Source organism: Cydia pomonella, chromosome 1, assembly GCF_033807575.1.
Source record: "Cydia pomonella isolate Wapato2018A chromosome 1, ilCydPomo1, whole genome shotgun sequence".
In the NCBI taxonomy this organism is placed as follows: domain Eukaryota; kingdom Metazoa; phylum Arthropoda; class Insecta; order Lepidoptera; family Tortricidae; genus Cydia; species Cydia pomonella.
The window spans coordinates 38,272,658-38,493,421 of NC_084703.1; the positions used below are offsets into that span (position 1 = coordinate 38,272,658).

Consider the following 220,764-nt stretch of genomic DNA (forward strand, 5'->3'; position numbering starts at 1 on the left):
TCTAGGTATTGTAGCGCCACCTATTTAAGGTTTTTTGATGACACTTTTTGGTACATGGAGATTTATTTCCTTACCTCCACCTTCCGTAGACTGAAACACACCCAACTTGTCAGTAGAAAAAGGCGCGTATTTCAAATTGTCTATGAGAAATCAACTTTCACGCCTATTTTTTTTTATATTCGCCGCCTTTTTTTTCCTTCTGACTCAGAATCAGAGTAGAACAAAGTATTCAACCCTTTTTGTGGGATGTTGAAAAACAGTATGATTCTCTCTGTCTGTGCCCCACTTGAGGTCACTCTGCAATATGCTTACTTATACAAATAGTCTGGCAAATAAAATTTGTCTGTAAATAACACATATACTCATCTCTTTCTTTTGGGTGCTAGTCCTAGCGTAAAACAAAGACAGTATGATTATCTGTGTCTATTTGAAATGAGACAGTCCCTGGCCAAACTAGCCTGGCCAGCCAACTTTGTTAGTAGAAAAAAAGCGGCACATTTGAAAACTCAATGGGCGCAAAGGGGTTATGGTCACCGAATTTTAAATTTCGCGTTTTTCTACTGACAAAGTTGGAGTGTATATCATAGTTTCGGACACGTACTCTCGGAGTATCCTGCTGTCGAATGTTCGTTGATTCGAATGTTGCTGGATCGAATGTTCGCTGGGTCGAAATACTTGTGGTCGAATTATGCATAAATGATTGAGTAATCAAGAGTTTTATTTTATCATCCTTTTTTACTTCTAATGATTTTTAGTGTCATGTTCAGATTAAAAAACAAAGCTATATTTATACTAATATTAAAGAGAAAACATTTGTATTTTAGGATTTTTCTTTTTGTAACGAATGAACTCCAAAATGACTGGACCGATTTAAAAAAAGGTTTTTACCTTAGGGTTTAACCGAAAAAAAATTACCCCCTCTTCACATGTTCGGGAGGTACCCTGAAAAAAATTTTTTTTCTACGCTTTTCGACCCAGCGAACATTCAATTCAGCGACAGTCGAATCAACGAACATTCGTACCCGAGATCTTCTATGGAATGACAATCGAAACCTCAAATTCGATTCTACAATTGATTATTTCTACGCTTTTCGACCCAGCGAACATTCGATCCAGCGACAGTCGAATCAACGAACATTCGACAGCAGGATACTCCGAGAGTACGTGTCCGAAACTATGATATACACCCCAAAGTTGTCATGCCAAAGTATAAAATCCCAAAAATTTACTAATCTGGTTTTTCTACTCAACACGCCCAAAATAGCAATAATAATGGATGTGCTTAAAATTATCATTATTTTTAACCGACTTCAAAAAAGGAGGAGGTTCTCATTTCGACTGTTTTTTTTTATTGTTTTTGTACTGTAAAATAGGTACATATTCTTATTTCTACCGCACTGTTTCTTTTCTTCAATATACTTACTTAGGTTTTGGGAGTGCAGTCATTGTTTATATTTCCTGTAAGTAGCACTTACAACGCAGATCTCACGTAGCGTAGACGGATAAAATAATGTGAAAAAGATATCATTAGTAAAAATAAAACAAATTTACATTATTTACATATTTGTATTTAACTACAAATGGGTTGGAAGCATCTGGTACCTATAGTAGTTCTATTTGGCGATGGCGATAACAATAAACCACGAAATCAATAGTTGGAATTCAATGTCTAAAATCCTGTTTTATTTATTTATTTGCAACGTAATCGACCGAGAATATTACCTACACCTGAACCCCGAATCATAACTGGCTAGCAACTTCATCATAACATTACTGGCTAGTGGCTAGATACTTAAAATATATGTTCTATAATTGTAACTATCAGATACGTATGTACATATTGTACATTAGGCACTGTTGGTACCTATTACAAGTAGGTATATATAATTTAAATAATATACAAAATCATGCGATAATGTGCATTGATTTACATTACCTAACTAAATGCTACAGCAAGTCAATACGTCTAGCTGATTGATGTGGTGTATGACATCTATGTGATACATATTAAGTCGCGCAAGTTGTTCTCTACGTGACTTTAGATTTACACGAACTGTTTTTTTTTTGTGTTCTTTGAATTGCGAAATCAACCAATCAAACCTCTTTACTTATACTTTAGGTTTTTCTATAATATTCGTCGGTATCGTATAACGGAGCAGTTATATCGTAATTATCATAACTTACATACTTTTCTAGAATGGCAGGTAGACGCTTTTCCAACCTTGTTTCATCATCATGTGATTTAGAATAAAAATTAGATTTTTCTGTTACTAATTCTACCTTTTCCGAAAGTCTCTCAGTCACTTCATAAGTTTGTGACGAGTTATCTTCGTTAGATATTGGTTGCGGGAAGTCAGTATTTTTTGTCGTGTCATGGGGTTCATAATCTTCATAACTATATTGTTCGTCAGAGTTACCGTCGGTCTTGTAGTTTGGATATTTCACACCCTCATTTATTCTTTCATTATCATCTAAATTAGTATGAACATTTAGTGTTTCCCCCTGTATGAATGGACTATTTTGTTTGAACGTATAGTTTATTGTTAAAGGAACAGTTTCGCCGAACATTTTATACTGCGCATTTCTGGATGCAGGATCTTTATTTATATTATCGTTGGGGAAGTAGAGGCTACTGAAGTCATGCTTGTTTTCCAAATATTTTTTGGAAGTGTAATCTGGGTTGATAAAATAAATATTTTTTATCTCTTTTGTGCTAGGGTTCACATAACCAAACGATGAATCATGTCCTGGAGTATTTTTTTCATTTTTAACTGGTTTTGATTTATCTACAATTTCACGTTTATTGTTAAATTCATTCTGATACAACTGTTCTGGTTCTTTATTATGACGATTACGGGATTGCATTGATTTCGGTTCCCTGAGTGTTTCTATAAACTGCCTGGTTAATTTTAAATTTGTTATTTCTTTGGTACCGTGTTCAAGATTTTCTTGAGATTTTGGCGAGTAATTAAGATAATAATCTGTTTTGGTCCCAATTCCTTGCTTGTTGACTGGATTATAAAATTCTGAATAATCGATGTTAGGCTGGTATGCACTGGTATAATCATTTTCATTGCCTGTATCTGCATTTTTGGTTGCTTGTATTTTAATCACTTTCTCGTCGAAGTCCTCTATCGTTTCCTTATTTTTATTCCCGATATCAGCATTATTAGAAGGCTTCATGTCTTCATTATTATTTTGTATATCATGTTGTCTAAATGTAGATTCTGCTGCATTATTCGTTCTATTGAACAGTGTTGGATATTGATACGTTGGGATTTTATGTTCGGCTACATGATACCCAGCAGGCAATTTGTACGAATAAGCTATTTCGTGTCCAACTCCAAATCCTTCAATAAGCGTCGGTGGCATGGCTTGCGGCGCTTTACTGAAATAATCAAACAGGATATTTGACGGCTGTTCTGGTAATCGATAAGTTTCAGCTGCAGGCAGTTTAAAAACCACAGTTTTACCTTGGTGATATCCTATACCATGCCCTTCAAAAGGCTTGTTCTTGGGAGTCTTTTTCTTTTTAATGACAGTATGTGACACGTCGTCCGCAGCTTCGAAGTTATTCGAGTCTGAGTCACAATACATCTTGTTCAACTTGGCACTGTCTTTATCCGAGAGACCTATCCTCTGTCCAATTTCAGCGCCACTCTGTAATAAATCATAATAAAAATATACTTAGGTAGTACAAACACATTTAACAACTCGACTCGACTGAAGAGTCTTGTGCGTACCGCGAGGTAAATCAAAAAATCGTACATTCTAAACTACTTCTACTAAAAAATAACTGGCCAAGAGCATTTTGGGCCATGCTCTGTGTAGGGTTCTGTAGCTACCCGTCCGTCATAATGCCTTAAACGAGCTACGCACTCTTCGCAGTTACGTAACGTCTTTTACGAAGAAGAAAAAAAAAACTACTTTTTATTTTACCACTTTGTCGGCATGATTCATTTACATGTGCCAAATAACAGCTTTCTAGCACTAACGATCACGGATCAAATATGAACGGAAAATTCTAAAACTTTTTTTTTATACTACGTCGGTGGCAAACAAGCATACGGCCCGCCTGATGGTAAGCAGTCTCCGTAGCCTATGTACGCCTGCAACTCCAGAGGAGTTACATACGCGTTGCCGGCCCTACCTCCCTCCCCTCGTTGAGCTCTGGCTACCTTACTCACCGGCAGGAACACAACACTATGAATAGGGTCTAGTGTTATTTGGTTGCGGTTTTCTGTAAGGTGGAGGTACGTGTTTGTGTAACATGACCGTCATACAAAAAATATTCTAAAGGGAACATCAACTGCTTCCTTACAGATTTTAATATTAATCCATTGTGAGTTGTTCATCATGCCCAGTGCCCAATTATTCACCTGGAGAGTATGGCTAGACTCTAAATGTAGAAATAATTATTTGGCAAAAAAATCATTTTCGGTGCAAGCTTTTATCGCTGAGAGTACTTTTTTTCCACAGGCAACTAACAATCATAGAGACAATTCTAAAAACCCCAAACACAATTAGGTTGCGTTGTTTTATCACAGAGTTCCTATGGCCTGTCTCCATCATCAAATCAGCTTGATGGTACCATAATATTGCATTGTCACCCGACTTATATAAGTATGCAAATTTTCAGCTTCATCGGAAACCGGGAAGTGGGTCAAATTTAACTTGCAAGATTTGTCCCATACATACTAACAGGGCAAGTTAAATAAAAGCTTGTAAAAAAAAGTTTTAGTATATTAATGTACCTTCTTAGGCACCAACGTGTCGCCGCCATTCGAGGAGAACGCTTTGCGGCTGTAGTGCAGCACGCTTTCGTAGTCATATCCAACGCCGAAGTCCGACACGGAGAACAGATTGTACTTCCGGAAATTATGTCTGGCCGCTGTAAAAAAGAAGAGTTGCGAGTAACGTAGCGTCGGGTAGTGGTAGTCTGTAATGTTACTAAAGGCCCCGCAGATTCGTGTTCTTCTCTTACTTTCACTGAGCGCATGCGTGAGCGAGATGGACGTGCGTTCTCGGGACCGCGGATATCATATTTTTTAATTTAATTTTCTGTAAGTTTCAATAGTTATCGATAAGTTCGATAAAAATTTAAATTGCGCATGTTTAAAAGCAATTTTCATAGTTTTAGCTTTTGTTCAAAAATTATTAAGATGCGTTTTAGACACATGTTCGTGATCTTTTTATCGAGCGAAAGTCAAGAATTCAGGTTTTGAATCGATGAGGTTACTAGAGAAAGGTCTCAAGATTGCCAATCAAATTGTTGGCAACCGTATTATAATCTAGAAATCCTTACAACAGTGAAGTAAAAAAATAACCCGTGAAGGCTTACTAACATGTCGAAAAATATTCCAATAAATATTATCTTAAGATAATCGTTCTTAAAATATGGCGGTTTCAATACATATACCTATATCTAAAACACCTCATACTAGAAACTAGCAAGTAAGCATGATACGCTTAGTTAGTTAATTTGTATTCAGGGTAGTGTGTTGCGTTAGGTGGGTCGGTGACACTGACACCATGACACCACGTAGCTCTGCAGCATGCCACTTTTCCCACGATGTTTTCTAGTACATATCTGTGAATCGCGGTATTCACTGCAAAGTTATTATTCGCTGTGTCTATGAATCAGACTAAACCAATAACACTTGTCACTGCTTTTAAGCATCGTTTCATCTCTCTAATTCTATTTAAGGCGTAGCGAACCGGAACCGTAATAAAATGATGTTCCAACTTTTTTTTTGTTTTGTTTAGTGTCTGCCCTTGAAATAATACCTTATCTAGTTTCCGTGTGAATGTTTTCATGGCATTATTTGTGACCGCGGCCGGCATAACTCACTTGCCATAAGGACGAGGTTTGCTTACCTGAATAACCTGTCAAGGCGTCCTTATTGGAAGCGACAAAGTAGGATGTTTTGCCGGCCGCGGTCACATTTCTTGATTAAAACGTCTAAACATTCAGTATAAGAACAAAAAAATTGCGTCGTATAAATAACACTTGCACTGCGTGTGCTATCGAAATCGTTGCAGACTTATCTTAGTCTAACTTTAACCTAAATTTAGTTTTGTTATTTTGTCTGTCTCGAGCTGCCCTACCAAATGCCTGTGCTTCTGGATACTCACGTTGCACGATGTTATCCCAGATGACGTCTATATAGTCGTCCCTGTCGGGGCTGCTCTGCATGTGGTAGAAGCCCAGCGTATGCAGGAACTCGTGCACGACCGTGCCGTGGCGGAAGCAGCCGCGGCCGACCGGGTGCCGGCCCGACAGGTTCAGCACCTGGTAGCCCCCCTGGTAGCCCACTTGCGAGAAGCAACCGCGACGGCTACCCTGGAGTGCGTTTGCATATGCGATAATCAATAATGTTACGATAACATGTTACATGGTAAGAGTAATATTGCCTCACAATCCATAATTAGGTAAATCTAGATAACCTCCTATTAAAATTGTTATTAGCTGGAGTAAATTGGCAGCTATCAATTTACTTTACCACTAAAACTATAATAACTACGTTAACTCTACGTTACGTAATTAAATATGTATTAATTGTTGTAAGACTTATAAGTTGGCGTATCCCTTGGATAGACATGAAAATGATGATGAGCCTCAACATGACGAAGCCTTAAGGACTTCGAAACATATAAAACTAATGTAGTAACTTTAGTATTAAGTGGTATTAGGTATATGTTCTTCGTGAGATACGTATATGGAAGCATCTGTATTTAAGGACATTTATGCTATTTAAGTCTTTTTTGTTCATGCCATGTATGTTTTCTGTGTTATCTCCTTAATAAATAAATAAATAAATAAATAAATATTCATTTATCGCAGTTTTTAAACTTCCTAGACTATTGTAACCTGGCACCAGGTGTGATGCTGTTGATAATTCTTTAAACTGGCCAACCTTGTTGGACCAACATAATATATGACAAATGTTTATGGTTTATGGCATTCTTTTTGACTAGGGTATTACTGGCCGGTGGTACAAGTCCGTTTAATGCATTAAATAAGGTTTATAATCAAACATTAGCTGATACCCACTTGCACGACAACGGCATCTCGATCCCCTTTCTTATACGGCCTGAATTTGACGCAAGATGCTTGGCTAAGCTCTTCCATGCCCCGCAATATTGCTTGAACTTGATCGCCGGCTGAAATCCATTCAAAGCGTACGTTGATCAGAAATTGTTCATACTACAGTCGTCATCAGATATATCGAAGCGGACGCGGAGTTCAAAAACATCTGAATACGCACTCTAGCGTTTTTGACAATAAGAGGTGTGTTCAAATATTTGTGAGCACCTTGGCCGCTCCGATATATCTGATGGTAATTGTACCTAGTATGATAATTTAATTAAATATATATGTTTACACGATTAGATAACTACGTAAAATATTAACGTTTGTGATTCTTGATTGAGAATTAGTTCAAAGTTAATATTTTTTTTGCTAAATTATGCAAATCATATAAGTAAGTTAATAAATGAAAGCTTTGCTCGTTAACATTGCGTTGCCTCACAATTTGAAGGTACTCTTAGCCTAATAGGCTAAGCTAAAATTTGTTACGCATCACCTTCCCTGTCTTGGGAGACATTCGTTGAGATTTTTATTAATAAGGATTGACATTTTCTATGTATTCGAAAGCAATAGCTTTAAAACAAAACTAGGTTAAAGAATACCGAAGACAACAAACATCAAAGAAAAGTTTTCCATAAGTCGCTCTCATCTGTGTAAAATTTATAACTAGGTACAAAATATACTTACTGAAATGCTCTCTTTGAATATAAACAATAACTTCATTGTTTGGCCATCGCTTAGTGCTATCTTTGAGACCGTTCCTAGAGAGCCCCTCCGCGATATCTTGCACTATAAGCTGCCTCTGTCGGTCGTTGAGGATCAAGTCACCCTCGAATCGACCACTCTCTTCCCAGGCGTGATCAGAAATTGGCACGTCGTCACTATCGTCTGAAGGATATTCTACAAAGAAATTCGTTCCAGGTGTATAAGTAAATTCGCGTTGCATTGAAAAGCGAAGAAAAATAATGCCTAGGTAGCACTTAGTTATATTTAAAAATGCTGAAGTAAAGCTTACTTTTCAGTGGTTGATCCAACAGAGATGTTTCCTTTAGATAGTTACTAAAATCTTCCAGTTCATCAATAGACATTGCTAAAGTCATCGCTAGGCTAATCACGAACACCAACACTTGAATATTTATACACTTCATATTTGAAGTCCGATATTTTTTTTTGTTTAAATGAAGGTAAAACATTTATGTGATGTCTAAAGTTGACGCTCAGAACTTCAGACGAGCACTATAATACGATGTCGGCAGTCGACACCAATACTTAAGTATGTTATTAAATTAGTGTCTATTCAATAAATTTGAGTCCCGTTCGTATCGCGCGATTTTTTGTTTACAACGAAACCCATCGGGGTATGAAAGGGTTTATAATAGTTTAAGATACGACCATTTCACAAGTGGCGCTCGCGCGTAACTAACTGCGAGGAGGTTTGCGACAGCGCGCCCGCGCAACCGCCGCGGCACGGGCGCGCCGTGCCGCGTACCTCCTGTGTCGCACTGCAACACCCAGTTGCCAAACTTAAACGCCCCAGATACTTTACTACTTCATCGGACCACGATATTTTTTCATGCAACAATAACTACAATTCACTATTTCTGTAATGGGATGAATGTTATTACGAAAGAAAAGCAATAGATTTTCGACACGTTTCTAGAGCGACAGTGACATTGAAATATGTGCCACAATTGCTCGGAAATGTATTGTTTTCTGTTCTAAAAGTGGCAAGATCGAACATTTCTAGAATCACTGCAGTGGCTATATATATATAGGTCGGTATGTCAGATGCGTTAAATGCGTCTGACATAGAAAGGTGGAATAAGAATAAGTAGAGTTTTAATATAAATTTCTAGTTTGGTTTACTTATCCAGTATCTAAAAATAGTAAAAGTCTGAGCTACGAATTTACCTTAAAATCCTTCAATAACTATTTGTCAAAAATTTCATTTTACCTACCTAAGGTTTTATCGCCGAGTGTACTTTTCTTTCAACAGTCACCTCATCGAAGTGATTCTTACGAACCTAAACTAATAATGAAATTGGGTTGTTTTATCACCTAGTTTCTATTGCCACCGTTGTTATCCATTCGATAATCAGATCAGGTACGGCTACCACGAGCTTGTCATTGACCTGACACTAACATATTCGCTAACGTCTGCGTAACTTACTTTCTATACAACTCGCTCGCACTTAGGTATATCTCCGCACGAGCGAGCATGTCAGTGACAAGCTCGTGGTAAGGCTACTTCTCGATGTAATCATCGCCATCGACCTTTTGTAAAAATCGTATCAATTTCAGTAGAAAGCGTCAGGAAGCGGTATTATTTTATCTTCCATGATTTTACCCACCCATATCTAATATCTACCTACACAATAGCTAACCAGATAACACAACAAGTTAAATATTTATAGTATTTTTAAACTCGATGGGTAGGGTGACAGATGTCATCTCCATATAATTTATAACCTAAAAAACGCCAAATCTCGCAATGGTATTTTATAGAATCGTGATATAATAGAGAGCTTTTCAGTCAGTACTGTGTTTAGGCAACACAGATTGCTGAGTTGCCTAAGTAAGGTACGAGATTGAAAAGCTTGATTATATCACTATTTTTACAATACTTTTTTTACGAGTCATCTAAAATAATACTTTTTTTTACTATAAAACCTAAATAATTAATGAAAATTGGTAAATATCTCAGTAAACAAAAATGTAGTAGGTACAAAAGACATAAACGCGCGAAGGTAACCGTTTAATTTTTTCTATGGGAGCGCGGTGGCACGTGATTGGCCTTTTTTAGGGTTCCGTAGCCAAATGGCAAAAAACGGAACCCTTATAGATTCGTCATGTCCGTCTGTCTGTCCGATTATGTCACAGCCACTTTTTTCCGAAACTAAGTAGATGTATTCTATGAACCGCATTAAGATTTTTACACAAAAATAGAAAAATAAAACAAGAAATTTTGGGGGTTCCCCATACTTAGAACCGAAACTCAAAAAAACTTTTTTCATCAAACCCATACGTGTGGGATATCTATGGATAGGTCTTATAAAATGATATTAAAGTTTCTAATATTATTTTTTTCTAAACTGAATAGTTTGCGCGAGAGACACTTCCAAAGTGGTAAAATGTGTTCCCCCCCCCCCCCCCCCCCCTGTAACTTCTAAAATAACAGAATGAAAAATGTAAAAAAAATATATGATATACATTACCATGCAAACTTCCACCGAAAATTGGTTTGAACGAGATCTAGTAAGTAGTTTTTTTTAGTATGTCATAAATGGTACGTAATTCATGGGCGAGTCCGACTCGCACTTGGCCGCTTTTTTTAAGATTATTTTTTAGTATTAAGATGAAAGAGAAAAAACCCCTTAAACAGTAATCGCAGTAAATCCTCACAGTACATAAAAGGGTTGGCAACGTGCATGTGATATCATCTGGCATTACAAACGTCCATAGACTACGGTGTCAGCATATCATACGGCAGCTTATGTAGGTACATAAAAAAAGTTTATCAGATATCATAGAACATACATTAGGTACTACATTAGGTAGCTAAATAATTATAGGTACCTATGAAGATAAGTGATCCTTAATTAAATGATTACAAGGTTAACTTACTTTGATATTAATTATACTTAAAAACAAAAGACGCATTCAGATTTCCACTTCATTCAAGGAGTTATTAATACACTCGTATTTGTTTCTTTTTTCATTTGGAACGATGTGTAATTTTTAACGTATTTGTTTCGTCGCAGTACATTTTATTCAACTTCAGGATATCACTTTCAGACAATCCATCCCGTTGTCCAATTTTGACGTTCTCCTAAAATATGTCAATAATTATTTTGATTAGTCCAGGGCCCGTACTTTTCATGCCGTTGACGCAAAAATGACGTAATTTAACATACAGGGAGTTGTTTTACAATACTACAAATTTAGATAACTTACTTATTGACGGGTATCAAAATGAAAACTTGTTACGAGACTAAAAGCTTTTTACGCTGTTAAAAACCAAAAATATGTATTATTTAATAAATTAATAATCTATTATTTATTTGACTGACAATAAGATGAAAGTCAGTTAGACGTTTCTGTACTGATTGTCAAGTATATGTAGGTATAACTTACCTAAAGAGGTTGATAAATGATTAATTATTACGAACAATGAGCGGAATTCTTCATAGCAAAAATCAAACTGTCAGAGGGATTGACCTAACTGTTTTATCGACTTATCGATGTTACGGAATAATATCGCATTAGGTATCCATAATCAACTTAAAAGATTATTCTGTAACATTTGACCTCTTTGATAAGCAATTTGCATCTCCGTATTAAAGTAAATCATGTCAGTGTCACATATGTCATTTATGTCACTTGAGTTTTCATGAGTGATTTCCGTGCCGTGTTACTAAAATGGTTAATCCTAAAAGAAAACAATAAAAAAATGGATACAGAAAGATTCTTATTTCAGTTTCAAAGAAGATTCTTCCACAATATATTGCTCTAAATGTTACGTTCATTTACATCATAAAAGTATTTTCTGTTTTATTCTTTACTATTATACCAAAATACAGTGGCGGTCAGCTAATTAGGGACACCTGTGTTTCGTTAAGTGACAAATATTTATCGATAAGTCGATAAAACAGTTAGGTCAATCCCTCTGACAGTTTGATTTTTGCGATGAAGAATTCCGCTCATTGATTACGAAAATACTAATTGGAATTGTGACGTCATTTTTCTGTCAACGGCATGAAAGGTACGGGCCCTGTATGATTACAGGATGGCCGGTAGGCAATACAACAGATCCGGGTCAAAAACTTTTATAGTACATACTGGAAAATGTTTTACAGTACGTATGGTGCTACTTTACCGCACTAGTGCGTAAATAAGCATATTACGTTACTATGTCGAACATTTAAAGAGCCATATGTATGTACTGTAAAACGTATGATACATGTGCGAATTATTTAATTAACTATTTTTCGCACTTGTATCGTAATGTACTATTTCAACACACTTGCCCATAACGATGTTTTTATTCCACCGATTTTTGGCTCATAATCCTAGATATTAAATACGCGTGCTTTTTCAGAATATTATAACACTCGTGCTTTTTCATTATATTATCCGACTCTGTTCAAAAGGTAACTGATTGCCAATAATATGCGTGGAAACGGATCCTTCTTAATTTGGTTAAGTAATACATTTTTTTTAAACAACTATAAGGTTTCAAATGTTAGTTCAAAGAGGTTTTATCACACCAAACATAATTTATAGATTAAATTATTATGTAAATTACATTAATGAATAAACAAAACATTTTATCGATTTGATCTCCATCCAATGAATAGAAATACAAAAATATTAGCTTTTTTAAATTGTCGACTGTTTGTCGATTTCGTTCGCGCCTTTGCCTTGCGCGCGCATTGGAATCGTGCGTAAAAAAAATAACGCCATAGCCATTTTTCGTAGTTGTCATAAAATTGGAATAGTTTTGCATGATTTTAGTTTAAATACTGACGAAAATGAAGAACACATAAAATTGACGCTGCCACATAGACATACAACGCTGCCAGTAATACTAATAGAGGCAAGAGCCCAGAACGATAGCCTTCTACCATCAAAATCGGGTGAAAAATAATTGGCGGGATATGAAACTTTTATTCAATGGAAAATCAGCAAAAACGTCCAGTCTTTCTTGGAAAACGTGTTGGTAGCTTACTTCAAATGAACTGGCGACAGTGCCGGATTAACCATTAAGCTAAATAAGCACTTGCTTAGGGCACCACGTCTAGGGGGGCACCAAAATCATAGGAAAAAAAAACGCGCAGGCTGCATCAGCATCGCAGTCGTAGTGTACTACACTTATGTACACGAAACTTTTTGATACGTGTGCAAGTACCCATCTAATAACGAAGGATCGTAAGAGAGAGAGTACACGTAAGCACATCTCCAACCTTACGCGGAGGCCATCAAAGCTCATGGCCAAAAAATCTTACCGTCGGGCTTGTGGCCAACCGATTTTCTCGACGTAGATTACCGATTTTGTAGCGTATTTTGGTCTCTTGCACACCAGATGTGTCGGCCAGGCCGAGTTGCTGCAGAGCCGCGATCCTGCGACCTAATTGTCAAAGTGTAATGAAGGGCCCTGCGAAGGCCGAAAAACAAAAGCATCGTATCAAGTTGCGCTTTCGAGTTAAGGCAAAGGCCGAGCAGTAGGAGGACCGTGATTACATAGGTTCGATTTCAAGCCACTCTTTTGCAGTTCGGCGTTAGGTCTCATGCGACGCCAGGCCTTCTACCTACTTTATGCAAACTGCCCCACTTTCGCTTGGTCATGGATCCAAATCCATGCTGTCCTCTTTCGCAGCTGGGCTGCCTTGCTCACACCTCGCCATTAGTTGTATTATAAGATAACGCGCCGCGATCTGACGCTGCGGACGTCCAGCTATTCATACCTCGCCATTGGTCAAATTCAAGCCTTGCTTTCTTCCAGCTCGACCTTTGGCCTCATCCGTAAGCGCTGATCGAACGCTCCGCGCATTCAGCCTTAGACTTTGCCTTTAAAAACACCTTCACGATTTAGGCCAATCAAATTAGATCCAAAAATAGCGTTTTGAGGAATTAATTCCCAGCAAGCTGGAAATTGTTTTAATACATTTATTTGGTCCTAAATGCGTGTAATACCAGTTTGCTCTATCCTTGGAGGTGTGCATACATTTTGGGATCCTTATGAGATAATTTTTTCCTTTGGATTGCCAAACCACTCGATGTAGAAGGAACCCACTAGCAATTACAATAGCACTTGGTGGATCAGACACTGGTAATAGGGTGGGTCGATATTGTATGAAAAAAATTTTTTTTGTGTAAATCGTACCTGGGGGGGTCTAAAAAGTTGCTATTTTGTTTAAGCTCTTATATTCAGTTAAAATAATGTTGATTCGTTACATGATTTAGCCCTCTACAGCTGTTCAAAGTTTTAAATTTTTGAAATATTAGACGTCAGTTTCAAGTATGATTATTTATATTTTTTGTAGTACTAAATAATGAAAAACACATGTATTATATAAAACATAGTCTAATTATTTATAAATATGACATTTTAGTTAAAAAATAAATGCATAATGTCGAGAATTTATTGTTGAAAAACTTGAATTTTAACTAAATTAGCAGTGGTATTGTGCCTTATTGTCAAAAGATGGCATTACAGATCTGGATTTCAGTTTGGTCCGAATAAGTCCATCCCGTGCATTTTTTGAAGCCACCGTGATCGATGCTTCCGTCACAAGTTTTATGCACCGTTCTACTGCCTGCGTGTGACAGGGAAACTTAGAGAAAACGACATCTCGAGCTAGCGAGACGTCATCTATCATCTTCTGCAAATCCTCCTCAGACACGTGGCTCATAATCGGCGGAGGTGTAACTTGACACTCAGCCCAGATTATCATGTCTATATAATCAGTTGCATTAAAATTGAGCTGAGGCGCTTTAAACACTCTGACAGAACCACTGATTGGCTGACGTCTTGCTTGTAAAATTTTTCTTAGAGCAAGTTCTCTCACAGATTTTCTCTCATCCGATATCATAGCCACCAGTATGTTTTCAGGGTGAGCAAAAAAAGCATTCCTCTGGATTACTGGATCAATAATAGACTTCACATTGTCATCGAAGGATCTAGTTAAACGTATTAAATTAAATACGTGGTGGGCTCCATAAATACACGACGATTTTTTCTTTATTTCAAACCAGACCGGTGCGTACACTTTGACAATGTATTCTGTTAGAATTTTCAATTTATTCGACGGTTTCTGACATCCGATATAGTATCGTAATATACGATTTGCTGTGGTAAGCCAACGAGAATGAGCCATCTTTCCAGGTTGTCTATTTGCGAGTTCTGCACTACAAGTTCCCGTCGACACAGCACAACACATTTCGTACAAATACTTTTGGTCCGTACTTAAAGATTTTAAGACATTTTGATCTATATCAGTAGTACCACTATTAATAGCTGCGTACTTTTTTACACGCAGTTTATCACAGGTTTCTAGAGCTTTTCCTATGGGCCCCGAGTACTCTCTAGGTCCACTTGTGCCTCCATCCAGCTGACAAAATAAGTGTCGTAAAGGCAACTCATTCGCATGGAGTTGGCATACAAGCCACTGTAATGGTTTTTGCAACTTCAACTCAGTTAATCTAATAACTCCTGCTTTCCACCCAGTATTCGTGGCAGTCCCATCACAACCTATACATTTTAATTCATTTAAGTCGATTTTGTGGCTTTGACAGTATTCAACGATTGAATTGCAAATTTCCTTGCCAGTTCCTGTTCGTGGTGTCGTGTGTCCTAAATATACGGAGCCTGGTTCACTTATAAGCGATATATGTTCTTCCACAGTAAGTCTACGATAAGAGCGACCATTCGAATTTTCGATAAGCAAGGTTTTGTCCTTCCTGCCGTCAAAATAAATCGCTTCCAATTGATCATGACTCATATTCTCCTGCAAGTTACATCTTTCGTTATTTCGAGCCCGCCATAGTTTGTTTTTATCCACTACTAAGTTTTTGTCGTCGTAAGATATAAGTCCTACGTCTTGCAGCACAGCAGTTGCGATTGCAGCTCCGGATCGATTTGAAATTCCGTACCGATCACACGTCTTTGCCAGTTCTGGCAATCTTAGGGTGTTATAAGGTGTATCAGTCATCGGCAGTGATATTACAGGTGGAGTAGTAATGATGCCATTCGAATCCGTATTTGAAGCAAGCGAAGTACGTGCTATTTTTCGGTTAGAGCTTAGACCTGGTTGAGAGTTATAAAAATCCATCATACGGTTCTGCAACTTTTGCTGTCTTTCAATTTTTGAGCAATTTTTTTGAGTCTGAATTTTGTCTACACCAGCTATAATCATTTGTCTGTGAGATCGTTGATCTAGTAGAAATTTTTGTTCGATGGCTGGTACTTTATTTTGCTTAGCACAGTAACAATAATCGGTACTCAGTACAATCGTGCACTTGCAAGCTGCAATGTCGAAAAGTTGCGTTAAACAGCCGTTCTTAAAGCTCGTCAACTTATCCCTATAGTTGTCGTTTATTTTACTTTTAGGGTATCGTATTAACTTTAAGTATTCGTCGTAATACTTTTTTAACAACTCTTTTATTCTCTTGGGACTTACAGTAGGAATAGAAGCGGAAGCCCAGATCTTCTCGATGTCGCAGCTCACACAAGCAAAAACATGGGTTATCGACGATTGTTTTCCGGAATTAAGATCTTGCAAACGGTGTCTTACGATAAGTATATACTTAATAGTGTCTGATATCGTCGGTAACAATCTCACATTAAGATCTGAAGGTGGTCCAAACAAAGGGCAAGTAACTTCACTTCGTGTTTTGACGGTAGATTGTTTAGCACTCATATTTATGAACAAAACTTGAATAAAGTTGACTTATTATGTAGTTTACTAAATGTTTAATAAAATTTTCACTTGGTTTTATTTATTTTTACTTAAAAACTATCAATAAGTTATGAGAACAACTACTTGACAAATTTATGAACAAATTGGCGGGTAACGCGAAAATTCACTTGACAGTTTTTTTTTTTTTTTTTTTTTTTTTTATTTATTATTGGGAAACAAACAGCGAAAAATAATACATATGTTTAAACAAATATAGAATACACACAAGCCATAACAGTTTCCACTTATAGAATAATAACATTCTTTGCTGCTCAAACCAGACTTATACAATTTGGTTTCACTTCTATGAAATTGTAAAGTAGGTTTAGGTAAGATTATTAAACTTTAACAACAGAAAAGAAAGACATAATACCTTGCTTATACTAAATTTACATGCAGCTCATTATCTTAGAGAATACAAATCATTAGATTTAATATTTACTACTTTTTTTTTTGACGCAAGAAAGCTTACTTTTGTCTATGATTTAAAAAAAAGAACATTGTAATGTACGTTCCGATACTCGCAATGAATGAATAAACTATAAAATTAAAAAAAAAAGCTTTAGAACACATTTTAGATACAAAAATAAAAATGTCGAAAAATATATAATTTAGAAATATTTAAGCCATGGTAGAGGGCTAAAAGTTATATCGGTATTTTTTTAAATTATTTTTCTGATGCTAAACAGACCAAAACGCAACTTTTTAAACGTACCCAGCATAAAAAATATTATTTTTACAAAATCGAGCCACCCTAACTGGTAAGAAAGCGTTTTCGGATTATTAACATGATTTTACCAAAAATAAAAAATGTCGACCTAATTTACAATTTAGGTACTACGAATACATATTAAGGTACCTTAAATCAATCAATCAATCAATATATTTTATTGCAAGAACATAGTTAAATTACATTTCGGATCCTCAGATATCAATTTTAATAATACTTGTAATTAGAACAAATTTTCCGTCGGCCGTACCGTTTTCGATTTACAAGCAAAAAAACTGAAAAAGAGGAAACATTTATGCACACCTCCTGGAGTGGAGCAAACTCGGATTACACGTATTTTTAGGTCGAAAAAATCTAATTGTATTGGCCTAATTGTGACACATTATCTCGCTCGGCCTTTGCCCTCACATGAATGAGCTTCGCAGGAAAGCTCTAGAGGTTCCAAAATCCTGTGCGGAATACTGCCTATGTCTTACGTCTTCGCTTACACTTGGACCATGGTTGGTGTCGTCAAGCTCACCATACTTATTAACCTATCGAATGAGCCAATGCTTTTACGGATACTGGAAAGCGATATGTAAACATACTACATACCTATACGAGGCCTGGACGTTAGTGAGATGACGATATGAGTTGTGCTGGTGTCCGACTTTATTACCTGCATGTAAATGACTTTCACATGATTATCCACCTGGTTTCTTGAGCTTAATAGTCGCCTCCAAACCTCCCCTTATAGCGACCCCATTCCTCACACAAAGTTTACCTTAAGTTCATATTAGCCTCACTGGATCACTGTTCACTCTGAGTACTGATAACGTTGGTCACAATATACCAGAGACATATATCATTATTCTAATAACACCATAAGAACGTTCTTGACTTGATCTAAAAGCAAGTATCACTGCCGCGTCGATCTGTTCGCACACAACCCCCTTTTTCCTACTGTCGTTCTCATCTACCCTCTCAACTTCCCTCAAAAAATCCCAATAACCTAGAAGCGGTTACTTAAGTTAAACGTGACTACTAGCGCCATCTACTCCATGACGTTGGCAAATATTAGCTGGTTCGCAATACGTTCGCGACACTCCCGCCCAGAAAGAAAATGCTACTCTTAATTGAAATTAGATGTCTATAGGCAAACATATAAATAAATCAACAATCAGATAATAAGAACACTTGTGAATAACGAATAACAACAACGATGCGAACGATTTGTGTGTTTTAGCCATCCATTCTCGAACCGCATGGTTCATCCTTCGCGTCGTGAATCGGCACGGCCTGAGACTTTGTGCAATTTCTGATGACGTTACAGAAATGTGCTGAGACACTGCGTTTCTGAGATCGATCCAATCGTGCATCTGGTCTGAGTTGAGTTGTGATTGTGAGTGATCTGTCTTGAGCTGATAAAGAACAGGATTCTGAGTCTGGTCTGAGCATTCATTAATGTTTGTGCTGAGCCAACTAATAACAGGATCCTAAGACTGATCTGAATACTGATCAATTTCCGTGCTAAACTGATTCAAAGCAGGATCCTGAAACTGGTGTGAGCGTCCATCGATGTCTGAGCTGAGCTGAGTGGGATCACGGCTGCGACCTGTCATATTTGGTCCATTACTGGTCTCTCCGTCAACCCATGACCAATGTTATTTCCTACACTCCCGCGTGTACGGTTCTAGATTGCTCCGAGCAGTCCCTAGTTGCAATTTAGGTCACGAGAAGAGACCGCGTCATGCGGCCCATGTGTCAGAGAGTGGCAATGCGATCTGATATCAAATATCGGTATTGTTAAACAGTGAGAGCTCCGTTCGCGATAGGTCTATCCCATCTGTAACTACCATCTGTGATTCGCTCTGTCACTTTGTCACTTTGCTCTTTTGACATCGTTATTAACATAATAACCTATTTCACCACTTCAAGTGTCACAACTATTACTACAGCAGACGTAAACAACTGTAACTGTTTTGAACACTGCGACGACCGCGTGAAAGAAAACAACATACGTTTTTATATGCAATGATAGTTACCACACAGACAAATGCGGCCGTCTTATCCGAACGGGTGTATGTAACCTAAATTCCCACTACTTCTCTTTACTGAATATTACTCGCAGTAATCTACTATGTTAAGTATGCGCTTTAAATCTATTCGCTTATCCATTAAGGCCACTGTTGACATGTCCATCTCTGGGTGCACCCACTTCATGTCCGGCAGCCCTCCCCAGCCAAGGGAGAATCACGCTATTTTTATATAATCACAAATCAGAATTTAAAATAGAATCTATCTACAACTCGACCACACTCCTTTTTTTATGCTAATTGGACATTCAACAGACTTGTCAAATCAGGCTCCCACTTCGAACCGTCAAATCCAAAACAAGTGATGTGATATTCGAGGCACCTTTTCTTACCTTTCATTTCGATTTATCAAGCAGATATTGAGTCAAAATGAACTCTGTTTGTTTGTTTGCAAAGTGGTTTTTATTCTTCTTATCATTCTCTGGTGCGTTTATATCGCGCCTTTGTGAAATAATCTAGTTTAAATATGTTGGGACAGTCAAGTTGTCAGCAACTGTTTTAAAAGTATTATATCGCGTCCGTGATTTTATTCACGTCGATTTACGCATAAATATTTTTGCCACACTTTATTCTGTCTAAATTGAGCTACACTGATACCGCCTTTGGGGGGTGGATGCTTTCGAGTACCTCGGTATTAATTCAACGCATTCAAAATGCTTTTCTTTTCTGTTTCTTGCCGTTCTCACATCACACCATTTTTAAACCGTTATAACCTATTAAATATGTCTGCCAGACCTACCTTACACTTTGCATCATTGCTTTTTGGAGTCATTCGCGATTAACAGCCGTCTTATCTATTTGAAAAACTTAAGATTTCGAAGGGTCATATACGTGGTGTCCTCAGGCTTAACGGCACGCAACACAGTAAGTCCGCTTTTCGTGGCAGCTTTCGATATGTTTACTCTTTGATTACATCCCCGTGCACATGCATCAGTCCTGCTAAGGATGGTAGAAACAGCAATACATATACTGTACATCCAAGGTACCGATCCATCTTCCTCATTCCGATCAGATCTTAAATTAAGCAAAATATCGCCAGCCTTCCGCACCACAGTGTTTTAACTGCTGTGTCCATCAAATTGACCCACTCTGATTCTTTTATTCACGAATAATCACTTCACAACTTTAACAACCATGCAAGACATATAGATGGGTACTCAGTAGCAAATTCTCAACGTGTGCCAATTAATAAAGAATACAGTGGGTGCGGCGTCTGTATACTCTTTAAGGCTTTGCGCTTTATTGACTTCGTATTCACAAAGGCTTTTGATTTCTTTAACTGGAGTAAAATGTTCAGAGTTATGAGAAATGGGGATACCGCAACACGTAATCCTTTTATAGTTGAACGAGGAGTGCAACTATTCACTGAGATCTGTGAATTGACAATGAGTATTGGAAGGTTGTGAGGGTGATGTCCAAGTTGGTGGCCAACTAATCAATAAACTCAGTTTTGCAGATGACATGACTATATTAGGTTAAGTGTCTGTGGAAAATGAATTTCGGTTCTGCTACAAAAGATTGAGTATGCCAGTAATGAGTCCATTTTCAGGATCCAGATCCATACCTTATGATCAATAGAAATGAGACGAAGATGATGCATGTCGATCTTCCTGTTAAAATTAAGAGAATCAATGAATTGCACGATCTTGAGGCAAGTTGTTGGTTTACTTGGTATTTTAAATAAGTTATGATGGCATCTGCGACTAAAAGGTGATCAGAAGATCTCATATGGCCAAAGCTGCGGTGAAACGACTCGCCAGGATATGCATATGGAATAACATAAAACAAGGATCAGACTAATGCGGGCGCCTTGGTTTCTCGATCATATTCTTTACATGTCCGAAACCTAGACCATTGAAACTGAAACCCATCATAGGACAGAAGCGTTTGAGATATGGTGCTGGCGAAGAATGCTTGAACGTTACTACGGTGCAACTGCTTCAACTCTTGACAAACTCGACCATCACCGAGGTTATCCACTGTTTGTACCCATAGCGTTCTTAGTTTCTTCGGCTATCGAGGCCGAACCAAGAAAGGAAGAGCCAAGGAAGCGTAGGGATGGACGTATGGTCACACGTCGTTGGGCGAACAGAATAACATTAAAGATAAATCCACATTACAGGCTAGCATACACCGCCCAAGAAAGAGCGGCTTCGAGTGCACTGGTGAAGAACCACACAGGACAGGTGTCCACAGTGACTTATGACGATACGGCAACGAATAAGACTTTGATAAATCTGTCTTGTGACTATTGCTACTGTAGGAGTCGTACATAAAACAATTACGGCTCCTCTTCCCGCAAAATACCGTAAAACTAAGTTATTCAGAACCATATTTTATATTAAAGATTGATACTTTCTGAGCAGCAAAAAATATATAACAATCTACAAGATATGACCAACGATATATTTTTCTGGAAATCTATTTTAATTTACACAACTATATTTCTTTCAGTTAGATCGGTAGTACTTCTGCAAAAATATGGAACTTTACAATCATTCTCACAAGACACTATAAAATGATTTGGTTTTCTTGCTTTTTGCAATTTCATAAAACTATGCCTCAATTCCTAAAAACAATAAGCCTAAATTCCGCCTAGATTCCTACCATTACCCCCCTCTGCGGAGGCAGTGCGAGGCAAGTCGTATTGCTAGACGGACCCGTGCTGCATTGCACGCGCGAGCAAGCGATATTCTATTTCGAACGCATAGCTCTGCGCGCTCGATCTTTTACAGCGGGTGGTGCGGTGAGGGGTATAAAGCTCCGCCCACACGCGCGAGGTCATTGGCGTCGAGTGCAGCCTTAACACTACGATATTTCACGGCAATATTAAAATGAATCAAGAAAGATATCGAACTTCCTTATATGACATCTGATTCTAATTGTGATTATGATTCTTGGGATCATAGTGTAGCTCCAGTCTGCATTTCAATCCGATTAAATCTGATAAACAAGCTAACAAGCTGAGGTGTCCCGATCAATAATTATCAATAATTATTTGGCTTATGATTAATCTCTTCCTTTTAAAGGTTTAATGGTCTGAGCTTTTGCATACTAAAATAATTAATAATAAAGTCCTTTTTATTGTTTCTAAAGATGATATTATACAACATAGATGATATTATATCTGAATTACTTCTGTCATTACATTTATTAAAATAACACAATACTTGAGAAATTCTGATCTTATTCAGAAATGTATCCACCATGGTCTTCTACCGCCTTTGTAATTATTACTATGAGTATGAAGGTTGAAGGTACTTAATATGTACATCTACGACGAGTAGACTCGATTGAGTTGGCGACATCAATTAACATCTACTGCTCGATTCCACTTTCATTTAACAAAATTAAAATAGTTATGCATGGCTAGTGACTATTCTTTAAATTATCTACCACTCTCTTACCTGTTTTTGTTGGAATAAAATAGATAATAAAGAAACCACCAGCCCATTCAATTAGTATGCATTTCATTTGAAGTCTTCTCAATAATAATATATTTTAATATTTTTAACCCTAGGTTTGGGTCATCGCATGTACATGACATAGATACATATACAATTCAGAAGTTAAGTTAATATTTATCTAATTATTTTATATCAAATCGCTAATCTGTGACTGTCCACACTATGAATCAATGGTTGAATAATAATAGGAAGTCCTTATACCTATAGGGTATGGCTTAGGTGCAAACATATTATAATAGCCTGGTGGCTTATACTAAACAGTTTTGCGTTTGCAATTTACTGTTATACAAGTTGATATTTACTGATTCTCTGATGACAATCTCTAGATTGGAATGTTAATTGGGATTGAATCAAGATACTTTGCTGAGTTACATGAACAAAAAAATTAAGTGAATATTATTTAAACATAATATTTATATTCGGCAGTTCTTTATTCGTTTACAATCCTTTTAACCGTTTATTTTTTTTAGGACAGCAATATCATGCATGCCAACTGTTAAATCTAGCGAGAGCCCCATTATTGGCAGTTTGCTGGTGCCATTGGAGTGGCTGCGCGATTCTGATTAAGTCTCAATGATGGTCCTGGTCCTTTGAGTTTGGGTAGCCATGTACATATTATGACATCAAATTGTAATCTGATTTCAAGTGCCTCCTGCATTTTCACTAAGGCACGTTACAGGTTACCTACTGCATCTAAATGATACCTATAACTTCTAAGAAACCAACCCGTACCAATACCTTACAACTGTAACAACAAACAACAATGAGGCAAGACATTCCTTAACATCTCTTATGTTATGAGTTGTTCTAGTCCTTCAAACGAAGTGAAAGGGTTGATTTCGAATTTTGAATTACACGCAATGCGAATGCTTCTGATTTTAGCTTAGTGAAGATATGGATGCGCAAAACATACGATTATAATAGCCTAGTTTGGTTGTTTGGAAGATATCGCTCCTCAGCGATAAGACCGCTTGTTGTGCACCGTAGTTTGAGTTATGTGCTTAATCTGTATGTTATTTTCGTTTTTATATTGGTGAGCAACAAAGAATATTTGTACTGTATTATTTTATTAATCTTGATAAAATAAATTTTGTTTCATTCTAAGAGAATATTTATGGATCATATAAGTATAACGAACGAATGTTAAATCTGGTTCCTACCTAATACGTTAAACATGATACATTCGTTTTTTAAAATGACACGCAGTATAAATTGTTTCCATACACCACGCACACTTGCGCACACGACGAGTCAAATCAGGGCTGAGCTGATAATTTGTTATAAAGCGGATATTCTGCAAGCAATGCGTGTTATACAAAAGCATCATTCATAAGAGATTATGGTCCTTTTCACAAAATATTATAAACACCAATATAACTAGATCCCGAAGTTACAGAAAATATACCAAATCGGAGGTCAGACCTAAACTGGTTTGTAAGCAACAACAGTCGGCACGGCATTATATCAACTATCCGCATGATAAATAAACTTTAAATTTGGTACTATTAACCATAACAACTATTCCGCCAAACAGAACAATGAATGTGAGATTTTGATTCTTATTATTTTAATATTAAGATATTTATTATTTTGTTAAATTGTTGATCAACCGCATAATTTGAATATGTGATGAAGTCGCTGTTTGAAAGGATCCATTCTGGTTCACAACACAAATTGACCAGCAAATGTTAATTCAAAATGTCGTACATATTTATTAGTGCATGATTTTATTTAATTTATATCAAAGATTGGTCAGGCAACTAAATCTAAACACGTAAAGCACCTTGTCCTCTAGATGATCAAATATAAATATCAAATTTAACGTAACATATACCTAGATATGGATTATAGTTAAACCTCTTGTTCAATTTAAACTTGTTAGGTATGAGCAGGTATGGTAATGGCACCAATCATAGGACTTGAAGAGAACAATTGGATAATTGCTGACATTTCACTGACAATTGAAAAAAATCTACCGCTTTGGGCGTTAAAATGTTACTAAGTCAGTGTTTAAAAACTGATGATAAATACTTGTTTTATAGAATTTATAGTAAACATACCAATACTGGTGCCACGTCCGTAATAGGGGTGTCAACTATACCTAATTACCAATGTTTACTGATACCTACCTGTTAAATGACTTACAGATACATGAATGATTACTGATTACCTTTTATTAGTAGGTAGAGGTAACTATATTTTCTGATGTGACAATCTTTGCCACTCTTCGAATGAGAGAATGAGAATTCTTTTAACATAGAAATGTTGAATCTGTTTAGTACTCAATTGCTTGTGTGCTCAGGTGAACCACTAACATTCGCCTGCTGAATACCTTTTTGGAAGAAAAGGGTTACATAAATATGAGCTTCATGGTTGAAATAAAACATTAAATTGAATTAAATAGACCAAATAATGCAGCTCTTTAGTTGTACGCGCGTAAATAAATTGACTTTTCATCTGTTAGAGAGAAACATATGTTACTTTTGATGATGATAACAGTACATGTGAATAAAAATTCCCAGCATGCTCCACCATGTCGTCAAGCTCACCATACTTATTAACCTATCGAATGAGCCAATGCTTTTACGGATACTGGAAAGCGATATGTAAACATACTACATACCTATACGAGGCCTGGACGTTAGTGAGATGACGATATGAGTTGTGCTGGTGTCCGACTTTATTACCTGCATGTAAATGACTTTCACATGATTATCCACCTGGTTTCTTGAGCTTAATAGTCGCCTCCAAACCTCCCCTTATAGCGACCCCATTCCTCACACAAAGTTTACCTTAAGTTCATATTAGCCTCACTGGATCACTGTTCACTCTGAGTACTGATAACGTTGGTCACAATATACCAGAGACATATATCATTATTCTAATAACACCATAAGAACGTTCTTGACTTGATCTAAAAGCAAGTATCACTGCCGCGTCGATCTGTTCGCACACAACCCCCTTTTTCCTACTGTCGTTCTCATCTACCCTCTCAACTTCCCTCAAAAAATCCCAATAACCTAGAAGCGGTTACTTAAGTTAAACGTGACTACTAGCGCCATCTACTCCATGACGTTGGCAAATATTAGCTGGTTCGCAATACGTTCGCGACAGTTGGCTTGGCCTCCGGACTTATACGAAGCACGGTCTTCGAATTTGCTTACACTTGACCTTACCTACTCTTGGAACATGCTGCAGTTCTGTCAATTTCCGTGATAAAATGATGTGACGGATTGAAAATTCTATTCTCAGAAGTAATGCGGCAATAAACGTCACTCAATTTACCAAGAAAATTCAATGTAATCTTGATGAGGGGGCACCATGGTCTAGAAATGCTTAGGGCACCAAAATGTCTTAATCCGGCACTGACTGGCGAATAAGTACCTACAAGCCCAGCACGCTTTGGTGCAATTATTCGATGTTAAAGCCACCATTTTGAAAATTGTACTTTTACTGTTTTGACAAAAAAAATCTAGTTTTGTTTTTTCCTCGCAAGTGTGTTGAAAAACGTCGTATGAAACGCGTGTGCTATGGTCATTACACACATCGGCTTTCTTACATATTGCGCGCTCGCTTTTTTCATTATATTATCCAACTGAGTTAAGAAGATATCGTATCTATTATGTATAGGCAGTCATTCGGTATAATTGGATACGAAAACACACGAATGGTTATTTCGCATTTCTATTTTAGCATGGGATTAATAGAGACGGATTGCAAACTTGATAATACGATACGGTGACGGTTTGAGTGGTTTTTCTCTTGAGACTCACCATTTGATCGGTTTGGTGTTCTATATGATGGGTGTTTGAGAGATCTGTTTTACTTTTTTTTGCTGTGTTTCATCGCTGCTTATTAAGGGATTTTAGTTACTACTTACTGAATACAAGTCGGTTTTTGAAGTAAGTAATAAAAAAATCGGGTATAATCGTTTTCGTATAATGCAATCGAATTTCGTATAATTTTTGACGTTGGACTGTATAATCAAGATTTATGTACTGGCAGCCCCGTTTGTCATAAAATTGAAAGTTTTGCATGTTTTTATTTTATATTTGATGAAAATGTCATTTTCAAGCATTGAACATGAAGAACAGATAAAATTGATGCTGCCAGTAATACTAATAGAGGCAAGAGCCGAGAACGATAGTAGTAGGGATGTGTGCGTTCTGGCTCAGCTTTGGAGGGTCAAACAGTCCTGGTTTTGGTTGATGACCTTTTTTTTAGCAGCCACACTGAGAACCTCAGGTGTTACTTGGTGTCAACAAGTGGGCGGGGTGTTGGTTCAAGATGTCGCTCTCCTATTGGTCGTTGCGGTCATTAGTGGTTCTAATTAGCTAATGACATTCCATTAATTAGGCCACACCTCCTAGTTGAAGTTATCAAGTGGGCGGGGTCTTGGTTCTGGATGGCGCTCTCCTATTGGTCGTTGCTGTCATTTATGATGCTCATTCCTTATTACATCGTAATTACATAATTCTCGATGGGACTCTGCTATTGGGTAGGTAATTAATGATTCCCTAACTGCATCCATTAATTAGGCGACATTGCTCATTTACGAGTAAACTGTTATGAGCCTTTCATATATTCTTAGACCAACCAACAGACGTTTCTCTGGGGTCACGGTTCTAACCTAACCTAACCTATCAACAGCGCATCACGGTTTAAACCTAACCTAACCTACCAACAGACGTTTCTGTCTGCTCAGGGGTCACGGTTCTAACCTAACCTAACCTATCAACAGCGGGTCACGGTTTAAACCTAACCAACCTGTCTCTAATGCCATCGAAGTTCAAATCAAACCTAACCTAATTTTATTATTTTTAGAATACTTCAAATATCTAGTTTTATAAATATTCTCGTTCATTACAAAGTTGAATGTTGAAATCTCTATTTCACACAATGGAATTTTAATGTGACTTTAATGTATGTATAATCTACTTAGTAATTGAGCTTATCATAATTGTTAGCCAAATTCCAATAACACGTATTTAGAAGCAAAACAAGTTATCAATTATCAAACAAGACTTTGTATTGAAACAAGATTTTTAATGATCTAGAGTTGTATATATAAAGACCTACGACGATTTCTTTTTTATACTACTATCGATTGACCCACGCTGTACTCCTACACCAGAAGGCATCAATATGTCGGTAAGTTTTTCTAATGTTAAGATTTTAAGAACTGTGGTAATCACGAAATTATGTAAATTTACAATTGTGTAACACATGTTTTGTTTTTAAATACAGAACTCCCCATCAAATGTCTTCGACGGCCAAGACTATACATTTAAGCAGTACTATTATCCAGTGTCAGATGCAGAGGACAGCCTAACTTGTGTACCAGACGAGCCGGTGAAGCGAAAATTAAACACACACTCAAATATCGATGCATTCTTTGACCAGCCAAAGATAAAGAGGAAGAAAAACGTGTCTTCCACTGTAGGAAAAGGCTGTAAAGGGGGTGGTATATCATATATATCTACAAACAAAGACGATGGTACGAATTCGACACATCTAATCAAAATAGAAATATTTGATATGAAAAAACTATCCAAAGTTTCTGATACAACTAAACACTGGATGTTTGCGGATGTGCGTGCAAAATATTTCGTGATGGAAAATGAAACAAATAAGCACTTACAGCAAGCTAAAGATCTCATTTACGGAATCACGAAGGAGATTTCCGAATCCGACGAGTGTAAAAAGTACCATTTTAATTCAAAAGTCTAATCACTGTTGTCTAATTGTGAATAAAAATATATAGTTTATACATGTTGATGTTTTATTTCTTTATTATATTGTGTGTAGTTATAAATAAAACCAAATCACATTTTTTTATCATATTATATTTATTCAAATAATATTCTAAACATATGACATATAGTAACATCATTACTTATTCTGTTTACAGCGGAAAAAACATTAATAAAATCATGCATTTTAACATTTTTTGTTTTTAAATAAAGATAAACTAAACAATATTTTCCACAAACCGATGTTAAATAACTTTGCAGTTCTTGGTGATTATAGAACCACTTCTTAGCATTTCTTTTCAAGAACATTTTATGATAACCTTCTGGTTTTCGACCGAATGAATCAAAATATTCACCAACACCATTGACATCAATGTAAATGGCTATCCAATGTGAGCCAGGTTTAAAATCTGGATCTAAGTTGCTTATTATGAAAACAGGTAGTTGAACAAACATTGGCATTCTGTTGGCTGCAAATACATTCGATTCCAAGGCTATATTCATTTTATTCATATAGTGTTGAATCTCATGTGTATCCATCTTGAGCTATGTTACATATATGATAAAATTAGTGTTTAATAATAATATTATGTATTGTAAATTGTTTAGTTATTAGCATTTGTAATTATAATGAAGCAACTGTAAATAAAATAAAATAAAATATTTATGTACACTTTATTGTAGTAATTAATTTGATGCAAGTGTTTAAATGTGTTACTTTAATTTAATTTAAAAAAAAATATATATATATATATATATATATATATATATATATAATAGTATTAGTAATAATAATCGTTGTAGTGATCTCTTAGTTATAATATAACATAGTTATAGTTTTAATTGTATTTTTGTAATTAGAATATCGATTTATAATATAATAAACAAATACTATAGAATATACCAGTTTATTTATTTTTTATAAAAAAAATGATACATATTTATTTCTTCCCTTACCTTCTTCATTATAAGACGTGTTTTTTACCCTCCTCGGGAAAATAAAAAAATAATGATTCATTTTTTGCATCCATTTACAGCCATTGTTGCTGGCCCCAGTAGTTGTGGGAAATCACATTTTGTAACAAGTTTTTTAAATAGTATCAAAGCAGTTTGTAATCAATCATTCCAAAAAATTGTGTGGTGTTATGATGAAATGCAGCCATTGTACAATTTAAAGAATGTGAATTATAATCAAGGTATTCCAGACTTAGGTATGTTTGATGGTAAACAACCACAACTGCTTATTATAGATGATTTAATGAGAGAATCCGATGGACGGATAGTTGATATTTTTACTAAAGGGAGTCATCATCGAAATATAAGTGTTTTTTACATAACACAGAACCTATTTCATCAGGGAAAAGGGCAACGTGATATATCATTGAATGCTAACTACATTATTTACTTTAAGAATCCGAGAGACAAAACTCAAATAAGATATTTAGCGAGACAAGTTTATCCAGAAAACTCGCTTTTTGTTGAAGAAGCTTATAAAGATGCAACTAAAGATGCTCATGGTTACTTAATGATTGATCTTAAGCAAACAACAGATGATAAATATCGATTTAAAACAAATATATTACCTATTACATCATACTGTACAGTCTATGTTCCAAAAAAGGGCTTTAAATAGGACTTACATCAATGGTTTTAGTCATTCTATAACTATGCATAGGAGAGTTATAACACATCAAAATTTACTCAAAGCACTACACACTTTAAAGCCAAAATATCGAAAAGTTATATTAAAAGCCTGTAGTGATGAAGAAATAAATGTTATTTGTGAATGTATTTATAACATTTTAAAAGGTAAAATATCCCTTCCTGAAAAAGAGAGGACCCACTTGAGTAAATACAAAAACCTTTTACGAAAACTAATATCAAAGGGTAAAAATAAAATACGTAAAAATATAATTGTACAAAAAGGTGGGGCATTCCTTCCCATAATTTTAGGAGCGGTTATTAATGGTCTGTTAAGGTCGCTAATTAAATAAATATGCAGCACACAAAAAAAATGATACTAGTTGAACCAGAGTTAATTGATCGACTTAAATCAAACAATGGCTATATCTCGGAAAATGTTGCATCAAGATTAGATGGTGAAATGCAAAACATTATAAATAGTAATTTGAATGATCGCGAAAAATGGGCACTATATTCTCAAGCTTTACAAAGATATCTACATGCTACCGAGGAAAATAGGAGACCACTCAAATTATCTATATTAGCTGATACTGAAGATGAGTCATTAAAGTTGAATGAGCCCGTTGTACCATATAAAGAAGAAAAACATGAAGATCCTACGATAGTTTTAAATCCCCCTCTACCAGATGTAGGTGAAACTCCTCGGAGGTTAAGTACATTCACTACGCAGTACTCACCATCTTACATGCTTAAATTAATTCCTAAGACTTATAAAAAAAGAGGTGAAGCCTTGATTGATTTTATTATAAAAAGTAAGCCTAAAATTTGGTGGAAAGAGGGGGGAGAAGTGGTTATAGATAATGAAGTTATATCAGGCAGTAACATATTTGATCTTATAAGTGATACGGTAAGACCACTCAAGCGCATCAAACCATTGGGGTGGGAAAGATTTGCTTCTACTTTAAGAGAATTAAATATTCCCTTAACCTATGTTGGTAATCCAAGCTCTTTAGATTATATAAATCAGCTATCCGTGCATAAATCAGCAGAAAATCATAAGAAGGAAGAATTCAATGCTTCAACGCCAAAATCAATTAGATCTAAAGATATATCCAAAAAACAATTGAACTGGGAAAGATGGAACCCATACAAGACATAGCTAGAATATACTACGATGTTTCTCATCCTGCCGGTTTTAGTAGTGTCAACAAATTAGCAGAAGCCATGCGTGGAAAGATGAAGCGAAATGAAGTAAAAAATTAGTTGCAGTCTCAAGAAACTTACACACTTCACAAGCCTCTGCAGAAACGGTTTCAAAGAAATAAATATATTCTGTCTAATTTTAATGAACTTTGGCAAGCTGACTTAAGTGATATGCGTAGTTATAGTAAATATAATGACGGGTACAAGTATATTCTGTGTGTTATTGATGTATTTAGTAAATATGCCTTTGCAAGAGCGATGAAGGATAAAAAACCTGAAACAGTAAAAACCTGTTTCGATAACATATTCGCAGAAGCTAAAGTTACCCCAAGACATATTCAGTCAGACAAAGGTACTGAGTTTGTTTCAAAAGTTACTAAGGAATATTTTAAGACAAAAAGTATTAATTATTATACAACAAATAATCCTGATATTAAGGCTAGCATTGTAGAGAGGTTTCAAAGAACTTTAAAGATGAAAATGTGGCGTTATTTTACCTTTAAAAATACCAACAGATATATTGACATCTTACAAGATTTGTTACATTCGTACAATCATAGTTTTCATTCAAGCATTAAAATGTGTCCAAATGAAGTCAATCATGATAATATTATAACAGTTTGGCGGAATTTATATGGCAAAAAAGAAAATAAAATACATGTTACTGAACATCCTTTGCTTCAAGTTGGGGATCATGTTTGGATAACTAAGCATAAACATATCTTTCAAAAAGGCTATGAAACTAACTGGAGTGACGAAATATTTGTGATTGATACTTTTATAAGGAGATCTCCCTGGATTGTTTATACTTTAAAAGACTTAGAGAATGAACCAATTACTGGTACATTCTATTCAAAGGAGCTGCAAAAAGTATTTTATGATCCCACCACCATGCATAAAATAGATAAAATAATACAATCCCGTCGCATTGGTGGCAGAAAGGAAGTGTTAGTCAAGTGGAAAGGTTATCCCAACAAATTTAATAGTTGGATCCCCGCATCAGATATTGAAAGAATATGACTGATGACAGTTTTTATTTAACACTGTTGAGCAATAGTTCAATTTCATACTATCCAGAAAATACGACTGCAAACTTTTTAACTAAGTTACCAAAAACTATCAAGTTGGAGGGTGAATGGACTGTTGGATTAGTAGAGTTTCATTATCCATGTACAATGTTTAACGTTCAAGAACATGAAAATATTCTTTACATAAAAAAGAAAGCGCGCTTGCAAGATAGTAATGATGCAAATCAAAGCCCTAACGCAGGAAGTGATATAATTGTAGAATATAAATCTCACATACCAGCAACAACATATGATAATGTTAACAACTTTTTAACAGCTTTTAATGAGAATCCCTTGCTGAAAAATCAAATAAAAATAAGATATGATGATATATCGAAACTTGTAACAGCCACTCGTACTAATACAGATTTATTATCTTTAATTGTCTCACCGCAATTAAGTCTTCAATTAGGGTTTGAACCAGGAACAAATATAGTATCAAAGCCAATTGGTAAATATCCTATCAATTTATATTTAGGATTACCATCACAGATTTTCATTTATTCGGATATTATTCAACCACAGATAGTAGGGGATGTTATGTCATCTTTAATACGCATTATACCACTTGATCCAACTAAGTACACTTATGGAGCTTACAAAATGCATGCATTTTCACCAGCTCACTACTTATCCGTTATGCGCAGAGAGTTTGATACTATAGAAATAGATATAAGAACAAGCATTGGCAATCGAGTACCATTCCAGTTTGGTACATCCTGTGTGAAACTACACTTTAAGCGTATAAAATGAATCAAAAAAACGTAAATAACATTTGTCCATATCAACATTATTACTCACATCAGGCAGGGTCTGGCATTGGAATAATATATAAAGGTGTCTCTCATCAGCGTGGACATGGAATTGGAAGTTTTTTGGGGGGATTATTTAGATCCGTTTTGCCTCTATTGTCAAGTGGATTTCGAACTGTAGGTAAAGAAGCATTAAATGCCGGTGTTGGATTACTCTCTGATATGATGAACTCTCATCCTTTGGAGGACTCATTAAAATCACGTTTTAAAGATGCCAGTTCTAATTTAAAAAGAAAGGCCGATGATAAGATTGATTCTCTAATGAGTGGTTCAGGGTATAAAAGAATAAGGAAAGCAAGACATTCGGTCATTGCACGTAAAGCACTACAAGGAAGACGATCTCATAAATCAACTAAACCTAAATTTGAAGATATTTTTTCATCTTAAAAAAAAAAAAAATGGCCTTCATACATAATCATTCATGTGAATGTGCTAAGTCCGAGTTGGACTTGTTTGCTCTACCATCAACACAAACAAGCATTGAAAGTGGTCAATGGATTCATTACAAACCGATTTCATCATTGAGTGATGATGGACCAATTGAATTCCAAGTACCTGGTACGGGAGATGACTATATCGACTTATCTCATACTATGCTCTATATAAAAGCTAAAATAGTATGCTCTGAATCGAATTCCATTAAAGCTACAACTCAAATTGCACCTATTAATAATTGGTTACACTCGCTCTTCAATCAGTTAGATGTGTATTTAAATCAAAAACTTGTGTCTCCACCAAATAACACTTATGCATATCGTGCATATATAGAAACATTACTTAACTATGGACCTGCAGCTAAAACCTCTCATCTTACATGTGGACTGTGGTATCAAGACACTCCTCATAAAATGGATGCTACAGACAGTACAAATAAGGGTTTTTCTAAAAGACAAGAGTTAGTTAAAGTGAATGAAGCGATTGACATGATTGGCCATTTACATGGTGATATATTTAATCAAGACAAATTTTTAATTAATGGTGTAGAAACGCGTATAAAGTTAGTACGAAGTAAGGAAGTGTTTAATCTCATGTGTAACAGTGAGGATGAAAAATTTAAAGTGTCAATTTTAGACGCAAGCCTTATTATTCGAAAGGCTCGTATCAATCCATCTGTTTTACTAGCACATCAAAAAGTTTTAGCCTCGACTACTGCTAAATATCCTATCACTAGAGCAGAAGTTAAAGTTTTAACAATTCCAACTGGAATTCAAGGTAAAACGTTAGATAACATATTTCTAGGACAAGTACCTAAAAGATGTATTATAGGGTTTGTAAAAAATTCAGCATTTAATGGTAGTTTCACACAAAATCCATTTAATTTTGATAATAATGGAATAAACCTATTTAGTTTATATGTTGATGGTCAGCAGGTACCATCAAAGACATTGCAGCCCTCATTCAGAGAAGGTTTATTTGCATCAACTTATCATACTTTGTTTTCTGGAACGGGTATTCACTTTTTCAATGAAGGTAACTCGATAGGTAGACAGGACTATGAAGGAGGCTACTGTTTACTAGCTTTTGACTTAACTCCAGATCTTTCAGCCAGCTCAAGCTCACATTGGAATTTAGTCAGACATGGTAGTGTGAGACTAGAAGTTCGTTTTGATACAGCATTAACAACAACAATTAATTGTATAATTTATGCTGAGTTTGATAATGTTATAGAAATAAATAAAAACCGAGATGTAAATGTCGATTATAATAGTTAATTACTGAATAAATAAATCAGACAATAACTTATTTTATCATATATGTAACATAGCTCAAGATGGATACACATGAGATTCAACACTATATGAATAAAATGAATATAGCCTTGGAATCGAATGTATTTGCAGCCAACAGAATGCCAATGTTTGTTCAACTACCTGTTTTCATAATAAGCAACTTAGATCCAGATTTTAAACCTGGCTCACATTGGATAGCCATTTACATTGATGTCAATGGTGTTGGTGAATATTTTGATTCATTCGGTCGAAAACCAGAAGGTTATCATAAAATGTTCTTGAAAAGAAATGCTAAGAAGTGGTTCTATAATCACCAAGAACTGCAAAGTTATTTAACATCGGTTTGTGGAAAATATTGTTTAGTTTATCTTTATTTAAAAACAAAAAATGTTAAAATGCATGATTTTATTAATGTTTTTTCCGCTGTAAACAGAATAAGTAATGATGTTACTATATGTCATATGTTTAGAATATTATTTGAATAAATATAATATGATAAAAAAATGTGATTTGGTTTTATTTATAACTACACACAATATAATAAAGAAATAAAACATCAACATGTATAAACTATATATTTTTATTCACAATTAGACAACAGTGATTAGACTTTTGAATTAAAATGGTACTTTTTACACTCGTCGGATTCGGAAATCTCCTTCGTGATTCCGTAAATGAGATCTTTAGCTTGCTGTAAGTGCTTATTTGTTTCATTTTCCATCACGAAATATTTTGCACGCACATCCGCAAACATCCAGTGTTTAGTTGTATCAGAAACTTTGGATAGTTTTTTCATATCAAATATTTCTATTTTGATTAGATGTGTCGAATTCGTACCATCGTCTTTGTTTGTAGATATATATGATATACCACCCCCTTTACAGCCTTTTCCTACAGTGGAAGACACGTTTTTCTTCCTCTTTATCTTTGGCTGGTCAAAGAATGCATCGATATTTGAGTGTGTGTTTAATTTTCGCTTCACCGGCTCGTCTGGTACACAAGTTAGGCTGTCCTCTGCATCTGACACTGGATAATAGTACTGCTTAAATGTATAGTCTTGGCCGTCGAAGACATTTGATGGGGAGTTCTGTATTTAAAAACAAAACATGTGTTACACAATTGTAAATTTACATAATTTCGTGATTACCACAGTTCTTAAAATCTTAACATTAGAAAAACTTACCGACATATTGATGCCTTCTGGTGTAGGAGTACAGCGTGGGTCAATCGATAGTAGTATAAAAAAGAAATCGTCGTAGGTCTTTATATATACAACTCTAGATCATTAAAAATCTTGTTTCAATACAAAGTCTTGTTTGATAATTGATAACTTGTTTTGCTTCTAAATACGTGTTATTGGAATTTGGCTAACAATTATGATAAGCTCAATTACTAAGTAGATTATACATACATTAAAGTCACATTAAAATTCCATTGTGTGAAATAGAGATTTCAACATTCAACTTTGTAATGAACGAGAATATTTATAAAACTAGATATTTGAAGTATTCTAAAAATAATAAAATTAGGTTAGGTTTGATTTGAACTTCGATGGCATTAGAGACAGGTTGGTTAGGTTTAAACCGTGACCCGCTGTTGATAGGTTAGGTTAGGTTAGAACCGTGACCCCTGAGCAGACAGAAACGTCTGTTGGTAGGTTAGGTTAGGTTTAAACCGTGATGCGCTGTTGATAGGTTAGGTTAGGTTAGAACCGTGACCCCAGAGAAACGTCTGTTGGTTGGTCTAAGAATATATGAAAGGCTCATAACAGTTTACTCGTAAATGAGCAATGTCGCCTAATTAATGGATGCAGTTAGGGAATCATTAATTACCTACCCAATAGCAGAGTCCCATCGAGAATTATGTAATTACGATGTAATAAGGAATGAGCATCATAAATGACAGCAACGACCAATAGGAGAGCGCCATCCAGAACCAAGACCCCGCCCACTTGATAACTTCAACTAGGAGGTGTGGCCTAATTAATGGAATGTCATTAGCTAATTAGAACCACTAATGACCGCAACGACCAATAGGAGAGCGACATCTTGAACCAACACCCCGCCCACTTGTTGACACCAAGTAACACCTGAGGTTCTCAGTGTGGCTGCTAAAAAAAAGGTCATCAACCAAAACCAGGACTGTTTGACCCTCCAAAGCTGAGCCAGAACGCACACATCCCTACTACTAACGATAGCCTTTTACTATCAAAATCGGGTGAAAAATAATTGGCGGCATATGAAACTTTTATTCAATGGAAAATCAGCAAAAACGTCCAGTCTTTCTTGGAAAACGTATTGGTAGCTTACTTCAATGAACTGGCGAATAAGTGCCTACAAGCCCAGCACGCTTTGGTGCAATTACCTATACGATGTTAATACTGTAAGCCACCATTTTGAAAATTGTACTTGTACTGTTTTAACAAAAAAAAAACATTTTATAAGTTTAGTTTTTTCCTCGCAAGTATGATGAAAAACGTCGTATGAAACGCGTATGCATTGGTCATTACCCACATCGGCTTCCTTATTGCGCGCTCGCTTACAGCTCGCAGGCACAATATCGCCTCGTGTGTGATGACCAACTTAGCACACTTGTATCATAATGGACAATTACAGTACATATGATGCTACTTTACTGCACTAGAGCGATAATTATCACATCACGTAACTACATGTAAAGGGCCATATGTCCTGTAAAACGTTGTACGATACATGTGCGAATAGGTGATTCGCAACTCGTGTCGATTTAAAACACTCCCTTTGGTCGTGTTTTAATATATCACCACGCGTTTCGAATTTCCTATTTTTCGCACTTGTATTACTACTACTATGTACTAATACTATAATTATACAGGATGACTAGCAGGTTCAGGGCAACAGATTCGGGAGAAACTTTTTTAGTATGAGCTAAATATGCGGCTTTCCTGTAAGCATCAGAAAATAAATGGACTTCAATACATAACTTACGTACCTGATATTAAAACCTCTCGCTTTGGTTTTAATTATTATTATTATTTTATATAAATAAATATTATAGGACATTATTACACAAATTGACTAAGTCCCACAGTTAGCTCAATAAGGCTTATGTTGTAGGTACCTATACAACGATATATGTAATATATATTGTAAATACTTAAATACATAGAAAACACCCATGACTCAGAAACAAATATCTGTGTTCATCACACAAATATATGCTCTTACCAGGATTTGAACCCGGGACCATCAGCTTCATAGGCAGGTTCACTACCCACTAGGCCAGACCGGTCGTCAAATTGTACCAAGAAAGTCTTAGAAAAACATATCGCGATCGTCAACTTGTGTAATGATGTCCACATAGAAAAGACGTCTGTTTTCCCGAAAGATTATGACCCATTCCTGTTTTTGTATTCAAGTTTAAGTCATTTTATTAACGTGGAATATATTTACTACGAAAGTATGTTGAAATTATGGATCATAATAGTTTGTCCATTGCACTTAGAAAATAAACATTTACAGACTTGGTACAAAATTAAAGATTTTCTTAAATAAAAAACACTGTCCACGCGTAAATATGCCACAATTTTAACAGGATCCATTGGGACCTGATTATCCCTCGACTTACGTAAACGAACAAATAAAGTATCAACATTTTATTTAAATACATTACCTGTAGCGGTATAATCGTCTTGTTTCCATTTTTGGAGAATGCAGTCTCCGGATAGTGCATTACACTTTCAAAGTCGTATGGCACACCAAAATCGGTTACCGTATCATTCGTGTATTTTGCAAAATTATGCTCAGTACCTGGAGAAATAAAGACTACACATTAATATCAAGACACTTTATGAAATCACTGTATTTTAAAGCCTGACTATGTTTAGCATACGCCGTCAGTTATTCTTTATTTCATTTCAATCTACTCGGACGGAATTACAATTATTACCTGCCCTGATGTTTTCCCAAATGATTTTGACAAATTCATCCCTGTCGTAGGTACTCTGCATATGATAAAAGCCTAGAGTGTGAAGCATCTCATGGACCACGGTTCCATGCCTGAAGCATCCGTTGGAAAGGTTAAGAACTTGGCTGACATCGCCTTCGTCATCCTGGCTGCTAAAGCCTACGTTAGAGAAACATCCATTTGCTGATCCCTATGAAAAACAATTTGAATAAAGTGCCCTATTAAAATTATACAATTACGCAATTTTGAAAAGCGCAACAATATGTTTGTAGGTAATACCTGTATAACAACTGCGTGTTCGTCGTCTTTTTTTCTGGGTCGGAACTTAATGCAAGACTTGCTTGCTATATCAGTCATACCTTCTTCGATCAGTTTGACTTGGTCTTCATCTGAGTAGTAATAAAAATAATATACACCATAAGTTTACCAACTTACATCTCTAAGAAATGACGCGTCTCTAGTTCTGATAATAATGCTTATAATAAGGTAGTAGGTATCCTAAGTATTGGAGCCCCATTGCCCAGATATAGTGATTTTTTTACATTCTGATCCAATAGAATTGTGTACCACACACATACACACAAGCTACAGGACTGACTATAGGGTACCTACAGACACTGAGGAACATAAGTTTACTAATGTCAAAGATTGTATACTTACAAGCTTTTGTCGTTAACTAAAAATAAAAAATCTTTAACCCGAACTGTACTTTCCTTTACTTAACAGCCATCTACAAGTAGATATTAAAGAACCCAAAGTTGCGTTGTTTTGTCACAAAGTTACAATGCCCACACCATCGGTCTCCATCATTAGATCAGCTCGATATCATCCTTTGCAAATGAATTGAAAATAATTCTATCCTCCACCGTCCCACCTCCAACGGACTAATGTAAAAGCGGGCGCAGCAGCGGAAAGCGCCGAAATTTTGAAACGTAATAAATATAAGAACCTCGGTAGAGAGTACCATTTTGTACCATTTGGCGTTGAAACTCTAGGTCCTTAAAGGTCTCAGCGCGCCCAAGGTTTTTGTAGAAATCGCGAAACGTCTGGTTGACGTACCTGGTGACCAAAGAGCTGGCGGCGGCTTCCTCGCACAAAGTATCAGTATTGCGATACAACGAGGAAATGCCGCCAGTATCCTTGGTTCAAGGCCTATTTTAAACATAAGCTAGTTCTATTAATGATCTGTATATTGTTATTGTAAATATAGAATCTTTAATCCTAAATATCTACAGAATACAGAGTTCACACACCAAAATCATCCTCTTCTATATGGTAGACGACGGTGCGATCTGGCCACCGTTTGGCGGCGCCCCTCAAGCCGTTGCGGGCGTCAATAGCCGTTGACACCGCCCGCTGCTGCCAAGGCAGCAGCACCATGTCACCTTCGAAGTGCTCGCCGAATTCCTCTGTCAATTTAAATAGTGTTCGGTGTAATGATCATCTCCAGTAAGCGTAAAAACTTCGGATCCGACTACGCGTTAAAAGTACTTAGCAGCTTTATACAAAGATATGTATCTGCATGTAGAACAAATGGGCTGTAAAATGTACTTTTGAACGCGAACTGTAGAGATAATATCACTATTTGAAGAAGTATTCGAGGGTGGCAGATACTGTTGGAGCGTTATTTCATCCGCTACTTTTGATGCTGACCGTACCTACCCTGTTATGTGATAATGTGAGTCCTCAGAATACTTACAAATGAGCTCAGTATAGGACGCGCAGGGACAGTGCAAGGATCAAAGAGTAAAGTATGCATGCAAGGATTTATTAAAGAACAATTGAACGTCTTGTTGTTAATTTTTATCTTTCTTCTTAAAAGATACAACGCCATTGAGGTCAGAAGCAAAACTCATTTATTTCCAAACTACCTTCAGCTGTCATTACAATTCAATCCTGCAAGTACCCATCTAAATACATAACATACCTTTCCACCATAATCAACAAGTCTAAATCAACACTATTAATTACAAAATCATTATACAATTAATAATCATTAGGAATTCCTATGATGTCGGGCCATAACTCTGGCGGTGGTATTTCAATAGGAGGATCTTCTTCTGTTGTCGACTGAGATCCAAATTCAAGCGGTTGTTGGTCCCCAGTAGGAGCTTCCACCGGCTGCCTCAATGCTCGAGCTATGATTTGATCAGCATGACGACGATGCAGCTCTCCATCTTCCGTTCTTACCACATAAGTACTGGGTCCCTCTATTGCCTCAATCTCGCCTTTTGCCCACTTAGTTCCTGGCGTGTACATTCGCACGAACACAGGTTGATGTAGATGGAATGCACGCACGCACGGCCGCTGCGCTGCCTGTTCTAGCTGTTGTTCGGCACGGCTCGGTGTGCTCTCCGGGTGCAAACTTGATATGGCTGTTTTATATTTGCGTCCATTAAGCATTTCCGCTGGTGTTTTATTGGTAGAGCTGTTAGGGACGGTACGCAAAGCGTATAAAGCTTTCGCCAGTTTTTCACTCCAAGGCATGTTTGTGGCAGCCATTTTCTTCAATTTATTTTTAAATGTCTGCACAGCCCTTTCTATTTGGCCATTGGTCGCTGGGTGGTAGGGCGGAGTAAATATGTGCCTGATATGGTTCCTCCTCAAAAATGAATTGAAATCTTCGGACGTAAATGTCCTGCCGTTGTCGGACACCAAGACATCCGGCAAACCTTGTGAGGCAAAGATGCGTCTCAAAATTGTAATTATAGTATCCGAGCTCATAGATGCAACAATTTCTGCCTCTATCCACTTGCTGTAAGAATCGATTAATAGCAAGAAGGTTTTTCCCTGGAAGGGACCAGCAAAATCGATATGGACTCGACTCCAAGGTTTGTCCGGCATTATCCATATTTGCGGATCTTTAGGTGGGTTGTTTCTCACAGACTGGCAGTCCTCGCACTCAGCCACCACCTTCTCAATATCCTTGTCCATGCCAGCCCACCAAAGGTACCCTCTAGCGTATGCTTTGGTCTGTACAATCCCGGCATGTGGAGCATGTAGCAATTTAAGTACCTTTTGGTGGAGCGAAGTAGGTATGACGACTCTGTTACACCACAATAAACAATCTTTATTGTGTGAAAGAGCATCTCTGCGGATCCAATATGGTTGCATTTCAGGATCTGTATTGGAGCGCGGCCACCCATGGAGTACGTTAAATAGCACCTTCTGTAGCATCTGATCTTTCTTGGTTTCTTCAGCAATTGCTTTTACATCCAGGTTCCATCCCAGTGGTTGCTCTTCTAGCAAAAGTACCTCGCCTAGACAGTCTACATTTGGTTTCACAGAAGACGTCTCCGGTTCTGTCCACCTGCTTAAAGCGTCCGCATTGCCAATCAACTTGCCTGGCCGATATTTGATAGAATAACTGTATCCGTTTAGTTTTAGCGACCACCGTAACATTCTAGGCGATATTTGGTCAGGAATTGGTTTCTCCGGGTTGAACAGACCAACTAAGGGTTTGTGGTCAGTGATGATGCAAAATTTCCGTCCGGCCAGGAATTGATGATACTTAGTTAGGCCGAACATTATCGCGAGGGCTTCTTTGTCAATTTGCCCGTAGCGTCTCTCATGTGGTTGTAATGTCCGAGACGCCATCATCACTGGACGTTCGGATCCATCTTCCATGATGTGGACCAACGCGGCTCCCAAACCATAATCTGACGAGTCGCAAACCAGTAACAAATCTTTATTTAGGTCATATCCGACTAATGTACAATCCGACGACAAAAGATTCTTAGCTTTATTAAACGCAGCTTGTTCCTTCTCACCCCAAGTCCACGGTGATTTCCCTTCCAGCAACCGGTACAATGGTTCAAGCAATGTTGCTTTGTAAGGCAAGAATTTCTCGTAGTACGTGTATAGTCCCAAAAATGCTCTTAATGTCTCTTTATTTGTGGGCGCTGGTTTACCCTGAATCTCTTCTACTTTGTCCGGTGTCGGATGAAGCCCCTCGGCGTCCAGCATATGGCCCAAAAAGGTGATACTCCGTGAAGCAAAGACGCATTTATTAACGTTTAGTCGAAAACCCAGATCTTGCAGCTTTTTCAGTACTGCGTTCAATCTCTGGTTATGCTCTTCCATATTTCTCCCTGTGACGGCCACATCGTCTAGAAGACACGCGACTCCTTCCATGTCTGCCAGGGTGGTAGACATAAGCCTCTGGAAGATGCCCGGCGCAGCGCTCACCCCGTAAGCTAAACGATTCACCTTCATTAGTCCAATGGGTGTATTTAGTGTTAGCAGCGTCGCGGTATCATCGTCCACCTTGAGCTGGGTGTACGCCTGCTTCAAGTCCAATTTGCTAAATATGCTTCCCCCGCTAAGCTTCACGAATGCCTCTGTCGATGTAGGGAGCGGGTATGAGTCAGCATCTATTGATGCGTTAACCGTAGAACGATAGTCTCCACAGATACGCAAAGATCCATTATCTTTCTTAACAATTCTTAAGGGAGTTGCCCACTTTGAATATTTGATTGGTGTTAATACACCGTCCTTAATCATCTGACGCAGCTCATCCTCCACTTGCTGTTTTAGTGGGAATGGTACAGGTCTCGCTTTCATGAATCGTGGCGCGGTCCCGGGTCGCACATGCAGTGACACTGGTGGCCCGGTGTACTCTCCCAAACCCTCCATAAACAAATCTGGGTATTTATTCTTCCATTCAGCTACTTCCTCTTCTGACCAGCCCACGCCATCCACTTGCAGCCCCAGCTTCTTAAACCAGTTCCTACCGAGCAAGCTCGGTCCGCAGCCCGCGACCACCAACAGTTCACATTGAGCCTCCTTGTCGCCTAAAACTACTCGTACGTGTAACAACCCTAAAACTCTTAAAGGGGCACGGCTCCACGTAACTAGTTTCACATTTGTGGTATTTAATGGGGGCGGGTTAAACCACAACTTTTTAAATGTCTCCTCAGATATTATAGATCTCGAGGCTCCGGAATCTATTTCCATTAATAATTTGGTTCCATTAATATCCACATTTGCTTTAATCGGTTCACAGTAATCCTCCGCGCAGACATAAATTCCATTCATCATGTCTTCCTGGTCAGAGTTGGAGTCGCATGAACACTTGTCATCAGTCAGATGGACCTTACCTAGTTTCTTATTGCAAGCCGAAGCAATATGCCCATGTCGCTTACAATAATAACACTAAGCCTTACTGAAAGGGCACCGCTCATTCGGTTTGTGAACCCGGGCACAATGTTTGCAATTCACTATTGACTGTATTTTATCAATTTCCATCTGGTCACTTTCGTTATGTGGAGTTTGCTTAGATGTACTAGCACGCGCTTCAGGGTACAAGTCTGGGAACGTCGCCTGGTAGTTAAGACAATACTGAACGGCCCCCGTATACGTGAGGTCCTTGGTCTTCAACAATTCGCGGCGCAGGCGCTCGTCGCGCACCCCCAGTACTAGTCTATCTCTCAACTGTCGCTTAAGATCGGCAAAGTTACATTTAGCACCGAGTAAACTTATCGCGCCGATGAACTCTTGCACGCTCTCTTGTTGTAATTGTATGCGTTTATGAAACTTTCCCGCTTGTAAAATTTCATTTACTTCCGGCTCAAAAAACTGATCCAAAACACTGATAATGTCCTCAAATGAAGCACTTGTAGGCCTCTGCGGGACCAGAAGTGATGCAATGAGCGAATAAGTGTCCTTGCCACACTGGGACAGAAACAACGAGCGCGCCCGAGATGGGTCCTGCGCTACGCCCGCCACGTCCAATGCACATAATAATTGTTCCTTATAATCACACCACTTGTCAGTTTTTGGGTTGAATTGTCCGAGAAGCACCACATTTGAAAGATTACTGTTCATTTTGCACACAAATTACATTAATTTACCATAGTCGCCAATAAAAGATACAACGCCATTGAGGTCAGAAGCAAAACTCATTTATTTCCAAACTACCTTCAGCTGTCATTACAATTCAATCCTGCAAGTACCCATCTAAATACATAACACTTCTAAAAAGAAATTCGTGATACAAGAGTGGAGTAGGTTAAAAATCCTTTTATTTTAATTATAGATAGCTAAGGTAGACCTAGACCTAGGGCTAGATATTATAGCTAAGTTAAAAATCTCAAATCGGTAGAATTTTTTTTTAAGTTTCTTACCTCAGAACTCAGTCATTTATCAACCGATTTGATTTTTTTTAATTGAATGCAGATTGATCCTATTTTTGTCAAAATACAGTTCTGATAGATCCATGAGGAATTGAAGGAATCTTAATGGCATGCATATAGTGATTTATGTATTTTTATCAACAAATCAAGCATTACATTCAAAACAGACACATTTGATCAAGTAGGACTGCTGATGATGATCAGAACGGAACTCAGCTTTAACGACATATACTCGTAGTTCACATTTGGCGATTTGTCCTTTCGTTATGTTTATTAGTATTACCCATTTCGATTTCGACTTGGACCTGGACCTGGACCCGAATACGATTCCGGACCCAGACCAGGGCCTAGACATGAACCGGCACACAAACCTGGACATGGACCTAGACCTGGACCGGGACCTGGACCTGTTTTTCTAAGGCTTGCGGCTAATTAAAAGTAATAATTAAATGCCATAGGGTGGTAAATAACTAAGTGGCATTTCAAACTGTTGTGAGAAGTCGTTTTTTTTTTTCTATTATGATTATTATAGTTATTATTTAGCAATGACACTCACCACTCTTTTCTTGAATAGGTGCAGCGTTTGCTACGACCATTAGTAAGCCTACAAAGATAAACCGTTTCATTTTCAGTGGGTACAAAACCTACTGAAAACAAGTGACTAACGAAACGCTATCAGCCAAACTGCGCCGCGCATCTTCTCTCCACGGGTTTTTAAAGACGTGGGTGCTACTTGTAACGGGATAAGACTGTCGATCGCCTAATTAGATATAAACAATCGTTAAGTATGTCTAGTTTCGAAATCAAGTGGTATTATTTCGACACTCGAGTTATCTAGTAAGTACTACAACAACATGCGCCGCGGGGATTCGGAAAACCGATTAACCCCCGCTGAAGGGCCTTTGTTTCACAAATTGCCGATAAGCCGTCCTTTCGCATTTGTTTGAAATGCCAATGACATCCAGACACTCGTCCTCCAAAATGAGATAAATCCGATAAGAGAACAAGCAATATCCTTGAGCGAGTTTAAGTGCTAATAATTTACGAATAGGTATGTGTGAGACGTAGGCGCATTTTATCTGATATCTAAACTAGGTATATTTTGCTTTTTAGGGTATACGATTGTAATATTTTATAAACAAGATTCAAGTTAATTCATTTTTTTACCTAGGTAATAAATAAAAAACTTTTGATATCACTTAATTCATTCATCACTTCATTTCAAGCCAATTTCTTATGTTCACGTATGTACTTTAAATAAAAAAAAATACATTTTTTTAATCCAGTGTTATTGATAATGGAAGAAGTGCAAATAAAGTCTAAGAGCACAACACCGTTTTTCGAATATTACAGCTCATGTAGATGGCGCTGTACGACTCCGTTGACGAAGTTAACGTTTAATAAATAAGTTATCATCAAAGAGATTTTGAAATAGAAGTGTATTGAAAAAGAAAACTTTATAGCGCCGTTAATGTACTGCCATCTTTCGACACATAATTAAAACATTTAGAACGCCACTTGACTTGGATCATTATTCTTTTACTGATATGAGTTAAATTTGTAAAATATAAAAAAGTGCCACCATCTAATAGATCAAAGGTATAGCACATCGTTTCGAGCGATGGCGTCATAACCATTAGGCAGTGCCCGGTAAGATGGCGCCGCTTTTTGATATTTAACAAATTGAACACATATCGTGAAAGAATAAGGATGAAGTTTAAATATGTGTCGAAAGATGGCAGTAAATTTACGTCGCTACAAAGTTTTCTTTGACAATACACATCTATTTCAAATTCTCTTTGGTTTTCATAAAACATTATGATGGCTTATAGCGCCTTTTAGTTCAGTTGTAAAACTTGTTTGTAGACTTAAAACTTCTACTGCTCCGAGCTGTAAACCTCGTTACAAACTTAAAAAATGTAAAAAATTACTTACTTCGTTGAATCATTATCATAGCGAACTCACAAGTCACCCTGCTGGCGCTTAAGTTCTTTTGAACAATTTCCGCGAATACAAAATACGGCGGGCGATGGCTTAGCGCGTTTATGTCCTTTGTCCTACATTTTTGTCTACTGAGATACTTACCTACCTATTTTCATCAATTATTTAGGTTTTATAGTAAAAAAAAGTATTACTTTAGAAGATTCGTATAAAAAATATTGTATGCAATAGTGATATAATCAAGCTTAATTAGGTAACTCAGCAAGCTTTGTTGCCTAAACACGGTACTCGATTGAAAAGCTCTATTACATCACGATTATATAGAATACTATTATATATGCAACCGTTTCATAAGGGTCAAAAAGGTCGAGTGGTGTGGGATTGTAAAGGAATACGCCACGATCATTTATTACCTTGTTATACAGCGTTGCATACTATACTTTAGTTACTGTAAGTATATGTGAATATAATTCATTTGTAGTATAAGGTGGCCAGTTATTAAAGAGTGGCCAGTAATTGTCGATTTACCCTATATGTACGAATATGTTCTTATTCATTATGTATAAATGACAGATAACAGTTAGAGGAGTAGAAAAGGAATGTTTATCTACTTAATTACCTCGTGCAATCCTTTTCTTCTCTTTTTACCGTCATTAATTTGCAGCATAATTTGCTAAGCGAACGAATTACAATTTCATAAATATCAATAATAGTACATTACGATACAAGTGCGAAAAATAGGAAATTCGAAACGAGTGACGATAAATTAAAACACGACCGAAGGGAGTGATTTAAATCGCCACGAGTTGCGAATTACCATTTACCTATTCGCACATGTATCGTACAACGTTTTACAGTACATATGGCCCTTTAAATGTTTTACACAGTAACGTAATATACTAATTTTCGCCCTAGTGCGGTAAAGTAGCCCCATATGTACTGCAAAAATAATTAAGGCGATAGTGGATGACCTTTCCTCTTAAGTACCGTCATATTCTGCCTGCTTCCTGCTATAGCTGCTCCGGCTACCTGACTTTCAACACCATGCAGTAATCTGATATGAGGAGATAAGTTTTAGAAATGGCAAAGATTCATTGGTGCGTATACAATGGATAGTATGTATACGATGTGCTAAAGTTGGACCAAGATAAGTCCGCAACGATTTTGATAGCACACGCAGTGCACGTGTTATTTATGCGTCATAATTTCATAGAAGTTTGACGTTACTTGATTGAGGCAGGCGAATGAGGCATATGTTCAGCAGTGGACGCGAATATGCTAAGATCCTAATTATAGTGTTTTAAATTTTGCTTCTTGAAAGCCATTTCCAGTTAATTCAACAAAAAAAATTACGATGTCTCGCCAGCACTGCGGAAACTGCATCAGTGAAAACATTCATATTTCAGCAAAAATGAACTTTGAGCAAATATGAGGTAATAAATAGCATATTGGTTGGCTTGTTTCTACTGAATGCTATTATTATACTTACCCACGTGAACGCTACATTTCGCGTAGATACATACACCTTACTACAACGTCGAATAACTTAAACCAGTAGAGGCAATCTTCTTAACGCTAGTTACACCATTCCACTAATTCGGGGTTAACCGGTTACTGGTAACCATGGTAACTCCACCATGGTTACCAGTACAATTTGACACGGTTAACGATTTAACCGCTTAACCTCAGGTTCGTGGGATGGTGCAAGTGGCGCTTAGGATGTCTACTCGTTCAATTTGAAGCTGGCCCCAAGCGGCTAATACTTTGTCTATTGTTAAGTAAAACCGCACGTGCCACTACCTGCAAAAAAGGGTCGTATAATTCTAATTGGCACCTGAGTGCGGGCTAGTCCAACGCTCAAAAAATAGTTACTCTGAAAAAAAAGTAGTACGCAACTTCGGGTACTGTGGACTATAGACTGATGGCTGTTCCAGCAGTGGACGGAATTAATTGGCCAATGAAGATGTGGCGTCTACCCCATGAGCATGCAATTAGTTATTTTTCCATAAATAGGTTATAAGATTATAACGAAAATTAAACCTTCATTATTTATTATGTTAATGAGAAAATGGAGATATTTCCACTTTCGGCGCAAGACAGTAGTGGACGACCCCTTCTCCATAAAAACCTAATCCCCATTTTCCTCTCTGGATATTGAGATAATTGAAAATATTTTTATACATTTTTCGTAATTAACCATAGCTATGCCCCTACGTTTAATTTTTTTTCGATGTTTTTTTTATTATTTTCAGAGTTGGGGTTTGCTTATTTGCCGCGGCACCACTATAATGAAAATAAATAAAATCACTAATTTATAATTACTATATTTAACACGTACACATTAAACAGCATTCGTACATCAGATTTTCATAAGGAAAACAAAAGCTAATATCATTTCTATCTATGAGTACAAGTGGCTCCGCTGCAGCGCCACTGCCCATTATTTCATTCCCTAGAACAGGTACCGCGATAAACATTACGTACATGGTGTACCATCGCCAATGCTCTTAACTGTCCATCGGTGGACCTTATTACAAAAGGCATAAGGTCCACCGATGGACAGTTGAGAGCGTTGCTGTTTGTACGTTCCACTCCATTTCACCATATAATTAATTGATTTTCATTATGGCGGCGCCGCGGCAGAGCCGCACACGAGTTAGGAGCAAAACACAAATTCAGTACAAAATTTGAACAGCTCCCAACTCTTATAGTAATTAAAAAATCGATAAAATCAAACCAAGGGGCGTAACTGTGGTTAATATACAAGATGTAAAAAATAAGGGATTCGTTTAAGGGCATATTCGGTGAACTGAGCTAATTTGTACATAGTTAAGAAACTGTAATTAGTCAAAAGTTAAATGATTCCATTGTGTTACGACAATTAAGCAATTTATATTTAAGTTATATGCATAAAAGTGTGTAAGCGTATTTTATAGTAAGTATATGTGTATTAATTAAGTGATATAAATACAATACAATTTACATGGATAATATTCGTAAAACAAATGAATCAACAACTAAAACGAATAACAGATTCTCGACTTGCAATTCACAACACATTTTTGTGTTCTGAATAAGAAAAGGTGGAAGTAATATTTTTTTGATGCGAAGATATTGTTGGCCTTTGTATGGAAGGTTAGCCGACATATTTTTTTATTTCAGCAAAAAAAATCTTCAACTTTTTCGTAATCAGTTAAACACGATACTGAATATGCCCTTAAACGGATCCCCACTATTTTTGTTGAAACTTGTACATCAAATTGCGTTAAAATATTTTCTATAATGCTCACATCCAGAGAGGAAAATGGGGACTACATTTGTATGGAGAAGGGTCGTCCACTATCTTCGTAAGAGGTGTAAGTCGTTAGCGGTGATGGAAAAAAACTGAACTGAGAGGTAATAAATAGGTTTGCATACAATAACATATTTCTGTATTAACGATAATAGGACTGACTAATTAATATACATTTAGCAAATTATAGGTAGTAAAAAGTTAATCTGTCTAATGTTCGTAACGTTGTAATTACGGTGCAAATAATCTAATTACTAAGCGTAAGCAATACAAATGCACAAAATGCGGAGCTGGCAAACACAATAGGTAGTTGTACTAGTGCCTAATATTGGCTGAATAAGTTGAAACTACGGCAGATCCTCTGATAATTTATTTAAAGTACCTATTCCACCTTTACTATTAATAAAGTATACAATTTTACGCTATATAATATTAAAGTAAAACATGTTTGTCTTGTAAATATGGTGTTATTTTATTTTACAAATAATAAAAACTTGACACGCAGATTTAGACTGTACATACATGCAAATCACATATACTTAGTACGTCTTTATGGTTAACTCAGTAAAAAAGTAATTTACAATAAAAAGTATATTTAAAATATAATATAAAAAAAAAACTTTACTTAAAGTAAGCTTTAACATGAATATGATAAGGTGTAAAAAATCGTTTCATGAATAGACACTAATAATATAATCCATTTCGTACATTATGGCATTTCTTTTAAACATAAACATAATACTGAACTCGCTAATACAACACAATTATATGTATGCCGTTCATTATGATGTAATCTATCTACGATCGTAACCGCTATGTTTTAACATCGACTTGTAACAAATCACCGTACAAACGAGTAGATGCAAGTAGAACTGTAACTTTCTGTAAGGTAACGACCACCTCTACCTACATCATCGGTGATCTCTGTTTGCATAACACTCTAATGGTGCCTATTCACCTCGCCGCCGTATTTGCCAAAATATTCGTGTACATCTCATTCCTTAAAATAGAAAACAAAAGAGATTCAGAGCCGTATTAGGCCAAATACGGCAACGTGAATAGACAACATGACAAGCGGAATATTCACCCATGACTGTAAGCTCGCCGTTTCCGGCATTATAACGAACCCGTCAAATTGCTAACCAAATATTGCAATCTATTGGAGCCGTCCGGTACTTGGTCACTGCCAGACCCATCTTACAAAATACCTAATATATTTCCAATGAAGAAATGGGATATCCTAACATTGTCAAATATAATGAACAATTAATTAATGCAGTCTTTAAATATATTTCCCGTCACTAAATTTTACAATTACATAAACATTCCTACACTAAATAAATAATATCAAACAAAAATCATGATCTTAGGAACACAGCTAGCAAACGAGTCATATTTTTCAATGCAATGTATGTTAAGTGGTCCTCAGCAGTTCTGAACTGCCTGAAAGAGTATTTTCACCGTGCGACTTCTAATTTCACCGATGTTTTTTGTGGATATAGAAATATTGGTATCGGGATGGAAAGCTTGAATAGCACGTATACCTACTCTGAAAATCTTAAATTTCAAATAAAAGTACATAAATTAATAATGTACATTGATTGAAACGCTTGTGCTATAGGTGTGTACAAATGAAGCTATAAAATATAGCACTGTAGAAATAATACCTTTTTTATATACACCGTGGGAACGAGTAACCTGACAGATTTAAAGGTATTTCTGACCGCATTTAGACTAAAATGTCATACAAAGTTTTCTGAAATCGGTCTAGTATGACAATCCTTGTAAAAATTTGTTTCTTAACATAACTCGGTGAAAAACGGCTGCGTCGCTGCCACTATGATTTGACTTGGTTTAGACATACATACCTACTGACAGACATTACAGTTTTAAAAGAAACCAGCAAAATTTATCTACGAACTTTATTTACCAAGATGTACGAAATAACGTGTCGTGTGCAGAAAACACACACTCACAATTTTTTTTTTGCAGAATTTGATCAAACGTTATATAACATTTTTTGCTCCTTATGACCTCGGGAATGCGTGGTTAAAATTTGTCAAGTTATGGTGCTGTATGGTTATGGAACCGATTTACTTGCGCAAGTTTAGACTTGCACAAGTTTACTGTAATGTGTGTTGGAAGATACGTGCGCAAATTTTGGACTTGTACAAGTTTAAAAAAGTTCCAATTTTGTGTCAGCGTGCGTACAAGTTTAGTAGCGTACTGGCGTTACTTGGCGTTACCATCGACAAAAGTTTCAAATAAGTTTCTTCATCCATACGCAGATAGTTATGCCAGTCTTTGGGTGCAAATTTCAATTCATTTAATAAATTGGTGTGAAATTATGCTTTTTCTTCACCAGTCATTACTCCATATAGTTCAGTTTCTTTTGTGACCATTGCGATTTTCTTATCTCAACTAATGCCAAATCGTCATCTATCGCACAAAACAACACACCTAGACGATCACTTAGTCAGAAGTTATATTTTTATTTAAGCATTTTGTAATCACTTTCAAATAACTTATATTAGTGTAAGTCTAAACTTGCGCCAATAAATCGCTTCGTGTGCATTACTCGTTTCCCCGGTGTATATTTCGAATAAGGTATTATTTCTGTATCAAATAATCTATAAGGTGTATTCTGGTAATTCCGAAAGGAAAAAACACTAAAAGAGTGGCGGCCGAAAGGGAAGGTCCCTTGCAACGGAATATGAATTATTTTTAAATGATTATCGGGAATACACCATACATAGTTAAATTCCGCGAAAACGCCTAAAAACTTTATTTTACGTTTCATACATTGTCAATTACTACAATTTTGTTCAATCATAATAACAATATTTGTATTTGTGGCAACTATAAAACTTGAAACCTCGCACTAGCTATATTGTAAACTAGACATAGAACTCGCCAACATGTTTCCTATGCTGCACTTATAACACAAACTACTCCTACTTCGCCTCTCAACAATACGTCAGCGTAAACATCAGTAAAGCATTGTAGAATGTCCTAAATATTGGTCTAGTTATTGCACGGAACATTATGTTCCTCCAAATAATGCACTACCTGATAAATTACAATAACTTAGCGACAGATAAATATTGGGGTTTGATTTTTAACGCTTACAGCTAACATTCTCTAATATAATTGCCTACATAACGAGGGCGTCAACACGACAGAGTAGCAAGCGGCGCTACATGAGTAGTATCACAATTGTGCAACGATTCTACAACACCATCAAAATTTATTGCTATTTCATTTAATTCGAACTCGATCGTCTTAAGGCAAAACAAACACCGATTATGATTTCTTGCTAAAAATTACCTAGGCTCTCGGCTGTCGAAAACAGCGAATAACGTCCGTGCGCTGGGCTATGTTATAAGATAAACCTCGTCTGACACTAAAATTCTTAAGAGTAAAATGACACAATCCGTGACGATAGAATAGACAAGTAAACATCTCAAAAGTATGTTATATTCAAATATGGTTGCTGCCTTTAGGTAGCAACTTATAAGAAAAATATAATTTTCTGAATATCAAAAATAAAAAGTAACTTCGACTTTAATATTTTAAAGAACATGCACAAAAATATCGCATTAAATACTTTCTACTAAATTGCTGATTAACTTATCCTTATGGCATTCTTACATTCGTTTAAAACATTGGATGGTTGATGTCTATGCGTACTTTAAAACTGGAGGAAGTACCTAGCGCCTAGTAGGTAATAAGTGCGAGTGTGACATTAGTTGGAAGATTATTTTATCCTAGTACAATTTGAAAGATACCTTACTTGGTTGTAAAAGAGGTTTTAGATGATACCTACAACTTCAATTCTAGTGAAAAGTCAAATGCTAAATCTCACTTTGACGTACAATTTTGTACTATAAGTGCTTCGATTTACAATGACGTTACCTCAATTGTACTATGCCATCTTCAAATATTACCGATCCTTTTAAAATTACTATAGTAAACATATGAAAGTAGGACACTTGTTTTGTGTTTAAAATTTGGCACGCAGTTGATTGATTTATTACGGAAATAGATTGAACCGAGGGCGGGGATTTTGCCTTGAGATGTGAGGATCCATTCAGGTTCTGTTTTAGCAAAATTACTTATATGATGTATTCATAACATGGAAGCCCTATTACATAAATTTTATAAATAATTATTATCTCAACTTTAAAAACAAAACAACCCGTCCTGTTTAATATAATTGTATCAATTATATAAGGCAAATGTTGTCAAACCCCGCCGACAACATTATTATTATGTAACTGATACATGACAATGGGAACACGTTTATTGGTCAGTGGCGTTGTTACAAATGTTGTTATCTTATGTCCTTAGTCATAATACATTATTAAGAGACACCAAAACGAGGTTTTACTTAATATGCTTATGTCACTTTTATATTTAATGATTAATTCAATTGTGGCTATATAAAATAATAATAAATAAACCTGCGTTTATTGGAAATATTAGTTATTACATAGTAAAAAAAAGGAAAAAATATACAATACCTCATTAATATAAAAAAAAATACTTAAGATAACATTGTAGAAAAAAAACTGTTTTGAAATACGGTTTACTTTTTTGTTGACAGTGATAAATAACGAATTGTTCTAATGTTGATTTAGTGAGCCGGAATGTGATTGGCGCGACGCCACTGACCTACCTACTGTTTATTATTTTAATTATCATGAAACTTGATTAGAATCTCAATCTCAAAATGATGTTGGAAACCTCTAAAAGTTGCTACTGTGAATAAGTTTGTATGAAATATAGCTAATTACGAGGCAGATTAATTTACTAGTCTGCGGTGACTCCTGTCATAACAGTTACAACTCTATTATTGCATTTTCGACACAGTACAACATGGAATGTACTACATTTCTTTGTAGTAAATTCCATATTACACAATTTTGTGTTTGTGTTAAATTACAATTTAATTTAAGTAATACTATATAATAGTGACATGCAAGTTAACTATGATATCATTACGTACAGTAACCAGTTCACTAGGCATCAGTAATTTACATAGTCTATGTTCCTTATATTTAAACACCATTGCAGCAACATGCAAGTTAAGTAATCGAATTGGCAATGTCTAATATAAAAACCGATTTCTACGCGGAGCCACACAATATTTTATCATTAAATGTAATGGCATTGACATTCTAATCAAGCTATATTTCGGGGAGAATAAGCAAAGCTCACATTGCACCAAGGCGCTGAGCGCAATTCTTAAATCGACGCTTAATTACCCACAATGATTTGACAAACGGCACAGTTTACGCTTAGCCTAGTCGACAACTACAGTGCCAATTACTTTTTATTAAAAGGGCTATATCTATACAAAAAAAAATATGATTTGAACCTAACTCACTATTTCATTTTTAAGGACTATTATACATATTATTTCTGCTACCAATAGGTTTGGTTTTTACTTAAAGATTAATGGAGAAAGTAATTGACACTGTATTCCAATTTACCTACACTGTATTTAAAATTCCTACTTCAAAAGGTTCTCTAATTCGATGTATGTAATATTTAAATTTTCGAAGCAAATTTACTTAGATATCGACACCAATGGCAAATACAACAACGAGAAGAATATCAAGGACATTATTCTAAACACCACGGCGTCACTCGTTTATTTAGTTCACTACACAAGTCACATGCTGATATGTATAAGACGATAGTATATCCGACTCAAATACTGATAGTGAATATTTGGCTTCAAACTTTACTATGATTAAATTTATTCATTCCACACGAAAAGCTTTGAGAATTGAAGCGAGGAAAACGCCGGCCGGCGCGATTCGACGTTCCTCCCGGTTCCATCACAGTTGAAAATCGCACACTTACTATTAATACACTAAAATAATTAGGCCTTTTTAGGACAGATAATCACATTTCATCTTAACTTACACAATTCCTCATCGATATAAGCCAGCTCTTTTCGTCCATACAATTTTCTTGGTCTTTTCTATTCTTTGGATTCTAATTTTATCTGCAACAAACGTATTGACATTAAAACTACCACTGTTAATGGATTGATAATATACTCTGACAAGCCAATTTTGTCGGCGGTTTGCAAATATGCAGGCGGGAAGGATAGATTTCCCGTACAAACTATGAATTTCGCGTCTTTTTCTACGGACAACGTTGGCTTTCCAGAGTACCAGGTAGTATTGAAACAAAAGTACTCTTAGTTTATGGGGGCTAGTATTGTGCAGATGTGCGTACTGACCGCCATGCTCAGCCGGGCGCAGTTGAGCAGCGACGCCAGCTAGGCGGTGGGCGGCGCGGGCGGCGCGGGCGCGGCGGCGGCGCGCGGCCGTCCGCTGCGCGGCTTCAGGCTCTCCGATATCTGCCACATCGCCTCCTCGCTCAACACGTCGTCGAACTCGTTGAACATGGCTTGGATTCGTTCGTTCTTCTTAAACTTGTACTGTCTGCTGCGAAAATAAATCAATCCTGAATAAACGGTCAACTTTTAACCTAAATTTTTTGCTGTTATTTAGTTTCGTCAATTTGTGATGGATTTATGTATAGGATACCTAATGTAATATAGTGAGATATAAACTATGACGTGCCTAATGTCGTTAGTGATTACGTCTCTTTACTGTTCAATATAATACGGTTCTACAAGATTGCTTTGTTTTATTGATGCGTTATTCACTGCACTTACATGGTATTAACCCTTATGGAGCGTCATTGTGAACCCTGTCGGAATGCACGAGGATTGATATCCCAACTAACATTAGGCGCTAAATATAAGGGTTAAATCTATGTAAGCCTTTGTTTACTACGGAGATTTTAGTGATGTTCTAAATATAGGGGTTATATCCGGATATAATATTTCCGTAATACCCCCGGATTGGCCACACATTTTTATTATCTTAGGTTGAAAACCGGCGCTACAATAGGATTAGAGGATGAATTAAGAGCTAGAAGAGCGCTATAATAGTGCGTTCATTACTTAAGTTGAGTACTTACTCAGGAGTTAAAAGGATGCTAACAAGTGACTAAACTAGTCAAACTCATTGTTGAGTTTTGTGGCGCTACGACTATATATAAGACTTGCGCTGTATTATAATAAATAAATAATCATAATAAACTCGTTGAATAGTAATGTAGGTTGAATGAAACTCGTTGAATAGATGATACTTTCAGCTGTATATTAGTATTTCTGGTCAATATTTGTAACACGCAAGCAGGTACATTATTTTCCTTTGCCACAATCTGCTTTAGATGCAGATGCTTCTATTTTTGTATAATTATGCGCAAGCTTGCCTTGTGTCAGTTTGAAGTGAAATCTAATGGCATATAAATGTATGCAAATATTATAGTGCATTGAATCCGACTTTATCTGCGGATTTATGACGGTTAATTTTATTACACTGTCAAGAACTATTGAATTATTGAAAAAAAATGTACGGGAGCGTAACCGCATATTTCAGTTGTGATAACAGTTACGATCCACACTCATGTACCGTGATTAAAAGTATTTATCTACACACATATCATAAACCCTCTATGATGTCTTCAAAATCCGTAAGTAATGGCCAACATTACGATATACTGTTTTGTTACAACAAATTTCTTATCTGTGATGATGTTATAATTGCTACCTAACTACATCAAAATCGTTTGGTTATGACATTCAAAGGACCATCTCTAAAAAAAAGCAATTTGATTTTGACCTCTATTCTAATATCAGTCGAGATGCCTTTTTGTTCGAAATGAAATGTCGTTTGCATACAATTTTGACCTATACGGAAATAGGCCCCCGACTCTAGTTTATCTCTGATTTTTAAAAAACTACGAATGCGTAATATGCGCGAAAATGTTTTTATTTACCGCCATTTGACGTACTGTTTATCTTTTAATTAGTTTTAAGTATAACATGAATGTTTTGTTGTTTTTAAAGTAACCATAGCAAAAGTTTCGTGTAAAATGAGCGATAGAAATATTTAGGTGACGCCACCACATATCCGCGAGCTCCGCTAAGAGAGCAACGATGTCCCAACGTTGGCTGTAATTTTGGTTAGTGAATATATCATAGAAAGTTTATAATGTGTGTGTATATAGTGTATGTAACTGTACATAATTAGGCATTAAAACACTCGTGTATTTTAATGCCTTTTATTATGTAGCGGTCACATAAACTACTATTATAATAAGTAAGCTTTAAGGATCTACTGGGGCTGTTATAGTATAAAATGGTGTAGAATACAACAGTTGTGCTGTCTGCTGCAAAATCTTAGCATTTAAAAGTAAAATTGCACCTATGTGTGGTGGCCTCGTCCTCTTTGTAAACGCTTCCTAATGCGGTGTCTGTGTAGCTTGGGGCAATAACCCAAAAATGTAAAACTACAAACTGATAACAATGTGTACGACAAACTAAAATACACACTCTTTGTGGAATCTCTTCATATTTTCCATGATGTGGTACTGTTGCCATCGCTTTGTGAAATTGATGCTTCCGTCGGGCAATAGGTCTGGGTTGCCGATGTGGACGAAAGTCAGATCCTGGAGTACTAGACCACTGTGAAGAAAAAAATAATATCAACGACAAATATATCTAGATCATACTCTATGATAAATTAACAATATAAACTAGTAGTTGACTATACAAAAAAACATCAGACATTAGTTACTCCCATGTTTGGGCGCAGCGTATGTATATGATATAAAATATGCACACAAACACACTGAATACAAGAGCAATGATAACGTGTACAGTCAACTGCAGAGAGAGAGAGAGAAACCCCCCCCCCCCCCCTGCATACTATCAGTCTATGCAGAGGGGGTCACCTCTATCTGCAGCTGACTGCACATCAAGTAAAACAAATTGGTGGCTGATATTCGTCTTCTTGAACAATTCATAATACATTGGTGGATCAAATATTTTTTGTTTCTTTTTTTCTGCTTCTGGAGACAACTCAACCAAAATGAATTTCAACGAAATTTCAATTTACCCCTCCAAGAGAACGTGACCATCTCTACAACTGACAAAAAAAAAAGTTGATTCACCCAAATAATTTAACTTGCGTTATGTACGCAGGGCAATAAGGACTGATGATGGTTACATGTAGGGTATGCAGGGCGGTTGCGTCTCCGCCAGGGCATTCCTGTAGGCGCGGAAGGAGGAAGACGAGTCGATGATGGCGCAGTGGTCGTGCAGCGCCTCGACGATGGCGCGCGGCCAGCCCAGCCGCTGCACGGGCGGCGAGTCCAGCGCCGACACCAGCGCTAGGTACGAGTTGAAGTTGTGGATTTTACGCAACGCCTTCATAACTTTTAGAAAGCACCGAGCATAGCGTTCCCGTTTTTGCACTTCGTCCTGGAACAACAATATTAGATGCTTACATCGTTTATTGGGATTTTTTTTACAGATTTTCGTAGCGTGACTCATTAAAGCACTAGGATCACGGTAAGAAGTTTTAACAGTACCTAATAAAATCGTAGGCAAAAAATTCTAACGGTTTTTGTCAGATTTAAAAAATTGTAACGAATACCTGTTCTAAAATTCTCGAGCGTGCCCAGTAGCTCATCTTATTGAAGTGCTCCGTGAACCTTGTGAGGTTGGGAGAGCTCTCCTCGGATTGGTCTCGCGGCCACGACAGCACCTCGGCCGTGGTGATACGCGCGAACAGCGCGGCGTCCAGCAACGTCATCTGCTCCGCGAGCTCGGACGGCTTGAAGTCGAGCAACGTGTCGCGGCGGAGGGAGACGCTCGAGTAGCACGGAGACTCGTATTCGTATCTGGTGTTCGCCTGAGATAATACATTCAATTAGAAAGTACACAGGTTATTAATTCATGTGACTGGGACGTGTAACCTCCATAATTCTGAATAAGTATAATATGCAGTGGTATGAGTATGGCGTGCGTAAATGATAGTGAAAAAGTTACCTGTTGTTGGTTATGCAACTGCTTTTGCTTGTCGACCAAAATTTGTCTCAGTGCTTTTGCGATCGGCAACTCTTCGACTTCAATAAGCCAATAAATAAATTCCATAATTTTCTGCATTAGAGATTCTTCAAGGTCCGTCATCCTAAAATAAATAAAATAAGATCAACTCCCCTTTCCGTGTGTCCATTTGAATAACAAAGTATGAGTTTCTTGTAATGTACACAGTAAAAATGTTTAGCTACACTTAAGGTGCCCCGTAGGAATAGAAAGATGTAGACCTCTTTTTAACCAACGTTATAAATTCAAAGTACAATAATTTGTAACTGTAACTTACGTAAGATCATTTACAACCCTAGTGAGCAGGCTGAGCGTGGAGCGCAGCTCGTGGGGGCGCGACTTGAAGTGGTGCGCGCGGCGCGTCAGCCGCGCCACGAGCTCGCGCGGCGCCACCCACGTGCGGTACGTGGCCAGGAATGCCTCCTGGTACGCGAAGTCTGCGCAAAAATATCGAGCTTAATATAACTCTGGCCAAACTTGCTTATTAGAATGCACGAGAAGACCATAAAGATATTTTACAGTACATATGGGGCTACTTTATAGCACTAGTGCGAGAAGTAGCATATTACGTTACTGTGTCGAACATTTAAAGGGCCATATGTACTGTAAAACGTTGTACGATACATGTGCGAATAGGTAATTCGCAACTCGTGTTTTAATTTATCGCCACTCGTTTCGAATTTCCTATTTTTCGCACTTGTATCGTAATGTACTAATTTAAACGACGCTTAAACAAATTTGAAGCGTGCTTAGAAATTGTATTCATTAAGTGATAACCTGGAGCGATTTTTGAGTCAGATGTTTAGCTCAGACTCAGATATTTAGCTCAGACTCCGATGTTTTGCTCACTTGCAAGTATCAAAATGATAAAGTTTCGTGTTGAATACCAGCAAGCATTACGTAGTTGTGGTGTCGTGAATTGTCTGCAAAATCGTACGATAAACACGTATACAAAAGCGTGTGAATTTAGTTGACTAATTATCAGTCATACTGCATATTTTGGGTCAAAAAACACTTCTCTTCTATTCCGATAGATATGGATCACATAAAAAAGGTCCTCTCTTATCGAATTTTATGAATAATTTTATAGTTACTACCTACATTACTGATTGATTGTCACAGTCCTTTAATCAAACAATGCAAAAATATAAACAATTATTTTTGCAAAATTTTGAAAATTTTTGTCTGGAACGACGGAACATAGAAATTAAAATAACAGGAGCTCTTCCCCAAAGCGCATCTATTCAATGCAAAAATGATTAAGAACCATAACAATTATGTTGATTAAATATTCAAGATATTGCCTATTGTCTTCATCAACATGTAAGATAACTATCACAAGCTTTCATTCTGGGAAAAATACAACTTAACTTTAGCGCAAAGCGTTTGATTCGTAAATACGTGTATGTGCTCTTAAGCATCTCTTTAATTCTAGAACCACTTACACCAACCACCTGTGACGGCTTGAATTCGTCAACGTCACACGTCAATACCATTAACAAAACTTTTTCATAAGATGAGTCAATTTAATGGAGGTGTTTCTATATTATCTCACAAAAAAATTAACGTAGTCGGACACGAGTAAGGATGGTGCTATAGAAGTTCTATATAAATGACAGTTGATGTAATGGTTACCTACCTACTTTATTTCATTTCGTCGATAAAAATGGGGATGGTGCAACCGGCCTTTGATAGTGTAAATTTCGCCGGAAAGTTAACACATAATAGAATTTACCATGCAAGTTATGATTTTAATTATGATTACCAGAAAAAAAAATAGTATGTGTCTCGTATGTCGTTGTCTATTCACCAAAGCTAGCCGAGAATAAGTAACTCACTCGTTATGTGAGGGTGATTATCTTTACCTCAAGACATAATTATGCCATACAGCAGAACAAAACTCTCACAAATATGAAATAGATTTCTTTCGTTTAGGACTTCATTCACTCCAGCTTTGGTGAATCGATCAGTAAACAAACGACGAAGAGCCGAAAATTAGCGGTATTAGAAGTCACTCATACTCATATCACGTATCTCGTATTCGTACCTGAAAGTCCGGCGTATAATAATGTCAATAACTAACCGAAAAACACAAATTATACTATTTCAATATTTATAATTTAAACTCGTTTTATTTATTATATATTAATAATGCATTATTGATACACCGAAATATCAAGTGACAAGAGCTTACATGGAATGGAATCACCGTTCTCGTAAAATTTTAAATGTCGTGCATTTTTATCTCCTAAGTAGTAACCGATTGCGTCTACCATAGAATGTATGTAGTGCAGTTAAATATTTCTTACTGTGCTCATGCTCACTTTGTGCCAACAAGTGTGTTAGTAAGTCAGAATTTAATGAAAATCCTTTAAGAATGCGCGATAAACAGCCACACATTTAAAAACTTACAGCGAGTAAGCTGTTGCCAAAAATACAGATTAAACTTCACTTCATAGATACTTGGTTACACATCGATATAATATTCAATGAAATTCAATATTTATCGAAGTATAAGATAAAAATGACTTGTAAAATACGTTATTTTGACAGCCTCTATACCTCGTTTTTTTAGCATTGGAAAAATGGTAAGCAATCTTGATATGAATCTTTATTAAAAAAACGTTTTTAAAACTGTTACTACATATTACATAAATACTTATGAAACCAACATAATGTCCCTAAATATATATCCTTGCTATATAATTGTTACATATTTGCTGTAACGTGTTTTCAATAAAAAGATAAGATTGTTTACCATTTTTCTAATGCTAAAAAAACGAGGTATATGTATGTAAATTTCCATTCACAAGTTTATATCACAGCTTTATGCTAATGCCATTTACGTAATACATATTTCTTTTGTAATTTCGCACAAGAAAACACTGTTCAATTATTTACTTTTGTGTTGTCTGATTTTATTAAATAAACTTGTGCAAAGAATCCTTAGTTAGCATTAGATACAGATTATCAGTAGCATGGCACTAGACTCTATTTGGAGGCATTATCATTCAAAGCAAAAGCACTAGTAGAATAAGGAAATATACATCCATGTATTGTCTCAGCCCCAAACCATACAATGAATCGACCACTTACACTCGTCCGTCTCTGTAAAGTGAAAGCATGAAAGTTATAAGATTAAAAGCCATGGGATGTGTACCTAACTTTAGAGAAACGACAATTCCTTCGTAAAAATTAACACGCTTAATTGTAATGACAGGTCACTCCCAAAATGCTATCACTTATCATGCACAAGATAAGCCAATTGGGTACCCATTCATTGACTAATGTGACTGCCGCTCCAGAATCATGCAGTGTGCAAATATCAATCTCAATGGATTCTTAACCCGCATATATTATTATAATGGTTCAGGAAAACATCTTAACGTGCTTACACTGTTGGAATTACTGACTAGCACTTGTCGTAGCTTGATAGTGTCAATTTCGCCGGAAAGTTAACACATAATAGAATTTACCATGCAAGTTATGATTTTGATTATGATTACCAGAAAAAAAGAGTATGTGTCTCGTACTTTGTTGTCTATTCACCAAAGCTAGCCGAGAATAAGTAACTCATTCATTATGTGAGCGTGAGTATCTTTACCTCAAGACATAATTATGCTATACAGCAGAACAAAACTCTCACAAATATCAAATAGATTTCTTTCGTTTAGGATTTACTTCATTCACTCCAGCTTTGGTGAATCGATCAGTAAACAAACGACGAAGAGCCGAAATGTAGCGGTATTAGATCCCGCGACAAAAAGTGAATAACACGTCTTTTATTATTTTAATCCCATATCGAGTAAAAAAAATATTCATGTTGTTCACTAGTTTTTATTTAATTTTGACAACCGTACAATTGTTTTTGTCGATACGCAATATAAGTACGACATACCTTTGGTAGCTTTAGTGGCGAGGACGATGAGAGCGTCCGGATGGCCGCCCCGCACCTCAGGCCCGTCTTTGCTGGGCGCCTTCAGAAGCAAGTTGGAGCTAATGTCTGTCTGCAGTATGATGTCTTCGGGGTCGGCGTCCGGAGGAGCGGTGTCAGAGTCTTTTGTGGCCGCAATAGGCTCAGTACTGCTTTCGCTCTTCTACACAAATTTATAACATTAGTGACGTTAACTTAGAAAGCTTGCTGGTGGTTATTTCATAAAACTTCTAACTTTTAACTATAATAATTATAAGCGAGGTCCATTTTATTAAGGTAAGGTAATGCGAATTAATATTCGATAGAATTATTACTATATACTATTTTTATTGATATTACTGCAAACACATAATTTCACCAACCTGCGAAGGCACAGGTGACGGTGTTGGCTCAGGCACCAACAACTCCTGCTCGTCTTCGATGGGGAACTTGGCCGGCGTGGAAGTACTAATGTAAGATTCATCACAGTTCTGAAATAAAATCATAGTGTATCTACTCCACTTGTACTTTAAGCTCTCATTTTATTTTTGTCACACGTGTCACACGTGTTAGTAGTGATAGCAATGAATCATGTTTTATATTTACATAAAAATATGGTCCTACTACTGCTTAGTTCTTTTAGATAAAATTCCACAAGCGGACACCTCTATCTGCAGGTGTAAAATAAGTACCAAATTGTTGTGCGTGGTGTCTTCGACGGACGTAGAGCTATTGTGCGATGATGGTCGAGGCGAGGGAGGCGGTAGAAGTTCATTGCTCGAATTGATTTGAATCTGAAAATACAATACATTTTAAACACTGGCCATACATAAATGGTTCGCGGTAGGCCGTCAGAGCTCTGGGTGTCCCATTCCTTAGATTAGTAAAAATACTATCTGTACTGAGTTACTGAGTAATAAAATCAGCATTCCAAATGGCATTGCACTATTGGGCGCGGCTGACGGGTGCATATTATAATTATATCAAAAACGGCAGTCCCATTCACTATTACTCAATTCTAATGTAGTATATGCAGTACCTTAGTTTTATTCATCTTTGGCGGTAGCTCGGGAGGCACAGGGCTGGTCCCGCAAGACGTATTCAAGCTGACGCTGTCCTCGGACCCACTGCGGACAGAGCACAGATCTTCTAAATAACTATCAGGAACTAACTAAAATTATTGTAAAATATTCACCGCCGCAACGAGCAACGTGCGAAATAAATGCGCATATTTACTCGAAAAATAGATCTTAATACTTTCAGTTGTTTAATACATATGTACGGTCAGCAGCAAGAACGATTCGTTGCATAATATCTTGTATAGCTGAAACAAGTTCAAATACCTCTTCCAAGGACTCGTTTTTAGGAATGCATGTAACTGATAAAACAAACGGAAGCCTCTTTTTATTGTTTTTAACTCACTGACTAAATTCATTAAGAATAACATTTCCCTCGTATTACAAGTTACAAACATTCACTAAATGGGCCGCTTTCAGCTTTTGTAAAGGGTGTTAAGTAAATGTATATCAAATACAACATTTTTGACAAATAAGAGTTATTGTGTTTCACAAAAGTTATACTCTACTCTTGTAGCTTGCGACTCATTATAAGTTTAAACTTTCCGGACGAACTGGTAAACTGGTTAGGGGAAATGTATAATGTAATGAAACTTCGTCTAGATCAGCTTTTAAAAGAACGACGCCACATTGTGTCAGCCGGTGGTGGTCAGGTATTATTACTAGCGCCTAATTTTTTTGGCACACTGGTCAAATATATAACATTAAAAAGCTACCAGGATTCACATTGACGATAAAGGCATTTGTCGACAAGTCAATCAGTAAAATTGCGACAACAGGTTCTCTTACCTCAATACAGGTGGACTGCTAAAGTGCTGCACAGTAAACGACTGCGCTATGGACCGTTGGACGTGCTGGTGACGCTGCACCATAGTGCTCCCACTCGTGTGTTGCGCACTGTAATTTTACACTTGGTAAATGCTATCCCATGACTGATAGATGAACTGTTTATATCCTTGCTACAAGACGGTGACGTCAATCACTATACAGTTTGAGGAATAATGGATGAAATAAATGTTTAAATGATGAGGTACGCTTAAAATTCTTTGACATGAAATGGAAAGAACTTGAAGTGAGTAAACAAGCTGAATTTTACAGTAGTTTACAAACTAAACTAGATTGTGAGCAGGGCGATCCCCATCAGCTTTTTTGGGGCGTCCATGGGATTCATCCCTGATGGATTGTCGAAACCGCAGGCCAATTATTCTACAGATCTCGAATCAAAAGCAAACTGACTGAGGCTCCGGCTTGCACAAAATGCCTATAAAAAATTAATAGAAAAAGCAGAACTTTATTAAATGGCATTCCGTTTGAGGTAGTTTCTTGCGTCCTAAGCAATATGATTCTTGACATATGAATTATAAAATATGAATCTTAGGAGTTGTGTAAAAGCTCTTCCGCTGAATATTGAAACTTACCTAGCCAGATTGTATGTATGAATAGAGTGCCGGAACATGTCTGGCGGCGCAGCCGCGTTGTTGGGCGGATGACTGCAGTTGCCGAACATCTCCATATACGCCATAACTAAAGAAAGGATCCACATTGCATTATATATTATATAGGACAAGTGATATAGAATCGTAAGAACCGAAAGCGTTATCCGCACACTGATCGCTTTTAATTAGCAGCCCCTGGAAAGCCTTGGAAACATATCTACATAATGCTCGTTTACCGTGGGTCAAACCGATAAAGGGTGTAACAGGATAGCTTACATAAAGGGGGGGCAAAAGCTGTTATCTGTCCCATTACGCGTAACAAAGGCCACTGTGTAGACAAACTAGTACGATGGTGTACTTCATAGCGTGAAATCAACAATCAAACGAGTTCTAAAATGCAATTAGTGATTGTTATGCGTAGTGAAGAGTTTTCCACATGCGGCTATCCCACGACACCCTAGTGCACAAGTTTCAACAAAATTTAATTAAATTCTCGGAATCAAAACATCATTACATGAAATTAACTTGATTTCAGATTTTATTTATAATGATTATGATTTTAAAACCAAATTGTCTAGCAAGTATACAAATGCAGCAATCACAATTTAACCAACTGAAATACCAGTTAATAACACCAAAAAATATTTAAAGACAAAAACAACGTTCAATCGCATCAAATATCATTATTTTATGTCAATACTATAGAACATGACGTAGGTGGTTATACATTTACTATAAAGCGCCCTAAGACGTTATCGCCTCTATTGTGCAGATTGAATTCCAAAGTCGTTAGAAGTAAGCCTTAGTTCATAGTACAAACTTTCACAAGAACAAGAAAGCAATCTAAGTGAGGCTGTGTCTTAGATCTATATGCAGCAACGAGAATTAGAAATAGAGGTGGATTGTCAAATAAAACTATGTAGCCATAGTAAATTTACTGCTATTGCTATCTTTCGACACATGATTAAAACTTTTAGAACGCCATTTGACTTTGATCCATATTATTTTTTAAATTTGTTAAAAAGTGGCGCCATCTAATAGATCAAAGGTATTAGGTTGTGCCAGGTAAAATGGCGCCACATTTGGATATTTAACAAATATAACACATATCAATGAAAGAATAAGAATCAAAGTCAAATGGCGTTCTAAAAGTTTTAATCATGTGTCGAAAGGTGGCAGTAAATTTACGTGGCTACAAAGTTTTCTTTGACAATACACCTCTATTTTAAATCCTCTTTGAAGTCAGTGGTAAAAGCTATGAAAACCGCAAAAAGCACGCAGATGAACCTCCAGGCAGTCTGCTATTGGAGTGTGGCTGTAATAACTATATGAAAACAATGTATCGACGTTGGACTAATATAAACCAGGTCGTTTATAACGGGAATACAGGTTATATTAAATGTACACAGTTATAAACGTGGATATCGATCCTGAAATGGTGAAAAATGCCGCTATATGAATTAGAATACTAAAATCGAAGGAGAAAAAGCTCCGACTGCCGAGCCAATGGAAGCGAGATGAGTTGGAGCTGTGTAGTGCTTGCATGCATTCCACTCACCGCTGTATGCGACGCTTTGAAACACTGCGGCACCGCACCGGCACAACAGACAAACATGCCGTTATAACCCCCTTAATTGTATACGATTTGACCCTCTGAACTTTCTGACGTGTTCACAAGACAAATGTGCATGGTTCGTTAGTGTTTTTCATTCAACCTTCTAATCGCCGTTATCTTACAAAGTCACACTAAGTAACCCTATTTGTGAATTATGAGAGGAGTTAATATAGCAAGTCAAATTAAGTACGTCTGGACGGTTACAAGGTTGAATTTAAATTTGTTTTAGTGGCCTACCAAACAGACAACTGAACTAATAGATATGAGAAATTGAACAAGAGTTCGTACCACCATAATAACAGCTTAAAAAGATTGCGCTAGGGTGACATATTTTACGGCGATGCATTCAGAAACGGTAATTGTGACAACGATGTCCAATCACTACGAGTATAACAAAATAAACCATAATGTCATCGCCAACGACTCCACGTGCCGATATAAAGGCACGAATCCATGTTTACTTTCACAGTATCAATCATAGTTCAGTCTGCAGTAAACGCGACCGTTAAAACAAGTAGCTGGGTAAGTTTTAAATCAAAATGCTATTGTGCAAGTGTACACGGCATAATGGTCAAATGGTCAATATTTATAATAAAGTGAAACATGTTAATAATAAAGACCCAAAACATACTCATTAAAAATAGACGAGAATTAGTGACAACAATTTTTAGGTGCGAATTATTAGACAATCCACTTGTGAAATAACAATGATAGATAATTTTATTAATATTATAGTTTTAAACGACAAACTGTATTCGCGAACAATACAATCCAGTTGGTAACAGTGATCTGCGTACTTTTCTGCCAAATATATGATTATTAAAATGGTTGTAGATATTATATGAACGGTTACTTTCATCTTCAACTTTTAAAAAGCCTGAACTTCACATCATTCGCAATAAAAAGAAGAAAAAGATATAAAATAGCCACGACCTTGCCAGACCTTACATCTTAAATTTCCGTAATCAATTAATATTTTATCTCCATTTAGCATATCTATAAAGAAGTTACTTCTTTTTATGGCTATAATAGTTATGTTCATGTGCGTGGGTTCGAGTCCCGGTAAGGGCATTTATTTGTGTGATGAACACAGATATTTGTTCCTGAGTCTATGTATATAAGTATTTATTTATCTATATCTTGATATGATATTATGATATGATATGAAGTTTATCACTAAACAGCCGTTTGACTTACTCGGAGATGTTCTTTTAAACGATACTCGGAAAGAGACACTTCGCATAATAGTATTTTTTCTACTCGACTACTGTAATTCGTATACCAAACTATAATTGCGTACTTTTCGTGTATGAGCTCCCACTCAACTATAAGATTCATTTCGATAAGCTGTAGTTAACTCCCATAGAAAAGCTAAACGGGCGCGGGGCGCAGGGAGCGGGGCGGGAGTCGGAGTCACGCGTTTTTGTCTACTGATAGATTAAGTATGACATTTTTTTTTTTTAATGTAATTATAAGAAGTGACCTGTATAATATTAGATTTATTAGCATAATTAATAGATGTACGCGTGTTTGTGTTTTTGCATTCCAGTTGCTGGTAAAATATGCATGTGCTTCTTAGTTACTAAGTCCATCTTATATACCATATTTTATGCAAAATAAAGATATTTTGAGATACTGACCAATTTTTATTAATTATTTAGGTTTTATAGTAAAAACAAAAATTATTTTTTAGTTGACTCGTAGAAAAAGTATTGTATACAATAGTGATATAAACAAGCTTTTCAATCACGTACCTTACTTAGGCAATTCAGCAAGCTTCGTTGCCTAAACTCGGTACTTGACTAGCAAGGTCGGTAGCAAGCATGGTGCCCTTAGTAGGTATGAGACTGAAAAGCTCGATAATATGATTATTGTATACAATACTTTTTTTTCTACTCATCTACTGCAATGGTTAAATTATAATTTCGTATACTATAATAATCATTTCGATACGCTATAGAAAAAATACAAAACAACTACAAAAAACTGACCGCTATACAAAAAATTGACCGAAATTGGCGCGGGCGGACTAAATAGTCGCGTGTTTGTCATTTGTACTACATTTTTTTGTACTGAGATACTCACCAATTTTATTAATTATTTAGGTTTTATAGTAAAGGGCAGTATTATTTTAGATGACTCTAAAAAAAAATATTGTATTAATACTATACTACGAGTCAACAAAAAAAAACTTTTAATCTAGTAGAATCATAAAGGTAAACTAACCAAACGTATACAGCTAAATACGCGAGCAGCCGCGATACCTTCATACTTATCTCAAGTAGACAGAAATGTAGTACAAAAGACAAACGCGCGACACCCTGGCGTTATTGTTAAAATGTAAACAAAAATTTGTGACACGATAATTCCAAATAAGTCACAAATACAACTCTTTCGCATTTGTGAACTCGAACACAAAACACAGAGGGTATTTCATGACAGCTCTAATAATTGTAAGATATGTAGAATTGGATTTATCACGTCAGCAGCTGGAACAAGGGTAATTTGCTGCTTAAAAACAGTGTACAAAATCGCATTTTGCTCACTGAGTGAGACAAAATAAGATTCAAGTTACCTTTATATTCGAATGTCATTTCAATGTGCGGGGCCTAATACAAGTTCGAAGTGTTTGGATTCTATTATCTTTGTCCCTTTCACGTCATTAGCAAAAAGAGACAAAAAAAGTGCATACGTAATTCAACGGTATATTGACGGTTTATAATAGACCCCCAAAATAAGTCAGACCGCATCGTTCCAGAACACCCTACGAGTCTTCATTCGTAATAATTAATTAATGAAATAAAAGTTTAAAATTTAATAAAAACACCATATTTTACGTATTTTATTATACAATCAAAACAATGTACTTATACAAATTTACGCAATTGTTACGCAGTAAATAATTCTACTTAACTACTTTTAACGATCTCTACTATAGTTGACAAATAGTAGTATCCGCAATTCGGACCGTATCTTACAAAGTTTTTTTTTTACAAAAAAAAGTTGTCGATTGAACTGTCAATTGATGTTCGTATATCATTATTTTCGTATTATTTTATTGAAATTTCTTTCGTTTTGTTTTATTGCGGTAATTAAAGTTAATTGTTAGAATACCTTCAGAAAACATGAGGGAAATAGTGATGAAGACGGATTACATTTTTTCAGATTGTATTTTTTGATGGCTGACTGATGTGAAAAATTTTGTGTACTACACGAGATCAAAGTTATTTACATTTCGTGCGCTTTTGAGTCCCTTACTACGCTCAAGATTCTAAATGATATTCACTCGCTACGCTCGTGAATCTATTATAGAATCTTTCGCTTGCACGGGACTCAAAACAAGCACTCGGTAATTTTTTCCGGTAAATCACTAGTATGTAATATAATATGTAATGTGTAATATGTAGTCAAAACAAGCACTCGGTAATTTTTTCCGGTAAATCACTAGTATGTAATATAATATGTAATGTGTAATATGTAGTAAATAATATGTAGTATGTAAAATGGGGACTGGTTTGTGATACGGGTAATGAAGACATGTCACATGTTGTTATGTACTGTAATAGTACATTACGATACAAGTGCAAAAAGGCGGAAATTTGCAACGAGTGGTGATAAATTTTAAATCGACATAAGTTACGAGTTACCTTTTCGCACGTGTATTATACTACGTTCTACAGTACATATGGCTCATGAAATTTTTGACATAGTTATATATTTCAAATATGATGTAATTTTGAATTTACTGTCCTAGTTAAACAGATCAAGATCAGTTAGTTCCATACCGCCTGAATTAGTTAAAATGTGAGTGTTATTTTGAGTTAATATAGTTAATATAGCCTGGCTAGATGTGCGTAACAACAATGATACACCATTATAATAACTCTAAATATTTAGAATAAGTGTTTCCATATTTCTGGATATCTGGATTAGTTCTATTATAATAAGCATTATGAATTAATAATGTTCAAGTAAGGAGAATTTCTGGGCATATATTATTAGATAAAAATGTTTAAAACAGGATACAGTAATGAATCAGAATAAATTCATGTCGTATTTCTTTGCTAATCGGCAGGCTAGCCAAACTATATTTTATGTGTTATCCATAGCTAAGTATATCAAAGCCTAGACACGTAGTTCGATTATTATTTATTTTATTTATAAGTCGGTTTATTAAAGAGTGTGGCCATAATATTGCTATACCCGGCTCCTCATCCTTAGCCAGCTTAGCTTATTTCTAACGGATCAGGCACACTTTCTAGGATTTATTAGTATAAGCTCCACGGTATAGTGAAGGTGAGGTGTTCACGCGGCCACTGGCCGATCGGTAAACGAGTGAATACTGACTGTGTTTCTTCTTGAGCGGCAGCGGGGGCGGCCGCGTGGGGTGGTGCTCGGCCAGCGTGTGCGGCCGCGCCTCGCCGTGCAGCGAGCACACTGGGCTTTGTCTGAAACATCAAAACAACTACGATTAGTTCTCTATTTAGAAATATATCGAATGCGGAACGAATATTAAAGCATATTTAATTATTATATCATTGTGTAACTAAGTCAAAGTCTGTATATTAATTATCTTGTAAACGCGTGTGTCTAAGACGCTAAAAATCTTCAGCGAAATAACCGTAAAAAAGATTAAGTTTCTATTGATATATGATAAATTAAAGTTCTGAATAATGTTTTAAATATTATCTTGATATCAGTGACACCTGTTATTTAAACTAGCTAATTGACAATACTAGTGTTAAACAACAACGTACATACGAGTACACAATTACGCTATTTTGCAGGTAGGTGAGTGCGAGAGCGCGGAAAGCTAATTTAAATAATTGCCTTGAACGAGCAAATAATAGTTCACCGAACGTTCATGAGCCTACGTAACCGAAACGATGGCTAATTTGTATTCAATGTTAGCGTAATTAAAGTATGTACGATAACAAGATATTGATTACGTTTTGTTATTGTTCATGCGTGTTTTAATCGCATAACGTTCTTTCAGGCATTCTTTTGGGAACGGTGTCTAATAGGTAACAAAACGATATGAACAGACGCTTTAAAAAAAGACATTGCCCGATCCTGACAGTGTTTTCGGATCCGCAAATGTAAAGTTAGGGTACCTGCGCCAAAGGAGGTCCCGTTCTTAAGCATGCCTACTTTTTTAATTTCATAATGGGTGTGAATGAGTTTTACTTGTGCGTCCATGTTCGCTAGAACTGTTGATAAATGTTCATATTAACTTAAAAATAAATAAAAATAAACATAACGATGGGCATCCTTTAGCGCTGATACCTTACGTGAATGTTGGCCTCACTTTCACCATTCCGGAAGACGCAGAGCAGATTGTAGATTCAGAACCAGGTCGTAAAGTTGGGTGATCACCTGATTTCAACGTTAGGGAAGCTTTGTTGGACGTCCGCGCGGTTGTTGCGCCGCGTCTTCACCGGCAGCTCGGGCGGCGCCTCGCTCTCGTCTGACGTGATGCTCGGCAACCTGAGTTACGAAACACGAGTTTGAACTTGCGTAAAAAAGCACCTTGAATGCATCAAGCTATTAACCCTCATTTTGCAAGCCATAAAAATGTTTTACCAGCTATTTCATTATATTGTGAACCTTACTTAACCGATCAGATCCACAATTCTTAATATAATTAGATTAGTAAAAATGTCTTGCGCGTTATAGTCGGGCTAGCCAAGCGTGACACAAGAACTATCCGAGGAAATTCAGCTTATTTCCTGGTACTATTTTGATTGTTCAATATTCAGTCTCGGACACGGTTGACAGGCCCAACAATGTTAACAAATCGTCGCCACAGCAATTAACGACAAATTGCGAGATTGAAGAGTGATAACTCACATTGTGCTTATAGACTGATGTGTGGTTGCATTTGTCATATGTACATTCATGAAGCTCTCAATACCTTGTCGCGTGCCCATCATTTCGTTCACATACAGTGTACTTTCAAAATTACTGCAAAAACAATAACACAAAGCGTGAAAGGGGTAAAAACGAAGAAGGAACTCTTAAAACAGTCAAGAACAAAAATCACAAAAACAAACATAACACATAAATGTGACAAAGAATAACCTGTCCGTGTGACTCGAGTAGTGGTGCGAAGCGAAAGTCGACGAGAAACTGTGTTCGGTAGACATTTCGGCTTGGCCCTGCGATGCGAAACCTGACTCATTGGAGAAACTGTTGAATCAAAAATAAACACCTAAGAATCGAAGGAAATGTACAAGGCAAATAGTAATGACGGTGACAGTTTATGCTCGAACGCACAAACGGTACTTGGGTTTGATCATCCATTACGTAACGGTAATCTAATAGGAAGAGATAATAAAATAAAATGAAAATAGAAAAAGTGATATTGGGGGCATTGAAATCGTGGACCAAAACAAAAAAAAAAAAGTAAGACAAACCTATCCTTCGAAATAATTGAAATTTTCTAATAGATTCGAAGATAAAAACTGTTTTTTACAGTTGTTTATATTATAACTGGTCCTAGATATTGTTCATATTGTAATATAATAATACATAACGAATTTATTGAAAGGGGTTATAAGGGCGACCGCGCCCTTCAAATGGGCCACTAAGAGCTGCAGCACGCTGGGTCGCCGGTGGCGCCTAAAGCTAAGCTGCCAAAAGTCGTTACCGATATTTTTGGATATAAGTTTTATAACCGCGTAAAATAAGCGTGCGCGTAGCCCACTAAGCCCAGAAAAGGCGGATTTCACAGCGCTGGAGTCTACCTACTGGCGTAGTTTGCTGCAACTCTAAGTATTGCTAATGAATATATTATCAAGTGAAGTGAAACTCCCGGTTAAAACAATCGTATGCGATATTGTATGGGTTATGACCCCCATTTGGTTTCTTTTTTATTTTATGAGTGTGCTCACTCGGTGCACTAAATTTAGTAAGAAAATATTTTAGTTCAATTATTATATCGAATAACATGATATTAAACCTCTTTATAGTGCTAGTAGTCTGTTTTTAATTTTACTATGAAGTTCTGCCCATAGGAAATAGTATGGAACGCTAATTTATTTCTTGCATTTGTTTCTGGAGTTGCAGGCGTCCATAAGCTGCGGTGACTGCTTACCATCAGGAGGGCCGTATGCATGTTTGCTACCGTCGTGATATTAATATATATATGGTGTAGTACTTTATAGTTAAAAACAACATACTGTAGAGAATTTTCCAATGAGCGTATGTACAAATTTGAAGGTATCCCGAGTTTACATTGTTAGCACACGTATGATTATGTACAGTCAGCATCAATAGTAGCGGATGAAACAAGGCGCCAACATTATCTGATATTCCTGATAACTATTCCAAATACAGATAAATCTCTTAAATTCACGCTTAAAAGTATATCTTTTGCCGTCTTAATTGTTCTACATACAGAAACCTCACTTTTGGTTAAGCTGTTACAGAATGGTAGATACTTTTGAACCGTTGTTTGATCCGCTACTTTGATGCTGACTGTACTATATCAGTGACGTTACTTCTATACCTGTTCTACTCCGATTCCGCAGACGATAATTTTAACCGATCATCAAGCGGTGTATAGCCATAAAACTCCGATAACTGTTTTATTTAAAATTTCTAAAAATCAAATAAAAAGAAAACTTCCTAGAAATTAAATTACTACCAAATCATTTGTTTTAAACAGAATCGGTACTTTATATTTCGAGTATATTGCTTGATCAAAACAGCGATAATTTAAAGTCAAAATAATCCGTTCACATCCAAATCCCACTACTAACAAGTGCGACATATACCCAAGATATTTAGATCGGTATTAAATTTACGGTAAATAAATCCACTCTAGATTTGACATTGAAAAACATCCATAGAACCTCGAACAAATTAGTAAAGCTTGAACACGCCAAAATTTTTGGTCATAATTTCTGCCATGAAAGTTTTTTTTTTGTGTACTTAAATTCTAATTGCTATAGCACGTGAAACAAATAATACCACAATAGTTGTCAATTCTGTAATTCGTTTTCATGATACGCTTGATGATGAGCTTTAAACAATGACAGAGCGAAATCGCTTCGCACAAATAGCCCTGGAAAATTCGACTAGGCTAAAGAAAATTGTAAATGTAGAATATCAACAATAGATTACTTAATGCGTTTTTCAAATGTTGCGGAGACGTTAATGAATGAACACAAAAACTGAAGTCAAGCTAGATTCATCATCATCATCATATCAGCCCTTTATCGTCCACTGCTGAGCATAGGCCACTCTTCTAGTACGCCACTTGGCCCGGTCCTGAGCTAATCTCATCTAGAAGTGACCCACAATCTTCCGAATGTCGACCCCCCAACGTGCCATCGGACGCCAGGGGCTTCTTTCATCCGAAAGCGGCCACCACTCTGTTAACATTTTAGTCCACTTGCCGTCACTCTGCCTAGCAACATATCCCGCCCAACTCCATTTTAGATCAAGAGCTAAGTCAAGTTAAATTAAGATCCTGCAAGGGCTTAACTGCTCCCAGTAGTGGTGATAAAATATTTTTGTATCCAAAATGTAGGGTATAAAAACGTTTTATCATTCTTAACGTATTTGAGTGCGTTAAGTGTTACGATAGACCTTATACAAAAGCAAACTTCAAGCAATAACACAGAATAAAAACTTTTACATGTATGAGTTATTAATACATTCCAGGAGATTGCAAGATAAAAATAATGCTGTGTCCTCATGATTTATCGATTCAGCAAGCTACTTGTGACTGTAGCAAGCGTAGCCGTTAATTAACAGGAAGGAAATTAATAAAATATATATAAGAAATATTTGTCATACCGACTTGAACCTATTTTGAAGAAGTAACAGCTCTCAATTACTATTTTAGTGGCATTGATTGTGTAGGATACTTTTCGCAGATGGACCTAAAATAAGGCGGATGGCAAAGGATTGGTTAACATCAACGAATATTTGAAAAAAAAACCTGTTGAGGTTATATTATTAACTAATCTGCTAATAACTCTGGCTTGGACTACTTAAACATACTGTAATCATATCGGGCAGTGCCCAGTGACCTGGTCATCACAAAGTATGTAGTATATTATATCAAATCCTGAGGCTGAAATGAAATTATAGTTTTTGGAACTATATTCAATATAGGTATATTACGCTCCAGTAGACCTTCAATATCGATTTATTTACAATCTTATGTACTAAAATTTTGGCGTGTTCTAGATTTATGTCAGTTACAATTCAGCACCAAGACATAGGTGTGATGAATCCTGCTAGGAAGATGAGGTTATCAACGGATTATACGTTAAATTAAAGTAAAAACAACAAAGCACGATATACATACTGGTGGACGTACCGATTGTGGTTCGAGTGCGAGTGGACGTTAATACTGTTGGCGTGAGATTCTTGCGACTCGAGCGAGGAGCGCATCTCGCTGCCGCTGTTGCAGCTGCATATGCCTGTAAGGGTAACAACACTTTATACAGTCTGGCCATTTAGCCTGGTAGTAGCACCGGTGTCCAAATGCTACTTCATTGCGTATATATAAGCCCCTTATTCGTAACACTTAGGAAACTGCTGTTAAATTTTGTCTCTTTCTAACAAACACGAATGTCAAAATGAGGAGTTTTGTTGCTCGATGAGAATATGAAATGGGCTTAACCAGGCCAGGGACTTTAAGGTGTCAAGTGACCCGATTTTGTGCCTTTTTTATAATATCTAGAAAAATGTTAAGAAGTGTAAGATAAAATACTTTTGAAAGAACTCCCGTCACCAAAATTATACATTTGACAACCTTATATCATCTCGTATTTCTGAATGATTATTTTAGTAAATCTGAAATACCGCGTTTATTTATTTATTGATAAGTTTATATGCTAATTAGTAACATGTAAATGTAATGAATTTTAAAGATGGTATGTACAAAAGGTTTGATCCTATCATTCATTCACTACACTTGCAATTGCAATTGATATATTCTTAAAATAGCAAAATAATAATAAATAAATAAAACCATTGTGTGATAACTTGATAGACGGATCCAAAAAACAACATGGGTGAAATCACCGCTGCTGACTAAAGGCAAACACATGATTCACTTTGGGAAATACCTGCAGTTACACTGAACTGTAATATTCCTTTACAATACATATGGTGCTACTTTACCGCACTAGTGCGAAAATTAGCATATTACGTTACTGTGTCGATCATTTAAAGGGCCATATGTACTGTAAAACGTGGTACGATACATGTGCGAATAGGTAATTCGCAACTCGTGTCGATTTAAAACACTCCCTTCGGTCGTGTTTTAATTTATCGCCACTCGTTTCGAATTTCCTATTTTTCGCACTTGTATCGTAATGTACTATTACAGTACATATGGTGCTACTGCACAGTTCACGCATGCGGGGTATTTCCCTCTATATGTCGCAACTTTGAAGAGTCATTTGTACTGTAAATCGTTGTACGGTACACGTGCGTAATTTACAATTTCCTATTTTCTGCACTTGCACAATAACACAAACCAATTCTGAAGGGCTCTTATAAAAATACAGCAGGATTGAGAACATTCAAAATCTTTTTACGAAATTTAAAGGACTTTTTACAAAATTAATAGGAGCCCTATAGTTTGGAGACCCAACTGTTAATAAAAATTTTAATTCAACAAATTTTTATGTCAGAATGTGGCCTTCTCTTTAAATACAAATAGAATATATGTTGGTGAACATTTTTCAGTCAGGTTTAGACTTCTCGAGTTTCTCAAGAATAATATCAAGCTGATCCTGTAATAAAACCATCCAAATCTATTACCGCTCTTATCTCTTATTATCTATGGTGGAGTTACTTGAAATTTAGTAAATGCAGATACAAAATAAAAAGTTGGAATCTTGTGTTACTAATAAAATAAATAACTCGCGTTATCCATAATGTTATTTTGGACTAGCAAAACAAGAATTCGTCGATACTCGTAATTGATATCTTACGCCAAAAAACAAAAGTTTTCGGTTTAGATCCTTTTTGTTTACACGTCCAATTAGACTTATAAGCAAATAATTCATATACATATATTTTATACTTGTGCGTAAAATAAACAGAATAAACAGTAAATGTAATGCTGAATATACTAGTAGCTTTGTGAACTGTAGACCTCGCGATAAACGTAAAAAAATAATAATTAAAATACTTATTTTGTTAAGTCATTATCACAGCCAACTCACAATGGCTCACTCTACCGGCATTTAAGTCCTTTATGTCAATTTCCACCATTATGAACATATTCCTAAAAAATCTGAAATTGAAAGCATTTTTGCCCAAGCTGAAATGGAGGCCTTCGCTAGCGGTCGGTCAATAAAAACATTCGCATAGCGCAGAGCAAGGTAAAAAAAGTTCGCCTCGAGTATAATTTTTCGCAAGGCGAGCAAGCAAAGTAAATTAGGATAAAACCTCAGATGTAAAATCAGTTATAAAATATGCGTAAATTTTGAGTATCCTACTTTTTACGCCTATCATAGGGTTTATTTCAAACGACAATATTGTGATCGCATTAAGAATTGCATAGCTTTCTATATCCACTGCAATGTAACATAGAACAGGTTGATTTTACAAAGCTGTTCGTGAATGAGTTGAAAGTGATCGAACGATGTAGTGGTCAGAAAAATATGTAAACTTAAATCCGGCAAGTTGCTTTTTGTACACACTCATATAACAAAGACATGAGTCACACAATCATGAAACATTTAGTTTTTTTCTTGCAATTTAGGAGGCGAATGACGTATCATACGATACGAATACAATACGATCGAATGACAATTGATTAGTAGTTAAAAATAGTATGCAGATAACAACTCAAAATCTAAAACGGCGGTACTGGCAGTTTCATGTATGCTGTCGTTGTGCAAGTGGCCTGTACCTATGCATGGTTCAATCGTACCAAAATTTACATCAAATTTACGCCGCGGCACATATACCGCGAGATTACCACGGCCGTTTACGCTAGACTGACTACATACGATTATGGCAAGGTCAGTAAATTCAACGTCAGCCCAGCAGACGACCGAACTGTATGTTGCAAAAAGTAAAATAATTGAATGAATATCGCATGGCTAAGATTAAGGACAGACAGGCACATTAACTACACAGTTAAGTTAAAATCATAGAATCAAATCATGTGCTACCGATGTGCGCGCTTTTTCATACTACATAAGTATGGGAGCGTAATATATGGTGACCGCGAGACGACATTATGCTCCATCTGATAATAGATGTGATGTAAAGAGGGTAACATACTGACCGACTAGGTCGGAAGACGGCGGCGTGACGAAGACCCGGTCGTGGCTGTTGGAGTCGTGCGCGTGGCGGTCCTCCTCGTTGGACACGTTGAGCATCGAGTCCAGCGAGCCGCTGCTGTGAGACTGCAGGGACAGTCTGAAACGAAATATATCATGTATATACTATTGTCATTTGTTTAGGGTGTAAGGTATTTCCTATTTTTCGCACTTGTATCGTAATAGTTCTTTACAGTGCACGCGTGCGGGAATGAGCACTTTCCGTGCATATGTCGAAACTTTGTTCGATACACGTGAGAATAGGTAAGTTGCAACTCGTAAAAACACTCCCTTCGGTCGAGTTTTAATTTATCACCACTCGTTGCGAATTTCCTATTTTCTGCACTTGTATCGTAGATAACTATTTTATAACTTAAAAGTTACATTTCTAAATAACTTTATATGCTTAACTATTACAAACATTATATGTGACAGTAGTCTAAATCAAAAAGAACTGTCACAGTGTACCATCATTCGACGCGAGAGGTACAAAATATTCTAACACATGGATTTAGACCTTAATTAGTCAAAAATACATTTTGTTCCAAAGGCCTGTGTAAACCTGAACTGCATTTCATTCAACTAAGTAACTTGTGTATGATAGTCTACAAGAAATATGATTAATTAATTTCCATAGTGTAATTATGCGCAGGTGGAAAAACTATGCGCTTATTGTTGTAATATATCATAGAATGACATTGAGTAATTTATAAACTATCTCTACCTTCCGTATTATAAACGACTCACCTGTCAATTGATTGTGCTATGAGGGAGTTTTCATTCGCCGAGCGCCGCTTGGGCGGTAGAGGTGGGGCCAGCTCCATTTTCCTACAACACATTAATCTGTGAGTAAGTGCTTTCACACACTCACTGAGGACTGGGGATAGTCCTGTGGTGCCAAGCTGCGCAGAACTCATAAAGATCGATAATATTTATTCGTGTGCGTGATCGCTAAGGAAGGCGCCCCGCGGCCTGACCACGCGGATGTAGGATCCTACATCTGATATCGGATCCTACAATGTAAAAACGCTCTAAGGGTAATAAATAGTGCATCCTCTTTCTAACAAATTGACTCTGGCATTTCTATCAATTTTAGTTTCCAAGTCAGAAAGTACAAGAGGTCGGATTTGATGATTTCCTTATTTCCGTGAGGCATAAAAAGTTATTTTAACACCCGTCTTTTTCTCGCTGAAACGTTTGCTATTTTGAAATTTGGTCAGTGACTTGAGACTTAATGTACCTAAAATGCAGGTATCAATAGACAACTTTAGTAACAATACTAGGTGTAGGATTTTTTTAGTACTGCTCAAATAGAAAAAAAATTAATCGAGTCGGATCTGATATTTTCTTCATAAATATCGTGTGTTAAATAAAACAGAAAACACTTAAAACATTTTCACTTATCGAGAATAAAAAGTGCAAAGACCTAATTCAATAAAACAAATGGTTTGTCTAGTAATTTACATAGTTTATGTTACATTGGTAAACAAATGTGTCTATTTATGTAGTTTCAACAAATTAGCTTTCCTGAAAAATTTACTTTATTCACATCCGACCTTATGGAACTCGAGGCGAGATTACACATTCAATGACATTTTCTCGCAATGGCATACACCTTAGTTTTTATGAATATGTAAATATAGTTGCTTTTATTTTGTGTGTCAACTCTATCTCTTTTACATATTTTGGTCATATGACCAACCAGAAAGATTTTCGCTCCCAATTGTAAATAAAATTATTAGCTAAGATACATGTTTATTAGCCTATACTTTCATAGTCTTCAAAATAGCCCGCGACCAGTAAACGTCGGCCCTAAGTTTTCGCTTCCGAGAGAGCTGTTTAGCAATAGGTACGCGAATGTCAGCGCGAGACTCGTCAGTCAGCCTTTCTACTAATTTAATCAGTTGGCTTAGGCGTCGTAAACTCGATGGTTAATGACCTTGCTCAAGTACTAAGAGCTACTTGCGGTATAACAGGATTTTACATGTTAGGAGAAAAGTGTCATATATTCGTGTTAACTAATTGAATAAGATGAATATTACATCTATTTGTAATATTTTGCTTATATACCGATTCACTAAAAGTATTGATGCGTAAAATTGTATTTTATTAGCATTAGGTGCGTTCTCTGTCCATAGACGTTTCTCACTATATAGCGGCCACACCTTAATTAATGTTCTCATGAAATTATAAATGTTTGAGAAATTGATTCAAAATCGTCTTAATATCGTCTCAGTACCACCATATTAATGTACACTAGTGCAGGAATGAACACTTTCCATGCCTATGTCGAAATTTTAAAGGGCTATATATATTGTGAAACGTACAGAACACATCGAATAGGCAATTCGCAACTCGTATCGATTTAAAACACTCCCTTCGGTCATGTTTTAATTTATACATGCTCATTGCGGATTGCCTACTTTCCGCACTTGGACAGGAACGTTTCGCACGTGTATTGTACAACGTTTCATAATACATGTGGCCCTTTAAATTTTCGACATACGCACGTATATCGTAAGTGCTAGTTAACCGCACTAGGGCGGTAAATTAGCACCATATGTACTGCAAATAACTATTAAATGCGTAAGCGTATGTCACATTGTACAATCGGAGACATTCGCGGTGAACCAGTTCAGAAAACTTTTACCTCGATCCTTACGAGCTAAACTCCGCCTCCGATAGAGATAACCAATTATGATGCATTTAGAATTATTTATCTTAATTTGTTGTTTAGACTAACCTTCGCCCCCCATAAAGATATTAGATAACCAATTAGGATGCATTTTGGATTCCTTCTCTTAGTTTACAAATGCCGGCCGTCACAAAGACAATCTACGACAATAAGCTTTACCTGAGCTAACCTTTTTTTTTGACACCCTTTTTTTAAAGTGTCATACTATTGGTTGTCACTTTTGTCTTATCGCCTCACCGCCTACAAGACGTTAATAAGATTTTCGCCCTTAAGGTGGTTCGCCACGAATGTGCCCTATAGTACATCTCAAATAACGTAACATACGAGCGCGAGAATAAAGTATTAGATGGAAGACGAACCTGTTGGGGCGAGCCGGCTTCGGCGGCGGCGAGTCGGGCGCGTCGAGCACCGACTCCGACGAGTGCGACGCGCGCACCACCGCCGACTCCGGGCCCGAGTCGCCGGTCAGCAGCGACCGCTCCTTCGGCGTTAACGGAATGTCTGAAATGTTACAAACATAAATGAAGAGGGGGGCTCCCGCAAAATTTCAGTTTTTGAATTTTTATACGTTTTATATTTCCGATCCGGAACGTTCAAAGGTTAAAGTTGGCTTAATAGAAAAAAAAAACGAAAACATAATCATTTTCAACACTGTAACCATACCATAGGGTGGTATTCCACCTATCCAACATTCACCAATCACATTTTGCCTAATGAGAGAGTGTGAGCGGAATACCACTCATAGCAGTATAACTTGATCAGAAGTACGAGTATACATACTTTCACAGTATACATATCGCTATAAGTGTCAAAGAATTATGTAGAAGGATGCGCGTGGAAAAACTAGAGCGAAGCGCGGCGATCATGCTGCCCCTCCAGCGCCGCTATCAGCGGTTACTGGCACGCTCTTTTCACCACTTTTAATACTCTTGGCAGGAGCATTCATACCGGGCAAAGAGTTCCGTTGCGTAGAAGCGCGCGGCGATACGAGTGCGGGGCGCGGAGACAGGGCCGGGCGCGCCATATGCTGCTGCGCTAGTGCGGCCACCTCCTCCACGGCCGCCGTCACGCCCTTCACCACCGTGGACACGTGCTCGGCCGACAGCGCCGACGCGTCCATCTCCTCGTTGCCCGCGTCCGCGCGCAAACTCACGGCCGCGATCTCGTCGCACAGACGGATCAGCGTCGCTAGCGCATTGCAGAGGCGTTTCACGGCGCTCAGCAGCGACGGCGACCGACCGCTGTATGGCTTTATTGCTGAAACAGATAATACATTCGGTTATTTCATAAATTAATCGCGTAAAATTATATTCATTCTTATTTACGATACTTCTTTACTTATTCGAAATTTTACTATTAGCGTCGACGATCAGACACGAAAAATTAAGTCAGAATACTAATAAAAATAATAATAATAATTTAGTGATAATAGTCATTTAGTGAGAGTGACTAGTTTGTTAACCAACAAACTAGTTATAGGCGTTATAAAACCTAATCCTTCAAAATGAAAAACTATAAATGATAAACATATTCTATTAATTTAAAAAAACCCTATAAAAAGATACGCCACTTGGCACATAATAAAAGAAAAGTTTCAAAATATTTTGTGTCCACATATAAGTAATGAATCATACTTGAACTATTAAGACAAATCGATTGACGCAAGGATCTCCAAAATAAGGCCTAATTCCAACATTACATCTTAAGGAATAATAATGTTCACGGTAATTATGTTTATAATGCTTACCTTTATGAATATTAGCGATAGATTCGAAAACAATAGTGCCGTTGTCAGGGAGCATTTCCAGCTTTCTCTTGGTAATAACATCGGAGAAATGTTTCAAACCGAAGGTTACCTGTGGAAGGCGGCATTCACATTAAATCATTTGACTGGTAAACAGAACGGGACACAAGGAAAATATCTTGGGTCTCGACGCCGTATTTAGTATTCTTTCTTTTTTCACGGATAGCACTTTCAACAGCCAATAGGAGGATTACCTAAAAGTTTTATCAAGGTATTTAGCATAAATAACTTGATGATGAAATTCATAAATAAGAGTAGGTAAAGAATTCCTTCGAATTTCATAAGCAATTTGAGAGTTACCCTTTTGGCCTTATAAATTTTTCTGACCTATGTTTATACAAGGTGACATCGGCGACGTGATCAGAAATTATAAGACATTTTTAACTGAATAATATAAAAAGAATCTTGAAATAGGTGGATAGGATTAATGAATATTTATTTTCCGTAAATGTATTTTCTTATTAATAATTTCTCCACGTGTATTTAATATACTCAGTCAAAAGAGTAGGTAATAACACTAATAACGCACTTCTTTGACTAGCCCCTCCAGTTCTTTGGCCGGTGTTAACTCCCCTTCCTCAGCCGTAGTTGCCTTGGACGCCATGTTGCGTATCTTGGGACTAAGCGGCGAGTGCGACCTGGAACAACAACATAATAACGTAGGAACGCCGATATTGCAAACAATTTAAAGAACACTGATTTCCTTCGGGAAATCATATAGAATAGAACATAGCTTATATCTGAAACAAACACATGTGGGAGTCTCTGAGCCTTGGGGTTGTATGGTTCTTCTGTGCTCCTCATTAGTAAATAATGGTTTCAATCATTAATATTGAACAATATATCGAAGAACCTACCTACACATCAGATCATTTTAAATAGTAGGTATAATGAATAAATAGTAAGTCCACTTTAGAAGTACATTTTTTCTGTGCATAACACTCAATGTTAAGTTACTACTACTATACTTCGAGAAATCTTTCCTGCTTTGCTCTAAGATGTATTGGTGGAGAATATCAAAATTGCATGCCCACGTCATTGAATCATTTCATTCATAATGAATAATTGAGTGCAGAGCTTTTGGAGATCAGATTTCAGACCACGCTGTACTTTCCTATTATATTATGTCCAATAAATAGAATTAAAAAGTATCAACTGACGAATAAGTTTACCAGACTATAAAAATGGCTACTATTAATTTTAACTATATAGTAATAGGCACTAAAGCCATTAAAAATTGCATACATAGATATTAATTGAATATTGCGAGGCCATAGTAACGAAAGACTATTAACGTAAATTAAAAATGCTTAAGTAATGTCACAGCTCGGAATGTATTACGAAAAACGTAAGTTTTTTTGCACCGCGGTACACGACAAATTTCACTGATTACACATTCTAATGTACAAGAGTCCCCATTTATACATACGCCGCAAACGCTTGCTAAAATAAAATAAAAGTCAATCCAAGTGCATATCGGGTTATGCTCAGAGCTGTGAGAATAAACAAATAAGTTTAGGAGGCCACCGGCCCTTGGGACTTGGGAGGGCTAGTTCTCTTTTTCTTTACTATAAAAGTCAGTATTATGAAATATATTTCAGTTTATAATTTATATTTGGCATAAAGTCTATGAAGTATCCCTAAACAGGCTAACACTTGTTAAACTTGGTAACATAATTAAGTTGGTCCAATGAAAATAAAATGAGCAATTAGTCACAATAATGTCATTATAAATTTATCTTCCAAAATGCAATAAAATATTCTACCATTGCTCAATTTAAGTTAAAATAAAAGTAATTCGTATCATGATAGTGATGGGCAGCTTTTAAGTTTTCAAAGTGAAACTTACACTTAAATTTCATGTAAGTTTCTGAAAATTTCACTTATATTACTTTTATTTTTTCTTGTTTATCGAGTTTTTAGCAAACAGGCATAGACGCGGCGTGACGAGGCGACTTTGATATTATAATATGTTTAGATATTTAATTAAAGCTCTGCCCCTGCTTTCTTGTCTCAAAACTGTTCACATTTTTTTTATATCGGAATTAACCGCATGTCAAATGGAATGCAACGCCAAGCGGAGTCTATAATGCTCAATAAAAAAATTACGAATATTATGGTTTATTAGGATAATGAATTTGAGAGAGAAAAATGAAATTTCATGTATGAGAGATTAAAATGAAATATCATGTAGGTATATAATATCATATATGTTTAATATATACATACGAAGCAAAACAAATAGCTGATATGTTTAAAAAATTAAAAGAATGGTAATGGGGCGCAGCGTAACGTGGTCTTGAACTTCCACCGATCGTATAACAACCGTGTACGATTACCCCTTAGCCACGCAGCTACTGTCACTTAATCTCGATTTATTCCATGACAATCCGTTCTACTGACGTCAGAAGTAGCGGATAGGTTACATGAAATTTAAGTGAAATATATTCGGTAACATTTGTATCAGAAACATCTGTCAATTATGTAATTTTCAAGAGTTGAAATATATCACCGTTAAGGAAATATGTGAAATGTTTCAGAAATTGCCCAACGCTAATCACAACTATATGCTACGAAATATTTAATCGTCATAATAGCCATTTACTTGTTTTTATTTAGGTAACATCAGCTGTAAACATTGTGCATTTTTATAATATTGGTACAAAATAAAGCTGTATTGAATTACCTATAGTGATAATATTGTTTTTATTACAAAATTAATAATGAATTGCAATAAGTATTGTTTATCATAATCGTAACCTCTTTTAGAAATCCTCCGTGTGCTGTTTCGAGCCTTCTCATCTCTTTGATTCATTTTGTGTTGCTTTTACGTCTTAAGAGTCTGAGCTAAGCTACCAGAAAGACGGACGGACGTAGAGAAGGGAGGAACCCTTCTTAACCCTGTAATTACAGAACCCTAAAAATGAGTCAGTTTCGATAGGGATATCCAATTCATATCACACACACTTCACACGCCAGTAACAAAACAATAACGTGACATCAACAAATAAATATATGAAATGTATATGTTAATGAGAAATATACCGTTTGTCATTGTTAACGAGCCTCCGATGAAACTTGTTTGTACGTTTGTTGAACCAACCACCGACCGGCGAGCGCACGGACTGAGACATTGTCAAAGTCTGATCTCAGTTATCTGTTACAAAACGGTTCACTCGATCACACTTGCCACAATGTTGAAATGTTTACACCGAAACTAGGCCCGGCGAACGATTATTGTAAAAAACCGTGACCGACCACTAAAGAACAAATAAAAAACATTTTAGTAATGGTCTCCGCGAGAGTGTATTAAAACATAATCACTTTAAAGTTCACTAAAGTAATGAGATTTCAGCGGACGACGTCGCTAATGAGTGGTAATGAGCGTTGCACTCGTGACTCACTGTCGTTTTGTCTACTCTACACTATCGACGCCCCGCGATAGCGACCCGAGCGACAATGCGTAATGCTACTTTACGCAATTCTGCACAAGATTACCAGCTGTTACACATATAATTTTTAAACCGTTTACATCAAACTACATTATCATAACGCCCACGCGCCTCACTATTGTTCTCTACGGCGGTCGAGATAAAACTGTTAAAATCAAGGACACTTTCTTATGAAGTTGTCAGCATAAGATAGCGAACTTATGTATGTAAATTATCAATTCAGATAAGAAATAATATTGTTTGTAGATATCATCCCCGTGTCTACAACTCATTAAATAATGATTCTGCGCTGCGTTCCTGAGGAAGTTAGGTACGGTACAAAATGTAAAAATGGAATAAGGACATTCACAATCGCGAGGTAAGTATTACTATTTAGTCCCAAGTAACAATTTTCCTGTTTCAAGCTCTTGATTTTCTCGTATGTTTTCCCCAGGGAACAGCTAATATGTACTGTTAATTTGATATTTAATTTCTAATATAAAATAAGATTTTTTTTTCTAATTAGTCATGATACTATAGCACGTATTTTCTAATTGTCGTACTTTTATTGTAAAAAATATTAAACAACTTGCTATAAATTAAGACATTAAATGCACTTCCCTAAATGTATTAATAAAATCACTTTAATCTGCAACTGGAGCGGTACTGCTACCTCGCGGGTGTCTCGCAGACTAGACTTAAGAAAACTACTGACATAATACAAGTTAAGAAAACCCACCCCTTTCATACCTGACGTCAACTCACCGGAGAACTACCTCAGGATATCCGTCGCGGGCCTGTTGTCATATGAATGTAGACCTTATCGTCTTCTATCAATGCTCATTTTCCAGACGCCCGCACTTTTTAGTAGAGCTAAGTATATCTTTTATCTTTTGCTACAGATGCGAAATGAACTGCATAGCACTAACTTTGCCGAATACCACCGCAACTTCTTTTAGATGTTAATTTTTCGTAGTTTAATTCAAAACTGTACAAACGAAAGCGTCCTAACCCCACCAAATTAAACGCAAAACTGACCCGAATCGAATCGAGCTCGTATATGGTTAACATTAACGTTAATAAGTCCTAATGAGTCATGCTACAAGATGAGGTAAACGCTGTTGACGGTCATATTGACATGTTGGTCTTGTTTTATTTAATGACAAATAAACCAATATGAAAACTACAGAAATATAATATATATCGTGGTGCAGTAAGCCGTCGCGAGTGGGGTGCGGAAAGGACGAATGTTGCGAAAGTTTTTTGCTTATACGACTACTTAGTGTGACGTAAATGTTAGAATAAAATTAGATTCAATTTGTTTTACACTTAAACGATAGACGACTGCGTCTTATTCAGTGTTTACTCTTGTTATTTTGCGCGTGGTTTAACTGCATTTATTTATTTTCTTTTCTTTTCAGGCTAACTCGAGTCTATTCTGAGAGGTGATAGATAAAATTGCATTGTATTGATAGGATTTCATATAGGACACAGGAGTTAATGTGCGAGTTAGGTACGTTGCGATCTTGCCGTACCATAGTTTCCTATAGTAACATCACATGAATATTCGTACCCTTTTTTAGGGTTCCGTACCAAAATGGTACAAAAACAACCCTTATGGTGCAACTCTGTCCGTCCGTCCGTCTGTCTATCTGTCACATCGCTAAATATCTCAAGAACCACTTAAGCTATCGATTTGGAATAATTATGAACAACGCTAACCCAGACACATTCAAAGGTTTTTTTTAATTAATTATGGGGGAAGGAGGGGCGGGCAAAATTTCAAAGTCTTAAGTACTTACTAGGTCAAGTGGGCTATCATTTGAAAGAGCTCAAATTGTACATTCCAAAATATTTTTTCATTATTTTTTCATGAAGATAAAAAATGATTTGTGAAGGAAAATGTGAAAAAAAAAAATACTACATACACTTTAGGTTTTATTTCATGATAAAAATTAGGGAATAAAACGTGAAAAATATAGGGAACATTCGCTGTCGTCAATAAAGGTAGAGTATGTATCATACTGGATATGCGGAAACAGTTGGACGGTATTGCGATAACAATAGGTAGTATTGTTCACGTACCGGATGGCTGACGACAGATGCGGCGGATGGTGCTGCTGCGCCGGCGAGCGCATGTTGGAGATGCGCTCGAGCAGGTCGTCCTTGAAGGAGCGCGCGCGCCGCGCGAGCTTGTTGGCGCCGCGCAGCGAGCCGCGGTGCCCCGAGCCTGGCTCGCCGGACCCGTCGCCCTCTGCAAGCACAACGAACCAACTCGTTTAGGCACCCACTATTCCCCCCTAACGCTAATTCGCAATTATCAGATTGATGCTCGCAAGTACCAATGCCATTTAACCAATTTTCCCATTCTAATATGTGCATAAATGCCATATAGCAATAAATCAGTACATTTAATAGACAACATAATCTGTATCTGAGTGCTTTATCATGAATTTTGATACAATACAATCTGTTTAGAACATTATTTAGGTATTCGTTTTTTAAAAGATTATACCTATATAAAATTAAGCATTAGCATTTTTAAACCTTTTGATACAAATAAGTTATGCAATTAGACTATTTTTTTGTTAAAACGACTTGAATACACATTATAGATCTATAAAGAAGGAACATCGAATTAAATAAAGCTATAAAACGTCAACATCATAACAAGGACAAGAACAAATATGGACAGTGATGATCTCAGGTACGAAATTACGCATGATTGTTGTCATTATATTAGTAATACTAAGATATTAAAAATACATTTTTCAAATCTAGTTACATTAAATTACACTGGAAAATGAAATAAATGTAATAAAATAATGTATATCCTAGACACTACCTAACCTTAAAAATGAATAATATTATTAATCAATACGCCTACTTACAAAAATGATTCAAGAGCAATGACGTAAGTCAATAATTGTATTACAGTCACAAGTGAGATTCTCCGAGGTCCTTAATCCGTATCCAGTTAACTGCACAGCAGGAATAGTAATCAAAGCTATGTGGTTTGTAGTAAACATAGGTTTATCAGTGGCGGTGACGCGCGGGTTTATAAATACACTGGCAGGCGACTGCAGGATGAGCGCGAAGACGCGGCGAGCGGCGACTGGCACTGTAGCCGCGAAAACATGAGCGCGACGACCACCGATCCTTACTCACGAATCATATTAATATTGCCTCGACAGTGAGCTCGTTCCTAGTATGACTAGACCTCGACATGCGTAACATCAAGACGTCATCAGTCATCAAACTTAAAGTGGTTCGTCGGAAGCAATCCCCACGGCAACTACGGCAAGTATTGTAAGTTGCTACATCCGCCCGCGGGCGGGTCACGTCCAAGCTCTTCAATATTTAACTTCTTAATATTCAGGCTCCTGCTCGGACACGACTGCCGCAACTGGAAATACTCTTGCACTTGGATAACACGTTGCACATTAAGTCATATTACTTGATAATGGGGTAGTTTGAGAACTCATAGCTGCGATCAGGTTTTTTTGTTTTGCGACTAGTGTTGTGGAATATAAATGTATGGAAGCCCCTTAGGCTTTCACCTTTTACTGAATAGATTTGCCGATGAAAATTACATCAAGGGTGGAGAGCCAATTTGAAATGAATTTTAGCAATATATATCAAGCCTCCACCATCTATACCACCAACTCTTGCCACCTTGTTAGTGTGGGATGCTCCCTGCGTAAACACGCTGGCACCGTCCCACCTCCAACGGACTAATGTAAAAGCGGGCGCAGCGCGCCGAAATTTTGTAACGTAATAAATCTATAAGAGCCACGGTAGAGAGTACCACTTCGTACCATTTGGCGTTGAAACTCCCAGCTCAGGTCCATGGGGTCCCAGCGCGCGCAAGTTTTTTTGCCGAATACGCGAAGCGTCTGGTTCTCGTAACTGGTGACTTCCTCGCACAACGTATCAGTATTGCGATACAACGAGGAAATTAGGAGTACAGTGGCCTGTTTTAGTAATCCTTTGTATACAATGTGTTTGTACATGTGTAATGGAGCCGTTAACCATATATAGTACAATAAATTTTATCGACAAATCACCCCCCATACCTATGTTTTTACTCAACCATTTTAAAAATGCACTCCTTCAAAGTTTTATGGGGCCAAACACGACTGCACTTGGTTTATATACCATTATCTGTCAATTTACCTATCTCATATTTAAAAATATTAATAATCATTCGATAGCTTATGAATTAGGGTACAGAATTTCCACAATTACTCGAAAATTAATATAAAAATATTATGAATATATCCGATTGCTCTAATTATAAAATGGAAGTGCCTCAATAACCTTGCTCAACCCGTTACCATCAAGATGTCGTCTCTTTGACTTCCCCAATCCAAGTGAACGAGTCTGTACAACACTCTCCTTTGCTTCCGGTTACCCCTACCACGTCCTAACTAACGTGTTGCCAGGTAAGTCATGAAACATTACCCATCACTCTCATATCAAAAAAACGGAACCCTTATAGATTCGTCATATCCATCTGTCTGTCCAATTATGTCACAGCCACTTTTTTCCGAAACTATAAGAGCTATACTGTTCAAACTTGGTAAGTAGATGTATTCTATGAACCGCATTAAGATGTTCACACAAAAATAGAAAAAAAAAACAATAAATTTTGGGGGTTCCCCATACTTAGAACTGAAACTCAAAAAATCTTTTTTCATCAAACCCATACGTGTGGGGTATCTATGGATAGGTCTTCAAAAATGATATTGAGGTTTCTAATATCATTTTTTTTCTAAACTGAATAGTTTGCGCAAGAGACACTTCCAAAGTGGTAAAATGTGTCCCCCCCCCCCCCTGTAACTTCTAAAATAACAGAATGATAAAACTAAAAAATATATATGATATACATTACCATGCCAACTTCCACCGAAAATTAGTTTGAACGAGATCTAGTAAATAGTTTTTTTTTTAATTCGTCATAAATGGTACGGAACCCTTCATGGGCGAGTCCGAATCGCACTTGGCCGCTATTTTTATGTAATAGCATAGTTTTAGTAACCGTAATGTTTTTAATTTGATAACCAAAGCATGAATGTACATTTTTGCTGTTCTGGGGGCCCAGCCAAGATGCCAATCGTTTACGACAACGAAACGATATCGTCTCTCTATCGCACTAAATGCGCAAACGATTGGCATTTTGGCTAGCCAAGATGCCAATTGTTTACGCTACGACAACGAAACAATTCTGTCTCTCTATCGCACTAATATGCCCAAACGATTGGCATCTTGGCTAGGCACACTGCTACGCTAATGAAACGCCAAATGAAAATCTTATGTGAAATTCATTTTACAAACCGATTGTACTACAAAAGTTAACTTAATTCAGAATAACATTTTGATTAAATTAAACGTTATTTAGAATGATCCTACATTTGGAATAATTATTCCATTTTTTTTATTCTTCATTTGAAATAAAAATCACATGATTTATTCACTTTCTTTTTATTCTAAAATAACGAGTGCAAGAATGATTCTTATTCAAATCGATGGGAACAAGAATAAAATTACTGTTTTTATTCTTTTTCTTATTCAAGTTAATTTTTGCCCAAATCTGATCTCGAACACATCACCTGATATCCGGGATAGAGCAACGATTCCACAATGCCGATCCTGAGCATATCATAGAAGGCTCGTAATATATGAGTGGATAAAACAGTGTATGTAACTGTACAGTACCCCTAGTGTAAATTTAGTCGATAGCGAAACGTGACGTACGCGTTTGCGTTAAGTCTCATTTTGTATGGGTTTTTGAACAGCGCGCCAAGCGGGACGTTTTGGAAAGTCAAAAAACTCATACAAAATGACACTTAACGCAAACGCGTACGTCACGTTTCGCTGTCGAAAATATTTACACTAGGGGTACTGAATTAATTAGGTATGTATAATGCCTAACTCACTTCGTTCGTTTCATAAACCCACGTTCGTATTTTAATGCCTTTCATTATGTAAGTCACACAAAGTACTAGTATCGAATGGCCAGCCAGAATTGACCTCAATTATCATAATTATGACTAAAAATTTACTAAATCGATTACCTACTACCTATTTCCGTTAACCACCTGCATCTGCAGGTGTAATAATAACAAACAAAAACATAGGTACCATCAGTTTTTCTGCTCAACCACATTATAATCGAAACAATTAGATATCATTTTCAAAAATATTGCGATTCCTAATGCTAACAGATTCCCGTGTCTATTTCGCTGGGCATAAAATAGAAGGAGATATCTAAGTCTTAATTTTAACGACAAATAGCGGACGTAGGAAAAGAGATGTATATCGTTTTGGCGTTAGCTTCCACCTAGAACTAGTATTGATTACAATATCGATACAACCGATATACTGTATAAAATAAATAATAAATAAATAAATATTATAGGACATTAGTACACAAATTGACTAAGTCCCACAGTAAGCTCAACAAGGTCTGTGTTGAGGGTACTTAGACAACGATATATATAATATATAAATATTTATAAATACTTAAATACATAGAAAACACCCATGACTCAGGAACAAATATCCATGCTCATCACACGAATAAATGCCCTTACCAGGATTTGAACCTGGGACCATCGGCTTCGTAGGCAGGGTCACTACCCACTAGGCCAAACTGGTCGTCGAAATGTGTGTATGTATTAATGTATCTTTAAAATATATGCAACAATGAAATATGCTATGCTATCATATTACGAGCCTCCACAGTAGTCACGTAAAATCAGGTTATTGTGTCAGTTTTGATGAAATCGTGTCACATGGATGGCTGGACAACCATAATAATATGATCAACCACAAATACATTGTTTAAGTAACGCTCTGATGAAAACAAGCTTGAACGTGACTTATTCGTTAGAAATAATATAGTAAAATGATTATATGTATATATGAAATAGGTCAATAAATGATCATACCCCGTGTTGCTTTTCGAGCTGTTCCTTCGATGTTTATTTGCCGATAGATGCCGACACCTGGTGCCGCAGTTCCGCGGGAGACTCTTCGATGCAAGGGATGCCGTCGTCCATCAACGACAGAGTATGAATTTCTTGTCTCGCCCCTTTTTGTATCTGAGAAGGGTTCTTCTCTCGGTGAAACATAATGCTGTATATTTTCTTCGTCGACTAAATTTTGCAGACTAAACCCGTTTCTGATATTCTTTTCTTTGCCGCCATTGCTTCTAACTTGGGTCAATGTTAAATTATCAAAACTTTTGCAAGTAGTGAGCGCTAAGATATTGTTGTTTTGTAAGTCATAGTATTTTTTTTCATCATAGCAAGTAAAACGTGGGCATGGATCTACTAATATTTCCGTACGTTTGCTCTGATGGATATTTTCACTTGGAAGCGAGTCAGGTTTAAAACGATGGCCACGCTGCTTAATATTTCTGATATTTCGTTTTATAACTGATGATCCTCTTTCTTCTAGGACATGTAGTACTTCGCTAGGTTCTAAAAATGGATTTATTCCGTTTTTGTAAACTCTGTAACTCCTTTTATTTCTCCGCTGATTTTGATTATCATCGTAAATAAAACTTTCATCGTAATGAGGCATGTTAACTTACTCAATAATCGATCTTCATTATTATTCAAGTTTAGTCAGTAAACAACTGCTACCAATGTCAGGCTATTGAAGACATGATTAACTTTCAAATATATATTGATGTGAAAATTATGTATTTTACTCTCGCGACTGGTTCAAATCCAGTTATTCTTCGCAAAGTGTGCGTATATTTCCATAGAAACGAATGATTTCTTTCGAGCAGATAGATACCTGTTCGATGAATTTAAAGAAATCGAAAGTATTATATCTTTATACGAAGTTTTTCTTAATTTTTAGAAGTAAATCTGACAATCATTTCATCTTTGTTTTACCAGCGAAAATCATGTGAGACTGTTTACATGACAGTAGGTACAAATCGGTATCTTGGACGTATCAGTCAGAGCCAGAAATAGCATATATGTACAATTAGATCATTATTTATTTACAGAGAGCTGCGAGCAGAGCACCTCGTGCGCATCGCGTCGTCTCGGCGACCGTTCTGTCCAGCAACACCAACCTTGACACTACAAATGAGACGTCCGTAAATCAACCCTGGCCGAATTTAGACTGGCAAATACTAGTCTAGTAAATGATGTATGGCCAGTTTGTTATTATGGCAAAAATTGGGTTATCGTACACCCACAACACAACAAACAAAAGTGTACTTCTTGCAGCATTCGTTATAACGTTCAAACGCAATTACCAAAATCCGTTCTCAGTCAATAGTTTCACTTAAATATTGGAATTTACGACTTTCTCTATGAGACAACCGTCTGTTTTTGGACATCGGTTTGGATACTCAGTCATACGACGCTTACACAACAACACCTTATATGATTTAAATGTATACTATATTTATTGAGTCCACAAAAGGCCGGGTCGACAATTAACAGCCCAATCGCAGTTTCACTCGTACCAGCGATCATGTTTTGATAAAAATAATATTAACACGATAACGATTAATCAATAATCACTGATAAATTTTGACTAGAGATGATCAGGATAATTGATGTACGATTTCCATAACGTCATAGATATCGAATAGACCAACTAGATAGATAGTTGATGATGCGCGAAGCACTAAAATGACACCGGTGTCGATGTTGTTCGGAAGTTGGGTAGCAGTAATGATGATGCGCGAGAGTCGATCGGTGCGGCCAGCAGCTGCGAAGGCGCGGTGGCACTGCGCCGTCCGCGCGGCCGGCGTTGTCGCACCGCGCGAGAGTGAAAGTGTTGCGTCCACCGCGCGTCTCCCGGCCGACTCCCAGCCGCAAGCCGGCTGCCCAGATGCTGTCGACCAGGCTGACGACACATGCTCGCGGAAATTGACAATTCTCATTTTAATAATATTTTGACATATAATAACAAGACTTTTCAGTCAAGCTTATTAGGAAAACTTTTTAAGTTTCATGGTTAAGAAGGAAGCGTTTAATTTTGGTCCCAGTGGTTACCTTAACTCTTCCTTCTTGATAATGTTACTGTTAATTTGTTTACATTTACAGTTTGCATAATTCTATGTAATATTCGGAAAAATGTTATAAAATAACATGCAAACAATACGCGACCTGTTCAAGGTGATTCTGATAACTATTTATTTTTCTATTTTATGGTTGAATCTTGCATAAAATGAAAGCTGGATCTTTTATCTTTCTTAAAATATATAATGCATGTGTATTGATATAGCCGAAATTGCAACTGTACGTGTTTTACCAAACCTACTCATTGGATGGCAGTCAAAAGTTAGCGTGAAAAGTACCTTAAGTTTGAAGGGTATTAGCCGAAGTACAGACTTGTCGGAGATCTAAATACTGGTGATAAGATAACGTTCTAATAAACAATTGTACTTACTTTATTAATGTGACACTGATTTTTACTTCCTTTTGTAAAGAATAATTCTTCACAATCCAGCCGCTATTCGCGTCTAACGACAATCCCAAAGTAAACAACTAGTAAATAAAAACGCGATCTAAATTTTAAACTAATTATATTATGTTTTGATCAGTATAAAAAGAGCTTTCAAACCATAGCAAACTTTTTTATTAAAAGCTTTACAAAAAAGTAAAAGTTTTGCTTTGTTTTTAGGGTTCCGTAGCCAAATGGCAAAAAACGGATACGTATTTTAATGCCTTATAGATTCGTCATGTCCGTCTGTCTGTCCGTTCATGTCACAGCCACTTTTTTCCGAAACTATAAGAACTATACTGTTCAAACTTGGTAAGAAGATGTATTCTATGAACCGCATTAAGATTTTTACACAAAAATAGAAAAAAAAAAAAACAATAAATTTTGGGGGTTCCCCATACTTTGAACTGAAACTCAAAAAAATTTTTTTCATCAAACCCATACGTGTGGGGTATCTATCGATCGGTCTTCAAAAATGATATTGAGGTTTCAAACATCATTTTTTTTTCTAAACTGAATAGTTTGCGCGAGAGACAGTTCCAAAGTGGTAAAAAGTGTGTCCCCCCCTGTAACTTCTAAAATAAGAGAATGATAAACCTAAAAAAAAATATGATGTACATTACCATGCAAACTTCCACCGAAAATTGGTTTGAACGAGATCTAGAACGTAGTTTTTTTTAATACGTCATAAATGGTACGGAACCCTTCATGGGCGAGTCCGACTCGTACTTGGCCGCTTTTTTAAACATTTTATCAGTCAGAACCATTGTGACATTGTGACAGAACCTATGACCTAACTAAGTATAGAGCTTAGTTCATATAGAATTGGCACATAATTAGCAATGTTTCAAATGGCGGGAAAAAAATGACAATTACAGTTCAATCACCAACCTTCAAAGTATTAATGGCGAAAATGTTATTTTTAATACAGTTGCTCAAAAAGTGCTACTTTACGCAGCTGTTTAGCGTGCGGAAAGTTGCATTTCGCGAACTAGTGCTTTACTTTTCCACTTGCTCCAATTCATAACTACTTATTGATGAGTGTTAATGTTAGTTTCCTTTAAAAGTCGTAATCAACATAAAAACCTACTGTAAATGTAAAAATAATAAATATAATCATATTTCATATTTTATTACTTACCTCTGCCTCATTATAACACGTTTATTTTTTAATATTGAAAAACCGTTCTTAATAAGTTGTCTGACTGGAACGGAATAGCTGCCGAAACGCCTGTCAAAGCAGAGGCGTTTTTTTCTTACTGCAAGAAAGTTTTAAGTTTCCAAAGGCAACATTCGATATTGTTTTCATACAATTTAGATATACGATACAAAAATAATCGTAAATAACGATACTTAGGTAATAATAGTATACTATTTTATATTTACGATTGTTTCTGTCTTATAGAACATGCATAAAAAAGTACTTGTTGTTTTTCTTATTTTTTCGCAACTGTATTAAAAAACGTCGTTCGATACACATACGGAAATGTCATCCTTCACTCGTCCCGAGTCTTATCTCGTTACTCGTGCAGTAATGACATACTTTCCGCACTAGCATCGAAATGTACTATTTCCTAGCTTTATGCATTTTAAAGTTTTCGACCATGAAAATTGAGAACAGGAGATTGATCGTGCACAAATACTTCGAAAATTCTTATCGATCCCGGACAAAGACAGCTAAGTCGCTTAAGATGCTAAAAGCTAGTATTTGTAGGGTCATAAAACGGTACAAACTAATCGGAGGTCTGGGACAAATAACAAGATTTTGGGAAAAAAAGTCCCAAGGTCACTCAAACAAAATTCAGGACGGTCTAATTACGTTTTATCCCAAAAATTCAAAGAATCTTCTAGAAAGATAAAGATGATTCACCTCAGAGGTGGCTATAAGAGCTATCGACCAATAAAACAGCCAAATCGGACTGTTAAGCAGATCCGACAAGCTAAAACAGTAGCTCGACTATTGTACGACCCAGTAGTGATAAAATTCGAAGGTTGCTTGTTGTTGGACGACAAGACGTATGTAAAACTCGATTTTAATCAACTACTCTGTTCGAAGTTTCATATGGCCAATAATAGAGGTAATTAACCCGAAAAATATAAGTTCGTGAAACTTGACAAGTTCGGAAAAAACATATGATATGGCAGGGAATTTGTAATTGCGGCTGTAAGACTAAAAGTTTTATAACATAGTCAACAATGTAGTCGGACCTTTATATTACAGAGTGCTTAGAGAAATGAGTATTACCATTTATTAGAACCTATAACGGTCCTGTGAAATGTTGGCCAGATTTAGCCAACTGCCACTACTCAAAAAAGTTTTGGCATGGTATACTAATAATCAGGCCAATTACATACCCCGCGAGATGTATCCTTCTCGTCCTTCCTTCGAATTGTCCCCAATTTCAATCTATCAAAAATTACTGGGCAATCATCAAAACAAAAATTAAACAAGATTAGTCAAATTGTCCAGGGTATCAATTCATTGCGATCTACAAGAAATCAACACGCCAAAAATTTCGATAAAAGTGTTTTGCAGAAAATGACGGGGGTCCATTATGATAACAGTTCGTAATTATTTATATAACAGAGACTTTTTTAAATTTATGCATATTTGAAAGCTAAATACATTACTATTTCAAATTTAACTTAAAAAAAGTGGCTGTGACATAATCGGACAGACAGACGGACATGACGAATCTATAAGGGTTCCGTTTTTGCCATTTGGCTACGGAACCCTAAAAATAACAATCTTCTAGTGCGTACCAATTTTATATGAACTATGCTTTACATATCCTGTTTTCTCTACCATCCTGATTCCTGGAACACTTCGCCCGTCCGATATTTATTGGGTAACTAGCAATAGAGCCCGACTTCGTCTGCGTAGAATAACTAATTATATAGGAAATTTGCCCCGTTTTCATCTTTTTAAGAGATAATTTACTAGAAATAAACTATCCTATATCTGTTTCAGTTCCAGGAAACAAACTATCACCATGCCAAATTTCATCTAAATCGATTCAGCGGTTTAAGCGCGAAGAGGTAACAGACAGAGAGTTACTACCGCATTTATAATATTTGTAGGGACAAAGGTATGTTTATTGAGTAAGATGCGTATAGGGAGCGTGCATGAACTGTAGGAGGCAGCACAGGAGCTGTCAGATTTTTGTCGAGAAGCGTAAATGTGATGTTTATTGTTCCGATGTAGCCCACAAGATGGCAGAACCTACTATGCACAAGAAAACACTTGACGTGTAAATGTTTATGGTTCCGATTCAGACCTAAGTAATTTGTATGGGCAGACCCTCCAACGCGCACGGTCCCTATATCTACGACAATTTCCTGCTTCGAATTTGACAGGTAAACGAGATAGCGCTGTACAGCTCCTTACATTTTACGGTAACTCAGAATGCCAAAAGTTGACGTTTGACAATTCAGTTTCAGCAAAAAATATGGCGCCGTACAGCGCCATCTGTTTTTTGTGTCAAACTAAGGGGTACGTTTTTTCTTAGATTACCTTAGGTAGAGATTAGAGAATGCTCCAAGAATTGAATTTCTAGGGCGAGGACCCAGAATTCCCGATTCCGGTATTGATTTTGTAAAGAAAACGACCTTAAACGAATATTAATTGTCACAACTCGTAGAGAATATAGGCAACGGGAAGTAAGAACATCCGATACGTAAGTCCCACATACCTACATTTACATAGATATATAGACGGACGAAGTGACAGCACAGCAGAAGTGTGCTGAACATCTGTGTCATCTGTCCATTAGCGGTTAGTGCCAGGGCTACATAGATACTTGGGCTGAATACTGTTCGATCAGTAACAATTTAATCAGAGAAAATAGTTCTTCATAATTTATTTTTACCTAATCGACTATAATTAATTACAAACTACATTTATATAAAACCCACGAGATATTAACTTTATAAATGATTTCTACGAAATACAATAACGAAGAAATAAAAAGCAAAGATTCATTGATTTTTAAAGATGAGTCAAATTCCTTCAAATAAATAGATCTAAGAAAACAAAATCGTTTCGTACACAATCAAGGAATCTTTGGTGTAACGTAATAATTGTTATTTTTAAAGTGATTATGTATTATTATTCTCGAATAGGTACTAAAGTTAAATGTTCGGACGGCCTACTTACAACGGTCACTTCGTGGCTGCAACGATGAAAGACTAAATAAAGAAAAGAAATGCAAGTCACGACAACTTTACTTACTTAGTGCCAATATTGGTAAGACCAGGTACCGGGTTATTACGTATAGTTTTCCGACATAACCGTTAAAATATCTAAGCGCTAAGTAATTTGTATGCCCCTCGTAATTCCATTTTTGCTTCCTTTATTAAATAGTACCTGGGCGACCGAGCTTTGCTCGGTTATAACTATTTATTGTAATATGGTGGTGTATAGGTAATAATCTTAACTAAATTTTTTTACTAATTTAAACTTGTCTAAAACAATAAAAATTAAAAAAAATATATATAAACTTGAACACAAAAAAAAACAAGAGTTAGTCACCGGGCGAGATTCGAACCCGTAACACTCGTTTAGCAGTCCGCGTCTTAATCCGCTGGACCAGACGGACAGTGGCCGGCAACACGAAATTAGCGACCATATTCTGCGTCGAAAGAAAAACGCATGAAAACTCGAAAACACGCGTTTTCCCAAACATAAGACTAATCTAGATAGATTGTATACCCCCAAAAACCCCCATATACCAAATTTCAGCGAAATCGTTAGAGCCGTTTCCGAGATCACAGAAATATATATACAAGAATTGCTCGTTTAAAGGTATAAGATTTGGTGTCATCTCCGGCTCAAAATCAGGACACTGAAGTTTTACTATTTTATCATATTGGTGCAACAAAAAGAAAAGTTAAGTTAACAATAGAGTAAACAATAAATGTGCCAAATGTGTAACATTTAAATCCCAATAACGAACAAAATTTTCTTAGTATTATGTATTATTCGATATCTATCATCGCGAGTTCTTGAAACCAGGAAAATTATCTAAGAAATACCTGCATTGAACTTTTATTGTAAACTAAAGAGTTACATTGCATTTAACTCGTCTATGAATGTGAGATTACATTTAACAGTATATAATAGTTATATTATTGGCCGGTACTGTAAAGGTTTAGCAAGTTGTAGACATCATTTTAGTTAGCACTGTGGAAAGTCAAGTGAGCTTCCTTTATCCTAATCAAGTTTCCCTTAGCAGCCGACAGAGGCTTTCCTCCCGCCTGCTTTAGCAAAGGGTCACGCCAGTACACGCGCCCCGCCTCTCCGCGCGCCGCCCGCCTCGCCGGCCACGCTCCAGGCAACTCACTTTCCAATAACTAGACCCGATCTTGATACCTAGACTAACGGGATCCACATAGATGTATTTGTCTAAGCATGAAACCCTTTAATCGAGCTAGCTTTCTTCTTTTCATATTAACATATAGACATATTTTTGTTTTCACAGATTGTAAATTCACACAATGGATTGGATGGATGGAACATAATTTTTGACTTCGTAACTCTGTTTGCACTAGTCCCATTTTACATTTTAGGAGCTTCAAACCCTCTGGACTTTTGATATGTTCACCTCCTAACTAGTCCAAACAAAGTTACGGAGACAAAAATTGTGTCCCAAGCATTTCCCTCTATACCTTCTTATTGCTTGGCCTACATTCGCAACTGACTTGTAGTCCTGAATTATACGTGTTAATTGTTTTTTGTTTATTTATTACATTAATTTTTCATATACTTGGTACTGGTACAATGTTGAGCATTTCCCTTTAGCCAGTGGGTTTAACTCATGGCTTATATGAGCAAGGTTTTTAATACAGAGGAAAGTATACTAAATATAGTAAAAATATAAGAGTAGGTGTACGGAAGCGCAACTACAGAGCTTCTTTATTTATCTAACTTATTGCGCGTTTTCTAAACTTTCTTTGCCGTTGGTAAATTACCAAAACCACGCTGGGGTTTACTCAATATTACGGCTATGGCAAACATCGTCACGACTACAGACTATCTAAGTATCTATGCAACAAGCAACTGTAGATAGACGAACAGTGGTGGGATCATACTTGCACAGAACTATAATAATTCGAATCGGTAGCTCAGGCGTAGGTATAATAAAAATATCGACCAAGAGTATATCGGGCCATGCTTAGTGTAGGGTTCCGTAGTTACCATTTTGTCGGAATAAGTTAAACGGGGGTTATAAGTAAGTATCATGCTCATTACAAGAATAAGGGAGTACCGTAGCAGCGCTTTGTACCCCTTTTTACGAAGAACCTAAGACCGATCACGTTTGCTATAGTTTTCATTTAAAGTAATTATTAAGCTTTTGTTTTACGATTTAATTAATCCCAAACAGGCGCCCGTATCCCTACACAAAGGGTTAATGAGATCAGTCCATCCCCTAAAACAAATGTGATTAATCCGACCTCTTGATCGGATTGAAATATAGGTGCCTGTCAGCAACTCACCGACTTTCCCGGAATTATAGGTGCAAAAGGTAGACGTTAGGAATTAGGGTGCCTTCGCGCATGACCCATAAAACTGGTCGAACGCGGCTTTTGCTTTAATATTTTTTAGACCCATGGTTCAAAAGTTAGAGGGAAGGCGACACTTTTTTTTCTTGCAGAGCGCTCATTTTCAAAAATATTCTCTTTATTAAAAAATGGTCGTTGAAGAGCCGTATTCGTTTTGTAAGACCTATACAACGATAACCCACCATTGGATTACAGCGAATAAAAATGTCAACAAATTACACCTTAAAAAAATATTTAGTAATTTTTATTTTACCGTTCTGTCGCCATGCATGATTTATGTATGTATCCATGCCAAATTGCAGCGTTGTAGCACTAACGATCACGGAGCACGGACAGACATGGCGAAACTGTAAGAGTTCCTAGGTGACTACTGAACCCTATCTAATCTTTACCTGTAACAGACAGACGGACGGGCAGATAACATAAGCTTAATATTTGATGGAGTTCCAATTTTCATTCTTAGGATCCCGAAAATTAAAAAAATATGATATTCAATGTATAGCCTGACCAGTAATCACGCGCCATGTTGCGGAATTTTATTGGAACTAACTTTTTCATACTATACTGAACTGTCACCGTATACCTACATGAGAATAACAGCGCCCTCTTGACAATGATCATATATCACTGATCAGGCTTTAAGTTAGAAGCAAATCTAACCAATAAAAAACAGCAGTGGCAGCATGGTTCCATTTTTATCACTTGTCACTATGCCCGTCACTTTCGCGCTTACATACTTGTTAGAACGTGACAGGTATGGTGACAAATGATAAAGAGTCGACCATCTTAGCCAAAGAGTAAAGAAAATCTTAGCCCTACAGGAATTTATATTTGATAATTTTACTCTACATATCCAACCAAGAGTACATGACTCCTAATAATGAATAAACTTACGAATAATTAATAGAGGCCTACTCGCAATGGTGTTTACTATAGTAGGAAAGGAAACGAATCATTGAAGGCCCTTTGGATCTTCTCATAGAAGTGTTTCGATCCGTTCGAATGAAGGTCGAAAACCTTTCAATAGCAATAATTTGGTTCATGTAATTGGCCGTAATCGGCGTATAGCAATTTGTACTCGTGTTCTCACGTAAGTAATTCTAATTCAGGGTCTCAACTTAAAATAAATGGCAGAGATCATTGCGACAAGTTAAGCTAAAACTAACTGTCAATTTTAAAAGGGCAGTGGGGGCATACTTTTGGTAAGATTATATTTCTTATAATATATTATTTGAAAAAGTGCATTAGGTGCGAGTGTAATCAATAAGAAAATCTGTAGAAAGGTTGAGGCCAGTGCACACTTGTTGTTTACTGCACGATTGCGCAACTATGCTTAGAGGTGAGCTCAGAGAGCGTAAAAGCAATCACTAGATAGGTAGTTAAATAACCGAAGGCAACTTGTACCTATCTACCTAGTGTGTTCATGAGTTTTGAGACGAATGTAAACTCAAATAACTGAATTACTAAATAAACTAGTTGGCTCTGTGAGCTGTAGACCTCGCGACAAGCTTAAAAAATGTAAAAGTGAAAAATACTTATTTCGTTGAGTCATCATCACAGTGAACTCACAATAGTCTCAAGCGCCACAGACGCTATTGCTGCTTAAGTTCTTTATGCCAATTTCCGCATTTTGAAAAAAAAATCAATAACTGAATCGACAAAAAAATCAATTTCATCATAGAATTTGCTCACAAAATTTCACGAGAATCGGTTGAGAATTGCGACCTGTAGAGGAGAACATCCGGACATAAGAAAACAGACTACCCGAGTCAAAACGGAGACCTTCGTTAATGCTTTGGTCAAAAATATAAACTCAAAATTATTTAAATGGTCTATAGATAATTGGAACATAAATAAAGCATTGCCAGGCATACCTGTTTAAGGGAAAACAAGTAGCCAGGTCTAATGTTATAGTTATCGCCGGCGGTTTTTGTTTCCGCAATTATACGCAATGTTGTTAATTCTAATGATGAAATAATACACAGAAAGAGTACGGTTGTGAAAGGGTTTAAGGATCCGTAATCATACATACAACACATACAAGTGAATAAGGGCACAATTCCTTTTATTCCTACTTTTTCTAAATATTTTTTAGAATAATAAGATATCAATCAACTCAAGTACGTTGATGGAAATTTATTAAAACAATTCGATCATCAGTAGTTACGTAAACTTTCCAGCCATACAAGATACACTTGTAACTTGTACTTAATCACATAACATAGATAAATACCTAGGGACTCCGTGCACATTAAGAGAGTCAGTTAGCAGCCTAAAAACTTTGCTAGGCTTCGTGGAGGAGCTGGGGTGGTTAGTGTAGCCCTACCTCGTTTCACGGAAAATAGGCACAATGGTTGTCGATTTGCGAAAAATGCCCAGAAGCATTAACTAACTAACTAATAACATATTTTACACCTTAAATTTTGCACTATCTGTATCTGTACAGTCGCTAACAGATATATCAGAGCGGCCGAGGTGTACACAAATATCTGAACAAACCCTGTATTATCAAAACATTAAAGTGCATGTTCAGATATTTTTTACCACCTTGGCCGCTACGATATATTTGATGGCGACTGTACTTTAGGGTTCGTTTCTCAAGCAAAATCTTGAATGCCATTTGTAGGTTTTTTCAGATTTGGCTGAAGGAAGGTTGTTAAAATTTAAATGACAGCGAAACCCGAAATTATGCACCTCTCGACACGCACTTAGCCGGTTTTTATTCCGTACCTTTCACTTTCGTCAGCCATGCGAGACGATCGACGGATATGCCCTGAATTGACTGTGATGCGAGCCCAAGGTAATTTACCTGATGCTACGACAGAAGTCATCAAGATACATCACGATTCTGTAATGAAAAGATTGGAGCGCTCAAACATACATTTGCATGGCCAACATTATGCGACCAGCCCACAGTAATAGAGGAAACATGCGACAGCACTGATCGCCCGTTACGGTTTTTGCTGCTGTTGTTGTATTATTCAATGTGGTCAAACGGTTATACTCCCTTATGATCAATTTTATCTTAAATCAGCAGACGGGGGGAGGGCCGGAGGACACTAGTATGATAGAATTACATTTTCTGAATATGCAAGCCCTTATGATTATGTGATGTTTCTGAAACTATAGAAATGGAATGTGATTAGCCTAGATTTATTTTACAATTTATCGTTCGATTACCTGTCCAAGGGTTAAATGTTAAGCTCCATTAGGAGAAATTTACGAACTTCTTGGTTAAGAGATGATCAGAAGAACCTTGAATAACTAAATATTATATTGTAACCCGGTACTGGGCAAAAAGCTTTAAAATATGATTAAGTAGTAATAAGTTTTATGACAAAAAAATCATTTTTGGTACATGTTTTTATTGCTGAATTGTACTTTTCTTTCCACGGGCAACTAACATTGAGACAATTCTAACAACCCCAAACATAATTGTGTCGTTTTATCACAAAGTTCCAATGGCCACCTCCTGTCTCCATCATCAGATCAGCTCGATGGTACCATAATATGGCTCTTCACGCTCAAACTGCTGAACCGATAAAAATTTGGTATGGAGATAGTTTGACTCCCGAGAATGGATATAGTATAGTTTTTAGGGTTCCGTAGCCAAATGGCAAAAAACGGAACCCTTATAGATTCGTCATGTCCGTCTGTCTGTCCGTTTATGTTACAGCCACTTTTAATACGTCGTAAACTTAAAAAAAAAATTTTTTTGTCATCAAACCAAAAAAATAAATACAATAGTAATTCTGTCTGTCTGTCACCTATTATCACCATTTAGATGAAATTTGACACGTAGATAATTAGTCCTAGGTAATGACAGGATAGATTATATCCCGGAAATCATCCCTTAAGAAGGTGGGACATACTTTACAAGTGGAAAACGCAAATAAAAATTCTACGCAGATGAAGTCGCAGGCAGAAGCTGTTATTGACCAAGCGAAGCGAAGTCTCCTTCAACTAGGGCAAAAATCCTTTTGTATATCCGGTTGTTCATATCTCTCTACAGGTCGCATATCACAACCGATTCTCGAGAAAATTTGTGAGCAGATACTTATATAGATTTTGTTCAATTCGTTATTTGGATTCGGGTTTAGGATTTTTAAAATGGCGGAGCTATGGAATTCGCGAGTACAGTCAGCATCAAAAGTAGCAAATCAAATAACGCTTCATAAGTATCTAACATTCTGTAACAGCTTGACAAAAAATGATGTCTTTACTATAGAACAACTAAGACTATAAAAGATATGCTTCTAAACGCGAATTTTAAAAAAATATATATATTTGGAAAAGTTATACGGAATATCAGATACTTTTGGCGCGTTGTTTCATCCGCTACTTTTGATACTGACTGTACTACAGATTACAGAGCCACTGGTTACTGAAGCGTCGTTGCAGGAGTTAGACAACAACTCTGTTTAATAAATTCACCTGGGTAAAATATGGATATATGATTAGATTATTATTTATTTACATTGATACCGTATGAGGATATTACAATACATTGTGTTACAGTTCATGTATCTAGCTTGCATACAAGCGTGAAAATGAATAATCAATAAAATTACATAACATTAATTTAAATTAATATAAAATATCAATTTAAAGTAATTGAAAATGTTAACATAATAGGCATATCACAATTAATACAATTATATAACTAAATATAATTATCATTACGATTTTACCGAATGCATAATTTAACCGACAACAGTTTATAACAACCCGCCCTTAGAAAAGCAAACCCAACCGGTGCCAAGACCATTCTGTCATGTAGCGGGCGACCGAGCGACAAGGCAACGCATATACGATATAGGTAAGTATTTTTCACGGCAATGGAAGCTGGGCCGCGGGCAGCACGTACCAACCTAGCCGAGCGGGCGCGGTCCCGTTACAGCCGCGCTCGGTCTGAGCTGTATCTAAATAAACTAGCACTATGAATCGATGTAACCATCTCCCCATTATCCAGCATGGCAGTCTCGACCAACAGTACTGTGTTTGTACTTTATAATATAATTGAATACATACGGTATTTAAAGTTCAAACTAATTTCATTTATTTCTTCATGGCCTTATGCAGTTAAACCCTTGATTAACAAATATTCAACCCTAAGTTTGATTTTTCTGAATCTCAAAGATAAATAAAACCTAAAACATTGTACTGGGTTTGTGGTACTTCTTACTCTTCTTTAAAGATTATTATTTATCAGATTAGAAATCAATCAAATCAATTTGAAATACTAATGCCAAAAATAATTCCCTCCAAATTTGAAACTGATCTCAATATAAACTTGTTTTTATTGATTAAAACGAACGAAGACAGACTCTTATCATAATCAAATCCATCAACTCTTACAATAGCACGTAAAAAAATATTTGCAATAAATGGTTACTGTTGTACCTAACTTATCACAGGGAATTGCTGCAAGCATATTCAAAATAGCTTAGTATGTTGACACCATTGATATAATGCGATAGGCGATATAATTATCATTTTCAACCTGTGATCGCACCTTGATGAGATCTCATTACATACATAATATTGGTTAGATAGGATGTTACCAAAGCCATTGAAGAAACAGCAAATAGTACAGTCGATTGCGCCGCCCGGGCGAGTGAAGCGAGAGAACGTTGGCCGCAATCACGTTCAAGGCGTCATCCGTGACTGCTGCGTTGCCTGTTGTTGGCTCTGTTGCACACCGCACACCGATCATTTTAAACCAAGTGGATATATAAAACAGGTACATATAACATTTTCGCCCCAAGAAAAGAAAAATAATTGGATCCAACGCAACTGGCCTTTGTAATAAACTCTAAAAGGGTTGGCACGATAAATTATGTCAAGAATATTGACAGAAGAGAGCGACGATAATAAAGTAATACTTTCAACTGTCTATCTGTATGTTACCCATTTACGCTTAAACCGCTGAAATGATTTAAATGCATGAATTTAGTATGGAGGAATCCGTATTCGAGTGTCGGAGAAGGATATGGCGTAGTTTTTATAACGGGAATCGTCAGTCTACGCAGCGCAGAGGAGTCGCGGGTTGAAGCTGGTAATTATCATAAGTACGAAATTATTTGTTGTATTGTATTATTAGCATATCGAATGTAAATGATGATGCGCGCACAACGCCGCATACGTAATAACTTCGCGTCTCAGCGGCACAGGGGCTGGAATTTCTAATTCAAATAGCCCAATCGACGTGACAACTCAGTACTTTACTTATGCTGTAAGGCAATTTGACATAAAACATATATCATATATGTATTTCATCGTAGGGCAGTAGGAGAAAATAAGTAAATCTTCAGTTTAACAGGTTGATTTTGTTCACAAGAAGGCCTTAATTTAGGATAAGTCTGAATGGAACGGTCCTGGCCCAGTTATGAGCTGAAGTGGGCACCAGATGTTGCGCCCGCGAAGCGCGCTGCCCATAAATGTCGAATGCACTGTTTGACTGACGTACCTCCTACCGCGTTTGGCAGAAAATAGAATATTGCATTTTATTTTCCAGTCAATCTTATGAAACTAAGTGCGTCATTCCGATACCTACATAGGTAAAGCTCACTGGAGTGGAAAACCTATCTGGTCGAATTAAGCTTCATTTTACATTCAAATATGTTTACCTAACCAATATATGATGGCGTATCTGATGAAGCATACTAAATTCACGTCGTGTGAAAATTATGTTAATACTATAGGGAGAGTGAACCGTGAATGAACAGAGACGGCGGAAAAGTAACGTCAAAACTTGTTTCATCTACAACGTGTCGACACTTCACAGATTACCGATTTTAAAATTGTATTAAAAAGAAAACAAAAATAAATTCATTATGCTTGACTAAATGCAGTTGTGTGCAATATAAAAAAACTAAATACTATAACTTTAGATCAATTATGTTGGATCCCTTTTTTATTCTTCTGCATTCTTTGACATTATTTAAAATTAACTGTAATATTTACTTAAATAATATTGGAAATAAAAAATAATCATGAAAACCGTATTTTGTACTAACTCGAAGAAATTCTTATAGAGACGTAAAACCCTACGAAAAAAATACAATTGTCTATAAGAAGACTAAGATGCTAAATTTCAATTATAGTATACAATTATATTTTTTTCGTTTAGTATACGCTTTTATGAAAATTTCGGCGAGTTAACAGTTTTGAATGATACACGATTAGTTTCACTAGAGTTAAATCGACCGGGATATAAACCGTGATTACCTTTTATAATTGTTTTTGGCCTCCCGATATTTCGGCGAGTTAGTAAAAAAGCCGGTTTCCCGCAATTTTTTTTACTTCTAATATTATTTAAGTAAAAATTAATATAGTTAATTTTGAAACAATGTCAAGTAATGAGAATAATTATAAAAGGAGACCCAATATAATTGACCCAAAGTTGTAGTTTATCCTAATTTTAATTTTCGTCTATACTGGTATTATATAGCACACAACTGTATGTGGATATAGAAAAGCGTTTTTTTTAACTATTTTTTACTAGTTTTGCGGATTTAATTAACTCTTAACCGAAAGAGGATTAGCCCTATAAAGCTGGTCAGCAAGCGATTATGTTTGTGTATTCACTCGAGCGTCGTAGTATTGGAATCGAAAGATTAGATGATAGGAAGAAAAAAGGTTAAGGTAAGGTGGGGTAACACGAACATAGTTTATTTTGCTCGAAGCAAGACAAACAGTATGAGGATTCCATACAAGTGTTTGTCTTGACCCGGTGATAGTCTTACCCCACCTTACCTTACATAAAGTTTTCTTTTCCAGCGAGCAGGAGAGTATCTACAGAATTTTTAAATTTAGGGAAGTTGGTGGAGGGTTAAAAAAATCGTTAAATAGATTGTGAATAAGGTCATTTTGGTCCAAGTTAATGCTATAATTTTTCTATAACTTAGCAAGTATGACTCCCCTCTTGCGTTCCCCAACCATATATAAATACGGATTTAAACTTTCACGATATTTACACATTATTAACTAACACAAATGGGATTTAATAGCGTATTCAGTTTTAAATTTACCTCCGACATTTCGAGGACGGCGTTGTCCCCGTGGTCTCGGAGAAGACTGGCTAAAGTTGACATCAACATCTTCTAGCCGCGCGATAACGCGCGATATCGGGGAAACAAAGCGCACCATAGCAGAAAGAGTTAAGGAACATATCACAGCTGTCAAAAATCGTCAGGTGAACAAGTCTGCTGTGGCTGAGAATTTACTGGAGTCAGGACCAAACCACTGGATCGAGCTGCATAACCCTAAAATCCTTTCCACGGATCGCCATTTCTACAGCAGAAAAGTGCGGGAAGCCATTGAAATCAAAAAACATTGCTATTTCAATCGGGACGAGGGTTTGAGGATCTCATCCACATGGAATCCAGTCATTAGTAGTAGTAAGCGAGAACGAATATCGACAGTCGAAATATCGAATATCGTTAGTGTTGTGTGTCGACAGAGTAACATCCCTAGTGCGCACAATGTTCAAGTCAATAAACAAGATCAACTGCGGGTAGTTCGAAAAACTAGCGCGGCTAGAAGATGTTGATGTCAACTTTAGCCAGTCTTCTCCGAGACCACGGGGACAACGCCGTCCTCGAAACGTCGGAGGTAAATATAAAACTTAGTACCTACGCGATTAAGTCTCGTTTGTGTTAGTTAATAACATATATAAATACTCATATGAACTGAGATTTCCTAGAGAGGAACAGGCAATGTCGCAAAATCTATAGATCATTTTTCCTAACACACCAAAGAAAACCGTTCCACCCATCAAAGAAAACCGTTCGTAAAAATCTTAGAAATCGATGTTGTCAGGAAAATGTCCAGAACATTTGTATGGAAAAATTACCACTAATGTTTTCCCTTAAGGGGCGTGTGCGATTGTGCTCAGGCCCTTTTCCAATTATCCATACAAGTTTATGCAGGTTAATGTCAATTTAAGTAGTATTTGCTAGATTGTAAATTAGTTTTAATTTGATCAATCACATGAGGCCATTTGCGAGAAAATGGTAAAGTTGATACAATAACGCGAATAATGTTATTTTTGTGTTTTCATATTTTCATACGAATAAAACGAGAATACTCCAAAAATTTCAACAAAAACATATGTGCACATATATTTGTATTAGTGCAAATTTGACTAACTGAAAACTTCCCAAAAAAAAAACTTTCATATGAAAATTTACTTTAGCAAATCCATCTTAATGTGAAATTGACCTTTATGAATAACACCAAAAACATGCATGTCCTTGTCTAGCTTAAACATACACAAAGGTAATTATAACTAGCTCGTGGTATTAACAGACACCTCAGGTGACCGGAGGGCTGGCAGCTATCTCGGCCAGAGGATAAGCCTGGCCATCCAAAAAGGTAACGCTGCCAGTCTTCTAGGTACCATAATGCATGACGTTGCGAAACCTATTATGAAATACAAGGAAGACACGTGGAGAATAGGTATCTATGGCGAAACCGGCGAAACTAAACTGTGCTTTTAATAGATAGTTATTAAGGCAGATAATACTCGTAAGCATCATACTTAGTTCTTATTCACCCACTCATGGCAGTTAATGACAATAATGACATTACAAACGCGATATGAGCTTTTGAAAGTAACAGTCAACGAGCGTTTAACACGCGTGTGTTTGCATTACATTGCGGGCCGAATTATTTTGTATGGATAAAATTTTAATTGCATCTAAGTAAAAATTATCTAATTACATTTCTTAGGTCCTATACTAACCACCGTTAAGAGATTCGCGCGTATTAGATTTACACACTGTATTACTGGCTCAGTATCAATTTTAAACGAACTAGTTTGCAAATCCACTAAGCTAAATTACGAAGCCAGAAATGAGGTAAACACCAAATAGGACCAAAATAAATTTCTTCGCGTAAACAACTTATTATATATATAATTAGATAGGAACCATAAACCATTTTTAATTGCACAAACTAAATAAGAAAATATGTATGAAATGTACCTATGCCAATATAAGTTATCTTAAATTCGTAAAAAGAATAAAAAATGGTGAAAATGTTTAAAAGTAGGTAACTTTCGCTCCTAAGTCAAGTCCTATTCTATTGTACTCACTAAATAACGTGTACAGATTATGCTGATTCGAAATAGACAGATCATATGCAGACGTTCAAACAAGATCCAGCTAAAAATAATAATACACCCACATATAAAAAAAAACTTATGCTCCGAGGTCTAAGGCTTAAAACAATACTTGTAGTTGGAATAAATAAATAGAGTTGTGGAGTGTATTATCATTAGGGTGTGTCGCATAAAAACCTCTGAAAGTATAGATCATTGATTGCTGATACAGGAATAATCAAAATACTTGAAAGTCACAATTAATGAAATATTCCTTAATGCATGTGCTTAATTTTCAATTAGACAAAATACTGAAATCAGTGCAATATTTTTATACAAAGATGGTCATTTTAATAAGATATAGTATTTGAGCGCGCCGCCTCGGCCGAGGCACGACTACACTGGCCGGTTTGTGCGTGAGGAAATTGCCTCGCGCTGTGTGGACCCGCCTATTAACTCGCATGATTAAGAGAGTGGTATTTCAATGGATCAGTGGGAATCTTCCGAATCCTACACTGGAACTCACAATGCAACAGAAAACTGTGTCGCCAAAATTATTTATAGTATTTAAGATTTTTATTGTTGTATGTGTACGAGTATGTTAAGAGAAAAGAGGGCAGCCGATTCTTCATATCATATTATTATCATATCATTTATTCCATTGAATCATGTTCATTTGTACATTTTGGTCAACAAACATAGACCCCATTTTTTTCTCTGGATATTGATATTTTGGAAAATATTTTTACATAGTTTTATGTTTATTAACCATAGATATGCCCCAACATTTGCTTTTTTAGTTTTTTGTATTATTATAAAAATTAGGAGTGGAAAACAAATTTCATACAAAATTTTAAATGCTTCTAACTCCTATAATAACTAAAAATTCGAATAAAATCAACAATAGGGGCATAGCTGTTGTTAATATACAGCAAATTGTTTCGAAATATTTTCCAAAATGATCAGATCCAGAGAGAAAAAAGCCGGGCAAGTGTGAGTCGGACTCGCGCACGAAGTTTTCCATACCATTATTTATAAAAACTGAAAAAAAAAAAATGTTTGTTGTATGAGAGCCTCCCTTAAATATTCTGTTTTTAGTATTTGTTGTTATAGCAGCAACAGAAATACATCATCTGTGAAAATTTCAACTGTCTAGCTATCACGGTTCATGAGATACAGCCTGGTGACAGATGGACGGATGGACGGACAGCGAAGTCTCAGTAATAGTCCCGTTTGACCATTTGGGTATGGAACCCTAAAAATGAGGACTATGTATGAAAACTCTCAATCTATCTATGGGCCTTGATAATAAATGGTATTTAATTTATTGATACTGTTGTTATAAAAGAGTCATGCAAGGTCAATGTGAGGAAGACGGGCATAAACAATTTAAAACTGATGCTATATATGACCATTATTAATCATTACTCATCAACATAGAAGTTGTATATTGTTTTTCATAACTTATGAAAATTAAATAAATTCCCTCATAAACTTATGAAGATATGTAAATAAAATTTAAATGTGTTAATACAATCTTTCCATTCTCCCCTTTAGAAATGAAATTTCCTAAAAATATTGTCTGATAACAGTAATTAGATTTCATTGCATTTGATAGTATGTTTTGTTTATTTACTTTTGCAACAAAACGAAATAGCACTAACACGTTATTGGGGATTGAGGCCTTCTGTAACTATATTGCCTCGAGTTCCCGTATGTTTTCGGAATAGGTACTCTAAACATAGCCGAATTCATAGGAATCGAAACACTTCCGTCCACACCCCCTTTTCACTGATAGCGCAAAAACAATTTCATAATGATTAATTAAAAATTAACGTAAACCAGAAACCCTTTATTTCATAACAGACTTAATCATTGTATATTCTTTTATAAACGATACTTTAAGGTTAATATAGTAAGTATACGGTTTTCTTCTCATCGCAAGTGCATTTTGAAACGAAAATAACAAAGGAATTACAAATGGACATAGTTGTTTATCACAAATTAAAGCAAGATATAACGCGTTACGAAGACAAAAGAAAGTAAATCCAAGTAAAATAAAGTTTTGATACAAATGAATTCGATTTCCAAAGAACAAACGTAGAAAAGTATAACTTGACTAGAATGTCACGCATAACTTACCTTGTCCGCATTTCTCAGTCTTTGGAGTCGAAGTCATTTCAATTCGCCACTTGCACCACTATGGCATGTTATCACTTATTCCAAGTCTCTTACAATGGGTTGAATATATAATAAATCACAAATATATCAATAAACTAAGAGAACAGACCGGCGGCCATGTTTAGAAACAATTTGCATATTTTGTTAAATTTAGCGCATCGGACGCCATCTATTGGTCCGTTATGCAACTTTTGTTTAACTTTTTCTTCTTCCAACAGCAGATAGCGCTATAATATTTTGGCGGAAAATGCTAATATCGCATAATTAATTCTACTAGTGTTTGTAAGCATAATTTTACCAAATTTAATAGTCAAATACTTGAAAAGGGTTTATTTATTTCATTTTTATACTACCATTGATTTCGCACCAAAGTATATTCACCCTCGCCAGTGGGGTGACACTCGACCTTTCTGCCGCTCTCGGCTATAACCGCGAAAATCGAAGTTAGTCAATTGCGGGCAGTTTTCTATGTCACTCTAATTGCGATTTAGTTAGAGTAAAAGAGAGACAATCACAATAATATGGAAGGTAAAGGCAAGGAACAGAAACAGCGGTCAGCTATAAATAATAGTTCCCAATCTCTCCAGAGTAGCGCTAGAGTAGCTAAGAACCTAGACGTTAATGACGGAGTGATGTGCGCAGTCTATGATTTGATTTCTTTGTCAAGTATTCTAAGTATTGTATCGCCACCTATTTAAGGTTTTTTGATGACACTTTTTGGTACATGGAGATTTAATTCCTTACACATTAAGATAATTACTTGAATTTTGACAACCCTAAATAGCCGAAAGGGATAATGCCATACATTAGAAAGGGACAATATGATTCGTCCCTGAATCGCTGTCAAACTTCGGTTTTGTAGGGATTGTCAGTTCTGTACGGTAGTAAAGCATAGTTCATATAGAATTGGCACATAATTAGCAATGTTTAAAAAATAATAATTCCATGGCGGGAAAAAAATTGACAATTACAGTTCAATCACCAACCTTCAAAGTATTAATTGTCAAAATATTTTTTTCCTAGCTTTTTGCATTTTAAAGTTTTCGACCTTGAAAATTGAGAACAGAAGATTGATTGTGCACAAATACTTCGAAAATTCTTATCGATCCCGGACAAAGACAGCTAAGTCGCTTAAGATGTTAAAAGCTAGTATTTGTGGGGTCATAAAACGTTACAAGGAGACTCTATCAGCTGACAGGAAAACACAAACTATTCGGAGGTCTGGGACAAATAACAAGATTTTGGGAAAAAAGACCTAAGGTCACTCAAACAAAATTCAGAACGGTCTAATTACGATTTATCCCAAAAAATCAAAGAAACTTCTAGAAAGATAAAGATGATTCACCTCAGAGGTGGCTATAAGAGCTATCGAGCAATAAAACAGCCAAATCGGACTGTTAAACAGATCCGACAAGCTAAAACACTAGCTCGACTATTGTACGACCCAGTATTGACAGAATTCGAAGGTTGCTTGTAGTTGGACGATAAGACGTATGTAAAACTCGATTTTAATCAACTACTCGGTTCGAAGTTTTATATGGCCAATAATAGAGGTCATTTACCCGAAAAATATAAGTTCGTGAAACTTGACAAGTTCGCAAAAAAACATATGATATGGCAAGGAATTTATAATTGCGGCTGTAAGACGAAAAGTTTTATAACATAGTCAACAATGAAGTCGGACCTTTATATTAAAGAGTGCTTAGAGAAATGAGTATTGGCATTTATTAGAACCCATAACGGTCCTGTGAAATGTTGGCCAGATTTAGCCAGCTGCCACTACTCAAAAAAAGTTTTGGCATGGTATGCTAATAATCAGGCCAAATACATACCCCGCGAGATGAATCCTTCGAATTGTCCCCAATTTCAATCTATCAAATACTATTGGGCAATCATGAAATAAAATTAAATAAGACTAGTCAAATTGTCCAGGGTATCAATTCATTGCGATCTACAAGCAATCAACACGCCAAAAATGTCGACAAAAGTGTTGTGCAGAAAATTACGGGGGTCCATTATGAAAACAGTTCGTAATTATTAACATAACGGAGTTATTTTTTTAAATTTATACATATTTGAAAGCTAAATACATTACTATTTAAAATTCACCATTCATAACTTTCTTATTTTATTAACTTAAAAAAATAACAAATTTCTAGTGCGTACCAATTCTATATGAACTATGCTTTACTCTTATTTATTCTGTGCCCTCGCGGAAGCCCTCTTGACTTCAATACAATACAATACAAATCCTCTTTATTGCACAACCTCTGAAAAAATGTACATGGAAACATATAATACATGAAGATAGAGGTAAACAACGGGCTGCCTTATCGCTACAGAGCGATCTCTTCCAGACAACCTTTAGGTAGTGGAGAAATGAAACCTAAATTAACTAATTAGGAGGTGCAAAAAACTAAATTAAAACTAAAATACCCTTAAAATTTAAGTCTACAACAGTAAGACAATACATATACATACTACTTACATAATTATATACCTACGTATATACATATATACAATACTATATAATTCTTGCCAAAAGTGATAACTACGGAAGGTGGAGAGTGATAACCAGTAACGCGGACAGAAACACTAATGAAGGGACAGATAATAGTCTTAAGAAGGGATTTGAAAGCAGCAAGGGATTGAGCGCGTCTTAGTTCGACAGGAAGAGAGTTCCATAACCGAACAGCCCGAAAAGTGAATGACTTCCTTGGAAAGATAAAAGATAATAAGCCATATTATGGCGATTTAAACTTGCGTTGCCCTCCTAGAATGAGTTTCTTTTCTAGGAGTTTTAGTGAGAGTAAAAGAGTAAGATCCCCGCAATTTGCGAATTTCGGTTTTCGCGGCAGGCCCCCAGTCTCAATTTCGGGCCTGATAATCGTTTTAGTTTCACGGAATATCTGCACATCGTGAACAATACTTGAAATGTAATTTTTTTTTGTCACTAATTGCAAAAAAATGTTCACCACCACCACCATTTTTTAAGGGCCCTCCACACTCGTCCGCGAATCGAGGCGCGAAGCCGCGAACGCGAATATGGAGGGCCCTTCCGTCAATTTCGCAGATTGTTCACGCCTTATTCCCCGTTTTTTGTCGGTATTTGGCCCGCGTCAAAGGAGACGCGAAGCGCGAACTTGCAAGACTCCACATTCGCGATCGCTTCGCGCCGCGATTCGCTCACGAGTCGGTTAATCTGTTAAACTGTCAACCTTCTATGGCGGCTACTTTATATTGGGTGGGAACTTGATCAACCAAAAATCAATTTGACAGTTCCCAGTTTGAATCAGTGCCTTGCGGAGTCAACGTCAACGTCGCGTTATGCTCGCTCCGCGAAGTCGCACCGCGATTCACGCGCATAGTCTGAAGGGGGCTTTACATTTCAAATATATTGTAAGCGATTTGCTGATATTTGGTGAAACGGAATAATACTCTTTCTCGGGCCCGATTTCGGGCCCGGTATTGGGAAGTGTTGATGTAATTGGCGCATGGCGGACAAGCGCATTCGATTCGTGAGTTAATATTTGGTTAATATTATAAATAACATATTGTAAAACTGCAGTTTGATGGTATTTTAGTAGTGTGAGGTTACATAAATTATATAAACACTACTAAAAAAATCACATGGTTAAATTATTCTAGCCCTCTTTATAAACGAAATGAAGCTGACGTTTAATTTAATTTTGTCATTATCTGTGCAAATTTTCTGAGGCAGCATTGGCCAGGCTGACGCAACTAGGAACAAAATAAGTTTTGTATGGAACTTGTTTCGCAAATCTTTGCCAACGAAGAAAAATAAAACGTCAGTGCTATTTATTCTGTCAAGTTTACATCAAGTCAACTGTCAGCCTAATTGTTTTGTTTGTTATGAAGGCTTCAATGTTTTGTTCGGATATTTCGTGCAATTTCTTTATTATTTAGTGAAAATATCGAAAATAGTGAACCGTGATCAGAGTAAAGAACGAGTTTGTTACAATGCCACCGAGAAAACGGTTTACTAAGTGTGAAATATGTGGCAAGCGAGCCACTCGAGAAAATCACGGAAAAAGGGATTTATGGCGAAATGTCCCTTGGATAAAGACCGGTACGTATTGCTTTAGATACTTTTGACCTTATTTTGGTGCAGCAGGCTTTAAACACATCGAAAATTTGATATTTTATATTATTTTTAGTTGTGAACTAGGGATGTACTAAAACTATCGATAATTGTATGTTTATTTGTATATCAGTGTAAGTAATAAAATAAAATATGTGAAATTTCCTGAGAACTTGCATGCAATATGACACACAATTAATTGGTCGAAGATTTTCAGTGGAAAATTATCTATCATCTATGCATTAATGGTCATTATTTAACATATTTGATTTGATTTATAGATGCTTATTAGCGCTAAATAATCAGTTGATCATCTCATTAGCAAACACTTGGAATATAAACTGTACATAACCAAGGTTGTATGTTTTCAGATGTAGGCAGTGGGTTAAATTTGTTGGGAACGAAGACCTGATACATCTTCCCATAGAAAAGTTACATTTATTGAAACATGTATCTGCAGATCATTTTGAAAATAGTGCTTTTAATAATAAAAAATTAAGAAAAAAAATAGTGAAGGATTTTATAATTACAATCTGAGTGTAACGAGGTATTCTAAAATAGAATCCTAGCGTAGTGAGGGATTCAAGTGTTAACGCCTATGGGTGGTATTCCACCTATGCAATTTCTCTGTCCAATGTGTATTGCGTCTCACATTTTGATTAATGACATTGGACCAAGAAATTGGATAGGTGGAATACCACCCTAAGGTGGAAATATTTTTGCTACCACGTGATAAATTTACATACTGCTTTTCACATCACCTATGAGGAAATTATTATGGTACAAATAAATACATTTAATTAATGGTAATTAAATTAAATAATTTAACACAAGAAGTATGCAAAAAGAGGAAAAAAGTGATCCCTCCTAGTAGGGAAAATAGTGCTACTTTGATCCTTCCTAGCGGTGAAGAACAGCAAGGTGTTCTAAAAAAATCGAGTCCACATTAAGCTCGACCACGTATTAGTCCACTCATAGAACTATCCTCTATATAATATACAACTTAAATGTGGACTCGATCCTAACTTGATTTCGAGTACAAAATTTGTAGACAAGAGTCTATATTTCAACCCTCCCCATTTTATCGATATCGATAAGAAACGCAAGCGTGTAGCGTACTACACTATTTAAATTGCTTATGTTGGTACTATAGTTCTTTGACAGTTCTTTGTCGTACATTTTGGTAATGATTTGCGAAACAAAGGGATTCCACTCGCTAGTATGGAAGTCCCGTCTCTTAAAACGTAGTGATTATATGCTCTTTGGCATTGGCAGCAAGCAAAGCAAGGCAATGAGGTAGTGTAAACTTGTGCAACAAGAATTCTTTTACTTTTGGAAAGTAAAAAATTGAAATTATTATTAGTGGATCGCGATATTGTTTACAAGGTATGTTTACTCATTTTATTGACCGTATATTATAAACGCTGTGCGTGGTGATATTCCTTGAATTAGTATTTTATGTCAAGTGATTAAAGACTACGTCACAAGACGCGAAAACCTTAATACGTTGGCTATAATATGAAGCTATCAGTGAAAATAATGCTTTTATTTTTTTTATACTATCGTATTAGATAGCCTAGACCAGATTAATTGTATAAATGCTGTGTATTTCAGAACGGTAACGAAGTAAAGCAATAATGGCGGATCCGCTCAGTTTACTCCGACAATATAATGTAAATAAAAAAGAAATAGTGGAACGCGATAATCAAATAATTTTTGGAGAGTTTTCTTGGCCGAAGAATGTTAAAACTAACTACCTTATGTGGGGGTAAGAATTCATGTGTTATTTAATTAATATTGTGCACCTAAAATATATGCACCTGATACAGTGTAGCAGATAGATATATACTATTTTTTATTATTTCTAGACCTGGCAAGGAGGGCAGTATAAAAGAATATTATACATTGGAATGTCTTCTCTTTATTCTCAAAAATATACACTTAACTCATCCAGTGTATGTCAGACAAGCAGCGGTAAGTCATTTGCCTATAGGCCCATATAATGTTGACCAAAGTATGTTGTTGCTTTAACTACTTTTCTATTTATCTGTATTTTTAGGCTGCTAATATACCTGCAGTGCGCCGTCCAGATCGTAAGGAAATATTGGCATACTTGAATGGTGAAACTGCGACTTGTGCTTCAATTGATAAAAGTGCCCCGCTGGAAATTCCAACACAGGTACCAATTTAGGAAACATTTATTTCGACTTTGTAGTTGATAATGACAGATACAGACATTATTATTAATTTTAATTTTAAATAGAAATACAGTTCTGATACTTATGCTGATATATTTCTATAATAGTTTCAGTCATGTTAACCCTCCTACTAATAGAGACACCACACCTATACTACATAATCCAAGCTTTACTAGGCTTGGGCCTTAAGTTAACAGTTAATGATCAAGCTCAAAAATGGAAGTTGTTATTTCATTGTAATTGTAACCTAACCCTTATGTTTGTTGATGTAGGTTAAGCGTACCCATGACAATGAGGTCGGTGAATCAGTGGCGAAAAAGCCTCGTATTGAAGAGACCCATGTGCAGAAAGTTCGTGAGCAGCTTGCTGCCCGACTTGAAGTTACTAAAGAAGCCTCTGTCACTGTTGACAATATTAAGTGAGTTAACTATATTAAACACATTTCTAAATATTTATAATGTAACTGTGCAATGTTTAATATCATGATTTAATTGTAGATCATTGTCAGAGGCTATGTCAGTGGAAAAAATTGCAGCAATTAAAGCAAAACGTTTAGCCAAAAAGAGGACTACAATTAAAAATAATGACTACTCTGACACACTGGGTGTTGTTGGTTCAGATCTAAGAGCTATCTTGGATTATGATGTGAATCACATCATAAGTCGGGAGAGGCAATGGAGGACAAGGACTACAGTATTACAAAGTAATGGAAAAGTAAGTGGATTTATTATTTTTAAACAAAAACACCAAAGAAATTTTATATGTACAAAATTTTAAGATTGATATGATTCTATTTAGGCTTTGCCATGTTGCGGTTTTTCATTGGTACTAATTTATAACCCAAGTGGAAATATTTCATGATTATAAACATAATCACATAAATGATTCCCATAGATGCAAGAAAACATATTTTGAATAAGAGTAACGCAAATAAGAGTGATACACCTAGTTTTTAAATTTTAATTGTATTAAATTTACTAAGTATTTTTTAGATTTATTCAGGTTTGGTTTGTTGTATATGGAAGATAATTTCTGTCAAATGTCTACCTCTAGTAGCAAGCAATTTTTTTGTTGCGTTGACACGTTGTTTGCTCAATTCTTTTTGAGAAACAGTGACAGTGATTGGTACCCAAATTCCCCAAATTTTGTAGCTCCTGACTTATTTCTATGGGACTATCTAAAATTACGTGTCTTTGCTAACAAGCTGATAAAATTTAAACAGTTAAACCTGGCCATGTGACAAATGCACTAAGATAACGCCGAAAATGTGCGAAAATATGCTGAAAATTGTGATAAGGCCTCACATTTGACTACTGTTAGTGGTACACATATGTCAGACATTATGTTCCACTTGTATTTGCCAACCCTGAATAACTCTTCAAGTGGCATATGCCCAGTATTGCTAGGTGAGCAGAAGAGAATTATCGTATTTGAGTGTCAAAATTATTGTACCGATGAAAAAATTATCGTACGCCTATCAAAAAGGCACTACTCCCAAAATTTCTGGAAAAATAAGCTTACATATCCAATGTATAATCAAACAAAAACGCAATTTTCGTCTAAATTGCGGAAAAAACAGTTTTATATTTGTGTATTGTTGTGATAGATCCAAACGGTTTACAGGAAATTTCGATATTTTTGACGTAAACCAAGGAGCCTATTTCGCAAGGAAAGTGTCATACTTTGCTTCAAATCCTAGACTTTTTTGGTGGCATTGTCTATGGGCTGAAATTATCGTACTTTTGCGTACGATAATGCTTTTTGGAACGTACAACGTACCGGAGCCCAAATTATCGTACGTGTACGACAATTATCGTACGCCTGGCAACACTGCATATGCCACAGATTAGATTCAATTAATCAAATTTAAAATTTAAATGATGTAATCGGTTGGGAGTCGACGGCTTACCACTCCAAGGGTTAATATATTTTTAAAACAATAGTATTATTGAATTTAATATAATTAAAATTTAAGAACAAATTATGTACTTCTTATTGGCCCACTCTGTATTTTCATAAAAAAAGGACAAAGGATTACGTAGCATTTCAATTACCAATGTTTTGTAATTGGGTTTTGACATGACATGACATGATTGTTACTGAAATTTTTTATGACTATACATGATTTACTCGCATCATTGCTTTATGTAAGCTTTTTTAAGCAACACTACCTCAGCAACACCTACACTACCTACCCTGGCGGATAGGGCAATTAGCCGGCCTCACTCTTGCAGTTGCATTGTGTATCAACCTGAGCAATTATTAAGAGCCTTGCAATGGTTATGTGCGCTGCTGATGACCAGTGTTCCCATGTACTGCTTTTGCAATTTTTAAAGCAGATTATCAAGCCTACTAATACAATATATTAAGAGATGGCTAATCATTTGCGTTATTGACCAGATATTTGCCAGGAGTATTTTGGCACTGCTGCAAGGCATCCGAGCGCGCGAAGAAGGCAGGCCGGGGGTGCCGCGGCCGCAGCCTGTAGTACTGCCACAGCCTACTGCATTACCGGCGCAGCAGGCGCAGTACAACAGATACGATCAGGAAAGATTTATAACGAGGAAAGAAGGTCAGTGTTACTTCTCTATGGATTCAAAGGTTGTGGAACACAATTTGCCACTGGCTATTTACTTGAGATCTCTTGTATAACAACTTCCCGATCTAATGAATAAAATTAAAAAGGGGCTTTCACTTGTATCATGAGTTGTAAATGGTAATGCAACAGGCTTCTGCCATTAAGTTTCAATAACTAATGGATGCTAAATTAGTATTAGGTCTCAATTTACTGTTTCATGGAAAAATATTTGAAGTCTAAAACATATTCCTGTACCGTTATTTTATGCCTTAACCGTATGACCTAACAAATACTTTGTATCCTCAGAAACGGAGGGTTTCAAAATCGACACTATGGGGACGTATCACGGCATGACGTTGAAGTCAGTGACAGAAGGCCCAAGTGCTCCCCTTGCAGCGCGCACCCCACAGAATCCTAGTCAGCAGCGGCCAATGCCACGTAAGTTATGTAAATTAGTATGTAATTCAGGTTACATAGCTCTCTGTCTGATCACCTGATGTTATAGTGCTATTATATTACATAGCTAGGTTATGTACTTGAACAAAGGAATTTCGGTAAGGTCTGTGGCAGTTATGATATAGAGTTCGACTACGCTAAGCGTACAGACTATGTGTTACGTCAAGTATGGCGCTCCTATGGGATCTGTATGCATCACTGCAAAGTTGGTGTCAATGTCGGTGCAAACTTCAGAGTCTATCTGCCTGTTTTCTACAATCTGTCCTAAATAAATGGTAGTCATTGACTTGAATGTTGACAATTACAATTTAAACAACTTGCTATGTGTTGTAACTGCTAAAATCTAATACCAACAATTAGCGTAGTGATTTCTTATCGCTTTGTGTGTATGCGAGATTTTCTTTCTTCGTGTTAAGCACAAATTGAATGACGAACCAAATGTTGTGTTGCTGGCATAACAAGTGCTGTCGTCGACAGAAATGCCAGTGTCGGCGGGCACGCCGGGTCGGCGCGAGCTGCTGCCGGTGGCCGCGGCGCGCCCGCCCGCCGGCGGCGGCAAGCGGCCCTCGCGCACGCCCATCATCATCATACCGGCCGCCGCCACCTCCCTCATATCCATGTACAATGTCAAGGACATGCTGCAAGATCACAAGTAAGTACGGACATAGAGAAATAAGTAAGCATAGAGCGCTCACTCCATACATGACTTTTGTTACTTAATATTTATGAAGTTCTATGGAAGGTCTAATAAAACGTATTGCTAAAGTTTTAAAACATAATACTTGTTTAGCTTAAATCTTATTAAAAGCAAAATATTTATAAAGCTCTCTTAAAACTTCTTATAAACTCGAGCACTCTATGCTTAATTATTTATCTGTACTGAGTAGACACATTCCTTACCCGACTTCAAACCCGGAAACCGACTTACGAATATGTTTGTATCGAGTGCATCCATTTCACCATAGCGTCAAAAGTGCTGAGGCAATTTTTATGAACGCGGTGTCAACTGACTCATTTTGTCGCTGGGAGGACAGGCTACATTTCAAACTAGCTTCCAACAAATAAAAATGACCCTCCTCTTTAAAAAAAAATTAAGTGAGACGTGTTTGCTTGTCTACTACTTCGCTGAGATTCTATATTTACCATCTGAAAAGTGCTATTAGCAAACACACATTTCTGTTAGGTAGGTTATGTTGGGTAAGAAAAATATGGTTTGTTTTGCTTGGGGCGAAAAGTAATGTATGAGAATTTCGTACAACCGAAAATCAAGAATGTTTGAGGGCGTCTTGTATTTCTGAAAAAATAATTAAATATAATTACGTCTTTAAATCATGTAATTAATATTAGCAATAAATAAATTTTCTTATCGTGTATTTTTGGAAAAAAAGGAGTATATTATTCTACAAACATTGTATTGCTGTGGCAACATTGTCGTAGTGTTTTGGTCTTGTGCTACGATTTCGAGTATAACTTTAAGTAAGATATACACTTTGTTTTCATATTGTCTCCTAACGTTTTAATTGACTGCTGATATAGTCATTAACTGTACAGTTTCTTAAATTGACATATTTTGAACTTGCTTCATTCCACCAGATTCGTCCCAGTAGAGCAAAAGAAAGCCGAAGGCGCAGCCCGCGAAAATGAAGTGCTCCTTCAGAGAAGAAAGGGTGGTGAAAATATGCCTGCAAACAACTTTGCTATCACGGTAATTACCTTATTTGATACGTAAAAAATAACAAAGTGACGAATATTTAACCAACCAACTGTAAAGGCTACTAATACAAGGATTTTTTTGTTCCTAGGGTAATAATATAGAGCTTGTATTTAATTATGCTTGTATTTTTCAGTCGGTTGATGAATTGGTATGTGCTGTTGTGTTCATAATGTTGTTTTTTTTCTTTATGTTATAATCGTATTCTTTAACATCGCTCATTTTACCCTTTGTGGTCACCAACGACACCTGTGTTACGGCATACACTTATTTGCACTATCAGTGACCTTCATACTTTCAAGTAGGGTTTATATTGGCTCGTTTGGATGCCTAATCTAGGCGTGTGAGTTACAATTTGTATAACGATGGCTTATGGCATTCAAAGTGTATAGTACATACCCCCTTATTAATAACTTAGAAAACCTCTTAAATGTTGTTACTTTCTAATATACAATTATACATAAATGACAAAATGATAAGGTCCAATGATTATCAACGATTTGTGACGTTTGACAAACGTCTATCGATAACGACATCAAATATTGCGATTGAAGTTGGATAAGTTTAATTAACCCCGCGTACTTACGTGTACGAGTTTTGAGCTCACGTAAAGCCTGACCAATATATGATCACGCGCCATGTTGCGGAATTTAATTGAAACTAACTTTTTCATACTAAACTAGCGCCCTCTTGACAATGATCATATATTTATGGTTAGCTTTAGAAACGAAGAACTTCCAAATTCAAAAACTTAAAAATAGGCTTAAGTGTTACGAGGTTAATATATTGTCTGTGGTGCAGGTGCCGTACCGCGTGGTGGACAATCCAAGCCGCCTGTCGGCAGCCGAGTGGGACCGCGTGGTGGCGGTGTTCGTGCAGGGGCCCGCCTGGCAGTTCAAGGGGTGGCCGTGGGACGGGAATCCAGTGCAAATCTTTGCCAACAGTGAGTATTATATTATATTGTTTCCTTAGTAGAGTAAAGCATAGTTCATATAGAATTGGTATGCACTAGAAATTTTTTATTTTTTAAGTTAATAAAATAAGAAAGTTATGAATGGTGAATTTTAAGTAATGTATCTAGCTTTCAAATATGTATAAATAAATAAAAAACTCTGTTATGTAAATAATTACGTACTGTTTTCATAATGGACCCCCGTCATTTTCTGCACAACACTTTTGTCGACATTTTTGGCGTATGATTTCTTGTAGATCGCAATGAATTGATACCCTGGACAATTTAACTAGTCTTATTTAATTTTTTTTGATGATTGCTTAGTAGTTTTTGATAGATTGAAATTGGGAACAATTCGAAGGATTCATCTCGCGGGGTATGTAATTGGCCTGATTATTAGCATACCATGCCAAAACTTTTTTTGGGTAGTGGCAGCTGGCTAAATCTGGCCAACATTTCACAGGACCGTTATGGGTTCTAATAAATGCCAATACTCATTTCTCTAAGCACTATTTAATATAAAGGTCCAACTTTATTGTTGCCTATGTTATAAAACTTTTCGTCTTACAGCCGCAATTATAAATTCCTTGCCATATCATGTTTTTTTGAGAACTTGTCAAGTTTCACGAACTTATATTTTTCGGGTAAATTACCTCTATTATTGGCCATATAAAACTTCGAACCGAGTAGTTGATTAAAATCGAGTTTTACATACGTCTTGTCGTCCAACAACAAGCAACCTTCGAATTTTGTCAATACTGGGTCGTACAATAGTCGAGCTACTGTTTTAGCTTGTCGGATCTGTTTGACAGTCCGATTTGGCTGTTTTATTGCTCGATAGCTCTTATAGCCACCTCTGAGGTGAATCATCTTTATCTTTCTAGAAGATTCTTTGAATTTTTGGGATAAAATGTAATTAGACCGTCCTGAATTTTGTTTGAGTGACCTTGGGACTTTTTTCCCAAAATCTTGTTATTTGTCAGAGACCTCCGATTAGTTTGTACCGTTTTATGACCCTACAAATACTAGCTTTTAGCATCTTAAGCGACTTAGCTGTCTTTGTCCGGGATCAATAAGAATTTTCGCAGTATTTGTGCACGATCAATCTCCTGTTCTCAATTTTCATGGTCGAAAATTTTAAAATGCTTCAAGCTAGGAAAATAAGTTTTTCACCATTAATACTTTGAAGGTTGGTGATTGAACTGTAAGTGTCCATTTTTTTCCCGCCATGGAATTATTATTTTTTAAACATTGCTAATTATGTGCCAATTCTATATGAACTATGCTTTAGCTACGAACTCGAGCCTTACGAGTCTTCATTTTGAAGAACACGACTAAGTTTTACGTAAAGTTGCCGATAAAATACTTAAAAAATTCTTTTTCAGATATTTTTTGGAATATAACTCGAAAGAACTCGAGTCAATACATAAGCGGTATTACCTAAATAAGAGTACCTAAAGTAATTTGACGTTATTGATCTAAACACGCCATGTTATGAACATGTAAAAATTTGGATATTTCTCTTGAATGGATTCGAGTTTCTATTGGAAACCAAACCCCCTTACTTTAAAATAACTGAATTATTGTCTTAAGAGATTCGACGTAATGTCTGGTCTCATATGAATATGTAGACTCCAAAGACGTAGCAGGCGTGGCTCACTCCACGATTTCGCCGTGCCGCTACTAGTACATGCGGCCCACCCCAATTTTGGTAGTGCAGTGGTTGCCGCACACTGCTACGGAACGGATAATTTTTGATACAGATATAGCCAAATTTGATTATTTGTGTTCTACTACTACTACTCCTGACCGATTTCGGCCATAGCGACGTGTTCTGGAGTAGACATTTTTAAATGCCGTTAACAGAGTGTAGCTGTTCCACTGTCTAGTGCGTTTTTAGCGCTTGCGTACCCAACCCTTCTACTAAATTTCCAAGCGCATTTTGGGCACGTCAACACGCTACCTACATATTATTACTGCAGGAAATATCAAAATCTGTTAAACTAGTAAGTACGTTAAACTTAATAATAGGTGACAGTATTCGCTTCAGACGGTACCAACCCTAGCGGTAGCCACGCCCATTCCAAGCCTTTCGAAAGAGCTCGGTCCAATCAGCAACGTTTAGGCACGTTCGGTATACCTAAACGCGGGTTTTGTTATTCAGTGAACCTTCGTACGTGGTACTATTATTTGTTACGTGCTTGTAGTATTTATTAAGCCTCTCACCTCGAATGATTATTTGGTTAACTTTGCGTACGTTTTATAGTTTGCGCGTTCCACCTGAAGTTCGACGAGATGAAGCTGGACGCGAATGTATCGCGGTGGGCGGTCACCGTGCTCAACCTGAGCCGCACCAAGCGGCATCTCGACCGCGCCGTGCTGCTCGGCTTCTGGGAGACTCTGGATAAGTAAGTCGATACCTACAGCCTCATGCCACCCCGTGCCACGGGGCGGTCACCGTGCTCAACTTGAGCCGCACCAAACGTGCGCACATTTAAATACATTTTTCACGTCAGCAGCTCGAAGAAGGGTAATTTGCGTAAAGAGTAATTTCAACGTGCGGGAGCCTCTAATACAAGTTCGAAATATTTGGATTCTATTGTCTTTATCTCTTTCACGTCATTAGCAAAAAGAGAGAGACAAAAAAGTGCACACGGAATTCAACGGTATATTTACAGTTTATAACAGACCCCCGAAATAAGTCAGACCGCATCGTTCCAAAACATACTATGAGTCGTCGTTCGTAATAATTAATGAAATAAAAGTTTTAAATTAAATTAAAACAACATATTTTACGTATTTCATTATACAATCAAAACAATGAACTTAAAAAAATACGTAATTGTTACGCAAAGTAAATAATTTTACTTTTAACGATCTCTACTATAGTTGACAAGTTGTATCCGTAATTCAGACTGTATCTTACAAATAAAGGTTGTCGATTGAACTGCCAATTAATGTTCGTTATTTCATTATTTCCGTATTATTATTTTTAAACTTCTTTCGTTTTGTTTTATTGCGGTAATTAAACTTAATTGTTAGAATACCATAAGAAATCATGAGTGAAATAGTGATGAAGACGGATTACATTTTTTCAGGTTGTATTTTTCCAAATATGTTCTCACTGCTGTCGTGAAAATTTTTGTGTACTACACGAGATCAAAGTTATTTACATCTCGTGCGCTTTTGACTCGCTACGCTCGTGAATCTATTTTAGGATCTTTCGCTTGCACAGGACTCAAAATAAGCACTCAACTAAATATCAAACTTCGCTCTCTTTTAGTACAAATAACTATTGTTAGTGGTTTTGGTTAGTAAAGATATATTTATTTAATATTTTACGTCTGCCTTTAGGCAAACGACTAAAATGACGCAACATTTATTACACCTTCAGAACTCAAATATTAACAATCTCTCTTTTGTTACAGGCACATGATGAAGAATAAACCTCATCTTAGATTCTAGTTTAATAGCTTTATAGAGCTCTAAAATTATTGATGAAGCGTTTTTTATAGTTTTTAAGTCGAATGTACTATTAAATGCATCTAGATTATCTAGAAAAATTACCTACTGTGTACAATACTAATAGTTTGATTGAAATTACTTGTAGAATGTTGCTCCTCGAATCTTATTAGCTTAGTCCACACTTGTAGCAATTAAATTTACCCTTAGGTATAATGCATATTTTGTATACACTATAAAATACAAATGTGGACTCAGTTCAGGCAGAGGGCAACCTATGGTCGGCCTTTACCAAACCTTTGTAGTTGCAGGGGCGGCCTGTCAGCATACGGACAGTGAGAATTTCTTTAATAAAATGTTGCTTTTTTAATTTATGGATTTTTACGTGATTTGTACTCACGAGCTCTTTTGAACCTAATAGAAAATATTGTCCCAAACTTTTATTCCTTTTTTATTATCATATTTCCAAAAGTACGTATGGTTTCACAAAGGAAAGTTTAAAAATATAGGGAAACTTCGAGGTACTTTTTTTGGTTTCCGATGGAAAGAGCTGTTGATTCTGAGTCGAATTAACATAAAAATCAGAAATAATAAAAGCGATTTTTTTTGCTGTTGCTGATTCGGTAATATATATCGATAATTAATAAAGCCCAATGCCTTCATCCCCTCTTTACACGCACAAGTACCCACCTATAATTGATGATTGTGTATTATAGTCTCTGAGATCTATTTTCACACATTTGACAATTGTCTATTGATGTTTGTAGTGATGAAACTAAGACGTATCGTTTGTCAAATCTAGCGATTATAAACGAATTAGTTGAATCGATTTTACAGTCGAATTTGCATTTTGTGTTTGTTTTACATGTATTAGTTATTATTATTATATAATGGAATTTTATAAACTTATGAAAATATCATATGACTCGGCCACAACACTGCTTTAAAAAAAAAAGACATAATAGGTAACTGCTTGCGTGATAAATTATTTTCGTAAATTAATAAATAACTAAGATCTAAAAATTTTTTAACATAAACTAATTTATGTTTAAGAAAAGCGAAATATTGTTTTGAAGTACTTGACTAACCCTAATGCTACTACGGGGTTTTATTTATAATCTTAATGGTTTAACGTATTCGTTTACGGTCTACCGGTGTTGTAATGTGTTATTCATATGTGTGAACTTAAATCTCATCAACTATAAGGGTGGTAAACAAGAATTTACGAAAATGTGTTAATTTTAATCCCGAAGCCGAAGGCGAGGGCTTGATTAACACGAGGTCTTAATTCTGATACGTGGCATACACAATGTTATTCATCACACTTGTGAGGAAAAGACTAAATTTTAAGCGAAATAATTTTTAAATACATTCAAACATTCGTCCGTCATATTGACATTTTTGATAGGCTAGGCATCCATAGCGCAGACATATCCGGCATTTAGCCCCAATTGAAAATAGTTTAAAAATATTATAAATATCGATTCAATTAATTAATTTATTATTTTTAGTGCTTTGTAGCTGTAAGTTGTCCCCATCTATTGTATTGTATCGTATATTATTGTATTGTTTGACGACTGGTCTGGTTAGTGGGTAGTGACCCTGCCTATGAAACCGATGGTCCCGGGTTCAAATCCTGGTAAGGGCATTTACTCGTGTGATGAGCACGGATATTTGTTGCTGAGTCATGGGTGTTTTCTATGTATTTAAGTATTTATAAATATTTATATATTATATATATCGTTGTCTAAGTACCCTCAACACAAGCCTTAATTGAGCTTACTGTGGGACTTAGTCAATTTGTGTAATAATGTCCTATAATATTTATTTATTTATTTATTAAGTGTGAATGCAGCCCGCGACGCAACCCGCCGGCAATAGCGCGTCAATCATATGCCAGTTGTGCCAAAAGGCTTTCAAGAACATTAAAGGACTTAATATCCATACGGGTAAAGTCCATAGAACTTGCCTTACCCAAAATATCCTACCATCTCATGATAGCCAAATTAACTCGCGTCCTTCCCTCCCCACAGCCGCCCAACCGACCACTCCATTTGACCTTCATCTCAGCCATCTAAAAAACAATGTCTCCATAGTAAAAAGAATACCCCGTGGGGCCAGAATTTCTGTCGCATCACACCTCTCTCATATCATTAACAAATGTACCGAAAATAACACCACCGAAGACTGGCACCGTCTCTTACTTTTCTCCTACCATACCCTCCACGTTCAAGAAGATGATTCGAATATATCGCTTACACAAAAAATTAAAAACAATTGAGCCAATATTCTTCCGACGCCCGCATTTACATATAAAATTAAATCAAACACAACTTTCAACCATTCTAAATACATTGAAAATAAAATAAGCGATGGCGACCTTAAAGGTGCCGCCCGCCTCCTCTTCTCAAATGACGTGCTATCGCCGGATACCCCCGACACTCTTTTGGCTTTACAGACAAAACATCCCCCGGGTCCCACCATCCCACACTTTTTCCCACCATCCAACGGCAAACCAGGCCTGCCTACAAATAAAAAACAGAGACGTAATGGAAGGTATCTTATCATTCAAAATCGGTTCTGCTGCAGGTCTGGACGGACTCTCGCCCCAACATTTAAAAGATCTTACATCTCATTCCGTGGGCGATGCTGGTGAGCGTCTCGTCGAATCTCTAACCAAATTAATTAACGTCATGTACACAGGATATGTGAATCCGGACATAGTTCCGATCCTATACGGGGCAAATCTCATCGCCCTCTCCAAAAAGGACGGAGGAGTTAGCCGATTGCCGTTGGCTCTACTATAAGACGTCTCGCTTCCAAAATTGCAGTCAGGTATATAATCTCCAAATTAAAACCCCTTTTTGAACCTGTACAGATGGGTTTTGGCATAAAAGGTTGTGAGGCAGCCGTCCATGCCTTACGCACGTATCTCTCAAATTCATCTTGTGATGTGCTGGTCAAAATTGATGTTCGAAACGCATTCAACTCTGTAAATAGGGATACCTTGCTGACAGAAATAAAGAACAACATACCCGAAATTTATAACTACCTTTTGCATTGCTATGCTGACCCTACCAAATTAATTTACCGCGATAATATGATATCTTCAGAAGTCGGCTGCCAGCAAGGTGATCCTCTCGGGCCGGCAATATTCAGTTTGGCCATTAATCCAATTATTCAAAACTTAAAATCAAAATTTAATGTTTGGTATTTAGACGACGGAACCCTGGGAGGCGACCTCGAATCCGTGCTATCCGATCTTTCGACCATTAAATCAAAATTTGAAACAATTGGCTTAGACCTAAACTACAGTAAATGTGAACTTTTTATCCATAATGTCTCTTTAAATCAACTGGATGTAAGGCAAAAATTCAATTTTCATACACCAAACATTAAAATAATAGACAAAAGCTCTCTTTGAAGAATTTCATTTTCGACACTACTTCCAAATTTCAAAATTACGAAAGTCGTGTTCTCGAAATTAGTCCACATTTCGCTTTATCAATTATTAAATTTTACCTCTTTGTACCAAAATTAATGTATGTACTTCGCTGCTGCTCTTTTTCCAAATTTCTAAATTTATTAACACCTCTGGACGACATTATCAAAACTAATTTGGAATCAATTTTAAACTTATAGCTTAGCGAAGAGTCCTGGACCCAGGCATCCCTGCCCATTCGCCACGGTCGGTTAGGGATCCGCAAAATTTCAAGCGTTCATAGCTCAGCAATTCTCGTAGGCAAAATCCTAAAGGCCTGTCCTCCAAACTATGAGATTGCTGGCTTAACCGAGGCTAAAAACGCCTGGTCCATCGCCTGCCCGGGTAAGGATTTTCCCGAAAATCTAAATTCCCAAAGGACCTGGGATGACATCCATTGTAAAATTATCTATAACTCTCTCTTAAGTCGCAGCATAGGTTCCTCACGCGCCAGACTCTTAGCGGCGGGTACGAAGGAATCCGGCGCCTGGCTACACGCCTTTCCTTCAGTACACACAGGCACATTTTTGGAACCGCACACTCTGCGCGTTGCAACCTGCCTGCGACTCGGCGTCCGGGTCTGTGCTCCACATAGGTGCCCCTGCGGCACTGATGTCGACGCCCTCGGACACCACGGGCTCTCCTGCCAAAGGAGCGCCGGCCGCTTCTCTAGACACGCCGCGCTTAACCCTTTACCAGGCCCCGAAGAACCAGCGTGTCTTAATACGTACTTTATATGCTGTTGCAACCGTATTGAACGCCTTGTAAAAAATGTATTTATGAAAGTCGGAGATCTTCCTTTAAACCAGAAATAAAAATGTGGGTTACGGTTATCCCATCGCCTGTCTAAGTAATGAACTGTCATACTAGATTTTGTCTTATTATATTCTTGATCAGGCCAAGGGATATATTCCACCCACATCTTATATCGGTTATAATAGTCAAGGTTTAACTCCAAATCTCCTACGAAACATTATATCAATCACTACTTACTTACGTGAGTTTTTATGACATGACAAGACAATTTACCGGGCCATGGGAAAAATAGCTCCCACACAGTTAAACTCTAATAAGGCCATGGGATAATGTCAACCTACATCCTAATTCTGGTCATACACAATAATGCATGAATATTTAGCAATGTTTACGATTACATTAGCTTTCAACACTCAAAATCTACAAAATATCAAAAAATTGTTCGACCTATGTACCTACTTCTGTTTCATAGAAATTATGGAAAGTGTTCGAATTTCTCCGTAGTTTACTGAAAAATTAGCGTTCAAGTGAATTTAAACGGCTGCCGAAGATATATTACGCAATTTAGAAGCGTGTTCTGAATGAAGATCATAAAATAATATTTTCAGGGATTGACAAAATATTTTGTAGGTGGTTTGGAGTTAAAACCTGACTACGGTAACCGATATAAGATGTGGGTGGAATATATCCCTTGGCCTGGTAAAGGGTTAACGATATTCTCCGCCGGTCTCTTGCCAGCGTGAACGTGCCAGCTCTTCTTGAGCCAGCTGGTATTGTACGAGTAAGAGACGATGGTAAGAGACCGGACGGAATGTCACTAATTCCGTGGAAGATGGGACGGGTGCTGGTGTGGGACGCCACATGTGTAGACACCCTAGCCCCGTCTCATCTCCACGGCACAACTGCAAAAGCCGGTGCGGCGGCAGAGGCGGCCGAAAAATTAAAAAAGATCAAATACGAGAGTTGCTACTTATATATCCGGAAACAAAAAACAAACAAACGTACACGGCTGAAAATGGTTTTATTGTTATTCAAAGTATTCCCCTTGATGATCTATGCACTTTTGCATTCGTGTGAACCAATTTTTGAAGCACTTCTGCCACTCCGCCTGAGATACCTCCATAACGTGTTGTTTGAATGCGTCGACAGCATCTTCAGCGGTCGAAAATCGTTGACCGCGTAATTTATGTTTTATATTGGGAAATAAATTTAAATCATTGAGTGCCAAGTCAGGGCTGTACGGCGGATGACCCGTTAATTCCACATTTTGACCTTCCAAAAATAGAGTTGTTTCGCGTGACGTATGACAGATGGCATTGTCATGATCAGGGGTCGGACAAAAAGTGCGGATGACGTAAAAATGACGTACTTAATCTTGCACACAGGATGATGTTTGAGTTTGTATTTAAACTTCCGTGTGACATGTAGTAACAAAGTAGTATTAATGAAGTAACAAAATAATCGTAAATAAATCCATGGAATTAATAATACAGGTGGTAGGGTGATGTAGTGAATAAAATAAATTTCACGAAACTTGTTACCATAAGGTATAATTATTTGAAATTAGTTAGAACAAGTCTGTGGGATCCTCAGATAAATAGGTTTAATAGTCAAAAGTGGGAACAGTAGGTAAGATTAGCAGTATAGGTGTTTGTCACGTACCTCCAAAAACGGAAAATTGCCACAATATTCGAGTAAAGATGACATTTTAGAGCGTTTTCTTATATATTAGTAAATATAAATTTTAGCTAAACAATAACGAAGTCAATTTATTGTTCAGTCAGCGTCAAATACTTCGTAGCAGTCAAAGTGGCCAAATAGTTCGGTACACCATATATTTAGTATGGTGTACCGAACTATTTGGCCACTTTGACTGCTACGAAGTATTTGACGCTGACTGTTCATCTGTACCCCTAGTGTAACTGTGATCGACATCATAACGTGACGAACGCGTTTGCGTTAAGTGTCATTTTGTATAGGATTTTGAGGTTCCAAAACGTCCCGCTTGGCGCGCTCTTTCGAAATCCAATACAAAATGAGACTAAACGCAAACGCGTACGTCACGTTTGGAAATCGAATTTATTTACACTAGGGGTACTGATTGACAATGTGTCAGTCAAAAACGTACTTACTCATTTCAAGTGGCGATATCGTTTAATAAAGAGGTCAATAAAGAGATTGATAAATGATACGTGATAATTGTTTATGAAAATCAAAAATACTATTTGAAATCATCCTATAAGTGGTTTGACGTCATTCGCACTTTTTGTCCGACCCCTGGTCATGATGAAGAATGATTCTTCATCGCTGGTTAGTTTTACGAATTTGTTCAAATTCTTCCGGTAAGCAAATGGTCGTGTACCAATGGAATGTATCCGTTTTAAGGTTTTCTAATGGCACTCAAGCTACATGGCCATTAATACCGAAGAAGCAGGCCACCATTTGTTTCAATGTACTTTTTGCACAAGTAACTTTCGTAGGGTTCGGCTCATTTTGAAACACCCATACCGTTGATTGTTGCTTCGTTTCGGGATCGTATGCATAGATCCAGGATTCGTCACCTGTATAGATGTTATAAACGGCCTTTGAGTCACCACGGTTATATTTTTTTAACATTTTATTGCACCATTCGACGCGAGCATCTTTTTGCTCCTTAGTTAAGTTGTGCGGTATCCAACGCGAACAAATTTTTTTTACAGCTAAATGATCATGTAATATGCTATTAATGCTAGTCATATAAATACCCAGAGTCGCCTCTATCTCGCGGTACGTAACATGTCGGTCGTCCATTATAAGTTTTCGCACAGCCTTAATATTTTGTGGTACAACGACCGATTTCGGGCGACCTGCCTTAACTTCGTCCGTAAGCATACTACGTCCACGATTGAACTCACTAAACCAGTGATACACAGTAGTTTTAGATGGAGCTTCATCACCAAAAGTTGAAGTTAGTTGATCTATGCACTATTGTTGCGTTAAACCACACCGAAAATCATAATAAATCATAGCATGAATATTTTCATGAGTGAGTTCCTTTCTTGCAGCGAGATGACATTTAAAACCCGTCAAAAACAAAACACTAGCGTTAATAAGAAAGAAAAAATATACCGGCCAGTACTTGAAAAAGTTCAAATTTTACCATGGAGGTCAAATATACTATTTAAGAAGATTGTAATCCCGGTTTCCGGGTATATAAATAGCAGCCCTCGTATAGGGGTCTCGGCCCCGAATACGATTTCGTACCTTTTGGCGTCGAGACCCTTGGCCCGTGGGGTCCGAATGCATTTACACTATTTAAGGAATTAGCCAAAAAAATAGCAGACGCTACCGGCGATCGTAGAGCTGGCAGCTTCCTCGCACAGAGAATAAGTATTGCGATACAACGAGGAAATGCTGCCAGCATCTATGGCACCATGCCGCAGGGGTATAGTTTTTAATTATTTATTTTTAGATTTTAAGTTTTATATGTATTATGTTGTTGTGTTTGTACCGAATAAGTTATTATAATATGTAATTTTATCAGATTTTATTAATAACATTAAATATTCATAATCATACACAAAAAAATATTTATAAACGTCACTATTTTAAAAGTTAATTTAATGTATACCTACGTACTAAAAAAAACATGCCCAATATGCGCCATGGTCATGGGCGTAATGAAATTTAAGAAAATCTATTACGCCCGTAGGCATAATATAGCTCATTCCATCTCAGTATGGTATAATAACACCGGTTACGAGCAAGTGTGATGAAATAGTACATTACGATACAAGTGCGAAAAATAGGAAATTCGAAACGAGTTGCGAATTACCTATTCGCACATGTATCGTACAACGTTTTACAGTACATATGGCCCTTTAAATGTTCGGCACAGTAACGTAATATGCTAATTTTCGCACTAGTGCGCTAAAGTACCACCATATGTACTGTAAATATTATTAAACGAAAGCAAGATACTTAATAATAAGGGGTACAATTTTTCATAAAGAGGTTTATGTCGTTCTCTTGGATAACGGACGTACGTAAACTGATCTTTATAGGCACAACATGTCATAAGTAAACTTAAGTTCCTGCGTATGGCAAATATGTTACTGGCAAAAACGAGTGCTCAGTACCCCTAGTGTAAATATTTTCGACAGCGAAACGTGACGTACGCGTTTGCGTTAAGTGTCATTTTGTATGAGATTTTTGACTTTCCAAAACGTTCCGCTTGGCGCGCTGTTCAAAAACCCATACAAAATGAGACGCAAACGCGTACGTCACGTTTCGCTATCGACTAAATTTACACTAGGGGTACAGTTCTTTTCGTTGACACTGTTGTTTCTTTACTAATTACGTCTGTATGTACATTTGTGCCGTTTTCAACCAAAAGGGTACTTAGTGTCGTTTGTCAATAAGGCGCTATTTCCATAAAGCTTCAATTTGAAAACGTCACATTTACAGAATATAACAATAATAGCGGGGATCCGTTTAAGGGCATGCTACTAGTTTTTCCTTATCAGGACCCACTATTTTTGTTACACCATGTATACTCCACTAAGCTATGAGTACAAAAAATGGCTTCCAAAACAGTTAAAACCCTGGCAGTTTAAAACTGCATAAATTTATATTCCCGTCCTTAGCTGTGAATATAAACCAATAAACAATTTTCCCTTAAAATCCACTATCAAAAAAGTCCTGATTAGTCAATATTATCAAACTATGGAGGGTAGAGGTATGTCAAACCTTTTGAATATGGAAGGTAGAGTTAAGGAACAGAATCTCCATATACCAAAAAGTGTCCGACAAAAAACCATAAATGGTGGCACTACAATACCTAGAATACTTCAGAAAAAAATCTAATCCTAGACAGCGCACTTCACTCCGTCAATGACGCCTAGGTTCTTAGCTACTCTGGAGAGATTTGGAACTATTATTTATAGCTGACAGCTGGACACTTTTGCAATAGTTCTGCCTATGGAGATTCTATTCCTTGCCTCTACCTGCCATACTTTTGAGCGGGATTACAATACTTCGCATTCTCAAACTGCGCGCTGTACCGTTGAGTCGCTCGTGACACAATATACGTGGGGTCATTTTTAAACTCTATTGATAGTGTCATTCACGAAGACGCGTGCCTTAACTCTTATTGTCATGTTATTACTTTAGATTTGACAAATCTGCGCGTCATCGTGGATGACATGAACAGTCATTTCTATAGTTGTTCTAGTTCGTTGTTTATATATGGTTAAACTTATTTAAATATGCGTATCTGTAAGTTTGCGTTGTTTGTACACACAGTGCCCTGACGTCATAGAATGTTTTTACTGTCTGACATAAAGGTAAAATGAAATGTAATACAAAGCTTTAAATAAAAAAAGTTTGCCATGATTTGAAAGCTTGTTTTATACGGATCAAAACGTAATATAATTAGTTTAAAATTTAGATCGCGATTTCATTTACTACTGATATTCGTTAGATGCGAATACGCGTCTGGATAGTGAAAATTTTTACTTTAAAAAAAGGTAGTATAAATCAGTATCACATTAATAAAATAGGCACAATTGTTTGTATGTATGAACCTAATTTGTTAGAACGTTATTTTATCACCAGCATTTAGTTCTCCACGTATCGTGAACTTCGTAGTTAATATTGTGCAACATAGATGACAAGTATGACGATGTGTCATCTTATTTATCACTCGTTTTTGCGAAAAACGTCTAGGTAATATATAGCCAGGATTAATCTCACTTTATCGTGAAGTATACAGATGTCCCTTATCCAATGAGACACATTTAGCATCGTATATAATAATTTACGAAGTCTTTAGTTTTAAATATGTCTCGATACCATCAATAGTCTGTTAACCAGTAGAGAAATGCTGGTTTATAGACTAAAACAAAAATGTACGTTAAATTGACACTGCCAAAATATCATTGGAAACTGATCTAAGTAAATATTAAATTAATTTTACTGTTTACACTCACTGTGTCACTCGCGCGACATGTTTCGGAGAGCCTAGGTCTCCTTTCTCAAGCCCTAACAGTGCGAGCAGCGTTCACGACAGCCGTGCTCCGCGCGAGACAGCAGACCTAGGCTATCCGAAACATATCGCGCGAGTGTCTAAAAACGCGTGAGTGTAAACCGTAAAATTAGGTTAATGTTAGTATGTCTCACGACAGTTTAGAATCGGATATAGATATATTTATATTAGTAGTGGGCATTTTAATGGGAATGGTGTTGAAATATATCCATAAGTTGAAGCGTTACCTCTAGATTGATAATTCGAATCGTATTGATATCATTAAGCACCACATCCATTGAGATGTTCTTGTGGCATACATTAGTACTGCACCATAAAGCCTTAGTATGTGAGGGACAGACTGAACGTTTTTAGAATAAACTAGAGTAATTAGGCAGGAACTATTTTTATAATGCTTAAATAACCTTTCCACATGTCTTTATGGAATTGTCAGAAAGATAAAATTCAACAACTCTAAAATGAAGGGCTTAACTCCATCTGGCCATTTGTATACTTTTTCCTTGAAGGTAGAACCATCCTAAGTATTCTATTGTTAGTTAATTCGGGGCGTCCTTGTTGAATACCATCCTTGTGATGAGTTCCTTGTCATCCTTGAGATGAAAGGGGACAAAGAATGGTAGACCGCTCCTACATACAAACGTAGTCCCCATTTTCCTATTACATGGTTTCTAAGTGGCCCATTCTAAAAACAGTCAGTCTACATATGTGACCGCGGCCGGCAAAACGTTCCACTTTGTCGCTTGCCATAAGGACGTCTTGACAGGTCATTTGTATAAACTTATGACAAGCGACAAAGTGGGACGGTTTGCCGGCCGCGGTGACATATGAATATGCAATAATATTTAGAATAGACGTAATTATATTTAAATAATGTTTTTGTTTACATGTGCTGTACATCAAAATAAGCATTGGGCTTTTTAAAGAATCTGCCTTAGATAACATTAAGTACGAGGGCTGATCCGAAAGTTGTTAGTTGCTCCGGCTCTACTCATGCGTTTAAAATTTTATTTATACTATTGTGAGGGATTTTTCAGTACTTATTAAAGTGGTGTAAATACATTTTTAGAAAACTCTTATTTTTGTTTTTATTTTATTTTTACTTCGACGCGTCGAAGCCTAACCATCAGTCATGAAAATCAGTAGTTGAGACTCCATATGTGCTGTCATTTTATAGACAGTTTTTGTTAAAAAAAAAAAAGGTTTTAAGGTGCTACTAATGCCGAATCTCGACCGTTCTTTTACGTATATATCGTTTTGATTGAGTAAATATTATTATGATTTAATAGGTGTGTCAACAATGAGTCCTTTCATTAAAAGTAAAAAATTCTGATATTTAAATATGCATATAAGATTATTTATTGATTTATACATTGGAAATAGCAGATGTAAGATAATAATTAGTCCCGGGTAAATTTAAGTTCGATTTTCAAAGATTTCAATACGAAATTAATTTAATTGTGCCCAAAATTGCCGTTTTTCTAAGCAATTCGTAACTCCATACAGCTTTCAGTTAAAAATATATAATAAAAAAACTATTTGCATTTATTAAAAAAAAATCTGGCCTTAAGTAGCATTGAAATATCCCTCAATAGTATAAATCATTATTTTATCGCATGAGTAGAGCCGGAGTTATGGCAATGTGGAAAGGCGAATGCCTATAAGGGATCTCTTCCAGTCAACCTTTGAGCAAATGAGAATCAAAAATTAAAGTATGAAAGACAAACGACCGATAACAGTATTTTTGAAAAGTTTTCACTAAGATACTGATGCATGAAGGCGGTTTGTTTACAGAGAGCCTTCCGCAAAACGCGAAAATGGAAACTTCGTTATCTGCCTCTCTTTCGCTCGAATTTGCAAGAGTGATATAAATGGTGTTTGTCGGTAGGTCCTCAGTTTGTTTTAGTAGCGCTCTCAACGCAGAGTTTTGTGTAATATTCCTTATTAAAGCCCGAAATATCGAAGTATTCTATTTGACCGATTATAGTGCGTGTCATTCACGATGACACGCAAATTTGACAAATCTTACGTTTAATAACATGTCGATACGAGTCAAGGCACGCGTCTTCGTGAATGACACAATCTTGCTGTCACTACAACCTGTATGGCAGTAATGTGCAGGTACGTCATGTGTAGTCAAATAAAGTGTCAGTACCGGTCATGTCAACGAAAAATTGAAAACATTGTTCATTGGAATGCTACGCTCCTTTTATTGATGTAAATGTTTTATTGTATTCAAAATATTGTTTCTTACACCTTCTTTTTCTCGACAATCTTTTTCGGCATATTGGTGGTAAAATCGTTTATGATTGCGAAATCTTTTCTTCTTGTTTTACATCGGTAATATTCGGTGACTTTCGACTATTTCAAAAAGTCTCCTTGCCAATCATACACCTTAGTATTATATGGATGTGTCATACGCGTGCGCCCGTGAGGGACAGAACATACGCATTGCGACTTAATTGAAAACACGTTTTAACATTCCCGACAACATACCAACAACAACCTACGTATTTTGGTCGGGGTCATTGTTACCCACCATAAAAACGGTGGGAAACAAAAAATTAGAAGTAGGCAGAAAGGAAAAGTGAGACTATGACAAGGACACACAATAATAGCGCTTTCTCTGCTACTCTTACTGAAAGTTCCATAAGAGCATCTAGTTCGATCATTTCCCCCCTCCCCCATTTCATCTCTATATTCTTCTTTCTCGTGGTCGTGGTCGTCATGCCAGGGCCGGCAGCAAGCTTCACAATCCGTCGCCATTCTTAACGTACTTTAGGGTTTGTTATATTATGGTACCTCTATGTTGCCAGTAAAATAAATTACCACCACCAAATGCTAAATAAAAGCTTGTCAGGGTATAGGTGAAAATCATTGTTATTTTGTGAACCTGACTACTGGCAGTCACATTCACCAAATAATATTTATGTTCAGTAAGTACAATGTTTTGTTTTTTGTTATACTATCGTCTAATGTAAATTCTCGCTATATACCGCGATAAGTAAAAAAAAAAAAAACGATTTTAAAATAAAAGAAAAGCTAATATCTTCTCGTGGTAGTGTTTTAACCTTTTTAGTCTGATATAAAAGACAGAGTATCTAGCTCATTTCGCCGCACTTCGTGTAACTTCGTACCCGTCCCCGTACAGGTACCCGCGGCGACACTAGCACGCTCGATGAAAAATTCCAAGCGGTTAAAAGGTTAATTACTATGAGCATTAGGTATGTATTATGAATGACTAGGTTTTGTATCAAAATCAGAAACGATATTTAAACTTGCAAAAACAAAACCTTGTTGTCATTTTATGTTTATGCGTTAAGTAGTACATATCGAGAGAATTATCAACGTTTCGTTATCAAGTTATATTATAAGAACACCGAATAGCGTAAACTACCCTATAGACGGCGCGTAACCAATGGTTGGCACCTTCAACCATATTTTAAGGCAGCAGTGCTGACTTTAAAAATAGGCGCCTATAGCAGGTACTCGTCAGCACCTCAGTGCCAATCATTGGATGTTTTACCCTGTTGTATCTCGACAAGAATGTAAAAGAAACTCACTGTCAAATGTAGCTTTAACAATATTTCAAATAAATCAGTCTATGGATTTAATTGTTTTTATTTATCTTGAACATTTAATTTTACAGAATGGAATGGAACAGTCGAAAACCCGTTTAATTTAGCAATAGTGAAATAATATTAAAACTAACTACTAGTTTCAGTCATAACGTCAGTTCTCATACCAAGATGATTTATTGATTTAAAATTAATAGGTATATATATATAGAGTTTTTACATAAATTCCTCATCGTGCTCCCCCTTTATCTACCTCCACAGTATTTTTTGACAGCTAAAATGTTTTCGTTAAGTAAAAGAATAACACTTTCAATGTCTTTGGGTTAGCGGTGTTCGACCGGCGGATGACCTAAGTTCATGACTATTCCAAATTTCAAATCGATAGCTTTCGAGATATTTAGCCATGTGACAAACGGACGGACAGAGTCGGACCATTAGGGTTCCTTTTGTACCGTTTTGGCACGGAATCTTAAAAACAGGAGTGTTTGAATTTGAATCACATGAAAACAGGTTTTGAAGAGTATTTTAATTTATTTTATAATTACAGTCAGCGCCAAATACTCCGTAGCAGTCAACGTGGCCAAATAGTTCGGTACACCATACTAAATATATGGTGTACCGAACTATTTGGCTACTTTGGTTGTTACTAAGTATTTGACGCCGACTGTACCTATAGCGAAAAATATTTACAGTTGTGTGCAATGTAATACAAGTCAATAAGAAAATGAAAATTAGGGGAAAACTATAACTCTAGATCAATTATATTGGATCTTTTTTTATAATTCTTCTGCATTACTTGACATTATGTATATCAAAATTAACTGTTATCTTACTTAAATAATATTGGAAGTAAAAAAATAAAAAGCAAGAAAACCAGATCGGAAATAATAGACAACATACAAAATTGCAATTATAGTACACAATTGTATTTTTTTAGAGCCGGTTTTCACGATATTTTTTTTACTTCTAATAATATTTAAGTAATTAAGTAGTAATTTTGAAACACTGTCAAGTAATGCATAATAATTATAAATAGATCCAATATAATTGATCCAAAGCTATAGATTTCCCCTAATTTTCATTTCCTTATGTACTGCTATTTTAATGCACACAACTGTACATGTTCAAGGTTAGAGGTATAGATTTCAAATGGCGTTAAAATAAAACAAGATTTTCTTTATTGTATTTAATTAAAAATTTTATTTCATCAATGGTAGTGTATAACAATAAATATTTTTCTCTTTTTAAGAGATGTAGCCATATGTGTTATTTAATGATATTTTTGAGTACACAAAATAAACCCATTGGTTCTACCCATAACAATATCACATCGTTAGGCGTGTACTTTCGTGGGCCCATTTTTACTTTGTAGGTACTTCACTTAAAATTTGACGTAGGTGTATCTTTATAGAACATGTTTAAGTATGGGCCAAGAACAATCTGGCTAAATATAATTGTGTCTTTGGGTAATTAAAGATCAATTGTTTAAGTACTGTCTGTATACCTATACTTGTATATAAAAAATCTCGACGGATAACTTATCATATCATTAATAAATATAAAAAATAACATTGTCATAAAAACCATAGCCCTCACAGCGTCACTCTGCCCCGGTAAGGAATGATAGGACCAAATTATACCGATCGCAGAACTCAGCCGTTGAATAATTAAACATTATTAGTTAAAACACACTTTAGTCTTTACATGGGATCGTGAAACAGTTCATATTCTACTGAGAAAATCGTGAAAATAATGAAAACAGAAATTGAGATTGCATCCCTATGAATACTGTAGTTATCCACAAAAATCTTGCAGCCTTCGCAACCTAATATAAAAAAGTTAATCAATTTGAGACACTTTACTTGTTTTAATCTAATGTTCACTATGCAGATGAGGCGACGAACTACAACTATGAGTTTAGCACAATCACTCATAGTGACGCAAACAGGGCCTTAGCACGATCGAGATAAGCTTTGCGTCCCCAGCTGGAAGCATTCCTTCTAGAACCTTTGAGCTGCCGGGGCGTAATTGCTATGCCAGACTAACCTTGCACAACCAAACCTAGTCAATATTTACTATATCTAATGTAGATGAAAAAATACACTTTATCCGTTACAAAGCTTTATCTCTAGTTGCAGGGCCCCATAGGAATGATTCGTGCAAACTAATGAAATGAGCAATGCATTGATTCACTCGCTGTCTTCTTCGGTAACTAGGTATTTGCATAATTTAATGCCATACATTAGTCCCTAGAAAAGAATCCTAAATCTTGTATAAGCTATAAACTTTAAAACAAAATATGTAACATTTTTCTCTAAACGATAAACAACATTGGTAAAGTCAATGTCTATATTAATTAGGTATTCTACACACATATTAAAATCATATCACGTTTAAGATGCATAAGGACTTTTATCTTTAGCACGGCTATAGGTATACTTTATAATGTTTTGATGATACATAAAGAAAAGTCAAGCTAAGTAGGCACCGAGATTTCATTAGCTGATGACATTGGTACCTACAGGTGAAAAGGAACTCAGTTATAAGGTAATATACAATGCATCAATACTTTATTCGACATTAGAACCTAACACGTCATTCAGTCAAGATAACACTTGAAGATGGATCGTTTCGCTACAATGTACTTTAGAAAATAAATAGGTATAATTTATTAATGAAATGCAAATACGTACGGAGATATCAATTGTATCGAGCTAACCAGAAACCTGGAAATATTAATAAACCTGTTTTTAGGAAACTCGTTTAACATAATAACTAACTACCTACTAATAATATTTATATCGATTAAAAGTGTAGCAAAACGATACACAGTAACATTATTTATTGCTTTTCTTAAATTATTTTTAACAACATTAAGTAATCAACAATTACATTTCAGTAATTTTAACTACTAGCAAATTTATGAATTGAATGTGAATTTGATAGGCAGTATATTTACTCCTATTACTTACTAAGTACGTCCATAAGTTTTGTCAAAATATTTCTACATATAAAACAATTATAGGTGCATTTTCCTTATTATTCAAATATATGGTTTAAAAGCTCATTTAATGGTAAATTACTCACAATATAGTCTAACGTAATTTACTGTCTCAGTTTAGACCAATTTTATATAATATTCGAAAAAAGTCATTAAAAACCATCTCAAGAACACGCGCCTTAATCAGGGTGTTTTGATCCCTATTTATTTACTTTTCTATTTTATAATGGTTGATAATTCATGTTTGTTGCACAACCAAAATTGCTATTGTACATGTTTTACCATATTTACTCGTTGTATATATGGCAGTATTGGCAGTCAAAAATAAGCTTGTTGCTGAAAAGTACCCTAAGTTTCCCAGGTATTAGTTGAAGTACAGACTTGTTCGAGAACTAAATGCTGGCGATAAAATAATGTCCTAATAAAGTAGGTTCTTACTCGTACAAATATTTTATTTATTTTTACTCCCTTTTGTGATGCATAACTCGCGTTTAACAACAAGCACAATTTAACCAAGAATATAAATTAAATCACGTTCTAAATTTTAAGTTAATTATATTACGTTTTGATGAGTAATAAACAAGCTTTCAAATCATAGCTAGATTATTTTATTGAAACCCTTTTATTACATTTTATCAGCCAAAATCTTTGTATCAGAACTTATGGACTAACTAAGTACTAATGTTTTTTGCAAGTTCCGTTATTAATTTTAACGATTTGAAATTTATTTAGTTTGTGTATATATACCTGTCATTTATTACCATGATTTATTTTAAGGTTTAAAGTATTTCAAAACTGCATTTACATATTGAGAAATTTATATTTTATATAGATGAAGTAGGTAATCGTTTAAAAATCTAACCGGTCGTTTGAACATTGGTTTGTATAAATTTAAATCACAAAATTAGGTTGTCATTTATTGCTAAAAATATGTTTAAGTACACTTAATTCGCCGGCAGTCCTATTGTTACATCTGCGAAATAAGATTACGAAATATAATATATAACTTCCACAAAATGCTTTATTTATAGTCCAGCGTAGACTGATTTAATATTCAAATGTCGTCGACGTTGGCACCACTTCCAATAGCATTTGCAAGAAAACGGTAATTTTATCTGAAACAACACCACATATAAGAATTCAATGCGGAAAGTTTTCACGGTGTGCTACATTAATTACGAGCTTTAAAATGACTTTTATACTTCCGATCGAAAATTCTGGCCGAGTTAAGTTATCAGAGAACCAGGCGGTTTAAGTAAGTTCTTTAAGCACAGCCACGGTTGTGGTTATATCTACAATGACTTTTTTACGTAGAGTGAATTTTAACAGGAGATTCTAGAATAAACCTCCAAAATATACTTGAAGCTTGAGATTTTTTTTCGTTTCTTTGCAATTACAAATATCACCGAAGATTATCGACTATGATGACAAGTAGGAAAGCTAAGAGTCGACCAGAATTTCCGAACTGTATATTAAATTACTTTCTTACCCATGAACGGCAGAGAATAACCCCATTTCACGAAGGGTAGGTATACCAACATGCCTCCGAATATGAAACCAGTAGCGTACAGGTATTCCCATTGAGGCGTCTGGATTATCGGAGCTATTACCAAATACGTTGACACCAGAAGTACGATGTACGGTATTATAATGGGCACCTAAGAAAATGAAATTTGCTTTTTAATAACTGATTTCTTGTTTAACCCTAATTAAGTAAAGCAATTTTTATTACAATCTATTTACAGATAATGCACGAATGTACAATGCCAATACATACATATAATAAAAATACCTAATTAATCATTTAAAATGTGTGTATTAAAATGGGGTCTTTCTTCAGTACTCTCTTTCATAATTAGTTAACTGCAGAGACGAAAATACACTAAAGACTGCTAATGTCCCTTGACATGATCTCCCGAAACAAAAACTTGTCAGCGTTACTTTCCGAGGATCTGTCCGGCGTATTCTCATTCTGTCCCCACCCTATGTGACCATCTGATCATCTGAATATCATCCTCTGTCCCCGCCTCACGTAACCTAGACGGGTGGCTTTGACACATATATTTTGATTTCCGTATTTTAACATGTCATTTTTCTCATTTAGGTAAGTGAATTTTGTAACTCTTTATGAGAAATAAAGTTTTGTAAATCTAAACCTATATTTTACGGAACTGGATTTAACGCACATTAAAAGGCATATATGCGTTAGCCAAAGAGTATTGATTGTAATAGAGAGATAAAGTCTAAGAAAAAACGTGCCCCTTAGCTTGACATCCAAAACAGATGGCGCTGTAATGCGCCATATTTTTTTGCGGTCACTGAATTGTCAAACTTTTGACAGTCAGAGTAACCGCAAAATGTGTGGAGCTGTACAGCGCTATATCGTTTACTTGTCAAATTCGAAGCACGAAATTGTCTTAGATTTTACGCATTTCACTCAATCAATGGCGGTAGCCTTATTATTTAGCCGTATCTTGTAAAAATAAAGTAGTCACTAGTCAGCATTAGATGAATTGCTTGATAGTTCCAAGGTTCATGCTCGGCGATGGTAATTTTTTAAACGGGCTTTGTATTACGAGGTTTTTTTTAAATGTTTACCTTATAGGGTCTCGGTGCATGGGGCTTAGTGCGTCTCATGACGATCAACGCCAGCATGGCGCCGCCGTAGAATATCCACGCCGTGAACGAGAAGAAATCAATCAGCGAGTCTATAGTTCCGTACAACACCATTGCAACAGCAATCAGGGACTGTAAAAGTTTTCATTAATGTAAACCAAACATTTTTGTGTTGTGTGATTAAAAAAATTGAAAAATAATGAAAAGGCAGAACGACTAAATAAGAATATTTAGAAGAGAAGATTGAATGTATGTATCTAGTGGAAATACATTTCTTTGATTTTGAAAAAGTCTAAGTAGATAGGTACCTACCGACGACCAACGGTATGTGCAAAAATGATAAATCCTATCAAAATCATGTCCGTAAGATAAGGTAACACATACATGGAAAATAAGTCCCGGAGCTGGCGTGAAGCGGCGAACGTGGACGTAGGAGAGGATGTCCAACAAGTGACCCTCTCTGGACGCGGCAAAACACAACCTGCGATGATCAATAAAAGGTTCTACAACTTATTTTTCATTTTCTTTTGTACTATTTTCTACCAGAAATATCTTAATTATAAATATTAATTACAACGCCATTTAGTGTGGAGTAGTGTAACGTCCCTTTTTCACAAAAGAGTTTGCTGTTCAGCGCCATCTAGTGACGAGTTGCTTCAACAGTTTTTAACTTATGAGTACTTATTTTCTAATACCTTGCCAAAGAGTAATCGATTGAATAAGAGGTGAAAATGCTATTAAACCAGCCTAGAAAGTGCCATCCAGTTCAGTTGTTAAACTTAAAGGGTATTTGTAGTAAATGAATTACCGTATCATGTATAGAGCCGTACCCACTAACCCCCTTATTCATAAAAGTGTACTAAAGTTACGACGCCGCTAATAATCGTTTGTCCCTTTCCATCATAATAATACGTCGGAAAGGGACAAACGATTATTAGCGGCATGGTTACTTTAGTACACGTTTATGAATAAGGGGGTTAGTTGGCAGCGATTTTGATGGCACAGACTGTGCAAGTGTTATGTAAACGTCATAATTTCATAGAAGTTTGACTATTAAAAAAACACTCGCACAGCCTGGGCTGTTAAAATCGCTGCCAACTTAACTTGGTACAAGTCTATCAACTTTAACTTCGCCACAATTACACAATTTTTTCTTGGACTTGTACTATTAATAATTTTTGACATGTGAATAATAAATAGGAACCGTTTAGTAGTGTCAAATATTGTGGTCACAAATTTAATATTTGATATACGTAGATGGCGCTCTATGACTTTGTTTGTGTAAGTTGTGTATTAGGCGGTAACTATAGCTTGCCAGGCGCTAATAATGATCGACAATTTAGTCAGCAAAAAGCAAATGAGCCTATACTTGGTATGTAATAGAACACCTAGGGCATAGGGTGTTGTCATGTGTCATAAGTAGGTGTTAGATTAGAACATCAATTGGGAACAAAGTGGCCAATTTTATATTTAATAGGGTTGTTTCCAATTTTTTTAAACGCTTGTATTACGTTCTACATTAACTAAAAGTTGCCCTAAAATTCAACTTTTATACTAAAAACGGCTTTAAATATGTTAAATTAACAAATATATTTTGACAGATGCTTTGGCGCCCAAAACGCTCTTTGAAAATTGTGTGACGTCACAGTTTACGGTTTGACACATAACTACATACACACGTAGAAGATATGAACTGTCATTTTTCCTTTGTTGTTTATCGCCTAACTGTCAAAAGTGTCAATCCGAGAGTTGTGACGTCATCAGAATTTTCAACGACGTTTCGAGTTTGGTCACGTGACGTGTGCCAAAAGATATTTTAAATTCAATATTTACAAAAATATGGTCATTACAGGTCCCCTAAAAGTAGTTTAACATGTTCTTATAATCCAAAATAATTTATTGGGATACAAATCTGCCCTAAGATTTGTAGATGGAAACAACCCTATTGCCACCAAGCTTAAGAAGCAATATTGTATATACCTTCCAGCAACGAACAGAGTGCCATTTGCGGAGCCAAATGTTGATATGGTGACGGCCAACGGCATGAGCCACGCCATGGGCCCCAGCAGTCGGTTCCCGAACGTGACGGCCACGGCCTCGCTGTCCACCATCTCGCTCACCGACATCACAGTCAGGTAGGACACGTTGACTAGCGCGTAGCACAGAGTCACCAGTGGGATGCCAATTATAATGCTCAATGGGAGATTTCTAGAACATGAATTACAGTAAGGTACAGTACTCACAACACCCTTAACTGACCAAACTCCCTTATTTTGCAATTCATTGACAATCAGTGTTGGCATAAGTTCTTGTCGTAGGAAATCCTACGGTGTTTAAATAATAATATTACCCTGAAATAGTTATCTAGCCATTGAATTCACAGTAAAAAAAAACCGCGTAAAAATTGTCGAAAAGTAAATTCGCCTTGTCATTTTTTTCTATGAAAATTAGGGGGAGCCTTAAAGCGAAGTGATGATCTACTAAAGGCGAATTTAGGGTACGTACGTATATTTTTGCCAACCCTTATTTTCAATGAACTGCGACTAGATAACGGGGTATAGTTTAACTAACAATTTGTAGATCTTATAGGTATGTTCACTTGTTTTTCGGTTTCTGAGTTATCGATTCTTTTTAGGTAATAACTACTATTAAATGATTATAATGACTGATTGTTTTCAGAACTCAAGCAGTGAAAAAAGCTGGCACAGGATAAAGAGTCTCTTTATGAAGAAAAAGTCTACTCAACAGTGGTGAATAGCACGCTTAATAGAAAGAGATTGGAGCTGAGTGTATCACAATATCCAATTAAGAGATACCAACTAAGAGCAGAGCGCGTAACAAGTCTCGACCGAGCCGGGGTTAAAATTAGCAATTTAATGTGAGCTTCATCACATACTGAATAAAGTCCAGGAGTCGTCGAAATATCCTTTATATTCGTGTGAATTCGTGTTGTGACTTGTGACGTCTCTTTATGGGTCAAGTCTTTATTTAACTTGGTAGAGCTGGTGTTTTTAATGCGGAAAGTGCCTTTGAAATCTTTTTTACCCGGCCGCGCGAACGGAGACCGAAATGTTTTCGAGGCATCGCGTATGCATATAAGTAATACATATATGCTGACTATAGGTACAGTCAGCGTCAAATACTTTGTAGCAACCAAAGTAGCCATATAGTTCGGTACACCATATATTTAGTGTAGTGTACCGAACTATTTGGCCACTTTGACTGCTACAAAGTATTTGACGCTGACTGTACGTATGTCTTCACATACCTACGTACATATACACATACGTACGTACATATACACATTTCTTCTTATTGCCTTGTATTTTGCACAGTTAAGTAAATTTCACATGATATAATGGCAGCAGTTACGTACATCATCAATGTATGTATGTTTATACGGTATGTGATAATATCAATATTATCACAGATTAGGTAATATTTGTCTGATATTTGCTTCAATACACATCTACAGTCAAACTTACGAATATATTTATTTAGGTACGTGGAATGACACAAGTATGTTGATTGAAATACGTGACCGGATGAAAATATTCATAGTGTATACCCCAATGACTTACTTGGATGGATTCATAATTTCTTCAGTGACATAGTTGAGATTGTTCCAGCCGTCGTAGGCCCACAGGCCGGTGTAGAAGGCCGTGGCAATGTTGCCGAAGGTGGCGGTGCTAGTCGAGAAGTTGGGCTCCTGTAAATGTCGCGTATTACCTGCACCATACGGACACAACCAACTGTAAGTCTGCATCGATTCATCCCTGTTCAGGTGAAATGTTCGAGGTACGATGTTACGGCTATGGAGTCTTATGGAATGGTGATGTGTGAATATATTTAGGTACCTAGATCAATGACGATAATCAATTGATAGTCCGGCAGACAGTAATGTTTAGCTAAAATGAATTTCATAGTTATGTAAAATGTGGGTTATTATCACAAGATTCCGCTTTTGTTTTCTTATCTGCTTTTTGTCGAATACTGACATGAAATTATTGTATATTTGGTAGAAGTTAATGACTTGTTTTAATGAGTAATTAAATCGCAATGCCGACATGATACGGAAGATTTTGTAAGTACCCACTGCAGCTATCCTCTTAAACCTTCTCATTCAATAGACATTAATTTCCGGTTTCTATTTCTAACATTGAACCTTTTATATCGATCGTTACCCCTTAAGCCCGCAACTTTTGACTTTGAGAACCATTTATTAAAATTAAATGCTCTATCTGTATGCCTCGACTTGTTTTAGCACGATGATGGCGAATAGTTACTCTTTAGTTAATATCCTTAATATCGTTTCACTATTGGAAATTGTTAAAACCTACTATCCCCGAACTGTCAACTGCATTGAAGTGATGTTAGCACTTTCAGCACGATGATACCTAGGTGAATGTTTTCACGCAAGGTTTTTTGAACTGTCTATAGTGTTAATGTTAAAGTAAACACTGTCTTATTAACAAATGATTATGAGAGGAAACGCAATATGTCTTGCATCTTATTACCAGTAAGTAACAGAAGATGCTGTCTTTTTGTGAAGTATTACCTAATATCAATTTGTAAGCGCCGCCGCACACGATGATGGCGATAGCGACTAACTTCGCGGCGGTGAAGATGTTCTGGACGTTTGTGGCCAGGTTCACGCTGTAGCAGTTCACCGCTAATATCATCACTAGAATAGAACAGATCATTTAATGTGGCGTACCCAACGTGAATTTACCGCGACACATTACGTATGCCATTAAGCTATTTTTAGACAACAGTTCAAAATCTTTGTTTTATAAAAAAATTACGACACGACACGACATGCCACACTACTTAACCAACATTAAGAATTTTCTTTACAATTTATTTAATTTTCCTTGTTGATAATAAATATCTAAGGTAGTATGTAAGTCTTAGTACTTGTCGGCAAAATAATGAACACAAAATTGTCAATGTCAGTGAAATTAGTAAAATGGGGGCCGCCATAGGATGTCGTGTCGCGTTTCCTAAAATGCTTGTAGAACGGCTCGAAAATATGTTTACATGTTACGAGTCTTTTAATAAAATGCAACCCTGGCCTATTCGCCAAAAGTTGTACCTTAAACGAACAGATAAACCATAAAAAAATAACATTAATAACGCATAGTGTAGGTAATTTTTGTATGAAATTACCTCTATTTTCTGTCCATTATGGTACAACTTATGGCAGCTGTAGTGTCTATCGCTATCGCACTTGCTTTCACAGCGCTTGGCTTCATATATGAGTTATCATTGTATATGACAACTCGTATAAAAATTCGCAAAGCAAAATTGCATTAAACAATCGCATAGCACATACACATCCGCATTACGAAAACATTCCGTTGTCTAAAGGCAATAATTTAACAAAAGCTGGCGCGAAATTTCTATGTGAAAGTGACAGTTTATTTCAATAGAAACTTCGCGCCAGCTCTTATAAAATAAAATGCCTATATGTCTTATATACTAAAATATAACCCAAATATATTTTATTTACAATAGTGTATATGTACCTTGTATTTAATACGAAAATTAAAATGTTATTTAAAAGGCTATGTAAACGTTGTACCCACACAAGTCCTGTTTTTAGTTATTGATTCGCAGCGGCACGGCATTCCACTTCATTATAACCAACACCCTTTAACATTCATGATCATAAGTCATCTCTCTCTGATTCGTCACCTCATTTCGTCGCTCGTGTACGACTCATTGCGAGTTTGTTACCAGGCCAATACCAATGATACGACTAGGGTTGTTATTTCATGCGCTAACCGAGTATCACCCTCAGCGCACCAGGCACCGTGCTCTCCAGATTTGTAACAGCTATGAGTAATCGGAGTTCACTTTACACTGGTTAGCCTCAGGCTTGTTGGTCGGCATACTCGTAGTACGCGAGAGAACACGAGCACAGGAAGGCCTCAACATTGATCTTGATTATTGACAGTATGTAATCAAAGCAATCGATATTAAATTGAAGGTTCAGCTCACCTATTGAAATGACCGCTACCAGTTTGACAAGCGCATCGGGCGGTTCGCATTCATTCACGAACGGCTCCACTGCGTACTTGGCGAAGCTCAGGCAGATGATTGCCATTTGCGACGGTTTCAGCACCAGAGTTGACACCTGCAGGCCCGGCAAATAAATTGTTAATAGCTCTGTGTGGACCCGCCTAATTATGCATACCAGCATACCTATTAGGGAACCTATGTACTTTGTACCATTGGCAATCTTAGACTAATTTTAATCCCATTTTATTTACTAACTGCATATCTTCTCTAATCTACCTGATACTTATTTGTGTGCGAAATAAAATAAAAAATCATACTTTCAATGCAGGTGCATCGTTTGAATTTACTTAATAAGTACAAAAGTACTTCTACTGGTACTAAGGTAACAAATTACCTACGCAATATTTTTTACGAGATTTTTTTATTTCAATTTTAACCTCCAGCACTGATTGTCTAAAGTACTTATGATCGATCTAAACATAGACTTTCATTGGCGACATTGAAACCTTGATTAGAGCGAAACCCAAGAAATGTAAATTGCTGCAGCGACGACATAATAATGACTGCGCAGTTAGTCATATAAAATTCATGACTAAAGTGTACAAAGTTCACTATTGCAGAAGATATTGTTACAATTCGAGATCTTTTTATGCTTGCTCAGAAGCAGATGATTAGGATGAATTAATTATGTTGAGCAAATAAATAAATTTATCCGCTCATTCATTTATAGGTATCCGTTTTCGTATCGCATTTATAGAACTGTCATTGTATCAGTACCCAGGAAAATAGAAACGCGGGTGGTCCTCCGAAGGCGTCCATGAAGTACGCATACTCGGCACCCGACGACGTGTTCATAGTTCCCAGCTCCGCGTACGCGAGCGCTCCTGTGGACAAACCGGTTGGTTGAAACAGGAACCATATGTAGCTGTCGTGAACTCCGTAGAGTAGTGTACATAGTTTAGCAAAATGTAGATTTAAAGGCTTTTCGACACACTGAGAGCAATCAGTCTTAAGTTTTTACAAACTTTTATTTTGTTTCACCTTTCCCAGCGGCTTACTGTTATGCAAACCAATTTAGGAAATCAAATTTGATCCTAAACGCACGTCATAAATAGTTATTTGTGCAACAAGAGAGGAAAGTTAGTTTTTCTTGCGAGTGTTGATTTTGAGTCCCGAGTAAGCGAAAGATTCTATAATTGCATCACGAGTTAAGCGAGTGATTCTAAGTTAGAATCTTGAGCGTAGCGAGGGACTCAAAAACACGAGATGTAAAATAACTTTGCTCTCGTGTGACACATACAACTTTTTACCTCAATAGTGAGAACATATTAAAGGTTAAAAAAATTCAACATCAAGTAAAATTCCTGTATTCACCGCCATCACTAAATTTAATAAACTACTTTATCTCACTCCCTGGAGTGAGGAAAGTCGTACTTTCGACACTACAGTGACGAAAGTAGGCTTGTTCGAGCTGCTGAGGTAAAAATATATAATGTTGAAATTTGAACTTTAGTAGCTGTCAATAGAGTTGAATATGCAAATATGCAACAGCCATATATGGTTGCATATGCGGTAAAGGGTGGAATGGTTTCCAATTTAGCAAAATTTTACATACCGAACTGTGTATTTCAAAACAACCACATTGAGCTTTGCTTCTTTAAATGCGACTTGATTAGGGTTATACTTAGACGAATATATTTTGCTGAGTATAATGGAGTCTAAAAACGCATTCAAATTCTTTCATTTGAACTTATTATTTGACTGAACGAAGTTTTCCTCTAAGTGCATCTTGGGTGCAGAACAGTGTACCTATAAATAAAAGAGTATATAGCAACGTAGATGAGAGTGGCGTCATTTGAGTCTATTAAGGAAAACCTATGGGGAATTACCGGCGTGGAGGATATCTATCATCCTCCATGCTCTTAGTGAATACCTCTATAAGTATTAGAGGTCTTATGTGTAAAAATATTGAATAAAATCAGCCAATACGCTGTAAGGTGAGCATTATGGAGACATTGTTCGTTCCAGCCGGCGTCAATCAGTAAATGCGATCCCATTGAGACGGTTTCCTTTAACAACACCATGTTTACTTACTCAGCTAACAAAGGATGTTTAGAATCTTGAGGTCAGATCAAGTTCGCAGATTTATTTTCTTCCCTGAGAACTAAAAATAGATTTTACTTTTCAAACCATGTCTTTTGTTTTAATAGTTTTAATTTTAATAGTTATTTGTTTTACGAGGGGGCAAAGTTGTTGTTTAACCGGTCGTGCTGATATTGACACCCGAGCAAGCGAAAGATTCTACTATTGGTTCGAAAAGTGGAATCTTGAGCGTCGCGAGGATTTCAAGGCACGAGGGTTAAACAAATTTTGGCACCGAGTGAAACATCCTAAGTCCTAACTGTTAAATATCATACAAAATCAAACCAAATCAAATATAATAAAACGTTATTAAACATTTTTTATTCAAAACCATCATTTAAAAGTCAGTTCTACCAACCAACATTTGCATCAAAGTAATCACTTTGCCACACATGTGGATACAATGCAACTTTTTACCAGCTGGTGTGGTGAAAAATTATGAAGTCTTTAGATTTCCTATTTTTCAGCAAATAAGATAATATCTTCAATAAGTACGCTGTCATCAGTGTTATTGACGTTGCTTATCACGCTTTAAGCATAACAGAAATTCGCAATATATTGCGTTTAGAATAAAATTTAAAGGGTGGTAAAAATCTAAATATATATTATTTTTAAAAGTCACTGAACCAATGTTGGTCAGTTTGAGGAGTACAGCCTACATTTTAATTTTTTGCTAGTATTACAGGCCACACCCGGTATAGGTCGGCCTATAATATCGACGAGGACTATTTGCTCAGCAATTACGAGTAAAGGTAGGTATAATAGTTATTTGTTTGACAAGGGGGCAAAGTTGTTGTTTAACCCCTTGTGCTAATATTGATACCCGAGCAAGCGAAAGATTCCAAAATTTTTCACCACACCGACGCGAGGAAAATACCAACTGTAAAAGGTAAAACATTACAAATCTAATCCAAATGAACGCTGTTAAATATTTATCTTTCAAAATATTTATCATCAAATGAATCATTATCAGTAAATTTCACTAGCCAAAATGAGGAAACTACAAAAAAATTGGATCTTAATTACTTTACCACTCTTGTAGTTAAATGCAAGTAGTGGATAAATCAGTTCTTTACGTATCAAGAGAGCCTTTAACAGCTGGTGTGGAGATAGTTATGTTGATGGTACAGTCATCATCAATAGTAGCCACAGTAGCGGAAAAAATAACACGCCAAAAGTATCTCTACAGTTTGCGTTCAAACAAAAGTACCTGTTACAGTCTAATTGTTCTACACATAAATACCCTTATCTCTTTTTGCTACGTTAAGCTTGAAGTTGAAAACTTTGCTCAAAGACATAAATAAGTTCTTATAATGGCTCCTCTACTGGATGGGCCATCATATTAGCCCACTACGATGGGCCAGCGTGTAGAGAGGAGGCTTATGGCGCGGCGGGATGGCGATGGGATGGCCACGGCGTCGGTTTTTCGTCCGCACATCAAAAGTAGTGGGCCAGCGATGGTGCGTATGCACACTTGGCCCATTCCATAGTGCGTGCTCTCAACCATCGCTTGGCCATCTCGCTGGTCTAGCGCTGGGCCATAGTGTAGAAGAACCATCGCATGGCCATCTCGCTGGTCCAGCGCTGGGCCATCTTGTAGAGGAGCTACGAGTATTAAGTATTTCGTTTGGTTCTTTTTTTTTTTCTAAGACGCATGGTAAGATGGTAAGCGTAAGGAAGTAATTATACTCGTAGTCTTCGTTTAGAAGTTTAATATTACTACTTAATTGAAGACTGTAGATTACAATTTATATTGCAGCCAAAATCAGGCTCACGCTAGAACGGCTCGGATCCAGGCGGTGGCTTGCGAAACGTCGTTTTCTATGACAGGTGATCGGTGATGCTTTCAATAACCGAAGCGTCGGACGCCTCGGATCCGGACCGTTCTAGCGTGAGTCACCATTCAATGAAATAATTTATTAATGCATGTGGAGAATGGGTTACATATTTAGCTAAAATTGGTACTCTATAAGTTTCACCAAGCTCTACCTTTTCGGGCGTACATATACATTAAAGCTTATAAACGGGTTTATATGTATACTCTAGGACAAAGACTTACCATACCGCCTTTTACCTTTTATCTTCAGGTTTTAAGGAAATAATTGCACTATAGATTGTGCGCGAGATGCGGTTTACGCCGCCCTTCGTAGTTGCCGTCCTCGGCTAAGGCTCCTTTAGCCCTCAGGTAAATGTGCCCCTTACTTACCCAGCAATGAGAGTAGGCCACACGCCATCCAAATGATGAAGCTGATGCCCACCGAACCAGTGCGCTCCAGCAGCCCAGAGGGCGAGACGAATATTCCAGATCCTGAATCGTATAAAATCATTTAATACGGATTACAATTTTCTTCAAGCGAGTTCAGCTATTAATATATGTACCTACACAATTGAAACAGTTCATCTGAATCGCAAAATTTTTAGCAGGGATGGTTTATTACCTGTTATAAATTTTGTAAGTTTAAAGCGTATAAATGTTTTATTTTTTAAACGTTTTTTACACATAGGAAACTTACGAGTTTATCCCATTTATCTAGTCAGTGGGTCAGTAAGTAAAGTGGTCCATACCGTAATGCGAACCTTCATATAGGGTGCTTTGAGGTAACTTCGAAAGCTGTTTAATTTAAAAAATCGCTAATATCTACTAAACTAGAAGCACTTTCTACTGTAGCAATAGTACGTATAAGGTGCCTAAATAAGCGTTGCAGCATAGATGGTAGTATCAACTAGATGTGCTATACGCGTGCGCCCGTGAGCGACAGAACATACACAATGCGCCAAATAAATAAAAAAACGTTTAAACATTCCTGACAACATACTAATAACCTACGTAATTTGATCGCAATATTTGTTGCCCACCATACTAAAATGTACGGCGGGGAATTTAATAAATGTGACTGTGACAAGGACAGCAATCGTAGCGCTTTCTCTAGTACTCCTACTGAAAGTTCCGTAAGAACACTCATTCGGTCATCTGCCGGTTCTACCATTTCATCTCTATACATATTGTTCATTTTAATGAATTAATTAATTATTATTCATATTATGTTTGAATTTGATTTTAATGTACTTACTAAAGAGGTTAGCTAGGGAGCTATAACGATGGTACTAACAATGTTTTATGGAATTCTGAAGGTTCTGAAATAAAAATATTTTTTATTATTGTTTATTTTATTTTTTGAACTCAACGAGGGGAGGGAGGGTTGTTAGGGTCGGCAACGCGCATGTAACTCCTCTGGAGTTTTAGGCGTACATATGCTACGGAAACTGTTTACCATAAGGCGGGCCGTATGCGTGTTTGTCACTGATGTAGTATAAAAACAAAAAAATATTTATATAGTACCTCTATGCGTTGCAGTATCGTGAGTGTTGCCAAAGTATGAAGTGTTGTTGTTGTTTACTTTTCTAGTTTAGTAAACATTAGATACTTTAAAATTGTCCGTTGTCATAATTGCCCCAATGCACCTTAATAAAAAGCTATACAAACAAAAGAGTGTATGCACGCTTGGTTTAAAAGTTAGCGATTATTTCCGAAAGTATTCACTAAATCAATAAAGGCTCTTAGCGACCTTAACATTATTATAAAAGATACTAGATAATATTATTTTTGCTTTTTGAAATATATATATTCCCCAAAACAGACAAACGGACATGATGCAACTATAAGTGTTACGTTTTTGGCACTGGCCACGAAACGAAAACGTTCTAAGAAATAATACCGCTAGTTGCTTAGTGATATGATACGACTTTACAAACTTTGAACTGTATAATACAGGACACTGTGTGACATAGGCTCATCAGCTAAATAGCTGCTCGCCTATAATTATATAATAATAATAATAGTTCTGTTTGCCAACAAATGCTAACACTTAAAGGTTATGATTATGAGTACTTATAATGCTTTCAGTACAGTCAGTACTTCAAGAGCCGCAAAGTACAAATAAACACGTACTCGTGGCTCATGAGGAGACATTTTTTCCATACTGGTACTGATAGAAGCAATAATAATATTTATAATTTTAATTTAATTAAGTATCTCTCTTCAAAATTTAATGTAAGTAATATGACAGCAAACTACATATTCTCGGTTATTTCAGCGACATCGCTCCATGTCATGCAGTAGGGAAGCGTAGCATAAGATCTCCCGGGATATGATAGAGAAAAATACCTCTACACTCCCATAATTATAGGTAATAAGAAAATGTGGCTTATGAGTCCCCAGCAAGTTCGGTCTTCCATACAAACGTAATTACGCACTCATTTTAAAACCACTAGCTAGATTGCTCAGTTGTATTATTTGTACTTACAATAGGATAATGTATATCTAGTCTTGTAATTACTTTATAGGTTATATATATATAGCTTTAGAGACCATATAGTTAAAAAAACACAGCGAATTTAAGTTTTTAACATAAAACTTGTTTTTGATCTATAAACTGTAGCTATTTACAGATTATAAACTACTTACAGGACTAGATACCTAATGTGTTTGTATGGGCAAATTTTATATTTTAATTTTATATTTTAATTTTATTTTTTATTTAATAAACTCTGTATGGGAAGGCGAGATTTGGCCGAGGTTTGCTAGGGACTCTTTAATCTTAAACTTTCGAACCAAAAGCGTCGATGAAGCAAAGCACACAACACACTGACGTTATAGATCGTGTTATTCACGACACGTGCCTTGACTCGTAATGACATGTTATAAAAGGTTAGATGGGACAAATCTGCGCGTCATCGTGGATGACACGAACTATACTGACTTACCCCTTTTGAATGAAAAATTAATACCGACCTATCATGGTGCCGACAATTAGAGCCACCCCACTGAAGAGTCCCACCCGTCTCTTGAGGTGAACAGGGTCGTCCTGAGCTGAGTCCGACCCCTCCAACTGCAATAAAACGCAATATTTAACTATTTACACAAACAACAAACAACCTAATCTACAACCTAACGTTCCTAAGTGCCACTTGCACCATCCGACTATCCCGAAGTTATTCGCGATTGTCAGCTTTTGCGAATAACTGACGTCTGACAGGCCGATATCGTCTGGCGAACCGGTAATCAGTGGGCCCCTTAAGGTGCATTGGGGTAACTTCCATAACGGGGACTAACTTTGAAAATTGCAATGTCTACTAAACCAAAAGCACTTTCTACTGTAGCAGCTGTGATAATAACTGGTTAAATCGATAATGGCTGTATAGCAACAGTAAACAAGATGAGTTAGTAAACGTTGTAATAGCATAAGTCTTTCCAAAGTACAAAGTATGTACTTGTACGGCGGTATCATGATCGTATTTTTATCACTTGTCATGTCATGCGTCACTTTCGCACTTACGTACTTGTTAGAAAGTGACAGGCATGATGGCAAATGATAAAACACCGACCACATTAGCCCTACCGGTTTAGCAGATTACATATTCTCTCATCATATTCTATTGATTTAGTTATTTTTAAAATAAATCTCGCTTTTCAAGTTACCCTAATGCACTGCATAATATAGGGACTCAGAAATAGGTGGTATTTGATATTAGACAGAAAGTTTAGGAGGAGGCGAAATGTCTATCTCTACTAAGAACTATTAAAAACAATACTGTCGTACCTAGCAGAAATAACAATTTCTGTGCTGCGCGGTAACTGTTAAGATAGAATAAGAAACAAATGTATAAAATGTGATTAAAACTTGTTTTCTTTTATAAAAACTATAAAAGCTAACCTATAAACCTAGAATATATTATGCTGAAGCGATAGACATCAAAATCAAAGTGATTTATTCAGATTTAGTTAGTGGAAACCGCTTTTTCCCGAAATTAAAATTTCATCAAAAATGTACGTACGTTAGGATCGTAAAGCTATTCTTCCCTCTTAACCATTGGATGGATTTTAAAATGTAACAATTGTTATGCAAGAAGGTGTATTTGTAAGTATTTTCAACTTAGGAATATACAGTGTTTATTATCCACATCTATTTTGATGAAAAATTATTACAAACTCGTGACCCGAGACATAAAAGCCTTTTATATTAAGTACTCTGCTTTGCTTAACTATTCATAGGTATTGGACATTAAAAGACAGGTATAACCACCCTAAAGTATTATTAGTACGTAACAATAAATTATTTCGATACCCTACTATTTGTGTATCCACTTACTAAGTAGGAAAGTTCGTTGGTTTTACCAAATGGTCGTTAAACTCGGAGTCACAGAATAAGTAATCGTAGAATATCACATCCAAGTACATGATTTTTTTACTGAAAAATGTTTTTCTTCACCTTACTTAACATTGTGAGTGCGAATGAATTAACTATGCACATATTATAAACATGTTCATAGAAACTTGACATTTATGATTACATTTCCACACTTTATCATAGCAAATGCCATGTAGAGCTTCCGACTCCATCTCCAGTACGGCCACATTGACATTTACGCTAGAGATTGCGTGAACTCGATCAGTGCGAGCGAGATAGACTGCGATCGAATGCACACAATCTCTAGCGTAAACGTCAAATGACAACTCATGGTAGCCGTACGGGTACCTATTCTGCAAAGGCGTAAGAAAGTAAAACGCGTCCGAGCTCAAATATTCATTGAACGTTACCTTCTTGTAGCCTGCTTCAAAAACCGGCCAAGCTAAAGTCGGACTCGGGCGGGGGTAGTTGTTACAATTTCACAATTGTTTATAATTTTTATAATGCACTCCTGCTTGTCCAGCTTTTATTGTTTGCATTAATTTATATTTGTCTAAGAAATTTTGCGGCCATGAACTAGTAATCTCCTTATAGCCTCAGTAAGCTGATTTGCAAACGAAGTCCGACGTCTCAATTTCTTTCCATTCAATAAGTACTTAGGTAGGTATGTACATTTTAGACTACGGCGCAGTCTGAGTGTTCTAAAAACACATTTCAGGAGAATATTAACTTAGTGAACTTCATGTTATTAAAAAAATAGACCAGTATTATTTTCAAATACAATAAAAGAGGTAATCATAGTACGTTATTTAAGCAAGTCCTTTTTAAATTTTGCGCCACTAAAAGAAGTTATTGAAACTGAGCGTTGTCCAGGCGCAACTAAATTTTACAATACTCGAGCTAAATAGAGCTCGAAATACGCAAATGTAATTGCAGAATTCATAATAACATCACACGAGTGTTTTCATTCCTAATTGTGTGCAGTTACTTACACTGCTTCATCTCCACTCATATTATAAGCTCTCTATGATGTGTTCATAAACCTTATATTACGATGCACATTGCGGCATGTTACAATTGAGGACAAATCAAATCAAATTCTTTTGTTTTTAAGAGATATTTGATGTTTAAATGACATTAAATAAATCAAATTTAATGAATTAGTTCGAGCAAAACAGTTTGCAGTATATATGTTGCCCGTAATTTGCGGTTTTTGAGTGCATCATATGATGTGTGTAGATAAAATAACTTAACTACTAACTGACCAGGAAAAAACAAGTAAAGAACTGAAAAAAAGGATACGTAATACCATTGAAAAAAAAAAAAGATCAAACCTCAGATATGTACAACAAATAATGAATTATAATATAATGCAGAACATTACATATGTAGAGCGGAGATTTGAGTCCGTCTATAATATTAATCAAGTCTCAAACGTACCAATAATATGTGTAATAGCAATGCGAACTGAAACGAATGACAAATCTTATTGATAATTGTGCAACAGACTTCATCTCTGACTAATGGATTTTATGGACATTTGATTTATTTTATGCATAAGTAAATCGATTGTTTTACTTATAACTATCACTGCATGAAATTTATAGTGGATTATTGTTTCAATTCATTTTTATCTACCGGTTCCAAGTGAAGACTGTTTTGTCTGTGTCTCCCGTACATAAGGACTCCTTGACAGGTTATTCGTATAAAGGTACAAGCAAACTTCGTCCTTATGGCAAGCGACACAGGCGCGTTTTGACAGCCGTTGTCGCATATATTTTCAGTTATTTATTAAATCAGGCTTAGCTAGAAGACTTGAAGGAACTGTCATAGGGACTATAATTCGAGACGAGAGGTATAGAGACCGGTATGATGGAGAAAATGTTTAAGAAACGTACTCGGAAAGAGCATGTCTAGTCACATAAACATCATAGCATACTGTTAGAAATGATGTAATTTTAATTGAGTTTTTAGAGATAGATAGAGATCTTTATTTGCACACCAGTATGATATATAGGTACATAAAGGACCCTGGAAAGGGTGTAGCAAAACATGTTGTTCGCAATACAATACTTATCTTTTACTTAGATGATAAATTATTCAAATTTTCTAAATTTCACTTCTTTACCTGGTTGGAATAATAATATTTTAAGTTATAACAAATAACATTAATTATAACTATTACCTGTGAATCATTCAAAACTGTAATTATAACTATACTTATTACCTATATGGACTAGAATATACGATACCTATTAAAGTATCGTATTTAAAGTACAAGTTACATATTATCATCCTCCATAAATTCAGCTATTGAGTAGTAACATTAATCCACCAGCTTATACCTATTTTAGACGGTTTATGAAGTTTGTATCTGTTTGTTCGGTTTTAGATATGTGGGGAATTTATTATAAATTTTGATGGCTCTGTAATATGGTCCATGCTTATATATTTCCAATTTAGGCTCCGGGAGTTCTATATATTGAAGGCGTCGAGGGTTTTGGCTAAATTTAAATAAATATAGATTTTTACGGAGAAATATCGCTATTTCCAAGATGTATAGAGAGGGGAGGGTCAGTAGGTTTAAATTGTTATTCAGCATTGCCACAATGTTTTACTTTCCAATAGAATATCTGTTAGTTTTTTTATTGTTATTAATTACCAACGTGTTAAATAAAATCACTTTCATATAGTTATGTGATAGTTTAAAATATAAAATAAAATACGAGAAAGGTACCTATTACGAATGTGGAGGGAGGTTATAGGAGAGGTAAACCGAGGAAAAGGTGAGTGGACTTTGTGAGATGATATGAAACTAACGCGAATGAATGACGAGATGACGGGCGACAGAGAGATATGAAATAAAAAGACATGCTGTGCCGACCCCAAGTGTTAGTTTATTCATAATATCAGGGAGACCGAGCTTTGCTCGGAAAACATATTGAAACACAAAAATGCGCGTTTTCCTAGAGATAAGACCTAGCTAGATCGATTTTTCGCCCTCGAAAACCCCCATATAACAAATTTCATCGAAATCGTTAGAGCTGTTTCCGAGATCCCCGAATATATATATATACGAGAATTGCTCGTTTAAAGGTATAAGATTCTAAAATAGTTACACTCGAAAAGTCAGACCAAAATAAGATTGCAACGATTCTAACATTTCTAATAGCACACGCAGCGCAAGTGTTATTTTAAACACCAAACTTCTATAAAAAATTTTATTAGCCTATTTGTGTGTCCCACTGCTGGGCAAAGGCCTCCCCTCTAGCTTTCCAACCCTCCCTGTGCTGAGCAAGATCCCGCCAATCCCGCTGAAATTATGACGTATAAATAATACTTGCATTGCGTGCATCATAATCGTTGCAGACTTGTCTTGGTCTGACTCTACTAGAGTTGCAGTGAGTACCTTGTCTCCTGGATTGGAGTTACCGTCGGTGAGCGCTCCTGTCGCGCCGTCTTCGGCGTCGCAGCCGGCGGAGCACCCGCGCCATACCAGTCCGCTTTCGTGTACGCTCCCTGAAACAGACAGCATCGTTTAACGTCCATGCAAAGATATGGTAACTCCACATACCTATATCGGAGTTCCAAAATGAAAGCGCTTAAATTGCACAAATTGTACAGTTGCTCTTTAGTCGCCCTTAGGCAATAGAGAAATAAGCACGCACTAACGACCTCCACACACTCAAAGAGAAAGAGACAAGCTTATGTTCAACAAAGAGTGTAATAAAGCTAAATGGTATGCGAAACTAAATCAACAAAAACAGATTTATTCGTAGGTAATGAAATAAATATGGATGTGTTTGTGCTCCTTATATATAAGTATAACCTAACTGTATAAGTAGATATACATATAATATCATTTACCTATTCCCATGGAACTGGGGAAAAATATAGTCCATTTCACAGCTCGTTCGTTTTCACGGAAAAGTGAAATGTTTCTCATAAGTTTAAATAAGGGAAACTTAAAAGAATAATACATATACGGTATGGTACGGTACTTCTCATTGAATGTACGTACATGAACATGAGTTAACCTGGGTTTTTTGGTCTTGGAAAATCATTCATTGTAATAAATGTTTCCTACACCCTCTGATCCGTGACCTAAACTAAAAATCGATCTCTGTCTATTAAATAACAGCTGTAAGCTTTTGCCTTACATATTCATGGCCGTAATCTGTATAGGTAATTTATATGTAGGTACCTATCTAAAGCATCAGTCACAAACAAGCACTACAGTATTTAGTAATTACATGTTATTTGATAAGGTATCAGCGTAGTATCCACTTCGGTTGATCGTTCTGTAAAGGCCCGATTCGATGAATGAGATACGATAATGATAAGTTCTGGTTTAGTTAAGTTCTCATTTAGATATCGTTTGTATGTCGTATAATTGACAGAAGCAGCTCGATTCGGGCAACCAATGTCACTTTGACGTTAGAAATATCGTAGATAGATCTTATTGGGATCACAACGGAATCGAAATAAATGTGAATTTTGACATGTCGTTTAGTTATCGATCTTTTAATGATCTTTCCAAGATCTTAAACGTGTCTTAATCAGTCTTTGAATCGGGCCGTAAGTCCCCGCCCCGCCTTGTAACGGCATAACTTTATCGGTAGAGATATAAATAAAAGGAATAGTGATTCAATTGAAGACGTTTTAAATAAATCAACTAATATGGGACTTCATTGATTGACCCCTTTAAACTTATTAAGTGCAACAGTGGTTCCTTTCCTACAAATAAATTATATTCAAACTAGGTAAAACATGTCAAATGGAACATAGCTATTTTATGACAGACTTTATTACAAATAAATTTTATTGAGTGCTAAAAGGTTATTTAGCTACAGGTTGGTCATTTTGTTAAGTGCATATTGTTGATAATTATAAGATTATAACAAAGGTGTGCGTGCGTGAATCAAACAAAGCCATAGGACAATATTTTGAAAGATATTGTTAGACCAAGCAAGTTGGCAGCGAGTTTGATAGTCCAGACTGTATAAGTCTTATTTAAACGATATAATTTCACAGAAGTTTAAGGTTTAAAGTAACAATTGTACAGTCTGAGCTATCAAAAATTGGATTAGGTCTAAAACTTTTGTTTCTTTTAAATTATTGTAATTTTGATATTAAATGACATTTTGTAATAGATGTGTGTATAGAAATTTAAAAAAAAAATCTTGTTTTTGGGTCTATTTAATGACACTCCACCATAGGTTTAAAGATAAAAAAATCCCCCACTTTGTGTACGGGAGGTAACTGCGCCACTTTTTTTTAATTTTTACATCATACCTGCCAAATTTCAGCTGTCTTCAATTAATAGCCACTGAGTTAAGCTGCAGATGGACAGGCGGACAGAGACAGACATATATACAGACAGACATGGCAAAACTACAAGGTAGTTGACTAAGGAACCCTAATGAAATTTATATTCAATGAGGTATCATTGAGAACGGTACTTCTCGGCATTTTTCTTTTTCACGATATGGCGTCTCATTGTCGCCGTAATCGCCGTATTGTGCTATGATTACTGTCATGTGATGATATTCAGACAATTACGACAAATCGATTGACGTAAGAATCACAATCATAAATACATATTATATAACCATAACTACACATATTAAATAAATGCCATACATACAGAAATTTAATACATACTATTCCATACATTCCCTCGCACAGTCGGGTAATAAAAATAGATATACTTATTGACGGAACTTCATTGGATTAGTTGACCCTATATGTTGTTATTTCTGAGCTAAATAGCAGCTCGTGCAAACGTCACGAGTTCTGTATTAAAGCCACCTTCATCCTTGAAACAACATGATATAGTAGATTGATAGTACCAAGGGATGAAAGACACTCATGTTAGTCGAGGCAGTTTGTCGCTCGGAAATTGTAGAACAAAACCCATCAAGGCTAAATTTTAATTGTTTATCGTAAAAATATTTGAAAAAAAAAAAACGTACTTGGAAAGTAAAATGCTCTAAAGCAGAAACATATCACTTTCTGCACACTTAAAACAACAGTGATTCACTTCCAGAGCTTAAGAAATGAAAAATGATTTTACACTAACACAGATTGTTGTTAATTTATATTATCAATTTATTTTTGTATAGACGTTTTCAGGTCTTAATTTTTAATAGGCTAAAGTTAAACAATGTACCAACAAAAATAATAAAATAAGGGTATGATAAAACCTAATGAATACTGAATATGCTACAACTTAGAATAATTTATCGCAATATTTAACTATTTATTAAACCACTCTATATTTATACTGTTATTATTCGCATTGAACTGCAGCAAAATGTTGGTGGTAACTACTAGGAAAAACAATACATTTGTTACCACTGGTAACAACTTGGTGGTAACAGCTGGCAATAACCCATACTTTTTAGAAAATATATTATTTCTGTTTTCCAAGGGTGGCGGCGGACTTTCAGGCACTTATTCACGTACAAAGATTTTTATTTGAAAATGTATATTAAGAGTCCCTAGCAAGCTCGGATCTCCATACAAACGTAGTTGCGCTTTCATTTTAAAACGACTAGATTGCTCTAAAACTGTTTACTTACAATAGGGTAAGGTATATATCTAGGGCTGTTATTCGTTTATGTAGCATCAGATACTAGTTTTTGCTTTATTTCGTTTGTTTTATAAGGTGAAGCAATATAATCTAATTTCAGCCCTAGATATACCTCACGACATTATATGTGCAAAGTTTCATTACAATCTAACACGTAGTAGTTTTAAAATGAGAACGAAACTCAAATTGTATGGGAAGGTGAAATTCGGCCGAGCTTGCCGGGGACTCTTAATCTCGGGATGAAGCTGACCACTTGACACAGATTTGCCGTAATGGTATACAGGTATATATTTAATTTGTATTATCTTTTCACAAATGCCACTAAATTTAAAACATAAAAAAAAACTGGACTCTCATATTCTACAGAATACGATCACCTCTACCCAGTCACCTTCATGAATATCAAGCCGATGCAATTCTCTGTCTTCTCAGAAACAATAACACAAAACATTGTCAAAAATTAGTACATCGCCAAAAAAACTTTGTTGATTTGCGGTAAATTGGCTATTTCATTCAACATGCTAATGTATACGTACAAAGATATGTTTGAATTTTGGCGCTAACGAACAACGTAAGGTGTCGGAGTGCCAATAAGTATATTAATTACAATCATTTGTCTGCCGTTAGCTGCCAAAATGCTTGTGTATATGTATTATGTTTAATTTTACGTACATCCTGTTTCTAGGTCGTTGCCACAGGGTTCTGCCGGGCGGCTACCTATTGATTACAACTAGCGAATAGTACACGAGAGTACTAGTTAATGATTCTAGGTACAGGAAGGTAGGGTGATCATTTAACAAGCTAATTTGATTGGTTGAGTGCGCATTAATATAAACTGACTGTGTCGTTCTCTGTTGATACTCAACTTCGGCATCAGTACCTCTCAAACAATGACGCATCTCTATTGACTCGGACATACGCAGTCAAAGCATAGACACCTATGTGTACAACATCACGTACACACCATTTATTAGGAACATCGCTCGGGAAATTTATTGTTTCCACGCGCACGACACAGTTGCCAGGAATTTATTAGGCGATTAGACCTTGTTCAAACTAATCACATTTTTTGCACTCACTTACTACTGTGGGAAGGTGGATGTAGATATGGGCCGTATTTTAAATGTTGATCCTCTCATTTCAGATAGTGACAATACGCAAGCGAATAGACGTAAGTACCTACCCTACTCAAATTGGCAAAAAAAATTAGGCGGTTATCACACTGGCGCCGCAGCGCCATGACGGGCGTCGACAGACAGTAGTATCCTGCCAATGCCGCGCGATCCCAAACGCGCGTGCGGTAGAGACAGGAACAGGGGAAATTCTTTCAAATTTTAATTTCAAAATGTAATTAACAATTACATTTTGCAATTGTAAATTGAAGATGCAATTACTTTTTACATGTAATTGAAATTATTAATTGTAATTACTACTTGTTATTTGTAATTCAATTACTCTTTGCCTAACACTGGAAGGTGGCGGATAGTTCAACCTACTATACTACTACTATATAATACACTTTAATAAGCGTTAAAACTACATTTAATTAAATGACTCAATTAATTCCATAATCAAGAGAAAACCGACAGTATACTTGGGAAAAATAAAGATAATAAACGTTAACAAAATAACAACATAAGCCTAATGGTTGTACTGTACCACCTGTTATTTTCCAAAAGTAGAGACTTTACAAAAACTTATCGACTAAATGTGTTCTATTTACTTACATTAATAACTAAATTAATCATAGTGTATTGTTAACCAAGGAATGAAAGGTACCTATTATAGTTCAGGTAGTTTGCCGCTCGAACGCAGTGATATATACTTACTCCTAACCATGGATCTACGAGTATACATGTTCTTAACTTTGCCTAACTTTAAAATACCAGACAAATTTACAATGTTTGTTCTATTTGAATGGTAACATTCTGTCCGCCTGTTATGTTTGCCAGAATGAACACGGACTCTACAACTTCACGTCAGGTTGGTACTTCATTCTCTGTGAATAGTTAATTCTGCTGTAACACTACACCACGCGTTATACAATAACCAATAACAATAACAATGCACTGCACTTGCATTGCGACGGCCTCCAGCGTCTGCGCTCGGCAGGATGGGTGATATAGGTAAAAGTACACGACCGCACATACAGCAAAAGTATTGTTGAAGAAATATTTCCAGAAATAGGACATACGTTATTTTTATACTTGGTGACCCATTCCAACGGTTTGCAATTGCGTGTCAAGATACATATTAAAAAAATCCTTTATATAAATATAAGTGTGTAAATATATATATATTCCTAACCTAGGTGTAAAAAGCGGCCAAGTCCGAGTCGGACTCGCCCATGAAGGGTTCCGTACCATTTATTACGTATTAAAAAAACTACTGACTAGATCTCGTTCAAACCAATTTTCGGTGGAAGTTTGCATGGTAATGTACATCATATGTTATTTTTAGGTTTTTTCATTCTCTTATTTTAGATGGGATGTGTCCCCCACATCTTACCACTTTGGAAGTGTCTCTCGCGCAAACTGTTAGAACCTCAATATCATTTTTAAAGACCTATCCATAGATACCCCACACGTATGGGTTTGATCAAAAAAAATTTTTGAGTTTCAGTTCTAAGTATGGGGAACCCCCAAAACTTGCTTTTAGTTTCTATTTTTGTGTGAAAATCTTAATGCGTTCTTATAATTCGGAAAAAAGTGGCTGTGACATACGGACGGACAGACAGACAGACAGACTTCCTCCCGCGCACGCTCCGGTTGTGGAATGAGCTACCTGCCGAGGTTTTCCCGAGGATCTACAGTATGAGGTTCTTTAAAAAAGGAATGCACAGATTTTTAAAGGGTCGGCAACGCGCATGTAACACCTCTGGAGTTGCAGGCGTCCATAGGCTACGGTGACTGCTTACCATCAGGCGGGCCGTATGCTTGCTTGCCACCGTCGTGGTATAAAAAAAAAGACATGACTAATCCATAAGAGTTCCGTTTTTTGCCATTTGGCTACGGAACACTAAAAACGATGCAAATATACTTCACGCTTAAGTGAAATTTACTGTAGAGTACATACTCGTACGAGTAGCTATTTATATGTTATATACATAAATAATAACGGACGTAATTCATAGAAATGTAGGATTGAAAATAATTATTAAGACCCTATGATCATCAAATATTCATCACAATGACAATTTAACTTGATTGAAGAACACATTCTGTCAATTGACTTTCAATTAGTTAACAACTGTTAGCAACCACCAAATAGCATTTGACCATTTAAAGTGATAAACCGTGATACATATATGTTAAAGGACAAGCAATACATGTCTTGCTCGCCAGATTATGTATTTTTTTTTAAATACCGCACATATTTTACGGAATATTTTTATGTCTAGCTTCACCAAATATAGCTACAAAGAACTATTTTTTTAAATTAATATGGGATTAACTTAGAACTCATAGTTCAACACGAAAGGCCAGTTGTAATTTTTTTACGAGTATCAATGGTATCAATCTCAGATCATAGAAAGTACTAGATGGCTGACGGAGGCGTGGCCATACCGGCCCGCCGTAAGACAGTAGCAAATTAGCTGTCATTGAATAATGTGCGCGTCAATTTTATTGAAATGCCGAATTATAGCGTTATTTTGTGTCGAAATAGGAGTGCATCCAAAAACTATAAGGATCATGGAGTTACATAGTACATTTTTTTCACGTATTAGTCAATAAAACCACACATTTTAACAAATAAATCCAGTGACATATGATTTTTCTGAGTCAGACCATGTTGTCATACAAACGCGTGGCAATTTGTCTATGCATTCTACATTGACGCTTTGGCATGGAAAACTATTTGTAGTGTCCTTAGCAACGGCGCAATGCATTAAACCGCTAACGATATTCACAGGGACATTATTGTTTCTTGGTACGACCGCCAACCGCTCCCTTCATTGACGCCGCGAAGTAGAGTGGTGCTCGTGCATATAATTGATCTTTGAGCGTTATCGATAAAAATGTTTGGATATACTGTATACACACATTAAAAATAATTACTTTCATACGAAAGTAATTATTTTTTACGAAAGTAATTACTTTCATACGAAAGTAATATTGAAATATTATGTTAATGTGATATTTGTAGAATCTGGTTACGCCTATTTTAAGGGGCCACAGTACTGGCAGTAGACGGAACCCTGTCAAATTTGTATTTGTGTAGCAACGGTTCTATGAATTGTTTGTTTACTTTTATGTATGTCAGTCGGTCAATAACAGTTCTCATGTAAACACTGAATAAATTTCTATTATACACTTTCTTAGTTTAACTGTGCTATAGATCTCTGCTAAGAAGTGATAGGTTCTTCCCCACAAGTAATTATTTTTCAAGTAAAATTTTACAATTATTTTATATGCACCTAATGTTTAATTTAATACTTATTAATTTGTATTAAAAATCGAAAAGGTAAGCCAAAAAATAAACTGATTTAATTGCGTAATTTCAGAAATAGAATAATAACAGTATTACATTTATGCTGGCCCCCACACTAGGCATAGCCTGTCCTGTGGTGGATAATACGGTTTACAAGTAAAAAATAAACAATACTACAATTGAAAATAATAATATACAATTATTTAGAGTATACAATTGAAAAAGAAACGGTGGTGAATGGAATTTACAGAGGTACAGTTTACAGTGAGTCAAAAAAGAAATATGTTCATGATTGCAATTTTTTTCAGTTTCCCGAAAATCCCAGTATTAACGAAAAATGGATAGATGCTACAGGAAGAGGGCCCTAACTAGTTTACGAGCGAGAAAAGTGTTATTTGTTCGGATCATTTTCAAGAAAAATGTTTCCAGTTACAGTTACAGATAGAATATAAATATGTTTAAAATAATAGTATATTGTATACTTAGTCGATCCAAAAGTTCTATCAGAAAGATTTTTACTGATAATTATGATTACTGTTTCCTTATTATTCGTACATATGATATAAAAGCTTATTTAATGGTGCATTATACTTACTATGTAACATGCTGGAATTGCTTTCAATTGGTGACGAAATATGCTATAATAAACTGAAACTTTTTTTTAATGAAGCGCTCGCGTCTAACGACAATCCCAAAGTAAACAATTTAAACAAACATTACATCAAATAATGACTAAAATGTAAACCAATTTGATTAGTTAAGCATAAACAAGCTTTCGCATCATGGTACATGTTTTTTTTTTAATTATAAGCTTTGTGTTACATTTTATCAGTAAAAACCTTTGTGAGAGAACTTATGGCTCAACTAATATACCTTACACGTACCTAAAAATTCTTAGCTCGTAAATAAGGTCAAAAATTTAAAGGAATATAAATTAAGTCTATGGCAATTATTACTTAAAACAAAAATGACAAAACTCTAAGGTCATTTTCAGAACATGTAAAATATCGATAGCTCTATCGAATTGTCCTCACTCTAGTGCCGCCGCTCTAGGCTCCTACACCGCGCGGTTTGGCCAATCACAGCGCGTGAGTTGGTTGTCTGGCCACGCCTTTAATGATGTGGTGGGGGACAGTTGGAGACAGCGAGACTCGTTGAAATTATGCTTCGTTATAAATCTCCTTACTTCTTAATCTTCTTATATCTATGAGTTTCGATGTCGGCATGGAAAACAAGGAAATTGCCATTTTGTAGGTGAAATATTGCGTTTATGTTTATAGTTGCAATACAATATATTTTTTAATAAATTGTAAGGAATGAAATGGTTCCATAATTTTTTTTCTTGTAAAAAAATAATGGAACCATGTTTAAAAAAACTTAAATTTTGAAACTTTGAGCTCTTGTATTTTTTTATTATTATTCTCATATATTTTTTAAGTTTCAAATTTATTGTGATAATATAATAAATTTCTCATTTTCTGTCTATTTAACTAGATGTGTCCAAAATGATATTGCGTGTATTTTTGTATAGATTCTTATCCAATATTTTCACTTTTTACGTCGACACTCTAGAGCGCTAGCATAAACCTATAGTTATCTTAAAAGTGTTGTTTAACTAACCGGAATGATAATAAATACAATAAAAATAAATACAATAATTACGTGCTGGGTTGTTGTAGTGCTATTCAAAACTAAGAAAATGTGATGTGTGTGTGTGTGTGTGTTACGAGTCTCAACGTTATTTAGACTTAGGCACCTGGTTTAAATGTAGGTATGTAGTTTCGGTTACTTTAAAATTCTGCCAAAAAAGGACAACATAAACTATACCATTCTCATGCTTTGAAAGTGTTGTTGTAAGAAGTGTGCAGAAAGTGATACTTTCTGATCTAGAATATTTTAACTTTCCGAGTACGTTTTTTAGGGTTAGTCAACTAGGAACCCTTATAGTTTCGGCATGTCCGTCTGTCTGTTCGACCGCGGCTTTGCTCCGTGATCGTAAGTGCTATAAAGTTGCAATTTGGCATTGATACGGATATCATGCGTGGCAATAAAACGGTAAAATAAAACCTACAAAAAAATTTCTTGGGGACCACCCTTACCCTCAAAAATTACTACATATAAAAGTTTATACTTAGTCATGATTTTTTCAAAACACATGTATTTTACTTTTCTCGTATTCGAAATGAAAAGTAGAGTAGTCAACTCGGGTGAAAGGCATAATTTCAGCCTCGCTAACGCTAACTATTGACGCTCTCACGTGCCTTTCATCGCATGATTAACAATCTACAGTATTCAATTTATGTTTTGCAATGCCAATTTGATCAACACAATGAAAATATAAAATTAAAGTAAATCAGTAAGATATGTATCTGATTTTTCATACCGTAAAACTACTTATAAGGAAAATAGAGCTTATTTTAAATCCTTTCGTGTGTATAGATCGACGGGTATTCCCGTGTTAAAATTATGCAAATAAATTTCTTATAAAACGCAAGCAGTGACTTCATTGAAAGGATAAGAAGACGCTTCAATAAATGGAGGAAAATGTAAATATTTCCTTATAAAAACTCCTTAGGTAAGTTTAAAATGAAGGAAAAATCTAGCTTATAAAATACAGTAGCTGTGTCTTGTAAGAGTTGTAAAATAAGGCAGTAAAATTGTTGTTTTCGCAAATGCTTATAGCAACAAGGTGTTTATCTTTAATTCCGTTAATTTCAACGGAACATCACTTAAGTTTAATAAAACTCATATTTTTTTGAAGATTTAAGACGAAAGGGGACGACCTCTTCTCCGTACAATCTGTCCCAATGTTCCTCTCTGGGTATATTAACATTATAGAATAGTACATTATGATACAAGTGTGCTAAGTTGGTCATTACACACGAGGCGATATTGTGCGCGCGAGCTGTAAGCGAGCGCGCAATAAGAAAGCCGATGTGGGTAATGACCAATGCACACGCGTTTCATACGACGTTTTTCAACACACTTACGAGAAAAAAACAAAACTTATAAATCAGATTTTTTTGTCAAAACAGTAAAGGTACCTACAATTTTCAAAATGGTTACTTACAGTTGTAACATCGAATAATTGCACCAAAGCGTGCTGGGCTAGGCACTTATTCGCCAGTTCATTGGAATAAGCTACTAACACGTTTTCCAAGAAAGCTTGGGCGTTTTTGCTGATTTTCCATTGAATAAAAGTTTCATATGCCGCCAATTATTTTTCACCCGATTTTGATGGTAAAAAGCTATCGTTCTCGGCTCTTGCCTCTATGAGTATTACTGGCAGCGTCAATTTTATGTGTTCTTCATTTTCAATGCTTGAAAATGACATGTTCGTCAATATATAAACTAAAAACATGCAAAACTATTCCAATTTTATGACAAATACGGAAAATTGTTCGCGCGTTATTTTTTTACGCACGATTCCAATGCGCGCGCAAGGCAAAGGCGCGAACGAAATCGACAAACAGAGCGACAAAAAGCGTCGTTTTGAGCGTGTGTTGAAATAGTACATTACGATACAAGTGCGAATTACCTATTCGCACATGTATCGTACAACGTTTTACAGTACATATGGCTCTTTAAATGTTTGACACAGTAACGTAATATGCTAATTTGCGCACTAGTCCGTTAGTAAAATATGTTTACGCATTTTGATGTGTAACAGCAACAGACTCTTTGTTTTTTTTACTATTATTAGGAGCATTTAAAAAAAATACATGAAATTTGGTTTTCGCTCTGAATCCATATAATTATAATAATAAAATCTTAAAAAATCAGACTAAAGAGCATATTTACGGTTAAAATACAAAAAAATATGTAAAATTATTCTCAATAATGTCAATATCCAGGGAGAAAAATGGGGACTATGCTTGTATGGAGAAGCGGTCGCCCACTATCTTCTTAAGAAGTTAAACATAATTTAAATCAGTTTTAAATGAACGTCGGTAATCGTGTTAAACTAAAATAACCCTCAAAGCCACGCACAATCTATATATGTAATTGCTTTTTAGGATTCCGTAGTCTACCAGGAACCCTCATAGTTTCGCCATCTCCGTATTACCTTGGAATTTTTGAAATTGGGTAAACATAGTAGCAGTAATCGCTATTTTATTGCTCGCGAGTCACCAGTGCGTGGTTCAAAATGTGGAACCCTATAGTTCTTGTTTTTGGCATTGAAAAGAAGGTAAGCGATTTTGAGGTGTTTTATATTGAAAAACTTAAGTCACGGCAAATATGTCACAATTATAAATCATATATGATCATTTACATTCTTTGCTTTCATAAGTAATAGTTACTGATTTTAGAAAAGTATTTTTCAATAAAAAGACATTTCAAGGTTGTTTACCTTATTTCTAATGCTAAAAAAACGAACTATAAACATTGCGAAGCTCACATGCATAGTTTCTCCCTAAGAGGAAAATCCTAAATGTAGATTTCAATTTTATTGCAGGGTTCTCCCGCTAACGCAGAAACAGCAACGTAAAATGAGCATTGAATTAAGAGAGGACGTAAAGCTAGGAAGTTAGAAAATAACAAAAGATATGGTGCACCGCGCGAAATTTGCATCTGGAGATTTGGCGATTGCGTGGCTTTTAACGTTTTATTTTATCTCAACTCTGAAAGTAGGTATACCTATTTCTGATTAAAATTTTGCTTTAAAATTTTATTTTTGCTAGTCAAACCCCTTGGCTATATCACTAGCTATTTTATACTAAAATTACACTATAAACGAAATAAATACTCTAAGAACTAATTAAATTAATTTCTCTGAAACAATTTTAATTTGCGTTTTTTAAGACACACTACTATTTAAACTATAAACGAAATAAATGTCATATATAAGTACAAAGGAAAAAATGGTTTGATTCCAGCCCTGGGCACTGGAGGCCTTGGTATTTTTTCCTTTGTAGGTATATGACATTTATTTCTTTTATAGTTCCGAGCGAAATTTAACATGGCATTTGCACTTGATTAGAATGTGTAAAAATTCAATATAAAAGCTGCAATTTTACGTCAGCCCCCTCTTAAGTTTCTGCCTTGCCAATAAATTATACATTTGCGTGCAGATTTTGAAGGATACCCTTAACAACGGGTGTGGTAAAAAAACACAATCGCCAAAGCTTTAGATATGTTCTAAGGGCTTGTGCACAAATCACGCGAGGATCGATACCCCTATCGAGGGAGGGGGTCACGAAAAAATCACGACAGATCACGTTGGGGTGGGAAGGGGAGGGGTATAAGGAAACCTCACGTGTATTTTTCTATAGTGAACGAAACTAAGAAAAAAAATCTACTACATACTTTTTCTCGGTTTTATTAAACATAAATCTTCACTTGGCACTTCAAACTAGCGAGCCTAAACAAGATTTACTTCTATACAATACTATTTACCTTAAAATAAGATCAAATGAAAAAATACTTACACGTGAGGTTATGTGAGGGAAGGGGGGTTCGCCAATAACCTCACCAAATATCACCAAGGGGAGGGGGGGTCAAAAAATAGCCGAAAAATACCCTCGCGTGATTAGTGCACAAGCCCTAAATAGTAAGTAATTACAAACAAAACTGTAATATGACCATGTATTATGTATGATTATATTATAATTATATATGTATTATGCGCGTTAAAATTCGTATAATTCTGTGACATATGTAATTTCTGCCAGATTGACCTTCATCTGGGAAGACGATGACGGGATCAATGGCGCCTGCGCGCAGCTTGTCCGCGCTGGCCGGCGGCGCACGCACCGCGCTACGCAGCAGCGCCGCGAGTTTCTCACGCATCGCCCGCGCAGCCACGCCGCGCCTCGCTCCACCCCACCTCTCACACCGATATATGCACTAATCCCGATTCAAAACACCACTGACACCCACTGACACTGATATTTCCGAGACCACTACGACTTCAGAAGATGTAATAAAATCACAAATATTATTATCGTTTCACACTAACTGATATATAACAACGATTTATATTTATTTATTGATTGCCGAGTTTAGATTTAGGCGGACGGATTTTTAATATTGTACATTGACATAATCTTAGTAAAGGCAAAATTAGAACTAATGTTTAAAGTTCGGCGTGGATTGTGGACGATGTGAGCGTGAGGCGGTTGCGCGGTGGACTGGCTATTCCCGGCGCGAGCGTGCACGTGGGCGCCGCCCGCCCACCGATTAAAGGATGACTCACGCTACACAGTGCCAGGACCGGGCCGGGGCGGACCGGAGCGAGCCGTCACACGGACTTTCAGGAGCGCCACCGTCGCCGGACCGTTCCGGGGCCGGGGCGACCGGGCCATCATCTCTATATTATAGTATCTCTATGCGTTGACACTATCGTTGAGTCTCCGAGCGCGAGACAGGCCGGGCCGGGCTGTCCGAGCTCACCGAGCCGTCCAAATAACGGACTGTTCATGACAAATGTCACAAATGTCAATCATATTGAAAAAATTGGTTCGATGGGAAGCAAGTCGATATAGAAATAAATAATAAAATCAAAATATTGGCCCTGGCTGCCATAATAGCTGATGAAGAGAATACTGCATACTCTGGGCAATTGTGCATTTGGACATTTCGCGGACACTTTCGGAAAAAGGAGAATTACACAACATTATGTGAAGAGCTTTATTTCCACATGACCCGAGACTCTTTCGAAGCCACCGTGTTCTCTGCTTAAGGTAATGGAAATACAATGCGTGTATATTGTCTCAAATAATCATGTGCCGAAGCATATTAAACTATTAAAAGGAAAAGGGATGACCGGTTCTCCATACAAACATAGTCCCCATTTTCCTCTCTGGATATTGATATTCCCTTCGTTCTACATCCAATTTTGTAATAGTACATTACGATACAAGTGCGAAAAATAGGAAATTCGAAACAAGTGGCGATAAATTAAAACACGACCGAAGGGAGTGTTTTAAATCGACACGAGTTGCGAATTACTTATTCGCACATGTATCGTACAACGTTTTACAGTACATGGCTCTTTAAATGTTCGACACAGTAACGTAATATGCTAATTTTCGCACTAGTGCGGTAAAGTAGCAACATATGTACTGTAAAAATATTATCCGTAATGGGGACTACGTTTGTATGGAAAAGCGGTCTCGTTTTGAGGTAGGTAACTAGGCAGATTACTTAGAGATTGACTCATCACAAGCTGCCCTAAGTGCTTCTTAGCGAGTAGACAGGCCTATTGTTTTTCAGTATTATTTTCTTCTATTGAGGTGTGCATTTGTGTTGTATTGCAAAAATATATCCGTTGGGGTTCAGTGATACCCGATAGATATTAACCCTGAATCACAAATGATCATTTTGCTTAATGCCGCGTTTTTGCATTATTTTCTCCCATCAATCCTATCATAGACTTGTTCCGTTTCAGGAATGCATGAAAAACTTAAGTTTAAAAGAGAAGATATTTAAAATGGCTGTAGGAATACCACAACATTTTAAAGCATCGATATAAGATAATCATCTACAAACATTCAGCTATAGAGAAATACGCGTACACCACTAAGAATGTCGGTGGTGCGCTCTCAAAGTAAAAAAAATAACCTTTAAGTTCGGTACACTAAGATAGAATTGTCTAACAAGTACAAAAAATAAACTACTTACTGGCTTACTTACTTCTTGCGGAAAAGGAATTTTTGATCTATAATACGAGTGGGTTAGGTAGTTGAAATTTACAGTGTGCATTTTATGGTTCCGTAGCCAAAATGGCAAAAACCCTTACAGTTTCGTCATGTCCATCTGTCTGTCTATCTGTCTGTCCGTATGTCACAGCTATTTTACTCAAAAACTATAAGATAACCAAAAGAGAAAAGTGGAAAGTAGGTATTTTTTATACTACGTTGGTGGCCGGCCTGATGGTAAGCTACTACTTAGTTTAGAAGTTCAAATGTATAAAAATATAATTTTTAGGCACGCCACACATGTAACTAAAAGTGAAAAGGTTATTCAAGTAAAAGAGTATTAAATTTAAGATTTTTTTTAAGTAAGTGAGATGGCAAAGGAGTCTTGCGTAGCCCGTCATGCTAGCCCGAAATGATATGAACGCTCTGACGTCGGGCTACAGCGGCGGCCTCATATTGAGAAAGTCGGGCGTAGCCCTTGTGCTATGCGTGCTCTAAGGCCGAGGGCCCCCTCATAACAAATGAATCGGGGGTAGCCTTACGTACCTAAGTAGCTTCCTCATACTAAAAAGTCGTGCAGAAGAAGATAACAATATAATTTTTTCAATATGTCAATTCCAGATTTTCTGTGTTTCTTAAATGTATAGTAACATGGCAGCAGTTTTCATCTTTAGGGTTCCGTACCCAAACGGGACCCTATTACTAAGACTCCGCTGTCCGTCCGTCCGTCCGTCCGTCCGTCTGTCACCAGGCTGTATCTCATGAACCGTGATAGACAGTTGAAATTTTCAAAGATGACGTATTTCTGTTGCCACTATAACAACATAGTATTGTGTTCCTGCCGGTGAGTAAGGTTGCCAGAGCTCAACGAGGGGAAGGAGGGTTGTTAGGCTCGGCAACGCGCATATAATTCCTCTGGAGTTGCAGGCGTACATAGGCTATGGAGACTGCTTACCATCAGGTGGGCCGTATGCTTGTTTGCCACCAACGTAGTATATAAAAAACCAAATACTAAAAAAATTACGGAATCACGTTGGGCGAGTCCGACTCGCCCTTGTCCGGTTTTTGTATTTATTCGTAAGCTTGCATTAATTGCCATGGCACTTTAGGCTTAGCTTGTAAGTACAGTCGAGGAAATTGATTCTTTAGCAGTTAACGTGTCACGTTACAATGGACAGCTCTTACCATAAGTATGTACAGCCAAATTTACTTGAACCGCAAGTTGCTAAAGAATCAATTTCCGCGACCGTACTAATAGGATATTCTTTGCTACCTTTTTACTTGTATACTTTTTACGACATTTGACGCTGTCATGTTATTCAAATAGTAAAATAAATCTGACAAGAGAGAAAATTGTGATCTTATTTACAGAAAGATACTTAATGTATGAAAAAATAAGCAAAAATAAGAATTAATGTTTTGTGAGTGTGAAACAATTTTATTTTCTTTGACAAATAGAGCACTGCATTGCATTAACGATTATTATTATTTTAATTTGTATGTCTTTCCCATCACGGAACAATGGTATTCCGGACCTTTGAGAAGCGTGCGCCGAGCCCTAACCTAACGTAGAGGCCCTTTTGACACGTTCATGAAATGTAAGATGTACACCGAGCTGATGCTGCCCTTGCCCATGTCATAGGACGCACGCAGAGGCAGGCCCGACAGGGTGTAAGGACTATTGAGAGTTGTTGGAATCTAAAATAAACTAGGTTATTGTGTGAAAGCGATGGGCTAAACACTGAGCTATGGGTTAAAAAACCAGACGCCTGCCTAATAAAACGGTATACAATTTTATTTCCGGCAGACGACACAAAAAGCGACATATGGGATGGCTCAAGGGTAACACTGGTGTGAGCGGCTCAGGGGTATCGAGAGGCGTGCACCGCTTTCAACCCAGTGGCTGTAACAGCCACTGTGCCAACTCGCGTCTTGCACTTCCACCCTTGGAACTTATAGCTCTAACGACTCCACCCTGGCCGGCCGGCCAAGGCAACCCAGAAGCAGATAATCCTGTCCCACCCACCCTCCTTCGAATGACAGAACTCCCTAGGAACACTCGGGTACGTGAGATCGTTACTCCCCAACTGCATGCCACAAGCTGCCCGAAGTTGACTGATTGCACTGGTAAAATCAATCAGATTATTAGTTTGCAGTTCCTAAAAGCCATTGCTGAAAGGATGTGTAGCTGTCATATACAAAAACAATGGGTAGACAGTCTCAAAGGGTATGTCTTATGATAAATAGTTTCATGCCGCAGTAAAATAATGTGATTTGTAGTATTTAGTTTTAAAATATATTTTTATAATGTGTATGCTAATCTTAAGGTATTTATCTATGGGCCGCTAGTTGCCTGAAATAAATTATGATAGATAGACGGATAGATGGGGTGTTCTAAGAGAAAGTCGCTTTGAAAATGCTTTTGTCTTGTACGGCAGCTTCCTCAATCAACTGCGTAAAGCTCGAGAAACTACCCAATTATGAGCTACTTACTGAAAACTATCATTAATAGACAATTGTAAGGATATTTAACATTGCCAAAATAAGGTTAAAGGTGCCCTCTAGTAGTACTTAGTCGATATTGTGATACAATGAATGGTATTATAAACATTTTTCTTTTTTCATATACTATGGACATTCCTCGATGGCACCAAGCTGCAACTGGAAAGCGATGATCACACGGCAAATAAAATCGTGAAGACTGTAGCAGCCACGTCTAAGGAGGATGAATGTATCCACATTCAATATTTTTTATTTATTTTTTGTTTGTTATGTAAAAATGCACGTCAATAAGGTGGCAAACTATTATTAACAGAGACCGGAATTATTGTGGCATTCTTGAACTGTCATAGAGAGTTCTCATTTATCGACTTCGGGTACACGTATATCGATACAACGTAGAACACAAAATATTAAAAAGTTATAAAGTTAATGGATATTTGACTGTAAAAGAAGTAACTGCTTTTTTGCATTTCTTTTTACTTATTAAAAAATAGCTCTATAGTTAGGGAGTACAAGTCCAGTAAGGGTTGCTAGATAGCATCTCTTCAGCAACTCTTACTGAGTTTCAACATAATTACTTATATTTTCAAGAAATGAGAGGGGTAAAAAATTATAACTAACCATATTATTCTCAAAATGTTGGATTGTTTTAAGCATGACATCAGTGGAATACATTTTGAGCGCTGGGATTCGGTGGTTAACAGTCATAGTCGGTCTTTCGCATGTATTGCCGTTATTCTTTAAAAACGGATGGGAAAGTTACTTACATTTTATTCACAAGAAATGCAAAGTAATTTAATCATTCAAATTTTGAAATATTTTATCACCTAGGAATGTAAAATTAACGACGACGACGACTTGTGATGATTTTGAAGTTTAAATATTTTTTGGCGTTGGTGTGGTAATTATACATTAATTCATAACGAGTTCAATTATTCACAACCAGTGGCAGTAAATTAAAACACGATCGAAAGGAGTGTTTTAAATCGAAACGAGTTGCCAATTATCTATTCGCACATATACAACGTTTTACAGTACATATGGCACTTTAAATTTTCGACATAGGCGCGTAAAGTGCTAATTAACGCCCTAGTGCGGTAAAGTAGTACCATATGTACTATAAAAAATGTTGTGTTTCAGTCGTTAGAAAAAATTGTTTAACCCTCGTGTCTTCAAACCCCCGAAACGCTCAAGATTTCCACTTCTCTAAAATACATAACTGTTTTAGCCAAAAATATTAACTGTTGAACTATATTGAAGGCCCGGTTCACATTGAGTGGCTGCACCACTGTGCACATACAAAGTTTATTCTAACTGTAACTTTTTTGACCACATTATTTTCAATATTTCTCAATTTTTAGCGAGGTAAAATTTTTTTGATGTCATGTACCAAATAATACAAAAAAGGTACTAAAACTGGGAGTAAGCGTCAGGATGTCAGGACCATGATAGCTATTTATATCGTTATAAATAGCTATCATGGTCCTGACATCCTGACACTTACGATACTACAATACAGTAAGGGCTATAACCGCGAACCACTTCATTAGTTCATCTATTCGCCTCTCTATCACTGCGCGATCTTTCTTTGTGCGAAAGAGAGGCACATAGGCTTCCCCTTCCCCCTGACGAAATTATGCGTTCCACGTCTTAATCATTAATTTAAGAACAATAAAACATACGAAGAGTATTATTGTATTATTTCAGTAGAATCAGTAGTTACAGTAATAATAGGCATAAAATAGGGAATATTACGCAAAACTCTGCGTAGAGGGCGTTACTAACGCACACGGGGCCTACCGCGAAATGGAAAATCTAAATTGTGGTTTCTGCCTCCATCATTCTTGCATATTCGATAGACAGAGAGGCAGATAGGTAACGAAATTTCGTTTCGCGTTAGACCATCTGTAACCAAAACGCCTTGATGCATCAATGCCATAGTGAAAACTTGTCAAAAAAACTGTTTAAGGCATAGTATGCATAAGTTACTCTCAGGTTTATAATACATGCTAGTGCTGCTCTCTACAGCCTGAAAAAATGTATGGCCTATCTATTTCAGGAGAATGCATCGTACGCGAGCAGTTAGCAATACCTAATATCGCCAACGACAGATTGCAAATGAAATATAGGCACCTTTATGAGTAATTCAATAACTGCACTGAAATATGATGTTCGTACTCTCTGCTGGCAGATTTACAGAAGATCAGTTGGACTCTAAATTAAGTAAAAGAAATAGTTTCCCGTAATCTACAAATTTATTAACGAGATATTTCATTATATATAACTTCGTACGAAATGAAAAGTAATACGTGGGAATATGAGAAAAAATTAGTATATTTATATTAATTTATAACCTACATGCTCATTAATGAATAATTTTTACAAGCAGTAACATTACTAGATATCTCATTTAATATAATCCGACTAAATTACATTTCCGCAACACCTCCGTATTTCACAAAATAAATCAAGACATTATGCAACTTATATAATTTTGACGTATATATCCGAGTCGCCCGTGTTGCGACCGTCGCGACTTTCATGTAGTAACACCTAACATGGAAAAGTAAATAATAAAGACTGAATCTTCACGGATACCGCGTTGTTCGGGAAATATATATAGGTCAAATAAATACTTAACTAAGTCGCTTGTAATAAACCTTGCGTAGATAGATAGATAGATAGATGTATAAATAGAATACTCTTTATTGGAACACCTCAGTAAAAAGATACAAAAGAAAATAAAAAACAAACAATTGATTAAATGTAGAGGCAGACAACAGGCGGCTACGTAACGACTTATATATACTTATAGTACGTTATTCTTTTGTTATATAATTTATTTCATTGTCAATAATATGATAATCCGACAATATGTACGAATGGGCAGTATTTAGTTCTTAAAGCTCTGCTTCTTCTGAACATTTTTTTATTCCACTTCATTTACTATTAAAATTGGTAACAAATTCTTAGGCAACTTGTCTGGCGCTATCAACTATCTCAAGTAAAATGTGGAGCCAGCGTGACTAAAATAAATATAAGTACTATTTTTTTATTGCTTTCCACAAAACCGGCAATATGTAGAATTGTGTAGCTTTATTTACAGAAATTTGGTTTCATATAGAGATTGGCAGTCATTGTTAATTAACTTCTCTCTGCGCCGAGTAAAATATAACCCGACCAAGTAATGTATTGGCTATACCATCCATATTTAACAAACAAATTTATGACGTTTTGTAACCTTCTTATTTTGGCAAATATATACCGACACATCCGAGCATGCACATTGCGAAGGGTGGTATTCTGGTTTTTCATCTTGGTCCAATGTGTATTTGCGTCTGACATTTTGCTTAATGAGAGAGTGAGACGCAATGCACATTGGACAAAGATCTTAGACTAGTGGAATATCACCCGAAAGGAAGAATTGAGTCACCGGGTGGCCCGGAGGCTCCGGGAAGTCCGATTTTTGCTCATAGCATGACCGGCTAGTCTCCGGTCCGAGCCCGCACCGGGCCACTACAGAGCTCCGGTGATGACGTAATGCTTTCCATAGAAAACGAAGCGCCGGAAGCTCCGGCCCGGCCCTGCCCCTGTGTAGCGTGAGTCAACCTTAACGCGGCGAGATCCGACACTGATCTGAACTCAACCTTCCTTGCCTAAGCCGGCCACCGTTAAATTCTATCTATGCAACAATACATGCCAAATAATGCTCGACGTAATGATCCCCTGAAAGGTAAACGCGCTCAATAACAGATTATTACAGACTTACATATTATTTTATCTTCCACAGCAATACTTACTATAATTACTAATAAACTTTAAAGTTCCGACTCCTACACGCTCTCTGTGCCGTCTTCATTCATTTTTAGGGCTCCGTACTAAAAAGGTACAAAGGGAACCCTTATGGTGCGAATCTGTCCGTCCTTCTGTCTGTCACAACGCTAAATATCTCGAGAACCATGAGAGCTATCGATTTGAAATAGTTATGAACAACGCTAACCCACACACATTGAAAGTATTTTTTTTAATTAACTATGGAAAATGCCCAATATGAAAAGGGGGCAAAATTTCAAAGTCAAGTGACTAGGATCATTTGAAATAGCTCAGATTGTACATTCCAAAACATTTTTTTTTTCGTACTGAATAAAAATCTACATATTTATGGAGGAAAATGTGAAAAAATATTACCATTCTCCCCCCTTATCTCCGAAGTTTACCGAAGAAAAATTATTAAATATTTTATACAATATTAACATTACCATAAATTTTACAGGAAAAATATCAAATCAAAAATCAGACCGTACTTAGTAAAAGTTACTAGTCTAGTTTTAATTAACAAAATTCATTTCCGATATCAGTCTGCCATTTAAGCAACTTTGCGTGTGTTTTATTAGGTACACTTAAAATTTCTATGAGATTACATTAAAGGCACCGTTTTAAAATAAAAGATCAATTTTTGGAATCGGTTCACATTCTAGAGAATTATCCTCGAAAAACCAACATACATTACATCGCGCAAATTAGAAAGCGCAATTTTACTTAGTATAGGTACTTCTGATCCAAACTCTTTCGCCTTTATAGTTATACGAGATAATTCAAATTTTGTCCGGAACCCTCGGCGCGCGAGTAAAACGAACTCGCACTTGACCGGTTTTTTGTTTTATTTAAGAACAGAAGAGGCAGGATTTTATTACGAATAATTCTCTAAGCAGTAAATTGGCATACAGCTTATGTAGGTATATTTTGTTAAAGTGTATTTCTGTAAGTAAAATAAAGTCACTGCCATTTAAAAATAACTGTAAACCTATCCCTACCCAAGAGATTTGCCTCGTATAATATCTTATGTCATGTCATAAGTTCAGTAATTTAATGACTAATTAAAATAATTGACAGAAATAGTAGGTTGGCTCCAAAATTAACTCAAAGTTTGCAAATTAACTAAAAATATTGTTATTTTTATTTTTAGTTGATGAGAAATTTGGTATACCACATATATGTATATATATATATAATATATGTATATATATATATATATATATATTATTAAAAAGTACTATTAGGTACTTATGCACTACTCATTCGCACGCATACGATATTTATTACTCATTAATCTTTTAGTCGCGCTAGGTCGTAATTAAATATCAAATAATAAATATATATTATAGGACATTATCACACAGATTAACTAAGCCCCACAGTAAGCTCAAATTGGCTTGTGTTGTTGGTACTTGGTACTCAGACAACGATATAGAGTAATTATTTCATGTCATTTTTTAAATTTAAAATAAAATATGTATCTAAAGAATCATAAAAAAAGTAAATCCGATTATTTAGTCGGGTCTTTAACCTAATCCCAGACGCGTGCAAACTGGTGCCCACATGGAGTACTGCTGTCACCTTCGGGCAGGAGCACCTGGATGACAACTTGGACCCTTCGACTCAGTCCAAAGGTGTGCTGTACGAATCGTCGGAGATCCCAAACTCACACGCAGCATTGAACCTTTAAATCTAAGGAGAGACTTTGCCTCCTTGTGTGTGATCTACCGCTTGTACAATGGGCTATGCTCTGAAGAATTGTTTGACATTATGCCAACGGCCACTTTCTATCACCACACCGCTCGCGGTCGGCAGGGCATCCTCATACCACACCCTAGAGCCTAAATGGTCGCGCACTGTGCGGTTTAATAAGAAGAAATTCTTCCCGCGGACGCTCCTCTTTGTGGAATGAGCTCCCTGCCAAGGTTTTCCCGAGGGTCTACAGTATGGCGTTCTTCAATAAAGGAGTGTACAGGTATTTAAAGGGTTGGCAACGCGGATGTAACACATCTGGAGTTGCAGGCATCTATAGGCTACGGTGACTGCTTACCATCAGGCGGGCCGTATGCTTGTTTGCCACCAACACAGTATTTAAAAAAACTTATTTTGCGAAAAATAAAAAATAATAATGTTAGGCAAATTTAAATTTTTACAGCGTATTATTTATAATGAAAAAAAAACCCAGCACGACGAAGACAGCGAAAAAAAAGCCAGGTCTGCAGTTCCGAGTTAGTGTGATCGGAGAAATACGAAACAAATTTTCAGCCTGCCTTAAATACCTACCCTAAAATGTCTACCAGCTCTCGTACTATAACTTCGTATTTTTAGCATTAGAAAAAGGTTAAATAACCTAGACGTGTCTTTTTATTGAATAACACTTGAAAAATAAGTCACAGCAAATATGTAACAATTATATAGCATAATATATGAACATTTCCATTATTTTGGTTTCATAAGTAAATGGTTTTTATTTTTTAAATGCATTATTTAATAAAAAAATCGGCCAAGAACATATCGGACCATGCTCAGTGTAGGGTTTTGTAGTTACCATTCTGTCAGAACAGGCCAAACGGGGAGGGGACTAAGGGAGTTTACTAAGAAGAGAAGATTTTTTGCAATAACTCAGAAACGGCTGGACCGATCATGTTGATCATCACCCCCCCCCCCTCTAACTTTAGAACCATAGGTCCAAAATATATGAAAAAAAACGTGGAAGTAGAGCTTAAGAAAGACATTAAATGAAAACTATAGCGGACATGATCAGTTTAGCTGTTTTTGAGTTATCGCAAAAAGTTTCCCCTTCATAGTAAAAAGACTTACTTTAATTAGGTACTGATTATGCAAATTTGCCTATTTGTTTAATTCGCGTGAAAGGTACCGTTTCATCCCTTGGTTAACAATTTACTATACTTTAAGCTCCAGTTTAGCTTATTGTGACGGAAGGGTAACTACGGAACCCTACACTGAGCGTACATGCTCTTGCCCGGTTTTTTTATCATTTTATCGTTTTGTTGCTATGCATGATTAATGTATTCATGCCAAATTGCAGCTTTCTAACACTAACTCTCAGTACTATCACGGAGCAAAACCGCGGACGGAAGAACAGACGGACAAGGCGAAACTATAAGGGTTTCTAGGTGACTACGAAACCCTAACAAGACACGAAAATTATAGTACCTGACCACGTAGCCAACGTGTATATCGTTCACGCTCCGTGGCGAACGAAACGCAACTGTCACAGTCGCACTAATATGGAAGAGTGGTAGAGAGAGATAGCTACGATACGCCACGGAGCGTGAACGATTGTAACGTTGGCTACGCGGCCTGGCCCGCGTATGAGCAAATCGCCATCATCATTCACCAAACGGTCGATAATAGATTAAATCTTCAGATGACAAGCAAAACTCACTAATTACCACCACAAGTCCATAGCCGTAATGAACCATATTACTACTAAAATAAGGTTGATTTTTGTTTTATATTTTTTTAGTAATTAGTGAGTTTTGCTTATCACCTGACGATTAATAATGTTAAAGGTATCAAAGTATCATATTAGTTATTATGAAAAACAATAGGTTAGTATCTACACGTCGATGGCTGGCTCAGAGCTTTATCTGTAGATAACGTTTATAAGCCGCAAACGTTTTACGACATTTTTAATTCATACCAGTCCTTGTTTATGACCCTTATTTAAGAATTACAGGTGTATAGATCGTGTCATTTACGACGACGCGTGCCCTGAATCGTATTGTCATGTTGATAAAGGTTAGATTTGACAAATCTGCGCGTCGTCGTAGATGACACGAACTATACTCGTAATTGTGTTTTAATACAGTTTAATGACTGGCTACTTTTTGCCAACAAGGCGTATTGGCAACCAGTCAATTATTTGTACCAACAGGTCGCGATCGGAAGTGATTACTTTAGCGTCTGTATGCAATGAAATCGTGAATTTATAGCAGGCTTAATGAATCACTTGTTTGAATGTTCGTTCGTTCAGAAATATACCGTTTCCGAAATATACCTACTTGAACAGATTACCTTGTTACAACTGAGGACTTACATTTGTCTGATACCGCAAAATAATGAGCAAGGGTTCTTATTGGGTTACGAAAGGAAATGAGAACAGCTGCGGGAGGGCTGTGCTTTGTATTAATAGGGGAAACTGTGACCGAGAGTAACGGCGGGTTGAAAGTAGATAACAAACGCTCTTTATGTATAATAGAATAATAATAACACCGCTCTTCAGGTACCTGCCGTCTGCCGTCACAAGGTAGCTGGAGATTAGACAGTCATGCACGCGCCGTACTATGATGCTTCGTTAGAGCTTTGTAGACAGGTCCTGCACACACAGCTAAACTGTGGAACTGTCGCCTGCAGTATTTCCGGACCGATGGGTGTACCGCAAGGGTCAATATTGGGGTGGTTCCTGTTCCTTATCCACATTAATGACCTGCCTTACCTTGTAAAGACCCACCATGATATAGTATTGTTTGCAGACGATACCTCACTTATTTTCAAATTCAAACGACAGCAACAAGCTATCAGTGATGTAAACAATGCTATTTCTAAAGTAGTAAATTGGTTCAATGTTAATAATTTATTGTTAAATTAGAAAAAAGACTGAAATTTATTTCGTACAATCAGTATCAATATTAGCGGATGAAACAACGCGCCAAAAGTATCTGATATTCCCGAAAAAATTTCCAAATATAGATAAATCTCTAAAATGTACGTTCAAAAGTATATCTTTTTTCAGTCTTAATTGTTCTACATATAGAACTATCACTTTTTGTTAAGCTGTTACAGATTGGTAGATACTTTTGACACCTTGTTTGATCTGCTACTTTTGAAGCTGACTGTTAATCACTTGTCTTGTGACAGTTGTGACGTCGCGTTATTAATGTCATAAATTAGTATATGTAATTATAATTACTGTAAACTAATGCGAAGTTTCGACTTAGAAGAAAGTAGTGATACATTGCTTGCTGAATTATTTTATATGGAAAAGTAAAGTCGTCCATTTTTTTATAAAACCTATGAAAGTGTGTTTATTAAAACCTAGACTAACTGCTCTTTGACTATTATGTGGTCATATCAAAAACACGCTAAACCACAAAAGAATATTAAAGCTAGAATAACAAAGACTTAGTAATCATAATGCGCAATTTAAAGTATGTCAATGCACTCATACCAACATTTTAATGCTGAATCACAAATAACTGAACAAATTATTTATGATTAAGTTATACTAAGCAGTATTTACCACAAAACTAACCTACTTATTCCAAATACACAGCTAGGTATAACTTTAAGGTTAGCATGTTTGTGTATCAATAGGTTATAGGTACATTTCATGACAATGTTAAGGTGCAACTAAAAGAGTAATATTTTAAGGACAAATATGTAGTTGTGATACGTTGATATGGGCATAATGCCAAACCAATTCATCCAAGTACATACTAGTAAAATACTACCTAGATGTTTCGGATTTAACTGCAATAGTTGTAAGTTTAACGTAGAGTATGACTGGACTAAAATATCCACAGGTGAACAGGAACCAATATTGGGCCCTACATCGAACCAAAGCAAACATAAAGTTATTATCTACTGCACAATACTTCTTCGTGGCTATATTAAAATATTTGGATCAGTTACAAAACCCAAGCCTGTATAAAAAAAACTCACGACATGACCTCCACGACCAGTACGACCACTGTCAAGAATGAATGACGAAGAAGAGGAAGAGAAAACAAAATATTATTTACTTAGGTATTACTTTTGCCGCGTTCATAACTCGTTACTTGCACACAACACCAAGGTGTTCTTACTTATACTGAGGTAAGCTGCATGGGCGAGGATTTTAATTAAAAAGTTTTAAGTTGTATGATTGACATATTATATTCGCTTTAGGTTATCATTTTGTTGAACAAAAATCTTTTTTATAGTGTTTAACAAAGGCTACGAACGTATGAGGATTAAAGTTGCAATATTAACATTACCGATAGGTTAATTAAAAAGCTTATATGTAGTACCTAGGCCCTATATTTGCTTAGGTACATAAACTTATTACGCAACTGTATATGTTATGGTGTTCTCTTATCTTATCACTAAAAAGACTTTCCGTTATGCTTTGGAAACATTAGAACAAGTGGAGGAGATGCGAATTATAATTAGAAGCGACGGCCAGTTATTCTGAGATTGCGAACGGCACGTGATCTGACCTACGAGACGCATCTCTTTAAAACACAAACACAATGACGGACAGACCCCCGAAATGACTTTACTGCTAAAAGATATCAGTGCGAAAGCATGTCCTCTCCTTCTAGAAACACATCTTATCAGTCGTGGTTAAAGTATTCAATTTAAGAGTTTAGCTGAACGATTGAACGCTTCTTTGAGTCATTCTGTCCGCAGCAAACGCGATCTTCTTCGCTAACGAACCAAGGTCACCTTCGCGATGTCCGTGGAATTACGCCACATTCACGAGCAATATGAATGCTGAATAAATTCTAACTACGAGTAGCGGCTTGAACGTTACATTTTGCAATGGTTGGTGTAATTGTTGCCATATTATAAACTCAAATTTATTTAAAGGATTTTGATTTTTCTATTTTCATTCTAGTCGAACAAAATCAGCCACGGACCAATCAATACATTCCACGCATGCGTCACCCAAAGACTTCGCGATTTCAGCGCGTAGGCGTTTGACAAATTTCATCTTCAGTCTTAGTATTTTTTAAGACTTTTTTCGGTAACTTAGCTCATAATTGGAATCGAATATTGCTATATTTTCTTTGGATAAGAATAAAATAACAGGTACATACTACAGCGATGACGACATCAGTTCAAGCATGAAAGTGGTATTTTATCGCTCTGACAAGTTCGAATGGGAAAGCTTTAACATGTTCGATTAGACACGACATGTGGCACGAAAGGGAACATATGTGTAAATATATAATGCAGTAAGAGACCATCAACTCACTAGTTATTAAATATATATTTTTAGGATAACACGAGTTAGTATTAATTATTTTACCTACTATGTAAATAGGTTAAAATTGTTTTATATACAACTGATCCCTAAATGCGCGAGTGCAACTTGCTCTCGGATAGTTTTTTTTATTTCGATTAATTAATTTTCTCTTGAAACAATTAATCCTGTTTGCTGTTTTAGGTATATTGGACGAAATGCATTTAAATATGCACAAAGCTTCGTACTATAATGTGTGTGAATGTTTGGCCAAATAATGAAATTAGTATTTTCTTGAATTTTACGGTACAAGCTAATTTCGTTGTCAATACTAACGCTATGACAACTCCAATGTAAAGTAAACCCTAAATGGCTCAACAATTAAAGTCCGCGACTGTACTTATTGCAAGGCTAAACTATAAATTAATAGTTTTCAATATAAAGCTTTTTATTTAAGTACTAGAGTGCTCCTCCTAAGTGCTTTACCGCCGAGGTGGTAGGTATACCTACTTGTACCTTTATAAAATAGATTCCGTAAACACGGCCAAACTAATAAAAATGCGAAGAACTCCTGCAAGAAAAGGAGACCCATTCTGTGTTAACCGTTTTCCATTCAAAGTATGATTTCTCGACTACATATGCGCCAATACAATTTCAACCTTATCAATCCGATTTCAGGTACAAATTAGATTGGACGTTAGGGAAACATTGTCTCCAAATGAATCTTTAAAACTGAATTATATTTGAAATATATTTGGATGTATATCGGTGCGGCCTGGAAAAGGGTTAAGAATTTGATAAGGGGCTTGCCTTATTTTGACACGACCTTGAGTCGTATCATCAGACAGACAGACAACTCACGCGCACCAACAAGAACGAGCGCGATACCTTTTGAGAAGAATTTTGATTGCATTTCTTGAGCACCAATCGGCGTTAACGGCTCATACTGATTGGTGCAACAGCACACGTATATCACAACAAGATGAAAACCATAACAAATTGTTAAAACAAAACAATTATGTTAGGATTTATTTTTGTTTATGGACTTACACAAAAATAAATCCTAACCTACTTGCGTTGCTTGCTACACCTTATAAAACAAAGTCCCCGCCACGTCTGTCTGTTTGTATGTGTGTTCGCGATAAACTCAAAAACGACTGAACGGATTTTCATGCGGGTTTCAGCTATAAATACAGCGTGTATTTTTGATACGACCACATAATCAAAGGGTAGTTAGTTAAGCCTAATAAACACACATAGGTTTTATAAAAAATGGACGACTTTAATTTTTTGATATTAAATACAGCCAGCAATGTATCACTAATTTGTGCTAATTCAAAACGTCGCATATTTAATAACGCGACGTCATAACTGTCACAAGTGATCACGATGTACGAAATACATTGCTGCACGAAAAAAAATATGCGGTTGTGGTTAAAAGTAAATACAAAATTTCCTTCAGAATCATTTCATACTACTAAAACCTACATAAGTATCAAAGTAGTCTCGTTTAAGTTTGTGGGTATATCAAAAATACACGCGGTAGAGTGATTCTTGAGGAAGGTTTAGGTGTATAATTTGTTAAGGTTTTATGTAATCCGTGCGAAGCCGGGGCGCCAGTATTATATATAGGTAGGGAATAGGTAGGTAGCTAAAACAATAACATTTTAACTGTTTTACACAATTACCCCCAAGAGCGGCCCTGGCCAAAAAAAGCCACATACATTTGTCAAAAATTTGAGAAATAAACGTATCCTCTATCTACCGCGCCCGGAGATCTTCCTCCAGTATTTTATGCCCGTATTTGTTACGTACAGACCCGCAGTCGAAAATCACGAAAGCCAGCTCTTCGGTCACCAGTTACGTCAACCAGACCCTTCGCGATTTCTGCAAAAAAACTTGTGCGCGCTGAGACCCCATAGACCAGATAGTTTCAACGCCAAATAGTACTTAATATTTAGCTACGTATTATGCTCTTACGCGGAGAAGCCGAACAAGGGTAGGTATTCTGTACAAGATTCCACATTAGCGTTCTATTCTTGTCTGCGAACCCACCGCCAATTCTTACGATTAATGATAATAAATAATCTCAATTTAAATAGACGCTGGCTATTTGGCTTGGTGTCGCATACATACGATTGTTACGTATTCTCGCGTTACATGTACCAAGTAGGTAGAATGGCACGTGATTAGAAACTGACACGTAGCGTTCCAGTGTCTGTGGCACTATAAATAACGAACAATTTGATTGGGGCAACGACATCTATTAAAGCCGGCACTTACCTACAGTAGGGACCTCATTTCATTTAGCCTATAAGCTTCGCCAGCTGAATACCTCGTGGTAAAGGTTACTTTCCATGTTAGGGTCAAACACATTTTAGAAAAAGGTCACTTCTGTAAACGATACAAATATAACGATACTGGTACATATTCAGTTCTTTTTATTTAAAAAATGTACCGAAAACAATGTATTTCCGCCTGTAAAGGTGCCGCGTAAAAATTAGCTTTAGGAAAGGCATTAAAATACGAGTGTGGGTTCATTAAAACACGAGTGTTGTAATGCCTAATTATGTACAGTTACATACACTATTTTATCTACACACACATATCATAAGCTCTCTATGATGTATTCACTAACCGCATGTCACGGATGGCATTGCGCCATCACCTCGTGGAACTCGCGGATATCAGGTCAGGTAGCGTCTCCGAAATATCTTTATCGCTGATTTTACACTAAAATTTAATACTTTATTTTTAATAAAGTTGCTCAAAAAGTGCTACTTTACGTAGCTGATTAGCGTGCGGAAAGTTGGATTTCGCGAACTAGTGCTTTTTACTTTTCCACTTGTTCCAATTCATGATTACTTATTGATGGGTGTTAAAGTTAAAGTTAAAAGTCTTAATCAACATAAAAACCTAGGTACTGTTAATGTAAAAATAATAAATATAAGCATATTTCATATTTTATTACTTACCTCTTCATCTTTATAACACATTTATTTTTTAATACTGAATATTGAAAAACCGTTGTTAATAAGTTGTCTGAATGGAACGGAATAGCTGCCGAAACGCGCCTGACAAATAAGAGGCGTTTTTTCTTACTGCAAGCATGTTGTAAGTTTCCAAAGGCAACATTCGATATATTTTTTAAGTATACAATTTAAATATACGATACATAAATAATCATAAATAACGATACTTAGGTAATAATAGTACAATGTTTTATACAATGTGTTTGTGCACGTATAGTGGAGCCGTTAACCACGTATAATACGATGAATTTTATCGACAAATCACCCCCCATACCGATGTTTTTGCTCAACCGTTTTAAAAATACACCCCTTCAAAGTTTTATGGCGCTAAACACGACTGCATTTGGTTAATGTACCATTATCTGTCCATTTACTTATCGCACATTTAAAAAATAACAATCATTCAATAGCTTATGAATTAGGGCATAAATTTCAAGCATAATTGTTACAGAGAATTTTCCACAAATACTCAAGAATTAATAACGAACATAAAAATTGTCTTTAAAAATTTACTTTTTTTTCACATTTTATCTTATTTTTCGAAAACGAGGTCAATGACCTGTACTTTTTTTATTCTAAAAAGACAGTACAGGATATCATCTAAAAGATGACTTCAAAATGATAGCCCTAGTTAAAACATTTCACAAGTTACACGAGTCCAAACAAGACCTTCTGTAATGAGCGTCAACTTAGTTCCAAAGAAACATTGCCCGCCGCGCCGCCCGAATTATCATTTGGAACTTAGTTCGACGTACATTACAAAAGGAAATTGAAATTTATATACGATGTGATATACGTGCGCAAATGTCATTCTACATATCTCGGTACTCGTGGAGTAATGACATACTTTCCGCACTAGCATCGAAATGTACTATTACAGTGCAAACTTTACCACCCTAGTACGGTAACTAGCACCATACATGCATATGTCGAAAATTGAAAGGGCCATATGTATAGTAAAACGTACTAGAATACACGCGCGAAAAGGTAATTTCCTACTTTTCGCACGTGTATAGTAATGTACTATTTATTGTTACAAACTTATAAAAGATAAACTGAACATGTCACGGTAGCTTTTTTTTAAATTCAGAGACAAAACTATAGTTATTTTGGGTGGGCTGAACTATCATATCGTTCGATACCACCTAACATGCGAAATTCATAGGGTGACTAGATGTCCCGTATTGTACGGGTTGTCCCGTATTTCACGCACGAATTTTTCACTGTCCTGTAATTTGGCGAAACCAATACGGGATGATTAAATGGCGTATAATCATATAAATACCTATTTGATCACTCCTCATTCTCCAAATAATTTACAAATTGAGGTGTTTATTAAGATTTACTATTGTTTTAAGGGTATTTCATTGGGAAAGTGAGAATTTGTTTGTAAATCACTTTTTTATCAAAATAATTAACAAATTATTATTATGATTGTTTTAAGGGTAAGTAAGTAAATATTCTTTATTGTGCACCATACAGTTTAAAATAGGCAGGAAATGAAATAACACTTAAAAGTTAGGTAACAACAGGCGGTCTTATCGCTAAGAAGCGATCTCTTCCAGACAACCTTCCAGGGTAATTCATAAAGAAAATCAAAGTTCGTATGTATAGGTTATTCAGTTGATTATCTCACATTTTTCTTTCCAGGTAATATAAATATTGTTGTGTATTATAATATTTATGTTTTTTAAAGTCTTTCAGATCAGGTCAGGCCATCCTAGAAATTCATCAAAATTGTTTGCAATTGACACTTTATTTCGAATAAATCGTCATCTCGACTGATATTAGAATAGAGGTCAAAACGAATTGCTTTTTTCTCAAAGATATTCTAAATATGAATGTTATTAGAAAATCGATTTCGATGTTATTATTATGCAATAATAACATTTTCACAGATAAGGAATTTGTTGTACCAAAACAATTTATCTTGATGGCTGGCCGTTATTTTATTTACGAGTTTTGAATGCATTCTATGATGCAATTATTGGGTTTATGAAATGTATGCGAGTAGATAAAAACAACACAATATTTTATATTTATAATTTTAGTTAGGTACCTAACTATTTGAGTCCTAGGAGTCCTCACCGGTAAGTACCTAATATGTATACACTATGTTTTTTTTTCCGTTAATTTCAAGGGTGCATTCCTGAACTTAAATTAATTAACTTTCTCAAAGACACCGGTATTCTAACTAACTCCATTTCGGTGATAATCAATAATTATTATTTTTCTAATAAGGCCCTTACGAGCGTGGACACTTGCCTTAGGGCCTGTTTACGTATTGATTAGTATTTAGTATGAGTTTATTCATTTTCAACTAAGCTAAGTACTATCTCGGACGATTGATGTTCGAAATGACATAGAAATGATTTCAATTGTTTGGTTGTATTAAATGTAATGCCCGTGTTACAACAACGCTATATGCAAGATTTAATTATTTATTTAACAGTTGATTTTTTTTTTTGAAAATTACCTATTATGCAATAAGTAATTTCAAATAGTTTCCTTAATCATACTTAACGGTTATCGGAATTCAATAAATACACGGTGTATAATGTCGATTTTTTTAAATCTATACGTTAAGTCAAGTTCGAATGTTTCCTAAATTGTCAGAGACGCGTATCTTCTGTACAACTTGACCTTAGTTAAATAAAAATTATGACCAAATCTTCATCAAAATTCTACCTTATTATGAACAATAACATCAGTGCGAGCGAGATGGACTGGGATCGAGTTTACACAGAGGCTAACGTAAATGACTAATACCAACTCATGGTAGCTGTGCAGTTTTACAATAGTACATTGTATCGTAATGTAAGTGCGAAAAATAGGAAATTCGAAACGAGTGGCGATATATTAAATCACGACCGAAGGGAGTATTTTAAATCGACACGAGTTGCGAATTACCTATTCGCACATGTATCGTACAACGTTTTATAGTACAGCCCTTTAAATGTTCGACACAGTAACGTAATATGCTAATTTTTGCACTAGTGCGGTAAAGTAGCACCATATGTTCTGTAATAGTTATTTACGATACAAGTGTGAAAAATAGGAAATCATATTCGCCCATGTATCGTACAACGTTTTACAGTACAGTACCTGGGCGACCGAGCTTTGCTCGGTTATAACTATTTATTGTAATATGGTGGTAATCTACATAAACTTAAAAAGTAAAATGTGAACTGACAATTATTATTATTTACAATCGATTTCAACCTTACAGCACTTGTCACAGAGTAACGCCATCTATTGCCAATTTCTCTTATTACATAGCTAATTTTTTTACTAAATTATATATAAACTTGAACATATAAAAAAAAACAAAAGTTAGTCACCGGGCGAGATTCCAACCCGTAACACTCGTTTCTAGCCGTCCGCGTCTTAACCCGCTGGACCAAACGGACAGTGGCCGGCAACACGAAATTAGCGACCATATTCTGCGTCGAAAGAAAAACGCATGAAAACTCGAAAACACGCGTTTTCCCAAACATAAGACTAATCTAGATCGATTGTATACCCCCAAAAACCCCCATATACCAAATTTCAGAGAAATCGTTAGAGCCGTTTCCGAACAAGAATTGCTCGTTTAAAGGTATAAGATTCTATGCATCTGGAACTGACATATGCAAGTGAGATTTATAAAAAGTAAGTTACAGACGTTAGCGAGTATGTCAGTGTCAAACTCCTGGTAAGGCTACTGTTTAAAGCCCGACCAGAAATATATGATCATTGTCTCATGTAACAGTTAATATGAAAAAATTAGCTTAAATGACATTCTGCAACATGGGCGCGTGATCATATATTACTGGTCAGGCTTTACTTTACTCATATGCAGATGGAAAGTTACCAAAGCGAAATTTTACGCATTTCCATATCTAAAAATAAACTTCCATATTCCAGCAGGAATATTCCATAAAATAGGTTATTTACGACAAAAGTGCAGAAAATAGGAAATTCGCAACGGGTAGCGATAAATTAAAACACGGCCGAAGGGAGTCGACACGAGCTGCGAACTACCTATCCGCACGTGTATCGTACAACGTTTTACAGTACATATGGCTCTTTAAAGTTTCGACATATGCACGGAAAGTGCTCATTCCCAGCACCATATGTACTGTAAAATAAGTTTCCGTTTTATTGTGTAATATTCTAGTTTTTCCGGGACGTTTCCCAACTTTTTTGAAACTTTTCATTAGGTGCGGATTTTTCCCTACATGCTGTATTCTGGGAATAGGGTGAACTACAAAATAGGTATATACAAGTATTTTTTTAAATAATGGTTTTTTGCTTATTCCCCATTGCAGTTGGGTATACAATAAAATTCATAGCCAGGCAGGAATCCGTGGGGCAAAATTGTTTGACAAGTAGGGAGTTCCTGTATCGATAAACTCAACTATCGATGCTAATTCTATATACTAGTGATCACTCAAGGGTTTGCTTGTAAAAATATGTTTTTAGTAAGAGTAAAAAAATAATTAATAATAACTCAATGTACTCTTCTTCGTTTTTAAGACAAGACAAGACAATTTTATAATTTTACTCTCTTAATTTTAGATGCTTAATACCCGAAAATATGGAACAAATTCTGGTCGTTTACTTTAACAATAGTAAATGGGACATTCACGAAGAAAAAAATTGGGATGTGTAAAATTGTCTTGTCTTGTCTTAAAAACGAAGAAGAGTACATTAAGTTATTATTTCATTATTATTTTTACAATTAATAAAAACGTATTTTTACAAGCAAACCCTTGAGTGATCACTAGTATATAGAACTAATAATAAATAAATAAATATTATAGGACATTATTACACAAATTGACTAAGTCCCACAGTAAGCTCAATAAGGCGTGTGTTGAGGGTACTTAGACAACGGTATGTATAATATATAAATATTTATAAATACTTAAATAGGTAGAAAACACCCATGACTCAGGAACAAATATCCATGCTCATCACACGAATAAATGCCCTTACCAGGATTTGAACCCGGGACCATCAGCTTCGTAGGCAGGGTCACTACCCACTAGGCCAAACCGGTCGTCTAAAACTAGCATCGATAGTCGAGTCTAGAACTAGCATCGATAGTCGAGTTTATCGATACAGGAACTCCCTACTTGTCAAACAATTTTGCCACACGATTTCCTATGTCTGTTCATAGCGTTCGTAAAAATATTATTTCGTTTTAGTACCTATTTAAACCAATGTTGCAATAAGTAGGTGAAATACAAAGGTCATTTTTTGCATACGTACAAGTAAGAAATTTAGCTAATAACAATACGAGTAAGACTTATTTATTTTATTTTATTGCACTTTATAAATTCATATACCGGGTCCTGTAACATGAGCAAATAATTAAAACATATACTGTACTCCTCAAATGATGACACTTTTGTGCAATAACTATTAAAAATTATGAAGTCTTTAGATTTCTTATTTTTCATATAAAATAAATATTGACGTCAATGTACGCCATCATTATTGTAATTACCGTTACTTGTCACCCTTTAAACATGACAAAATTCGCAATACATTGCGTCTTGGAATAAACTTTGAAGTGTAACAAAATTCAAAACACGAGTTATTTTTAAAAGTCGCTGAACAAATGTTGGTCAGTTTGAGGAGTACAACTTACAGTTTAATTTATTGCTCCTGCTATAGGCAACACCCGGTATAAGGCATAATATATATAGGTACACGATAGTATGAACATCCTATATTGCATTATAATATGTAATTATAAACTTCATATAGGTCCTATATATTATGCCTTATACACGGTGCCCGTGAGCATTGCGAGAGAACCGTATATTCCTCATCATATTCAAAGACTAAAATGTCATTAAAGTTTTTTTAAATCCACCTAATTTCAGAGTTAAAGCCACTTACAAAAAAAAAAACATATTTTTATTGTCACTTCGTGCAAAACGCCTTTTTGATGGCGATGTTGCCACTATGGGACCTAGTCCAAATATCTAAAAAGTGACAACCAATACATTTTATGTACAAATACATACAAAAAAAAAACTAAACAAATTTCATTTATTGTGTTCATTTTTTTCTTCTTTTGGCCTCAGAAATGTGGTTAAAATCTCTCGGGTTCGTCGTGGGCACCTAGTACTTAAATGATGTTAACAATTACACAATATAATGCAATAGGTATAGGATTCTCATACTATCGTGTACCTATATCTAAAGTAACAGCACAGCATGAGCACAGCAGTAAAGTATCTTATCAACCTAGGTAACCTAAGATAAGATAATATGAAGAATACCTATTTATTAAAACGATAACTAGTAAAAAAGTTTCAAAAATAGTTATAATCAGCACACGAAGTTTATTATTTAATTGGCAGTTTATATCACCTGGGCAATAAAGACAAATCGATCAGCAGTGTATTATTAATTTATTAGCAAAGCCCTTCAATGTTGCTGTTCATTGCAAATAAGGATTGGCAAAAACACGTATCCTAAATTCGCCTTTTGTCGTCCTCGTGGCACATACACAAATTTCCAGTTAATAAAAGTTCTAATTAGGCCTTACAAGGATAACTTCGCCTTTACTAACATGGGCGTTTAGTAATTGAACATTTACAATATGGAATAAATTTTAGTACAATTTTTACAACCTCCTGAGACCCAGAACTAATAATCTGTTTTTTGAATTTGGAACCCTTGGTTACATAATAAAAGTTCAAAATAGATTTTGGAATATGTACAAAAATTTGTACTCAGGGTCTTAGGAGGTTAAAAAAATGATAAGGCGAAATTGGGGACGGGTGCAAAGTTGAGGTTTTTAGTATTTTTTACTTTTAACTATTTTTATCCGGCTCTACTTCTTGTAGATTCAATGGTTATTTATTTAAAATTATTATTTTACTTAGGCGAAATTTAGCAACAACGGTGAAGTTAAGTGTTCTTTACGGTACACAGTTTTGTCAACCGTTTATTCAATGAATTGTCACATTGATAACGGGGTCTAAACCCCGTTATTTATATTATTTTATTTATTATTATGTCGTTATTATGTTATTTGTATTAGTGTTGGTTAAGACTCGAGTCCTTTGAGTCCTTTGCTTTGAAACTCGACCCAGTTTTTCAGACCCACATTTTAAGTCTAAACTCGAGTTCTTTTCAACTTGTTAGAGACTCGAGTCTTTTGTAGGTACTTCAGTCCTTTTCAGAGAACTCTCAATATTTTGTATGCAAAATTTCGAAACGCTTTGTCTTTAAGTAATAAGTTAGTTATAGCACACAAATACAATAACGCAAATTTTCTTTACTGTTACTTAGGTTAAACCTATGAAATTGTTGACGGAGTCTTTATTCGGAGGCTCGAGTCCTTTTGAGCTCTCTTAAAAAAAACTCCATAAATGACTCGGAAGTCTTTTAAGCGCCGAGTTTCGTAAAAAAGAATTGAGTTCTTCAAATTCAGACTATAAAGACTAGAATTCCTACCAACACTAATTTGTATGTATAAGTACAGGGAAAACAGTAATAAAATAAATTAATACTTACATACATAGGTACCAAAGTTTAGTAATTTATAATGGTACCTATAGGTAAGTAGGTTTGTGCCATTTAGAATCACAATTACGCGTACTTTATATCATAGAATGTATATATTTATATACATACACAAATAAATGTTTTTGGTTGGATTCTGTTTGGTACGAAATACTAGAATCATCATACATGACATTCGAATCGGGTCGACATATCAACTCTGTAGGAAATATTAGCTACAAATTATAAATTATTTCCATTCATTTTAAAAAAAAAAAAAGAAATTAACCGTTCAAAAAATTTTTTTTTATTATATTTGCGAACCATAAAATGTCTGGAGAAAAAAGTTTACTGGGAAAATCAATAGTTCTTAAAATTTTATACCATACTTTTTTAGATAGAAAAATATTTTTCCGGATTTAAGGCTTTAAGCTCTTCAAAATGATTCACTAAAATGGGGCTTGAATAAATGGTTAATCGTTAATTACTTCACTATAAAATATTGGTAAATCGTGTAATTATTCGTACGTATTATAAATCGGAATTGAACTACAAAATGAAAATTAAAATAAGTAGGTACTTTCTAACTTAAGACTTTATCTGGCGATACATTTTAGACGCACTTAAAAACCTACAATAGACAATTAATAACATTTCTGGCTGATTCAGCCATTGCCTGTAACTTTGCCTTTTCCCCGTAAAACAACAAGTTATAGCTGTTACCCCTGTGACGTAGGCAAATGCCTCACCCCCCGAAACGTTTGACCTTGAATGTGAATAGAGGACACCGTTAATGAATTTAAACACAAATTTCCCAAATTTTCGCTGAATGCCTGGCTTAATATTATATCTGAGGATATATTTTTTTACTCGTAGTTACAAGGACTTTTTAATAAAGGTCAACTAACAATAACGTTTAATATGTTAATGGTTTCTTAAATATACATATATTAATTAATTTTGCTAAAATTGCTTTAGCTTCTAATAATAATAAAGAAGATTATTATGCACACTACTTAAATTGGATAAAAGTATATTTATTTAATTAATAAACGAACGAATGTTCTTTAAATGACCTATTAATTATTCCTTAAAATCTGAACAGTTTGTTCCAACATGTGTTTTAAAATAACAACTTTTGATTTACTTACTGACATCTCTGTAAGTTTCGCCATGTGCTAGACATTATTTAACCAAAGGAGTAAAAATGCATGAAGTAAATTCAATAAAAGTACAACGAACGCAGCTTATTCAATAAATGCGTATAAGATAAAGATGCAAAAAGTATAAAGCACTCACCGTTACATGCATTTCGATGTGGCTGTTCATGGTGAAGCATTGCTCGAAGCACCGTGATACGTATGAAGGACCGCGCCCTTTCATGTCACAAGCGAGACTGACTGGCGAAGCGCCGCCGGTTTCGACGCTACGTTGAAACATAAGAATCCCCTCTCTGAGGGCGTATTCTGAAACATAAAATATACTAATTTACGTTCAATATTAACGCCGCACTTCTACACGTGTAATAGCACTCTAGGGCGAAGCGACGTACTGATAAATATATCAAATTGGGTTCATATTTCTTATTTCCGAATACGCACCAGAGCTCGCTCGCAGACCGCACATGCGCTAGAGAAGCCTCTTTCATTAGTTTCAGCACTGCCTGTAGTGACCGAGTAATGAATGATCCCGACAGCTACCTACATGTTACAACCGCCTGGGTTATTTACGCCACTCACGCTTGTTTCAGATCGCAGGCATAATCGCAGACGGGTTCCCTGAAAGAGTTCAATAACTACTTCAGTTAACAAACTTACATGCAGATTTTGGTAGGTACACGCCGGCTGGCTTAAGCCAAGGGTTAAGAGAAGAGTGGGGCTCTACATCTACGTAGAGCACTGATTTAATAATACTGCATTTAATAATCTTATTCTTAATACTTAATCGGTTATAGTTATGTCACAAAGGTTTGTACTGATAAAAAAGTTATAGGTACATTTCCCTTATTATTTACATATATTAAAGCTTATTTACTTGTAAATGACTCAGAATATAATTTTATATAAAATTAATGATAGGCCTCAACTTTCGTATCACCTACATGTACAATGTCTGTATTATGTAATCTTTGTTATTGTTAACATTCCAGAGATGTAAACATTTTTTTTTTAATAACGTGAATAATTATTTACAACATAATAGTGTACAGAAACAGTAGATTAAATTAAAATGAAAATGAATACAGAAATAAAATAAAAATACCCCACAAACTATTAGCCCCGTCAAAAATTAACTTTTAAGCCCCGAACTGTTCCCTACCTGGCCCAAACGTTCCAAATATGCCAGCTGCGTTGCCACGCTGAATGGCTAAGGATATTTGTTGGACCAGATAAGATCCAGCCCGGAGGTCGCAGCCTCTGTCCCTCAACCGGCGTCCAATCTCTCTAACCAGCTTCTTGACCTCTGCGCACCATGGCCCAGCCGTCTCGAAAGCGACTGGAATAAAGTCATACACTGGTCCAAGGTTGGCGCCTCAGCCGCTGCACCTGCCCTCTTACTTGTGTGGCCGACATGAGTGGGAGCAAAAGTACACACACATGTGGCATCCCACAGCAGGCTCCGGCCTTTTGCCCACGGGACCAGTGTTAGACCGTCCGGCCTCTTGCCATCTGTACGGCTTAAACCAGGGAGTTGACAGTTTTTGCGAATAACTGACAGGCCGATATCGTCCGACGAACTGGTAATCAGTGGGTCCCTTTACGGTGCTCTGGTTTAGTGGCCAAAAACAAACCTAGGCAACGTACTAGACTAGCTACAAGATGAAAACCATGCGAAAATCCGTTCAGTAGTTTTTGAGTTTATCGCGAACATACAGACAAACGCGGCACGGCGGAGGGCTTTATTTAATAAGGTTTAGAAAGACAGCTGACAATACAATAATCTTGTATAATAGGTACGGTCACGTCTGAAAATATTGATACGAACAAAGTGCCAGAAATATGTATACACTACCCTAATATATGGGCCATAAAGTCGTGTATACATATTTTTGGCACTTCGATCATGTCGATGTTTTCAGACGTGACTGTACTAGCGTGTTTTTAATTACATTTTTGGTAGAAACTTAACTATACTATTCTGTCTATTTTTTTTATATCAAGGCAATTATACAGTTTGCCTGATGGAAAGCGGTCACCGCACCTTATAAATATTATGCACAAATAAATATACGTGCCAATCGTTAACGCTCCTTAGCTTAGCGTAGTCAACTCTCTTTCACTCTTCCGCATTAGTGCGACAGTGACAGTTGCGTTTCGTTCGATACAAAGCGTAAACAATTGGCACATTGGCTACGCACCCTGCTTAGAACGCATGAATTTGAATATCATATGGTTTTGACATGTCTAAAGGTAGTCCGCCGCACGATGCTTCTTTCTTTAATATTATACATACATATACCGGGTGTTTCCTGTAACAGGAGTAATAAATTAAACTGTAGGCTGTACTACTCAAACTCACCAACATTTGTTCAGCAATTTTTAAAAATAATTTATATTTAATTTTTATTACACATTGAAGTTAATTCTAAGACGCAATGTATTGCGAATTTTGTTACGTTTAAAGCGTGACAAGCAACGTTAAACACACTGATGTCAGCGTACATTGAAAATAATATTAAATTTGTATGAAAAAGATAAAATCTAAAGATTATATAATTCTTAAAAGTTATTACTTAATCTAAAGTTATATCGATTTAGGAGTACAATATATGGTTTCATTATTTGCTCGTGTTACAGGAAACACGCGGTAGGTGTTAGAACTTAGATTTATTTGAAATGCGAACTCATTAATATTATATAATAATGAGTTAGCATTTTTTATTCAAATTTCGACCTTCTACTCGTCTTCTAGGTTATTTTTACATGTTAACGCCAAGTTATTACCTCTGGTAACCAGTACCCCTAGTGTAAGTATTTTCGACAGCGAAACGTGACGTACGCGTTTGCGTTAAGTGTCATTTTGTATGAGATTTTTGACTTTCCAAAACGTCCCGCTTGGCGCGCTGTTCAAAAACCCATACAAAATGAGACTTAACGCAAATGCGTACGTCACGTTTCGAAATCGAATTTATTTACACTAGGGGTACAGCTGAAAATTCATTTTTCATTTATTACCAGTGCAAACAACTTATCTTTTGCAAGCTTTTGGTGCTAAATACTGGGTATTATTTTTCTTATCTGTTATTAGGAGTTTCCCGCCATGCTTCAAAAAGCATGGCAAAACATGGCGGGAAACAGCGAATAAAGCCGTACAACGACCGCAATGACCACGACTACTCTGACAAGAGTATACGACTAAGAAGAAGATTAGGAGTAACAGATGTGGTAACAGTTGGGAAAAAATGACAGAAATTGAGGTTTTGTTTCCGGACATTTCCACCTCCAACGTAACGAAAGAGTGAAACGGAGTGAGAAAGAAATTATCTGTGTTTGACCGCTTTGATTTTTGCGTTTATTGTTGCCGATTTTGTATGCTAGGCGTCTGTTTACGGCGCATTTATTACGCCGTTTTAAGCGTCTTTAAAAGTAACCTAGTTCTTATAAATACAAGAATATCAAAAAACGTACAGACAAACTACTGGTAATATTAAACTGATATAAAAAAAACTCGGGTCAATATCCAGAGAGGAAAATGTCGAGAATGTTTGTAAGGAAACATGACCACTAATGTTTTCTCTTAAGACGATAGTGGACGACCGCTTCTCCATAAAAACGTACTCCCCAGTTTTCTCCCTGGACATTGACATTATGGAAGCGCCCCTTTTCCATTACAAAATGAACCCACGTAGCGGGTTCCAGGCATTGGTGTTAAACATAGCTATACCCTTCGTTTGGCTTTTCGATTTTTTGATCAAGAGTTAGATACGTAAAACAAATTCAATACAAATTTGTAATAGCTCTAAAATTATTATACAAATTAATAAATCAAAAAAGTAAATGAAGGCATATTTATGGTTATACTATAGGTATAGACCGGGTGTGGCCTGTAACAGGAGCAAAAAATTAAACTGTGGGCCGTACTCCTCAAACTGACCAACATTTAAAAATAACTTTTATTTTGATTTTTATAACACTTCAAAGTTTATTCTAAGACGCAATGTATAATTTTGTTACATTTAAAGCGTGACAATCAACGTCAGTTACACTGATGACAGCGTACATCTAATATTTAATTTGTACGAAAAATACAAATACAAATACAAAATTATTTATTTGTCCAACATTGGTGTACATAGGATGTTACAGATTAGTCAGTTTCACTATGTGGGGCCTTACGTCATACAAATTTTGAGAGCATGCATCTCGAAATATAAATGTATGTACATATTCACAAGTCATTATCATCTAAAAATTATTTTATAGAGTAGTAACTCTTTTGAACTAACAATAGTTTTAAGGCATTTTTAAACTTGTTACGCTGTAATACTTGAATGTTCTGAGGTATTTTATTAAATATTCTTGGGGCCTTTCAAACCACATTTTTTTGAAATAACATTGTCTTTGGTACAACTGACTGTCAACTGACAATAGGAAGTCTAAAGAATACATAGGTAATTTTCAAAAATCGCTGATTAAATGTTGGTAAGTTTGAGGAGTACAGCCTACAGTTAAATTTATTGTTCGTGTTACAGGCCACACCCGGTATATGGTTAATATACTTACACCAAAGCCCATTTTTTCCATATTTTTAATATCCGGAGAGGAAAATGATGAAGTCCACGTTTGTATAGAGAAGTGGTCACGTGGCTTCCAGGCCTATTCGAACATACACTGACATCAGTACCCCTAGTGTAAATAAATTCGATTTCGAAACGTGACGAACGCGTTTGCGTTAAGTCTTATTTTGTATAGGATTTTGAGTTTCCAAAACATCCCGCTTGGCGCTCTCTTTCTAAATCCACTTAGACTTAACGCAAATGCGTACGTCACGTTTCGAAATCGAATTTATTTACACTAGGGGTACAGCTGAAAATTCATTTTTCATTTATTACCAGTGCAAACAACTTATCTTTTGCAAGCTTTTGGTGCTAAATACTGGGTATTATTTTTCTTATCTGTTATTAGGAGTTTCCCGCCATGCTTCAAAAAGCATGGCAAAACATGGCGGGAAACAGCGAATAAAGCCGTACAACGACCGCAATGACCACGACTACTCTGACAAGAGTATACGACTAAGAAGAAGATTAGGAGTAACAGATGTGGTAACAGTTGGGAAAAAATGACAGAAATTGAGGTTTTGTTTCCGGACATTTCCACCTCCAACGTAACGAAAGAGTGAAACGGAGTGAGAAAGAAATTATCTGTGTTTGACCGCTTTGATTTTTGCGTTTATTGTTGCCGATTTTGTATGCTAGGCGTCTGTTTACGGCGCATTTATTACGCCGTTTTAAGCGTCTTTAAAAGTAACCTAGTTCTTATAAATACAAGAATATCAAAAAACGTACAGACAAACTACTGGTAATATTAAACTGATATAAAAAAAACTCGGGTCAATATCCAGAGAGGAAAATGTCGAGAATGTTTGTAAGGAAACATGACCACTAATGTTTTCTCTTAAGACGATAGTGGACGACCGCTTCTCCATAAAAACGTACTCCCCAGTTTTCTCCCTGGACATTGACATTATGGAAGCGCCCCTTTTCCATTACAAAATGAACCCACGTAGCGGGTTCCAGGCATTGGTGTTAAACATAGCTATACCCTTCGTTTGGCTTTTCGATTTTTTGATCAAGAGTTAGATACGTAAAACAAATTCAATACAAATTTGTAATAGCTCTAAAATTATTATACAAATTAATAAATCAAAAAAGTAAATGAAGGCATATTTATGGTTATACTATAGGTATAGACCGGGTGTGGCCTGTAACAGGAGCAAAAAATTAAACTGTGGGCCGTACTCCTCAAACTGACCAACATTTAAAAATAACTTTTATTTTGATTTTTATAACACTTCAAAGTTTATTCTAAGACGCAATGTATAATTTTGTTACATTTAAAGCGTGACAATCAACGTCAGTTACACTGATGACAGCGTACATCTAATATTTAATTTGTACGAAAAATACAAATACAAATACAAAATTATTTATTTGTCCAACATTGGTGTACATAGGATGTTACAGATTAGTCAGTTTCACTATGTGGGGCCTTACGTCATACAAATTTTGAGAGCATGCATCTCGAAATATAAATGTATGTACATATTCACAAGTCATTATCATCTAAAAATTATTTTATAGAGTAGTAACTCTTTTGAACTAACAATAGTTTTAAGGCATTTTTAAACTTGTTACGCTGTAATACTTGAATGTTCTGAGGTATTTTATTAAATATTCTTGGGGCCTTTCAAACCACATTTTTTTGAAATAACATTGTCTTTGGTACAACTGACTGTCAACTGACAATAGGAAGTCTAAAGAATACATAGGTAATTTTCAAAAATCGCTGATTAAATGTTGGTAAGTTTGAGGAGTACAGCCTACAGTTAAATTTATTGTTCGTGTTACAGGCCACACCCGGTATATGGTTAATATACTTACACCAAAGCCCATTTTTTCCATATTTTTAATATCCGGAGAGGAAAATGATGAAGTCCACGTTTGTATAGAGAAGTGGTCACGTGGCTTCCAGGCCTATTCGAACATACACTGACATCAGTACCCCTAGTGTAAATAAATTCGATTTCGAAACGTGACGAACGCGTTTGCGTTAAGTCTTATTTTGTATAGGATTTTGAGTTTCCAAAACATCCCGCTTGGCGCTCTCTTTCTAAATCCAATACAAAATGAGACTAAACGCAAACGCGTACGTCACGTTTCGAAATCGAATTTATTTACACTAGGGGTACAGAACAATATCTAAGTGAAGTCATCTAGTTCCGTGTAAATACATGTCCGGACAAGTACGAGTCTAATCCACGATAACTAAATGACATCATTTGCCCTTTAATCTTAACGCCTATCAGCCCGATTCGGAGAATGAGATACGATAACGATAAGTTCTGGTTTAGACAAGTTCTCATTTAGATATCGTTATAATTTACAGAAGCAGCTCGATTCGGGCAACCAATGTCACTTTGACGTTAGATATTACGTACATAGATCTTATTGGGATCACATAGGAATCGAAATAAACGTCAATTTTGACATGTCGTTTAGTTATCGATCTTTTAAAGATCTTAAACGTGTCTTAATCATTCTTCGAATCGGGCCGCATGTTTTAGAACTCGTATGTAGCGGATCGTCGTAGCGCGTAGCACATTTTTCCCCGTATGTAGCGAAATAACTTCGTAGACACCAACCAACAATATAAAGCCCGCACCGAAAAGTTTTTTTACAAATACTGTATACATACAAATAGTGAGTGAATGATTATTTCTACTTCTACTGCTATTCTATTTCATCGTGATGTTTCACGCTATTATTTGACATAATAAATGCTTGTAAAATGACAGAGTTAATTAAATTCCAAGACAATGAAAAAAATAGGAAAAAATTGTTTTGCGATGGGAATTGTTGAGCGTAGTAAGGGACTTAAAAGCGTACGAGATGTAAACTTTGATCTCGTGTAGTACACTAAATTTTTCACGTCAGCCAGCCATCAAAAAATACAACCTGAAAAAATGTAATCCGTCTTCATCACTATTTCATTCATGTTTTCTGAAGGAATTCTAACAATTAACTTTAATTACCGCAATAAAACATAACGAAAGAAATTTCAATAAAATAATACGAAAATAATGAATTAACGAACATCAATTGACAGTTCAATTGACAACTTTTGTAAAAAAAACCAAAGAGCATATAATCACTACGTTTAAAAAAACTTTGTAAGTTTGTAAGATACGGTCCGAATTGCAGATACTACTATTTGTCAACTATAGTAGAGTAGTTTTATATGTTCATTGTTTTGATTGTATAGATATGATGTTTATAGCAGCCCGCGGCGCTATATCAGCCGACGATAGCTCAATGGAGAAGGCACCGGGCTGTCGCCACCACTCCTACTGCCAAGACCGTGACCACGGCCCTCTACGTCGCCGCGTGAAGAGGAGCGAATACGATACGCGAGGAGATAGCTAAATAAACTACTGATGCGCACAAACTCACTTTTATTTAACGCGATACAAGGTATAAAAATACTCCTACAATCCCTACTACGCGATTGAACCGCTTCTGGTTCTCTTCCGGTTGGTTTCTTCTTGAGGCTTCTGGTTGCTGGATCACTCGACGACTGACTACGATTTCTCTCCGTTCCTTCCTCGCTTATATACGAATTTCGTAGAAAAGGAACACCCTTACGATAAGGAGATAAGACGCGTTTCGATTCGTTCTGAATCAAGCCCTCTGATTGGTCGGTTACTTGATTCGGCTTTGTTCGGGTTAAATCGTGTTATCTCGTTATCGTTTACATAACTATAATTCTCACAAATATCTAATTATTGACTTGAATATTGCATAACACGCTAACTCGGTTTCTAGGTCAGTGAAACAAAACAATAACACCTGTCCGACTTGCTTACTTCACGAATACAAAGCCTATTGTTCGTCCGCGCTCGGAACAATAGCCCGTTTCTCGACGGTTTACGGCATGCTATTATCTAATAGCTAGGATTACGATAATATGACCTATATTAGGGTGTTAAGCAATTCACGCTCTACGATTATATGTAACATTCATTAGTCTAATTAAAGTAATTACTGCGATAATAACCTAAATATGTGCGTCTCATAGTACAACTGAGCGTAATCGAATTCTGTACGGGAAATTGACTGACCAATCACGATCGAGATTTTCTGTCTCGCTGTTTTTTACCTTTCCTTGTCTTTATTTGCATGTGATTGGCTATAATTATGAACCAATGAATAAGTTTTCTTTATTTTCTTATTCCTTCGTTCATCTCGCTCTTCGAATAAGGAATTGGGATTTAGGGTTTGCGTGACCTAAATATCGAATAATACCTGATATAACGAACGATTACATAATTCTTATGTCTAATAACAATCTAATTTTCTGCTTGCCCTACCTAACGGATAAAATCTTTATTTCGAATACAGCCTTAATCGTATTTCAACTTAACTAATCTTAGCGTCATCTAAGGTTTCAGTCGCGTCGCTAACAATGTTTTTATTAAATTTTAAACTTTTATTTCATTAATTAATTATTATGACGAGTCTTCAGACTCGTAGGGTGTTTTGGAATGATGCGGTCTTATTTATTTCGGGGGTCTATTAGAGCTCCTCTACACGATGGCCCAGCGTAGGCCAGTCCAAGGGACGCAGCTATGCGGTGAAATGAGATAGCAATATCACTTGCTCCCTCTAACGCATAAATGCGTCCCTAGGACTGGCCTACGCTGGGCCATCATGTAGAGGAGCCATTATAAACCGTTGAATTACGTATGTATGCACTTTTTTGTCTCTTTGTTTTTGCTAATGACGTGAAAGGGACAAAGACAATAGAATTCAAATACTTCGAACTTGTATTAGTCCCCGCACGTTGAAATGACATTCGAATATAAAGATCACTTGAATGTTATTTTGTCCCGCACAGTGAGCAAAATGCGATTTTGCTCACTGTTTTTAAGCAGCAAATTAACCTTGTTTGAGCTGCTGACGTGAAAAACGTTTTTTCACCTCAGCAGCTAGAACAAAGGCGAGTTTGCTGCTTAAAAACAGTGAGTAAAATCGCATTTTGCTCATGGAGTGAGAGTGACTTTTATATTCGAATGTCATTTCTACGTGCGGGGCCTAATACAAGTTTGAAATATTTGGATTCTATTCTCTCAGTCCCTTTCACGTCATTAGCAAAAAGAAAAAGACAAAAAGTTCAAACGTAATTCAACGGTACATATATTGACGGTTTATAATTAAATAAGTTATCGATTGAACTTGAACTATCAATTGATGTTCGTTATTTCTGTATTATTTTATTGTGATTTCTTTCATTATGTTTCGTTGCAGTAATTTAACTTAATTGTTAGAATACCTTAAGAAAAGATGTGTGAAATAGTGATAAAGAAGGATAAAAAAATTTCAGATAGTATTTTTAACTTCCGAATATGTTCTCACTGCCGGTGTGAAAAGTCTTGTGTACATTATTTCGCTCTCGAGTCCCTTACTACGCAAGATTCTAAATTATAGAATCATTCGCTTGCACGGGTCTCAAAATAAGCACACGTAGAAATATCAATTTGTTAAGATTTAATTAGTTTTCTCCCGAAATGGGATTTCATAGAAGAAAATACGGTTATTTAGCTAGGATCGCAAAATTATTCTTCCCTCTTAAACAGTTAGATTTATAGCCAACATATAGCTTAAAGGTGTGTAGAATTCAAACCAAAGCTCGAAGTAGATGTTAGAAGTGCCTGTTCATGTAATTTTGTTATCATTCGCGCGTGCATAACATTTGTCTCGTACTTGTTCGTACGTACCTACGAGTATAATGCATTGGCGTTGGGCGAGGAAAACGCACATATTATGGACATCACATCGTATGTTCGAATTGGCTTCCTGATTAGCGCGGAATGGGTTAAAGCAGGAATGCTTCTATTGTTCAGTATTGTGCATACAATTTTTTCTATTTCAAGCCCTTACCCAGCTGTCAACAATTTTTTGTTAAATTCAAAACCTATTGCCTAATTGCCCACCGTCCGCCGGCGTCATCAAAAGTTGTTTGTGAAAAACTTAATTCATCTCGCTTTTGAAATATTATGTATATATATATACACAAGTTTATTTTAGGGCGACCTAACTTTTTATGGGAGATGGTAATGGTTTCTTTGCGTAGACGGATCACCTACTTTTGTTACGGACCACGGCCAGGAGAGCCTGCTACAACGGCGTAGCGCGTAGCACGCATTACAGCCGTCCACACTCATGCGTGACGAGAATCGCCGCGAAGTGTGGCGTCAATATTGCTCACATCTTCGCGCCTTGTTCCCGATTTTTTGGACGGTTTTTTGTCCTCAAAGGAAGCGCGAACTTTTATGACTCCACATTGCACATTATCAATATG

General features: G+C 36.3%; 7 protein-coding genes and 2 long non-coding RNA genes across 20 annotated transcripts; 4 read left to right on the forward strand and 5 right to left on the reverse strand.

Moving 5' to 3' along the window:
- Positions 1-1,552: 1,552 nt before the first annotated feature.
- Positions 1,553-10,231, reverse strand: LOC133522459 (uncharacterized). The gene is made up of 6 exons (XM_061857823.1): positions 8,106-10,231; positions 7,778-7,990; positions 7,055-7,164; positions 6,136-6,343; positions 4,755-4,891; positions 1,553-3,660 (listed from the first exon to the last, which is right to left on the reverse strand). The coding sequence occupies exons 1-6, from the start codon at positions 8,281-8,283 to the stop codon at positions 2,116-2,118; spliced, it is 2,391 nt and encodes a 796-aa protein (XP_061713807.1). The 5' UTR covers positions 8,284-10,231; the 3' UTR covers positions 1,553-2,115.
- Positions 10,232-10,710: 479 nt separating this feature from the next.
- Positions 10,711-45,786, reverse strand: LOC133522484 (seminal metalloprotease 1-like). Its single transcript, XM_061857839.1, has 6 exons — positions 45,665-45,786; positions 40,228-40,383; positions 39,254-39,363; positions 38,957-39,164; positions 38,681-38,817; positions 10,711-10,919 (listed from the first exon to the last, which is right to left on the reverse strand). Exons 1-6 carry the CDS (start codon positions 45,732-45,734, stop codon positions 10,806-10,808), a joined length of 795 nt encoding a protein of 264 aa, XP_061713823.1. The 5' UTR covers positions 45,735-45,786; the 3' UTR covers positions 10,711-10,805.
- On the forward strand, positions 27,260-28,590 carry LOC133522504 (uncharacterized). The gene is made up of 2 exons (XM_061857863.1): positions 27,260-27,971; positions 28,068-28,590. The coding sequence occupies exons 1-2, from the start codon at positions 27,966-27,968 to the stop codon at positions 28,548-28,550; spliced, it is 489 nt and encodes a 162-aa protein (XP_061713847.1). The 5' UTR covers positions 27,260-27,965; the 3' UTR covers positions 28,551-28,590.
- On the reverse strand, positions 35,594-36,925 carry LOC133522495 (uncharacterized). Its single transcript, XM_061857850.1, has 2 exons — positions 36,213-36,925; positions 35,594-36,116 (listed from the first exon to the last, which is right to left on the reverse strand). Exons 1-2 carry the CDS (start codon positions 36,216-36,218, stop codon positions 35,634-35,636), a joined length of 489 nt encoding a protein of 162 aa, XP_061713834.1. The 5' UTR covers positions 36,219-36,925; the 3' UTR covers positions 35,594-35,633.
- Positions 45,787-50,463: 4,677 nt separating the features above from the next.
- LOC133522401 (guanine nucleotide-releasing factor 2) lies at positions 50,464-117,112 on the reverse strand. 11 transcript variants are annotated; one of them, XM_061857791.1, is made up of 27 exons: positions 116,884-117,112; positions 90,681-90,849; positions 85,694-85,802; positions 85,108-85,216; positions 84,309-84,617; positions 83,720-83,861; positions 81,413-81,493; positions 80,632-80,765; positions 77,686-77,800; positions 74,445-74,552; positions 74,214-74,327; positions 73,740-73,850; positions 72,711-72,811; positions 68,307-68,330; positions 66,731-66,836; positions 66,102-66,209; positions 65,276-65,363; positions 64,929-65,030; positions 64,620-64,727; positions 64,222-64,420; positions 60,601-60,760; positions 60,267-60,408; positions 59,872-60,129; positions 59,443-59,696; positions 58,767-58,898; positions 56,598-56,805; positions 50,464-56,357 (listed from the first exon to the last, which is right to left on the reverse strand). In XM_061857791.1, the coding sequence occupies exons 1-26, from the start codon at positions 116,918-116,920 to the stop codon at positions 56,637-56,639; spliced, it is 3,489 nt and encodes a 1,162-aa protein (XP_061713775.1). In that variant the 5' UTR covers positions 116,921-117,112; the 3' UTR covers positions 50,464-56,357; positions 56,598-56,636. The 11 variants fall into 11 exon arrangements, with proteins under 11 accessions (XP_061713775.1, XP_061713797.1, XP_061713732.1 ...); XM_061857813.1 differs by lacking the exon at positions 116,884-117,112 and adding an exon at positions 95,549-96,631 and having other exon boundaries at positions 56,598-56,802; positions 77,698-77,800; XM_061857748.1 differs by lacking the exon at positions 116,884-117,112 and adding an exon at positions 95,549-96,631 and having other exon boundaries at positions 77,698-77,800.
- A 5,067-nt stretch (positions 117,113-122,179) lies between these two features.
- Positions 122,180-133,874, forward strand: LOC133522511 (parafibromin). The gene is made up of 13 exons (XM_061857874.1): positions 122,180-122,410; positions 122,639-122,792; positions 122,893-122,998; positions 123,084-123,203; positions 123,495-123,640; positions 123,720-123,936; positions 125,623-125,794; positions 126,107-126,238; positions 126,734-126,908; positions 127,850-127,961; positions 128,769-128,910; positions 131,186-131,327; positions 132,348-133,874. The coding sequence occupies exons 2-13, from the start codon at positions 122,662-122,664 to the stop codon at positions 132,382-132,384; spliced, it is 1,632 nt and encodes a 543-aa protein (XP_061713858.1). The 5' UTR covers positions 122,180-122,410; positions 122,639-122,661; the 3' UTR covers positions 132,385-133,874.
- Positions 133,875-138,126: 4,252 nt separating this feature from the next.
- LOC133522520 (uncharacterized) lies at positions 138,127-146,249 on the forward strand. Its single transcript, XR_009800066.1, has 2 exons — positions 138,127-141,847; positions 141,880-146,249. It is a non-coding gene; the product is annotated as an uncharacterized LOC133522520 (long non-coding RNA).
- Positions 146,250-148,771: 2,522 nt separating this feature from the next.
- Positions 148,772-210,127, reverse strand: LOC133522527 (b(0,+)-type amino acid transporter 1). 2 transcript variants are annotated; one of them, XM_061857901.1, is made up of 13 exons: positions 209,987-210,127; positions 169,599-169,708; positions 164,794-164,890; positions 162,208-162,309; positions 158,637-158,743; positions 157,839-157,974; positions 156,394-156,519; positions 155,417-155,564; positions 153,816-154,043; positions 152,220-152,316; positions 151,818-151,967; positions 150,709-150,877; positions 148,772-150,334 (listed from the first exon to the last, which is right to left on the reverse strand). In XM_061857901.1, exons 1-13 carry the CDS (start codon positions 210,024-210,026, stop codon positions 150,267-150,269), a joined length of 1,578 nt encoding a protein of 525 aa, XP_061713885.1. In that variant the 5' UTR covers positions 210,027-210,127; the 3' UTR covers positions 148,772-150,266. The 2 variants fall into 2 exon arrangements, with proteins under 2 accessions (XP_061713885.1, XP_061713877.1); XM_061857893.1 differs by lacking the exon at positions 209,987-210,127 and adding an exon at positions 182,894-183,064.
- On the forward strand, positions 179,699-183,190 carry LOC133522545 (uncharacterized). The gene is made up of 3 exons (XR_009800076.1): positions 179,699-179,790; positions 181,672-181,843; positions 182,888-183,190. It is a non-coding gene; the product is annotated as an uncharacterized LOC133522545 (long non-coding RNA).
- Positions 210,128-220,764: the final 10,637 nt, after the last annotated feature.

Coding starts and splice junctions, on each gene's coding strand:
- LOC133522459 (XM_061857823.1), bottom strand. CDS start 8,283: ATGTTTTACCTTCATTTAAACAAAAAAAAATATCGGACTTCAAATATG. Junction 7,991..8,105: donor GTTGGATCAACCACTGAAAA/GTAAGCTTTACT, acceptor ATTTCTTTGTAG/AATATCCTTCAGACGATAGT. Junction 7,165..7,777: donor TATTCAAAGAGAGCATTTCA/GTAAGTATATTT, acceptor AATGGATTTCAG/CCGGCGATCAAGTTCAAGCA.
- LOC133522484 (XM_061857839.1), bottom strand. CDS start 45,734: ATGAAACGGTTTATCTTTGTAGGCTTACTAATGGTCGTAGCAAACGCT. Junction 38,818..38,956: donor TTGGGAAAACATCAGGGCAG/GTAATAATTGTA, acceptor TTATTTCTCCAG/GTACTGAGCATAATTTTGCA. Junction 10,920..38,680: donor AGACGATTATACCGCTACAG/GTAATGTATTTA, acceptor GACATATTTTAG/GAGAACGTCAAAATTGGACA.
- LOC133522401 (XM_061857732.1), bottom strand. CDS start 96,185: ATGCCTCATTACGATGAAAGTTTTATTTACGATGATAATCAAAATCAG. Junction 85,217..85,693: donor TGGAGGGGCTAGTCAAAGAA/GTGCGTTATTAG, acceptor CGCCTTCCACAG/GTAACCTTCGGTTTGAAACA. Junction 65,031..65,275: donor CAAAGATGAATAAAACTAAG/GTACTGCATATA, acceptor TTGTATTTTCAG/ATTCAAATCAATTCGAGCAA.
- LOC133522511 (XM_061857874.1), top strand. CDS start 122,662: ATGGCGGATCCGCTCAGTTTACTCCGACAATATAATGTAAATAAAAAA. Junction 122,793..122,892: donor ACTAACTACCTTATGTGGGG/GTAAGAATTCAT, acceptor TATTATTTCTAG/ACCTGGCAAGGAGGGCAGTA. Junction 122,999..123,083: donor TGTATGTCAGACAAGCAGCG/GTAAGTCATTTG, acceptor CTGTATTTTTAG/GCTGCTAATATACCTGCAGT.
- LOC133522527 (XM_061857893.1), bottom strand. CDS start 183,005: ATGCGTGAGAAACTCGCGGCGCTGCTGCGTAGCGCGGTGCGTGCGCCG. Junction 157,975..158,636: donor CCGCGTTTCTATTTTCCTGG/GTACTGATACAA, acceptor CCGGGCCTGCAG/GTGTCAACTCTGGTGCTGAA. Junction 154,044..155,416: donor GAAATTATGAATCCATCCAA/GTAAGTCATTGG, acceptor TTCATGTTCTAG/AAATCTCCCATTGAGCATTA.